Here is a 288,358-nt window from a genome sequence, read left to right on the forward strand (position 1 = left end):
GCTCGCGATGTAAAGTTGACGCGTCGCGTTTGCCGTCTGATGGGGCGAGCCGTGATCAGCCCCCGCAGTGCACGCGCCAGCCCATCAGCTGCGGCGGTTCGCTCGTAATGGCGAGCACAGGTCAGCCGAACGCGTGGCGCTTGTTTTCCAGACCGAACGGTTATCTGCGCTACCGCAGGATGGTGACTGTTGGGTGCCATGATGAGCGTCTGACCGGCGGCATTCTGCAATCGCTGCGGTGCGCTGCACTTGGCCTCTAACTGAGGGGCGATGACAGGAGACGAAGGTATATCGCGTGACGACTTCAATGAAGTGGTCGCTGCAGCTACCTCGCAGCTGGAGGAAATGCGTGAGACAACAGCGTCTTGGACTGGTACCTCAAGACATGTGTCCGAGCATATGGTGTGCTAGGTGCCAAAGTGGCGCCCATGTCCCCGGGAGACGTTTGCCCGAAAGGTGGCAAATGTGGCTGCCTGAAACGCCACCCTGATGGTTCAGTAGGGCGTGGAGGCAGCGCAGCTGCGGTGGTAGACAGACTGCTGCAGGGGCGGGGGCCAAGTCTCCTCTACATGCTACCGCATCGCTGTGGTCCGTGAGGCATGATGGGGTCATCGTTGGCATGGCATCGTTGCTGCACAGCAACGCTGTCGCTGTAAGCGGGCTGGTGCGAGGCAGCAGGGCCGGAACATCCGTGGAGCAAGGCTCAGTGGCTGGCGCGGATGCCTTTGGGAACCGACCGGTCCACGCCAGGAGAAAGGCCCTAAGCTCGTCGTAAGGGCGGGCTCCAGATTCCTGCAAGATGGAGGCCAGGCTGGAGGGAAGCAGCTCGTGGATCAGAAAGTAACGGTCCTGCTGCGTCGTGACACCGTAGAGGTCAAAAAAGCACTCCATCTGGCCAAGCCACACCTTGGGGTTATCATGGTAGAACGGGGGGCGAGATGGCAAGGCCGCCGTACTGAGCGATAGTGTCAACGTGCCGGTAGTCTAGTCGTTGGTCGCAGAGAACGTGGATGGAGTCGAGGCGGAGGTCGGATGTTCAGCGAAGCCGGGTGGTGATGTTACATGACACCCTGCTCCGGCCGCAGGCTCGTCACCAGGACACAGGCGACACTGTAAGCCGTTCGGACGCACTTCCCGTTTTAACGCTTGGCGTGTCGTGCGAGGAGGCAACGACGTGGAGCGATGCCGTATCATTACGGCAAGCAGGGCTCGTGCCGACGCGTGCCATCACAAGGACCTCGAGATCGTCGCTCACTGAATTCTATGATGTCGATGCGCAGGTCATGCGGAAGCAAGGCTGTGGCAATGTGGACCGCTTAGCCTGCGAGTCGACGCGCCGTAGCTGGAAATGCGCCGCCATTTCACGAAACCAGGCTCCGGGATGGCGGTGCTCGAAGGCCGGGTAGGGGGGCAGATTGAAGGTGAAGCGGGGCTCCATTCTGCCGACGTCCGGGCCACCAATTATGTATGCGGCCGATGAGACGATGTATTTACAGTTGCGTTGTGGCGACAACATGGGCCCGAGATTCAGGGAGCACCCGTGGAGTGCGGCCGAGCAGCGCGGAGGCCATGATGTTTTGTATGCCTCATCATCTGCATTACTGATGATGATGGGGCGCGGGCGCTGACGATGATGATGCCGCCGCTACAGTCTCATTAGAAGCTGTGTCGCGCCCATCCTCTTTTGGTTTTTTTTTTTTTTGCTCTCCGGGGACACATGAGCGGCTGTGTCGCGTTCATAGTATTCTTGGGTGTTTTCTTGTTTTTCGCGCTCTCCCAGTTGCGGCTTCCAGCTGCTTTCTTCTTTCACCGTCTTCGTCCACACGCAGACCACGAAAAATACCGGCTAACGAGATGCTAACAGGTGCGCAGTAAGCAGGGGTGAGGCAGCTGAATCAGATTTGGGAGCAGCTTTCGGAGCAGCGAAATGTCGATTTTGAAGCAGAAGAACCTTGATTTGGAGCAGAAGAACGACATTTATTATGTCACCTTCGGAGCATAAAAAATCCAATTTTTGAAACTTGGGGGGGGGGGAGGGGAGTGAACTTTTTAATCGGTTTTCAATGTGCATAACACTGAAACAGCCTTTCAATAAAGTTTTTTTTTTTTCTACCAGAGTATCACAAGGTACGAACTGCACTCTTTAAACCATTTTTAAAGGCTCTATGCATAGATAGCGTGGAGTGCCGTTGAAAATATGGAATTGAAAAACCAAGCAATCGAAGGTATTTTTATTATCATGTGAATTCCGAAATTGTTATTTTTGTCATCGCAGACAAGTCTTTACGCACAAGTGTAAAGCTACGGCAAAAGTTTTACGCAAGGTGACAGTCGTCGCACCCTACCAGCCCTCCCATTTCAATCCCCAAAGTGCACGTTTTTTAGCCACTTTCCTTTTGGCATTAAATTTCACTCCAGATACATGAACCATTATTACTAGCGTGCAATAACAACCCGTCCCGCTATCGGACAGTACTTGAACATTTTGCGGCGATGTAGCCGGCGCCGCGCCGCCACTTCTGGAGTGTCGATCGTCCCATTCCCACCGCTCACAAGCTTGCTGTCAAAAGCAGCAATAACTCAGCATTTTATAACACCGCAACGAGCCCGAAATTTCACTTCAAGCATGCACCGCGCCTCACACACACGACGATATCGCAGGCACCCCGTTGTTTTTGATGAACTCCCGTCTTTCGAGTCACGCAACTTCCCGCAACAGATCAAATGACTAAATGTAAACCCAGCCACCCCCATAACCAAAACCACGGTAGAAATCGGCGAAGAGCACTCTGCCTGAACCACGAGAAACTGCTTCGCCCGACGGCCATACTTTCCAATCTTCACCACGCCACGATGGCGGCGCCCAGTAGTGTCATTCCTGAGATACGGCGGTCCGAAAGCTATTGTTTTTTCAAATTGCACAAGTAGTTTGTCGTTTGCGCCAATCGTCCAGTGTCGTGTAAGACAACTCCGAAGCAGCAGACTGCTGTGCAGACAAAACAAGCATAGTGCGCCCAGTACCAACAGCAGTGCGCATCGGTACTTCTATGTTTACGTGTATTTTCATAACTTTCATTGTTTACCCCACCATTCTTACTGGCGCAAAATTAATAGGCATTACATTTAAGCGCATATAGCTCGTTCGGCAAGCTTATAAGCCGTGCTTAATTTGCGTTTGCTTTTGCCGACCTCAGCCAATCGCAGAGCTGCCACATAATAGGTCCTGTTGCGGGAAATGAGCTAGTGGGTCGCATGGCCATTCCCTTTTTTCCACATTATATGGCTTATTTGAGCAAAGTGTGCGTTAAAAGTGGTCTCAGTGTGATTCTAACGAGGCAATCTTTCAAATAAACCAAACTTGTGTTTTGTCTGCACAGCCCCTTTAAAGATGACAGTCTGTCTTGGACTACCTAAACGAGGAAATGTTGGTCTGTCTGTATGTCGGCCTGTCTCCCTCGATTCAGCCGTCCGGCAAAAGTTAACGTAACTGTTGAAAGAGATGCTTATTAGGCAAAGCATTTCTAAACTTCTTACTCTGGTGCCAATGTTCATACTTGTGAACATTGTTGGACTTGTGAACATTGTTGGGAAAAAGCAAGACATTACGCATATGTGAAGCAGAACATCAACACACAAGTGATGTTTGCAGTGTTCTTTAAATTAAAAATGCGTGGCTGCTTGATTAAATGGGAAAAAAATGTCCACAAAAATACAAAAAGTGCCGCCAGCGAAACTAGCCGCCCTGGTGACATTCCAAGGAGTCAAACGGCAACTAACAAAAAGCTCCAGTAGATGGCGCATGGAATGCACATGAAGTAAGGCAGGCCTTAGCGTGAAGCAGTGAAACGCAGTAAATTTGAATTGACTTGAACAAACCTCTAGCGTGTTTTTCATGGGAGGCACAAGACCGGAGAGGAACAGCATGAGAGCTGAGCGGGAAAGAGAAGGGAGACATTTACTTGGCAGGGGCGGCAGACGACGAGCTTCTTTCGAAAGTTGCAACAAAGTGAGCCAATACGCGGCCAATTTGTTTTGCCCACCGGAAGTTTCACTGCGGCCTCCAGAAGCAGATATTTATCAAAGAGGCAAAGGGGCAGCCGGAAAGTTAGAGAGCACGAACCATAAGACATAAACAACACACTTCTGTTAGCCACTCGCAACTGACGGTACACAGCATACCGAATTAAGACACTAATAAGCTATAAATATCAGCCCAATGAAACTGAAGTGTCTTCCATGGATTGCAAAGGCAAAGGAAGTCAGATTATTGCCTCGGTAATATGGAGGCACATCTAGGCCTTAGTGCTGTGGATGAACCGAGACCAGGAATCAACTTGTGCCGGAATTAAATTGACGCTGGCATCCTTCTTTTTCTTCTGTCTATCATAACTTTCACATTTCCCACATTTTTTTGAGCACATCAGTTGTAGGCAACTTTGGAAAGCTTCGCAAAAAGTTTACAGAAACGATTCATCAACGAGGCAATTGCATGTGGGCACCTCTATTTTTCCTTTCTATTGGGACTTTTAGGCTTTGCACTACTCTTTTTAATTACACCAGTTTTTAGGGAAGCAGTCAAGCAGAGTTTGTGATAACTATAAACCATTTTAGACAGCAGGTTAAGAGTTCATAACAATTGCTCACCGCCTGGGGTAGCAAGCAATAATCGTGCAATACTCAATGACTTCGAAAGCTGTGTTTGTGGGCATTGCTTCCAGCAAGTATGGCGGTTGAGAACGGCGGACCGTCAGCCCACAATTGTGCATATCGCTGCTTTGAACAAGTCCATTCGGGAAGAAATCGGGTTTAACCCGATTCTCTAGAAACATGTTCTGGGCGTAAAAATCGGGTTTTACCCTAAAACGAACAACCCTACATATATGAAGCTTATTAGCACATCTCACAAAAGCAGAGATAAAACTAGGACAAGTGCTCAAATTAGGCCATCAGTCGTCACTGCAAAGCTTTTACCTATAAGCCACTAGAAAAACACTCCAGGTGCTTCGCATGTCACAAAACAAAACAATTCCCTTTAAACTTTTTATTATACTCCGTGAAAAATACAAATCAACCAAAAACAGCGCAACGCACATTGTCACAGAACGAAACAAGGATGACCAAGCTGACACGCAAAGACTGCTCAAGATTAACGGAGTGCACATAAGAAAACAAAAATATCACCTCTCTCAACTAGCATGTCAAGCGGCATCCTTCGTACAAGTACACAAACTTGACCCGAAACAAATGTAACTTTCTCTTAACACAGCACTTGGCAATAACAGTGGCCAAACCAAAAGGCCCTCTGCAGCATCACAAGCCTTCCATAAAACTTGTACCTCACAAATGCAAAACGGTGAACGACTCCATCAGCGAGATGAGACTGAAGCAACGCAAACATAGAAAAGACTTGAACCAAACATTTTCCACTGTACCGGAGATCTTGAAAAAAGAAATGCACACAAAAGTGTTGGTTTAAAAACAGCTAAGAGATAAGTACCAGGTAGTTAAGGCCAAATCCTCACTTGCAAATCAAGCAAGATTTGCCCCTGAATAAGTGCAGGTGTTCTTTCGCTACACTAACCGACATAATAGCAGGATTGCTCTTTCCTTGAATGGCAAGCTAGAACAAGTGCCACGCACTTACTTTACTCCTCACAAAACAAAGAAAACAAAGAAAAGTTTAGCAAAAAAACAAGACGCACACACTTGCAAAGAAGCATGTTACAAGTTAAGGCTCTATGTACACTATGTACAATGATAACGATATAAACACGAAGACTTCTGGGCTAAGCGCTGGAAAGCTTGATGACGAGGCTCTTGGTAAAAAGGGCTCAGAAGGAAAGAGCCTCAGACTAGGACAGCTTACCTAAGACTGCCAAAATAAGTGAAGTTACAGAATGCGTTGGTAGTGCCCCAAAAACGAGTGCTAAATACTACTGATAAGTCAAAAAAAAATATCAGCAAAACGTGGTGTGTCCCTCGCAGAAGATTTGATTGCCACCTAATCTTCTCTAAATGCAGTCTCCTACCGCCAAAGAAATTGAAGAGAAAAGCTGATTAAAACACTGTCCCCTTGAGTTATCAGTAGTTTGATGTGTACCACACATTTGTCCCCACTAAGCAAAAAATAAAAAAAGAGCAAACCGACTTGTGATAGTGTAAGATGTGCATAGTGCATATGTATATAGGACAGAGTGCGGAATCACTATGTTTTTGCCAGAAAGAAAAACAAACAGTTGCAAGGAAAAGTAACTGGACAAAAAAACAACACAAATTTAACCCTACCCCATTTCAAAACTCTTGAACCCCTTTGAAAACTACCTTCTGGGAGACTTTATCAGCTAATCTTATCTGTAACTTACTATTCTCCAATGAATGGAGCCACAACTTAAATTTTTAGACCCAAGCAAAAAACTGTTACGCCACTGGCCAACTTCATAACTTAGCAATAAGATTGCTGTCAATATCAGCTTAGAAGCAAGTTTAAACAGCCAACAAGAACCCAGAATAAGCGAATTCACATAAACAATTAGGCACTGGTATTGAAATGCAGAGGGGCCAACGCAATGCCTTGTGGTACACCACGGTGCTTAGGAAGGCTAAGATCGTTATGGCACCAACAGAAACATTTTAGTCCCAATCACACTTCGTGCCCAAACTTACCCATGATACTGCCAAATTTGTTCATTTTTTTGAGAGGGTATTCACAAGCTTTCATTTCTATGTCAATACCAACTGAGCTTGGAGAATATTGCAGAAAATTACCAAGCTCCTCTGTGCGTGTGTTTGTGTTAAAGGAGCACTGACACGAAAATTTTATGTTGCACTTTTATTGCTTTTATCGATGCTTAATGGCCTGGCGAACCTGAAACAGCACTTCAAATACTTCAGCGCGCGATAGTTAATTACATTGAACGGCCTGAAAATCGTTTCGTTTCAAATTCCCGCACTTTCATCCCGAACGGCGCATATGACAGACTCCCTGCTTGACCTCACCGCTTTGTGCGGACGTCACCGGCACCCGCTTGAGAGGGTGTTGCGCCCGCTCGCCGCTCGTGGGGCCGCGCGCGTGAAGTGACGTCATGAGTTTTTGACGAGCGCTGTCGCATCACTTCTTTTTCCTCTCCTGTAGTGATGTCACGCTGATGTCCATTTGCTGAGTGCCGCTCCGCGCGCTGCTCCGTCAGCGCGATAAATGAGATCCAATTGAACTATGTTCTTCGCGTCGCAGGCCGCTCATATTTTAGTCAGGGTATTCCGTTGAGTGAAGGAAGCGAACTGTGCAATAATATTAACGCCGAAAATTGGTGTCAGTGCTCCTTTAAGGCATAGCTCAAAGCATAGCTGTTGCATGTAACCACATTTAACCACTTCACTAACACCAGTGTTGTACCAGGCACCAATGTAGGACAACCAGCCTACTTAAGCCAATAAATTTTAGGTATTTAGAAACAATTTTTTTATCTGGAACTGACGAAACTCATCAGCGTTAGGCTATTTTAGTGCTGAAAATCAAAGGCCGTCATTTCTTGCTTTACATTAAGAATTTCACACAAGAACCTGAATTCACGAGTAGGAAGTTTCAACCTTTCCTCTCTCTCTAACCTCAAATAGGCCACACTGCCATCAAGTCAGAAATGATTAGTTTTTTTTTTTGCTCACATCGTTGCGATTAATTTTTGGAAACAATTGAAAAAGATGAATGCCATTTCTCTGCAATTCCTCATGTTCCTTTGAAATTTACACAAAGATGCTCATTGCTACTAAGTTATTGGCATAAAAACAGTAACAGTTACTCCAGAGATCCAACTGAGTTCAGAAGTGAGACAGTTTCAATTTACAATAAAAGGCCAACTTTCAAACAAAAAGACCAGTGCTGACCTAAGCTTAAAATTTTAACCAATGCCACGGTATGCTACAAGACAAACAATACGATGTAATGAATACTGAAATGCCGAGTGAAAAGCTGCCATCCTTCTCTTTTCTCCCACAACATTGCTGCCTTTTGTTTTTTCTTGGCTTCCACAAGCCTCAAACAACAATCACCCATCACGCTATACAAATCCTAAGCTTTGGTTATCGAGGGGAGATTGTTTTTACGCGCACACGTCAACTGCAAAGCCTTCAGGCTTTACAGCTGCTTGCCAACATTTCCTTGAACTGCTCCGAATCGACAGCCTACTTCACATCCTCCCTGCATAAGCCTGACAACTCAAGCTACAAGAAGCCTTGCTAGTCAGTTCCGAAACAGCTCATTTTCTTGATCAGCAGCGCAGTAGCAAAGTGCCCTTTTTACGCTCTGCAGCTGCTTTCTGTTTGCAATACATTGTTTATAAGTTAACACCAGTTCAGCCAGTGTTAATTTGAGAATCAGCAATGGCTCGTACGGGCTATACGGAGCCATCCATACGGAGTTGCATCTCCGTACAAAGCGGTACAGAAGTGCTCCTGTACGTAGTTCCCCCATGGGAACTACGTACCATAACAAAGCACCATAACAAAGGTCCTATTCGCCAGACTGGCAGCACGCCCGCGATAAGCACTGCAAGTTTTGGCAGCCATTGGCCGAGTCCTGGTACGGGCCGTTGTCGACGTAGTCGCAGTAGAAAAGGTTTGTCGGCTGCAAGCGTGGAGTCCCCATCATCAGTTCCCGCAGCCCATCACCAGTAAGCTGGAAACAGCCGGAGACATCAAGGTACTCCAGGTGGCTAAGCAAGTCCAAGTTAGTCAGGAACCTGAAAAATGGTGTAATCATTGTAAGTTTCTGTGACACCACGGCCTGGTCTCTTGCAACATATTTTTTTGTGGCGTCATAAACATACCATATACGTGAAGCCCCCCGCTACTAAAAATTAAAGCCGTTCCACTCAATGTGAAAGCTGCCAGAACTGCAGAGCAGTGATTCGCCATAATAAGCTGTAGCGCCGTTATCCGCTCACTGCTACCACCCTATGCAATTCAAATTCCCCGCCTTTGCAGTGCTTGCACGCCCCCTGCCTGAAACTGCGCCAGCAGGAGTTCTGTTCTTTTTGTGCTCGCTTTTCCTCCCACACGTGCCGACGTTGCACCGCCACTTTTTTTCGCTTACTATCGCAAAAACCAACCCAACGAGCGTTCCTAACTAAATGAACGCAAGTGCTGGCAGTTAATTATGAATATTTTGCCTCAAATGTACTAGCAGTTTTCTTTGCGCTAAACGGGGAGATTTATGACATGCAGCAGCGGTTAACGAGTTTCAAACGCTTGTGCCTATATAAACCGCTTGGTTTCCGAAGCCTCTGCGGGACACCCCACGACAGTACGCCATGCTCTAATTCGGTCCATTATCTCGCTGCGCTGCCTGATTCAAACAGTCGCTTGACATCGAGCGTTACCGCGAGCGACAACAACGCGAGCCTTTGAAGTGTTCTGCACTTAAAAATCCAAAACTATGCAGAAAACTCACAGTAGCCCACTGTCGGTGACGTTGAAGCATCCGGAAAGGTTCAAGTGCCTCAGCCCCTGACTGTCGCTCGCGACGGTCCTCTCCCTCGACGCCAGATCGCTGACAGACGAAGATGATGACTTCCGCACTTGGGTAATGTCCGTTGAATCTAACAGCTCCAGCTCCGACAGCATGCTGACTACGCCGCCGCATCGGTCGCGGAAGGGGCACCCATCACAGAAACGGCCCATGTTGCGCACCACGACTGGAGCGGAAGTCGAGTGGTTCACGTCCATTGCAGGATCATCCCACGAGTCCAGAGAATTCCAGGACAGAGCCGTTGTAACAGCAGCGGGATCAGTGCTGCGCCCTGCGCAACACCGGCCAGCAAAGGCGTCTTCCCACGAGACTAAAGTTGCAGGGCAGCGGCCACGTGTGCTCGCCGGTCTTTTGCGCTGCTGCAGGCACCGCGCTAGCCGAGAGAGACCGACGTCGGTTAGCAGCGAACAGCCTGACATGTCGACGTGCTCAAGTAAGGAGCAAGCACCATGCTCTTCGAGCCTGCAAAGAAAAATGCATAAGGAGAGACGATTCAAGACCTTCACTGCATGAGCGGAAAAGAAAATGATAAGGATAAGAGTGAACCAACAACTGACACTTGTGACAGTCAATTATAGCTTTCTAGCCACAACTACACAAGAGCCATGTCAAGCTGGTAAGCTCCATGTACGAATACATATTTAAAAGGGCCATGCAGACAAAACCAAGTTTGGTTCATTCAAAAGAAACCTTCGTCAGAATCATACTGACACCACTTTTAACATAAACTTTCCTCAAATAAGCTATATAAATAGGAAAAAAAGGGAATGGCCCCGCGACCCAATAGCTCGTTTCCCGCAACAGAACCTATGATGTCATATGTGCACCGCTGTGCGATTTGCTGAGGCCGGCAAGAGCAATCGCAAGTTAGGCACGGCTCATAAGCTTGCCGAACGAGCTATTTTTAAACGTAGGGAACATTATTTTTACAGCAGTAGGAATGATGGGGTAAACAGTAAAAGTTATGAAAGCACACGTACACATAGAAGTACCAATGCGTACTGCTGTGCTTGTGCGCACACTATGCTTGTTTTAGCTGCACAACACTGCGTCTCTTTGAAGTTATCTCGGACGACACTGGCCGATTGGCATAAGCGACGGAGTCTTTCGTGGCCACATTTGTCAAGCGAGCACCATGTTTCACGAAACGATTACTTTCTACCTCAACAAAAACAAGCCAGGTACAAATACAGACAAAAACAAACCAAAGGCAGAAAACGACCCTTCGGGGTATGGTGGCGCCATCTATGTTGACTAATGGTAAACAAGGCTCTGCAATCGGCTGCACAGCGGTTCTTGTGATTTCACTGCAGACGTCACGAAAAGGCGCGATTTGGCGGGACTTAAATTGATCAAAGCATCGTTTGCTTCAGGACAAGCGCTAAGGGCACTATAAAATGCGAAATCTTTCGAATAAAACAAACTGGTATTTTGTCTGCATGGCCCCTTTAAGTACCGCTGCATTTTACTTCGCATTAAAGAAACAAAAGTTTATTGACATTTCCAAAAAATGATACGGTTCTTTAGCTAGTCCACCTAATCAGAATTATACACCAGGCGAACCTTTCGGCATGTTGAGTGACTTAGAAGTGTGGAAAGAACAGAAGAACAAACATTTCATTCCAAGTGAGTGGGTATATACCGTAATTACCCGATTCTAACGCGCACACGATTTTCCTGGCAAAAAAAAAAAAAAAAAAAAAAACGAAAAAACTTGCACCTCCGATTGTAACACGCACGGAACTTTGTGAGCAAGAAAAACGAATGTGAGAGAAACGGACGATCTATTTCCTGAAGTAATCTCACTCATCTCACTCCTCGTCGCTCTCCGCTGACCACATCTCATCCTTGGTGCCGTCAAGCGCGTCGACGCCACACTTCTGAACGAACGTTCAACCATGGTCAATGGGATCGTGGCCCACGCCTCGCACACCCATCCTGCGAGCTTCTCCAGAGGCGCACGCTTCAGCCGACCGCTCGTTTTGAATGCGAGAGAGCCGCTGCTGCCATTGCTGTTATCAAGCGCGCAAGCGGAACGATTTGGCGATTTGTGTGAATGCCGATAGAAAAGCCTAGGCATCTATTCTTCCTGCATCCGAAAAATTGTTGCTAAAAGCTTCGGCGCCATCTTGAAATGGCGATGGCGATGGGTGGGACGAAATTTCTACTGTTTCGGCAGTTTCGGTTTCGTATCCGATTCTAACGTGCATGCGATTTTTCGACCCATTTTTCAGGAAAAAAAGTGCGCATTAGAATTGGGTACGGTATTCGTATACCGTAAAATACCGATCAAGCGCCCCCACCCATGCAAGTGCCCCCCAAGCATTTTCCCGGAATTTAGAATTTCTGTACACGACCAAGCAAGCGCCCCCTCCGACTTCCTGCCATTCCGAAAGCGTTTTTTTTTTCAGGCTTTTGGATGCCACAGTGTTCAAAGCCGATACCGAATCCAATACAATCCAAGTCGTTGCTGCTACGAGAACGCGTTACCAGTCATCGCCGCCATTTTTTCGGGAGCGGTTGTCTTTGTTCACTATGCATTCGTACACAATAAAAAGGAAGCTCGAAGTAGTGGACTGGCATCGGAAAAATGGCAGAACCGTGCACCTCACTTCTCACGTGTTCAAATAGGATGGTTAAAGGATACGTGAGTGGGATAAGAACTGCGAAGTTTTGCTGCAACAAAACTTCATTGTCCCCTAGGACCCTGATGAGCTGCAGACCGAGGGCCTGAACCTTATTTTGTGATCGAATTCTGAAGAATCGTTTTGCGGATTTAACAGTGATTGAGGTGAATGTGAAAATTTACGTTTTTAGCATTGCCTAGAAGTGTCATGACTCATCAATAAACATTTTTCATAATGAAGGCTACAGTGCCTTTCTCGCGATCGCCGCCATTTTGTGCCACCATCTTCAATTTGGGACCCAATCCGAATAAGGGCCCCCTCCCTATCTCTAAGCCAATTATCTACAAGTTTTGGGGGAGCGCTTGCTCGGTATTTTACGGTATTTCTTTTCTATGTATGCTTCCATACAACATCTCCCAGCGAGCCTTACTATTTAGGCCTCATTTGTTTCCCTTTCATTACTGCACAATCAACATCCTCTCCACCTATGCTCCCCATCTACGGAAAAAAAAAATGCAGAACTTGACAATTTCAGTTTCCATTTTCTTTTCATCTTGTTGCTCCCAGAATGGCCAGCACGATCGCTGGCCTAACTCTGCGTAATCATATTATTCAACTGTTGCTTTTGCGATTAGATCGAACTTGACTAGCCTGTCATGTTTGTGCCAACCTTTAGGCTATTCTACTGGATAACACCAAGTAGTAAACCTACGCAATAAAAACCGAAAGTCGCACACCTCATTACCAAACAAGAGACATACAAAAAACTATCACTGAAACTATATAAATTAGGAGTGAAATATTTTTTTCCATACCTTACCGCATTTTCGTGCGTATAACCCGCATTAAAAATGTGGAAATTTCAGTAGCAAAGTGGGAGTGCGGATAATACGCAGGGTTTTTTCTTTAGTGCAGCTTCATGGCAATGCACGTTGCGCCGTGAAGCTCCTATGCAGTAACAATTACTAAGCCTTCCATGGCAGCGATTGTACAAAACATGAAAGGACAAGAAAGAAAAAACAAGGACAAAAACAAGAAATAAAACAAACACAAACAACAAAGATGGAACCGAATATGACCTCATATACAACAGTGAGGAGCTGCGGCTCCAGTGATAGCTCTAGCGAGAAAAGTTACACTGAGTGAATTGCGACGTTCACCTCGCAGCAAGTGTAACCTACTTGTTAAAGAAGCCATGAAGACAAAATACAAGTTGGGTTTATTGGAAAGACTGCTTAGTCCCGATAACAATGATACCAATATCATCACAATCTTCGAACAAATGACGGAGATATTAAAGAAATCATGTGAAGCAGTCGCGCCCCCCTAGCAAATTTCCTGCAACTTTTCTACGACGTCACGGAACCTTGTTTGTGCGATTGGCGGCCACCTAATTCAATCTGTTGCGACGACACATGACTGGACGTCTGTAATGGGGCCTCTAGTTCCATTTGACCGCATCACTTGAATGCTAACGTGCAGTTAACGCACTGAAAATTATGTTTTATTGTTGGCCCGTATGACGTCATTCTTGCTCATAACAAGTCACTGTGGTGCAAAATTTGAAAGTTTTTAAATACTTCTTGCTTTTTTTTTCGTTAAAAAAACAACTTTTGTGGCTGTAATGGAGCTGAGTGAGATACTGAATCCTAGTTCTTTCAAATTAAACGAAGTTGTCTTTTCTCTTCATGGCTCCTTTAAACATACGCTTTTTCTGTCTACATAGTATGTGATGTGTTGCTTGAGCAGTAGCTTTGGTGCAGCCTTTCCTGTATGAAATGTGCAGGCAATGTGCGAGGAGTTTTTTTTTCTTTTCTGGCGGGCTGAAAGTGGGAGTGCGGATTATATGCAGGGGCGGGTTATACGTGCGAAAATACGGTATCTGTGAGCTGACAACGCTCGTACGTGACAACAGCAGTGTCAACAGCACTCACCCTTTGAAGGAGGTATCCCCCACATGGGTGTAAGAGATGTCCAAGTGGCACACCTTGGGGCACAGCTTCAGAATGGACCTCAGCTGCAATGGCAACCACATTGTGCGATAAATGTACGCTAGAGAACACGTGTTAACGACAGCCCAAGAAACTAAGAGTGTATAAATTTTCAACTGCAGAAGCGAGCCAAAAGCATGAACTGGAAAGAAAAAAAATTCACGCATCTCCACGAAGTGAACCATGACGAGTGGCCAAAGCATTGGGGATCGCTCTTACCATAAACCACCCGTGGCATTGCCCACTCGCGCATGTAAATGAGTGAAAACGCGTGTGTACAGTATATACAATTCCAATCCAATCCAATCCAATACAATTCAATTTAATCCAATGCAATCCAATCCAATCTCCAATCCAATCCAATGCTCCTCACGCATGTGCAACACTGTACACGGACGCCAAGCCTCAGACAAAGCGAGGTTCTAAGGTGCTTCACCCCTAAACATGAGCCAACCAAAGGCCTTTCAGCGACACAACTTATACAGGGAAACCATGGTTTTGCAGTTGATATTACACTGTTTGGTATGGGCAATTATTTTCCCGAATTCAATTTCATCTCAACACAAACAGAAACCCACCTGTCTTATACCCACACATAAAGAGCATATTGCCAAAAAGAAGTGTAGCCAAAAACAGTATTTCAGTACAGCGATGCACATCTATCGAGCTGATTACTGGCAGATAGCTGCTCCGTTGTTAGGATCTCCCTTCTCGCTTGTGCCAGGGCAGCACCTATTATCTAGCACCTGACCTTGGAGAGGCAGGTGCACCCACAAGTTCAAGACTGAACAGTAAAACTTCTCTATTTTCCCCTCTGATAATAGGCTGGCTTTAATTGAGCACGAGCTTGATTGCAATGACAGCTGGTGCCGACGCAAGCATCACGGCATGACTCGCACTGCAGTGAAGCTGCTTTTCACGACAAAGTGCACCGCCTACACCCCTATTTTGTTATTAAGATTTGTCAATCATTGGTGTGGGTTATACTCGGGAAAATATGGTACCCTTGCCAAATAAGAGCACAGTGCATCAAGAGGGCGCACTATCAGGACTACCGTTTAACTGTTACACAACCTCATGAGGAGAAAAGGCATACCGTATTTACTCACGTAATCCTCATGCTTTTTTTTTTTTTTTGGAGAAATTGATGTGAAGTTAGGGGTGCGAGAATTATGCGGGTGGAAAAAAACAATTTCAGCTTCAATGTTGCCAACCTGCTACCTGCCAATTCCGCCAAATGTAGCTGTCTTTCTTTGCATTTATAATACCTATAAGCTCAGTGTTGCCAACAGCAACTACTCGTTTAGTTTTTTTTTTGTTTTTTTTTTACGACAAAATGGTTTGCAACAGCAAATCTGTGCAACGCTACAGTACTCGCTCGCCGACGCGCACCAACAGCATAAACCGTCTCACGTAGATCAGCCATCATAATCACCGGTGCACATCCCATCCAGTCTCGCGAATCAAGTACAAGCGTCATCATATGCGTGCCGTACGCCTGAAGCTCAACAAAATCAAGCGTCACGAAATTTCCGTACTCACACACGTATCTTTTTCCGTGCACTGAAACTACAAAAGTCCTTCCTAAACTAGAATCGTTCATTACAGGGGACTTTGGTATCCAGAATATTGGGTACGGCGGAAGGGGTATCGTGAGACTTGTTAAGATGCCGTTATTTTCGTTGTTTTCGAAGGGGCAATTTTATTCCCCGTTTTTGAGCTTGAAGTTTGAGAGGATACAGGGGTGGAACACTGTGCGCAGTGCGTTACCCGCGAATGCATCATGTCGCTGGCCCTGAAAAGGGCCTTTTGGAAGGGAAAAAGATGCAGCAGATTTGCTTGGCCGATGGTCGGGAGAAGGTGGAAAGAAAGCGGGAAGAATCCTGGTCCGAGACAGTGCTAACATCATTGCTGGTCGTTGCCTTGTCGGCTTCAGATGCCTCGTCGTGATTCCTTCAGTGGCATCCAGGGCATTCGATACGGCTGTCTGCTTGAAGCTCCTGATGACGACGTCTGCGCCGATCATCACCCAGGCTTCAACTATCCAGCTGCACAGCAACTCCATCGACGTTCTCCTGACCTTAACGGCCGGCGTCAGAGTGTGTTGGCCTTCGGCTATCTACTCAGCATACAGCCTTCGAATGTTATCCTTGGACGGCTTGTTCAAAGACACGTCCAAAGGCTGCAGCACTGACGTCAGACCACCTGGAATGACGGCCAGGTCTGTGCGCAGCTCCTTCAACTTTGCACGAACTGGCTCCACAAGACGGCCCCGAAAGCTGTTGACAATGAGGAGCGACAGAAAAAGAAGTGCTCCCGGCCGCCGCCGCCGCCACACAGTCTTGATCCAGCCGACCTTCGAGGTAAGCACTCATCCAACCTTTTTCTTGCACCTTTCATTTGAGAAGCGTCTTTCATTTGAAGATGACGTACGGTGGTAGCTTCCACCCGTTCGCCGTCACAGCCAGCATCACCACGCATTGCTGTTTCTCCACGCCAGTCGTGCATACGTGCACAGCGCGCGCCTTTCTGCTCCGCAGTAGTGTTGCTTGGCATGTCGAAACTGAGAGGGGTTTGGTCCGTGTTCCCAATATGCGACAGTAAGAAGTTCTGTCGCCACCGAATCCTGATGACAAGACTGTGGAAGTCCCCGACTTTGTCTTCGTAGGCTTTGGGAAGGCGTTGGCACAGCATTGCGCGCCTCCGCAAAGAAGGGCCATTGCGCCGCATGAAAGGTGTGGCCCACCCGTTACTGGCACGAAAATCTTGAGCCTTCCCGTCGGGCAATTACACGTGCCCCGTTGCGTAAAAGCTCCATGGATACAGCGCACCCATTTGCATGTAGCGCCATCACATAGTCAAAGAGGAGCATCTCAACTCATGGAAACTTGCCCGTCTTTGGACGTGCCTTGTTGTTCGCCTTCAACTCCTCGTGCTGCCGCCTCCAGTAACGCACATTGTACTCCTTGCGGCTGAAGTGTCTGCTTGTGGCGCGGTTGCCGTGCTCTACGGCGTATTCAAGCATGTATTGCCCCACGGCGAAGAGGCAAGCAGCCGCAAACAAAGCGATGAAAGACTTCTCAAAATGGCTGAATGGGAGCTTTCGACCACTGATGACACGAGGCTGACTGCTTGCTGCTGAACGACAGCGACATGACGACCGTGGGCTGCGCGAACGCCGTGTAGTTGCGCGCACATGAAACCGGCTCAACAACAGTGTAAGTAGCGTCCAAGAGGTGGCGCTAGGCTGACATGTGGGTAATGCGAGCTAAGGCGCGTGGATACACAGCGCTCTGCGCCGAATGGAGCGGTGGCAGTGAGGGCAAGCGGTGAAGAGCGCGTGAATTGTGCAGATTTTGCGAGCAGGCGACTTTCGCCGCTGCACTTTGAGGGGTGCGAGGATTACGCGAGGAAACAAATAAATGTAAGTTTTGGTGGCTCACGTTAGAGGTACGAGGATTACGCGAGTCAATACGGTATGCGAACAGTGAGATTGTCACCAAAATTTGGAGCTTTTGTTTTTGTGCTTTGCTTTAAAATTACGTGCAAAGAGTTGTTGCCAGAGAGAAGATACCAAAAGCTGTGTTTTCATTCGAACATTATGCAGAAAGGTCCTGTTGTTGTAAGGGAGGAAACATCAAAACTACACTTTGCAGTAACTGTGACATGCGGAACATTGTGACGGTGCATTTTTCATGCATTGCAGCGCAAGAGACTGCACAGCACACCCAAATTTGAACATTTGGGACTTTTATCACCCCCGAAGCTGCACCTGGCCTATGCGGTGCACTGTAGTGAAGCGCTCCGGATTAATTTTTACCCCGTGGGGATGTTTAATGTGCACCAAAATCTCAACATGGGCAGTTTTGCTTTTGGCTTCCATCAGAGAAACAGCCACCATGGCCGATATGGCCCACCCACGACTTCATCCACTGCACGTTGCATAAAGCCACAAATCTGAACAAAATTGCACCATGGCTAAAGTAGCACAAGCTCCCGTATAGCATTCGCATGCACAGAGACCACTTACGAGACGGCTCGTGAGAGCCCGCGATGTGCTGAGAACAATCTTCCGGACTCCGGCCCCGACCACTGGCAGCAGGTGCTTGACAAGGCTGTTCAGCACTGCTGCCTCAGATTCGAGGCTGTCCGCATTTGAAGCTGAGGCCGAATCTTCATCCGAGGAGCTTCCGCCGGACTCGTCAAAATCCGCATCCTCATCAGCGCTGCCCTTCCTCAGCCTGTCCTCGTGGTACGGAGTTGGCCACAGCGGTATCTCCTCGTACAAGCCTGCAGAAAGCAGGAGAAGGCTGTAGCTAGAGAGCAATCATTCTCCTCCTCCTCCTCCTCCTCCTCATCATCATCCCGTTTGCGTCCACTGCAGGACGGAAGCCTCTCCAGTGTTTCTCCACCCGTTTCCTTGTTCCGATGCCAGGGTCCACACCCCCGTCAAGTTAACCCTTGGAGGGTTTTTGCCGTATATGTACGGAGGCGGTTTTCCGTCTTGCAAGGTCTTTGCCGTACGTGTACAGTTTTGAGCCTCCGTTTCAAATTTCGCACAATAATGGCAAAGCATGCTCACTGGGAGGTGCTGCCGCCTCCTAGGATTTACAAGAAGCGTTTGAAATTTGATAGCGCTACCTTCTTGTGGAGGTAAAGAGAACTGTCTAGCTTCAGCGCTTCGTGCAATTTGTGGCAACGCCCTTTCATGGCTTCAGTTTCGCAGCACGATCGCAACGGAGGCGCGCGAAACTTTATTTTTATCTTTACCGGCACTGCCTTGCAGGGGCGGCGCAAGTTGATTTCTATCTATACTGGTGCTGCTCTTAGCTGGTTTATCACCATAATTTATCACCGTAAAGTAATTTGACCATCCGGGAAAGTTTTTTTTTTTTTTTTTTTTTTTTTAATATCAACCCTCAAAGGGTTAATGGTGTACCTCTACTTCTACTCTAGTCTCTCAGCAGTCACTCTGTCAACCCCATGCTCCACCAGTTGTCAGTTCCAAACCGCACTATATGTCTAGCACAAGAGTCCTGTTCTTATGCTCAACTCCCGGCACTGAAATAGCCACAGGAAAAGCTGCACATCCCCAGGTATTGATTGATTGTAGGGTTCAACGTGCCGACGCAATGCAGGCGATGAGGCGTGCCGTAGTGGAGGGCTCCGGATTTATTTTGACCACCTGGGGGTCTTTAGCGTGCGCCGAAATCTCATACACACGGGCGCTTTTGCTTTTTGCCTCGATCAGAACCCATCCCCAGGTAGTTAAAAGTAGCTGTGATAGTAAGTACAGTGTGGCTCGCATTGATTTACTGAATGTATAGAAGGACCTTGAATTAATCCTCAAAGCTGCTGGCTGAAAAGTAACAGAAACCAAAAGGCATGCCTTCAATGCAAACTTTTTTAGAACATAAATTTAATTTTCACGATTTCTTTTTCTGGGAAGCAAATGTATTGGTAATATACAGTGGGACCAGGATGACACGCCAGCCGTTCTTACGACGGATCACCACAGTTCCCGCAAACTCCCCATAGAAACAATGTATTAAAAACCCCAATTATACAACGCTCGGGTGCATGTAGTCCGCTTTATACCGTATTTATTCGCATAATGATCGCACTCGCGTAATTATCGCACCTCTGAAGTTTGTCTTGAAAATTTGATTTTTTTTTATTTCCCGCACAATGAACGTACCCTGAACTTGCCGCACCAGTATGTCATATGTGTGCCAAATCAAGCGAATGATGGTCGTGCTTACCTGTTTCCTTTCCTTTCAAAGCGCACATGTATACATTATTGCCGCACACTTGCCGACATTAGCGATATCGGCAAGCATACGTTCAGTATTGATGAGGAAGAGCTTTCTCTCACAAAATGCACACAATGTACTCGCAAGACAAAGAAAATAATGCGCTCAGCTTGCTGCGTCGGCCCCCATGTCTGCTTTGATGTCCCGCAATGTGACAGCGGCAACACTTATTGGTCGCCCTGTTGCAACTTCGAAGCAAACTCGTTCCGGTGCGTTCCGTAATTCATGAAAACACTGCATTTTGCGTCTCTTTGCAAAGCAGCAGGAGGTGGTGTGCGGAGCTTTTCTTGTGTTTTTTATTTATTATTTTTATTATGTTCGTGAGACCCATCGTAAAATTTTTGAACCGCAATTTGCTTTTTCTTTTTGTGGTGGAAAGTTTTTTGCGAAAAATTTACCCTGCGTTATGAACGCTCCCCTAAATTTGCATAAAACGTTTTGGAAAAAAGTGCGATCATTACGCGAGTAAATACGGTACAACGAGCCCTGGTGGGGATGAACCGGCGTTTTTCTCATCTTTTACGCCACTTCGCCGCCTTGTCCCGACCTTTATTATTCACCACCGTTTAACGCTGCTTGATGTGCAAAGGTCCACAGGTGGGCCAGACCACTTGCTGAACAGACGCAAGCAAGCAGGCAGGTACTGGTGGGCGGGAGTTAACCTTTGACAGCCAGACGCGGCAGCAGAACGCCAACACGCCAACCGTGAGAAGTCAGTCCAGATGACCAGTGGACCACCAATTCAAAGCTCCCATCGAGCCGATGAACGTGAACACACATACAATGTAACCCCATGATGATGACCGAACACCCGCTTCCCTCGCCCGCTCGATCCAAGTCTCTTCCTTTCACGACGCCCTCTCTCCCCATCTCTCTGCTTATCAGTGTCTGTCAAAGCCGCATTGTCGTTCCGTTTCTTTCTTTCCTGCCTTTTACCATCGCCACCTCGTACAATCGTTTGTTTCGCTTAGCCCTGGTAGTTTCACACTCTCGCCTTTTCCCCTCTCAATTTGCTCAGCCACGTCGGCCCTCCCAGCTTATTTCATGCATGTGAGGCACAGGGCTGGCAGGCTAGCGCCGACCGGCACGAGGGTCGCGCGGCGCAAGGCTGGTGGACTAGCGCAGATGCCATAGAGGGAAGGGGGACTGGTTCAAAATAGGTGCTTTTTTTTGCTTTGTTTTAGAAACTGGATTTTAGTTAAAGGGACAGACCACCGATTTTTGTCGCGTATATGTTCTCTAGCTCATATGACAGCCAGCGTTTTATATAGCCCGGTAACCACAAGCAATTTATAAACAAACTGGCGGAAATAATTTTAATTTGGCAGCAAACTTCCTGAAAACGGAAGGGTGGCGGTTCGTAGTGTCGAAACTTGGCACTAAAATATGTGTCCCTGTCCCATGACCTGCAAACATAGCAGCTACTGTAACTGCCTAAATGTTTATTTACGTATTGGAAACCTTTTAACACAAGTATTTAAACAAGGTTAAATTGTATATGTATTTCTTAACATCATTTTGAAAATTTTAAATACACACCGCCCGCCGCCGCTGGGTTGCTCTCAGTGTGGCTAACCGAGCCTCCATGCCTAGAATCAGCGGCAGCGTTCAGTAAACAGACCCAGTGAAGGAGCTTTGACGATTCTGACTGAGGCAGAGGCGTTTGTTCTGCCAAAATATTTGATTTCAGTTTCCAAATACGCCAACGGCAGCTTAAAAAAGAAAAAAATGTCACGCCCGGGGAGAATCGAACTTCCCGCCTCCACAACATGAAGCCAGATTCTACCTATCGTCTATCCCAACAGGTGGCGCATTCGTGCAAAATAGACTGTTGCATTGAAAAAAACACATAAAGGAACAGGAAAGCCTGCGATTCAAACTTTTTTAGCTGGGAACAAGTATTTAAATATCGTTTTTTATTTCGCATACAGACAAAAGTATGTTGCCGAGCTACTCTATATCATGGTTGCCAGAATTAGTTTTGGGAGGGACACATACGGCTCGTAGATAAAAAAAATTCGATTTAAAAAGTTCTAGGGCGTTATCAGCAAAACCGTTTCTCGTCAAGGTGCTTTAAAAGTGATGCCCTTTCATTTGGGATAGAGAACATATACTCGACAAAAATCGGTTGTCTGTCCCTTTAAAGGTCCACAAATTACACAAGAACGTGCTAAATATAGTAGTTTAAATAAGTTCTTAGCCCGCCTGTCGCGTGAGACTGTCTACTCGGCCGGCATTTCTCCATACCCCAATCATACAACACCCCAATCATACGACACCCCGGTCGTACGACACTTTCGCACTCCCTTGAAAGTAGCGTTATCGGGGTTCCACTGTAAAATATATTCACCATCCTACACTCATAATCTTACGTGCAGAGAAGCATTGTACCTTTGTGAGGTGAACGAGTCAACCAGTGAAAGTTCCATGATGGGTCCGTGCTCATCAAGTATAAAGTTCGAGAATGGGTGCCTAACTAGTTTTTTATTGGCATATTCGGGTGGGCGTTTACGAGCGCTCTGGAATGCTCTGAAAAGCGGCCGCGCCTTCGGTTGGTAGAATTCGAGCGCTCGAACTACCTTCGGTTGGTTCTTTTGGAGTGTCAGACTTCGACTCGGAGCGCTCCTGACCGGTCTGACTTCGAAGTGAGAGCGTGGCGCGATTTGGCCAGGAGGACGGGTCACATGACACAAAACGCCGCGGTGTACCCGGCGGCTTCCGGCGCTGGCTGCACGGGGCGCTACAGGCGCGCTGCTCCGAGATCGCCGGTGCATTCGGCTGGTACCCTGCCTCTCGCGCTCTGATGGAGAGCCACCTTGGCATCTGGCGACTCCGAGCCAGAGGACGGGAGCAGCCAACCGAATACGCCATATGATTACCTTTGCTTAACTCTTGCACTACCACAAGGAAACTGCGACGCAAGTGTGCGAGAAGACATTTGTTTTTCCACACTTGTGTCCCACATTTGTGTTCTACACAAATTGTGGGACAGTGGAACATTTATAATTGAATTACCTTTCTAACGATATCAGTCCTAAGACTGCAACTCATGCAGCAGGAAAGTTCTTAAGGACCTGAATGCGGACATTTAAAAGTACCGTATTTACTCGATTCTAAGCACGCCCTTTTTTCCATGACCGCGATGTCCAAAGTTAGGGCGGGGTGCTTAAATTCAAAAAACGTCAATTACCCTTCCCCCACTTGATTTTTTGCGGCGGTTTCTCGATGAGACAGGCACAGGAAATAATGTTTTAGTTGGCTGATATTCGAAAGAAAAATACATGCTGACAGTGCATCCACTGTTTACATCTGATAGTGCCACTCTCATTACCATTCAGCCATCATCAATCATCAATCAAGCAATCAATTTATTAACCCTTTGAGGGTCACGGCCGTACATGTACGGCACCGGCAAACACTTTCAAAATGGTCACTGACGTACATGTACGGCATTGCTTGTATTTTTAAAAAGGGCGCCTCTTTCGCCAACTTCTCTTGCTTGGCATGTGCTGCCACACTTTGGAAATACGTCAAATTTTTTTCTTGCGCCGATGGCTCTTCTTTTTATTTTTTTATGATTTACTTCAGCACCGCGCCGGCTATCGCTTGCGCATCTGCTAACGAGGGGGCGTGCTGAGTATCACCCACCTGGCGCCCGGGCACCTCTCGCTTCTTGCGCTTGCCACAGACAGGTCGCCTGCGAAACTGATGAGGCTCTTTTCTCCTTTTTTTGTATTGTATGCGCGGTGCGCCATCTATTGCTCCCGCATCCGGGTGCGCCTGACCACACGCGCCCGCGTGAGCGCAGCAGTTGGCTTCGGTATCGTCCTCCGGGCGCGTCCCGCTTTTTGCGCCCGCGAAACTGATGTCTGTCTGATTTCGATTCGAAGCGTTCGAGCAATGCAAGTTCCCATATCTGGGCCATGATCTCAAGCATTCACGTTGCGATAACGTCCGTGTTGAATAGCGCAGCAGATAAAATGACCAAACAGAATTTCAACCGAGCGAATCAGCGAAAATGAACTCAGAAACGTGCACTACAAAGTACAGGTGGCCGCCATTTTGCGTTGCCGCAGCAATGCCCAATCAGGAGGGCCGTTTCGGCACGGCTTGACCGGAGGGCCAATTTGTGGCGTCATTTGTGCATCTTTCTTTTTCTGCCGTTCCTGCGTTTGTGAATGAACTAAGATAAAAGAGACGACCGAACTGAAAAGAGGATCACTCAGCTGATCTAACGATGCCAAAATGGCCGCTGCCGGTGGCACTATTGTGGAGATACAACGCTCCAAAAATTGACGTTTTTTTTTTCTTTTTTTTCCCCCCCTTTTGCACTGATATTTCACCACCGTGGCTGGCGGAAGTATTTTTCATGCCCCTATGCAGCGGTTTTCGTCAGAAAAACTTTGCAAATGCATAGAATAGAAAACATAGAAGCCAAATATGTGGCTTTCAAAAAAAAAAAATGTTTTGGTCATTTTTCCAAAGTTGAAAGCGTCCCTCCCCACTTACGAATAAGAAGGGGGGAGGGGGGCAAGAGCACATGTTTTTGCACTGCGAACTTCTCACTCACTCCACATTCTCACATCCCTTCTACGAACAGCCCATATCACGAGCAAACATTGGGGATGCATACAATGTGCAGAAGCAGCAGCCTACCTAGGCTCCAGTGGATGGGCATGAAGTCCTTCCAGAGGGTGGGCTCCCGGGACACCCCGTACCAGCTCCGGCAAACAGCCCCCGAGACAGAGAGGTCTCGCGCGTTGAGGTGCGAGAAGATGTCCAGCAAGATCTCCTCAGGCAGGTCGGCCCACGACGGCGAGTCCTCCGCCTCATCACCTTCCGCACTGTCGGCCTCTGCGCACATCATCAACACCCTAGTCAGGCCCATAATCATCATCATCATTATCATCGTGACAGCCAGCAGTACCCCAATCATCATCTCCTTTGACAAAGGCCTCTCCCAGTGATTTTAAACTTTGTGTTCAGCATCAGCAGAATGTACTTTTCAGCTCCCAGACACCAAGCTCTCTGCCTTCCTGCACTTTTCGCATCACTTGCCCCGCATGCCAAGGCCAGGGGTGGGTCAGCTGAATCAGATTTGGGAGCAGTTTTTGGAGCAGCGAAATCTCAATTTTGGAGCAGAACAACCTTGACTTGGAGCAGAAGAACGACATTTATTGTGTCACCTTCGGAGCATAAACAATCAAATTTCTGAAACATGGGGGGGAGGGGGGAGTGCACTTCTTAATCGGTTTTTAACGTACATAACACTGAAACAGCCTTTCAATAAAGTTTTTTCTACCAGAGTATCACAAGGTACGAACTGCACTACCTTTTTACAAAGCATTTTTAAATTCTCAGGCTCCATGCATAGATAGCGTGGTGTGCCATTGAAAATATCGAATTGAAAAACTAAGCAATTTTAAGGCATATTTATCATCATGTGAATACCGACATTATTATTTTTTTAATCCCAGTCTCGGCTTTACGCACAAGTGTAGAGCCACGGCAAAAGTTGCGCCAAGCGAGGTGACAGTCGTCGCACCCCTCTTGGCATTAAATTTCGCTTCAGATAGATGAACCATTATTGCTAGCGTTCAATAATAGCCCGTCCCGCTATCGGACACTGCTTGAACATTTTGCAGCGATGTAGCCTGCGCCGCCACTTCTGCAGCGCCTATCGTTTAAAATTAAGATTAACATTAATTGGCAGGGGGCTGGCAAAGCAGCCTCTGACCGCCCCCTGCCAATTAATTTTAATCTGTTTATCTACTATATCAGGCGCTCTGTCCTACACTAGAACCTACTCCGAACCAGGAACACAGTTCTTGTTTTATAACTGTACATTTATATCACGTGGAGTTATAACCTTCGGCCCCAGCATGTGCACCGCGTTATCATCGTTAACTCGATTCAAAAGGTAAATCTCACGCGCAGAGTTGAAGAGGATCAGATAACAGGCCTCGCTATGGGTCCAGTAGATGGAAGTGTTAAGCGAACCCTCGGAGGCATTGGTGGCATTCTGTAAGACATGGCGTTTGCTTTCTATCCAACAGTGGTTTCAGTGCGCGTGAACCAGAACATAGCTTTGTATTCGCCCATCACAGGGTAGCGGCAGTCGACAAACAGATGCCGTAGACTACATAACTAGAGCAGGTTAGAAGGCATAGTTAATGCTGGACAATCCTCCACATACGCAAAGCTAACCTCTAAGTTCACAGCTGAAAGGGAGTAATTACTTTGCAACAAAGGCGAACTGAATTAACAAGTGAGGGCGAAGCATCCAAGGCCCTGTTTGTTCAACACAAGCAGCTATGCTCGACAAAAGTGGTCACCTAAATTCAAGTTCACTTCCCATAAACTACAACCTTTCACGGAAATATTCTCTCTGTTTTCTATCTGTTTACGGGGTGACACAAAAACATTTCACTTACCTTTGGTCATTGATTGCGGCGCAGCAACCGGCACCAGCAAACAAAACCATGCAAGTGCGAAAGGTGGAGAACGTGTGCAGTGCCTGTGGCTTTACAGCTAAGCAAAAGCCAACTTCCACGACTGCCTATAGCAGGGGTTCTCAAGCATGTTGGTCCCAGGGAACCCTGCTAAGTTCCGTTAAGTGCCAAGGAACCCCCTCCCCTCCTCCCGCCATTTTTCATTCCGTTCATGCTACATTAACGTGCAATAAATTCAAAAGCAAGCAAGGGTATCGTTTTTTCCCCGTCGACTTTACGCGAATGCGTACGCTAGCGGCACCTATCTCCAAACAGGAGAAATGCGCATGGGGGTAACATAAGGCCGAGGTTCAAGTGCAAGAGTTTAACCACGTGGCCCGTTTTCGGAGTCTCGCTGGCTACAAGCTGCTGGCGCGATTTATTGCGCAGCTCGCACGTTTCTGTTATGCGCCGAGATGTGCTTACTGACACTCGGGCGTGAGTAATGGAGGTTCCTTAGATCGATCGCACCTCAAGTTCACCATATAAGACTTTGCGACTGCGGAACCAGGGAAAATTTATCAGTGGCTCGCGGAACCCTCAGGAGGGGCCTGAGGAACCCTAAGGTTCCGCGGAACCCACTTTGAGAAACCATGGCCTATAGCCTTGATGAAACCAAAACCATAACCGCCTTGAAACCAAAAGCCCAATGTTTCAGCCATGCTTTCAGGCGGGTGGCATCATGGCAATCGTATCTCATGGGTCAATTCGGGAGACGCGGCGCAGGACGACGCTAACAAACGAGTCTGGCACAATAGAGGTGGTTCGGCGCAGAATGGCGCAGGTAAGCAAGTTTGGCACTCAATGGCGCAAATGGTGCAACTGTTTCGCTCGAATATGCCCTGTTCAAACGCATAAAATCTTCACACTTCACAAGTGACTACTCATTCACGCTAAGGTGTCAGTGAACAGGAGCGATTCGGGCTCCAGCACTCACTCTGGTCGATGTTCTCGAGTTCCACGTAGCACTTCTCGAGGGAGCACTGTTCCTGCCATTTGGTGTGCTCCCGAATCACTTTCTCCTTGAGCAGCTTGAGCTCCTCGTAGCCGAAGTACTGAATCAGCATTGGCTGGAACACCTGTGGAACAAGGTATGTACGAGGAAAAGTTTTTGCATTGCTTTGCACCCCACGTGTCCACAATTCAAAAGTTTCCCCAGCTACAAGCAATGTAAGAAAAAGATAAAATGAATGCCCACAATCATAAATTCCCCTAATAGCAAATCGTTGAGGGAAGACAGCCAGGCACAACCATTTTTTCTTTCACTTGCTGAAATCCCTGGACACGATGATTAAGAGGGTTGCTGACATCAAATTTAGAGGTCTAAAAAATGATATACTTGGCTTCAGTAGTTTGTACAGGTGCCTCACAAATTTTTGCAGCGATCCGAGGCTGGAATCACATCGAAAATTGATTTTAATTGTACCGGCCGCGAGCTACTACAAATCGGCAGCACTAGCGAAATCGCTATCGGCGTTACGAAACGCCTTCCAGTGTTTCTGGCCGGTTTAGGGCGACGTCATATAGTCCTTTTCGGAACCGGAAGCGATAGCCTGCACTGCTGTTATAGGTGGTCTCGCTTCGGCAGGAGGCATGGGTGTAATACCCATGATACCTCTGAGAGCAAGGCTTGTACACTTAGAGCACTTTGTGCATTTTTGACGTCTTTGCTCTTCAGTTTGTGGCTGGCGCATGGTGTTCCCTTGCACTGGTGCCAAAAACTGTGTGGTGTCTTGGCTTAGCGGCCTGTGCACGTCGCCGAGCTCACCAAAGTTCTGCCATGGCAAGCTCATGGAATGCGACGTACTGCTCAGTGGAAGCCTGTCCGAGCAAATCGATGGACGGCGCCAAGATGCATTTTCCACGTGACGACGCACAGCACAAAATGTGGGCTGAGTTCGTGCATGGTGGCAACTACAAGAACTGGTCGCCGAAGCCGGCAAGCAGAATTAGCTTGTTGCACTTTTCGGATGACTGCTACCTGCAGAGCCCGAAGTTGACGGAGGTGCTGCAGTACAAGTGGAGTGGAAACGATTAGGCAGTTTTAGATAGCGGAACCTGGCAGTGGGGGCCCCCCAAGAAGTTAGGGGAACCTAAATGTAATGCACTCGCATGCGGGGAGTTTTAGAAGAGGTGCGTGCGTCCCCGACAGCCCACAACCGGCTTGCGTTGCTCGGGTCAGCTCAGGTGATGGGAACTTTAGGCTTAGCATCGTGGCGGATGTTTGATTGCCGCTATCTGTGCAACTGCGAATGACTTTCCTAACACAACTTTTCACCACGCTATCATCCCCTTTCTTGCCCGTGGAACTTTATTTTAGCTATAATTGCCATTTGAGCAATCGGTGACCAAGACATCTGCCATGGCCTTTTTTGATTCTTCCATGCAGGTAGCGCCATCCTTTGGCCACTCGCCGCACCGCGGTCCGGTCAAACCATCGTACCTTTGCGGCCAGTCAGCGTAGGCTTAGCATTGCGGCAGATATTTGATCCCCGCTTTTAAAATCAGTGCTGATAACAATCCCTAGCACAATTTTTCACCGCACTAACACCTACTTTCTCACACGTAGAACTTCTTTTTTAGCGATCAGATTGAGTCGGAAGAGCGGCGACAAATTGTTGCTACCAGTGTCTGCACCGGTTCGAGCCGCAGCAATATTAAAAAAAAACTCGGGTGGCAGCGACTAATCCGAGTCCGACGGTTATGAAGACATGTCGACTGTGAGGGCGAGTGCGGAACATGTGCAATCGTAGCAGACGATACGGAAAACGTCCCTGACGTCACAGGTTTTTGATTGACGTTAGCCCCAGCAGTTTTTGCGGCCACAAAACCGTGACGTAACACTGTCCGGCCTGCATTTGAATGGCCATTTGGCGCACGACGATCGAATTTGGCACTGATTGGAATAAAAATACACTATAATTAATTCTATACTGGTGGCTGACAGCTCTTAGTTTAAGTTTTGTAATTACTGGGCCAACAGGTATCCTTTACAGCATAAAAACCGAAAGCAAGAAATTTAGTGTCAGTACTCCTTCAAGAGAAGATGACTGAGCAGCACATGAGATGGACATTACAAATGCTTTACCTTAGTAACAAAGCTGAATTCAGCCTGGGTTATACTACCTTCTATCCTGTGCTATCCTGGAATCACATACCTGATGGCAACCACACAATATGCTGCCTTAAAAAGAATTTTTTTGTTTTGGAATAATATGGTCACTTTTTTTTTTTTTTTTGACAACACATTATCTCAAGCTTTCCTATCAATCGTGGTACCGGACAAAAGTGAGAGAGACTTAAAGGTCACGAGGTGGTTTAGTCACAGTGTATCTTTCTCCCTCTGTGCAATTGACAAAGCCAGCTTTTTTTTTTTCTGTAAATGCGGGGCAGAACTGCTCCTAACGAAATTAAAAACAAAAACCTTAAACATTCAGTCATGAAATAGACAATATAGCGAAAATGTTTCTCTCCTTTATCTCTTGCCCTCAGCTTAAACTGTCTCAATATTCCAAAATTCTAGCTGCGCCCCTTTAATTCACATACATAAAGAAACGAAACGTGCACTGCAAAGCCAAATGCCTCATCCACAACACATCCAAATTCCTCATTTCTAACTTGGTTTGACACTGTTGATCCTCGACAAGAACTAGGGACAAATTTTGAGCCATCGATGAACAAATCAAAGTTTATCCGATGGCAGCGTGGCATCATAGAGCAGCGGCAACCCGCGTTGAAATTTCTTACACAGAGTCCACTGCCTTAAACTCTGATAGTACAGTTTATCCCATTAGTGTAGAATAACTTGCAGCAGAAGAAAAAATGGCTGTACATAACTGCAACACAATGGAAACAACAAACATTAAAAACAGACAAGGCTAATGAAAATGATCGCGACAATTTTTTTTCTCTTTCTCTAAAATATCTAACATCTTTCTAATATCTTTCTAATATCTTCTAATATCTTTCTCTAACCCAATCTGCATGGTCAGCTGGTTGCAAACTAGTTCTTCTGACCTAGCTAAACAGGCAAGGTGAAATACCCCTAAACGGTAGGGCATTTAAATCGTCATTCGCTCAACAAAATGTAAAAATACCCATGCACCAAGGGTACAAGATCCGTAGCTAAAGGCCGATACATACCGTATTTACTCGCATAATGATCACACTTTTTTTTCCAAAAAAATTCGATGCAAACTTAGGGGTGCGTTCATTACGCGGGGTAGATTTTTCGCGAAACATGTTTGAGCACCGAAGATGCAAGCAAGTTGTGGGTCAAAATTTTTACGATGGGTCTCATGAACATAAAAAAAAAATAATAAACAAAACATAATAAAATCTCTGCACACCACCGCCAGCAGCTTTGCAAAGTGACCCGAAATGCAGTGTTGCCGCGAATTATGGAACGTGCCGGAACGCGTTTGCCGAGAGGTGACAAGAGTTCGACAAATAAGTGGCTGCCACTGTCACAGTGCGGGACATCAAAACAGGCATGGCTGCCGATGCAGCAACCAGAGCGCGTTTTTTTCTTTGTCTTGCGAGTACATTATGTGCATTTAGTGAGAGTTTCTTCCTCATCAATATTGAACACATGCTAGCCGATATTGCTAATATCGGCGAGTATGTCGCAATGATGTAGCCATATCCTGTTTGGAAGGGAAGGAGAGAGACGTACACACGACCATCATCAGCTAAACTTGGCACTAATACGACATATTGTTGCGGCTAGTTCATGGTGTGTTCATTGCGTGGGAAATAACAAAAATCGAACTTTGACGGCAAACTGCAGGAGTGCTATGTGAGTAAATACGGTATGCTTTCCAAGAAAAGCAGAGGAGGAGACAACTATGCAACCGAGCACAATATTACCGCTGCTAATTTGATATCACCCCAGAGTTTAGAATTTGAGATGGGTCAACATTGGTGCTGCAAAAATGTCTGCAAATGAGAACTTGGTGAAACCCCCAATTTTCCTTCATTCGAGGTACTTTTGCTTCAACGCCGCTAAAACTGGGGAAATAAAAAAATTGACTGAAACTCCCTAATGCAAAATTTGAGCACAGCATGAACTGCAGTCTTCGCAGTGACGGCGCATCGCTGCTGTGTCTCAGGAAGCAATTGCATCATCAGCGAACGCACGACTGCGTGCGCTACTCTGGTGTTATCTCGCAGCGTGTCGCTGCCGCCGAGCATGTTCGGCGCAGCCTTGGCACACTCACCTTTTCCTTACGCTTTCACCACTTTCCGCCTACGCTTTGATTTGACTGATTGTTGGGTTTTAACGCGCCGACGCTTCACAGGCATGAGGCGCATCGCAGTGGGGGCGCTCGGGATTAATTTTGATCACCTGGAGATCTTTCACGTGCGCCGAAATCTCGAAAATGCGGGCATTTTTGCTTTTCACCTTCCTCCTCTGCTTCGTGCTTGCTCTATCTTGTCCATTTTCGGTGCCCTCTTCGTTCACTCTGTTACAACAAGGCCAACGGCAAAGCGAAGACACAGGAGCGAGCACTTAAGGGGACAGACAACCGATTTTTGCCATGTATATATGTTCTCTATCCCAAATGAAAGGGCATCCCCATCCCTTAAAACACCTTAATGAGAAACGGTTTTGCTGATAATGCCCTAGAACTTCTTAAATCGAAATTTTTAGATCTACAAGCTGTGTGTGCCCTCCCAAAAAATAATGCTGGCAACCATGACATATGGCAGCGCGGCAACACACTTTTTCCTGTATGCGAAATGAAAAGCGATATTTAAAAACTTGAGTCCAGCTAAAAAAATTTGAATCACAAGCTTTCCTGTTCCTTTATGTGTTTTTTTTTTTAATTCACTAGTCTATTTTGCATGAAGGCGCCATCTGTTGGGATGGACGATAGGTAGAATCTGGCTTGACGTTGTGGAGGTCAGCAGTTCAATATTAATCCGGCTGCTTACTTCATTTTTTTTTAAGGCTGCCATTCGCGTATTTGAAACTGAAATCGAACATTCCAGCAGAAGAAACACCTCTCACTCAGGCAGAATCGTCAAGGCTCCTTTACTGGGTCTGTTTACAGAACACTGCCGTTGATTCTGGGCATGGAGGCTCAGTTAGCCACACTGAGAGCAACCGGCGGCCGTGGGCGGGGGTGTCTTAAAATTTTTCAAGGGAATGTTTAAAAATACATATACAATTTCAATTTATACAAATACTTGTGTTAAAAGGTTTTCAATAAGTGCATAAAAGTTTCAGCAGTTACAGTAGCCACTAGGTTTGCTGGTCACGTGACCAGGACACATATTGAAGCTTCAGGAAGTTTGGTGCCGATTTCTGCCAATTTGTTTATAAACTGCTTGGGGTTACCGAGCAATACAAAACGCTGGCTATCATATGAGCTAGAGAACATATACGCGACAAAAATCGGTGGTCCGTCCCTTCAAGAGCTGTGCTCTAACAACAGTTGTTGTATCAAAAATCACAAATTTTTGAAGGTGTGAAACCACGCTAAGACAGGACACAGTAAAGTTTGACAGACATGGGCACTGTATCCCGCCAATTCTAACTGCGTCCCGTCTTCATGCTGTTCCACCCTGACAAGTAGCAACTCGCCCAGCTACAAAGCCTCCGCTCTCCACAAGCATCCTACCTCTTCCTCTTCCTTCATGTGTGGCAAGAACTTCTCGGTGAACTCCACAAGCGCATGCTGCAGCCTCAGGCCGTAGTTAAGCCGCTCCGTTTCAGACTTGTTGGTGCAGGAGTAGCCGTCCCGGACCAGGGCCAGCATGTCTGACAACCGGTTGTCGCTGTGGCAGTTGCAGACCGCCGAGTCATGAATCGAGAGTGCCTGTGAAAAAAAATTAATAAATTCAATACTTCATTGATTGCGGCACTTAACGCGCCGACGCTTCACGGGCGATGAGGCACGCCGTAGTGGCGGGCTCTGGATCAATTTTGACTACCTAGGGATGTTTAACGTGCGCCGAAATCTCATACACACGGGTGTTTTTGCTTTTCGCCTCCATCAGAAAAGCTGCCGCCGCGGCCGGGAATCAAACCCGCATCCTCGTGCTCAATAATTTCACAAGTTACCCCAGAACTAACTAGCGCCCGTTTTGCTGATAACTCAACAAAGGACTGCTTCTCAATAATGAACTGAGGCACTCACTAACCAACATCACACACTCGGCAAAAAGGAAATAACAGATTGTTCCTTTGAGTTTCCAGCATTGATTCGTTTTTTGTTCCCTTGTTTTTTTTTTTTTTTTTTTTGTTTCTTTTCCCAAGACGGCCCACTCCTAAGCTGCTCTTAGAAAAGTTGAAAAGAACAATACGCGGTTTTAATGCATCGAAGATACACCTGGACTGTAAGGCGTGCCACCGTGGAGAGCTAGGATTGATTTTTATCATCTTAAGATGTTTAACATCCGCCAAAATATCAACACACAGGCGTTTCCGTTCTTTGCTTCCATCATAAAAGCAGCCAATGCCCCTGGATAGAACCTGCGCCCTTAAGCTCAGCAGCACGTTTTTGCCAGTGAGCCACCGTGGCGGGTGGCTTAGGGTTGATACTGCCACAATTGTTTTTGTTTTTTTCTGCATGGAATATCACAATAGCTTAATGGCAGTGAGCACAAACTTTATCTCATTCAAGTATTCGCAACTGTGGTGCAGGTTTCCCAGTTAGAAAGTTCTGCAAGTTTTGGAAGGCAAAGCAAAGGAACTCTCACTGCACTAATTCATTACGATTACAATCTTTGGGGAAGGCAACCACTAAAATGACACTGAAAGCAACTTGTTCACATCTGATTGGTCATGAAGTTTGCCTTTTTGGTTAGGAGCTTTCCCTTTCTCATTTCCCTCATATTTTCTTTTATGTACATAAAAAAATGTGGGGAATAACTGCGAATTCAATTGGAATTTCTCTGTGCGAATCCCGTAAAAAGCAGGGCCCGTGACTGCAGCAGCAGTTGCGCTAGCTTGTTAACTAATACCCGTGCCACACATTCACGAAAAATGACATTAAGTGTTTAAGGCCTTAAGTACCGCATGACATTATTTGGGCGGGCCGTGCTACATGCGAAAACGCAAAGGCATTAAATGTGTTAGGCATGAGGGTGATAATGACCAAAATGAGAAATTCACTTCTATTTTAGAAGCTTTTCACGTAGAGACAAACGTCTTACAAGTGTTTTTTGTGATAGAAAACATTACGAGGAATAGTGTTTTCTAAAAAATAGTGTGAGCCGTTTCTAAAAGTGGCTTCGGCAGCTGCCATCGCCTGCCAGCAGTAGCCAAATTTGAAAAAATTAGTACGACGAGTAACACAATGTTTTGCCTTTTGCCGCTGTTTTATTAAACTTTCAAAACATCGCCACCAAGAGTGCGCAACAAAAAATCGTCTCATTCTGAAGTTCAGCTACGTTTCCGCCTCAACACTCTGGTGCTAAGAGTTTCGTTGGTATCATTTGGTGTCCATCGCGTTCGAGGGTAGACAGAGTTAAGGCGTTCATGAAGGTGAATGAGTTGTGCGGAACTCCTTTAACCAAAAATGGCATTAGAGCGAATGTCATTCGATTTTTGCGTGTAGCAGCGAGTTAACGGCATTAAATTTTATTCCTTGGCTATGGTGATGTCTTAAAATGTTCAGTAACAAAACATCAACAGCAGTCGCAGAACTTCAAGCATTAACTAGCGCTTGAAGACACTTAACAGAGGCACAGCACACAAAAGCTGACTGCCTCAGGAAAATACTTGTTTTTGCAAATAAACTATGCTGTCTTGCTTCCATTACAATGAAGCGCTCAACATGCATGTGACTATGAAAACAAGGTTTAGCACAGTTAGAACAACGTCCGTCATTGCCGTAACTGCATTAAACCCTGTTTTCCAAATTATGAACCAATTCGCCGAACAACACGTTCTATCGACGTGCATACAACTGTAACACAAAATAAAATATGCAGCCTAAGTGGGAGCACTGTTTACTTCACCATTTTCGTTCATAGCAGCTGCAGTTACAAGAGCGAGCATCAGATGGCAGCTGTGTACACCCATTCCACAAAAAACACCAAAATTTGGGAGCCCAATTTCAATTTAGCGCTCAAATTGAAAATAAAAACATCTGTTTAAATAGAACATCTGTATGTATAATTTGAAAATAACATGCATATTATGTGCTAGGTTCTAGAATTTCTAGAGAGCATGTTGTTTCGTGCGCGTTCCACAACAACGAATAAACTCTTTTCGCCAAAAAACTGCGTCACCTTCAGTTTTTTCTTCAGCTTGGTCATGATAAGTTGGTTCTCGATCTGCTCGTGACACCGGAACTCGCTGAACGTCTGGTACAACTCGTGCAAGAGCGACTCCAGTGCACTGTAGTCGGCAAAGTCAGTGCACCCCAGCTGCAAGCAACGTCACAACATGTCAAACCTCACTCCAAAGTTAAAGAGAAAAAAAAAACGAGTCCGTTTGAGTACGTGCCTCGAAGCATGTAGGCGCGCAGTCCCCATACAATCAGCAGCAAAGCAAGCTTCGCGAGCGCGCTTGTACCGGCGCCAAGCCAAAACGCCCACGCGTCGGCTTTTCCTAGAAACAGCTGGGTATTCCAGGCGCTTGCAAAGCAGTGCTCTGGCTAATCATCGGAGAGGCAGCGGACGCCAGTGCCAGAAATAATAAAAACACAATAAAGTAACCTCCTCGCATACGTTGGTTGTTGTTTAACACAGCAAGAAACGCCGTAATTTGTCCATGCCATCAAGAAATCTGGGGTCAGTGCCGGGGTTAGTTTCAACTTTCAGTTAGCAACCGTTACCGGTACGCGCGGAAGCGGCTATATAAAGCCCGCCCTTGCAAAGCAACCCACTTCCAATCAATCAGAATTGGTTCATGGTCAACATAAGCGCCGATTCAGCACGTAATGCAATCTTTACAAACTGGACACTGGCCTTTTCGCCTTTTATTCGGCGTCAAAGATGAAGACGTTACGAACTATGTTAGTCCCGGATACCATGCGGCGCGTTTGAGGAAGCACGTCAAAGGATCCGTGTCTCGCTACAAAATGCGACACGGCAGTGAAGGCCGCCTTTCATTCAACGTCCTCGAACATATAAACGAGCTACACACAGAACACGGAGCAAAGCCGACAACATTCAAGTGCCATGCGTGTTTATCGCTCGGCATCCACTAGCAACTAGGCGACAGCGCAAAGCGCTACCGATAGAAGAATCGGCGCCCGCTGCCACGGCCGGCTGGGCGCCGTAAACACGCAGCGTATGAAAGCATTCCGTACCTTTTCGTTGTACACCTCAACAAGCCGCTTCATTCTCGAATGTGGCACCGAAAACACATCCACTTCTTCGGGGAACGGCGCCATTTTGGACGACTACGGAAGTCGAGGATACGGGGAGAGAAGCGGGCCAAACACGACAACCTTGACGCGAAATCGGCTCTCGACAGGTTGTCTCGGGGCCGCCGAGAGGCTCGTCGGATACCTCGGAGAGGTCACAACCCTTGACTTGGACGACTAGCAAACTGCTCTCCTTATTGTAACAGCGCCGGACGTTGGACAAACCCAAACAGCTGCATGCGAGGGAGCTCTTTCATTGCAGTCGCGCTCACGCACTTTCGATTTGCCACGGATCGTCGAGGGATGGCGGCACAGGCGCAAGCTGTCGCCATGGCAACAGGAGACGAGTTTCTGTTTCGAATAGGCGCGTTTGTTGCGGCCGCCTCGTGGTTTGTTGTGCCGTTGCCAAATGGCCTGAGGTTAAAAGTGCCCGAACGAGGCTGTCATATGATTCGATGAGGCCGCTCCGTCTCTCATCGATCAGGTTGTAATATTCAACGGGCTATTCTTGGTCAAGGTCCAAGCGATTATCGCTGAAGACATCGATGACTGAAACCACGCTCTGTAAACTGACCTGAGTTGGGAGCGGACGGGAGAAGACATGAATCAGGTAAGGACCGCATAAACTGTGTTTAAATGTGCCCGCTTCCATTTAAAAGAGTTATTTGATCGAATTAGATAAATCGAATCAGATTCATGCTTAAGGGACAGTTGCATTTGCGAAAATGAGGCCTTAAATGGATTTGACGAACCCCGGTCGATCCAAAGTAATCTAGAGCATCCATGTGGTGGGGCTCTGCAGCGTACCTCATCGCCCAGAATTTAATTTGGCTACATAAGGCCACGATGAAATCCTAGGGCATTTCCTTTTTTACCTGCTTGAAACCACATATCGCTATAAGAGATGCCGTGATAATACCGATTGAACATTTGTGTACGTGGTACGCAAGCACAGTTTCAGCTTCTAAGCATTTTTTTGTTCGTCTAATGTGCACGTTAACGTCTTGGCAAAAACGTTTTTCACTGTATACGCTGAACGATTACTTTAGCTGATATGCTATCTATCTTGAACGGATGAAAGCCACGCTGCCGTAATTTGGTATAAAGCAGTACCCATGAAGAAACAGGCAAAAGCACAAAGAAAAAAGATTTATGGTAGGGGTTATGAGTGTTACACGACTTTTTGATGTTGCGCACATCGCATTTAGGTATCTGCCCATTTCAAAACCTTGCCCTTACAGCAAAAACCTAGTCACCCATGCAAACACAACCTTTTTCCAATGATTTTTCGATGGTTAACTTGCCAGTTCTGTGCGGAAAACTGCCCAGTGAGTCGTTTTTCTGTCCACCAATGGTACATTCAAACCGTCTCAGTCAGATCTAACCTCATTATGATCTTTTTTCTAATATATAAGCTAGCTCCAGGAAAAACTTCCACCCTCTTGAACTTTAATAAATCTTTTGAAAGGGCCATGAAGATAGAATAGAAGTTTGGTTTATTAAAAAGACTGATTTTCCCTGATAACAGCGATACCAATATGTTATCGCAAACTTAAAAAAAATACCGTGATATTAAGGAAAACGTATGAACTAATGGCGACTCCCTAGCCACTTTCCGGCAACTTCTCTATGACGTCACAAAACCTTGTTTGTGGGATTGGTGGACGCCGGTCTAAGCCACAGCCAAGAAACACGATAGGGCGATTGTACCTTTAGTTCCGTTTCGTCATATCTTTCTAATGTTTAAAAATCCGGGGCCATCTCCACTAACGCGAAACATGGGGAGGGGCTAAGCATGCAGCGTACAAGTGTATTCTTGGCGCCTTGGCGTTTCTGCCAACGGAGATGAAACCGTTGGGGAGTAAACAGCTTTGCTGTAAAAGTCACGTGTCTTTCAAGCACGAAGCGCTCTAGCGCGAGGGGTAAACGAATGTCCCGGTGTTTTAGTACCGTGACTTCATGGAAAGACGATTACGACGACGACAGGAGACGCCAACAGCCCGAGCCCCTTAAGGGCTTAGCCCTTAAAAAATGAATGCTAACACGCAGTTGCAGACTGATAACAATGTTTTTGGTGCTGGCCCATATCACGACACTCCTGCCCATAATAAATCGCTGCAGCGCGAAATTTGAAAGATTTTAAATATTTCTTGCATTTTTTGCTTAAAAAATGTCTTTCGTGGCTGGAATGGAGATGAGTGAGTTACCAAAGTCTATTTCTTTCAAACTTAGCAAAGTTGTATTGTATCTTAAATGCCCTTTTAATTAAGCGTATACAAGTACTTCAATCATGGATCCCCCAGCCGCATTTTATAAACATGTGTACAGTCAAATCTCGTTACTACGAACCCCACATTAACGAATTTCTCACATTTACAAACATTTTCGAAATCCCCGCCAGGCTGCGTATATTTTTAGTCTTGAAATATTTCAGAACTACGAATTTCAGTAAAACGCATATTTCAGAATAACGCACGTAATTGATTTTCTTCTTTATAGTAGAGAAGCATTAATTCGAGTAAACTAACAGCGCCGCAACTCTCGCGTTAAATAGAAATCGCAGTTTCTCATCATCACCATGTTAATTAAGTGCCAATTGCTAGCGCCACCGCAAGGCTGTAGTTTAATGCGTAGTAGTACAGCCAGCCAAGCCGCATTTGCTCCTTTTTCTTTCTCGTTGCTTTAGGTGTCAGTCAATGGCTGGTCGGTGGGTCGGTGGTTTTTCACGCTATTCACGCGTGCGGGCAGGTGTTCCTTTGTTGTGAGGGATCTTGCTGCGAAGTTTGTGCGATATCCAACGATGAATACAGCTAGCGACACAGCCAAGAAGAAGCGACAGTAGTCATCGTCCCGACGCGAATACGACTGTGGGTCACAGAATACAGAAGGAGAGGAGATAGTGTCGAAAATTGATGTTTTACTGCCCATGAACAAAGTCTACACTTTCATTACTCGTTGTGAGGATGTACCCGATGAGGTATTGCGCAGAATAGAATCCGTCGTGCGTGCAGCACTCGCGAGAAAAAAATAAGAGATTTCTTCAAATAAAGCTACTTTTGAAGTGGTTGCAACGCTTTGATTTGAGAGTTTGCTTGACTGCACACGCGTATACTGCCAAAGTACATCATTTTCACTCCTATAGGTATTAGCACTACCTTGTAACCGCAAGTTTTTAATTACAACGATATTACAAAATGAACAATTCTGGGATGTACCGTGCGAGATTCGTTACATCGAGATTTCACTCGCTTGTGTTCGCACCATGCATGACAGCCTGTAAAAATTGCCTATCCCGAGTGCGTTAGATGCCAGCACTAGCAGTAAGACGGCGGTATCAAGAAACAAGCGTTTGCTTCTCTGCATCAAGTCACGACCCCTATAGGAACTAAACATATGCAGTAAACCAAGCTCTCGGAACAGAAAAATGCCTTCGTTGCAAGCGATACTTTGTTAAGAGCGGAAATGGTACGCGCTATGTACACTGCAGTGCGGATCATGAAACACGTCGAATGAAGCGAGATTTCTAATAAAGCGACATTTCGTTGTACCCAGGGTTTCCCGTATAAAAAATTTCATACGGGTGGCTGTAATGAAAGCTTTTGGACTCAAGAAAAAGAAAGATCAGGTCTCGTTACTCGATTGATTGATTGATTGATTGATTGATTGATTGATTGATTGATTGATTGATTGATTGATTGATTGATTGATTGATTGATTGATTGATTGATTGATTGATTGATTGATTGATTGATTGATTGAACGTTTAATTAAATCAGTTATTTCAGTTCTGGTCAGCTTCCTCAGTCCAAGATGCCGTAAAGAAAGCGGATAAGAGCATGGAATGGGAGGACAAGTTGGATTGGATTGAATTGAATTGGATTTTATTCTTACGCAATATAGGTACATCAGGTAAAGATACAGTTATGGTTTAGCTCAGCTTCGGAGACAGTATACTGCCGCCTCCCGTTTCTCCTTCCTCAGCACATGCACAAAAAACTGCTGCGCTCCCGTCGCCACCTCCTCTTCGTCATCCTCTTCCTTATCATCATCTACATCATCTTAATCACCATCATTACAGCCACTATCGGAATGAGGAGCTGAAACTGGTAAGATGATGGGTGGCCAGGCGTACTTTAAATTTCAGCGTGATAAACAATTAGAGAAAACGGACTTACTATAGGCTGCTTTTTTTTCTCTCAACGATATTGCGGATACAAAGATATAACATACAGAATGATAGTTGTTTGTCTGAATTTTTGCATTATTACCATTAAAAGCACATCTAACGATTTTCACTTTTATATAATAAAGTTGCGTTCCCAATTTAGCACGCTCGACCTTTTCGAGAAGTTCCTGCATCAACGCACAGCTAAAGCGGACATGGCGGGACGGGGAGGACAATGTATAGCAGCCCGTCGTCTCCTCTGGCGCCGCGTCTTATTATGCTGGCCCAGCCGACGATAACATCCGGTGTTGCCATAGCGAAGTTTGTTGCCTTTAAGGTTCGTGGAACCCCGTGCAACGCGATACACCAGGCCGTTTCGTGGATCTTGTTACGCCTGCGCAAAGACCGGGGGTTCGCGATTGCATGCGCTCATGCCGGCGCGTTTCCAAAGACGCTCTCTGTTCGGAAATCTATTTCCAGCTTATTCATGCCGGCAGCTAGCGTTCCTATAGCATGTGAAGTCAGTAATGAAGTGCACGTATCGGTTAGCAGCAGTGAAGTTAGTCTAGAAATTGCATTTACCTTTTTTCCTTGAGGGCGAAGGGAAAAATGAACAACAGGTTGAAATAAGGGTCGATGGAAAGGGAGATGAAAGCAAACAGTAAAACTAAAGATGCCAGTTCGAGCTGCCCCAAGCAGAACAAAAGCAAAACAGAAAGAAAAGTACTCGCGCTGTCTCAACAGACGACGCGCCAGCAGTGCGAAGGCGGGAAATTTGAATTGCCTTGAGCAAACCCCACTTGCATTCATCATGGGGGAAGTTAGAGTGGAGGGAAAGAACGTGAGGGGTGGGAGGGGAAGGAAGGAGAGGGCGTTGTGTAGCAGAGGCGTCAGAAGACGACATTTTCTTGTAAAAAACAGGGGGTATTTTTTATGCGTAGTGTGGTATTTAGTAATGCCAAGCCCTTGAGGCGCGAGCCGCGCCTCACGCGATCGCTTGTATTTTAATTTCAAATAAAAAAAAATGGCTGCGTATCTGCTCCTTTCGTTGCAAATGTCGACGAAAGACGATATTCGACTGACGCCGCTGCCAAGTAAATGCCTCACTTCTCTTTCCCGCTCACCTCTCATGCTGTTCCACCCGCCGCGGTGGCTCAGTGGCTAAGGCGTTGCGCTGCTGAGCACAAGGTCGCGGGTTCGATTCCCGGCCGCGGCGGCCGCTTTTCTGATGGAGGCGAAAAGCAAAAAACGCCCGTGTGTACGAGATTTCGGCGCACGATAAAGATCCCCAGGTGGTCAAAATTAACCCAGAGCCCTCCACTACGGCGCGCCTCATCGCCTGCGTTGCGTCGGCGCGTTAAACCCCGCAATCAATCAATCTCATGCTGTTCCTCTCCCGCCTCGTTCCTGCCAAAATAACACGCTAGACGTTTGTTCAAGTCAATTCAAATTTACCGTGTTCCACTGCTCCAAGTCGGCTGCCTCGATGCCAGCGCTGCCGTGCGGCGGAGACGAACGTGGATCGAGGCAGCCTACTCCAACTGTTATAGAACCACGTTCAACAGTCGTTGAGTACGGCAAGTTGCCGTACTCAACGAGCGTTCCAAGCGGAACGCAGAACCTATCTAGTGGAACCTTTCGTTATTGTTGCCGTTTGATTTCTAAAAATGCCGCCAGGAGCTATAGCAGCGCGGGCAACAGCAGGCGACAGAGGGATTTTTTTCTGCAGTTGATGTAGTATTTGCGCAAAAACCAAGCGTTCATGAATTTTTTAATAAACGAACATTTCAAATATCACTTATGTAATAAAATTCCCGGGGTCGCAGTCGAACCCATCGGTCGAAGCAGTTTGAATTTTGGACTTTGGCTCTGACTTTGACTCAGGCTACATGGGAGAAAGCTTCGCGTTTTAACCTTCTATCTCTTAAGAAATCGTCTGTGATCTTTTTGCTGAAGATCAAAAACGAAAATGGCCGTGTGTCGAGTTAAAGATCCCCGGCTGGCAGAAATTAATCCCCAGCCCTTCACTACCCTTACAACCCAGTTACAGCACCCCCTCCCCCATTATTTAACTGCGAAGCTGTTTAGCCAATTGTAATTTTTCGTGTCCGCATTTGAAAGTACCTAGAAATTGAACCTAGAAAGTACCTAGAAAGTACCTAGAAAGTACCTAGAACGTGAGCGCGGGCCTCGCGGTGACCGCCCAGCAGTTAACAAAACCAAGAAATTGCCCAACGCTTCTCTGTGCGTGCCTCGCGACGACCTCATAGCGTCCCCTGCCAAGCATACCCACTTAGGGAGATTGGCCAAAATTGCGGTGATCACCCGGCAGTTAAAAAATAAAAACAAGGAAATGCCTAGCGCTCGTGTGTGCGTGACTCGCGACGACCGCCCAGCGTCCCCGGCGCACGCTTGTCAAGCCAAGCATACCCCCTTAGGGAGGGGTGCCAAGATTGGCCAAAAAATAACTCAAGTGGTCGCCGCAATCGTGGCAACACTTGCTCGGAACGAGAAAGACACGTCACAGCGTACGCCCCTCCAAGGTGGTGTCCAATGATTAACAATTTCAAAAAAAAAAAAAAATGAAAGGCGCTCACATTACAACAACAATTATGGAGTAAAGGTCGTTGCGGCAGCGAAGAAGAAGCAAATCGGCTGCAATCGGGGACTTAAACCTCCGTGATGTTCATGAATGTTGCGTACAGCTTCGCTATCTAATTCAAGTCTTATGCGTTAGTGTGAGCTTCCACCAGTTTTTTTTTTTTTTTTTTTTACAGCGAAGCTGTTAACCTCTCGTCGGTCGGAAAATTTTGTGTCGTAAACAAGAAACCCAGGCAGGATCCAGCAGCTCTCGTCCAAGATACCGAGCGCATGCGTCATGCTAGGCAGCGCTCAGCATTCGCCGCCAGATAAGCTTAGCGCAATCTTTGCATTCAGGCACACAGCGTATAGAGTCCAGTTACTGTAACAAAACCACAAAAGAAGCGTCGAAACCGCACGATAGTAGAGAAGGCGCCTGTGCACAATGGAACCCCAATGTGTTCTAGGTTTGCAGCTTCTCGAGAAAAGGGGGGTTCACGTCATTTTAGGGCGAGCGCATGCGTCAGGCTCTGCCGCCAGAGAAGCCGAGCGCTATGGTTGGTTGGTTGGAACCAAAAAATCAGTGGCGCGTACCCACTCTGGGGGATTGGCCAAGTCAGATTGGGGAAAATGGTCAAGAATTCAAACTAAGGGTAAAATAGAGCTGTGGAGTGTGAGTGAAGTGATGTTGGCAATTTTGAGGGGAAAAAAAACTATGACAAGCCTGCCGAGATGACGAGCATTTTATACCCTCCTACATCGGCATGTGTCGTCGTCGTCGTCGTCGTCGTCATCATCATCATCCTGTCCACGCCCACTGCAGGGCAAAGGCCTCTCCCATGGATCTCCAATTATCCCGGTCCTGTGCTAACTGCGACCAATTTATCCCCGCAAACTTCTTGATCTCATCTGCCCATCTAACTTTCTGCCGCCCCCTGCCACGCTTGCCTTTTCTAGGGATCCACTCTGCCACTCTTAATGACCAACGGCTATCTTGCCTTCGCATTACATGCCCTGCGCACGCCCATTTCTTCTTAATTATAATATGCCCTTAACACGCGTTTGGTCCCTGACCCACACCGCTCTCTTCTTCAGCATGTGTATACTGGTTTACAAAAGCTTCGCTGAACATCCACTTTCGCAGTGCCGGATGGCGGCCTTTTTTTTTTCATTATGAGTACGCGCTCACCAGCTATGTGGTCTATGCCCGCCTAGGACAGGTTCTCCATATTGAGGCCATCACATCTTGTACGACGCGCGGGCTATCGCCGTTTACACGTCGTGTTGTTCCCCTTTTTAGAACCACTCGGACGCTGCAAATCGGCGATAACTGGGGTATGTCTTTCGCTAGCCATAAACTGCGTTATCTGTAAGCGCCCTATCCCTATCTTCTCCCGGAGCTGTTCTCTCGTTTTGTTTTATTACAATGTGATGTTTGCCGGACACCTTGCGCAAATGCGTTCGCAAACTATACGTCAAGGCGCGTCATCATCGTCGCAATCATGACCGGTGGTTTCTCAGGAATGTTAGCTTTCTTGAATGAACTTTCGCTCAGGTCGTTATCTTGCTTGAAGGCGGCCGGTCGAATAATAGCTTTTGTACGATTTATAGGAGAAAGCAAAAACAAACTCTTTAATTATTGTCTTGGGTTCGTATACAAAACTGACAGATGCGCCTGGGCGGCGCCGTTCTATTCGCTCACATGCGTTTTCTCGCGATCCGCTCAGGTCTCTCACCACACACGCACACGACTCCTGGCAACACCACCTAGACTCTAGGTGGTGTTGCTCCTGGCTGCCGCCTAAAAGGGGGAAGAGGACCGAGGAGGTTCTCCAACCTCTTCCTTTTCCCACCGGGCACACAATAAAGTTGTTCTCTCTCTCTCTCTCGCTCTCTCTCTGACGCTCAAACGCTCGACTGCCTGGGCACAGTCCGTCTCGCGCCCCGGAGCCGCCAGACCACTTGAGTTGCCGGTGTAGGATGTCTTGGCGCCGCTCGCTTGGTCATAAACACGATGCACACGGGACGGCGAGCAACGAGACGACCGTGGGAGCACGTTCGCCAGCTCGACGTAAGGAGAAACAGGAGTCCGAAATATAAACAGAGCACTGACACTAAAATAAAATACGCAAGGAAACGCAAGTCATGGGAGGGGGACGAATCGTTCGCCTACAGGAAAGCATACGGGAACGCATAGTCTGATCGAAAGTCAAGGAGTGTAGAATCGCGGTCACTAACCGAGTCAAGAATGAAACAGGTTGACGTTGAGGGAACGGGTTCTTTGTTCGCAAGAATGCGTGCAAGGGGTCACCGCCAAATTGTGTGTACAATTTTGGACAATATGGAGTAGTGATCGCAATTAGATCGCAGTCAGCTTGCCAGCTGACATGTGTGACGCAGCTTCGATTATTAGTGACTCGAAAAAAAGTCGAAAAGCGTTTTTTTTTTGTTTTTTTTTAGCAGCGCGTTCCCAGTGATGCGGTGGTTATGCTGGCGGGCACGTTGCCGCAGTGCACCCCTTGCTTGATCGCTCTATGTATACATCACTGTGGCGTTCGGTCAGCCATCATGGACTTTCCAATTTTGACCCAACGCGGTGGCTCAGTGGTTAAAACATTGTGCTGCTGAGCCCAAGGACGCGGGTTCGAACCCCGGCAGCGGCGGCCGCTTTTCTGATGTAGGCGAAAAGCGAAAACGACCGTGTGTTCGAGATTTCGGCGCAAGTTAAAGATCCACTGGGTATCAAAATTAATCCGGAGCCCTCTACTACGGCGCGTCTCGTTGCCTCCGTAGCATCGGCACAGTAAACCTCACAATCAATCAATCAATCAATCAATCAATCAATCAATCAATCAATCAATCAATCAATCAATCAATCAATCAATCAGTTTCCCATTTTGCCGGAACAGACGCATTTGCAATCTGCTCAAGGGAACTCGTAAACAGACTTGTAATTCCCCAGCCTCGTGGCTCCGTAACACGTACAGCAGGTTGATGCCAATATAGCCTAAGCCCGGATAGCCCAGACGCCAGGTAGCCTAAGGCGCGTAATTTAAAACTGGGACATAGAAATGCACCGTACGATATGAGGGGCACCAGTGCCAGGGGTTTCCCCAGGCATCGAATCAAGGGGGGGTGTCTCAATGGCTCTGGGGGGGTCATAAACTAGAAAAGCTGTTTCTTTATCCCACTAGTTAAATAATAGACGTCTGTTAACCAAACGCTCATCCCCGTGAGGTACGTTTTTCATTTTCTATATATATATATATATATATATATATATATATATATATATATATATATATATATATATATTGATTGCGAGAAGGGCTGTCTTTGGTTGCCGTAGCAAATAGTAAAAAATGGGTATAGCTTCTAACAAAACTGTTTATTGGTCGACGTTTCGATCGGATGCCGATCTTTCTCAAGACCAGAAAGTCTTGAGAAAGATCGGCATCCGATCGAAACGTCGACCAATAAACAGTTTTGTTAGAAGCTATACCCATTTTTTACTATATATATATATATATACATATATATATATATATATATATATATATATATATATATATATATATATATATATATATATATATATATATATATATATATATATATATATATATATATAGGGTTTGTAAATGAGGGGCTCGTTAGAAATACAGGAAGAAACGCCGGCAGTCTACAACGCCAAAGAAGGCATAGGGGAATGGTTGGAATATTTTTTACCGTTAGTGACGTTCCATTATTATTTATTATTATTAATTACGTGAGAAAGAAAGAAAGGAAAACATGCGCCCAGAGTGGGGACCGAACCCAAAGGCGTGGGTTCGGTCCCCACTCTGGGCGCATGTTTTCCTTTCTTTCTTTCTCACGTAATTAATAATAATAAATAATAATGGAACGTCACTAACGGTAAAAAATATTCCAACCATTCCCCTATGCCTTCTTTGGCGTTGTAGACTGCCGGCGTTTCTTCCTATATATATATATATATATATATATATATATATATATATATATATATATATATATATATATATATATATATATATATATATATATATATATATATATATATATATATATATATATATATATATATATATTTCACCACTTTCTTTTCGACTCAAAAAAATTCTTCATCTCTTTCTATGACCCACCACAACCTCCCCTTTGCTTTTCCGAGGTTTTCTTGACTGCCAACCCTTATTTTCTGTCTTATTTCACGGAGCCCCTCATTTCCCATTTTCTGATTCGCTACATGCTTAGCGAGGGCCTTTGTTCTGGCAGTCTTGGTGCCAAAGGGAGCTTAAGAGGGTTCAACGCTGGTCGACCACTCTCGACATGTCGTAGACACTCGAGTCACGGCCCGGGGGTTAAAAAAGAAGGTCCCCTTCACCCCGAGAAGTCCGAGTGGCGCTGGCTACCACCCCCAAGTGCAGGAAACAAAAATTACTTAACATAAATACCCGAGAAAGTGCTGGGGAAAGAGCCCCGCCGGTAGCGTAGTGGTTATCGCACCAGACCGGTATTCTGGAGGTCGTGGGTTCGGATCCCACCCGGCGGGCATTTTTTCACCACTTTCTTTTCGACTAAAAAAAATCTTCATCTCTTTCTATGACCCACCACAACCTCCCCTTTGCTTTCCGAGGTTTTCTTGACTGCCGACCCTTATTTTCTATATATATATATATATATATATATATATATATATATATATATATATATATATATATATATATATATATATATCTATATATATATATGTACAGTCAAACCCGTTTATAGCGAACTGCAATATGCACCGCGAGTACTTCGATATATCCAATAGTTCGATATAGCCGAACCCGCCTATAACGAGCTTATTGTTACGAGTTCGCAATCCGCGAGAGCCTCCCGCCCCTCCCCAACTCCGCCATCCGCGTATGCAGAAACCAACACACTACAGTAGCCATTACCAGACCAAAATAATCAATTTATTGCAAGTATCAAAGCTACTTTCCGCCTTAACTGCCCACGTTGCAAAAAAAAAGGGGGGGGGGGGGTATTTTTGTTTTCACTTTCATTTTGAAGGCTTCAACTAGCATAGCATTCTCTACACGAAACATTGTTTGCACCAGTTCCGAGTCCGTGTCCTCAAAAATCTAAGAAGCATTGGCGGAGCACATCGACGGCCGAAAGCGCTTCATTATAAGCGTCGGACGGATTTCACTGGCGACATCATCGGGAACGTTGGCGAGCTCTTCCCACAGTTCACCGATGCTACATGCTGTCTTGGTTCGCACTCACTGACTGGGCGGGTTCCGTCGCGAGTCCCGCGCATCGGAAACAGTTCCGGAAAGTATTGGGCGTCACGTCGCTCCGTGCGAGGCGCAATGCCTCAGTCGCGGCTCTTGCTCCGTGGTCGCAGCCAATCCACATCTCAATCGCCGCTCCGAGATCATGCATTTCGGCGGCCATTCTAGGCGCCCAGAGTTCGATATATCGGATGTGAACTTCGTTATACGGAATATGTTTCCCATGTATTTCCGTAACTGAAATATTTCTGTTCGATATATAGTATATTTCGCTCTATCCAGGTTCGTTATAGCCGGGTTTGACTGTATATACCTGAGAGGCGGTGCTTTCTATTCAATCTAAGAAAAAAACAAATTTAGAGAAATTCATTTTTTACCATGAAAGGTCCGTATTCAGTTTTTTTTTTAATTTCTCGCCATTTTTCAACGTATAAGGACATTTTCGAACTTGTTACCAGATCCAGTGGCGAAATTTGAGTTCTTGAAATAATGTTTAGGTAGTACACGAATTATGCAGCACTTATAAATCAGGCACCGATTGTACGCTCCCGATTTATTAAAACGCCAGGATTAGCTTCCGTAGCGCTTTTCGCTACTCCCTGGCTGGTAGCAATGTGCTCGCAGCGTGGTCAGCCTCAAACCACATTGCCCCTTTCCTTTGAAAGCCTTTTTTGTGTGCACATACGAACTTGCCACGAGCTGTCGAAAAAAAGGAAATAAATACGTGCAACGCTAACAGCAAGCTCGGGGGGCGCACTTTTGTTTATTTTGCCCGAGGCTACTGGCAAGAATAGCCGACGGGCAGCCCGCGCATGCGCAGATCGATACTGAAAAAGGTCCATACAAGGACTGACAAGAGTGAACTTTGGGGATTCAAGGGGGGGTGTCCAGAAAAATTAGGGGGGTCTACACACCCCCTAGGGGGGGTGTAGGGAAATCACTGGGCACCACTGTTTCCGCTTTGGATAAAGTGACCAGACGTTCCGCTTTTGCCGGGACAGTCCCGTTTTTGAGGCATGTTTCTGCTGTCCCGTTTTCGCAGGACTGCACAACTATGCTGTTAGGCACTTCGAGATATTTATCAAGGGAGCAAACTTTAGATCTTTTTTTACCGGAGAACTCGTCGAAGTTCTTTGCGGAAGATGGCTTCAAAGAGGCATTATTTCACTGTTGGACGATTGTCAACAAAGTATTCAAATGAAACTAGAAGATTTGAACTCTTCAGGTATTTCGATCACAAGTCTTTACAGAGCCATGACCCCAAGGGATGTAGGCTGCGCCGATATTTCTCGCGTCGCGGAGCGGGCCCCGTGTTTTCCTGGAATCACGGCTTTAGTGGAGGGCGTTTTTTCGACGTGAGCATCAGCCTGCTGCCAACGATTTAGAAGCGAGTCTTGCTAGACAAAAAAAAAAAAAAAAAAAGAGTCGTCGGAAAACTAGAGCTTCAAAATAAACGCACGCAATTGAGCTGTGACTATAGGATTGTTCCCTCGGCCTGTGTGAGTACTGGCGTAAAATAGTATATCGTTTTAAATAAGACATTTTCTCGCATTTAAATATTTTCTTCCAGTCTCAACCTTTTGTCTTTTGTGCACTCCCCCCCCCCCCCCCCTCCTCCCCTTCCACTGGTGTGTCGCATTTTGATTGATTGTAGGGTTTAACGCGCCGACGCAACGCAGGCGATGAGGCGCGCCGTAGTGGAGGGCTCCGGATTAATTTTGACCACCTGGGGATCTTTAACGTGCGCCGAAATCTCGTACACACGGGCGTTTTTGCTTTTCGCCTTGTGTCGCATTTTCAACACCCTGGAATATGGTCACCCTAGCTATGGAGCCTTCACCATCCTGAATTGAATCGCTCTCTCGCGTGTTCCTCACGTGAAAAGAGTATGGTTTGGGACCCTTAGCACCTACTTTTTTCCCCCTCGATGACATTTCGTTGTCTAATTAAACTGCGGATCGTTCCGCCCACACGCCAACTTTGTATACGGTCCTGAAAGCGCAGCAAAAACCATATCCTGCAGAGATTAATACGAAGCGCTTTCACTTAAACTAAAAATTTGTCGCGTGCGGCACTATTGCTTCGTAAAACACTGCCACTTGTACTTTCTGCAAGTCTTACGTCGTACGAGGGGCAGAGCAACCGGATACGATCGACCGGCATCGCAGAAGCCTGTCTCTGCGAAATTGGAGGCGGAAACGAAACGATGGAATTGGCGACAGACACTCGAGACGTGAACCGCACACCAAATTGGATGGAGGATAGAGTCACCGCCGTGTTCTGCACTTTTATTGGCTTCTTTTAGGCCGAGAGGAAAGAAAGGGGTAGTGGGTTCGGGCAAGGTATGTGAAACTCAACGTATGGGGAAATTTGCGTAGAACAATGATGTACAGCGACAAAGTGAGACGATACTGTCTCCAGTGTCCGCGAGTTTGACGTGCGCGAAGCCTCATAATGGACGGTCGATATGTGTAAACTCTACGCGGCCGTATCCCTACTCGATCGGCTAGCGCAGAAACACGACTCTTTTTTTAACCGCATTGAGCAGCCGACAACGTTTCTTTTTTTTTTTTTTTTTTTCTGTGTTGAACGAGGGCGACGTACTACGTCGATCGTTTCTTTTTTTGTTTGTTTGTTTCCTTCCTTTTACACTACTTCGAATAATAGAAATTATTCTGTGTGGGATTGTGGCTGAAGGCAACATACTTTGCGACATTAGTAAGGAAGGATAAAGTAACAGAAATGAAACATCAGTTCTTAGTATCCTTCCAATATATAAATAAAACACTAAATACGTGAATAGTGTTTTTTTTTGTGTGTGTGTGGGTGTGTGAGTGTATTATTCTAATTTTCCATTTGTTAAAACGGGGAAATAAAACACTTTTGAAACATTATTTGACCGCTTCAAGTGTTTCCCGCCAAAAGTGATGATTTTGAGTCATTTCTTTATTTATTTTTTTTTTCGCATACGTGCACTGACAGTTTCGTCATCTCGGTCTACCTTGGGATCCTGGAATAACGATGCGGTTCCCGCTTTTCTGCCCTGCGAAAGACGGCCACAACGTAAGCATGCAACAGTTTTTCCATCAATCTGCGATGAAGTTTGAAGTCATTTCTGTCAAGCGTGCATGCTCTAAAGCGACAAACTGAACGCGAACAAACACCCGGCCTAATTATTAGACCACAAATACAGAGCATTTGCAGCGCTGTTCGAGTCACTAATGCCGTTAAAATATATTTGCCTCCAATCCAAGATAACGTTGCGAGTGGTCTCGTTGTAAAACTATGAGCAAATTCGTAGTTTTGCAGAGTTTTGATGAATGCGGAAGGCAGAAGAGCAAACGAGGACAAACGAAATGAAGAGAAGAGGTAAAAAGAAGTAGGGAAGTTCTACTGGGGTAGGTAAGTTTAGTTTTTTAAACTTCGCCGAAGGCAGGAGGAGCGGCCCGATTACGCCGCACAACAAAACGTCCACGCACAAAGCATATTTAATCTCAGGATCGCATACTTGCCAGTGGACATATACTTGCGTCACCGACTCATGTATGTGCGTCTGTGTGCTTGACATCGTTTTGTTAAAGCAGACATTACACTATCAGGGTAGCGCACTTTGCGAGCTTAAAATGCCTTCAGTAGTGCCCATCACCATCACCATCAGCAGCAGCAGCATTATCAGTGCCAAACTCATCACCCGACATTTGAGTGCGATTGCTTGCGTGTGCGCTGGCGTGGAGCCTTTCAGAACAAATTTGACAGTACGCACATGTCAGTACAGGATATCTAACCCAGGATACGAGTTCCGAGTCTGTAATCACAAACCCCCGGTCACGACCCCTCGCCGATAAGTCATTTTTTTTTTTTTAGTTTTAGACGCACATTTTATGCCATTATGAAGTCGTGGGGGCGGAAGAAAGGGACGCTATTCGTACAAATGCTCTCAACTGGGACCGGACACAGAAAAAAAAAGTTCCAGCCAGTGTAAAATCTGCTGAAGCAGCAGCGCTGTGGTTTTGTTATTAAGAACGGCACCGGAAGTTGCCGCTGTGCCTTATCACCGTAGCCGGATGTTTCTCCGCGCGGCGCAAGTAGGGCGTTACTGGGAATATTTTGAGCATGGCGTGAGCCGTTCCCGTGATTTTTTGGACTTAATATGCTTATAAACGACTCCAGTGACGACAAACAAACTGCGTGAGACGAGGCAGACGATATCGCGCATTCATAGCAAACCCATTTCAAAACGCGCGCGCACTGACGTCACGGGTCCGGCGCTTTGGCGGAGTGATACACTACATGAGGTGGTGCCGTTCTTGAGTTGTAACCGAGTATAGTAAACTTTATTTTGTGAAAAGGGGTGAAGGAAAAGGGGGAGATCAAGGGCGGGATCCAAGTTCCAGGACCCCAGAAGCTATTTGGCCATCCCTGGCCCTACTAAGCAGCGCAAGCTACCGTGCAGGGTCCGAGCTGGACAGGGCTTCCTCCCAGCACTCTAATGAGGTTTAGTGGCTATTTTTGTCCCAAGCAATTGGGCAATTCCAGACTGTATGGAATAAATGGGCCTTCTGGTGACATTGCTTGCAGTCGTCATTACAGTTTTCTGCGAACATAAGTGATAGTATGGACCTATGTAAGTAGGTGTTCGTCTGTATTTTTCTAAGATTTCTCGCTTCTTCAGCAGTTAGGCTGGGGTGTGGCGTAGGCATTGGTCTTCCACCCCACGAATTCTCGCGCAAGGGAATCGGCAGCTAAAACTGAGCGGCGGGAGGGGGAACCCTCCGATGATGATTGATGATGATGATTGCTATTGGTTTCCCCTTTGTAGCGGAGTGATGACGTGTCACCTTACCAAAAAGGACTAAATACCTGTGTTTTATGCTCTTGGTTTAATACTATAGTGTTGCTTAGGGCAGGCAAAAAAGCTATTAGGCACAAAATACTTTTTTTTCCTGTTACAGGTGGTAGCTGTCCTAGGCAATATTCTCTCTGCTTTTCGTCCACCAGCAATGTAACCTTTTTTTCGTCGCCTCGACAGCCTTGAAGTCAACTTCCTCTGTGCTACACTTAAATCCTAGGGTTTAAGGAAGCCGAATACTTCTCTCATGTAGATTTGGATGGATACCCTCGCATTCTAGCACTGTGCGCCGCATAGTTTCTGTTTCTTTTCCGCAGACCACGCATACCCCATCATTTTTTGTATATACTTCCCCACAAAGCTCTTAGTTCGCAAGCAACCTGCTCTAGCCTCAAAAAGGAAAGCACTGCCCTGGGAATTATCATAGAAATTTTCCTTTCTGATGTCCATTTCCTCAGCCCTGTACATCTCGACGTTTTAGCCTCCATTTTTTCTCTCCATATATCCGTCTCTATCTGCCTTGCCTCTTTTTTGGTTACCTTGGCTGTTTTGGATCCTCCACAGTTCTTTCCGTATTTCGTCGTTCGCCTTGTAGTCTTCCTTAAGCACTGCGTGTCCGCGCTTTTCAAGTATATATGTGTACCCTACGACACCACTGCGCCCTCTATCGGTGGGTGTGGCAACCGCTTTCAGCTTGGCCGCTGGCTGGTGTAAGAACCAGCTTCTGCCCTCACGTGACGCACGACCTTCACCAGGCTTACGCAAGTGCTCGACCTAGCTGGACCTACACAAACACTTCCAAGCAACGGCGGCAGTCGTAATACCGGCGTATCCGTTCGCCAATCGGTAAGATTTCCTAAGAAGTGCTCAGGGGCCCTCGAGGCCTTTCCTCTCTCTAAATGTAAGCGTCGGTGCACGCTTCGCACCGCACTTATCAAGTTCTGAGAGGTCAATGGACAACAATTGTGGCACGCCCACTACGGCGTTCTGGCAAGAGCCCAATACGTTTTTCCAAAGCAACAATAACGCACACCATTGTTTGTCAAATGTTTTCGCGTAAGCCCTAGGCGGGCGCTTATACGACAATAACCGCCATGTACATACACACCCAACACGCACCCTGCAAACGCGAGCAGATCCTTCGTAAGGACCCCTGCCTCTACACGCCCGTCGCAGGGTTTGTCTTCAAATAGACCCTGCGCCACTGCGAAAGGTTACGTATGTACCTTGCATACCGCGGGACCCTACTGCGCCTGCGCGCGCGTACACGGCGAAAAGGGCCGCACACCACCGGAACGAATGCACACGTGCCCAGTCGAGCACCGATACATACGGAACACACGGAACGTACGGAACACACGGTATGTGCCTGGATAGAGCGGCACAACGTGATTCGCTCGCCACAGCAGATGCGCTTTCCAGTGTCTGCGTTGCTTTTGTGGCATTTTAAAAAAAAGTGTCTAGCGAATGTGCTTATTGCTGCGGAAGGGAAGGCGGCCAGTAGCCGCGATATAGCTTGAGTAACGTCACTGGAGCGCGCAAACAATGACCAGATCGAGAACGAAGGGAAAATCTTCTGAGCAAGTTTCTAAGTTATGGGACGGGCCTACAGCCATAATATTTGACTGGAGTACTTTGTGACCCCCGTATTTACTCGATGCGCTTGTTGGCTACGCTCTAACAGCATCGCAGATTTTGAAAAAGAAAGTTGCAGAAAGCGCTGCAGGGTAATGTCGCGCCAACAGCGCATCTGCAAGGGTGTAAAAGTGTCTCGGAAGTGTTTCAGCTCTGGAAGTAGTTCCTGTCAAAAGATGCAGACGGGAATGTGAAGAAAAAGGCGCCAACGCAATGTAGCAGTGTAGAATTCCCTAATAAGTATCTTCAGCGGAAGCCACAATGCAAGTTCACGTGCGTTCATGGGAGCACAGACTTCCATCGCGAATCCGGTAGCCGCGGGTTTTAGCGCGTGCAAACTATATGCCACCTCTCCGCGACAAAAAAAAAAAAAACTGGCCCTTAGGGGGCGGCGCGGGGGGGGGGGGGGGGGGGGGGGGGGGCGAGGTATATAGAATGTTTAATTTGTGTTGAAAAAAAGACACCATGGTTTTGACATACAGTGCCATTTATTGTAGCGTTTTCTTTGAGAGAAATCAACATAACGTCTGTACTGAAAGTGATTGAGAGCTTGGTTATTGCTCTGTATGTCCTTCACTGCAAAGTAATCGCAATTGCTGACCGCGGCGGAAGCATTTCGTTCTTTTCTTCCTTCCTTAGGTCCCCCTCTATCTCAGGCAGCGCACTCGCCCGCGTATTTTCTCTTCTCGCGTGTTTTTGCGCGGCTTGTAGACACATGTCGTCTTGGTTGTTGAATTGACGCTTATAAAACGCCAGAACTGACATAATCATGGCACGAGAGCCAAAAAACCGGCCAATGACAGCAGCCGGTTTCAAGTATGGACCGGCAACCGGCCCGCTGTTTAAAAAAACCGGTCTAGCCGGTCCAAAACCGGGCAGGTGGCAACCCTAGCCAGTGCTAACGCGGTCCACTTTGGGAGAGATATAGTGACTAGAATATACTAGGTATATTCTAGGCACTATAGTGTCTAGTATATACTAGGTATATTCTAGGCACTGTAGTGCCTAGTATATTTTAGGCACTATAGGAGAGGTGTGAAAGGCTGCGGGCAAAACGATCCGCGCCTGCCTGTCGTGGAGGACTTTCAGCGGGAATTTTCAAAATCCATATGAGGTGCAACATCCGGGTCTCCGACGAAGAGAGAGCTAGGCGCAGCCACCTCTACTGTTTCTCCAGCCTTGCACCACTAATGCAAGCTGCGCCAATTTTTCGCGTTATTAAACGAGTGCTGCTGGGGTGAGTGGCATAACATAACGTAATCCCAGGCAAAGAAGAATGAATTCGTAATAAGTGATGCCTCGGTAAAAAAGGGTATGATTTGCTCTCTATGCACTTCCCTGGCGACGTTGGAACACTTCAAATAAAGCGAGATTGGGAACAAAGCGATTTCGTTATAATGATCGTTTAGTGTATTTCTATTCATGGCACTGAAACGTATACTTTTATAGGTTTCCAAACTTAAAGGGGCACTGACACAAAAATTTTGCATCTTGTTTTTTTTGTTGCGATAAGTAGCTAGTGACCTACTTATAACCTGTAGAAACCTCATTTGCTTCAGCGTGCGACGGTTGTTTAATTAGAGGCATTTTCAATGCGGCCAGTCGCAGTTTCGGTTTCAGCGAGTGCCGCGAAACGATGGATTTTGTGGATTTTGTGTGAACAAAGTTGACCACGTGACCGTCGAAGGGATATCACAGAGCAGAGCCGCTGTAGCACTGTCGAATCCGCATCGACGGCAGTTTCTGCGAATGCCCCCACGTACTGATCTCGTGAGGCGCTTAATTAAAAAGCGACCGTGGATGTGACGCAGGCGCTGCGAGTGCAAATGCTACCGCGGCTAAAGAACGACGCGCGACGCTCGAGACGGTGGGTGCAAGATGCGCGCTGGGAGCTGCCGGCCGGTCTGCCTACAGGTCCGCCTACAGATGTGTTCGGCTCAGCACTGCGGCGGATATTCGAGTGCCGCTCTCGCAAGCGGTGCAGATGACAATTTTTAATGCGACCCGCCATCGCATCATTAACTCCTTTCTCATGTAAGCCACCATGGTCGGGACTTGGGGACAATTTCGTGCAGCGGTAACAAGCTATCACTCGAGCTACCTGCGCCGGCCTGGGCCACTTCGCGGCCGTGGCCGCCGCCTGCACAGCGACCGTGCGGCTAGCTCAGTGAGCTTTTCGTGCCTCCGGCGCGTTTTCGCATCTAATGGTAATAAACAGTAATAGAAACAGAGTGCCTGGAATCGCTGTAGAACTTTGGTCGCGGCCAGCCAGCTGCCCGATTAGCTGACGAAATCACGGCGCCTCCGCCGCCAACGATCGGGTCGTTCGTTCTCGAGAGCAGAAGCTCCGCCCTCCGGCCCTCCGAATGGAGCGGCGAGCCGGGCGAACCGGCAAAAAACGCCGGTAGTGCGGAAGCGGCAAACACAAACTCGTGACGTGTTTGGATGTTGTTTATTTACAATTGCGCGTGGTCCTCTGCTGGCTGCTCGGTTGCGTTTCGCACACTTCAAAATTGATTTTAAATATGTTCTAGGCTGTATTCGCCGCTGATATTTTGCAGACGATGTATATGTGTTCCCACCAATCTATCTCCAAAGTTATCTCGCCTTCAAAATTTTGTGTCAGTGCCCCTTTAAAGGTACGCTCAAGGAAACCAGCAAGTTGATTTCAACACTAATCAAACTGCAACCGCTGTTTGCGTCATGATAAACCGGAAGCCAGCGAGGCGGCGGGGATGCATAGCGATGTAGGAGCATCCGAATACAACGATACCACGTACCGAGCGGTTTCGCCAGTAGCTTTCCCGAACGCACTTCCACTGTCCCTGCAGCTCCGGACCACTAAGCGAAATCTTGCATCATGGGACCCGTGGTCAGTATTGACGCTTTGTTGAAGAAAAACATATTGTTCTTTTGAGGGTCCGCGAATGTTGGCGTCGAACGAACCGCTCGTGCGTCGCTCGTCCCCTTCCTGGAAAAGCGATACCACCGCCGCAATTATGCGCCTGTAGCGCCATCCAGCGGCAGCTAGGGATGACGTTCCGCACGCCAAACGATTTAACCACTTCCGGTGCAACTTTGTGCGGCCTAGCCAGTGGCGGCGGCACCCACCTTCACGTTTTCGCTATTTGCTACCTAATTAAAAAAAAAAAAAAGGCTACGCTTAAGAGTTGCATATTCGTGTTATCGGTGAGTTAATCTACCGACCTAGAGGAACTTGCATTTCGGCTTCAGTGTATCTTTAAATACGCCATGAACGTTGCGGCCGCTGCTGGCGCTAGACTGCTGGTGAGGGGATTAATAAGCCGAGGAGTGCTGACACGAAATTTCAAAGCTCAGATAACTATCGAAAAAGTTTCCTTCGTATATGGAGATACCCCCTCGGGAGTTTAAATCATAACCGTTCAGTAGAACATATTTTTGCAGGCGCCTCGTAAGCATTGTAAAATCCCCCTCCCCCCCTACCCCGAGACGGCCGCCGCGAGAGCAGTCTGTCTTGATTTTACCTAACCGGCCAAACCGCTTCCGCTCACTGACTAGCCAGCGTCACTATGCTGCAGCTGCAATGGCTAGTCAGTGAGCGGAAGCGGTTTGGCCGGTTAGGTAAAATCAAGACAGACTGCTCTCGCGGCGGCCATTATGCGACACTAATTACGCTGTCGGGGCACGTTGGCGAGCGACAATTTCACGACGCCTGACGTTGTTGGCGAGCTTCACGAGTACAGCACGCATATCAATGCATATCGCGGCCAATGCATATAGCGCAATATTAGCTACGAAGCGCACTGCACGGAATTACCAGTCTCCGGTAGGGGGGAGATTTCACAACGCCTTCGAGGCGCCAGCCCATATTTCGAATAAATTCTAATCCTTGCGCGCACGAGAAAGCTCACCCGCGCCATCGAGCTTTGACATCATCAGCGCTTCGACCCGAATTGTCCACGTCATGGCTCCCGTGACGTATCGAGGCGGCCGCAGTGCTGTTGGCGCGCGCTTTTCCGCTTTGTGCATCCCGTCACAGTTCTGGGCACTGTCGTCACATGCCACTACGGCCGATCTGGCCGTTCTGGCGCGTGCGCGCGCCCTCAGACCAGCGTTGGCTGAGGTGCGACGAGAGCAGTGACGTCAAGTACGCCTTCCCGTCAAGGCGGCCGTCTAGGTATTCGCTTCACCTAAACCGAAACTGACACAAATAAACGGAGCTTTAAGTAATTATTTGTGTTGCGTTCGGCAACCTAATATGCCATTGTATGATTAGTGGGCTCGTAAGCACCAATAGCCGCGACAAAAACGTAACCCGAAAATTTCTTGTCAGTACTCCTTTCAGCTCACTGTTCATTGCAGTCTCGAACAGGGGAGTGTATTTGTTGCATCAGACGCGACTTTAACAGTGGTTATACCGTTCATTTATCTATCACCTCGCATTTGCTTTCTTTGCAGACGCGACCACGGCCACTGAACACACGCCCAGGACTATCCACAGACCATGGTACATCTTACGTCGTTGCCGCTACAGCCCGGGGATCGACGCCGGTATCTAAACCTCGCCGAATGTGACAGCCTTGACCAAGAGGCTCACGCACGCCAGCCTGCGATAAGCCAGACAACGAGCGGATAAGGTGTTTTCTTCTGTGTGTCAACGTTGTTAAGCTTGAAGCCGCTGTATGGGAGCAGAAAGACAAAGTTGACAAACTGGACAAAGTGCGGGCTGTTGGCGCGGCTGCTTTCCGATTTGGCGAGCTTTGCGATGCCATTGCATAGATGGAGTCTAATCCGTGTGCTGTTGTAAAAAAGATAAGAGGGGAAGGGGGGATAAGGGGTAACCACGTTCCCGTTTCGCCAGTTCAATTTGAGCGCGGGAATTCCAATTTTGTGTACTAATTAAGGCAGGGCATCCTGAACCGAGGTCAACAAAAGTACAAAAAAGAGGAAAGATAGCGTGGGCTTTATTTTGGAAGCAGGCCAGGCTTGCTGGAAGTGTTTTGACCTATTATGACAAAAAAACCCGGAAAAACATGTCAGTGAATATTAAGTGTCCCTTATTAATTAGCCTCAAGCTCACTGTGGTTACAACACCTCCAATATCCTCGATAGTGTGTCACTACTCACTACAATGACACGGGGAGCAGATTGGTTATAAGGGGGCAGGCGAATAGTTCGCGTCTCTATTCGGAAATATTCGGCTTACAGAAGCCCTAGAATTTAAGGGTAGTACAGATAAAGTTAACATCAAGGCTGTAGAGGCGACTAAAAAAGATTAGAATGCTGGTGTACTGAAGGCAGAGAGGGGAATATTGCCTAGGACAGCTACCAGGGTTGTAACAGAAAAAATAAGCATTTTGTGCCTAATAAGTTTTTGTGCCTACCCTAAGAGCAGCGCTAGTATTAAACGAAGAGTATAAAACATAGGCATATTATTTTTTAGGGGGAAGATGACTCATCATCACTCCGCTACAAAGGGGATACCATTACCAATCATCACCATCATCCTCAGGCTGTGTAGCGACTGCTGCCCTAGTACGGGAAAAAATTCAGCTCTTCCGGGCTAGTCACTTCTTCAAAATAGAAAAGGTAAAAAAAGTGAAAAACATTTTGTTTCGTTTCTACATTTGTACATATTCATATTCCTATTTGGCGGTGGTACTTCCCATGCGTGTACTTGTGCGAATTTCCTGCTCGGCGTTTCAAAAACGTATATACATGCCTTCTTCCTGTTCGCGAGTTTCTGTGTTGGCGACCTTCGCTATTTTTACACACTATGTCGCTGAGTTCTGCGCAGTGCTGAAAACGCTGAAGTCCTCCCAAACCAACCAGAAAAGAAAGGACGTATCACCTCTTCTTTCTATGGCACCACATTTAAATTCCGCACTCCTCAAGTTTCAACTTTCAAGTTTATTTTCCAACATTAGAGCGTTGGGGGTCCACCAGGCGAAAAAGTGGTCAGCGACCACTTGAAGGGTGCCTGGCAGCCCGTAAGCTTGTAGTTCGGCAAGCACGAACGAATCTGTTCGCATGCAAGAATCAACCTCCTAGGACCTCATTCCCCATAAAGGCCTGCATTGCGCAGGCTAAACCCGTACCGTCCTAAACATACTCAGGGAATTCCCACAAATTGGGGCGCACATAACCGGCCCCTTAAACACGTCCCTGTGTTAAAGGGCCTCATATAACCGGCCCCTTTTACACGCTCAGCGAAATTTCGCTGTCCCAGGCAATGTCGGCATGGACATTGTTAAAGGGCCTCATATAACCGGCCCTTTTAACACGTTCAGCGAAATTTCGCTCTCCCAGGCAATGTCGGCATGGACATTGTTAAAGGGCCTCATATAACCGGCCCCTTTAACACGTTCAGCGAAATTTCGCTGACCCAGGCATTGTCGGCTGTGGACATTGACTTCGCTCTGGAGGGTAGAAAGAAGCCGTTTGCTGTTAGCATGTTGATGTAAATATAGTTCCCTCCTTCACTTACTCTACACTTCTACGACTGCGGTAGCTATAAAGCAGCAGTGCACAAACCTATACGGTATAGCCAAGAGTTCTCCGACCGAATAGACTTTAGAACACTATTCACACAAGTTTAATAGACTGTATACACTTGAGCCGTGCAGAGTGAAGCAAACTTGACTCTCACGCGTTTAGTATGCTGTATTCGCTCTGTATACACTTCAGCAGTGCATAGTAAAGTTAACTTTACTCTCACACGTTTAGTATACTGTTCACACACTTGAGTCCTGCAGAGTTAAGTCAACTTTTCCCCTTCTATAGTCATTGCTGTCTGCTCTTCGATGGTTGTCTCACGCGCACATACACGCACGAGACAAACGTGAATTCTCAGGAATCTGCCATATCCCAAGGGGTGCGTCGGTGCCTTAATTTTCCCGCGTGCGGGATTAGGCGACGACCTCGAATAGTAGCGTTGAGCCGGTAGAAACAAACATTGCACGGTCACTTGTGCGGACTTTACTCCACTCTTATTGTACACTTCGTATGTGTGTCTGTGTGTTATAGCGCAAGTATGAACGGCTCTTAAATGTCTTGTAAAGCACTGAAAGATGTCCTGAAACAGTTTCTTTCTGTTCACGTTAAGGTCGAAAGAAGCTTGTGGCGGTTTAGTAGGGAAGTGCGTATGTGTGTCACGCTGATGCGCGTTTACTTTCTGTATTTCTTTCCGCCACAATTTGAAGCAGTTACGGATGCAGGGAGCAGGGAAACAGATATACATGCAGAATTTGCATGCTGGAACAAAATACCATAGAAACCGTCGGTTATCTCTTTAAAGCGAAACAATAGGTCAAATTACCCTATGTGCAAAGAAAAAGAGTGATTGTATGGACATGGTATGACCCATAGTTGAAGAAACTGGTTATCGCCGACCAAAGGTTTAGTTAAAAAGTCTAAAAAGACGTTTTGGCTTCCATACGGAAGCCTTGTTCACTGTTCACTGTGAGGCAGTCTTCCGTATTGAAGCCGAAACGTCTTTTTAGCCTTTTTACCTAAACTTTTGGTCGGTGACAACCAGTTTCTTCAACTATGAATCTTTCACTCGACCAGACGAGATTTCGTCAAATCTTATGTTTCATGGTATGATCGTTACCCACATTGGCTGATGCTTGTGGTATGTTCAAGCGAAGTGCATGGTGTCGCTTTTATTGTACCATCTATCTGAGCACCTGCATCACAAAGCCTTGTGGGAGAAGAGGGGAGAGAGCATCTCGTGAATTTGACCCAATCAACTCACGAGTTGAACGGCTCACAAGGGGCGCCTCATGACCTGCCATACCAAAAAGTGGTTTGAACAATTTTTTGGGCAAATTCTAGTACTTTCCTTCCCTTTGTTCCGATTTCAGAAGCTGTTTGCGACCTCGATGCCGACGTTTTCGTCGTTGGTCTATGCTGTACGCACGCTGAAGTGACACCCAGCACACGCATGTCCCATCCTCTGAGTGAAAGGTTTGTCAACAGCGGACTGTGATAAGTCTATAGCGCGTGTGTCCTTGCATATCGCCTTCTTGGTGGTTGTCTGTAGCTCGCGCAGTTTGCACCTTTGTTGTGATAAGCGCTTGGCACCGCTCAGCCTTTCGAAGGGGAAGAGGGAACGGAGAAATATCGAGCCCCTGTTCCGATATCGCTGTTCCGATATGTGCGCGCGGCTAACTGTGATAATGCACTGCCAGTCACACCGGTTTTGCACGGGACTCCTCCCCCCAAATACTCTTGATTGACTGTAGGGTTTAACGCGCCGACGCAACGCAGGCGATGAGGCGCGCCGTAGTGGAGGGCTCCGGGTTAATTTTGACCACCTGGGCATCTTTAACGTGCGCCGAAATCTCGTACACACGGGCGTTTTTGCTTTTCGTCGCCTCCATCAATCAGAAAAGCGGTCGCCGCGGCCGCCTCCAAATACTCACATATATATATATATATATATATATATATATATATATATATATATATATATATATATATATATATATAGCCGAATTGGTAAGGCATTCGAGATCTAATCGAAAGGCGTGGGTTCGGTCCCCACTCTGGGCGCGTGTTTTTCTTTCTTTCTTTCTTACGTAATTATTATATAAAAAAAATAATAATAATGTAACGTCAATAACGGTAAAAAAATCTAACCACTCCCCTATGCCTTCTTTGGCGTTGTAGACTGCCGGCATTTCTTTCTGTATTTCCTAACGAGCCCCTCATTTCCAAACCCTATTATCGTGCGAAAGCTTAGCGAGGGCCTCGGTTCTGGCAGCCTTGATGCCAAGGTAGCATAAGAGGGTTTCCCGCCAGTTAACCGCTCATGACAGGCTGTAGACGTTCGCGTCACGCCCCGGGGGTTGAAAAAGAAGGTCCCCTTCTCCCCGTGTAGTCTGAGTGGCGCTGGCTACCACCCTCAAGCGTCAGATACAGTTGCAGTAAATACAAATACCCCAGAAAGTGAAGCAGAACACAGTCGCCCAGATAGCCGAATTGGTAAGGCATTCGAGATCTAATCGAAAGGCGTGGGTTCGGTCCCCACTCTGGGCGCGTGTTTTTCTTTCTTTCTTTCTTACGTAATTATTATATAAAAAAATAATAATAATGTAACGTCAATAACGGTAAAAAAATCTAACCACTCCCCTATGCCTTCTTTGGCGTTGTAGACTGCCGGCATTTCTTTCTGTATTTCCTAACGAGCCCCTCATTTCCAAACCCTATTATCGTGCGAAAGCTTAGCGAGGGCCTCGGTTCTGGCAGCCTTGATGCCAAGGTAGCATAAGAGGGTTTCCCGCCAGTTAACCGCTCATGACAGGCTGTAGACGTTCGCGTCACGCCCCGGGGGTTGAAAAAGAAGGTCCCCTTCTCCCCGTGTAGTCTGAGTGGCGCTGGCTACCACCCTCAAGCGTCAGATACAGTTGCAGTAAATACAAATACCCCAGAAAGTGAAGCAGAACACAGTCGCCCAGATAGCCGAATTGGTAAGGCATTCGAGATCTAATCGAAAGGCGTGGGTTCGGTCCCCACTCTGGGCGCGTGTTTTTCTTTCTTTCTTTCTTACGTAATTATTATATAAAAAAAATAATAATAATGTAACGTCAATAACGGTAAAAAAATCTAACCACTCCCCTATGCCTTCTTTGGCGTTGTAGACTGCCGGCATTTCTTTCTGTATTTCCTAACGAGCCCCTCATTTCCAAACCCTATTATCGTGCGAAAGCTTAGCGAGGGCCTCGGTTCTGGCAGCCTTGATGCCAAGGTAGCATAAGAGGGTTTCCCGCCAGTTAACCGCTCATGACAGGCTGTAGACGTTCGCGTCACGCCCCGGGGGTTGAAAAAGAAGGTCCCCTTCTCCCCGTGTAGTCTGAGTGGCGCTGGCTACCACCCTCAAGCGTCAGATACAGTTGCAGTAAATACAAATACCCCAGAAAGTGAAGCAGAACACAGTCGCCCAGATAGCCGAATTGGTAAGGCATTCGAGATCTAATCGAAAGGCGTGGGTTCGGTCCCCACTCTGGGCGCGTGTTTTTCTTTCTTTCTTTCTTACGTAATTATTATATAAAAAAAATAATAATAATGTAACGTCAATAACGGTAAAAAAATCTAACCACTCCCCTATGCCTTCTTTGGCGTTGTAGACTGCCGGCATTTCTTTCTGTATTTCCTAACGAGCCCCTCATTTCCAAACCCTATTATCGTGCGAAAGCTTAGCGAGGGCCTCGGTTCTGGCAGCCTTGATGCCAAGGTAGCATAAGAGGGTTTCCCGCCAGTTAACCGCTCATGACAGGCTGTAGACGTTCGCGTCACGCCCCGGGGGTTGAAAAAGAAGGTCCCCTTCTCCCCGTGTAGTCTGAGTGGCGCTGGCTACCACCCTCAAGCGTCAGATACAGTTGCAGTAAATACAAATACCCCAGAAAGTGAAGCAGAACACAGTCGCCCAGATAGCCGAATTGGTAAGGCATTCGAGATCTAATCGAAAGGCGTGGGTTCGGTCCCCACTCTGGGCGCGTGTTTTTCTTTCTTTCTTTCTTACGTAATTATTATATAAAAAAAATAATAATAATGTAACGCCAATAACGGTAAAAAAATCTAACCACTCCCCTATGCCTTCTTTGGCGTTGTAGACTGCCGGCATTTCTTTCTGTATTTCCTAACGAGCCCCTCATTTCCAAACCCTATTATCGTGCGAAAGCTTAGCGAGGGCCTCGGTTCTGGCAGCCTTGATGCCAAGGTAGCATAAGAGGGTTTCCCGCCAGTTAACCGCTCATGACAGGCTGTAGACGTTCGCGTCACGCCCCGGGGGTTGAAAAAGAAGGTCCCCTTCTCCCCGTGTAGTCTGAGTGGCGCTGGCTACCACCCTCAAGCGTCAGATACAGTTGCAGTAAATACAAATACCCCAGAAAGTGAAGCAGAACACAGTCGCCCAGATAGCCGAATTGGTAAGGCATTCGAGATCTAATCGAAAGGCGTGGGTTCGGTCCCCACTCTGGGCGCGTGTTTTTCTTTCTTTCTTTCTTACGTAATTATTATATAAAAAAAATAATAATAATGTAACGTCAATAACGGGAAAAAAATCTAACCACTCCCCTATGCCTTCTTTGGCGTTGTAGACTGCCGGCATTTCTTTCTGTATTTCCTAACGAGCCCCTCATTTCCAAACCCTATTATCGTGCGAAAGCTTAGCGAGGGCCTCGGTTCTGGCAGCCTTGATGCCAAGGTAGCATAAGAGGGTTTCCCGCCAGTTAACCGCTCATGACAGGCTGTAGACGTTCGCGTCACGCCCCGGGGGTTGAAAAAGAAGGTCCCCTTCTCCCCGTGTAGTCTGAGTGGCGCTGGCTACCACCCTCAAGCGTCAGATACAGTTGCAGTAAATACAAATACCCCAGAAAGTGAAGCAGAACACAGTCGCCCAGATAGCCGAATTGGTAAGGCATTCGAGATCTAATCGAAAGGCGTGGGTTCGGTCCCCACTCTGGGCGCGTGTTTTTCTTTCTTTCTTTCTTACGTAATTATTATATAAAAAAAATAATAATAATGTAACGTCAATAACGGTAAAAAAATCTAACCACTCCCCTATGCCTTCTTTGGCGTTGTAGACTGCCGGCATTTCTTTCTGTATTTCCTAACGAGCCCCTCATTTCCAAACCCTATTATCGTGCGAAAGCTTAGCGAGGGCCTCGGTTCTGGCAGCCTTGATGCCAAGGTAGCATAAGAGGGTTTCCCGCCAGTTAACCGCTCATGACAGGCTGTAGACGTTCGCGTCACGCCCCGGGGGTTGAAAAAGAAGGTCCCCTTCTCCCCGTGTAGTCTGAGTGGCGCTGGCTACCACCCTCAAGCGTCAGATACAGTTGCAGTAAATACAAATACCCCAGAAAGTGAAGCAGAACACAGTCGCCCAGATAGCCGAATTGGTAAGGCATTCGAGATCTAATCGAAAGGCGTGGGTTCGGTCCCCACTCTGGGCGCGTGTTTTTCTTTCTTTCTTTCTTACGTAATTATTATATAAAAAAAATAATAATAATGTAACGTCAATAACGGTAAAAAAATCTAACCACTCCCCTATGCCTTCTTTGGCGTTGTAGACTGCCGGCATTTCTTTCTGTATTTCCTAACGAGCCCCTCATTTCCAAACCCTATTATCGTGCGAAAGCTTAGCGAGGGCCTCGGTTCTGGCAGCCTTGATGCCAAGGTAGCATAAGAGGGTTTCCCGCCAGTTAACCGCTCATGACAGGCTGTAGACGTTCGCGTCACGCCCCGGGGGTTGAAAAAGAAGGTCCCCTTCTCCCCGTGTAGTCTGAGTGGCGCTGGCTACCACCCTCAAGCGTCAGATACAGTTGCAGTAAATACAAATACCCCAGAAAGTGAAGCAGAACACAGTCGCCCAGATAGCCGAATTGGTAAGGCATTCGAGATCTAATCGAAAGGCGTGGGTTCGGTCCCCACTCTGGGCGCGTGTTTTTCTTTCTTTCTTTCTTACGTAATTATTATATAAAAAAAATAATAATAATGTAACGTCAATAACGGTAAAAAAATCTAACCACTCCCCTATGCCTTCTTTGGCGTTGTAGACTGCCGGCATTTCTTTCTGTATTTCCTAACGAGCCCCTCATTTCCAAACCCTATTATCGTGCGAAAGCTTAGCGAGGGCCTCGGTTCTGGCAGCCTTGATGCCAAGGTAGCATAAGAGGGTTTCCCGCCAGTTAACCGCTCATGACAGGCTGTAGACGTTCGCGTCACGCCCCGGGGGTTGAAAAAGAAGGTCCCCTTCTCCCCGTGTAGTCTGAGTGGCGCTGGCTACCACCCTCAAGCGTCAGATACAGTTGCAGTAAATACAAATACCCCAGAAAGTGAAGCAGAACACAGTCGCCCAGATAGCCGAATTGGTAAGGCATTCGAGATCTAATCGAAAGGCGTGGGTTCGGTCCCCACTCTGGGCGCGTGTTTTTCTTTCTTTCTTTCTTACGTAATTATTATATAAAAAAAATAATAATAATGTAACGTCAATAACGGTAAAAAAATCTAACCACTCCCCTATGCCTTCTTTGGCGTTGTAGACTGCCGGCATTTCTTTCTGTATTTCCTAACGAGCCCCTCATTTCCAAACCCTATTATCGTGCGAAAGCTTAGCGAGGGCCTCGGTTCTGGCAGCCTTGATGCCAAGGTAGCATAAGAGGGTTTCCCGCCAGTTAACCGCTCATGACAGGCTGTAGACGTTCGCGTCACGCCCCGGGGGTTGAAAAAGAAGGTCCCCTTCTCCCCGTGTAGTCTGAGTGGCGCTGGCTACCACCCTCAAGCGTCAGATACAGTTGCAGTAAATACAAATACCCCAGAAAGTGAAGCAGAACACAGTCGCCCAGATAGCCGAATTGGTAAGGCATTCGAGATCTAATCGAAAGGCGTGGGTTCGGTCCCCACTCTGGGCGCGTGTTTTTCTTTCTTTCTTTCTTACGTAATTATTATATAAAAAAAATAATAATAATGTAACGCCAATAACGGTAAAAAAATCTAACCACTCCCCTATGCCTTCTTTGGCGTTGTAGACTGCCGGCATTTCTTTCTGTATTTCCTAACGAGCCCCTCATTTCCAAACCCTATATATATATATATATATATATATATATATATATATATATATATATATATATAGACAGAATAATGGTAAGCAGTCAAGAAAACCTCGGAAAGCAAAGGGGGGAATTCGGTAGGTCATAGAAACAGATGACGAATTTTTTGAGTCAGAAAGAAAGTGGTGAAAAAATGCCCGCCGGGTGGGATCCGAACCCACGACCTCCAGAATACCGGTCTGGTGCGATGACCACTACGCTACCGGCGGGGCTGTTTTCCCACCACTTTCTCGGGTATTTATGTTAAGGTATTTTTTGTTTCCTGCACTTGGGGGTGGTAGCCAGCGATATATATAGCCGAATTGGTAAGGCATTCGAGATCTAATCGAAAGGCGTGGGTTCGGTACCCACTCTGGGCGCGTGTTTTTCTTTCTTTCTTTCTCCCGTAATGATTAAAAAAAATAATAATGTAACGTCACTAACGGTAAAAAATAGTCTAACCATTCACGCCTTCTTTGGCGTTGTAGACTGCCGGCATTTCTTTCTGTATATATATATATATATATATATATATATATATATATATATATATATATATATATATATATATATATATATATATATATATATATATAGGGGAGAAGGACCAACCGCTGATCCCTCCTGGGTCACGCGACGCCGGGTATAGCGCACTAATAATATCGGTAGAATGTATGTTGGAATAAGGAAAAGAGAAGATTAAATTCTCACGTTTGAACCCCTGCGGGAACTTACGGACAGAATGAAGGGAACCCCATTTTCACCACCCGTCTCCTAGTTGATGAATTTATTCTGTACTCAGCTTTCGAATCTGCTGACCTGTGGTTGCACAAGCGTCACCTAATGCCCTTGTCAGATACAGTATCCGTCCATGGAACACTTAAGGCACAGCGCAGTGTAGAAGCGGGTCACCGCAGGATTTTTCGCTTATCTGTACAGACATGCACAAAATGCACGAGTTCGAGATGTTGGCACGCACCCGCACGTCGTGACTTCAAGCGACGCCAAGCACAGGCGGAATATGTATAAGTGCACACAGACACAAAATGAAAGGAGAGACAGAGCGAGAGAGTGACCACCCGTGTTTGGTTCTAGGTGGTAATAATTCTAAGCCATTGTAACGCAGAACGTCTACTACTGGTATACCCACAGCAGCGTCGTCACCGCGTCCCTCTTTACTTCCCTTCTGTAACAGGTAGGTTATCTTTCGTATCAGCCAGTGAAGCCTGCAGGATATGCTTCGCATGTTTACAGGAGTGCGTGCACCACGGCTTCCGGGAAATACTGTACAGCCCAGCCGCCAACACATACTAAGATAAGAACAAATGCAAAGTAGGACAACTTACTGCAATCGGTAGGTAACCTAACTCTTCGGTCGTAAATATTAGCCCACGAGACGAGGCGCGTGTAGATATATGCCAACCGCATGTGCAATGCTTCCGGCAGTAAATAAAGAATGATATGTGTACTTTAGTTCCCCCCTGTAGATTTGGAACTCGCTGCTGATGTGGGCTGCGAAGCCACTCCTGATATGCGTCGAAGATAGCGAGAAGTCCTCAAGATCCAAGGCCGAAGTAACGCTGGAAGTCTTGATAGACGATTTTAAAGACTACGTTAACTTTTCGCCACTCGGTGGTTAGCTATAGATGTAATGTCTTTACATCTAGAGAATTACTGTGTGTACATGAAAGGCATGTAGGGGATGAACTTGCATTCACACAGCTGGCAATGTTCGCGATTGACAGTGTTCTTGAGCAGTGTTACCCACAAGACTAGAATTTGAGTGCGTTCCCCTGGATAACCCGGTAGGGAGAGGGTTGTTCTTGGGTAAGTCCGAGTCGATCATGCACTATGAATGACTTGTGGAGTAGTGTGGGTTGTGATTTCAGTTCTTTTGATGACTTGTTCCGTAGCACGCCGTCACCCAATAGGACGTGGCTTCATTCACAACCCTTTCACAGCCGTTTTATTCGTCGTCGCTTCGTTGGAGTGCGAACGGGAGCTGCGATAAAAGCAGCATATCCTGGCATCCCGCTGGTGTTAGTTGTCGTGACATACATATGTGTACCGCTTGTAATAATGTTATGCTGCAATTGTGTTGCTTCTGTTACCGCTTGACGAATCTGGCGGGAGCCTTATGATGCCAGTGTGCAGTGTTGTGTGTAACTAAAATAAAAACGAAACCATGCAACGAAACACGAAGAACTGAATTTCCACATTCCTCACGGCGTCAGCCTGTTCACCTGATTCACTGAGCCACTACAGTCGAGCCCACTTATAACGGCGTTATAACGAACGCTCGGTTACAACGAACGAACGCGGCGTGACCGTTTTGGAATTTTGTTTCAGTGGCGATGGCATTTTGTTTCAGGTATGACGAACTGGTGCGAGGGTACAACTCGGGTACAGAGTTACCGATCGACCATCGCGCGTCAGTGCCTGGCGTTCGCACTCGCCACTTTGATGGGCTAGATTGATTGATTGTGGGGTTTAACGCGCCGACGCAACGCAGGCGATGAGGCGCGCCGTAGTGGATGGCTCCGGATTAATTTTGACCACATGGGGATCTTTAACGTGCGCCGAAATCTCGAACACACGGGCGTTTTTGCTTCTCGCTTCCATCAGAAAAGTGGCCGCCGCGGCCGGGAATCGAACCCGCGACTTCGTGCTCAGCAGCGCAACGCCTTAGCCTCTGAGGTACCGCGGCGGGTTTTTGATGGGCTTTCCCCGAACGCTACGCGCCAAATGAACTGCGTGGGGATCACTCTTTGCCAACAGAACTTATTGCAGCCTGTAAAAAAAAAAAAAAAAAAACAGGGAAAGAAAATGCAAACAAGAAAGTACGTCAGCGTAGGTAGCATGCTAGTGCGCAAATAGTTCGTCGCTGAAAATACCGCAGTTAGATGGCTCTCGTGCGTACCTACAAGTGCCTCATGGACACTTTAATGGTTGGGAGAGCACTTCTCGGGTTAGAAAATAATTGCAATTAAAGAAATTGCAATTAATTAACGAAATTAACGAAATTTCAATCGTTCATTGCAATTTAGGAAAAATTACTGTCCGCTACTCCACGGCACTGGAAAAATTATGCACCTGGTCTTCTTCGAGTATTAACATTATTGCTCTTTTTAAAAATCTTGGTGCATGATAGCTGGGACACCCTGTATAGAGACGCACGCGGAAATGTTTCGACAATGCATTGCAATGTGGATTTTGTGCGGGGTTGGTACGGCACTGAGCAGCTCACCGTTTTTAGAGCAAGGCCTCCAGGCAGGGCCAAAAGTTTCCAGGCCCCAAACAGTTCGAAGTGGAGCTTTATACTTTCGAAGCCAAACGAAATTCTTTATAACGTAAAGAGTCCGAAAGCGCCATTCGGTGTAATTATAGCAAACATACTCTGATTACTCTAGAGAGATCAGGATATGCTTAAATATTTGTGGCCTATAGGGACATTTGATCGAGGCTATTGCTTTTAAACATTAGGCGGTGGCGCAACATTAGGGGGGAGGCGCAAGAGAGGCGTAATGAATTCCTATGGTCGGCCTGATGTATACCTTTTGGGACAAGCGTAGTTAATGAGATATTTTGTGATTATTTGCCCATCAGTTCTTCAGTAACGTTTGAGGCTAATTTGACTCCATGCATGAAGTTTAGAGCACGGTAAGAGCGCCAAAACAGCACCGTAAGGGAAAATGAAGGAAGCTCACACTAACGCGTAAGGCTCGAAGGTAGCGATGCTTCGCGCAACCTTCACGACCATCACTACTGTTCAACAGAACAAAATACAAGAATCGATTATCTACACAGACTCCTTAAAGGGACCCAGAAAAGCCTCTTGTAAAAGTTACAAAAGGTCTTTATTGTCGCGTATACGTACCAATATAGCGATGCAATGCCGTTGGAATTATTGATCTACATTCACTATTAGCTGCGCCAGAAGCAATTAAGTGCACCTCTCTCCCCTTACCGATAGATTCCTCCTCCCTCTCTGCTTCTTTCAAAGCAGCTGGAAGCACTGGGAATAGCCATGTGACATCGCGACGCTCGACTTCCGTTGTCCGCTAGCTACATTCCTGCGCCTAGGCACGCGTCAATCGCTGCAGATCCGCCTTTGCCTCGGGATTGCGCAGGAAGGAGGAAGAGCAACCGGAAGCCAATGGCAGTGACGTTGCCGGCGACCGACGATCGGCCGAATCAGGGGGGCGCCCCGCTGTTGCGTCAGCCGCGGTCGGCGTTGCGTCAGCCGCGGTCGGCTCGCTGCGGCGGCGCGCTCATCGGCTGAAAAAGGCGATCTTCAAAAATTGTTTACAAATTATCCGTACAACGTATGGGGCTCACACTTGGCTAAAAAATCCCCCGTTATGTGTTCTACCACCTGAATGCATTTGATTGCCACCTTCACAAAGCTTTTCTGGGTCCCTTTAAGTGTGGTTACAGCATTAGATTACTTTAAACCTACCAAAAATGTTGTCCTTAGTCACCTTTTTAAAGCTCTTTTGACTGCTTATAAGTCAAAAATAAAAATACTTGATTGCTGGATCCCTGGACACAGTGGCATTCTGGGCAATGAAATTTCCGACCGGAATGCCACTTTGGCGGCCCTCCATAGGGGTGTTGACATACAGCAGGTCCCTTACCTCGATTTCAAGCCAGTGATCCGAAGGGGAACCATTAAATGCTGGCAGCACACGTGGGAAACACACACAGACAACAAGCTCCACTTAATAAAACCACACCTGGTAAGATACACAACAGAAAAACAAAACAGATCCACTGAAGTATGGATTTGCAGACTGCGCATAGGTCACACGTACGCTACACATGCATACCTTTTGAATGGCACACTCCCAGCAGTTTGTGACTAGTGTGGGGACCGGCTCTCAGTCCTCCATGTGCTAATTGAGTGCGCATCCTACAATGAGGCTAGGCGACGACACTTTCCTAAAATCTGTAACTGTAACATTCCGCTACAACCTTCACTGTTTTTAGGAGATGAACCTGTGTTCACAAACAAATGCCTTTTAAGCTACCTTGCAGACATCGAGTTTTTAAAGCTCATTTTGTACAGTGCATGACCTCGGAGCCTACGAGCATCTAGCAAGGCCATGATGCTTCCTCTGTTAACATGGGAAGGGGAGGGGGGCGCGCTCACGTAGCATGCTCTTCGGCTTGAGCTGCAGCCACGTTCCATCCATACTTCCCTTCATCTGCCATTGTATCCTCATGTTTTAGTCTACGGGCCCTCTACACCCATATATACAGTATTTTAGAATATATCATACTCGTGCCATAGATATTTTATGATCAAACATGACTATTGAAGGTCCACGTAACGTAGTTGTGGCGCTCTTTGGTCTTAGCTACCCTTGCGCCAATAAGCACAGACATACAATACAATACAACTCCACGATTGCAGCCGATTTGCTTCTTCTTCGCTGCCGCAACGACCTTCACTCCATCATTGTTGCTGTAAGTGTGAGCTTCTCTCTCTTTTTTTTTTTGTAAGTAATAATCATTTGACATAACCTTAGAGGGGCGTACGCTATGGCTTGAGTTTCTCGTTCCGAGCAAGTGTTGCCACGAGTACGGCGAACGCTCGAGTTTTATTTATTTTTTCCCCAATCTTGGCCAATCTGTTTAATTGGGTATGTCTGGCTTGACAAACGTGCGCAGGGGACGTTGGGCGGTAGTCCCGAGGCACGCACACACGAGCGCTAGGCATTTTCTTGGTTTTGTTAACTGCCGCCGCGAGGCCCGCGCTCACGTGCGCGCCCTCGGCAATTTCTGCGCATTTTAAACTGCGGGCATGAAAAATCACGATTTGCTAAACAGCTTCGCTGTTAAACTATTTACCCTGAATGAAACATTCTTGTTGGAGCTCAGTCCAAAGTTAAGGCCGAAAGTTCTGTGCTCACGGCCTCTGAACAATCGGGAGATGGTCACATCGGTGAAATGGCTGGAGGCCACGGTGCAACTGCGTATTAAGCTGGATAAGACATTTTGTTGCTCAGCGTTGACAAGAAATGCCTGACATTCGACGTATGTACAACATTGTTGTTTGGTAACTTTTGTAACGTTGCTTTCATCGGTCCGGTAGAAATAAACAACTGGTTTGCGGATGCGTTCGAGTGATAGTTTGGACTGGACATCGTGAGCCAAGGACTAATCGAGCTCAACGCCACCGAGCCTGTTCTGAGACGCGCCGATTCGGCTGGACTGCTGACACGCACCTGTCCTCGTGTTATGGAGGCAGAGAAAGGTAGCCGTTGGTTTTGTTGTGTGATTTGTGTGATACCAGGGATGCTCACACGCCAATGTGCAAAAAAAGACAAATACACGCGGAGGAAAAAAATACACCCTGAAATAAACTGCTGTCAGTTATCGTATTATTAAATAAAATAATCGAAGTAGAATAAGGCGTTCACACACTTTCCACTGCGTCAAATCTACCGCAATTAAAAACAAAATGTCGGCAATGACGGAGTATAATTAGCTGACGACGCCTACTTGATTCAGTTGCGCCACATTTTGCACTCGCGCGCCTTAAATTTCTAAGAGTGGTCAACGAAAACAAATGAAAATTTACAGGTTCGCATCTAATGCCAAACGAGGGGCAAAAAATTTGTTAGAACATTTCTGTCTACTTTGCGATGCAATAAGGAGGGGACGAGTATGGTTCAAAAGCCGCGCGCTTCGGAGAGACTTTTCACGTTGCCACAACAGGTGGCAGCACCGACCCGGAAATGCCGAGTGCCATTGGCGGGAACAGCGGCATTGTTTGTGTGTGATCGTCTGTTTCCCTGTGTGTTCGGTTTTCTCGGAAAACTGTTCGGTTTTCGTGGTTTTACTGTGATTTTCGAAGAAGTCTACTGAAAGACGAAGCAAGTTTTTCAAGCCACCGGCGTTGCCACTGCGAGAAGTTGACCGGCAAGAGCTGCTTGGCGGTGAGTAGCGTTTGGACTGCGGTCTCGAAGCGCGCGAAAAGTAACGTTCATGTCAAAATACGGGCGGCCGTGGTCAAAGTAGCGTTGATGTGCTCAGACAGCACGTTTCTGACAGCACATTTCGTGTCAGCATTCCAAGGTACTTTCGCGAGGCGTCACTGACTGCAACGAAGTCGGGTGAATGTAGCTAGACATCGCTTAGTTTGACCCGACGAGCGAAGTCGGTTGCTAGTTTTGCTCCCGCCGAAAACGTGTGCGTTCATCTATTATGCAGCATGTCAAAAGTTGTGACAGTCCTTGTATTCGGTGGTCGTAACTTTTGTTTTTGTTGACGTCTTTGTTGTCTAGCAAAGGCAACAAGTGTGTGTCTTTGCTGTTCCAGCGTCCTGCCTGCGGCTGTTTTCGTTTTTTTTTTTTATTACGCCAGCCTTTTCGGCTGTTTTGGTCGAATATTGTTAGTATGATGCTATTTATTTGCTGTAACAGTTTTCCCTTCGGCGTTCACGCTGCATCACTCGCATGTTACTAGTTATTTGCTCTAGCTGTTTTTTTTTAAGCGTTGATGCTGCATTGGGTGCATCAACGCTCAATGCACGGCATTTGTGAGCGTGTTGTTTCTTCTCGCGGCATTTGAACCGTTCCTTTGTGACAACGAACTGGACGGCAAAAGAAATGTCTTACTCACTGCAGAGTTAGGATTGTGGTTGAATGCGAGTGAAACATTTTCTCTCTCCTTTGTTCTTTATTTCGTCTTCTGGTAAAAACGGGGCAGAAGTCGTTACACAGATTTCTATGGTCCGTCGGGCCCCAAATGCGCGCGCATTCAATATTTAAAGAATACAATGAGTCAACAAAAATAGATGATAACTAAAAAAACAAAAATCCTAACGTAAAAACACACAAAAAATTAAAAAGAAAACGTCACGTTAACGAACAGAATCGTAAAAAAATGTATCTAGTGCAGTGCCCACACTGGAATAATTACTGTCTTTAGTGCCGGCGGAGTAAGGTGCATGAAATGCTGCCGGCACTGCGTCATCACCGTCTCGTCGCGAGCATGCGACTACCTGGCCTTTGTTTTTTTTGTTTTTTTTCTGTTTTGCCAGCAGTCGGTATTTTACTGTTGGCAGCGTCTCGTACCCGTGAAGGATACGAGACACGCCCCACCCAGTTCCAGTGGACGAAATTGTGGCTTAATATTTGTTTTACACTCACGATACGTTTTGTGAGCAGAAAGTCTTGCGAGCATGCGCCACAAGCATATCTGGCACTTGAAAAAGCTGTAGTGGCAGTAAATAAATTTACTACAATAAAATGTGGCTAAAATACATCTTCGACACAAAGGATGCCGAAGGAGCCAGACTGTTATATGCCATGGCCCAGAACGTGGCTGGGCAGTTTCCATCATGCATTCAGCTCTTCGCATTGGCACGTACATGATTCTATGACAAACTAGGACCTGGGTCCTTGAAAAAGTACGCTAGCTAGGCACTTCATGTCATAACTGCTGCGCTGGCATAACTCGCTGTATATCCTGCTGTATATGCTATGCTGGCCAGACTGTACTGAGTCCCTTCATGCAAAGGGACTTCAGGACACCCAGATTATAGGGTTAGAGAAGAGGCTGTACCAGGGAGGTAACGGGAAGGGTATAGGCTCCGTGCGCTGGTATGGTGGCGACACAAGCGCCTGAACAACCAGCGCCATCTACGGCCACTGGAGGCATTTATCGGATGTTGTGGTCGTCGCTTGCTGCCTTCCCCGTACGCCCGTGCTACGCTCCGATGAGTGATTGCTCAAACCAGCGCGCTCGTTTTAACGGTTTTAGAGAGGTGGGAGATATTGGCTCGTTTTCTTTATTGTCTAAGAAAACCTCAAAACGCGGTAGCCAGCTACACGCCGCAAACGATGTTTACTGCGTCCGGGAGGAGCTAGCGAACGCAACGGACCCGTCCGATGTTTCCAGCAATGGCGTTGGGCACATAACTGGCGTGACCCTGGGCTGCGACTTTTAGTTAAAGGCGGGTACAGTGAATGGTTATGAGTTCTGTTGAAAACACGCGGCTCACGCATCTCTGCACTTTATAACGAGTTCAGTGAGTCTAAGCGAGATAGGCGGGGGGAGCTGCACGCGCAAGGGCGGGTGCCACGGCTCGCGTAAACATGCTGGTGCAGTTGCTATGTTCGTCAACTCATAACGGTGAGCACCGGGCAGCTATTGCCAAATTTTAGCGCCGGTATCAACGCCGGTGTTCCACCTCTGTCCGAATCAGCGAAATGTTAGTCGTATGGAGTGTGCCGCGATAGCTGCGTCAAAGCAGCGGCCGAGGCCGCACGGGCAGAAGCTCCGCGCGTACACCTAGGAAAGGGTAAGCAGCGATGAGCACCATAATACAGAAGAGAAATAAACGATACCGATTGCTAAAGCATAAGCAACACGTAATGCTAAAATGCCGGGGAGGCATAAGCTCAGCGACAAAAAAAAAAAAAAAAGGAAACGACCGACACCATCACTGCTTCCAAGATGATCGACGCGCATATTAATGACCCATTCGTTTCGCTGCGGTGGTTGCCTGTGGGATCACTGCAGTTTCGTGTCAACCGTTAGCTGCGTCATTAAGATTGCTGGGGTGTACGCTGGCGCGCTGAATTGTTCCCGATGAAGTTCGCGTTGCCTATGCGGATTTCGCCGGGCACCGGCTGTCGCAAGTCCCCCCCGAAGTTGATACCAGGTGTGCCCAGAAACAAGATAAACCACATAAACCACATTTACACAAAACAGCAAAACGAACGCTTATGGCCAGAAGTCGATCGGCGTTGTTTACATTGCTCGTCGCACTGCGCGGGCTCACCGCTGTCGCCTTTCCGCTTGGTTTCAAGGGAACCGAGATAAACTATTTTTCGTCAGCCTCCTCGCAACCTTTTTAAAATGTTGCGGGAGCTGTAGACCCAGCAATACATACAGAAATACGTACTACTAGCTCGACTTTTTCACAACGAGTGCGGAATCTCCGCCCGCTACAGCCGCTCCTTCGGGCTGACCAACATCCGTTTTCTGACGGCGCCGCTGCTCGGCGGCGCTGCGGTCGCGCTCGAAACACCAGCGCACGGAGCCTATACACTTGGCTGACTATCGTTTCTAGTACAGATACATGCACTCCAGCATATGAAAACCCATGGGTTCTGCGCAGGCCCAATAATCAACGTCAAAGAGAATCTTAAGATGTGCCTGGAACCTAGAAGCATCTACGGATTGTTTGTGCACACAGGTATAAGCAGCGAGCACGCTGCAAATGTAATTGATAGGCAAACATCAAGGCTGTCATGGGGCGAGTGTAATGAAGAGAAATGGTGAAAAACATCCCAATTTGGAAGTACATTGATGTAATATGGCCAGGAGTGACGTCATATAGACACGCACTATAAACACACTTATAAGTGTGTTAACTGTACATTAGCACCGAAGTGATATGATCAAACGGAGCTAGAGGCCCGACAGCAGTCGCGCAGTTGTGTTTCTTGGCGGTGGATTAGGTTGGTGGCTGTCAGTCGCACCAACAAGGTTCTGTGATGTCATAGAGAAATAGCCGGAAAAAGGCTATGGAGCTCCCACTGCTTTACACATTTTCGGTAATATCAATTATTTGTTTGAAGTTTGCAATGAAATCGATGTCATTTGTTGAAGTCTTTTTTAAGAATGAAATTTTTATTTTTTTCTTTGTGGTGGCCCCTTTAACAGCCTGCCTACTGTAGATTGGCCACTAAACACTGCTCTCAAACAAATGCTCACTTGCCAACCAGCTTCGGTGGCTTGTAACAATTCACTAGGATTTACCATGGCCAAACCAAGGAATCCACAATACACTGCAGGGCAGTGCAAGCCTCTAAAAAAGTCTCACAGCAGGACTGGACACTTTTAACGCAACCAACAGGCTCCGTAGGTAGAAACCAGTAGCCCACCCACACAATCCAATGAACTAGCCAATGCAGTGAGTCTTTGCTAAGTATTAAGCAGGTTCAAACAGTAGGTTTTCATTGATTGATTTTTTATGCGTGGCATTCAACGTGCATGGATTGACTAGTTAGGGCACACAATACTCATTTTTTGTGATTTTGGACAGTTCTCAAAAGCTTATCTATGTGTTTTTTTGGAAGCTCACTGTTGGGGATCTGAAAAACAGTGTTTAGCCTCTCCAGCAATTGTCCGGGCCTGAGGGAACTCAACTGATAGTTGGTGCCGACTGCGTTATGTTTGTTGGCTCCCTCAGCAAGCGCGTGAATGCAGTGACTAAGAAAGGTAGTGGCCAAAGCGAGAAGAGAAGGTGGATTCAGAACAAACAGCCCTTGATCATTAAAACAGCAGAAAAGATGCTGATGTCTCACAGTCCTCTGCTGGGGTGTCAAAATACCTTATGACATACAGGTACAGTGTATTTACAAACTTTGCTCTAAAAAATCTTATGATCACACACTCCCTCTATAGAACGGGTTTGTTTTCGACGAGGTGGTTGAAATTTGTTATTAGTAACAACATCAACTTGCCATTTGTCCCTTTCATTCAGCATGTTTACGAGCTCAGTTTTAAAAACCCTGCTGTTTCTAATTTACGCATAAACGAAGTGCTCATGCAATATCCTCTTATTTACCTCTGTTTGAAGTAAACTGTGTTATACCGTAAAAGCTGCTGTGCCGAGTCCATGCGGGCGTAACATTCTTCGATGGTGCTATGTGTGGAACATAAAGCTCAGTACTAATAAACTTCAAACTTGGCCAACAGTTTCCCATATTGTTTCAGGGCATCCAAATATTTTAAAATTATTTTTGTAACTATTCTGTCTAGCAAATACCTGGGTGGTAACTCAACTAAGCTCACCTTAGATTTTTTTTCCCATGCCTTTATTGTTGTGCTCTGCTAACATACGTTCCCGGATGGGGCTTGCCTGCTGAATTTAGGGCCCAAACCATTCTTTGCTATTTCACACTATTGCAGCTGTATGAAATGTTGCTGCTTAGCTTTCGCCAATGAATTCCAACAGGCCACCTGGTGTCAAAACCCTTTTAAACCTTTAATTGTTATTTATAGCAAACCGTGTTCTATCATTTTTCATAACACATTTTGTTGTACCTCGCTCAAGGTTTTTGTTACCCAGCCAGCCTGGTCCCTATATCTTGGTGCGAAACATCTACGAAACAAATGCCTTATTGCAATACATTCGCATGCCCGTCTTACACATTTTGGCATTCCAGCCAAAGCCACATGTTTTGGCTTTCCAGCAGAGCTTTGGTGTCAGCAGAAAAGGGATCTTTTGCTTGGCTTCTCTTCAACGCTTTGTAGTCAAGCGAAAATATCACTTGGTCGATTGGCTTTCCTGCAGGACTTTGGTGTAGTGCAAGGCGGTATCTCTTGCTTATTTTTTTTTCCCAATGCTGTGTATCTTTCGGAAAAACCCTGGCATTATGTTTGGAAAAGGAACTTCACATCACAGACTGTGCAGAGAAAGTAAAACTACTCACTAACTTTTTGCATAGCCACGGAAGTTTGGCAGAATCACTTGTCATTGACAAACACCACCGTGTTTGCTTTCTGGCTTAAGGTGCGAAGCTGGGATAGTTGATTACTAGTTGGGGGAAATAAACACAGCACTAATAAGCGGCACTGCACTACAAGGAAAGGCGCCATGATGAATACAGTGTCCATGCGTTGGCAGCTTTCTTGTCAGGTTACTTTCCAATGATTTTCATGAAGATTTTCCAGGGTGCCTGGACATGGCCTGTTTTTGTGTAACAAAAATGTAATCAGCAAAGCCCTTATCAATGCTCACATGCGGCTCATTGATACCAGAGCAAAAGTACGTTCAGTAGAGTCATTTTATTGTTTATTTAAGCCATCCATGATACATACACCTTGCAGCTGTGTCGCAACTTTCACAGACACCAACAGACATTCACATCTGCACAGGTGGCTTTGGCTCCAGTTCCTGCACAAGGTATAAACTACTCTCGGGAGCGGGCAATGTCAAGCTCGACAAGAACCAATCCCCTGTAGTTGTACTCCATAAACTATTTTTTAAGCCGGTTGGCTTTAAAGATTGTTTACATGCGTGTTTTGTGGAAGAGAAAAAAAAAAACAGCTAATGGGCGCACAACACACAACCCGTGAATGTGCTTTCTAGCAGCTGGCCTCTGCCCAGACTTGCACCGTTGCGAACGAAATGTGGGACATTTTATTGTGACCCTTACCACTGAGCGGATTCACTATTTGCGCCGTGCGCAGTAACTTTCGGCTGCGCTGATGAGGCACAGCAGCAACTTCTGTTGTCGTTAAGTTTCAAGTTTCACAAGTAGCTTCGACGCCTTTGAAGGCGTGGGGAGGTTCCTCCGTGAAAACGTCCCGCGACCGCGAACACCTCCGATGCCTCGATTTTGAGCAAATGGCTGACTTGACTGGCATCAGGAGGAAGGGGTGGTTGACGAGAAGAATAATGGAAGAGTGGGGAGATGAGTAGGCAGCTGACATCCGGGTACCAGAGAGAGGGAGAGAGAGAAACAGCAAACCACTCTTGCAAGTTTTTTTTTGTGTCTGACGATACCACCTTGGCATCGTTTAAGCGGTGCGGCGTCTAGACAAGCCTTGACGATTCTGAAGGCGGCAAATTCGACCTGCGCTTGGCCTCTCCGGGCACTCAACCGGCGAGCGGACCCAAAGCTTGGGCGAGCGTGGTGGATGGAGCGCTGCAGCTCGTGTTCGACTCTGACAGTGACGCATCGTTCGACGGCTTTAGCTGCGATGAGTGAACAAAATAAACGTCACTTATTTGTGCCTTCCGCAGTCGGGCCGGAAGATCGCCCATTTCGTATCTTTTACTCGATATTTCTGCAGTTTTGGTTGGAGAGAGAGAGAGAGAGAGAGAGAGAGAGAGAGAGAGAGAGAGAGAGAGAGAGAGAGAGAGAGAGAGAGAGAGAGAGAGAGAGAGAGAGAGAGAGAGAGATTTTGTTGAAACAGCAGGGACGGGGTAGGGGAAAAAAAGAGTTCGGTTGGAAGTGCGCTTATTTCCTTTTGTAGTTTTTCGCACCTGACCCGAAAGTTCGCCCATTCCACATTTTTCATTGATATCCTATAGCTTGGGTGGACGTTCTTTCGGAACTTTGCGGAAGTCGTTTGTAGTGGTCTTGTGTATATATTGTTCTTGCCCAAGCACTCCTTCACTTTCCTTTTGGTTAGACAGATGGAAAGACGGAAGTTCCGCATTTCGGTAGCCCAAGAAAGACTGCTGTCTTAAAAAAAAACGCCTTCTAAGCGCCCTTGAATGTTCTAGAATGCAGACTACCTTCCTGTGTGTACTACCGTAAAATTTAAGGTGCAGTTGGGAGGTTTCTCGAGTGTTCCACTCGCCCCATCGTTTCCATGCTGTGAATGACCTTCCTGTGTGTACTACCATAAAATTTTAGGTGCAGTTGGGAGGTTTCTCGAGTGTTCCACTGGCCCCATCCATCGTTTCCATGCTGTGAATGACGCGTGATCGGTTCAGGAGTGTTGGGTGGCAATTCTGTGGTAACACTTATTTTTCGTGTCAACATTTGTGTGCCTGATTTCTAATGTGCACGCAGCTCTTGGTGAATCCAAACGGGTAGATTGTGTTTGTTTTCATTAGTGGTTAACCGAAGCCAAGGAACCTATAATGGTTTGTACAGAAAGACGGCCGACGTGGTGGCGACGTATTCAAGAAAGCGCTTGTAAGTTACACAACTAAAAGTGGTTGAATTTCCCCTCTAGACCATTTAAAACGTTAGAGCTGCCCTTGAACTTCGGTCTCATATGTTGCCAGGAGCCCAATAATGCCGGCTATTATTGAAATAGTAGTTGAGCGGTTACTAAACAGGAACAACCAATACGTTACTTCAGAAGAACTATACTCGGGAACAAGTTAAGAACGGCAATAGGTCATGTACGGTATTACTCCGCCTAAGCGATGGTCAGGGGTGTCAGCGGGCGCCCGCGTTTTGAAAGGAGATTGCTATGAATGTGTGAGATCGCCCACTTTTCTCATGTAGTTTGTTTGTCGTCGCTGCAGTAATTTAGAACCATATTAAGGCCGAAAAACCACGGAAACGGCTCGTGCCATGTTGAAGATATTTCCAGTAACGCACTACTTGCGCCGCGCGGAGTAACATCCGGCTGCGATGATAAAGCACAGAGGCAACTTCCGTTGCCGTTCTTGAGTTGTTTCCGAGTATAGCATTTTTGTTTTGTTTGGAGTACAGGTTTATTTTTGTTTTATTTCAGCCAACATCTGAAGAATGTGTTTACTGACGTATCAGTGTGGTGTTCAGCCTGGGTAGTAATGACATCCTGCTTCTTAACGACGGCCTGCAAGCAGTCTAAATAGTTTTCTTCGTTGGCTTGTCTTATTGGTTATTAGGTAGAAGATGGATTCACCACCCTATGACTCGCAGGAATGCGCATTTTCGGCGTTATGCGGGCATAGATTCCGCAAAATAACGTTCTTCGCATTGTTTCAGTTTTTTTTATTTATGGTAAAAACACAGTTCACACAAACAAAACAAACAGCATTTATGAAAGCGACACAATATGTGCAGCATGCACTGAAGTCCAAACCCCGGACCCTTATCGCGTTGTAGACGTGAACCTGCTCAGTCCTGAGCTCAGTGAATTGCGTATGGCATTTTGTCCCGGGCGGAATGGAGGCTCCGAAAATTTTTTCTGCGGTGTGGCGGAACCCGCAACAATGATGTCACAAGTTGACACCTCCGATGCTCCGGCAAGACAAATGTTCTCCGTTCTTGCTTCTCCCATCGGTCTGTAGTGCATGACAGCATCGCCGTGGCACAAATCGCCCCGTGTGAAGGCGTCGAGTGCTGCGGGGTGAGCCGTCGTTCACGTTCAAGGACCTGGGCTGAATGCTGTGAGCTGTTAGTTGGATATAAGATGGGACTAAAGATCGAGGCTGGCTGCACTGCTGACGATCCACCCCCCCCTTTCCCTTCTTTTCTTCTCTGTCACTGCGTATAGGCGATCTTAGCTTCTTTGTTTTGTGGAATCATTGGACTGGACTAGCTGCACTATAATAGGCCCAGTCGACAGGATGGTATAACTGTGCATGTGCCGCACAGCTTGAAGCGTGTGGGGTTTTCTTAAGGCTGACGTAACAACAAAGGTGTTCTCGTACCGCCTAGTTCAGTATTCACATCACCTAGTTTGAAAACAAAAGCTGTAACATTCTGCAATGACAACGGGTTTATTTTTAGGCGCGCCTTTAGTGGAAAGCAGTGTAGTGGATTTGCCGCTTTTGTTGCGTCGACGGGCAAAGTCAGCTTGATGTAAGATGTGTTGTGTTGCAGATACCTGTAACCTGTCGCGCTGACCTCTTAATAGTTCTACCTGCTGTCAGTCAGCCTTCGGAGACGACTGAGGCTAAAAGTTACAGTAGGATTCCCAGAACACAGTAACTAAGCAAGCCCATTTCTGCCATAATGTCTTCTGCCTTTCGAGAAGCCTTAGTCCTTGAACGTGAACGGAGCGTGGAGTGCGGTCTCTTCGAAGAATGCCCCGAAGCCTGTGGACACGTGACTGCACGATCACTGCAAGAAAAGAACGACGACCACAATGCACCGAACGATCGGGCGGGCGTCGTCAGCGTCTCTGCTTAAAGAAACCTCCGCAACTTGTAGTCACCGACCTTCTTGGGGAACTTGTTCTTCACTTTCGTGATCTCGAACGCATCGGCTCGAAGCTGTTCGCGTGCGTCTTCCAGGGGCGTCTGCTTTTGGTTCTCCAGGAACCGCGTCAGGCTGTTGACGTAGTACTTCGGCGAGTCTTCGCACCGCACTTCGGCCTCGTTCTTGCAGACGAGCGCCTTCTGGTCGAACACTGTGCCGTTCGTGCACAGGAACCTCATGTCCGTCTGCGCGCAGATGTGGAACATGCGGCATCCGGCCTCGACGTCAGCGTAGTAGCCGCCCGTGGTCTTTCCCTCGCACGTGAACGACGTGACGGGAAGCTCGACGGCGGCGACTAGAAGACCTTCTTCCTCTCCCCGCTCCCTGACCTCTCCGGATTGGCCCTCTTCCTCCAACCGCGCGCTGACGTCACGGACTACTCGCCTGAACGTAGACGACTTCGGGTGTGCCCAGGGCTTCTTGTCGGCCAGGAACTTCTTGGTCTTGTCGATCCTGGTGAACTGGATGCTGCGGGCACACGAGAAGGTGTCCCTCTCATCACACGTGCCACTCTCCTGGTTGAAGGCGGTGCCCTCGTCGCAGAGGAGGCCGTAGTCGAGCAGCTTTCCCTTGCCGATGGGAACGCAGATGTGGAAGAGCTGGCAGTCGGTCTCGAGATCGGCGTACACTCCTCCGGCGACCTTGTCCTGGCAGGTGAACCCGGTCTGGGGCACGGCGTGCTTGTTGGGCGGCAGGACGAGCTTCACGGGAACGGCCCGCTTAGAACGAGGCGCCGACTTGGAGTCTTCTTCGTAGTCGTAGTACTCGTACTCGGCCGTCGACGGCGGGAGCGTCGTGGTCGTCTGTGCGGCGCCTGCGCCGACGGGTCTCCTGAGTGCCGGCCGCTGGGGAAGCCTGAAGACGGGACCCGGAGCGTTCTGCTGCGGCGGCAGCGTCGTCTGCACCGCCTGGGGAGACGCTCCACCAGCGGCGAGGGCGTTGAGTGGAATCGGAGGTGGGCCCACGGGAGGGGTGCCTCCTCCGGACACGGGGTTGGCGGGCACCGCTGCGGGAACGAAGGGGGACCTCACGGGAGGCTGCGAGAACTGGCTGGGCGGCGAGAACTGGCTCTGCTGGACGACGGCCGGGGCCGTGGTGCCGAACGTGGGGCTCGTCTGGGCCGCCGGCGACGGGGTGAATCCCTGCGGGGGTCCCCTGATCACGGGCGTCCTGAACGGGGACGGCCGGAACCCTGGAGCCGCGGGCCTCTGCGTCGTCGTCGTGGTCGTGGTCGTCGTGGTCGTCTGAGCCGTCCGGCCGGGCCCGCGGCTGAGTTGGCTTCGCTGCGTGGGCTGGAACCTCCGGGAGTTGGTCGGCTGCTGCGGTGGCTGCGCCGGCTCCGGCGAGGTCTGCTGCTGCGGCTGCTGCGGCTGGCGCCTCGACTGCTGCTGGGTGCGGCGCCTCTGCGAGGGCGGGGGCGGCGCCGGGGCGGCCGTGGTTGCGTCGTAGTCGTCGTACTCGTCGGCCACCACGGGCCTCACGGGGCGCCTGCGCTTGTCGTGGTGGTCGTCCTGCGGCGCGATGGCGTTGAAGACGGGCGCGTCGGCGTGCTGGCTGTGGTAGTAGTCCTTGTCCGTGTCGATGGCGCCCATGACGTTCTCGTAGAAGCGCTCGGCGAGCGCGCAGTAGACGCGGTCGTAGGGCGAGCACACGCGCGACGACTGGCTGAAGATGGTGCCGTTGGGGCAGGTGAAGGACATCTTGGACAGCTTGTTGAAGGCGCCCGGCACGCAGATGTGGTACACCTGGCACTGGGTCTCCGGGTCCGCGTAGTACTCGCCCGCCTGCTTGTCCAGGCAGCTGAACGTCGTCTTGGGGATCTCGTGCACGTTGTACGTGGGCGACTGCCGCCGGATCCGGTGCTGCTGCCCGGGCTGCGCGTAGAAAGGGGAAGTCGGATGAGGATGGGAATAGCCATGCAACGTGAAGAATTCGGAGACTTCGTGATGCACGTTGAACCGCAGCGCAGTAATCAATACAATTAAAGACGAAAGGTGAGACGAACAGCGCTTTGTTCGTTCCTCTATCTTTCGCAGCTCTTCTGTCTTTCATCTTTTGTCTTGATCTCTGCGCTGCGGTTCAACATAACTAGTCCAGGGGCGGTATTCTCGAATTTTGTCCCTTTTGCGTCCCTTTCAAAAATGTCCCTTTTGGCGAACCCTGATTGGCTAAAAGCAAACAACCGGAAGTGACGTAACGCGAGCGCAACAAACCTATTGCCAACGCCCATTGCTTAACCGGAAGTACGTCACGATGAAAGGGACTCAAAAGGGGCGTTTTCAAAAGGGACATTTACGATAATACCGCCCCAGATGTAAACATACGACAGTTACCGCGCGCCATTATGGTCAGTCTGGGTGCAAATTCTAAGGAAGCATACTTTTGCTGTGAACTTTGCCCCAACAAACCGAGCTTCGCTAAGTTGATGAAATCATTTGCGGAAATAAACGCACTCCTCTGACGCGGATGGACATGCATTAGTAGGAAATCTTCTCTTGTCTACAGCTGAACGAATCACTTCAAATTGTGAATCGAGGTCCCAATGTGTTATCGTGAGGTCTACGCGTTCCAGTCAATTTAAGAACAAACGGCAGCAGTAACGGCAGCGCGTTTCAAAGTCGCGCATCGAACTGCGCAGGTAGCAGCGTGCATGTTGAAAGTACCACTTCAAACTCATCCGTCTATTCTTTTGATATGCTGTGTGAAAAGCTTTAAATTCGTATTACTGTGGGAGCCTTACCGAACACTGAAATCTTACTAACCGCATCACAAGTCGGCCGCGTTTACCCACTAATGTGCAGCTGGTGTGGAATTCTCGATTTTGCCCACTTCATGTCCGTTTCGAGTGAGCTCTGATTGGCTAAAAGCAGACGACCCGGATGTGACGCCGAACAACCAAGGCGAAGCGTCGGTGTCTCCGCATGCGTTGTGTGCCAGAGATCTCGCAAGTGCAAATTCGTCATGATTAAAATGGACGCGAAAAGGACATTTTTGAAACGGACACTACTATTCCGCCCCTGGCTGTACGAGCTAGATCGTCGCCCTTATAACCCACTGGCTTATAATTTCGGGTTCGCAGAGATAGCGGTCATGACGTAGAGATAGCGCAGTCTTTACGTCAAGTGTACGCGTTCTTTCTAGTCCTTTTTTTTTTTGTGTAGTACCCAGCGCAATCCCACAAACGAGGTCTTGACGATGTCATTTGTCAGCGAGCTTGATCTGGATCGGGCTTGTGGTTTGATTGCAAAGACCCCCCGACGACTTTCGATTTTTGCTTTGCTTCGTATTCGGGTTCGCGTTTTCTCCGATGGTCACGGGTGATACGGATTGCGTCGCGGATGGAGAAGTGGCTTGTATTTTACGCCGCGCGACAGGGAACACGCGCTGGGAAGCCCGCAGCGACGGACTGATTTTCGCCGTCGGGCCATTTCGCGCCTGGTGGTCCGGCGGCCGACGCGTGTCGAGCACGCGTGCTCTAAGTGCTGTTATTAAAACGGTTTGGCGGCGCTATCAGATATGGATGTGGCTGGTGCGTGTCACGTGTGCTAGAGAAACCCGGAAGTTCGATCGTTACACAACGTATGGTTTGTTTTTTAGGACTCGAGGTATTACTTGGAGTTGCGCCGTCGGCGTTCTGATGTGCTGGAAGCACATCTTAAAAGATTGCACGCGCGGAGTATTTAAACGCCGTTTATTTTGCGCGCCCGTTTTTTTTTTTTTTTTTTTTACGCAGGGTTATTAATAGACCAGAAATTTTGCTGCATTCTTGAAACCTTTAGAGATAATGTGGGAACTGGCTCAGTTAAACTCCTCATTACGAAGTTCGCTTGTACGAATGCCCTTCTATAACAAATTTCTGTTGGCTTATTTTTTGTTTTTGTTTTAAAAACCAGTCACACATAGAGTCGTCTCCTCTCGCGGTTTTAGGCAGTTGTTTTTGTTTCCCAATAGCAATGTTCTATCGGGAACACCACTCGTCGCGGGCATGCGCCGCAGAATCTTTAAGCACGTTGCACGTGGCAGGAAGCCCGTAACAGAGAAATCAGCAAGAGCTACTTTACAAGCACCGGGGAGTACCTAAGAGCGAACATCAGTCTGCAACTGAATGTACATGCATCGCGTGTTTCGCACGCGTTTGTGATGCACTACGCTTGTCGAGACGTTGCGGAAGAATAATTAAGCCGTCAGGAGGCTCATGACCCGCGCTCCGAGTTAAAAGAAAATGGAGGAAAAAGTGACGGATGATGATAGCGCTTGATAGGGTGCGAACCTAACGGTATGTGCGCCTGGTGAATTACTGCCTCGCGTGTAGTTTGACGACAGAGCCGAGATTGAGGGGAGCGGAGGTCGACCTTTTTAAATTTTGTAAGTAGGCCGAAAGGGTGTGATGTGGCGCCCTCCTTGGTCGCGGTTGCGAAACAGCTGCAAAGGCAAATGAACCGGGCGCCTCGAAATGCGTCGGTTGAAAAGCCCCTGTATTTTAGGGGTGAAGCCCCTCAGGGGCTGGGGCTGACGGCGTCCCATGTCGTCGTCGTAAGTGTCGTGTCATGTAGTCACGGCACTAAAACACCGGGAAACTCGTTTACGCATCGCGCTGGGGCGCTTCGTAGCGCGTACTAAAATTTTTAACACTGGGACACTCGTTTACGCCTCGCGCTAGAGAGATTCGTGCTTTTACAGCAAAGCTCTACCTCTACCTCTAGCCCGCCCAACGGTTTCATCTCCGTGGGCAAAAACGCCGAGGCGCCGAGAATGCACTTATAAACTGCATGCTTCGCCACTCCCAAGGTTTCATATTAGTGGAGTCGGCCCAGGATTTTTTGTTTATTTCTGCTTTATTTTCGCATTCGAATAGGCCTGCTGTTGGAGCACGCGGAGCTCGGAGGAGCTGTGGTTTTGATGCAGACTAAACAGGTCGGGTATACTCTACTGCGAGGTGCACGTGCAACTGGCGAGATTGTGAAACCGCTACGGGACGCATTAAAAATCATCACACGGTTCTGTGCGAGGGAATGAATTATAATGTGTGTAAGTCGGATGTCTTCTGTAAAAAAAAGACTCAGCCCTTAAGACGGTGGCCGAGGTTTCAACGAAGACTAGTATTGTAGAAGCTGATGAAAATCGACGAATGATCTACAACGCGTCGTATCACTGGTAGCTGACGCATAAAAATAGCAGAAACCCAATGATTAGAGGAACAAGGTAAACGTTTTTTTCAATGAAATTTGTTAACCAGAATTTCAACTGTTACTTTCTGGCAGCGAGTTTACTGTTTCTCAAATCGGTGACAGTCGTGTTTCAAAAAAAAAAAAAAAACATTAACTGATAAGTCTAGAAACCCTGTCTTGCTGCGATGGTCCCTCCGTTCAATTGGATAAAAGGCGCTGAACTGCGTGTCGTGGATTTCAGCGCGCAGGATGAACACGTTTCCCTACGAATGCATTCTGTTTATTTTAATGATCTGCGAGCTCACACAGGGAGAGTGTTGCCTTACCCGATTAAGAACGAAGTCAGAGGCAGCCAGAGCCAGCAGGGAAGCCAAGACCAGCAGCCCTGGAAAACAAAGATAAAGATTAATTTCTCCTGAAAAGGAATTTGTAACAGCGCAGAATGCGGTGGAAGATATATATCCGTAAACGCCCAAACACGCACACGCTTATTCTCCTCAATTAGCTTCTAATGTTAGCGGGGAACGGGTAGCACACGTTGATCCCTCTTGAAGAGGATCTCAATCCCGTTTCCCACTGCATTGGCCAGCACGTCACTGCTCGTCCTAGCCGGCCCAATAACAGTTTTTCTAATCCAATCCAAGCCAATCAAGACGTATACGTGCCATTCTAACCCACTACAGCTAAACTCTTGCTATAACGAAGCCGCTTTATTTGTAGTTCTATGCCCCCCACTCCGTTGCGTGTAGAGCAAATTATACACATTTTAACGAAAGTGTGCTTATAACGAAGTCACTTCGTTGTCCCGGAGACTTCGTTGTAACGAGGGTTTATTGTGTCTTGCACTCATCCGTCACTCGCGCATCAACAGCAAGGGACGTCGGCATGCGGAGGCTTAGACAGCGGCTCCAGGCACGGAGTTTTCTTAGGTGGTGGCGTTTTCGAACACCTGTTAGCGAATAGCTGTCTGGACGTAGTAACGAATGTCATATGCAAGTGCAGGCGAATCGGGCAGTGCGTATCGCAGATTGGGACATCTTTATACGCTGCATGCAAGCGGTTTTGCTTGCACTGCGTACGTGTAGTAAGCGTGCCTCACCTGTGGCTAGCTTTGAGGTAGCCATGTTTCGGAGCCCGCTTTCACGTCAGCCGGTGTCCAGGAGGTGGACCTCTGACTCTGGGTCCTGCGAGGTCGGGCCGAGAGAAAAACGAGACAAGAAGAACGCGCGCAGTTAGGATGGCGCATTGTTGAACGCATACACAATGCACTACTGTCTGCGGGGAGGTAGCGCGCATGCGCCGTCGTTTAACAGGACGCAGCGTAGCTTCCCGAACAAGTTTATGCGCCTGCGAAGCTTGAGGTCGCGTATTCGACTGGAAGACCGCTGGCGCTGAAGTCGCCGCGGAAACTCTCTAATAAAACCGATGAAGGGTCAAGCCATCGTGCAACTGCGAAGGACATTCAGCGCGGCGGCGCGTCTGCATTAGAAACGACCTTGCTTTGCAATGCAGCCCTGTGGACGATGCAAGAGCGACAAGAGGTCCTTCTTTGTGGGTAGGGTGCAGTCAACGGTGCACCGCACGAGCGAGCGAGCGGGGTGCAACACGTCTGCTCGTCTGCATGCACTCAATGCTGGCTGTCTGACCTAGAGCCCCCGGCCTGACCCCTGGCGGGGAACACGTGCGGCGAGTCATTAACGGTGGGCGTAAGACACCTCTTTGGCGGCGGAGGGCGTTTTCACCCGCGCGGCCGACGAAAGCGAAAGGCTTCCAGAGGCGGGGGCGCGTACGGGTAGAGTTGTCTGTGCTATACGGGTCACCGCCGGCTATGGGGGTTCGGTGGGCGGTTCGGGGCGAGCTGCGGCAGGCAGACGTTGTCACGGGCGCCGCAGGGAGCCACAGCTTATGCAAGAGTGCTGATCCGTTGATAGCGTCGGATCTGAATGGTGCGCGCACAGCATTCGACCCGCCGGGAGAAAGGCAATGGCTGAGGGTCAACCATACTTTCGACACCCATCTGCCTTGTTCCTGTACCGCTCTGGTTTCCTTGCACTTGCGAGTCGTTTGCGAAAGTACGGCGAGGGAGTCGGGTGTCTGGCGGGCGTTGCTGCGGTCTGGAGTACGGAGACCTCTAATAAGATAAGCGCGCATTGCGTGAGATATATTGTTCCGCGCGGTCTTGTGTGTGCGTGCCGGGTCGTCACCTCCAGGCGGCTGTTCGGCGGGTGGTGTGCAATATGCGATTTCGTGTGCTCGCGGGACGCTCACGATATTGTCGCAGATCGACCGCCTTGTTGCGGTTTGTGTCGTTGTCAAGATAAGACACAAGCGTTGGCGGCTTAACGCTGTATGCAGTAACTGTTAAGATCGGTCTCAGTGGTCTAGTTATAAAGACGCCCCGAGCCCCGTGGATCGCGACACGAGCTGGGGTCGTCACTGGGACTCGCGCGCAATTTTACGCAAAAACGGGTCCTTGTCCGAACGAGGAATCTTGCATTCGTTCGGGTGTCCTGTCTAGAGCGGAGAAAGGCGCTCGGCGTGCCACCAGGGCACTGCTTCCAGTCAGGCGGCAGTTGTGCCATCAGTATTCATTGATTCAGCGTCACATGAGCGTGGCTGCTGGCCCGTCCCGATCGAGTTTTGCTCTTTCCTTTTAGGTTTCTCATCGGCGACTGGCGTTCAGGAGGAAATAGCGCGGAAAGCGCATCGCAGAAGCGGTGGCGCGAAAGACGTATCGCGAGGAAGTAGCTTCCGACAGCTGTTTTTCCCCTTCCCCTCCCCCCGCGCTGTTAAATTAATAACCGGAAAGGAAGAGCTGTATCAAGGCGTTCGTGGTGTGTCGGAGTGCAAGAGAGGGGGGCCGCGTGACCTCTCCTCCCCCTCTGCTTCCCGCTTCCTTGCTGGAGACGTATGCGAGCGTTGCGTCGGCGCGTGTCTAGCGGGGCGCGACCTCGCGCCGGTTCTTGACTGCCTCGCGGAATGCCGGGGGTCGTCGTGGCGGACGCCGAGCAGCCGCCACCGTACTGGAAACTCCTGCGGGCCTTGGCAGAGTTGGTGCTCGTGGCATATGCGCACGCACCCCTGCTGTTGTTGCTGCGCCCGGTACCCTACGCAGATTGAGTAACTGTCGCGGGGAACAATTTTAAATGCAGAGCATTTCAGTAACTCACGATGTCACCCGCGTTGACGTCCGTAGTCGTAGTCCGCACCCCTCCCTCTACACTATATAAAAAAAATACTATCCGGCGCCTGGTTTCGATCCCTCGACCCTGCGGGCGGAACGCAATGTACATGGTGTTCTACCCACTGCGCCACAAAGCCGACACAGAATGGGAGGCTACGAACGCGCCTTATATCCTTGACTCATTCAAACTACGTCAAGAAGCTGCTGATACAACGCATTCACTACCACCAACTCCCCAAACACTAAACGTTAACGCAATACACCCACCCCCTATGCGACGCATTTACTTTTTTTAAGTGCAGGGTACTTTAGGGGCTCGCCTTGTCGTAGCTCGCGCGCTGGACCCAAGTAGAGCCACACGGCGTTCCGCCGTAGCGGCTGTCGTCGCGGCGTAACACAGAGGCTTGGAAAGCCAAGCGGTCTATATAGTCATAAGCGTTCGAAACTCGTGAACCGCTGCCGCTTGTCATACATCTCCCCGTTGTTTAGCGCAAAGAAGACTGCAGGTACATTTGAGGCAAAATGTACGCAATTAACCGGCAGCGCCCGCGTTCATTTAGGTAGGAACGCTCGTTGGGTTGGTTTTTACGACAGTAAGCGAAGAAAAAGTGGCAGTGCAACGCCGGCGCGTGCGGAAGGAAAAGCAAGCACAAGCAGAGCAGAACTCCCGCTGTAGCAGTTTGAATGCAAAGAAATGACATTAAACGTTTAAGGCCCGAAGATACCGAATCACGCTTTGAGTGGGCCGTGCTATACACGCGAAAACGCAAATGCATTAAATGTGTTAGGCATGATGGGTATAATGACCAAAAAGAGAAATGCACTCACATTTTAAAAGTTTCTAACGTAGAGAAAAACGTCTTACAAGGTTTAAAAAGGTTTTTGTTAAAAAGTGTTATAAAAAATTGTTTTTTCAAAAATATAGTGTGAGCCGTTTCCAAAAGTGGCTTCAGCAGCTGCCATCGCCTGCCAGCGGTAGCCAAATCCGAAAAAATTCAAGAGGACTAGTTACACGACGTTCTGCCTTTTGCCGCTGTTTTAGTGAACTACCTCTTCTGCGGAACTTCGACACCAAGAGTGCACAAAAAATCGTCTAATTTCGCAGCTCAGCTACGTTTCCAAGTCAACTCTCTGGTCCCGAGAGTTTCGTTGTTTTCATTCGGGGCTCATCGCGTTCGAGAGTAGGCAGATTTAAGGCGTTCGTGAAGGCGAAAGAGTTGTGCGGAACTCCTTAAACCAAAAAAATGACAGAGCAAATGACATTAGATTTTTGCGTGTAGCGGCGAATCAATGGCATTAAAACTTAAGGCATTATGCACTTAATGCCATTTTTCGTGTACGTGTGGCGCGGGTACAAGACTCACGTAGAAGCCCTTTGCTTTCTGAGCGTGCGCCCTGGTCACCCGCGAAATTTCCACGTACGCGGAGCGTTTACATACACGATACTAAAACTGTCGATACCCGCCGCGGTGGCTCAGTGGCTAAGGCGTTGCGCTGCTGAGCACGAGGTCGCGGGTTCGATTCCCGGCCGCGGCGGCCGCTTTTCTGATGGAGGCGAAAAGCAAAAACGCCCGTGTGTACGAGATTTCGGCGCACGATAAAGATCCCCAGGTGGTCAAAATTGACCCGGAGCCCTCCACTACGGCGCGCCTCATCGCCTGCGTTGCGTCGGCGCGTTAAACCCCAGAATCAATCAAATCAATCAACTAAAACTGTCGATAGCGAGAGAATGTCTGCTCCCAGGACGGAGCAGTTGAAGAGAGGCGACGGCGGCGCAGCTGCGATGCTCGCGTCTCGAGGCCGCGAACACGCGAGGACTGGCCGATGAGAAGATGGCCGCTCTTAGATAAGTTCAAGGGAAACCGGTGTTCCCGTCTGTCGGAGTGGACCGCTATAGCGAGCGACGAGGCGCGTGGCGCTCTCGAGAGCAGCGTGGCTGGCGTGCTATCATGTAACTTGGAGAATAAGAAAGGGAGAAAAGAGCTCTTTCGCGACGGTGGGTCGACGTAATCTGCCGTGCATTAAAGGGGGGAGGGAAGGAATTCCGGCCGGGGTACGCTCGTGGCCGGGTGTGCGAAGTGATGTATCGATGCCGCTCCTGGTATGAGCGAGCGCCGCCACGAGACTTCTCGCTCCGTAGACGAGGCAGAACGCAGCGCTCGAGCGTTGAATCGAACGAGTTTAGGGCGACAGTTTGTGAATAGAATTCGTCAGGGGGTTTGAAGGTCGCCGAAATTGTGAGGCTTGGACTAGATGGAGCTGAGCTCTGGTACTGGCAGTGCTTGGCAGTTGTGCTTTTGAGTATGGTAGAGGCGTGCTGCGATTGGCAGTCGTGGTTCATCAGGGAACGGTTTCATCGTGTCTACCGAATACACGGGGGAGACCGGGCAGGGGTAGGAAAGACATCGACTGGGCTCCGGTTCTCTGGTGGTGGTTGTTGTTGTTGGTTTCATTCATTCCGGGCAGGTACACGCGTGGGGGATTGGCCAAGGAACGGAATCTTTAGGGTAAATATAGACAATAGAAGAGCAGCTAACAGGAACGATTTTGCATTCCCAGATATAGGTACAAGCCCGGCACCTCCAGTGCGGAGCAGAACGTTAATTAAGCGTGTTGATATGCTGCGCGACGCATCTAAATATAGCTTAAAGTGCTTGGCTTGTACCTAACGTGGGAGCGGAATGTCGCTTAACAGAAGAGGCGCCTGGTCTCCAAGCAAAGGGATCGGCCACCGCAGAGCAACGTTGGCTTGCGTAGAATCGTTCGGTCCCTAAATCATGTATCGCGCGCAGTCTCACCACAGCTTTGGCTTCAGAACTCAGAACTGCTGTTTTTTTTTTTTTTTTTTTTTCAAAGCAGGTATAGAGTGATTAACGAGACCCATGCGAAATGGTTTCTTAGAATCTCTTTAGCGAACGAGGCTAAAAATCATCAACCCTCTTCGTAGGCGCCGCAGAGCCCGCAACGCGCAATTATACACCAGACCGAGGATCCACGGCTAGAGAGCGCGTCGTCTGCATACTAAATTGTGCAGGGCCCCGTGATCTTGTTTCTGAAATCCGGGACTGCCGCTTTCGCGGCCTGGATAGTCCGCCAAAGTGGAATTACGATCACGTCCTTGTCGCTTCCCGCCGCCCCGACCCTTGAGGTCTTCCTAGACTTCTTACTCGTTCGCCTATCCCTCCTAATGCATGCCGCAGACTGACGCGCTTCTCCGGCCTCCGCGCCCCGCTATCTTCGAGCGAAACACCTTCGCTGGCTTTCTAAATGGAGAGGCGAGGCGCTTTACCGTTGGGCTGGGCTTTAAATGAAGCCACGCGGGTGTACGGAATGAATTATGGCGGGACCTGTGTTAGACGCACTGCCTGGTGACCAAGTGGCCTGCCTTCTTGCAGGCGTGTAGTTGCAACCGTGCATAACGGAGCTTTGTGTGGGTGGTCTCGACTCAGTGCCGGAATGTAACCTTGACCAAGAGACGTGTCCGGTGTACGTAAGAGCGTGTGTCTTTGTATGTGGCTTCGAATCCAGCCTGTTGCTTTTCGTGGTCGGGGTGGGGGGGAAAAAAGAATAACAATTAGAGGCGGTGCCTCGGTTGTGGTTCTAGTGATTGCGTGCGGGAAGTGTGACTCTCCGCGTACCGTTGTGGTGAAGTAGAAAATAAAATGAGTTGCGGTTTCCCGTGACTTCCGGAGGGAGGCCTAACTTAGCTTAGAGCAGGTTTTTTTTTTCTGGTGCGAACTCCGAAGCCCAGACCGGGAGTAATTTTGTTTCATCGCCGAGAAGGAGAATATATATGGCTTTCCTCCGTGGCCTCCAGGCTGCATATTGGGGACGGGTAATGTTTTCTTCGCGTGTAGTTTATTGCATCTTGAGATTTCTTTTCCGGCGTAATCTCTTACTGGTTCAAATACACATTTAAGCACACAAGATCCGAGCTATCTGCTATCACTGAAGCCTTTTGCAAAAATTACGGGGGATGCTGAGAACCGTATAAGAATGAAGAAGCGAGAGCTTGGTTGGGCCTCCTGTTAATCTTGCTGTTGAGCTTCCCGTTGAAGTTGCGGCCGCGCCCGTCACCACGTGACCAGCCCCCTGCAATCTTCTTTACTTCTCGCGTTGCACGAAACAGAGATCTGAGGCTTTCGCGTTAGAATTGAACATTCCGTCGTTTACGTTTGTTCGGTACGGTACCGCAGCAGTGACCACAAAGCAGAACGAAGCAATGTCTGGCCTGATGCTTGCCAGGCATTGTGGATCCGAAGACGCGCATTCGATCACGCCCCCAAAAACCTGAAGTATAATCGTCTTTGCAGTGTTCAAATACGCTGCCCTCGTTAATTTTTTCCTTCAACACCATTTCTGGCCACTCAATGGATCAAAATTATGCGCCCGGAATGTTGATGGCGCGGCACCGTCAAGTGCGTATAGGCGTTAAAATATTCCCAAGCATCAGTTTTATCTCACCGACGAACCTACGCGTCGTTAAATCGCGCATGTGCGCTCCGGGTGCATCCTTCGACGCCCTCAAGGTACGCGCAGTCGATAACTATTCATGAACTCGAGGATGCGCGCAGGGACAGGTACTGTGTGCGACTCCTACGACTTCTCGGACGGGGGCGACCGGTAACGGAAGTCGTGCGTGCGGCGACCATGCGGGCAAGGTCGCCCCTTCGCTCACTTCAACCGGAGGTGTATACGTCCTCCAGACCGAGTTACACTGTTACGTAACTACCGAACGCGGTCTGAGCGTAATCTTAATGTCCTTGGTGGCTGGTTGAGCGACGAGCAAGGCTGCTGGGTTGTGTACTAAAGCAGCTACGCGGAGTATAGAAAAAGAAAACAGCATTGGAGGCACAATGCAACCGTTGCGTGGTGGCTGGCATTGTTCTTGGAGCGTATGTGTGCTCTATCGTACAGGTCACCGCGGTGGTTATCGCGTTGGGAGGCTAAGAGATGTAGATGGCAGGTTCGGGATGCGAAACCTCTTCAGTTGTGCGTGGGGGACGCCGTTGCGGTACGTTAAGGCAAGGGCGTCCTTTAGCGTCTATGTAGGCGTCCTTTTAATTGTTCGCACAGTCGTGCAATAGCGGATCATGCTGTTCAGCTTACTCACGCATTGATGATATGGGCATTCATTACAGGAAACATTTCTTCTAGTGGAACGTCGAACGTCCGGTCGCTCACGTGACAATTTCGCTTGACTCCACTGCCGAGATAAAGGTACGGCCAAATGGGAAGCACCTTTGGATAGCTCGGCAGTTCGGAGTGAATGGTCGCCACTCGGACGACGTTTAGCTTGGCGTCGATGTATAAGTCCAGTTGGGGCATTGCGCATCTTTTGATCGCAGTCACATCGATTTCCACGCTAACGCCTCGTAAGCTGCGGATTAGAAATGTTAAGGAATGTCGCTTTTGTGCGGAGCAGGATTAAAAGCGGTCGGATGCGGGGACATAGGACAAAGATCGGTTATAAGATCGAGTCGGTAGTACTCACGAGAATTTAAGAAAAAAAAGAAAAAAGAAATCGTTGTTTTGAAACAGTGGTCGGGGTCACTTATCGCGTCCTGATCTCTTCGATTTGAACTGCAGAGGTTAACTCTTCTCAGCCGGGTATCGAACGCACAAGGTCGTCTCAAACGTTCTAGAAAGGGGGAATAATAAAAGATAATAAAAGATAAAAAGAGCTAGCAGTAATCACAAAGAGAAAGCACAGAGAGACGGGGAAATTAGAAAGGAAAGCCGGATACGCTCGATTCTCGTATAGGCGGCATCTTAACCGGCCCTGTGTGACCCCAACGCCGCATCCGGCCATCTCGGTCTTGATCCCCATGGCCTGCTCCTCTTCTTCGCTGCGGTATTCATTACCCGCACTTTCCTTCGTCTTTTCCGAACACCGCGTCCGTGCGCTAGCGCGCACGCGCCGTACGACCCCCTCGGCCTTGTTTCAATTATCCCAGACAGGATCGTGCGTGCGGCGCGGGTCTGCCACCCGCCGCCTCACTCCCCGCCTACTCTGTATGCAGCGCTTATCGTCGCATCCGTTAAGTCTGTTCCGTTAGGTCTGCCCGGCTGGCTGCCGGGACGCCGTGATCGAACACCGGGCGCCGGTGAGAGGATCTGTGCAAATAGACGCTGTCTTCATTGTTAAAACAGATCTGTACAGATCTCCCTGTCTGTCTTTGCTTTTTTTATTGCTGTGCAGTTGTTTTTTAGTTGCCTTACTAGAACAGACGGACGTTACTCGCCGGCTTGGGTGTAGCTATCAGACGAATACTTTGTAATCGCAGTGCCGGTTTACGATGCGTGTTTGGATTTCCAAATTGGCGGGTACTGCTTAACGGTACAATGCTATAACAAACATCAGAAAGTCCGTGGGGCGGTATGAGTTATCGCCGTGGCAAAGTGGCAGTCAAACACGTTATACAGCGCCAGTGTACAATTTAGTCCAGATACACACATTTACAACGCATTAGGTTCAAGTTGCAAAAGAGGTGTACCCGGATGATAGGCGCTGACGCCGTGGGAAAGCCTACGAGCGTTTTCTTTTTTTTTTTTTAACGCGCCCTAGTTTATTTTCGTTTTTTAGAAGGTATACTCTCGAACCTGCGCTTCTGACAGTGTCTTTTCTGCCCGACATACTGCGAGAAGAGCGCGTTTCTGGTCGGTCATTTTTACATAAGGTGACGAGTGACGACGCAGTTCGGAAGCTTTGATGTCTTGTAGACGTCGCCTGGGCCTGCACGTATACAGTCGGGATCAATTTGAAGGTGATCGCTCAGGTGGCAAATAAACAAGCAGCAGCGCCATGTTACTGGCTGTTTTAGGGTTGTATCATGCAAGAAACAACGAGGGAGTGAAGGCACTGCTACCTGTATCTCCTAAGTTCTGAAAACGGCCGCATTGTAGGTTGGAAGGCCCGCTAATCGATGCTCCTGTGATCACCTTCAAATTGATCCCGAATGTGCATGCGCACCCGCGTGTCTCTCGCGGAAATTTCGCGAAGGAACGTGCGTGTGGGTGCTTTGCTGAAGCGATGGCTCGGCGTTATGTAAAACACGCTTCGTGCAAATAGCTGGCGCGCCTCTCACGCGTAGCGGTGTGTCTGTCATCTCTTCGGCCTCAGCGTGGGCGGCTGGAGCGGAGCGGACCGATGTTTGTGCGAGGGGGTCGAAGGTTGTGGGTAGAAGGCCTTATACACACGTCTGCGGCTGTCAGGCTGTTGAGATGACCTCTCCGGCACGTCTTTTTGCGAGGCGTGGCCGCGGCTTCTCTATAGCTTTCGTCAAACCAGGGGCGCGAAGAGTGCGATTTCATTGCGCTGTCGGTAAACAGGCACGCGTGGCCGAATAGAAACATTGAAATATGAAACGCAAATACGGCCGGTCGTGTTGCATAACTTGCCGCCGCAGCACAGAACGTGTGTGCGCGATGAAGAAGATCTCCGCGGGGTCACGTGGCGGCCTCGCGCAATACTTCCGTCGTTTAAAAAGCCCGAGGACGCCTGAGCTCTTCTTATGGGTAGTCCGTGTGGATGCACAAATGTCCAGTTCAACGCACGAGACGCCTTGCTTCCACGTCGCCTTCTGAAGGTCTTTGTGATTTTGCCGCTTGAGACGCTTTGGTTTGCGATCCACCTTAACGCTTTCGAGTGGCTTCTATCTGTCTCCTACGCGTTGCGCCGCTGCTGTTTAATGCCGCCGTGCGCTGGGAGAGTTGGCGACGATGGTTGATTTGGCTGCTTATTCTTCAGCTCCCTTCCTTCATCTACGGGTGGACTGCCACGCCTCGCCACTGCCGAGTCGAACTAAGCTTGTGCTGTGGAACGCCGCGTGCTATGGAACGCCTTGTAGAAGTCCTCCGAAGGCGTTGTTTTTCTGTTACGGACGCCGACGTCGGACGCTGGCATTTTTGATTGGTTGATTGTAGCGTTTAACGCGCCGACGCAACGCAGGCGATGGGGCGCGTCGTAGTGTAGGGCTTCGGATTAATTTTGACCACCTGGGGATCTTTAACCTGCGCCGAAATCTCGTACACATGGGCGTTTTTGCTTTTTGCCTCCATCAGAAAAGCGGCCGCCGCGGCCGGGAATCGAGCCCGCGACCTCGTGCTCAGCAGCACAACGCCTTAGCCACTGAGCCACCGCGGCGGGTGCGTTGGCACTTCTGCTGAATGGATCATTTATTTGGCTTTCGCTTTGAAACATTTCTGTGCTTACATGTGACTGACTGTAAACCGAGTTATTTGTCGTCACTCATCTATTTTTTAAATAAATGTTCAAGAGTAATTGGCTTTACGAGGGAGCGCGTTTATTCCACTGTTTGGAAGGACACGTTTATACGCTACCAAGACGCGTCCCTTGCTGCCCTGTTCACACTGAAGCGTCTCGGCTTGCGCGGCGCACGCGCGGGCAAGCACGTTTAGTCGTTGCGCCACGGCCGCGCGTCGACCATATATTTACACGGGCATCGGACCAGGAAATCACGAACGCACGCGATCGGAGCGTGGCGGCGCATATCTCATATTTTCTTGCTCCTTCTTTCCGGACGTTCTGTTCAGTTCTGTGAGGCGGAAATACGTACAGCTTAGCGCGGCGACTTACATAACCTCGTTCCCTACACGGCGCAGCAGGTATCGGCTGTCCTATATCAACAAACTGGCCGGCTTTTCTGCGCGCAAGGAATACCGTAAAACTAGCATTCGCATAAATCTGAATATGCGTGTCGAAGGAGGCTAAGGTAGTCACGGAACCTGCGCTGTACGACAAGTGTCGTGCACTGATTGCTGGTTGTACATGCGAAGCTCGAACCAACTGATGAATAAAATGACGGGATGCCCTCCGCGCTGGTAATTCTGCGTACATAAACAGGAATACAAAAGATAATAAATGTATGAAACTTTTACGCTTGAATGGTCGATCACATTTAGAGACCGTGCTCATATTCAATATTGTGCCGAAAGAACGCGCGTTTACAAAGGAAAACGTGCACGCGACCCTGTGTTTATTTCTAGGGGCTAAGCCCCTTACGGGCTGGGGCTGACGGCGTCTCCTGTCGTCGTCGTAATCGTCGTCTCATGTACTCACGGAGCTAAAACACCGGGACATTCGTTTACGCCTCGCGCTAGAGAACTTCGTGCTTCAAGGACAAGATACTTTTACAGCAAAACTGTACATCCCTACCCCCCAACGGTTTCATCTCCGTGGGCAAAAACGCCAAAACGCCAAGAATAAACTTATAGACTGCATGCTTCGTCCCTCCACAGGTTTTACGTTACTGAAGATGGTCCGGGATTTTTTGTTCGTCGCGGAATGCGTTCTAGGCTGTGTAACACCGCTGACATCTCGCCTGCGTTGCGTCGGCGCGATAAACCCCACAATCGATCAACACCACTGACATCATCCTGCGCAGATATGGCCATGTAAAAGGAATACATCACGGTTGGAGCAGACGTGGAATTGGTCGGGTTTGGCTCATCATTATATGCGACCCGCCATTTCTGTGTAGCGTTCATAATACGCGGATATTTCGTTCCCCGAGGTTGAGGTCGTTCATTTGGGTGCGGCCGTGACCGCGGCGTACCCTGGGACGAGACACAAACGCTCTTGTGCGTGTGCGCTAGTAATTTGGCGGACTCCGAAGGCATCTGCAAGTTATCCGAAACAACTATGCACAATGTATATATCCTAGGCCAGGTTTTTCGGGTGGGACGTCAAATTTTGTTACACAGCGTAGGCGTCTTGCCTGAACGCAGCCTTCGAGTTTTCTTGAACGCGTGAAGCTCGCACGAATGGCCCCATCTATTGCGGAAGCGGTCCCGCAGACAGGTCGAGCCCTCCTTTCGGACAAAAGCCGGCTTGCACGTGGACCGTTCTGACAACTTTACCCTCGACGCTCATCGCGTAAACAACGAAGATGAGCGGCTCAAAAGAGTTGAGGAGTTTCCGGACGAGGTTTATGAATAATCACGGGAGGGGCGTCGCTGCCTTACAAAAGAGCGGATATGCACTTCCGCTAACTCGGAACACGCGGGGCGGACGTGGAAGACCGCCGCCGCAGCCCTTTCGCTCGCATGGGAACGCCGGAGTGTGTACACGTGTACATACGGCAAGCGGACGTCCGAGTTTTGTGGGACCGCCGGACGTTCGTTTCCGCGTAGCTTCTTGCTTCCTATTCCTTGCTCGCTGTGTATTCGGAACATTTGTTTTGAATATCATTACCTCCTTCCCAGTTCACTCTCTTCCTCGGTTGTTTGTTTTGTTTCTCTGGTTCCTTGTTTGGCGCGTTTCTCCCACATTTGGTTTGACCTCATTTTGGCCCGAGGGTGCACAGAGAGCTGACCTTCGCTTTGTATACGAGGTCCCGCTTTTGTTGCGTGCGTCTATACGGTGCTGTTTGTTTCACTTTGTGCCTCGGATGCACGGCACCTCGTAATTCCAAGCAGAGCGGGTTCTGTCGTGACGCCGTACTTCGGAGCACTTGGAATTCTCGAGTATACTATATGCTGCTGTGTGGGAGTTTCCTTGTCAATTCATTCAAGACTGATAAAATCTATGGCCTCTATGGCGGTACAAATGTTTGGACTGCCCGAGAAATGAAGGAAAAACAGGTCGAGGGCAGTCGGAAAATTGATCATGTCGTATGGGGATCAGAGATGGCTAGGCTAAGGAAGGCACGGATTACAGTTGATTTTAAGCAAACAAAGATTTATGTAACTCTCCCAGGGGGTTTTTACTGCTTCCTCCAACATCTGTTAATAACAGACGCTCTATATTACACATTGTAGTAAGTTCACTCCATTTTGAACTGCATTTACTCTCTCAGAGGTAAACAGAGTAAATATACTCTATGGTGTGCAAGGTAAGGTGTAGCGAGTTTAGTCCAGGCATATTTCATTTGCTCGCTGAAACTCTAAGGTTGTTGCAAGCGAGTTCTTATTGCGATAGTGTTCGTGTTAAGGTTGCTTGCGTCGTTTCGTCGTTCGAAAGCCCCCAAACAAGACAAAAAAAATTGTTACACATTCCGATTCGTAGTTAAGATAAGTTTGCGTGCTCGCAGCGATCTTACGTAAGGATTTCGAAAGGCCTTTCTGTCCTCCTCAAAATACATTTGGGGTTGCAACAAAAAAGAGCCGTTACGTGTGCGTATACAATTGAGTAATCCGACCGATTTAGCGATATTTCGTCTCGGGGGGGGGGGGGTATGTATGCTCTTTCCCCGGCCGCGCTATCTAATCCATCTTGTGTATACTGGGGCCGCCGCCGGCGTGAATACACTGGAAACATCTTCATCTGATAACACCCGTTGCCTGGCGGGACGCATCGCGCAATTCAGCGCTTATCGATATCCTCACCGCCTGCGCCGTCCCCCCAAGTCCTGCCCGCCGCGCATTCCCGAAGACGTAATCATCGACCTAGCCACATAATCCCGTGCTTTGCGTCACAGTTACGGGGACCCCAACGCGCGCGCGCACGATCTGCAGCGATATAAGCGCCGGCTACCCAAAGCCTGGTGCGCGAACCTTGGCGTACATACCCTGTCCTGCGTCCCGTCTTTCCTGCGTTCGGAAATCCTCTTTCGCCATGCATTTTTTTTCCTCGCTTTGCTGTTCAGGGGTCGCACTTGCTCCCTGTTTTTTTTTTTTTTTTTCTGGCCTCTTTCTGTGCGGTTGCGCTTCCACAAATGTCGGGTGCTCAAGTTTGACTCCCCCTTTGATACACACTGAACCCTCGTTGTAACGAATTTTCGTCTTTCGAAATGTCGCTTTAATCGAAGTGTTTCTCGCACTACCCTCTATACACTGTTATACGTTTACTCTCTTATATATATTTATATAACATTTATATAAAAAATGTGTAATGTTAGCCCTCTGTACTCTGCAGTGCATAGAGGGCAAGTCATGGCATCTTTTAACGAAAGATCGCTTATAACGAAGCTAGTTTCCTTTCCGGAAGACGTCTTTATAAACACTGTTCAGTGCACTTGGTATATAACACGAGGTTACGCACTCACGTTACGGGGGAGCTAGCTGAATGCCTGAGCCGGGAGCGCATCGCCTCGGGAGAGATGGAGCGTTGCAAAAATTATCGCTTCGGCAAGTACACCAGCCTTCGAAGAAGGAAGAACGTGTCCGCGTGTGTCCGTGATATATCTCGTAACAGCTTCGTAACAGCTCGTAACAGTGTCTCGTAACAGCTTCGCCTATGTAGAAACAATATCCTCCACCCGTTTCATTCACCCCTTATTGCCTGCCTTGGTCAGTAGCATGCAGGTCCTGTTTAGGTTCGTCTAAAGCCCGTTCTACATGGGGCGAATTTCGCTTGCGAATTCGCTGCTGCGGCGCCGCTCGTGCACCAAAACGATCTATTCTCGTTGCTGTGGCGAATTTCCAAATGTTTGGAAGAGTCGAACTTCTCTTGTGAACGCCGCTTAGCATTTGACAATATGTCGCAGCAGTGAAAATAGGAAAATAAATCGTTTTGCCGCACGGGCGGCGCCGCAACTGCGAATTCGCAGGCGAAATTCGCCCCATGTAGAACGGGCTTAACGCGAAGTTTTAATACATGAAATTGTTCGTGCGGTGCTTGATTGCGGTACACGTGTGGGGGCAACGCCGTTCGTTGTTCGCTTCGTAAGTTGCCGGAATATTGGCGAGCGCGGGCAGAATTCTGGAGGCGCGCATTTCGAAAACGGTTTTGTCGTGGGCCCGGCAGTTATGAATGAGTGACTCCTGCTCTCGACTAATCGCCGCAATTATATACTGCCGTCCTTAAACGCCCAACAATTCACTTCGGGGAAATTTCTTCGTCCTCGGCAGCGCCGCATTGTCGTGGTTCCCCGCCATTCGTCCTGCAAGTCCCAAGCTGCTCCAAACTGATCTCCGGGCTGTTCTCCGTGCGGCGTAAGCGTCCATTATTCTAATCTGCGCCTAATCGCGTCCCGCCCCAAACCGAGGCACGCTTTCACGCGCGGTCGCGCTCCGCTGTGGTGTGGTGGCACCGCCCTAGCTGTTTGTTCCCGAGTCCACCCGTAGAAAGCGAACACCCTGCTGGCCTCTATATACATTCGAATCTCCAAAGGGTCGCTTGCTTGTTTGCCTTCACGCCGTCTTGCCTTTCCGAGAATAATTAGACCGCGGGAATCGCTTTGTCGGGCGGCCTTCCCACTGTTTGGCGGTTTTTTACTTTTCTTTGTTTTCCTTTAATGTGAAGGCGTATATTATACGTCTCACAAGGCGAAAAAAGCGGCCCTTTTCTGTCCTCACCGAATGGGTGGAAAAAATATCCCCTTGCTGTGTTCCCCTCCCTTACCAAAAAAAAAAAAAAACCATAGCAGAGAAGGAAATCGAACGTTGAAACTCCACGCCGATGCCGATATTAGGCGGCTTTTTGTGTATACTTAAAGTGTGAACTAAATAGCGCCAAATGAAAAATAAAATCCCGGGTCATCTCCACTAACGTAAAACCTGGGGAGGGGCGAAGCATGCAGTGTTTTTAGTGTATCCTTGGCGCTTTGGCGTTTTTTTTTCCCCCAACGGAGGTGAAACCGTTGGGGGGGTAGAGATATACAGCTTGGCTGTCAAAGTCTCTTGTCTTTGAAGCACGAAACTCTCTAGCACCAGGTGTGTAAGCGAGTTTCCCGGTGTTTTTTTTTTTTGTACCGTGACTACATGAGACGAACGAGGATTACGACGACGACGACAGGAGGCGCCAACAGCCCCAGTCCCTAAAACAAAACGAACACTCTCGCAGCAAGGGCAGCAAGGGCGGAGTGCGAAACGTGCGGCACATCGGAGACGATTTATGCGAGTGCCCACGCTACTCGGCTGAAAGAAAAAAGCTGTCGTCAGCGCTGAGGAACCTGGACTCTCGGCGGCCATTTTCGGAGGGAAAGATTCTGTGCCACTGGCCTTCTCAGTCATCCGCTCAGAAGGCGACTAAGGAACTATTACGTTTTCTACGGGCGACGAACTTGAACACTGTCAGTGCCTCAGTGCTGGGCATACGTGTCTGGTCCAACTTTTCCTCTTTTTTTTTCCTCTCTCTTTTTTGCCCATTTCCCCTTTCCCATGTGCAGGATAGCAAACTAGGCTCTAGCCAGGTTAACTTTCCTGCCTTTCTTCTACATTCTTCCTTCCTTCCTCGTTGCGCCATAGCGTTCCAGGAGGGCATAAGCCATACGCTTTCGCATTCAAAGCACGTAAGCATACTTAAGTTCCCTAAGAATTTTTTAAAGCGAAGCTTTCTATGCCTTACTGGTGCCGTCGTTCGTCGCGCAAAACGCACTACGGGAAAGCCAACTTTACACGAGCGTGTGTTCGGAATCGATCTTTACACGAGCCCGTGGTCGGAATCGAACTTGGGTATACCTCGCGTTAAGAAGCCGACGTCTGTGCGGTTTGGACTTTGACTGATGATGAATGGGAGAAAGGTTCGCTTTTTAACCATTCTTATCGTTAGATGAAAAAAGGGCTTTGGATTTTTTTCTGACGTTCTGAGCTTTTTAGCCTTTTTATTGTGTGTTGTGTTCTTAGATAAATGAAAACATTTTCTTGATTGAGCGTAGGGTTTAACGTGCCGACGCAGCGCAGGCGATGAGTCGCGCCGTAGTGGAGGGCTCCGGATTAATTTTGACCACCCGGGTATCTTTAACGTGCGCCGAAATCTCGTACACACGGGCGGTTCTGCTTTTCGCCTCCATCAGAAAAGCGGCCGCCGCGGCCGGGAATCGAACCCGCGACCTCGTGCTCAGCAGCGGAAAAGATTTTCTTTATTTTGCAACTGCTTGTTTTTCACGAGGCTGCGGACGTATTTCTCGAATGCAAAGAGAAATACGTTAAAGGCATGCGTACATGGTATTCATATATCAAAGTGCACCAAGACCACAAGCATGTAATAAGGAGCACAGTGCAATGAGATCTGATCACCGGAGTGAGCTGGAAACATTTTCGGTCACGTGTTCTAAAAAAAATGAAAGTCCTCCCTTGCGTGTTCGCTTCCCTTATCTGAAGGATTCACTGCACAAATTTTCAATCTCCATGCCCCAGCGGATTGGGCTGCGCGGTGATGAATCAGTCGGATTCAGTCGCGCCCACTTTTCCCCATAGGTATCGAAGATAATCGACCTTTTCGTTGCTGCTGTTCCACACGCGAGGGGAGCTCTACTTTTACTTTCGGCCGACACGGCGACTCACCCGACAACCTTGGCGGCTCGGCTTTCCCTGACTGGCAGCAGCGGGCCATAGCGCGTACGGTCACCCCCTCTAGGCGCTCGATCCTGTGCGTCCAACCCGGCCCGCAATTAACCTAGAAATGTCGCTCTCGGTAACGCCACCCCGCTGGCGCCGTTTTTTTTTTTTCTTTCCCTTCTCTTATCTCTCTCTCCATCTTGTTTTGTTTTTATTGACTTCTTGCTTTTTGGTGTGTGTGTGTGTGTGTGTGTGTGTGTGCATTTCGTCTATCGCCTCGCGAGGGTTTCGCTTTCGCCTGTTTTGACTTCGCGGGGACGGGAAAACTGGAATGCGAGCGGTGCCGTACCGGCTGAGTAGCTCTGGTATTTAACGCGAGACTACGTGCTCTGGAGAAAGCGGAGAGAAAACACTTTCGCCGGGGAGAAAAAAAAAAAAAAAAAAAAAAAACAGCCACCGAAAAACAACAACAGGCGATAGCGTATTCGAAGCGGCGTTCCGCAGCATTGAAGGCTATACTCCGCGCATGCGCCGCTTGCACGCGAAGTAGCAGTGAGATGTCGTAGTTTGATCTAGTCTAAAACTTTGGGCTGCACAAGGTCGCGTATTTTGGCAGTGACGCGTATATGTCTGACGGAAGGGACGGTTTGACTGAAGTCGGGCAAGTCTGAGGGTTTCATTTGAAGAAACGGCACGGCGCCGGCTCCCCACGCCCCCCTCCCCCCCCCATTTCCGAGAAAGTTGAAGAACTAAAACTAAGACGACGCTCCAGAAGCTGTAGCGCGGAAGAAGCATTATTGTTTGCTGCGAGGATTTGTTCGCAATGACGTGATGTCAGCAAGGCAGCCGTTGCGGGATTAGCACGCCGCCGTTTTGTATCTAAGCGCTCGATGGTTGCGCAATAAGGGAGAACGAATAATAATAATACAAAAGAAACGCAAAGAAAACTGAGCCTTATGAGAAATACCAGGCAGCTTGAGAGTGGAATGTCGGTGCCGTAAGGCTGACCGGCCACTCTATTCAGTGATAAGAACGAAAGCATTAGGTCGGAAGGGGGGGGGGGGGGGGAGGGGGGGGATGCTCCAGATATGTGAGATTGAAGATGGTGCGTCGCAAAACAGGTTTTTGCGAAAGTGTGCTGGCGACTCCAGTAAAAATGAAATTCTGACCCGCCGCGGTGGCTCAGTGGCTAAGGCGCCGCGCTGCTGAGCACGAGGTCGCGGGTTCGATTCCCGGCCGTGGCGGCCGCTTTTCTGATGGAGGCGGAAAGCAAAAACGCCCGTGTGTACGAGATTTTGGTGCATGTTAAAGATCCCCCAGGTGGTCAAAATTAATCCGGAACCCTCCACTACGGCAAGCCTCATCGCCTGCGTTGCGTCGGCGCGTTAAACCCTACAATATATCAATCAAAAATGAAATTCTGGCTCGTTCCCGAAGCTGTCTCTAATCCCACCTTTCGCCGCAGTTTTCTTCTTCTTTTTTTTTTTTTTTTGCTGAAAGCGAATAAACGCAAGAAGTATATCGGTAGAACAGAAAAAAAAAAAAACGAGGCTTGACTACATTGTGTCGCCTTCTTCCACTGTGGTGTGATTCGTGACGTCTAAGACGTGAAAGTGGTGAAACTTGCAAGAAAGCTTGGCGCTGCGAACAGTAGGCTTAGACGTTCATGTGAACGTGAGAGCTAGACTCGTACGTTAATGCCTGACTGCTACTGGCCGCTTGGACTGCAATGGATTTGTGGCGTAATATTAAACCAGAGCACTCGGAAGGAGGCGCGAAAATCGATTATGGACGTAAAGGAAAAAAACAAAAAAGCGGCAGCAAAGAAAAAGAAAGGCAGTTTTGTTTGTTATCATTTTAAAAGAAGAGCACAATTTGTATCTGAACGGAGAATTCGTTTCTAAGCGACGAAGTGTGGAAACTATCTTTCGTTTCTAAACGAACAAAAGCATCTTTTGTTAAGGAACGGCGAGCTGTACAAAGCGCAGGACTCCAGTGTTTTCGTTAAAAAACTGAAGCGGAAGGTCCAGACCGTTCTTTGGTAGCCCCAAGCACGCAATTCTTTGTTACTCTATATCTTTTGCGCTTTGTACGTCGACAAGTTTCTAGAAATCACTCTTTCGACCAAACCGAGGTAGTTACTCCTTTTGTTCGCTAAAACAATGCTGATGCTGGCGGCGAAATTCCAGACGCTCTAAGTGAACCGCTAGGTGAGTGCGTTGCATTCAAATGACCGCCAAGGAACGACGGGGAACGTCTTTGCTTGACGCTAACTCCGTATACGCGCGATGGCGCCGGGCGATCCGATAGCGCACTGTTTCCCACAAATAGCCTTTTGTTTGGACCATCCCCAACCTTACGTGACCGTTTTAAAAGTAAAGTTAAAATCTGCGCCAAGTATTCGGGGACGTGGCGAGCACGTAAATGCTGCGCATTGTCCGTGTCCCTGTATACCGTTACGAACGCTGTTGAGGCTTTAAAAACGCAACGAGCCAAGTGCCTAGTGGTGCGCCTCTGTCCGTGACTGTTTTGAAACCCGAAATACCGCATTTACTTCATCTCGAAGGCCGCGGTATGTGACCTGCATTCAACTGACTCCTCTTTAAACAAAAAGACACTCCGTAACCGGTGCCTTATCTGTATGTAGAGAAGAGAGTCATTAAGATCTTCGTATACGCGCGGCGAAGACAAAGGGGTGAAAAGAATAAGTTGCAGGACGCAACCTTGGCGTGACGAACGGTTTTCCGCGCAGCTTTGTACGCGTGTTCGTGACTTGAACGCTCGGAAAGTGAAATCCCGTTGGTGATTCGAGCGTAATTACGGGGCAGCGCAATTGTCTCAACTAACGGGACTTGGTTGCTGTGGGGATGAATGTAAGCGTTGTGAACGTGTAGTCGGCCGTTTAACGGTAGGTTGTGGGGTGGTTTGCGTGCGTCGCGTGATGCACCAGCGGCTGTCGTCATATTCTCTTACCTTCCTAGTTCTCCCTGCAGAAGAAGGATTCCCATTACCGTATTTATTCGAATATAAGGCGAGGTGCTTTTATTCCGAAATCAGTAGTCTCAAAGTCGTACACCGCCTTAAATTTGAAGCTCAGAAACATACTTTTCTTCTGTTTTGACCCTCCGAACTGCACCGTCGCCTAATAATCGGGGCCGCCTTATAATCGAAGAAATACGGTATATTTTTTGTGAAGGATATTTTTTTTTGTGTATAACATTATATTTTTTAATCATCACAAACGGGAAGAATGAATCTGTCGTTTAAGCTACATTCCGCGGCTTTCTTTGTAGGCGTATTCCCGAGTATCAGAAATAAAATAAAAAGTGTGCATGATGAAGGAAGGCGTCAAAAGTGCAGGGAAAAAAAAAAGTTTCCATGACTGACATTGCGACAGGTTATGCAACGTCGGAATCGATAATGATTGTTTTCGAACGCCGTGATATAAGCGCAAAACGTGTTAACGCCGCGCGGGCCATGAAAAGGGAGGTGTCGATCAAACCAAAGGCTGGCTTTACGCTCATAGCGACCTCATTTTTTCAATAAGCTAAGGCAGTTTTCGTCAGCTTATCGGCCTCGGAGGCGCTAAAACCCGACACCTGTCAATCTGGCGGAATTGGCGGCGCGACGTCACGAAAGCGGCTAACCAAGGTTGCGCTTGACACCGCAAGCGGCAGGCTGTTTATGCACTAGCTTTGTGATTTTTTGACCGGCGAAGTCTGCAGACTAAATGAGTACGTTTGTTTTTCGAACGCTGCAAAAATTGGCCCGAGTGGATGGTGTTCCGTTTTATACAGTTCGTAATGCTGTTGTACGAAACAGAAGCAGAATTAGGTCGCGGAGCGACTTTTTACGAACTCCGATCCGTTGATGCCCGTTTGTTGCTGCGCCGATGGCCAAAAAAAGAAACGGTCAAAATGAGGGAGATAACGATCGTGTGAACAGTCGTCTGTTTAAAAAAAAAGTATCACTGCCTTGCAGCTACCCAAGTTCATTTATGGGCGTTCTCGCCAGTAGAATAATTATTCCCTGCCGCACGGAACGACATGCAGACGGGGCTGTTATCCAAGTCTGTAAGATAGAAAGAAGCCCGAACGAGGAAAATGCGGCGCAAAAAAAAAAAAAAAAAAAAAACCGGATGGAATGGAAAGGGGTAGAGCAAATGCTAAATAACAAGTTACGTACTTTTTCAGCAAAATTGTGAGGACTCTAGCTCTACAGGAAAGCACTGCAATAGACGTGCGGAATACTTATACACACGAAATAGGGGAAAATCGACCGACAAAAACTGTTCGAGAAAGTGTGACGGATTAGGTAAAGAAATGAGGCGTATAACAGCGCGTTGCAACGCCTCACGCCCTTCTCGATTTGAATCAAGGCGGACACTCGGCGAAGGGCGCGAAAAAAAAAAAAGGAAAGCAAGAAAATTTTGTGAGCGAACGAATTGCTGGCAGTAGGGTGCATTGCACGAGATTGGAAACAGCTATAATAGCCAGTCGCCTTCCTTTTGTGTACGCTTCCGTCATAAGTGTGTCGCCGGGAGCCCGCGTGTCTGTCGCGAACGGCAATACCGTAAAACGAAACAAGACGCCACAGGAAAGCAAAAAAAAAAAAAAAAAAGAAAACGGAAGCAGAGAAAGCACAGTTCGACTCTGATAGCGAGCTGGCAAATTTGCTTGGCCGCTTCGCGCGTACGCGCGCGCGATCTCCCCGTCCCCCCAGCGGCGGTCGGTCGACGACTTGACTGTGGTCTACTTTTACTTTCGCCTGCTTCGCTTTCGTCGGCGTTGTCGGCACGTGTTTTCGTTTCTCGGGGCGTGCCCTTGCAGTCTGTTCCTCGCCGACACCACCGCCCTGCCGCCGTGCTTGTCCACGCTGTGTGTGATAGTCTCGCGTGCGTGTGTGCATGCGGCGATACCGGCCAGAAGCGGTTCTTTTCGGCGGCTCGACGCGAGCGCGCCCGTATTGAAGCGCGCCGCGCCGCGCTGACTGAAGGCGGGTGTACACGCGCGTCTATTACTTAACGACTGGGCGGGTGACCGCCGTGGCGTTCGTCGGTGGTGTTGTGAATGGAGGTGCGGCTGCGGGGTGATTTGTGGTGAATTTCGGTGATTCTATTGCCGTGGTTGACCCTGTTGTCCTTGTGGTTGTAGAAGTGGTCGTTGGCCTCTGAAGCAAACTTGTCTGGGGCCGCTGTGTCCTTACGAGAAGAATTGCGAGGAGGGACAACGCGGAAAGGACATTTTCGCGAGCGAAAGGGCTATTCCGTACGCCTGTCGTACACGCCGGCGGAAGCTGTATGTCCTTGACTACTAGTGGAGTAACCCTTCCGTGACTGAAAAAAATAATAATATCCTTGGCTGAAACAATCAGTTCTACGGGAGAACGAGAATTTACAAGATAAACGCGGCAAAACAGAGCTAGGTATAAGAGAAAAGAAGGGAAAGTAGCGCGCATACATCGCAGGTTTCCTTTAAAAAAATCCCGCGCCATCTCCACTAACCTGAAACCCGGGGAGGGGTGAAGCATGCAGTGTATAAGTGTATTCTTGGCGCCTTGGCGTTTTGAACGACGGATACGAAATCGTTGGGGGGTAGAGGTACACAGCTTTGCTGTAAAAGTCTCTTGCCTTTGAAGCGCGAGAAGCTCCCTAGCGCGAGGCGTAAACGAGTTTGCCGGTGTTTTAGTACCGAGACTACATGAGACGACGATTACGATGACGACAGGAGACGCCAGCAACGGCCCCAGGCACTTAGGGGCTTCGCTCCTAATAAACGGATACACCCCTCTCATGGCTTTATCGGCTTACCTCGAAGGAACAAGGCTGTCGCCGTTTGGCGTGAAATTTGTCGAGCACTGCTTATTTTGATTGCTGCATATATAGTTTTGCGAACTAATTTGCATTAGCTGCGATAATTTTATAAAATGCTCGTGAACTTGGTTGTCGTCTCTTTATAAACTACAGCAGTTCTTTCACATCCGCGTTTCCACCAGGTCGGAATAAAGGTATTGGTTAGTGTGCTCGCATTATTTTTGATTTGCTGTTTACAGACAATATTTGTGGCATTCCGTGTTCTTTTACCGAAAATAAAAGGCTGCACGAGCGTATTCGCGCCTTTCGGGACACCGCCGCAGGCTGTATAGAAGCCTAGCTCTTTCGCCAAACGGAGAAGCGAGCGGCCGGGCAATCCGTATATACGCGGAAGTAACCCGACGAGGTTTACGCATGCCCTTGACACCTGCTCAGGTATAATTATAGACGCTTGCGCGCAGAAATAGCCACCGAAGAGCACTCTGTCAGTTCACCGCATGCCTTAGAAATATGCAGCTTCCTTCTCTCTCTTTTTTTTATTTCGTGAAATTCTTTGCTGCGGAGATTGCCAGGTGTTCGGCTGTTTGAAGCGAAGCTAGGTGAGAGCGACCACGTGTAAAGTCGAGCGGTAAAGTCTAGACGAGGCAAGGGATAAACAGCCGAAATGTTTGTCCCATTTTCACGTTCGATTCCTCGCAGCAGCAGCATCAGAACATTTCCAAGTCTGAGAGCTGCGTCAGTCTCCTTGATGTGTATACGTATAGCTTGAATGCCTGTTTTGTACTACATTGTTCGCACTTTAATTCCGTTGAGAACTTTGGATGTAAGAATGTTCCTGACGCTGATGAATATGCATAGTCGCCGGACCCTCCACGTATACGCGTAAAAACGAAACATACAATACCGCGTGCTTTCACTGCACTTGAACCTTTAAGTGTCGCTTTTTTTCATCGCACTTCGGGCTTTAAGCGTTCGCGCTGTCAATTGTCTGCGTCGGCTGTTCTTCTAATGGAGGCGAAAAACAACAGCGTCCTTGTGTTGTAATTTTGGCGCGCGTTAACGATCCCCAGGTAGTCTACTAAATTTATCTTGGAGCCCTCCACCACGGCGGGCGTCGTAGCCCATAGTTTAGCTTAGATGTACACCCGATTTTGAACTTGTTTGAACTCTTTGGGTCGTCATGCAGACCAGTTAAATAAGCTTTCATTGACCGCGCGAGAAATAAAATCGCTTAGTGAACAACCTCGTTCCCTCACGGCATTCGCTTTGACCACGAAAAAAATTCACGCGTCTCCACGATGTGAAAAATGACGCGCGGGTGAAGCTCTGGGGATCGTTCTTACCGTAAATCACCCGTGGCATTCCCCACTCGCGCATGTAAACGAGTGACAACGCGTGTGTACAGTGTATACAATTCCAATCTATAGTCCGATACGATCCAATCCATTTCAATCCAATAAATGCAATGTTCTTCGCGCATGCGCAACACTGTGTGCATGGACGCCAAGGGACAAGCCACGGACAAAGCGAGGTCTTAAGGTGCTTCGCACCTAAAATGAGCCGAGAAATGACGTTACTTTAGTGTGTCAGCCAGGTTTGTTAGTTATGTTTCCATCCCGGAACGCGAACGAACGTCCTTTCTCCATCTGCCTCCGCGCACAAATCCGGTCGTGCCGGTATCCTCTACGCCCCCCGCGACTCCTCCCGGCAGAGGGAACCGGCGAGATGCGCTTGTAACTCGCCTCATATCTCGGCATTCCTCGGCTGAAAACAAGAGGCCCCCAAGTGGGTCACCGTCTGCCGCAACGGCGGCTCCTCTTCTTTCGCACTGCTATGCGGCCTCCCCGGGCGGACTCGTCACGCATAGCAGTTGCGCGTCACGGATATCTTTCCTCTTTTTGCGCGTATATCTTTCGGCGTTCTCCTCAGGTAGGCAAAATATCGTGCGAGGAGGAGGAAAATACGGAACAAAACGAGATATAACCTCGAGAAATAGCATTTACTGCTACGCCGCCTATAGACAGGCTCGTCACGGATACTGGCGCGTCACGGATAAATTTTCTTCTCGCGGATATCCCTCTGCATTCTCCTCAGGAAGGTAAAACGTCAAACTAGTAGCAATTGATTGATTGATTGATTGATTGATTGATTGATTGATTGATTTTAGGGTTTAACGCGCCGATGCAGCGCAGGCGATGAGGCGCGCCGTAGTGGAGGGCTCCGGATTAATTTTGACCACCTGGGGATCTTTAACGTGCGCCGAAATCTCGTGCACACGGGCGCTTTTGCTTTTCGCCTCCATCAGAAAAGCGGCCGCCGCGACCGGGAATTCAACCGCGTCCTCAAACTAGTAGCGAAACATTGAACAAAATATAATCGATTTTGCGAGCCGAGATACAGGGGACCGGTAAAACACGTTTTTAATGTGAAATGAAACGGCTGGCAAAGAGGGCAGGCACGCCCCGCCGGCGGAGTCTTGAACGTAGCAACGGTAAGCAACGGGTGTTCGAAACGCTGTCAAGCGGCGAGCCATTCGAGGGTGGGGACGCGTGGTCTCCCGCTGAGCCGTACGCATAGTATGCATATGATGCGGTTCGGCTCTCCTAATGAAGTTATCTATAAACTACCGGGCCGTTCGATGGGGGCGGCATTCTTCAGGGGAGCGTTGTGTGTCCCTCGCTGTTGCCGGCGTCACGCCTCACGGCCGGGCAGTTGGCGACGAAGGGCGTTGTCGGCCATTGATTGCCGGCCTGTCGCGAGCGGGCGCTTTGCCTGTTTTGCTTACTCTTTCGCCGGCCAGGCATGCCCGGAACGCGTGGCGCCTGTTGTCTCCTAGCGGCTGCGCCGATCAGCCTCGAAAAGGAGGCATGCTGGTCCCGTTTAAACAAGCCCACTGCCCTCGAGGGCTGCTTGAAATGCGATGGCCCATATGCAATGGCGGTAGACATTTTTTTTTTTCCACCAGGCTGTGTAAGGGGCGGCGATAACTGGCGCACTCGACACGACTCGCATAACTGCGCATGCGCAACGCAGTTCAGAACATGCTCAAATCTCGTCAAGCGTATGCTTATGAGTGTAGGAAAATTGTCGTGTACACCTAGTTGCTCTTTCCCTTCCCATCCGCTACCCCTATCGGTCCAATAATCTGTGATGAGCGAAATTTCCTATTGCGTCATTTATCAAAGAGGAGCGCTTCAATTTGTAGGGGCCCTGCGAGATACTCCAACGCGCCAAAGCGTCGTGTATGACATTGCGGACGAGACAGGCGGACAGCCCTTTGTCCTGACGTAATACTGAATAATAAGCGGTTTTTAATAATAAGCAGTACTTACTAATAGAGGGTTAGCCTCGTCCGCAGCTCTCCTGTCTTTCGGCTATGACGCCCCAAGTTATCTCTCCTTGTGGCGGGTGTGCAGCGTATAACTCTTGTAGTATAGAAACTGCTTTAGCCGTGGCGGTCTCTCTCGCGTTGTCGGTTTGCGCATTTTCGGAGTGTACTACCCGTATGGCACGCCGGTTTAAACACAATCGCAGTGACGACGTTTCTCGTAATGTTGCGTCACTTAATTACGCTGCCACATATTCCACCTGTCATTCAACGGGCGTCAAATCCTGAAGGGGGTGCCTGCAGTCGTGGCAAGCACTAAACTGTTCAGACAGCCAAGTTTTATCGTTGGTGACCAAGTGTTATCTGTCGCGCAACTCGGAAGCGTACAGTGCTGCTGGGGGTAAACCTTCTGGCGGCCCCAACGGCATGTCTGTGGAGAGGCGACTGCACGTGTTAACTTCGTAATTCAATACCGATATACTGCGTCGGCAAAACGATCCTTCAGCGTCCATTATGCGTTCATTGATGTTATTGAAACCTTGGGGATCCTCGTCTTGAGGCTCCTGAAAACTCGTTAACCTTTCGGCGGCATCAAGGTTTTCTCCGACGGTGCTTACCGGTGCGTTCGAAGGCTAGAGGACAGCGATCGCCTATCATGCACGTCTAGTATAGGGATGTGCGGCCATTCCCCCAATGCGACCCGAAGGACTTTGCTGCTGGAGTCAATCGCCTCGGTAGCGAGGCGATGGCTTCCGACGGGACATTCTGCGGGTCGTTAAGCGTGTCTCCCGCGCTGCGGCAGGTCTTCTCCAGAGGTCAAGTGTCCGTCCGGCGGCGTCCCGACACAGTGTAACGGCATAATAGAGACAAGCGGTCATTCGGCCACGCACACACAGATGCTTTCTTCAAGGTCTTCCGTAATGGTGCTGTGGTGAGCCGCCACGCTCCTTAACGGGAAGTCGTTGCGCGAGGTAACGGTATGTTCTGGCGGCGAAGCGACTGATCGGCTCGTCGGATAGGAGTGGCGGAGCGTTGACTTCCGCGTAATAAGCGGGCGTAGCATCTTTTCGTTGTGTTTTTGTTCGCTAAGCCAAGGTCGGCCTAATCTTGTTTACACATCCATTGCCGTGGGAATTCCTTGACGCGCGAAGGCTGGCGAGTGCGCTGTTTGGTATGTGTGGTGACTTAAAAAGTAAGCTAGTTAAAAGGGTAGGAAAAGACACGGCAGTTGATGGACGCTGCTCAAGGCGCAATAATTATCTACAATCCTGCCGAGAAGATAGTTTCATATGGCCTCGGTGATCGCAAAAGTGGTTTTGCGTATTTGTGATACCTCTCAATAAGTAGGGCTTGATATACGTGGGTGTCTCGTATTGCTTAGAGTAATAGAATGTCAGCTGAGGCTTCTAACGAGCTGATCGAGTGTCGACGTTTTTTTTTTTAAATGTGTGTTTATGCTTTGGAAGGAAGCGTTCGAAGCAATGTATTACCCTAAAAATAAACACACTTCTTAAAAGGTAAAAATAAAGCAGGAACAAAGGTAGCATTGTTAAAATTGAAAGAAAAGTCTCGAAGGAAAAAAAAATCATCAAGACCGATAAGCCTCCGTTCGGGTAGCGCGACGAAAAAGAGAAAAGCGGGTGAATAACTGATCAGGAAGGTTCCGCCACGACGACGTCACTCGTAGTGCTCAAGGTGTTCTTGCCACGTGAAATTTCCAGCTAGCTATATTTCCTAATAAAACCGAGCTTAAGCTTGTAGAGACTAACACTTGAAACGGACAAATTTACAAAAAAAATACGGTGCATTTCGGGTGAACAATATTCGCCGTTTGACGTTAACATCTGGCGCGTCGGTGCAGGCGTCAATCACTCCCGACCTCTTGAAATCAAAAAGGTGAAAACTGGAAGTAAAATAACAAAAAGAGCGGAAGTGGGGACGCAGAACTTACCGATGATGCCGGAACAACAGGTCCTCCCGAACCGGAACTCGGCGACAGCTATAGGCTCCCCGGTAAAAAGTGCCTGGTGCGCGTTGACGGAGGAACGGTACTCTCCGGACGGCGCTCGGTGGACGACAGGGCCGACGTCTCTGGCGGTCGCGTGTCCCGGGACCAAGTGGGTCAGAGCTCGTGGCAGCGGTCCGCTAAACTGGCTTTCTCCTCCGGCGCGCCGCAAGCACAGCTCTCTCCGACGGCGTCCCTTTCAGCCGAGCCGAAAGCCGGTTTTCGCTCTCAGACGCCGGAGGAACAACCCTGGCAAGCCGGCAAGAAGTGTGGGTGGCAGCAACGAAGGCACGCGCCAGCGACCACGCGAACTTGTCACCCTTGCTCTCCTCCTCCTCTCCTGTCCCTCCTCTTCGGCAAAGTCCAGGACAGGGGCTTCTCAATGGTCCCAAGTACCGTTGGAGAACAGCGGCGATTGAGTTGCTTCGCCTACCTTCTTCGGTACGAGCGTATTCCAGCGGCCAGCAGACGAGTTACTGGTTTCGTCTGCGAGTGGATGTCGTCTGCTTCGAACCACTTCGCCTACTTTCTTGTCACCGCCCTTCTGCGCCTGGTGGAGGAATCTTCGCCCTCGAACTCTTCGTCGTAGTCCTCGAGGGAGACTCCGGTGTGCGTGGTCCTCGCGGACGTGCGCTGCTGTCCCGCTATCCCACGGACAGAGCGCCTTCTCGGTGTGCTCGGTGCCGGCGAAGTCTTCTCGTAGTCGTGGTCGGCTTCTCGCGGTGGCTGCTGCGTGGAGCACCTTCCGAAGCTGACTTGACTAGGCCCGCTATGTCTTGCGGACAGGATTATAAAGGGGGGACAACGCAGGAAGATGGGAAAGGGCCCGTCCTCTTCTGTTTGGCTGGGGTGTTGTTTTTTTACACCGCTCTGTGCGGTGGTCCGAATGCGGACGGCGAGAGCTTCGGCCCGGACACGATATGAATGGACGCGTGTAGGAGAGAGGGAGAGAGAGAGAGAGAGCCGGCGTTATGCGGACCTGCTGCTGCGACGGCGTAACGAACAAGCAAAACTCGCACCTCTAAATGGCACAAACATGTAGGGACAACAAAGCGAGAAAGTGGAAAACGCGCACGACTCGTCGCGGCCACGAAATTCTCGCCGTGTAGATGGAAGAGTTGTCTCTGTACTAGAACGCTTGAGTAGAGCCGTGTCCTAGTGGTCGCAAAATAAGTTGCCCTTCGGACACTTTACGGGTACTTTAGCAAGGACCGAAGCGAAGTGCGCGGCTGTGACAAATCTTTGGGGCGGAAAATTTGATGAGGTTTGGGCAGCGGTGTCGGTTGTTTGTCTTTCTCTTGGCGGGCAATGGTAGAGGTACGGGAACAGCGCAATTTTCTAATAGAATCGTTCCGAATGTCCAACAGAACATTGAACACTTGTTTGTTGCTAAAAATTCGAGTGAGTGGTGTTGGTGTAAACGTTTTATTTGGACCGAAACGGAGATGGTTGAGCCGTTCCTCCCTTGCGGGGGGAATCCTCAGTCCAGGAGGCCGTGGGCACGTGCGGTCAGTTGCTCCGGGATGTCCGCTAGATCTCGTCACGTAGGTCGCCTATAGCCAGCTGACCCTCTAACTGCCCAGAGGTTGTGTTGGGTTGGAAATTAGGGGTAGAGTTGGGGTGAGGTGGCGCTCCTCTACCACGTGGTGCAGGGATGCACGGGGATGGGCAGGGTTTGCCGTTGGGGTAGTGCAGTGTAGGGTAGACTGCATGAAGGCGGGTGCCCGTGGAAAAAGGTGTTGGTCTGGAGCACCGTAAGATTTCAGGATTCGGATGGAGTGGATAGAAGGGTTGGCGTTGTCCACTTTATTCATGTGGGCTTATGTTTATTGAGCGAGTTGTGAGTCGTTTTCAACTCGTGAGACTGTTTGCGGTCAACTCCGACCCGACTACAGCTCCGAAGCGGACAAAACAGTGTCGCAAACAGATAGATGGCACTTGCAAGTTGAACAAAGGTAGGAGTGGTTTCCCAGTTCGGGAATCCAAGTCGCTCGGTCATCACTTGGATTCCCGGACTATAAAACCACTCGTACCTTATGGCTCATTAGTTTCATACTATACTACTGAAGTTCTACAAAGGAACTCCAGTGATCTTCAAGTGCAGTGCAAGCTCGCCCGGAGGTTATCTAGATCGTTTAGATTTTGTGTATCGCTTTACAGGCAGTTTTCGGCTGCGTTATTACGGCAAGTGAGTGCTTGCGTTACGATAAAATATAGTGCTCAGGTATGCACGAAATAGAGTGCCAGTCCCGTCCGGGCTGAGACCGGAAGTTCCTATAATCGACAGTGTCGTTTGCTTGGAAGGAAATTGTGGGTGAGTATTTGGAGACGCTTTATTTTTCGAACGACTTCTGGGCTGAACTAAATAAATAGCTATACAAATCCCAACTTTCTGCCTTTGGTGCACGTCTTGATAATCCCGATCCTCCACATAGGGCGGACTTTGATATACAGCTGGAGTATAAGGAATAAGATAGGCAATATAGGACTACAATGTAGGGTATAGCACTGGTATAGAGGACTGTGATTGTAGTCTGTTTGGGTCATATGTAGCATGGCTTCACCATATACTTTAGGATGTGAAATAGGATGTGGAATATATAGGACTGAGATGCAAGGTACAGGGCTGGCACATAGGATCGAGACCGTAGCATAGTTTTACCATATATACGCATGAGGGACAAAACGTGGGCCATCCGTTTAACGGAGTGGCGGCCGCAAACGCCGCAGGGGTCGGCCAAGGGCTCGATGGAGGGATGTACAACGGAAATTCCGGAGCAAGGGGTGGACTCAGCGAGCACTCCGTATACACGTGGAACTTCGCGAGAGGCATTCGTCCTGCAGTGGGTGCTACCAGGCTGCTGGTGATGATGATGACAGTTTCAATCTTGTACACCAGTCATATTCGCCCCGAGCGCGAACACAGTCGGCCCCTGGCGGCGGCGGGACGAACCGCTCCTAGTGTGGATGGCGCTCTCGCGTCGTCTGCTTTTTCACGTTGCGTGAGGCGCAAGACGCGTGCTGTACACGACAAAACAACCAATATGTGTGCTCGTTTGGCAGTAAGCAATGACATAGTTACCTCTGCTTGCGCGTTTCTTCTAGAAACGCAATAATCAGAGGCCGTTGCGGGTTAATGCGCTGGTTTAATTCCACGAAACATCTTCGCTGTCGTCACCGCTGGTGTGTGAAACGTGTTATAAACATTGCTTCCACACATTGCACTTTTATTATTGTTGAGTGCAGTCGTCTGCCTTTTCGGGAACGTCGAAGGGTGCTTTTTGAAGGTGGCGTGGTGATTATTCAAAGGATAAAAGTTTAGTGCGCGAAACTGGTAAGAAGCGACAGGACCTGTGCATACGCGTGCAAATTCCACACCCTTGTAAAATTGCGCTGTGTCCTTATAGAAAGAAGAAAGAAACAAAAACATTTACACTGCACACGACCCGTGCGCTATCGCCCATACATGACCGGACACGTATTTTACCCCGCAAGCGCCTGTGTGATCGTGTCATTCCCGTATCTTTTCTAAAATAAATATCATTTTTGGGCAGTCGTTGTTTATACTGAGGAGAAGGAATAAACATTTATTCAACTGTATCGAGTTGCTAATTTTACGTATTATTTACAACACGTTTCCATGGATACGCAAGAGTATTTAGGGGGGATTTTTTTTTGTAAAATTAAGCAGTTGTGAGTTCGCGTCTGTCATGTGGCATTTCGTGTGTCATTTTCATATATATCATTTTCAAATCCGACATGAATCACCTTGTCCAGAAACGTGTTTCACTCAGCATAACCAAATGCCTAATATGGTCACGTCTTAACCTCTTAAGGCGGACCTAAGTTTAAAGAAAGAGGAGAAAACGCGTAATATAATGCACGTTGTTGCCCACATGTGTGAGGGGTGTGTGCCATGACTCGCTGGTTTCTTTTTTTAATTTTTTCCCACAATGCTTGCTTTCAATACAATTTTGAAAAAGGCGTCCCGCAATTCCTGGACAATCTCGGACCAAAGGGGGGTTAATCATTTTGGAAAATACGTGTACTGCTTTTTCACCGCTACAGAACACGACGCCTAGTGTAGTTTCGATTGTAAGTAAACCATATATAGTTTGGCTTTTCGCGTTACGTTTTCTTCTCGCTGCTCTTGCAACGTTGGCAGGACCCCCCCCCCTCCCCCTTCCCGAAAAAAAAAAAAACGAAATGTTTATTTTTTAACCAATCCTCAAGAATTACATGCCAAGACAAAGGCGATAGTCAGTTTACAAAACAAAGTAGTTGCCGGGAACCCGTTGCGCTGATTCGCAACGAGAAATAAAAAGGAAATGTTTTGCTACATCTGCAACAGCGCAACTTCATTTATTGCCATCTTTAGGGTTCGTAAGCGACCTTATACGTAACACACCTCGCTTTTGCAGGCACCTGTTAGATTTTAAAAGGAACGCAAAGGGTCAACAGAGCCGCCGTAACAGAAAATCGCTGCTCACTGTGAGGTCCCAGAAGCTTGGTTTGCACACTGTAAACCTGCTTGTCACTTTGCGAAAACCTAGCTAAACATGAGATGCTGATTGTACTGCGTGCGTTGACAATTCAATTCGCAAGTTCACTTGCGACGAAAGCCGTAAATAAGTGATCCGAAACCGATATTCATCAAACCTTCCTTCAGAGTCGTTAAAATTTCATTTAAAAGACCCGTTAGAGCGGTTACATTTATATCTCTGCGCTGATCAAAATTCAGTAATTTTATGTTGCCTTTTGAACACACAAAAAATATCGTAAGCTCTTAGAAAGAATTTCGGGGCATTTAAGTGGTGTTACCATTTCAGGGCATCCCAGAAATGCAAGAATGCGTCATGCTACCAGTGAAAGCGATTGAGATTACCGTTGTAAACTGAATTTCAGAGATCGAGGCTTCCTGATTTGTTTCTATTTATATTTTTATTGAAGGCTGAAAGCCATAGTCTGGAAAAATCGAGCTTGCTACGAGCCACAGCGTACAAGTTCATTGTCACAACCACGGCCATTCTGAGATTCCCGATGAGTCGTCGCTTTTTTTGGCGTAGTAATTAAAACTTACTGCCGCTTCCATGCTATACATTGAACGTTGAGGAACCGAACTACAGCATACCACTCTTGTTTGCACCTTTCGTGCGCACATACGGCGGGAAAAAGGCCCGACGCGCGCCCACAGTGTGCATTCTCAGCAGAGCATCCACACTAGCAGCGCGACGCTGTCGCCACCTATATGTCGAGCTCGCGGCGAATAGGACCGGTATAGAGGACTGTGGTTGTAGTCTGTTTGGGTCATATGTAAGATGGCTTCACCATACACTTTAGGATGGGAAATAGGATGTGGAATATACAGGACTGAGATGCAAAGTACAGGGCTGGCACATAGGATCTAGACTGTAGCATAGTTTTATCATATATGCGCGGAACAACAGGTAACCCATCCGTTTAACGGAGTGGCTGCCGTAAACGCCGCAGGGGTCGGTCGGCCAAGGGCTCGATGGAGGGATGTATTAGGGAAATTCTCGGGGCAAAGGGTGGACTCCGCGAGCACTCCGTATACACGTGGTTTGAGAACTTCGCGAGAGGCATTCGTCCTGCAGTGGGTGCTACCAGGCTGCTGGTGATAATGATGATGATGACAGTTTCAATCTTGTACACCAGTCATATACCCGATCATTTGCACCAGTAGTATGCACGCTTTTAACGAATTATTTAGCATCCCGGGTGACTTCCGAGATAAGGCTCGTGTTAGCCCTGCTTACAAAATCGGATTTCGGTTTTTCTGAACATTAAAGGAGCCATGAAGACAAAATACAAGTTGGGTTTATTGAAAGACTGCTTAGTCCCGATAACAATGATACCAATACCATCGCAATCTTCGAACAAATAACGGAGATATGAAAGAAAACGTGTGAAGCAGTCGCGACCCCCGAGCCAATTTCCCGCAATTTTTCTATCACGTCACGGAACCTTGTTAGTGCGATTGAAGGCCGCCTAACTGACCTGTCGCGACGACACATGACTGGACGTCTGTAATGAGGCCTCTAGTTCCAATTGACCGCATCACTTGAATGCTAACGTGCAGTTAACACACTGAAAATTGTTTTTTTTTTTGTTGGCCCGTATGACGTCATTCTTGCTCATAACACGTCACTTTGGCGCAAAATTTGAAAGTTTTTAAATACTTCTTGCTTTTTTTTCATTAAAAAACATGTTTTGTGGCTCTAATGGGGCTGAGTGAGGTAGTGAATCCTAGTTCTTTCAAATTAAACGAAGTTGTATTTTCTCTTCATGGCTCTTTAAGCAGATCTCACGCGCATCTGAGACTGTTTTATGAATAAAATTCTTGGGAGACAGGTCTATGCAAAGTGGAGCTGTGGGCCGTAATTTTCGTATTCATTAATACTGCGGTTCCTGCTTCGCTGTCGGAGTGTAGCTATTTTAAATATAGATTCAAGTCTACTCTGTCTTGAAACATTGTCATTAGGATAATATACATTTGTTGTTTAAGCTGCTCGAGCTTAACAGCTGCTCGAGTGACATTTTTGTTTTGTTTATTTGTTTTAGGGCACAGTCCCTTAGGGGTTCGAGCTGTCGGCGTCTCATGTTGTCGTAGTCTCGTGTAGTCGCGGTACCAAAGCGCCGGGGCACCCGTTTTGCAACGCCTCGCACAAGAACGTTTAATCTCCAAGGGCGAAAACGCGTGCCCAAAACACACACCGGGACACTCGTTTTCCAACGCCTCGCGCTGGGACGCTCCGTGCTTCAGAGAAGAGGCTTACAGCAAAGCTGTATACCTCTACCCCCGAATGGTTTCATATCCGTGGGCAAAAACGCCAAAGCGTCAAGAATACACCTATACACTGCATGCTTCGCCCCTCCCCAGGTTTCAAGTCAGTGGAGATGGCCCGGGTTTTTTTTTATGTGATTTTGGTCGGTTCTCTTCCTTTACTTGTACTTTTCTATTGCCGCGAGCTAGGCATTGGGTTTGTTGGTTTGTTTTGTTTTTAGTGCCCGGCCTCGCCCGGTTGCGCTATCTGTGTCCCAAGCGAAGCGCGTGTTCCATTCTTTATTGTTATGCGGCACGGGTTATCTCATTCTGGTACGGAGAGCGTTTCGTCCTAACTTCACTAGCCTCGAATAATCGCCTTTGATGTACAATGTTCTAGATGTAAATCGACGGTTCGACAAACACTCGCGCCGAAAGAGAAAAGCCTGTACAGCAGACGCCGCGGTATTGCGATCGCCGACGCTCACTTGCGTGCGTCATCGGATGACTGCCGCTTCGCCGCCTGTGTATTCTTTGAGATGTTAGGGGAGCACAAGTTCGCTCCAATAAACTTGTTTTCCTTGAAGACAACTGCGTCGTCTTTCGCATCGTGACACTTTATCTGTATAATGCCTTTTCCCGTCCCTTCTGCTTCTTAAACAATACATTACCATAACTTCCCAAATGTAATGTTTCTGTTCGCTAGTTCTCTTTCATATTGCAACCCCCACCCCCCACCTGGCTTGCAATACAAGTTTTATTCCCAGGCCACTGGATGAAAATAATGAAATCATACGCAAACAGCGTTTCTCGTGATTTATTATTGTGAGCTGTTTTGGTGTGTATTTCTTGCGGTATTAAAGCAACCTCAAAAACTGATATTAGTTGCTCCAAATTACTCCAAAACTGGCTTTTGGCTGCTCCCAATTGCTCCATAACAACTTCTTTCGTGCTCGGAATATTTGTTCCGAATTGTTGAACGTGAGTGGCATCACTGTATATTTTGATACCTTTTCCCCATATTCCAATCAAGAAACAGGATACAAAATATAAAATTAGATATAGGGTTTTAGGAGTAGTACATGGGACCGAAACTCTCTGTCCTAACAGAAAATTCTTAACGCCGAATACCGAAATCTTTAGGGGAATACGACTCGGCTAAAAATAGATGTTCCATTCGTACCTGAAATTTCTGACGTTAGCGAAACTCGGCGGTTTCTTTCTTCTTGTCGTGTATTACAGTACTAAGGTAGAGCTGTCGTGCTTCGGGTTAAATGACCGATTAACGACTTCGTCATTCTTCTGGATTAGGTGGCGTATTTGTGGTCTTGGAAAACTAAAAGGCATTCTAACGAGAAAAAAAAAATGTAAAAAACGACGAAACAAATAAAACCGGGCCGTCTCCATTAACTTGAAAACTGGGGAGGGGCGAGGCATGCAGTGTATAAGTGTATTCAAAGATTGTAAGTCTCTCTTTTGCCACGCGGCGTGCGCTGATATCGGCGACATCCCAATTACGAAGACGGAGGGGAAGTGAAATTCGAAACGGAGAACTGCAAAATTAAAGTTAAAGCGAGCACGGAGCGAAATAGAAGCAAGCAAGCAAGCAAGCAAGCAAGCAAGCAAGCAAGCAAGCGAGCGAGCGAGCGAGCAAGCAAGCAAGCAAGCAAGCAAGCAAGCAAGCGAGCGAGCGAGCAAGCAAGCAAGCAAGCAAGCAAGCGCGAACGAAAAAAACGAGTGTCCCGGTGTGCTCTTTTAGTACGCGTTTTTTTTTTGCCCATGGAGATGAAGCGTTCTAGCGCGAGGCGTTCGAAAACGAGTGTCCCGTTGTTTTAGTACCGTGACCACATGAGAATACGACGACGACGACATGAGACGCCGACAGCCCGAGCCCCTAAGGGGCTTCTACCCTAAAAAGAGCGACAAATGAGGAAGGGTACTATTTTTTGTAGATTGTCGTTGACCGAGGGAATAACAATGTTCTGTTCTGCGCCTGGCCCATCCAAAAGAAGCTGCTAGGTGAGCTAAATTTGAAGTAATAGGGGAGGAAAGTAGAAAAACAAAAGGAAGCCGAAGCGCGCGACGTGACGAACGCGTCGACTAAACTGCCACATACAAGCTTCTGCTTTTTCCGGAAAGATGCGGAGGAAGAAACGGTGCCGCGTGACCGGATAATTTTTTCCACTCATTCTTTCTGACGAGCCGCCGCGGGGTATGAGCACTTTACGCACGACCGGAGAGTCGGAACAACAACAGTACAAAGGCATTGCGCTTTCGTGTTAGAGCCGCGTCTTGCGTGCTGCCGAGTTACGAGCGGGGAATTGAGGATATGTCTACCGCCGTGCACTGCGTGGTTGCTTCTTGCGTCTTGTTCCGTTTTGCGGACTGCTCGTTTCCCGTTTTTCCTTTATGTTTCTTCGCTTTTTTCTTTTCTTCTAGTCTTAATATGGACCGACGTTGTTGTTTTTTGTTAGTCCTGGCTTTCCTCGGCGTTTCCAAGAGGGCCCAAAACTGCGCGGAAAGTTTGTTAGGCGCGAAACAACGTGCGCGTTCAAGAGAGCTGTCGTCGTGCCCTCTGTGGCGCTGAGGTGATTCAACACCGGGAAAGGCATTTTCCGCGTTAACTCGGGATTAGCCAGCGCGCAAAAGGTCTCTAATCACTTCGGTGGTCTATCAGCTCGATGGTCGTCAACGTTATCAGGTGCAATCGCGGTGGCCCTATGGCTAAGGCGTCGTGCTGGTGAGCTCAATAAGGACGCGGGTTCGATTTCCGGCCGCGTCGGCCGCTTTTCTGATGGAGGAGAACAGCGAAAACGCCCGTGCGTTCGAGATTTCATTGCACGTTGAAGATCCCCAAGTGGTCAAAATTAATCCGGAGCCCTCCACTACGGCGCGCCTCATCGCCTGAGTAGCGTCGGCGCGTGAAACCCCGCAAGCAATCAAGCAGTCGCGTGCGTGAGTCATTGCCGAGGACATTCCGCAATAGTTTTGCAAGTTCCAGCCGCTAGTATCCTTAAGTCTTTAGCCGAATGTGCTATAAAGGCGATAAGTTTGTTTTGGTGTACCTCAACGCGAAATATTGGTCTGTCTGTCTGTCTGTCTGTCTGTCTGTCTGTCTGTCTGTCTGTCTGTCTGTCTGTCTGTCTGTCTGTCTGTCCGGTCCGGTCCGGTCCGGTCCGGTCCGGTCTGGTCTGGTCTGGTCTGGTCTGGTCTGGTCTGGTCCGGTCTGGTCTGGTCTGGTCCGGTCCGGTGGCGAGGTTTGAGTATACTGCCGGAAGAAGGAGCGTTCCCGCAGTTAGCCTCAAATATGTCCGACGTTTCCTTTGCGCCGTGGGATGCGGACATGTACTACAGTGGCTAGAATTCTAGCCACTGTACATGTACGAGCCGTGGCGGCTTGAAGTGCATAAGCGAGAGTACCGGCGTTCTTTTTTAAAAAAAGTTAAGAATACTCGTTGGATTGGTTTTGTACGATAGCAAATGAAAGAGAAAGACAACGCGTGAAAGAAAATGTGCGGAAGAGAGGCGACGTAGAGGCACACTAGCACAAAGGACCGACCCGGGCTGTTCCAAGCACAGTTTCGTACTAATATACACTAGAGGGAAATCTGGCGCCACTGTCTAGGGGAGCCGCGCTTCAGCGAGCGTTCCGTCATGTACCTGGCAGGCACGTTCCATTTGTCCTGGCATGGCTCCTGAACAGGCTGGAAAGTTGCCTCTGGCTGCAAAAAAAAAGCGACAATATTACTCTAAAATATTATTGAAATTTGTTTCGTTATTACAAAATTGAACTTCCAGAAAGATTTACCTGTCAGTAATTATTTAGAAGCCTTATGCACGATGCAGAAGAAAAAAATGTTACCTTTCTGGCTTCGAGACAAAAAAGAAGCCGTATGGCTAGCTAAGCCAAGTAGGCGAGGAACGTCGCTAGCTGCAATGGCGCCACCCACGGCGGATTGAGATTGCAGCGCCAGATTTCCCTCTAGTATATATTAGTATGAAACTCTATGGTTCCGAGCAGAAAAAGAAAGCGCAGGGAAATAATTACGCCCGAAAAGACCCACCAGACAGCGTGCGATCGTTGCGAACGTGGGAGAATTGAATTGAACAAACCTCAGTTACATTTAATGGACTCTCCAATGCTGCCGATAAACGCTTTCAAACTTTTATTCGCGTCTGGATGCATTGTGAAAGCTAAGATATATCACCAGCCCGGAGTGGAACTGCGGGATTGGCTCGTCGCAGCAGATGCACCTTTCGTTTCTGCTTTGCTTTCGTGGTGGTGGTGAAAAACGTTCTTTACTGAGCTCAAGGGGTAGGGAAAGGGGTGTGGTCAGCCTCCTTCGTCCAGGAGGCCGCGGGTCTGCGCTGCATCCGTGGCTCGTTGCACCAGCGCGAGTTGACGCTCCGGCGCCGAGCTGGTCAGCGCAGACTCCCACTGCTCAGGGGATGGGGATGAGATGGGGTGAGGGTGGTCGGGACAGGAGTATACTAGGTGGTAAGTTGAGAGTGGGATGTCACACTGTGGGCAATCGTAGGGGAACAGAGATGGGGAGATGTGGGACAGGATGGTGTGGTTGTAGTATGTCTCGGTTTGCAGTCGCCGGTAGATATACGCTTGATGGTTGGAAAGAGTGTGATGAGGAGGTGGGTATATCCTTCTTGTGTTTGTGTAATGAGAGAGAATGGAGCTGTATGTGAGGTCGAGTGGGGTCAGTGCCTGTGGGACAGGTGGGGCTTGTCCGGTTCTTCCTGGCCTTGCTGTTGGGAGTGCCCGGTTGAGGAGGTCGCGGGCTACGGCGTGGGCCGCCTCATTCCCTGCAAGGCCGGTGTGGTCTGGTGTCCAGATGATAGAGATGTCGATGTCTTCGGGGAGGTGTTGTAGGATCTGGATGGCTTGAGGTGGTGCGAGGCCGGCTTGGTATAGGCGGCAGGCTTGTTGGGAATCCGATATGATGTTCAAGTAGGGTTTTTGTTGGTGGGTAGTGGTGGCGTGAGCGATGGCTAGCGCTTCGGCCGTTGCTACAGGTAGGTTCCGATAGGAGGCTGCAGTTGCTAATTTACCAGTTGAGTCGAGGACTACCAGGGTTGTGTGCTTGTGGTCTGTAGATCGAGCAATGTCTGTGTACCGTGTGTGAGGGTCTGAGCTGTGTCGTTTTTCAAGGAGCCTCACCGTGGCCTCTCGGCGTCCCCGGTTGTAGGTAGGATGCATGTGTTTTGGAACAGGATGGACCTTGAGGCGTTGACGGATGGTGAGAGGAATACGTTGCGGTGCTTGCTGTGAAGAAGGGGTAGTGCGTCCGATGTCCTGGAGAACTTTTCTTTCTGCTGGTGTCGATATGAGTCTCTGGAGGTGTGATGCGCGCTGTGGTTCCAACAGTTCACTTAAGGTATTATGCAGGCCGAGTTTGAGGAGACGATCGTTAGATGTGTTGGTTGGGAGGCCGAGGGCTGCTTTGTAGGCTTTTCTGATGAGGGTGTCCAGTTTGTTGATTTCCTGCGGTTTCAGGTTGACAAATGGGGTGCCATAGGTGATGCGGCTGACTATCAGCGCTTGGATTAGCTTGCAGGTATCGTGTTCTTTAAGTCCGTATGTAGAGCCTCGTATTCTTCGGATGAGGTGTGTTAGCTGTGTGACTGTTTTTTGGAGTTGTGGTAGAAGGGCCGCTCCGGAGCCATCGTAGTGGAAAGGTACGCCGAGCACGCGGAGCGTGGTAACTTGGGGGATGGGGGATCCTTGAATGACGACTTGGGGATCTGGGGTAGTGGGAGGGGGTCGGCCTCTTGTGCGGGAACGTAGAATCAACAGGGCAGATTTGTTAGGTTCTGCTGTGAGGCCCCTGGGTTGGAGATAAGCAATGGTGGTGTCGATGACTTGCTGGAGTGCGTCTTCTTGTTCTCCGCTCGAGCCATGTGTCGTCCAAATGGTTAAATCGTCCGCGTATAGGGCATGGCGAATGCCGGGGATATTGTCTAGTTTGCTTGGTAATTGGAGGAGTGCGATGTTAAATAGCAGGGGTGAAATTACGGACCCTTGCGGGGTGCCTTTGGCCGGTGTTTCGAAAGTTGGGGATTGTATGGGTCCGAGTCGCAACGTGGCTGTGCGGTTTCCCAGGAACGCCTTGACGAAGTAAAAGATTCGGTGGCCGCATTCGGTATGGTTGAGGTTTTCGATAATGGCTTGGTGTGTTACGTTATCAAAGGCGCCCTTAACATCTAATGTGAGTAGGGCCTTTGGAGCGTCACGGCCGAGGTGGTCTAGTATTTGCTCTTTGATTTGTATAAGGATGTCCTGCGTAGAGAGGTGCTGGCGAAAGCCGAACATTGTTAGGGGGTACAGGTGTTTTTCTTCTAGGTGGGTAGTTAGGCGTTAATGTGCTAAATGTTCGTAGATTTTTCCGAGACATGATGTCAGGGAGATAGGTCGGAGGGTGGTGGGTGATAGAGGCTTGTTAGGTTTCGGGATTAGCGTGATGTCGGAATGCCGCCACTGTTCTGGATAGGTGCCCTGTTGCCAGTGATGATTGTAGTAGTCAAGGAGAACTTGGAGGGTATCTTCGCTTAGGTTTCGGATGGTGCGATAAGTGATGCGGTCCTTACCCGGCGTGGTGTTGCTGGTTAGCCGGGCCAGGATGGCTCGGAGTTCGGCCAGGGTGAAGGGAGTGTCAAGGGCTTCGTTAGTTGGTCCGGTGTATTGAATGTCCGGTGTGGAGGGGTAAGTTGCAGGATCTCCGAAGAGGTGTAGCTTTATGGATTGCAGGAGGTCTCTTGGGGGGAGGGCACTATTTCGTATGAGTTGTTGTATCCGGTGATTCGTTTGTTTGTGAGTCGAGCTACTGTCCAGGAGAGATCGCAGTAAGTGCCACGTTTTCTTAGTGTGTAGGGTTCCTTGCAGTTGGTTACAAAAATCGTGCCAGTTCTGGGTTTGGAGTTGGGCTGCATATGTCTGGGCTTTCTGGGTCAAAATGGCAATGCGCTTTTTTAGGGTTCGATTGTGTTTTTGGCGTTTCCACCGCTTTGTGAGGCTCCGCCGAGCATCCCAAATATGCATAAGGTGGGGGTCTACCGCAGGTATGTCTTCCGTGAGGGCAATGAGTTGGGTGTGTTTCCCGACCCGTTGCTCAAGGGCTTGGGTCCAATCTTCCAGGTTTTCGCCGATGGGTGGGAGGTCTGATTCGTCCTTGCGGAAGGCTGGCCAGTTGCTTTCGTGGCATTTTTTTTAAAGTGGCTATCGAATGCGTGCATTGCAGCAATTGAAAGGAAGCTGGCCAATAGCCGCTACAGTGCTCTAACGACGTCATTCGAGCTCTGGGAGAATGCCAAGACAGGGAAAGAGAGAAAATGCTTTTAACAGTGACTCTAATGAGAAAATTGTGATTTTTTGCGTCCGCATGTTAAAAATGCAAATAAAATTCCGAGCGTACCCACTTAGGGAAGGGAGATTGGGCAAGATTGGCAAAAAAAAAAATCCAGCGTTCGCCGTTATCGTGGCAACACTTGCTCGGAACGAGGAAGACACGTCGTAGAGTACGCCCCTCCAAAGTGATGTCCAGTGATAATCGTTTCCAAATAAATGAAGGAGGCTCACACTTATAGCAACCATGATGGGGTAAAAGGTCGCTGCGGCAGCGAAGAAGAAGCAAATCGGCTGCAATTGTGGGTTTAAAGCTTCTTGATTGTCGCGAAGGTTGCGTACAGCTTCGCTACCTTCAAGTCTTACGCGTTAGTGTAAGCTTTCTTTATTTCTTAAAGCGAGTTTCTAAGTTATCTGATGTGTGTGCAGAGCAGTAATTTTTGGCATAGGTACCCTGTGACCCTTATTTCGAGTTCTGTGCGTGTTTGTTGACTACGTTCTGAAATCATTTAAGATATAAAAACAAGACGAAAAAAACGTTGCAGGGCCCCTTTCGTTGCGGGAGGAACGATGAGGGCCGGCAAGAAAGAGCTGAGCTGTGGGAGATGGAGGGAGGAGAAGTTGTTAGCCGGCAGGGGTGTGGCAGAAGACTGCGGTCTTTCGACGACATTAGCGGCGCAGCAAACAGATACGCGGCCAAGTCTTTACAGCGAAGCTGTCTTGCTCTAGGTTTCGACCGATGTTGCGTGCGTCTATGAGGCCGCGTCGACAAAGAATCGCACGTGTTCCAGAGCTAGTGTGAAGTGATCTGTAGATCTCTGTAGGGCTTCTGACGCCTGTTGTCATGCCGGTGGACAGGAGATCGGGACATTGCCGCCCCCGCTCCTCTTAATGGCCGCCGCCGTAATTGGTTTTTCTTGGGGGGAAAGCGGCTTCCCTTTTTTAGACGCCTCGGAATGACGCGCCCTTGAGTGCTGCGGAGGTCACCGTGTCACTCTCACAGTGCCCATGCCGGGACGACGTCCTTTATAAACGCCACCCCTGCTTCTCTTTGGGGCCGCCGGACTAGTTCTGAAGAGCCTGGCTCCCGTCTTGGTAGCTTCAGATGCGCCGAAAGGGCGCGGCCAATTAGGGCAGTAAAACGCCGTTTTGGGGTTCCGTGCCTCGGGGCTTGGAGTGCGTAAGCCCGGACGGCGGCTTTTGAAAGTGCCGCGCCGCCTAATGGCCACCCTGACCGTGGCAAGGCTGCCCCGTGCACGTGTACGCGTCTTCCTGCGTCCGCTCCGTCTGGGGAGAGGAGAAAAGTGCGCGAAGTTTGGGAAGGCGGCGTTTGGCCCCATGATTGGTGGGGTTCGAGATGTCGCTCTGACTAATCAGATGTGCTGTCCGGCTTACAATGGACACGAGGGATTATACTCCCGGGGATAGCGGCCAGCGGGGAGACTTAGCTGAGACTCATCTCGGGCTGGAGACCAGCGAGCCTCCGTGCTTAGTGCACGTAAACCTTTCCGTCTAGGGCGTAACCCAGATTCGATCGCTAAGGTAATGGTACCTAGGGCGTAACTCGGAGGGTCGATCGCTAAGACGGCCATGCACAACCAACCCTGTAATCAACTTTCTGTAACCAATTCTTGTAATCAACCGTAAATACAGTTTTCGTTTGTCATCATCTCTTCGTCCCATCATCGTCTTCTCATCTCTTCTGCTTCACCGCCGAATTCTTCAAGTGAAGCTTGGTTCCTTCGCCACCGAAAACGAACCTACAAGCCTACCAACAAAGGTTTTAACTATCTCTATCTAATGTAGCTATCTTGGGAAAGATCTAGCGGAATTTAGCCGATAAGACGCGTCTATTATTACGCAAAGTTTTATTTACTTGTAGCAATTAGTTCGCAGGTAAGTTGTAAACGTTACAGAATTGTGTTCTTCTTCTATCAACACATAACTGTCGGCAGTATGGCTACATAAAACGGGTGTAACTCTCGTTTTACTGGAACTCTCCGGAAGCATATTATACGGAAATTAAGCTTGAAATAATTCCGATGAAGTTATTTAACGTGTCATTATTTGATCAGCACAGGAAGTCACCGCACATAAGTCAATATAGTTATCCGCCAATGTAATTACTTCGCTGGTCTTTATCTCCACAGTAATGTAAGGGCTGTATTTTTTTTAGTTATTCTCTCTCTTTTCAGTGCCTATTCGTGGGGCGGGAGACATTGAGTGGCTAACATTTGTCAGAAAAACCCCTTGAAACTCTTAGAAAGCGCCCCATTTTATTACAAATTACGAACGAGGAGCAGTGGGAGGCCGCGCTGCTCAGCGCAGACCCTATGACCCAGGTGAGCCCAGGTGGCCGAAGACGCCGCAGAGATCTACATGAATCCCGCCGTCGCCGGAAGGACACTAAAGTCGACCTGAAAACGGTCCCACCCGTGGCAGCAATAAAGTTTAATCTGATCTGATCTGATCTGATCGCTCGCATGCATCACGGCCAAAATGGACGAGCCGAGTTACAAACCTGACCAGCCCTTCATACAGAAAAGTGAGAGAAGCGCGCGAAAGCTTCCTCGCATCAAAACTGCGTCCAAAGTGCGTCAAAAACCTTCGCTGGAAGTGCGTCCGATCCAACCTTCAAAGACCCAAATCGCGAACGAAGAACAAATCCATGCGACGATTCTTCGCGCGCTAAGTAAGCGCATCTGCGAACGCTCTAAACGCGTACGGATACGTCGTTTATGAGATAAAGGTATACCGTTGTATACTCCTTCTCCACGATCGATGCGTGTACTGTCTTATCTAGAACCGTTCCCTGTTCGCGATTTTCGAACAACTGTTTTTGACACAATGAAAGCCAACTTTTACGCACGCGCCGTGTGTCCAGATATCTGATCAGAACTTTTCGGTCGACCAACCGGTCTATGGGGAAATGTATTATTTTTTTTTGACAGAACGCCATCGGTCCCACCACGAAAGCTTTAGCTTTTGTAAAAAGAAAAATTAGTACTGGCTTAGCTCTGCTATGCCAGGATATACGTAGCCTGAGCTAAGGTTCAGGAATCCAGTCCAATCCAATCCAATCTAGTCCAGTCCAATTCAGTCTAATCCAGTCTAGTCCTGTCCTGTCCAGTCACTGCTCCTCGCGCACGCTCAGCACGGCTCTTCACGAGCCACGCGAAACTTCTTTCAAGCGGCTCCGGTGCAGCGTCAGACTTGGCTACTGCGCAATCCGCCTCTTTCACAACCCCACTGCGCATGCGCAATCCCCTAGCGGCCAAGTCCCTAAGCAGTCCAGTAGGGGCAGCAGACGACATTCCACACAGCTCCCGCACAAGCGGGAAGGGGTCGTGGTTGTATTTACATCGTTTGATTTTTTGTGTGTGCTCGTTGTGCGCGGAACAATGCCCACAACTTGTGCTGCGTTCCGCTGTAACTCGGAGTGCCGAAAAGGGAACAGTGTCGGCTTCCATCGCTTCCCGTCGGCCGCACGCGATCGGCTACGGCGGTTTGCGTCGCTCGCGTCGGCTCGGGTGATGGGAACTGTAGGCTTAGCATCCTGGCGGATATTTGATCGCTGCTATCTGTGCAACTGCGAATGACAATCCGAAACACAACTTTTCACTACACTATCATCCCCTTTCTCGCATGTGGAACTCTATTTAAGTTATAACTGCCGTTTGAGCGATCGGTGACCAAGACATCTGCGTAGCCTGTTTCGATGCTTCCGCGCAGGTATCGCCATCTCTCGGCCGCTCGGCGCACCGCGCGCCGCGGCGACCGGTCAGCGTAGGCTTGCATCGCGGCAGATATATCTGATCGCCGCTTTTAAAGGGACACTGAAGTGAATTTGTCAAGCTCCCGTTTTTGCTTGCACTGTGTAGACTGGCTCAAATTAGCACACTTTTCATCGTTTTTACGATTGACAAATCGGTAATTATTTTACAAAGCGCGAAAGAAGAAAAACTACCGTGCGCGGTTTGCGGCGGCCGCACCAACTAAAGCTGTGACGTTAGGAGGAGCGGGCACCGTGATTGGACGATGCCCAAGGTGAGCAACCAAACAAGTTTCGGTTTCGGTTTCGGTTCTGTAAAACACAACCGGTGGCGTTGTTGGATGGGCATTCTCAATGACTCAGTAATCATCGTACCGCGCTTCTGCCATGTTGTCAGCTGTAAAAATGCATAAAGATAAGCCTCCTAGGACGGCTTGGAATCGTAGCATTCACTAGCCCGTAGACGCCCAAATGTCATGCGCTTTTCCCCCATAATTGGAGCTTGCCTCCCTCATGCCTGTATCGTAAAAAGCGTGTTCGCACCAGGCCAAGAGTCTGTTCATTCTGGCCTGTGCCCACCGCCTGCAAGCAGTCGGTGCTTATGGCAACAGCACGCCCACGAGAACTCGCTAGCGCGCCATGCATGTGCCAGCCTGCGCGCGTTTTGTGAACTAGTTCGTGTAGCCATGAACGTTGCGGCCCAAAAAAAGGTGAACTCAATATAGAAAACATCTGCGGAAAACAAAAAAGTGAACTTACAAAAAAAAAAAGCACGTACCCGCGGGGATTCGAACTCGTGACTTGCAAAACATTTGGAGTGACGTACCCAGCGCCCCAGACTATTGAGCCACGGAGCTTTTTTTTTTTCTTTATTACATGGGAAAATACGCTCGGACGTTGCAGTACGACGAATACAAGCAAACAAAATTATACCCTGAAGTTATGAGAAGCAAATATACATCAAAATTTAGGCAAACACACACAAGCGTTCAAAAGAGGGAACCAGTCAGGTGGTTGATCAAGCGAACTATACACACTATGTACAAATGCCACAGTTTCTCGGAAATAAGACTTAGTTGATCTTGGTGGCTCAGCATGCCTATCACATAAGCGGCATCGCCACAGACTGTACAAACCAATCAACACGAACATGTCATAAGGTGGCTCACCAGGATAGTCGAATGGCAAAAATCGGATAGAGAAAGGCGTAATATCCATGTCTTTTTTGAGCGTTCGCTGTAGAATGTCCCAGAAAAAGACAGCATCTCTGCAGTCTACAAAGCAGTGATCAATTGTCTCTGGTCAAGTACAGAGCCGACAGTCTGTCGACCAAGCTATAAACAGACCCCGATCTTTCATCCAAGTTTTAACAGGGAGCGTGCCAGTGTGTAATTTGAAGAAAAATGTTTTAAAATGTGTGTACTGAGCCACGGAGCGGGACGCGAAGGCCTTGCTAATATAGGGTATATATTGGACAACCGGTTTACACTTTTATTTAGTTTTGGCATTTCAAGCAGCTTAGGTGGCTATTTGTTGTACTGCGATCGTGCAGTAAGCGTCGCCCGAGTTTCCACAGTAGCTCACGTCTAGCAATTGCATTTCGTAGACGGAAAAGCGTTCGCAGATGCGTAGTCGTGCTGCTGACCGCTGTGCTTGTTCGCCCAGCGCAAAAAAGTGCTTCCCGCGCCCTAGTTTTACGCTGTACGGTAAAAATATCAGTTGATTTTATGTCCTTAGTACCTATATTGACTTCGCTGACTCTTCTCCCGCCTTCAAGAGGCCTTATATTTTCCTACTGGCGTACCAGTCAGCGAAGCGTCGCATGTGCGCTTGTGCAGCACTTGTGTGAAGCGAACTTGACTTGGAGCTAGATACAGTGTACAAACAAACCAAGTAAAGAAAGGCACATTCTTCCATTCACAAACGTGTCCTGGCTTCGTTTCAACTAAGCGAACGGATTGCGACCAAGCAATTTTTTTTTAACCTCCTTGATTGCGACGACCTGCCGGCGGCCGGCGGACGAAACGCTGGGCCGACTGACTCTGTCGGCCGGGGAGCCGTGCAGTAGCGCAGCCGTGGCGCAGCCAATTGCCAGCTCATCCCCTCCTGACGTCACACGAAAACGCCACAGAAAATAGGCGAGCGTAAAGAGAGGAAGACAGCATTTTCGAATTAGTTTTTCTACTAAATAAAATCGCGTAAACGCGCCTAGAGTGGTCGAAACATGGCCTGGGGACTCCGGACTACAATTTGCGCTGGTAATCCCGCAATGTTTACATATCACTTCAGTGTCCCTTTAAAATAAGCCCTGACAACAATCCCTAGCACAATTTTTCACTACACTAACATCTACTTTCTCGCATGTGGAACTTTTTAGCGATCAGATTGATTCAGAAGAGCAGCGACAAGCGCGGTTGCTACCGTGGTCTGCGCCGGTTCAAGCCGCTGAGTGTGCCGAGCTGGCAGGCGCGGCCGGCGTGTGCGCGGACTGTTTCCGAAGGCAGAAAACGCTTCACGATTGCTTGCTTTATCCATTTCTTGCGAACAAACGCGCAGAATCTACAAATTCAGCTCAGCGATCATCGTAGTTGACCATGGAGCAAAAACAGTGGGCGGAGCGACGCCGACGACGCATCTCATGCGCGCATCGGGCCGTCTCAAATTCACGCGTACGACTAGTCGTGGCGACAGTCGTAACGATCAGTCGCATGCGAATCGCGTGTACCAATCGTACATGTGTCCAGCGCTTAAAGGCATTTTGCGAACTGCCGGCCTTTGTTGAGCTGGCGATCGCACTTCATGCCAGACGACTCCAAGTACTGCTCGCTCTGCTACTCGGACGGCACACGGATCTGTCCGAGATTTCTCTGCCAGCCCTCATTCAGTGATAAGAAGCCGCCTGGTATTATGTGATGACCAGGGGCTGTCATCTTAAGGCGTTATAACACCAACACAGAAGAAAAAAAAATTCCCCGCATTCCCCCAGGGGAAGAATGTGAAAGTGCGAATGCACGAGTTGAATTTGCGCGGTTCGGTAATGTTCGCGAAATAGAGATCACACACACACACACACAACTACAAAGAAAGAAAGATGCATTTATTCACAGACACCTATTTGTGTTGTCGTTGTACTTGATTGCTAGAGCGGATCTCAGCTTTGAAATTTCGTGTCAGTACTCCTTTAAGCGGGTGCATTAGCCCTTCTCACGCCCGATTCTTGGCCAATCCCCCACGTGGGTATGTGCCATGTCAGCAGGAACAACAACAAGAATGAGCCATGGGGACGCGGTCAGGCAGCGCGCGCCCATCTCCCCCCGTTGCTAGGGAAGACGAGGAGCGCGCGCACCCGCAGCTGTTGCTATGCGGACTACGGCGGCGGACGATTCAGGCTCGCTTAAAGGGACACTGAAGTGATATGTAAACATTGCGGGATTACTAGCGCAAATTGTAGTCCGGAGTCCCCAGGCCATGTTTCGACCACTCTAGGCGCGTTTACGCGATTTTATTTAGTAGAAAAACTAATTCGAAAATGCTGTCCTCCTCTCTTTACGCTCGCCCATTTTCTGCGGCATTTTCGTGTGACGTCAGGAGGGGATGAGCTGGCAATTGGCTGCGCCACGGCTGTGCTACTGCACGGCTCCCCGGCCGACAGAGTCAGTCGGCCCAGCGTTTCGTCCGCCGGCCGCCGGCGGGTCGTCGCAATCAAGGAGGTTAAAAAAAATTGCTTGGTCGCAATTCGTTCGCTAAGTTGAAACGAAGCCAGGACACGTTTGTGAATGGAAGAATGTGCCTTTCTTTACTTGGTTTGTTTGTAAACTGTATCTAGCTCCAAGTCAAGGTCGTTTCACACAAGCGCTGCACAAGCGCACATGCGACGCTTCGCTGACTGGTACGCCAGTAGGAAAATATAAGGCCTCTTGAAGGCGGGAGAAGAGTCAGCGAAGTCAATATAGGTACTAAGGAAATAAAATCAACTGATATTTTTACCGTACAGCGTAAAACTAGGGCGCAGGAAGCACTTTTTTGCGCTGGGCGAACAAGCACAGCGGTCAGCAGCACGACTACGCATCTGCGAACGCTTTTCCGTCTACGAAATGCAATTGCTAGACGTGAGCTACTGTGGAAACTCGGGCGACGCTTACTGCACGATCGCAGTACAACAAATAGTCACCTAAGCTGCTTGAAATGCCAAAACTAAATAAAAGTGTAAACCGGTTGTACAATATATACCCTATATTAGCAAGGCCGTCGCGTCCCGCTCTGTGGCTCCGTGGTCTCGGGCGTTGGGTATGTCTCCCCAAATGTTTTGCAAGTCACGAGTTCGAATCCCCGCGGGTACGTGCTTTTTTTTTTGTAAGTTAACTTTTCTGTTTTCCGCCGATGTTTTCTGTATTGAGTTCACCTTTTTTTGGGCCGCAACGTTCATGGCTACACGAACTAGTTCACAAAACGCGCGCAGGCTGGCACTGGCGCGCTAGCGAGTTCTCGTTGGCGTGCTGTTGCCATAAGCACCGACTGCTTGCAGGCAGTGGGCACAGGCCAGAATGAACAGACCCTTGGCCTGGTGCGAACACGCTTTTTACGATACAGGCATGAGGGAGGGAAGCTCCAAATATGGGGGAAAAGCGCATGACATTTGGGCGTCTGCGGGTACGCGGAGGGCGTTCATGCACTGCGTAGGTCTCGGCTAGTGAATGCTACGACTACAAGCCGTCCTGGGAGGCTATCTTGTGCATTTTACCGCCGACAACATGGCAGAAGCGCGGTACGATGATTACTGAGATATTGAGAATGCCCATCCAACAACGCCATTGGTTATGTTTTACAGAACCGAAACCGAAACCGCAACTTGTGTGATTGCTAACCTTGGGCATCGTCCAATCACGGCGCCCCTCCTCCCAACGTCACAGCCTTAGTTGGTGCGGCCGCCGCAAACCGCGCATGGTAGTTTTTCTTCTTTCGCGCTTTGTAAAATAATTACCGATTTGTCGACCGGATAAACGATGAAAAGTGTGCTAATTTGAGCCAGTCTACGCAGTGCAAGCAAAAACGGCAGCTTGACAAATTCACTTCAGTGTCCCTTTAAGAAGTGCATTCGCACTTAAAACGTCGGCTGCTCCTCGCCGTAATGTGGGATTGCAGGCGGAGGAAACGCCGGCAAACCCTACAGCTTCAACTTCCGCTAAGCACGCTAGGTGGCAGCACACCACAATGAAAGAGGCGGATTGAGGCGCACACCTGGGAGCGCGCTGGCGCCAGTGCGTCTGCCGCGGCTATGACGCAACACAATCCACTTTAATCCAATTCGAATCCTATCCAAGCCAATCCAATCCAATCCAATGCCCCTCGCGCTTGCGCAGAACGGCCCTTCACGGCCCACGCGAAGCTGCTCAACCTCGGCCGGTGTAGCTTACGCTACAAAAGGAAGGTCACGTGCTCCCGGAGCTTCGCTGACACGTTTCGCGGCACGTATATGTCGAAGCGTGACCGAAAGGGCGTTTACTTGAGCTCCGCTTTCGATTCGTGTAACGCGCTGCGTTTCTTGCTATTTATATTTTATTTTTTCATCCCAGTTTCATTTGTTTGATCCCTGGGGCGGGTCTGACGTTTTAAAAGCGCTACCTGATGGACGCGATTTTGCGGGCAGCGTTCAGATCGAGTCGGCTGCGTGCAGCACGGCTACTACATTTGCTGCGGAGGTGGTTGCCGCGTTCGCCTAATGCTCGCTGCGTGATGGAAGAGGGCGAGCAGGATGGAGAAGGATTTGTTTTGTGACCGAGCGCGCTGCGTATTGTCCGAATCTTCGTGAACCAAGGCGGTGCGAACTGTTCGTCTACACGTTGCGCCTGTGATACATTGCGGTGCGTTTCAAACATGGGCGTTACGAGTTCCCGAGAAGAGAAAGAAAAAGATGGCTGCATGGGGAGTGGCTGTACGTCGTGTATGCACAGGTTTACTATATCTTGCATTAGTGCATTCCGTTGGTTTGCGTGTACACAGCTTGAGACATCACTGTTTCCCAATCTGTGTACGTAATTGTTGATTGATTGATTGATTGATTGACTGATTGATGGATTGATTGATTGATTGATTGATTGTAGGGTTTAACGCGCCGACGCAACGCAGGCGATGAGGTGCGCCGTAGTGGAGGGCTGCGGATTAATTTCGAGCACCTGGGGATCTTTAACGTGCGCCGAAATCTCGTACACACGGGGGGCGTTTTTGCTTTTCCATCAGAAAAGCGGCCGCCGCGGCCGGGAATCGAACCCGCGTCCTCGTGCTCAGCAGCGCAACGCCTTAGCCACTGAGCCACCGCGGCGGGTTTGTACGTAATTGTGGACACCGCTTCGTCCCCTGTTCTTGCGATGCAGTCATCATATTCAAGTTTACCATTTCGTTCAATCGGTCCTTTTAAACAAAGAGAGATGAGGAACAAATATTTATCTGAGCAGAAGGGTCGTCCACCTCCTGTGTTGAGGAAGCCGCGAGCCTGCGCCGAATCCAGGGCTTGTTGCGCCAGGGGTTGGGGAAACTCCGGCGACGGGCTGGTCAGCGCATACTCCCACTGCTTATGGGATGGGTTGCTATGAGGTTGACGTCTGTGGCAGTGGGAGACGAAATTATTAGTATAGTTGGGGGAAATTTTTAGTGTGGCCAGTCGGGTGAGATATGCGAGAGGGTTGCGTGATTGTAAAATATGCCTGCTTGCAGTCTTCGGAGCATTTCGACGTTGGGTAATTTGGCATTGAGGGGTGGGGAGGAGGAATGTTGTTCCGCGTGTGTAGTGTGATATGCAGAGTTCTAACAACCATTCTTCTTTTGCTACCTGTAAGCGCACAGTTGCTGTTTACGCTTCGGGTCGGGTGCTTCCTATAGCCATGGTCGTGGTTTTAGGGGCAAAGGCCTTTAGGGGCTTGGGCTGTCGGCTTCTCCCGTCGTCGTCGTTGGGGTCACGGTACTAAAACACCGGGACACTCGTTTTCCAATGCCTCGCGCTAGAACGTAACACGTACTATAATAACACCGGGACACTCGTTTACGCTTCCCGTTAGAGAGCTTCGTGCTTCAAAGACACGAGACTTTTGCAGCAAAGCTATGTACCTCTACCCCCCAACGTTTTCATCGCCGTTGGCAAAAACGCCAAGGCGCCAAGAATAGACTTATACACCGCATGCTTCGCCCCTCCCCAGGGAGTGGACATGGCCCTGGATTTTTTAGTTTGCAGCGACGCTTCGAGTTGCACAAGGCAGGATGCGGCGGCTATCGAAGCCGCAAGCTGTTGTTTTAGGACACCAATTTTGAAGGTCTCTGTTATGTCCTGTATGATATACGTGGCGCCGGCTAGAATGTGTTATCTGCACGCGAGAGAGAGAGAGAGAGAGAGAGAGAGAGAGAGAGAGAGAGAGAGAGAGAGAGAGAGAGAGAGAGAGAGAGAGAGAGAGAGAGAGAGAGAGAGAGAGAGAGAGAGAGAGAGAGAGAGAGAGAGAGAGCATTTTATTTAGCTTTATGTGGCCGCTGGGTGGCGAGGGCGCCTCATGCAAGACATTCTGGGGAAGGGGTATAATGAAGGGTGGATTCGGTGGAGTATAGCGGGAACTGTCTCAATATTGTCGCTCGAATCTGGCATTCGAACTTTGCGGTGTAAAACTGCAACAATGAAACAGCCGAAGCAGATGTCTAATACCGCTGTCACACGGCAGATCTAATCACATTTAGAGCAAATGTCATTCGCTCTAAATGTCATCAATTTGGCGCTACACGAGAATACCGAATGACATTTGAGGCGAATGACATTTAGCGGTTAACTGACGTCCCGGATTTCAGTTAGTGGCCAAATGAGTAGCCTCGACAGCGGGGGCGCCTCACCAGAGAAGAAAGTTCAGTAATAAGCCAAATAATACTGTTTCTATAAACTGTGAGTAAACTTATATTTTACCGTTCATTTTGTATTTCAAATAAGGAAAGACAAACAAGTACCGACAAAAACAAAATCTCGTGCTCAGTGCGCGCGCTACGCTTACACGGATGTTTTGCGGACTTGTCTCGGCTTGTGATGTCTACTGATGTCATCTAAACCGGTGATTGCCTTATTTTTACTTAAAAAAAACTAATCATTTGTTATGTTTTAAAGAAGGTATTGTCTGTGAAATCATTGTAGATGCACTTGAAATGTAATTTTGCTGTCTGAGAGCTCGCTAATCGTCACCGCTGTAACTCTCAAATCACTTATTTTCGCCGTGTGTAGACCCGGTCGGCCAAACCGAATGTCATTAAGAGCTAATGTTGTTCACTTTGAATGACATTTGATGACATTATTCACTTTGAAACAGCATTGGTTTTCGTAATTCGAATCATCATCATCATCACCACCAGCCTATCTACGCCCACTGCAGGGCAAAGGCCTGTCCCATTATTCTCCAATTACCCCGGTCCTGTGCCAACTGTGACCAATTTATCCCCGCAAACTTCTTGATCTCATCTGCCCATCTAACTTTCCGCCGCCCCCTGCAACGCTTGCCTTCTTGGAATGTTAACCCTAATTCGAATTATTCAGCATTATATAACGCTTTCCATGCAGTGCTCATCCCCGGCAGCAGTGCAGTCTGAGGCAACGCAAAGGCGGAGGAACTAAAAACCCTGAATTGAGCATGCGACGTATCTCTTTCTGCAGCTGCTATCGCGCAATGGAGCAGCTCAGAGGGAACCGCGCCGCTTTCCGCTACATTGCCAGCGCGACGGCGTTCAGGATCGGAAGAAGCTCTGTGTGCGCCGCATTCTAATAACCGTTACCGGGTCTACCTGGAAATAACGAATGCCACGGGGAGAGTGCAATAGAGGCGAGCGTGTCGGGGATAAGCAGTCCGTGCAACGGCAAGCCGCGCGGCACGCGATCGCCGCTTCCCTTCCCGATCGCCCCTTGAAAGCGGCGGTCGGAGGAGGCAAGACCTGTTGCGCCGGCCGATCTGCATAGCGGGACGTCGAATTAGCGTTCGCAGCGCCGCGGCGATGTCATCTATATAAATCGGCCGCTGCCGAGGAGACCGGTCGCCGCTTCTGCCGGTTATCACGCGTTTGCGTTCGGACACGTGTTTGCTGCAGACCTGCATGCAGAGGCCAAGCCGGTACAGCCTTGTTGAAGGGAGAAGAACGAGATGGCGCGGGGAGGCTAGGGTTAACATTCCTTCGCGGAGCGTTCAGCAAGTCCGATTGCGCAACGCGATCAGCGGCTGTTAGGCGAGCGCTATCGCGGACCCCGATCCTTGCTCGTCTTCATCTGTCGGCGGCGATCGGCGTTTCGATTGTCGATGCTATCTCGATGTTCGTGCGGGCTCACCTCCGGCATGCAGATGTCGGCTTTTCGCCGCCTGTGTTTAAGCTCGCCGGCTTTATCATATAGCGCGATGCTTCTCCGAGCGAAAATTTGTCCCTGCATACGCACGTCCAGGACTGTCGCGATGCATTGGAATGCGAACGACGGAGCGAGTGGCTTTCGGTACAGTCGAAAGCTTTATGTCAGTAAACACGGCAGCGCGTGGCGCTCAATGCACGCAGTGCGCTCTGGTGAGAGGCTGGCGTGCTCTCGCAGGTTTCCCCGAAAGCACTTTATCACGCGTCTGCCGACTGAATTAGTTACGTCACGGTGGATGACACATTTTTGATCACCCAGTCGGGCAGCGAAAAACAAACGTTTTATTGTGTTCGCTATGTTTCGCGCTTGATAAAAAGCCCCTCATCGGCACATGTATTATCCGGAATCGTTTCCTGGTATCTCACGTAGCCACTGCAGCAGATAACAGCGCAGTCAACCGTTGTCAGGGGGTGGATCCGCCAAATGTACGAACTGCGACAGTTCGCCATCTCATAGCTAGACCTCTCTGCATGTACTGAGTGACACGTGCACCCGTGTTTACTGTCATAAAGCCTTCGACTGTACATGCTGCGTATCCCGGTGACGGGCTGCGCGTGCGCGGAAGGAACAAGTTCGCGGAAAGAGTTCGTTCGGCGTGTAAGCAGTTTGACTCGGCCCACCGCCGCGTTTGGCGCCGGTTCAAGCTACCGTCATCTAACCTCGCCGGCGCAGCGACGGAGTTGCGTAACGGAATACCGTTGTCATATATAGCTGTCATTGGCAATAGTCATCGCCATTCGTTGCCTTCCGATTGTTGAAAACGATGATCGCTTATCACCGTCTTCGCTGGAGAAGCTGTCAAACCGCATACCAAAAAAAAAAAAAAAGCTACAAGCGCAGAGGCCCATTAGTTCGTTTTTATCGTTTGCGGTCATTCATGTCGTCAAGCTTCATCTCGTGATGGTGCTCTGGAGGGCAGGCGAAACAGTGCGCTCTTAATTATCGTGCAGAATCGTAACCGCATTTTTTCGAGCCCGTCAGCGCGTCGCAAAAACAATGCCGGTTGGTCGGGTTGAGGCGTTGATGTTGACGAGCGTCGACAGGGTAGACAGACGGATGTTTAATAGCGGTTTCACCCTTTACCCCCCATCCGCAGTCTGTTATAAGGGACAAGCGAAAGAGAATAAAAGAGAAAGAAAGAAAGGAAAAGGTGGTCCGTGTAGTAGAAACGCCAAAGCGAGCAGACGACACTAATGGCCGCCGGCGGCGGATCGTCTGCTGGCAGCCATTTTCCCCCGCGTAACAATGGCAGCGCCGAGAATCTCACTGTCTGAGTAATGTAGCGGGACTGCGGCGCGCTTTCCCTGTCAACGGCTTTCCCTCGGCGACTTGCTCGTCGCTTACACCGCTTCACCTTCCCGCGTCCGGGGAATTGCGTATCACTTCTTTTTTATTCTCTGACTTCTGTATGGTTAGCCGGCTGCAAGACGCCTTTCGAGGTCGACCTCACGGCGGAGGCGATCGACGAAAAGTGGTTTGGAGAGGAGGCTTTCCGGTGGAGCGCAGAGGGAGTCCACAAACTTCCTGATCGGAATCCCGTTCTCGGCGGTTCGAAGCGGTTTGGAGACAGGTGAACTTAACGGCTGCAAAATAACAAAAAAGGCTTAACGGCTTCGTCAACATGCACATTAGACGAATGAAGACTGGCAGGCCGAGGAAATGTCCAGGAGTCAAGGTGATGCAAAACGCCTGTCATCTTGGTGCGAGTAACCACTCGTACAAACCAGAGGAGGAATTGTCAGTTTTGTACATTTCATGTCCGTTTCAAAGTGTCCGTTTCGAGCGAGCCCTGATTGGCGGGAAGCGGATGACCGGATGTGACGCAGCACAAGCGAGGGGGCGAGGCGTCGGCTTCTGCGCACGTGATTGGTCAGAGGCCTCGAAAGTGCAACTGCGTCACAACTTGAAACGGAAGCGAAATGGACATTTTTGAAGCGGACAAACTGGTTGTAGGGTTTAACGGATTAATTTTGACCACCTGGGGATCTAACGTGCGCCGAAATCTCGAACACGCGCGCGTTTTTGCTTTTCGCCTCCATCAGAAAAGCGGCCGCCGCGGCCGGGAATCGAACCCGCGGCCGGGAATCGAACCCGCGTCCTTGTGCTCAGCAGCACAACGCCATAGCCACGAAACGGATAAACTCAGGATTCCGCCCCTAGACGGATGTGTGCTGGTTTTCTTTCTTTCTTTATTTTTGCGGTTACGGCTACCACACATGATGTTATTATTGCTTGTATTTATTCTCTTGCCACGCTTGCTGTTATCATGTTCTTTTTCTCTTTTTGCACTGACTTGTTGCGGTATTATGTGTCTAGTTTTTGTATAATTTTTGTTGGTATTTTGTGATTACCTGCTATTCTTGCCACCCTTACCCAATGCCCGGCTGGGCCTGTAAGGCACTTTGATTAAATAAATACCTGCTTGACAAGGGTATGCTGTCGCGACGTTGTGTAAAGTGTATGATGGAGGACCCGCTTTGGTAAAGGAATGGAGTCAACCATCGTTATGACGAATTCCTTGGCACACGAAACCGGCTTCGTTATAAGCGAAACCTCGTTATAGGCGACATAAAGGTACACCGACCTTTATGCGGGAACGCTGTGTGCACTGGGACACGGTCAGCGCCCCTGGGGAAGCCACTGTGCGCAAGTATACTGACACCACCTCCCTTATGTTACGTCTGCGATGGAGTGGCGTTCGACTTTTAAAAGCTCCCAAAGACGTTAACGTTGTCGAAAATTCTCTTGTCTTTGTGGCTTATGTCTACAGTAGTGAGGGACGTTCTGACGTGACGGCAGATACTAAGACGTAAATGACTCGAGTTCAATTTTTTTTTTCTGGCTGTGGTTTTAGTTTAGTGTGTGTCTTTATTCATTGTAGCTTTGTTCTACTGGTCGCGACATTCGTTAGAATTTATCTTTTGCTCGGGTGGTGAATGAACTGAGAAAAAGATATGAACCCGTGGGGCAAACATTAACACTACCGCCTTTATTTATTTCATATTTTTCGTGTTCTCTTAACCTGGTATAAAGCTTCCGTTTGTGTTCGAATGTGTAGGCGTATGACGTCATTCACTGCTGCTTCAAAAAAAAAAAAATTGGCACTGTGAATACTGTTAGTGATTGCAGAAATCGAAAATCGATCTCTAGTTTGCGGCAGAAAGCTACCCACAAACAGTCTTACACCCCTCCGTCTAACGACGACGATGGTTGCACGCGAAGTTTTCCCGTGAGGGATATTCCTTGGTTGTCGGCTGAGTTTGGACTCTTACTCGCAGACGATTTGGACTTTGATTCGTTGAGCTTTGACTTTGGCTCGCCCGCAGTTCGTCTTTTGATGGCAGCGGCGCTGACTTTGACCGTTCGCCATTTGATTTCGCACGGAGCAAGCTTCGCGTTCAATTGTCGTCGTCGTCGTTAGACGGGGGCGTACGTGATTGTTCTGCCTAATTTTGCACGTCCATGCACCTCCCTCCAAATCCAAACTGCTTTGGCCGTACCGGATTGATTGATTGATTGATTGATTGATTGATTGATTGATTGATTGATTGATTGTAGGCCTTAAAGGAGCCATGAAAACAAAATACAAGTTGGGTTTATTAGAAAGGCTGCTTAGTCCCGATAACAACGATACCAATATCATCGCAATCTTCGAACAAATAACGGAGATATTAAAGAAAACGTGTAAAGCAGTCGCGACCCCCTAGCCAATTTCCCGCAACTTTTCTATGACGTCACGGAACCTTGTTTGTGCGATTGGCGGCCGCCTAACTGACCTGTCGCGACGACACATGACTGGACGTTTGTAATGGGGCCTCTAGTTCCATTTGACCGCATCACTTGAATGCTAACGTGCAGTTAACGCACGGAAAATCATGTTTTATTGTTGGCCCGTATGACGTCATTCTTGCTCTAACACGTCACTGTGGCGCGAAATTTGAAAGCTTTTAAATACTTCTCGCTTATTTTTTCGTTAAAAAAAACATCTTTCGTGGCTGTAATTAAGCTGAGTGAGATACTGAATCCTAGTTCTTTCAAATTAAACGAAGTTGTATTTTCTCTTCATGGCTCCTTTAACGCACCGACGCAACGCAGGCGAAGCGACGCAGCGTGGTAGAGGGTGCCGGGTTGATTTTTGACCACCTGGGGATCTTTAACGTGCGCCGAAATCTCGAACACGCGCGCGTTTTTGCTCTTCGCCTCCACCAGAAAAGCGGCCGCCGCGGCGGTATCGGAAGGGCGCAGTTAGAGTTCCTGTATATAGCTCCCGCAGGGAGCTAAGAGTTGCGCGACCCTTTTCCACGCGCCGCCGTGATTGCGACACTCCGGTTATCCATGCCGCGCAGAGAAGCCCCCACTACGGCTACGCCAGCTGCGCCGCAGCCGCCGACGCGGGCGGCACCACGCCCGCCCAGGAACAGCAGCAGCAGAAGCGTGAGGCGCTGCCGACCGAAGCGCCCCCACCGCGCATCGGCCGCCGTCGGAAGCGTGGCGGCGAGGCTCCTTCACTCGCGACGGGCGGCTTTCCCGCAGCAATCCGGATAACAAAGATGGCGGTTGGTCGCGCAACTCTTAGCTCCCTGCGGGAGCTATATACAGGAACTCTAGGCGCAGTCGGACCGACGTCGGCTTCATAACGTGGGGGACCCAGGCTGGATGCCGACTGGAAGCGTTTTTTTTTTTTATTGCAGAGAATTTCAGTAACTCACGAATGTCACCCGCGTTGACGTCCGTAGTCGTAGTCCGCACCCCTCCCCCTACACTATATAAAAAAAAACACTATCCGGCGCCTGGTTTCGATCCCTCGACCCTGCGGGCGGAACGCAGTGTACATGGTGCTCTACTCACTGCGCCACCAAGCCGACACAGAATGGGAGGCTACGGACGCGCCTTATATCCTTGACTCATTCAAACTACGTCAAGAAGCTGCTGATACAACGCATTCACTACCACCAACTCCCCAAACACTAAACGTTAACGCAATACACCCACCCCCTATGCGACGCATTTACTCGAGTCCCCCTCGCGGGGAGATGGGCCCATTTTTTTTTCTTTTTCTCGAGGCGGTTCCGCGATCATCGTCATCGTCAGAGAAAGGTGGCTTTCTTGCCAGGCGTTCTCGGTGGGACATTTTTGCCGTCAGTGAGACAATGCAAGCTTCGTGGTTAACACATCGGAAGGGAAAAAGTTGTAGCGATTATGCACCAAAAGAAAACGAATACGCAATGGAGGAGGAGGAGGACAAACATTTTATTGAGCCTTTAAAGGCCCCTTAGGGGGGCGTGGTGACCGGCGTACCGGTGACCGCAGCAGCCCTCGCCGTGACCACCCGTTGAAAAGACAGGTCGGAGCTGCTCAGCGCCTCGGGTAAGGGGGCTGCGAACCAAGAACTGAAGAAGAAACCCACGACCATAGAGTTTCTTAGTAAGTATACTAGAGAGGCCACTGCACCTGGGAATCCATGTCTTCGGGTTATGGGAAGACCCCACCTCCTGGCTTGGGAGTGGCGTGACAATTGGATTCTTCAGCGGTTTATGAGATTTGCTGTCTTCACTGTGCGTTAACACGTCTACGAGCTACGAGGTAGTCGAAATGCTCCCGGTTCTGTGGTAGCCGTGAGCCGTGGCAACTGCGTGATCGGTGAAAGAGCAGGGAGTGCGCGAACGTTGGTCATTCCGGAGTCGAAGGAGCGTATGACTGAGCGGGTAATATGCAGCCGCGAAAGCTGTAGCTGACGAAAAACAAAAAACAAAAAAAGAAACCGAACGTACTCCGACGAAGACAAGATACGACAGATACGGGCGCCTGCATCCGCCCTGTCTTGTCTTCGTCCACGACTGTTTAACGCTACGTTTTATTTTTTCTTCTTCATGTATTAAGTTTTGTTGAACTGTAACTGACGGTCAGCGCACCGGTTCTCAACGAAGGCGACGTTTTCATAGGCACGCTCAAAGACATTTCCAAGCTCTTCAAACAACTTATTATTTGAAATAATCGTAAAATTAATAAAATACGAGTCTCTAATAAGTTCCCCCAAAATATGAACATTGTTGTCAACTACCAGCTTGGCCTGCAGAATAGTAGGCCCAACCATCCCGGCAAGATTACGCTTTACTTCCTTTTTCCTTAGCTTTAAAAACAGCCTGTTTTATTTTCCACTTATATAATAACACACCATTCTTCGCGTTTTTGTGGCACTGTGTTCAAATACACGGCCACTAAGGCGTTTCAATCCAAGCCAATGACGAAATTAAGGCGAGCGCAGGGTATAATGGCGGCCCATGACGACACAGACGGCCTTGATATGAGCCGCATAGACTCTAGCGCCAGATTCCACTTAATGTATACAGGGTGTTGCGACGATAATTGGAACACTTTAAAAAATTTTCCTGAGCGAACCGCCACTCTGTTCGCGCTCAAACTTGCCATGAAGGTCGCATTTTGTGGTCTATTTTGTTTGATACCGGGAACAACGATGGTACTTACCTGTGTATTCTGAAAATAAATAAATAACGACTTTCGTCTATGGGAAATCGGTGGCTGATTAGGACGTGCGAGCCAGCGCAAGTTGATGTTAGAACGATGGAACCACCTGCAGAGTGAAACGCACGTTTGGGATTCACGTACGGAGCCAAATGGTGCAGCAGACGACCAGAAAATGCACCTATAGAAACGAGCTAGCAGACGATCAGAAAACCCGGTTTTCGGGCTCGCACGTCCAAATCAGCCGCCATTTTTCCCATAGGCGAAAATCGTTTTTATTTATTTTCAGGATAAACAGGTAAGTACCGTCGTTGTTCCCGGTGTCAAACAAAATAGACCACAAAGTGCGACCTTCGTGGCAAGTTTGAGCGCGAACAGAGCGGCGGTTCGCTCAGGAAAAAAATTTTAAAGTGTTCCAATTACCGTCACTACACACTGTACAGTAAGACACTCTGTGCCCACGACATCATTTGGCTTTTACCAGCAAGAAACACTGAGTGCAGCATGTGTGCGCCTTAGCCGTTTGCCTTTCCGATGTCAGCGTGTCAGTGTGTCACCGTCCCGGTGCAGTTTATTCCTTATCTCTTGGTAAACTCTTTGCTTGCTTTGCTTCGGCGCATCCAGCAGTTTTCTCTCGTTTTTCAATGCAAATGGTGGCGCTGGGAACACGGTTGAAAAATAAATAAAAGGCTGATACTGGCTGAGGTGAAACGACCCCGACGGCGTCTGCGTGGTGAAAGAGTTTACGAAGAACGAGAACAAGCGACGCGAAGACGACTACACGACGTTGCAAAGTGGTCTTGAAAGGGCGATGCACCGCGCTCCGTCGGCGTTATGCGTGTCAGTGTGGCCTCGCGGTATGCAGGACCCGTTGCGCCTTCTGCAAAGCAGCGGCAAAAAACAGCCGTTGAATCGTAGTTTTTTTCTTTTTTTCGAGCTCCAATGACTCCCCTTAATCGCTGTTTGGCTCTGCGAGCACTTTGTTTTTTCTTTTTATTTTGCCTATCCAAGCGCTCGAATTCGATCGACCAAAATTTTGCTGCTTCTCTATTTTTTTTTACGCATGCAATACTCGTGCGCAGTTTGTGCGCTCTTTCATCATTGTGTTTTGACTCATTCCTCCTGCTTTTCTTTTCGCTGTGGGACCTCCTTCTGTATACACAATGTTTGTAATATCCGTTTATCGGAAGAATAAAACTACTGACTCTGACTGTGCACCTCGGTTGCGCAGCCAACGTATGTCCAAAAAAAAAAAAAATGCTTTGCGCAACCTTGTGACGTAAGTGCGCTTGTGCGCACCTCTTTGCCCTCGTGAGAGCTGATAGCGGTGTATAGCGATTAGTTGCAAGTTTTAAATCGCGGTCGAATCTGTTTTATTTTTATTGCAGTCGAACCTCGTTATAACGACGTTGAATCGGGACAGCAAATTAGTTCGTTATATCCGATGTTCGTTGTAACAGTGCGGGTAAAAATCGACTCTAACAAATCGAAAATCTGGCTCACGCCAGAATAATTGTTACAAAAATGTGTTTTTTCAGGCCTCGAATCCACTACAAACAAGGTAACCCTTACCTTTCTTCTTGTTGCATTTCAGCCACAATTAACCGGAAGACGAGCACGTGATATTACTACAGAACGAAGTTCACTTGAAAAAAAAATAGGCCTGCGTCCTTATTTATTTGATGAGGGATGTGATCTTCGTCTGGTGGCTACTCACAGCACTGAGCAGGATGAAGTTTTCCACAGTGTCTACGAACAAAGGGGCCTTTATAAAAGTTCTGCAGTTTCGGACGACGGGTTTCTTTTTTTCAAGTAGCTTCTCATCCTGGTCAAGTATTTCTGCGTTATATCCGATATCGCGCGCGGCTCTCACGGTTTCAGTTTCGTTATAAAAGAATGAGTGTCACCAGCCAAACTTTGTATTTATTTCGCTATAGTCGATAACTCGCTATATCGTTATAACGAGGTTCAAATTTTTGTACTATCGTTTTTTGAATGTTTCTTGCTACAATGCAATGCCCGATAAATTTGTTTTAACAAGTGCAGCCATGGTCCACAAACTTGTGTCTCCTCTGTACTACGGCACTACGCATACGCGGACGCGTCTGGAAAAGGCGCGGGCTCAGAATGCAGCCCTGGGGCACGCCAGCGTTAAGTGACGGCGGCGAAACAACGACGATTCAGCCTCCCACCCCTGGGAGACGACGTGGAGTGAAGACAGACCTGTGTCGTCTTTGCAAGGAAGCAGCGGCGCTGTGCACGCGTTCAGGTTGTTCACCTCCACCGCGGTTTGTTTTGTTCCCCGTCGTACGCGAGGCGAGGAAAAAAAAAAACAAAACAAAACAAAAAACGAGATGCAAGAGGACGACGCAGGAACTGTCGTGTGTCACTGCGCACGCGAAGGGGCGGTTTTCTCAGGGAAGCGGACTGCGGGCATTTGCGTGCGGGCAGGCAAGCCAGGCCAAGGTGGTTTTTGTCGTCGTTTCGTACTCGCGTTGCCTCGCAAGGGTCAGATGTCACTGCTGGCACCGCGAGCGGGTGCCTGCCGTAGGCGATTCGAGCCGCCCGATAGCGAGAGCGTATATTTAGGGGATTTAAAAGCGCCGTATACAGCAGTTACCACCGCTCGTCCCTAGTCCTTTTATTCCACGTTTTCGTTTACCTTTTTTTTTTGTCGTCAGAAACGCGTCACGCAATTTCTACGCCGAAAAGACATTTGGAAATGCAGACGCAAGGAAGTAGAATGGACATTGAAATCACTTTTATTCTGTTTTTGTTTCTGGCATTTCTAAGCGCTTGGAAGTAACGTTAGCTCTGCAACGGCTTTATATTTATAGATTAGGTAGAACATTTTTTAGCAAAAGTTGCTTGCTGTGAGTGCGTCATGTTTGCAGTGACCTTGATGTTTGTGTAATACGCCTGTCACACGGCATATCTAATGACATTTAGAGCAAATGTCATTCGCTCTAAATGTCATCGATTCGGCGCTATACGAGAAAACCGAATGACATTGGCGTCGAAATACATTTAGCGACTAACTGAGATTTGGGAGCTCATTCAGCAGCCAAATGGGAAGCCTCGACAAGAGGCGCGCGTCAATAGAAAGGAAAGTTCAGTAATAAACCAAAGAATTGTGTTTCTAAAACTTGTTAGTAAACTTATATTACCCTTCATGTTGTTTTTCAATTAAGGAAAGACGAACAAGTACTAAAAAAGAAAATCTTGTCCCCAATACGCGCGCTACCCTAATACGGATATTTTCGCGGACTTGTCTCGATTTGGGATATCTAGTGATGTTACCTTAACCGGTGATTGTCTCACTTTTATTTATTTTTTAATCATTTGTTATGTTTTAAAAAGATATTCTGTATAAAAACATTCTCGACGCAGTTGAAATATAATTTTGCGAGCTCGGCAATCGTCACCGCTATCACTGTCAAATGACATTTGTTTCGCCGTGTAGACCCGCACGGCCAAACCGAATGTCATTAACTGCTAACGTCATTCACTTTGAATGGCATTAGATTTGCCGTGTGACGGGTATTATTCTGTTTGTGGGGTTTGACGCGTTGACGCTACGCAGGCGATGAGGCGCGCCGTAGTGGAGGGCTCCGGGTTAATTTTGGCCACCTGCAGGGGATCTCTAACGTGCGCCGAAATCTCGAACACACGGGCGTTTTTGCTTTTCGCCTCCACTGAGCCACCGAGGCGGGTTTGATGTTTGTGTCCTGCCGCCCCTGCCACATGAATGCCTTTCTTCAGCCGTCGCGGTGGCTCAGTGGCTAAGGCGTCGTGCTGCTGAGCACGAGGTCGCGGGTTCGATTCCCGGCCGCGGCGGCCGCATCGATGGTGATCCTTCACAGAGTGGAAGGGCATTGATTTCTTTATTTCCGGGATTTTTGATTGGAAAAATGCTTCCCTCGATCAAGTCTACTCATTCTTTTCGTAGATAAGGGTGGCTTGGTATACCCGTTAGTCGGTATAGCGGCGAAGATAAACCTATCACCGCGTTGTATCAACTTCACACCGGAAGCCTGCACTGACTTGGAAACGGAATGTCGCTGCGCTGTTACGTCGACGGGTGGGGGTTTAAAGATACTTTGTAAGGACGAGGATGTGGGTTGCAGATTAGTGGCGCCACTAAGCCTATTTCCTCGCTGCTTCCTCCGTGGCGTAGTCCGTGTAGACGATCTGCAAAGGAAGAGACCACTGGTGGGCGTCGTCGTCGTCGTGTTAGCGCGAAAAAGGCACGTGGCTGGGCGGGCTGTGTGCACGTCTCTCGGACAGCCGGGCGCTGTCCGAGCTAACGTCGTAACGTGCGCGGACAAAGGGGGCGACGCCGCGAAGAAGCCTCGCTGACGGCCGCTGTGCTGTTGTAAGACTGCCGGACGTCCGTGATGACAAAGGGCTGCCGATCCAAAGGCCGGCCGGAGGGACGGACGGGCCGTTTCATGTAGTACGGTGCATGTAGGGAACAATGGGACGACTTCAGTGCACGTGCGATGGGAGAAGTCGCTGCCTTTCACCGCTAATGTCCGTTGCATTGGGTTGATTGCGTTTCGTCTCGGAACGTTGGCGGGTGCCTGAGGTTGGCTATAGGACGCTTGTTTTGTTATCGCCGCTCTGATTACCGGGTGGAGGGTTCTGTGCAGAACGTTAATTCTGGGACAGCGATGCGGGAAGTTTATTCAACTTGGAGCAAATATAGTTGATCTCGTGACGTCCAGTAAATTCGATTCTGCTGCTGTGTCGCTATGAACTATGTATAGGTAGGTGTCGCTAATCGTAATCACTATCAGCCCCATTTTTGCGTGCACTCCAGGGTGAAGGCCTCTCCCATCTTCTTCGAACTGCTCCTGTCCTGCGCTGTGTGAATCCGTTATTTTGTTTGCAATCAAAATTTTCCCATCCCATCAATCCTCCATCGAGTTGTGGGTCTATGTCTAGTCATGTTACTGGACAGCCACTTCGCTGTTACCCTGGTAGTCCGCCGGTTGCCACGTCTCCCCAGCTCACGTTCTGCCCGAGTCCACGTCTCTCCTTTGATGCGAGCTGTGACGTCATCCACTGTGTGGCCAATCCGAGCCCGTAAATGTAACCTCAAAACGAGCACATCCCTGCATACTGTACGCATGCGTATCCGTGCACCTGGATATTTACATTTCGAGTCTGTGGCCGACGTTCGCTTCTTCACGGCCGACGCGTTAGGATGAGCGCCAGTTCAGATATTCCCTGGTATTCTGAACCCTTCCTCCACTCCAGCCTCCAGTAGAGCAGATCCTTGAAATCGATTTCCCCATGCGTAAGCATCGCGGAATCCTCCCCTCAGCCGATTGGAGGGAGCAAATGAAGTGGACGAGTGACTGAGAATACGGCCACTGTGTTCCTTCACTCCATGGAGCTGCCGGCCAACTTCCTGATGGTGTACCGACCTTTCCTCTTCTCTGCTGGCTCCAATTTACATCAAGGTGCGAACCATCTTTGTTTCGCACACGGCGCATTGACAGCTCCTGCAGGCGCAGCGGGAAGTCCGGCCAGCGCGCCGTCTCGTCGCGGGTCTCGACGAACTTAGTCCGAGATCTGGACGCCTTCCACTCCAACGTTACTAGAATAAACTTCCACTCCGCATGCACTCGGGGCGTGTTGCAACACCCGGGGTCTTTGACGGGGACCGCGTGCCACAGTCCGAGCGTCATTGTCTTCGCTTATCCGATTCCGTTGCACTATGCTCTCCGCCTCCGGGCTGCCTCTTTGACGCGACGTCCCATGACATTGTGTGGACAGCCGGGGCACAAGTATCGCTTAGCCTATGCCAGGATGCGTTGCGTCAACTGCAGAGCCACTGCTTTGTGGGAAGCCCTTGACATAGTCTGAAGGATAGAGGACACACGAAAATGGCGCTTAATTTGGCGGGTTTCTTACTACCGCCCGTCAAACCGTTTCCAAGTGATGATGACAAATGTGTAATGCAAGAACGATATCAAAACACAAAATGCCGAATGCCTTCTTCAGAGAGAGAGAAAAAGTAAAGGAAAGGCAGGAATGTTAACCAGGCTACAGCCTAGTATGCTATCCTGCACGGGGGAAAGGGGAACAATGAGGAAAAAGAGGAAAATAGAAGCTCACGCAAACAGAAGTGCTGTAAACACCGCGCACGCACGCACACGCACGCACGCGCGCGCGCACACACACACACACACACACACACACACACACGTATTAGCGTGTGCGTGCGTGTGTTTGTATGAGAGAGAGAGGCTGCCCGCTTGTACAAGGTTTTTGGTTCTCACTCACCCTCATTTACTTCCACATTTACATTTTAGAGAACCTAGAGGAACCAGCCCCTCTTTCTTCCCGAGACTGGCCTATACGGCATTCTGTAGTGCATAAAGCCGCTTGTTTCCCGTCGCTTCGTTTTTTTATCTTACAATTCCTTCGATGCCCTTGGGCAGAATGGCGCAATAATAAAAAAAATCCGGCCCCTCACACGGAAGCTTTAGCATTTAATACAATTGCGAGGGAAATTTGACAAGGCGCTGGTCAAGAATGTTTGCGCAATTAACCGACAAGGGTGAGGGTTCGCTATTCAGGGCGTGCTGCGCCCTCTGAAAGTGCAAGCTTCCTTCAACCGCAATCTACATACCCCACAGAACATCGTCTCGCTAATGCACGTCTGATAGTGACGCCGGGGGGGACATTTTGGAGGAAGACGGGGCAGTCCTGGCAACGTCGTACGCTTCTTCGCCTTGGCTTCGTTTGTGACCGCCTGGAAATGCGCGGTCGATAAGACGACGAGGACGAAGGCCGTGTGCAACCAAATGCCAAACGGAGAAGGCTCATCCTCCTATAGCATCGGATGACGCACCTGGCGGTGGGGATATGCCACCTTGATTGACTGCCGTTGATGCGAGCGTTATGCTTGACAAACACGCCGCATCTCTTGGCGTGGCTCTCACTCTGGTGGGCGTCAGCAAGCCCAGGGGCTCGTTTTAATAGGACCTGATTGGTTGATGGTTTGGGTTTAATGGCGCAAGGCCAACAAGAGCGAAGAGCGCCGATTACAAAGTTATTTGTTGATGACACGGATGTACAATTAAATACTAAATTGTCTCAGTAAAAACAAAAGTGAAGCGACTTAAAATACGTGAAGATGGCTGGTATATAGGGCCAGGATGATTATGCGTGATATGATAATGAAAGAAGCTGTAAAAACTTGACATCTGATAAAAACACGCTTAATAAAGAGTATCCGGTTGTCGGCCAAGAAGTGTGATGGGTGTAGCTGGATGTGTTGTCTGTACAGTTCAGGCGAATGTTTGCGTCGTGTGGTGTCGAGTGCGTTGCATCGAATGAGTACGTGAACTACGGATGGGGCCTCTCCGCATCTGCTGCACTGGGGTCTTGAAGATCGCGTGAGCACATACGAGCGCGTTGCATGTGTGTGTGCGCCCTAGCCGTATGGCCTACCTAAGGCAACCTCTGTGTATCTGTTGCGTGTTTCAGTGGTGTATATGGTCCCAAGTGTGGTTTAATTACGTGTAATTTGTTGCCTGTCTATTCGCTCCACTTTTTTTGTTTTTTTTTTTTGTTATGTCTTACGAAGGCGTTGTCTTGTGTGTGATCGGAGCTGTGGCCGCGCGGTGGAATCCTGCGCGGTGAACTACAATACTCTGTAACAGTGGCCATCGGGGGAACCCTGTGTACAGAACCGCTAAATAAATGTCAAGGCTGTGTGGAAAGCGAGGAAACCTTGTAACCTGTTTCATTTTTTTGTTGTTGTTCACGCTTCGGCTCTTGGCCTTTGATGGTATCGATAGCGCTGCGCATTGTCTTTCTGGACGCTGTCGTCTCTGCACGAGGAAAAAAAAAAGATCCGAACACACCCCGCGGCATTGACCGATCTCGCGCTGCTACAACGGGGAAAAAATTGGCGGTCTGCCGTAGCTGCAACGTATACGCGTGTGCAAAAAGTGTCCTGTTGAAGGTGTCTTGTTTATGCGCTCGATCTCGTCTACAGTCTTCGGTCTAAGTAGGTAAAGGCAGTTTTTCCTGGTGGAGGGATGTTTAAGAGGGTCAAGGGGGGGTACGAGCACATCTGCGGCCATCCTTACGGTGGCGTCATTGTTTATCCGAGTTTGTTGTGATTCGTTGGGGGAGGGGTGAACACAAGGCGGAAAAAAAAAATCAGACGTTGCTTTCCTAAATGAAAACTTTAAAAACACGCGAAGCTTGACGGCAAACACGCAAGGCACAACGACAACTTACAGCTAAGCTTCATCCAATGCACATAAGTAAATCTATGTTTAATGTTGTTCTTTTTAATGACACGTTCTTATTTTGTAAAATTTATTTTTAAATTATGATTCTAAATTCAAATTTTAATTAAATGTAAATACATAATGTTGCTTCCATTCGTATAACCGTTCTATTTTTTTTTAAATTTCGTTCTTAATTTTCTCAATGGTTTAAATTTAAATAAAAATTACGCTCACGAGTGCATGCCCGCATAGCCGCCTGCTCTTCGGCCGAACTAACCACCCGTGGCCTACCCATAGACTGCGAAAGTGAATTCTGGTCATCATCATCACAGGCCAGTCGTGGCGAGTGCGCCGCTGGCGTCATCCGTTGAAGGGCCTCCGCGATCGGCTGCTGGCAGCAAGTTCAACGGCGCGCCGCTGGCAGCCGATCGCAGAGGCCACGTGTAAACGGCCTACAGGGATGTGGGTGAACCTGCGCCGTTTGCCGAAATCGCGCATTGATTGATTGATTGATTGATTGATTGATTATTGTTATTGGTTTCCCCGTTGTAGCGGGGTGATGACGTGTCATTTTACCAAAAAGGACTAATATACCTAAGTTTTATACTCTTGGTTTAATACTAGCGCTGCTTGGGCAGGCACAGAATACTTTTTTTTTTTTCCTGTTACAGGTGGTAGCTGTCCTAGGCAGTATTCCCCTCTCTGCTTTTCGTCCACCAGAATTCTAATCTTTCTTCCGTCGCCTCGACAGCCTTGAAGTCAACTTTCTCTGCGCTAACCTTAAATCCTAAAGCTTCTGCAAGCCGAATATTTCCCTCGTAGATTTGAATGGATACCCTCACATTCTAACACTATGTGCCGCATAGTTTTTTCTTTTCCGCAGGCCACGCATACCCCATCGTTTTGTGAACACTTCGCCACAAAGCTCTTAGTTCGCAAGCAACCTGCTCTAGCCTCTGAAAGCAAAGCACTGCCCTGGTTATTATCGTAGAAATTTCCCTTTCTGATGCCCGATTTCTCAGCCCTGTACATCCCTAACGACATTTTAGCTTCCATTTTTTCTGTCCATTTATTCGTTTCAATCTGCCTTGCCTTCTTTTTTTTTTTTTTTTTTGCTTTGGATTCTCCACTGTTCTGTCCGTATTTCATCGTTAGCCCTGTAGTCTTCCTTAACCCATGCGTGTCCACGCTTTTCAAGTGTAGGTATCTAAAAAACCTTAGCTTCCCACCTACGTTGATCCATTGCTCTCAACCTCATCTCAAAGCATATTTTACTCTGAGCTTCTCTAACTTCAAACGACGCCCAGCCCATATCTCCCTGCACTGCTTCGTTAGTTGTTTTTCCATGCGCGCCTAAGGCCAAAAGGCCTACCGTTCTCTGGTTCACTTGAAGGCCTGATAGAAAATCTGATCGATTTTAAGCAGAATACAGCATTCGCAAATGTGAGACCCGGAACCATTACTCCTTTTCACAATCGCCTCACTACTTTATATCTGTTAGACCCCCACCGAGCTCTATGCGTTTCGCTTTCCCTTACCCTTAAGTTGCTCCTCGTGAGTTCTGAAGTAATTATCTCCTTGTTTATCCACACTCCCAAATATTTATATTCCTTCACTCTGGGTGATTCGCCATGCTGGATTGACACTGCGTCAGTGGTAGTGTCATTGAAAACAATTTTCCCGATTTTTCTGCGCTAAAATTTAACCCGAGGTCGGTGGCTTCCTGGCCGCTAATATTTATGAGCCGTTGCATATCGGTCTGGTTATCAGCTAAAAGAACAGTGCCGTCTGCGTATAACATTCCCTAAGTACGCTGTTGTACCACTTGATGATTGATTGTAGGGTTTAACGCGCCGACGCAACGCAGGCGATGAGGCGCGCCGTAGTGGAGGGCTCCGGATTAATTTTGACCACCTGGGGATCTTTAACGTGCGCCGAAATCTCGTACACACGGGCGTTTTTGCTTTTCGCCTCCATCAGAAAAGCGGCCGCCGCGGCCGGGAATCGAACCCGCGACCTCGTGCTCAGCAGCACAACGCCTTAGCCACTGAGCCACCGCGGCGGGTTGTTGTACCACTTCGCCTTGCAGCATATGCGGTAGGTTGAACCTTATACTTGACTTTTTCCAGTTTCTTTTCTAACCCTGCAATGTTAAGCAAACTCGACAAATTGACGTCGAGACGATGGCGCCATCTGTCGGCCCAGCGGGGTACCTTCGCGTGGCGCGACGGGAACCATCGCCGGACATTGTGAGTCCCTAAACAACTCCGCTGTTAAAACTCAATCTTTCCGGCCCTGCGGGAAAGTTTTCGCGCTTGCGGCGCACTCGTTCGCGGTGCTGCCACGAAAAACCGCCCCTGCAAACGCACGTAAAGTCGATTAGAGTTCGCAATGCATTTTTATTTGGGCTCAGTCCGTAACTTAATGTCTGGTCACACGTACACCGCATAATACCCCCGCTACACTAGGGTCCGAATGTCATTTGAACCAAATGTGATTTGACTCAAATGGGGTGCTTCGAATGCCATTCAGAATCTGCTGTGCTGCACTACAATTTCGATGGCATTTGAAAGCTTTCACAATTGCTCGCCATGCTGTAGTGGCGCTGTTTTCGCCCCGTTCCATTTTCGTACAATAATATAACAATCAAATTTAGGAGCAGTTTAAGGCAGTAAAATGATATCAGATTAGAAGAGACACCAGTTTTGACTCTGATGTGGTGGCTGTTTGCGCAGTTTTATTTGTTTTTTGCAACGGACCCACTGGTTTTGAGAGTATGAAAATTAAATATGCTGATTTCATGAACAGTGAACAAAGTTGCACAAACAAAAATATTTTGTTTGTTTTACGTACGGAAATATTATATTTTTTATTGCCGCTGGAAGACGCTGCGTGCGAGACTGCTAGAAATGGCATTTGAAATCCCAAATGTCCCTCTCGGTGCTCATTTGGCTCGAATGTTATTTGAGCTCAATGGCATTTCGAAACCTAGTGTAGCAGCACAACTTTGCATTTGAGTCAAATGACTCAAACACTAAGCGACCGCTTATGTTGGTCCTGAGAAAACGTCTTCCCACAGATACATTTTTGCATTGTGGCGAAGCCAACTTTAAAGGGTCTTGTTGTATAGCGCTTTATAGCAATACGGGGTTCTAAGAAGTGTTTAATAAAATGACCAGGGGCCTTCCTACTTTCGTAGGTGACTGTTATATTGCCCCTAAAAATGTCTTGCCAGCAATGCAGTTTTGTATAGTAGTCACGCGGACTTTAAAGGGACTTCGTGTATAGCAGAGCAGCTTGCGCATTTATCGGGCGATTCTCAGTTAGGAATTTTCACGAATTTTCATTCCCCCGTTCTCCAACAGCTTTCCCCCTCTGTAATGTGTTCCTGCCTTGAAGTTATTTGTTATAATAACAAATGAAATAAGATGCGATTGCACCTCAGAGGCAGTGATGTTCTGTACTGGGTAGAAAAATGCCCATTTCTAGGTTCAGATATTCACTATTTTTAGCATTTTCCCTGCCTGTTTCTCGTGAATTCTCTGCAAATTTCCCCGCGTTCTCTTTTTGCAGTTGATAGATTTTTACGTGGATTCCTGTTTGGTTTTGGGTGTGAGCCAGCACCACGTATGTCTACTTTACATAGACTTCCAGACGCAAACGTCGTTCACAGAGTCAGAGTTTCAGCGTGAACTAAATTCCACTACATCTGCCGGCATTTGACCATGTTTTGTACCAGACAGCATGCTTACTTTTCATGCTATAGCTGAAAGTTAAAACTGCCCGTAAGAAGAAAAAAACTATAATGGCAAACTGTTCGCATGGCGACGCAGTGAAACATCCCCCTCGCGAGGGGCACGATCAAATGCAGAGCATTTCCGGGGGCGCACGACGTTAAGTAGTTTGCGTTACGTTAATGTTGTTGCACTTGTGGCAACTGCTGACGAGACAGCGCTCGTCAGCAGTAATTTGAATGAGTCAAGGATATAAGGCGCGTTCGTAGCCTCCCATTCTGTGTCGGCTTTGTGGCGCAGTGGGTAGAGCACCATGTACATTGCGTTCCGCCCGCCGGGTCGAGGGATCGAAAGCAGGCGCTGGATAGTATTTTTTTTATATAGTGTAGGGGGAGGGGTGCGGACTACGACTACGGACGTCAACGCGGGTGAGATCGTGAGTTACTGAAATGCTCTGCATTAAAAAAAAAAAAAAACTACTCGGACATTATTTCGCAGTCTGTTCGATTTTGTTGCAACCTACAGCCGAGAATCCAGAGAAAGAGACAGTGCTGAAAAGTGAACTGTAGTCATCTGATTCAGCGCCCCGTTGTATGTGAGACTTTTATTGGTTTTACTGCTCGTACATAGTTCATTTGTCGGTTTCATTGTCATTTCGCATAACTCCCATATTCATTCCTTTCCCTTTCTGTCCCCAGTACCCTCCCCCCAGAGGGAAGTAGCAGGCCCGAGATCAATTTCTCAGGCCGACCTCTTCTCCTTTTCAAAAAACGTTTACTGTCTTTCTCTCTCTCTGCCCGTATGAAAAACAACAAAACGTTATTGGGTAATTGAGAGAATTTTAGTTCAGCGCCGGGACTGCTAGCGCTATCGGTTGTTCACATCACACGGATTAAGGTGCACCTGAAATACTTTTTTGTATATTGCTCTTCTGCCCCCAACGCTTTCCTGCCTTACTAACCCTTTTCTCGTGGAGTATTCTTTCTTCTATGCTCACTCCTATTTTATGAACTGGATTAGAAGCGATCTTGGATGCTTGTGGCTTGCGGGATCGCAATTGCAGATTTTTGAACATAAGTCCGACGAAGTGTTAAAGGGGTCCTGAAATACCTTCCGCCGATGCATGGATGTACATGTACCCAAATAAAGCAATGTATTTGCAATCTCCTCCCGCAAGAATTTTGTTAAAGCGATGAGTATTGGCTGAGAAATCGTAAATCAAAAACCGCGCATTATCGTCGCTCCGCGTTTCCTCCTCCTTTCGACTTACTCTCCGCTGTTGACGGCGCGCACCTTGACTCCCATGATGCTGCGCTCCGCAGCGGTGACGTACTTCCGCTATTGCGTTGCTCAGACTCGTCTGCTACGGGCAAGCTTTGTTGACACCATGAATCCCGCAGTCCGCTCAAGGCTGGAAAAGCGAACGAAAAATCTGACCGCATGTATGCGGCGGCCTGGCCTTGCCCTTTCGCGGTGTACGTTGCTGGCGGCACATGACTTTTTATCGGCGGCGAACTCGCAGCCGCACGGGGAGGGTCATGCGCTCGTTCCCTTGATGCACCGCGCACTGTTTATCCAAAAAGCGCCGTATCAGATGTTGCCCCGCTGGTGCCGGGTCTTATTTTGCGGCGGGGGTAATTCCTGCGGGCGGCATGTGAAAAAGTCATATTAAACTGATACAGAACCCGTGCACAAAACGCTTCAATCATGTGACCAGTTCAGCTTGGGGCGACGCGTGGTGGAGAGCGGCAACGTTGGCAAAACATGCTCCGCCCCGGCTCTGAGCTTTCTAGCGCTGTAGCGAGCGCCATTTCTTTGACAATCTCAAACATCGGTTGCCTTGGCAATAAGGCACAAACCGCTCCAGAAGTCAGTTACGGTTGCGTGATCCCGGTTCAGGTTGGGGTCCCACCTCGCGACATGTGGGCACTGCAGACGTACCACTCACTCTCATTGGGAAGTGCGAGATGCGTTTGGCATTGCAGGAGGCGATGGTGTGTGTGTTGTGGACGCCTTTGTTTCGCGATGAAATGCGACGCTGTGCTTCTGCGGGTGGATAGTGCTTCCCATGGTCTGGATTATCTTTCTCGAGCGACGTACGACTCAACCTTGCATGGGGTATGTGCAGTGTGCGTGGCTAAAAGTTATCTCGGCTGGTGCGCCAGAGTTGACTTGCTGTTTGTCCCCGCAAACCGCGCGCGAGGTGAGTGCTGAATTTACGACGCGCAGGAGGAGGCAACCCATCGTCTGTCAATCGCTGTTCAGACTTGTAACGCATGTTGTGACGTTGTGTTCGTTATAAACGCATCTCTAGATTGTTTTGAAGTTGAATAAAATGTATGCGTCAAAGTTCAGTGGCTAAGGCGTTGCGCTGCTGAGCACGAGGTCGCGGGTTCGATTCCCGGCCGCGGTGGCCGCTTTTCTGATGGAGGCGAAAAGCAAAAACGCCCGTGTGTACGAGATTTCGGTGCACGTTAAAGATCCCCAGGTGGTCAAAATTAATCCGGAGCCCTCCACTACGGCGCGCCTCATCGCCGGCGTTGCGTCGGCGCGTTAATCCCCATAATCAATCAATGTATGCGTCAAACCCGGGCATTCGGCTCAGGGCGTTCTCTGCGATTGCACGAAAGAAGTGCCACGGGGCATCAACGCTTTCTTTATGGAACGTACTCAGGTAAGAGAATATCCATGTCGTGTTATGGCCGTGTTGCATTCAATACAAACGGTTAAGCGTTTGTTTCACACTTGTTTCGTTTGTCGTAAAATGCCCAAGCACTCCGACACTCCGCTAGCAGATCAGCCGGCGAGCCGACGCTGAGCAGACGACTCATCTCTTTGCCGGAAGTGCGTGAAAAAGCCGCCCAATAGCAGGATGTCTAGCTCATGACGAACATCTGGGAATCGATGATGTAGACATGTGAAGATGGCGGCGTCCAAAAACACGAAGGGAAGGGTGAAAAAAAAACGACAAACTTTGCAACAAAAGTGTGAGCTTTCCGCTGCGCGTAAAAAAGTAATACTTGGCACAGAGGACGTTGACGACGCAATCTAACGGTTGCGCTAGTTCATTTAGTGTGCTCAAAATGCCTTTCAGGGCCCCTTTAAGGGGACTTTTTAAGAGAAAACAAAGTAATAAATGATGTGAGGTCCGGTCTACTGCCATTATTTGACCTTTTACTCCAAGACTCCTAAAATCCCCTGCAGCTATAAAAGATACCGTGTTTCCCTTTTGGCCAAAATTACAGCCGAAAATTCCCCAAAACAGGGAAAATTCCCTGCGTGGAACATCACTTGCACAGAGGGCCCAGGTCAGGATGAAGCCAATGTACAACGTTCCGAAAAATTTATTTGAGAAACTCGCCGCTAAAAGTTGCATACCATTATGTAATTGGGCCTGAAAAATTTTTTTCCTCTTGGTTTGTTTTTTTGACAGATTTGGACGACGCCAACGCCAGTCGGCGTCGAAACGGTGACATGCCCTGAAAGGGCGGCGGCCGAGGACCGGGTCGTCAAGTCAACTTTCGGGTGCACACGGCGATTAGAACACTGAGCAGGTGCCGGGTGGCATCACCTCGTTGCCAATGGGCAGAACGTTAGCGACCAGGTCTCCGCGACCAAAGAAGGCGAAGTCAACGCCGGGGCCAAAGGCAAGACCCCAGCTGAATGACCGGGCTCAACAGAACCTCGACGGTTTCCTCGTGCAGAATGGATGTACGTACCTTCGGGAGGACGTTTATTTCATTGCGAATTTTTCGCGGTGAGTTTTTATTCATGAATTCAGACTGACCAATCTTAATGTGTCTGGGTAAGTAACGGTGATTGCTTGACTTTCAATTGAAACCCCTATTTCGTGCTACAGTGACAGTGTGGACCATGCGGCCCCTGACAGTGGCCGCTTGTTCTACACCTGCACGCTGTAGTTGAACAATGTAGTTTAAGGCTCACAATCAAAGAGGTTTGTAATTTTACTGCCGTCTCCGCATTACTAAGCTCATTGAGTGATTTTGAGCGGTCCGCAGAAACGACAACAGCGGCAGCAAGCGAACGTCCGTATGCAGGTGAAAATAGGCACAGCGACAATTACAGTGTGGAAAGGAGGAGGCGTGCCCAAGGGTCTTCACCTGCATAGTGTGGTTTGTTCTACCTTCATCGATGCTTGCGGAGTTATTGTTTTCGGGGGACATTGCAAATGAAATCGTTTCTGCTAGTTATGGTTTTCCAACTGACGTTTAGTGCCTGGAGAGGCTGGGTGGTGTATGCAGCTGCTCCATTCCAAAAGCTGCCTCGTCGACAGAGGAACGCCCTCACATCTCACTTCGTAAAACCTACACGCGGATGTTTTTCTGCAATATTTTTCTATTTTTTTATAATTACTGTTTCAGCCGCTAACTTAAAAAGCTATTTGGTGCTGACAGTGTTGAGATCAGCGAGGATGGTTCTAGTGGTATTAAAAAAATCGGAAAACAATGGGCCCTCGTAGAAATGTAAAGTTTTGGTTCTTCCTCAGTGTCCTCTCTCCGTTCTGTAGGTTTCTTTTGTTCTTTTTATATTGCCAAACCTTTACTGATATCATTTTTATTTCCTGGTGGGAAACATAAGTGTACGACTGAGCACCCCCGTACTAGCTGGTGGCCCCAGGCACATTTTCAGGTAATGGAGTAATGGAGACACGGGCAAAATAACACTTTCCTTCAGTTCTCCAAGGCTGTAAGATTAATCTGTGTCGAAATCTTCACCGAATGAGTAGTTTGTAGTCTCACAAGTGGTACTGCACTCGTCCGTACCTGTACCGGAATTTTCACTCCCTGCTGGTTCATTGTTCAGATCTTGATACTACGTCCGCAACGTCCCGTTTTTCAGACATCCGCGTCAAGGCGGGTTTAACACGTAGACTATGTCATTTTTATATCTACAGCTTGTGGGGACCAGGGTTCTAACGGCGGCCTAGCTCGATCCTCGAGATCCGGCCGCAAGGCTAGCTCCACTGAACACCGCCGCGGATCACCAACTTGGCGTATCGGCAGCGAACAGCAAGGAACACAGGACACAGAATTCGCCCACTCCGACGTTTATTGCAATGCAATAAAGGAGACGTCGGGCGCGTCGTTCTACACCGCCGACCACCTTAGCCGGGCGGGAGAGACAGGCGCGAGGGCGGACAAAAAAAGGCCAAAAAGGAGCGAGTCGTACTTACGGCCGCTCCCGACGATGGTTCGTGTCCAAAGAGGCCCTACCTCCGTCGCCCGCCTCGGACCAGGCCGCCGGAGCTTCCGGGCAAACCTGTCACGTGAGGGGGTCGGCCGCGCCCCCTCGCTCTCGCGGGTATCCTCCCGGAGGGGGAAGCGCGCGACCGCGAAGAGAGAGGTACCACCCCTCTCGCCTCCGCGGCGGGCCGAGAGGGATAGGCAAGATGGCGGAGCTCCGCAATTCCCACATCCCTCCCCCCTTTGCCCAAAGCCGCTCGACCTCGAGGGCTCCGGCGAACGGTGACCTCACCGTTCAGCGCCTGGAGAATTCGTCGAGCAGCTTCATCAGGTCCCTGGTCGGCCCCTGGTCCTCCATGCCTTGCTCCATGGGGGTCGTTGCCGCCGGATCCGCCGCCCGCGGCCCGAAAACGGAGGCGAGGCTTCCCTCCGAAGGCCCCATGAACGCAGCCGCCTCGGCTGCAGGAGCCGCGTGGGCAGGGCTGTCGGCCCCCGGAAGCGCCTCCGTCCGCAGCGCCGACCCGGCGGAAAAGCTGCTCCCTCCTGGGCCCTGGAGCTCGACCAGGGGTGCCGCCGATGCCACGTTGGCGGGCCGGCTGACCTCCGCCGCCGCCGAGGCCAAAATGGCGGCCGCGAAGGCCGGATCGGCCCGCATTTGGGCCCGGACGGCCCCGATGTCGACGCGGGCCGCCGCCTTGGAGCTCGACGATGCCGGCCCCTTGGCTTTTGCGGCGGCACGGTGCCGCGCGGATGCCTCGTGGTACTCCTTGGCCACGACCAGCAGCCCGCAGGTCCCGCAGTAGTTGGCGCCAGGCTCCGCGGCCGCAACGCCGTCCGGGAACCGGGCGTGCTGCTCACTGATCGTGCGCCCGCGGAAGAACCAGGGCACCCGCTCGGGCGCCAGCTCCTTTTCGATCAGCAACTGGTGGTGGCTCCACGCCGCCGCGGAAAAATAGCAGCGCGGCGGCGCGTTCCCCTCCTGGGACGTCCAGGTGGCCACGTTTCGGCCCTTCTTCGGCCGGGACGGTGTCTCCGCCCGGGGGGGCTCCATGGCCGCCGGTCGCCACGAGCGGTGCCGCCGCTCCTTGCGGCGTCGACTTGGCCCCTGCTCGCTGGGCGATGTGGACGTAGTCGCCGGCCGTTGGGTGAGGTGCGGGCCGTCCGCAGGATGTTGCGGACGCGGCCGGCGGTGCTGGAGCTGGCCCAAGGCGCGGGACTCGCGGGGGCTGTTTGCAGGGGGAGCCATCTCTCAATCCTCACTCGTCGGCGCGGGGCTGCGGAGTGACCGGATCGGGAGAGTCGTGCCCGGTCGCGGAACCGGTTGGCTCGTTCCGGGAAGCCGTCACCCCTGCCGGGACCACGGGAACTTTCTCCTGCCGGCTGGCGCCCTCTGGAGTCACCCTGCGCAACCCATTGCCGGACCTCACGGCGTAGGCTGCGCGTTACGTTGGCGCGCCTCGAGGAGCTTCCTCTGGCAACCCCTCCTGTGCGCAACTTTGCGCGCTGGGGGGCGGTGACCCGGTCAGCGATTTCGCCGGTTGCGGGTGTTGTAGCGGTGCGTCGGGAACCTTCCTTCCGCACCCCCCTCTAGCTCGCGACCTCGCGAGTCCGAAGTGGGAGCGTCGGCAGTTTCTCCTCTTGGAAAGTACTGCTTCAGCTCGCCCACGTGAATGGGGGCGCTTATTCGACCTGACCTCGGGTCTTTCAGCTTGTAATTCAGCCGCGAGATCTTCTCGGCGACTACGAACGGTCCTACCCACTTGGGTGCAAGACCGGCCGCGAACCCTGCGCTGGCATCGCTCAGCGCGTGGTTACGTTTCAAGACAGTGTCGCCCACTTGGTACGCCACGTCTCGATGAGCTCGGTCATAGGCCGTCTTTTGGTCGACCCTGGCTTTACCGCGGCTGCGGTTCGCCTCCTTGATGGCTTCTGCCAAACGCTCGCGCAAGCGCCGTGCGTAAGCCGCATCTGCTGCTTTCGCGGGGACTGCGGTCGACCTCCTGGCCAGAACCGTGTCCGTCGGTGTGTTCAGCTCCCTGCCGAACATCAGAAATGCGGGCGTGAAGCCCGTGCACCGATTCACGCTTGTGCGCAGAGCGAAGGAGATCGAGCTCAAGTGCTCATCCCAGTCTTGTTGCCGCCGGGCATATGCCCCAAGCAGTGGCTTTATGTCTCGATTTCGGCGCTCCGTCACGTTAGACTGGGGGTGATAGCACGATGTTGTTTGCTGCCTGACACCCATTGCCGCGCACGCTTCACGAAACAACCTTGATGTGAAATACGTGGCGTTGTCGGTAATCAGCCGCTCAGGAAATCCGTAGCGACAAAACACCTCAGACAGCTTTTGCAGGACCTCCTGTGCTGTCGCTTTGCGCAGCGGATAGAGTTCAGCGATCCCACTGAAGTGGCATGTCACCACGAGTACAAACTTGTACCCTCTCTTGCTGCGCGGCAGCGGGCCCATCAGATCGCACGCCAGGACCTCCCATGGCTTTGTGCTCACGATAGGCTGAAGCAAGCCTGGCGCCTTACCGCCTCGCGGTTTGCGCTCTTGGCAGACGTGGCATGTGCGTACGTACCTACATACTTGTGCCTTCATGCCGGGCCAGGTAGCATACCGACAAAGCTTTTGCCATGTCTTTGGCGCGCTACCGTGGCCGTCTGCGTCGTGGTAGTGCTGCAATGCAGCACACCTCAGCTTGCTCGGGATAACGGCTTTAAAACACTCACTTGAGTCATTTTTGCCGGGCACGTATTTCAGCAGAGCTCCATCGGCATCAAGCAGGTAACTTTCCAGCTCACTCGCAGCAATACCAGCTGCATTAGAGCCCGCGCCAGCCGCAATACCAGCAGCTTCCCGGCGCCCGTCATTCACCGGTGTTCGATTTGCCTGAGGGTCCGTCTCTTCATTAAGACTGGCGATCACCTCCCGACAAAACAAGTCCTCCTGCTGAGCCTCGACTAGCTCTTCCCGACTGAACGCAACCTCGAGCGGAACTCCTCCCCCGACGAGATGCACGTGCTCTGAGCTTCCGAAACTTGGGTCCTCCCGCGTTCCGCGCTCTCCCCGCGCCGAGAAGGGTCGCTGACCTACAGCGTCCTCCTCGGCCTCTCCGGCCGGTTGGGTGTCGTCCACCGGCGCCCGTGACAGCGCGTCCGCGACCACATTCGTGGCACCTTTGCGGTAGCGAACTTCGAATTCGAAGCGTTGCAATGCCAGGGCCCATCGCGCGAGCCTCCCGCTGGGCTCACGGAGGCGGGAAAGCCATGTAAGGGCCATGTGATCAGTCTCGATCGTGAATTTGACCCCCTCTACGTACATCTCGAACTTTCGAAGTGCGTAGATTATGGCCAGACACTCCTTCTCGGTGACCGAGTAGTTTCGCTCTGCCGGTGTCAGCGCACGGCTCGCAAAAGCCACGGGTCGCAGTTGTTCTCCATCCACCTGGAGGAGCACTGCCCCTACGCCGAGGTCACTCGCGTCTGTTTGGATCACGAATGGCCTGTTCAGATCCGGCAGTTTCAGCGATGCAGTGTCTGCGACAGCTTTCGCCAGCTGGCGTAGGCTGCTCTCCTGCTCCTCTCCCCACTCCCAAGGGGCGGATTTCCTCAGCAACTTTGTCAAGGGTGCTTGCAGGCGCACGCAAGCGGGGATAAACTGGCGGTAGTAGCCGATCATCCCTAGGAAGCGCCGAACTCCGGCGACATCCTTCGGCGTGGGAAACTCCAAGATCGCCCGGAGTTTCTCGGGATCGGGGGACACCTGTCCGCGTTCGATCCGATAGCCGAGCAGGCTCACTTGAGCGCTGCATATTTGCGCCTTGGCAGGATTGATGGTTATGCCCGCCGCCCTGAGTCGTCCCAGGACGTCTCTCAGGTGGCAGAGGTGCTCCTCGAAGGTGCGGGAGTAGACGACAATGTCGTCCAAATAGGCGAGGGCATGCTGCCACTTTGCCTCACCGAGCACCCGGTCGATCAGGCGTTGGAATGTGCTCGGACTTCCGCACAAACCGAAGGGCATACGTACGAACTCGTACAGCCCCCGATGGCAAGTGAACGCTGTCTTGCATTCATCGCCGGGACGCATCTCGACCTGAAGGTACCCCTTGCTGGCGTCCAAAATGGAGAAGTATTTTGCGCCACCGAGATTTGCGACGATTTCGTCAACGCTCGGGAAGGGGTACGCATCCTTTTTCGTGACCGCATTCAGCCGCCGATAGTCGACGCACAAACGCCAGCTACCGTCCTTCTTTCGCACGAGCACCACTGGAAACCCCCAAGGGCTCGTCGAGCGGCGGATAATGCCTGCTTTCAGCAGTTCCTCCAGCGCCTCGTCAGTTGCCTGCCTCTTGGCCGGGCTGACGGGCCGGGGATTGCATTTCCATGGTTGAGCATCGCCGGTGTCTATGCAGTGCTGCACCAACCTTGTGCAACCTGCTTGCTCAGTGAATATCTCGCCGAAGTCACCTAACAACGACAAGACGCGGTCACGCTGCGCTGCTGTCAGCTCGCTAGCACTTGCTAGGAGCGCGCCCAATTCCTCGCCCTGACCTCGGGGTGGAAGGCGCGCAGCGCAGAAGAAATCAGCCGCGGCGGCAGCAACGACCGAGCCCGGAGGTTGCTGCGCGCGCCGGCTACCGGCAGCGCCTGAAGCTCCTGCTTCCCGCGGCGCGAGAGACGTTTCGGCGGCGCGCCCATGCAGTGACTTCTCTGCGGGCGGCGGCTCGAAAAACGGTTTTAGCGGCCTAAACGGGCCCTCCCGATAGCCTACGTTGCCGACGTCCACGACGCGATTACGCTGCGCCGCTGTCAGCTCACTAGCACCTGCTAGGAGCGCGCCTAACTCCTCGCTCTGATTTCGGGCTGGAGGGCTGGCGGCGCAGGAGAAATCAACCGCGCCGGGAGCGGCAACACCCGAGCTCGGAGGGTGCCGCGCGCGCCGGCTATCGGCTGCACCTGAAGCTTTTGCTTCCCTCGGCGCGCGGGACGTTTCGGCGACAGCCTTACACAGCGACCTCGCTGCAGGCGGCGGTTCGGCGAACGGCTTTAGCGGCGTAAACGGGCCCTCCCGATAGCCTCCGTTGCCGATGTCCACGACCAGTCCAACCTTGGACATAAAGTCTCTCCCCAGAATGACTGGGACCGTCAGTCCGGGCAAGTGGACGAAACGCATTCGCCGTACACGCTGACTCCAACGCGCGACGAGGCGTACGTCACCGCGTGACGTAACATCACCACACGCAAGCTGGAGCGGCAACTTCCGCGCGCGCAGCCGAATAGCTTTGCGCTCGAGATGGGAAACGACCTCGTCCCCTACGAGTGAAGTGCTTGCCCCGGTGTCCAGCAATGCCTTAAAACTCCGCCCCGCAATTGCGAGGTCGAGAAAGGGCGCAGGCGCGCTGGTCGGAACTCCGACTCTGAATGCGGCGGGCGCGGTGATGTTTTCCTCTCGGGCGCGTTGATCAGCCGCCGGCGACTTCACCGGCGGCCCGCTGCGTTTCCCTGCCCACCTGGGCAGATTCGCATCATGTGACCAACTTGGCCACACCTGAAACAGCGAACAGAATTCCGTGCTGCTTGCTGCGCCGATCGAGGCTGCTCGTACGCTCCGCGGCCAGCTGGCCGCATCCGGTTCTCCGGGGGAGAGTTGTGAGCGGGTGCCAGCAACTGCGGCTGCGCCGATCCCGTGTAGGGATGCCCACTTGGGCGTGCGTTCGCCGGCCGATCACCTGACCGGTTTGTTGTGTGCACAGCACGCGGGGCTGCCAGGACCTCCGGCCGTATCGCCTCCGCGTTGCGCAACCCATACGAGTAGGGGTCCAGCGCTCGGTCCCAGAGACCGAGCGTTTCTCGCTGACTGGGTATCAACGTAGAGCCGACCTCGACTCGTCCGCTGCCCGTAACGCCGCGCCAAGCACAGCTTGGTTCCAGTGTTTCCACCGGAGGCGGCGGTGGCCGATACGCGCGTGCAGCCGCAATTGCTGCTTGCACACGACGAGATTCGGCCGCCAGCTCGTTGAGATCTCTGCACCTGCAGTTCCTCAAGTACAAGGCAAAGGTGGGGTGGCATTGCCTGATGACCCGATCGACCCGCTCCGAGTTCGGGGCATGTGGGTCGGCGTACTCGTAAAGCTCCTGCATCGCACGGACATACTCGATCATCGATTCGTCCGGAGCTTGGGTGCGCATTTCCAACTCTCTACGCATCCGCGGGAGGTAGTCGACGGGCAGGAATTCCTCCCTGAACATCGTTCGGAAGTCATCCATCGTGCGCGCCGTGTGGCCTATCACTCGATACCACCGGGCGGCATGGTCGACTAGGGCTGCGGGCAGAACTCTGTGCAGCACCTCGCTCTCGCTGATGCCGGACGCCTGCTCGTAACGGCTCAGAGCCAGCAGGAAAGCGTTCGCGCTCACTTGATCGCTATAACCGCTATACGTCGGCATCGGTAGCTGCACCCTGGGAGCGGGTGAGCGCGCCGCCTGCAGCACTTGCTGCATGGCGCCTGCGAGAGCGTTCGCGATGGACGCTGCATCCACAGTCATTCCTTCGCTTACGGGCGCCTGCGTGCTCACTTGCACGAGAGGCGCGCCGCATGGGGCTTCAGCATTTGCGTAGGCCCGGCGCACGGTGGTTGAAAGCGCGGCGTCACCTGACGTAGAGCGCTCGTGGAATTCGGAACTTCCCGAAATTCTCGTTGCCGCGCGAGCCGCAGCATCTGCGTAGGCCCGGCGCATGGGGGTTGAAAGCGCGGCGTCACCTGACGTAGAGCGCTCTTGGAATTCGGAACTTTCCGAAATTTTCGTTGGTGCGCAAGCCGCAGCATCTGCGTAGGCCGGGCGCATGGTGGTTGAAAGCGCGGCGTCACCTGACGTATAGCGCTCGCGGAATTCGGAACCTTCCGAAATTCTCGTTGCCGCGCGAGCCGCAGCATCTGCGTAGGCCCGGCGCATGGTGGTTGAAAGCGCGGCGTCACCTGACGTATAGCGCTCGCGGAATTCAGAACTTTCCGAAATTCCCGTTGGTGCGCAAGCCGCACTCGCGGTTGCGTAGGGGCCGTGGAGAAGGGGGACCCGAGCCGCTCCTGCGGCTGCGGTGGGCGCTGTTGATGCAGAGCATCGCGGGACCTCCCGGGCATGATCACAAAGGTCAGCCAACAGCATCAAATCCGCCAACTCATAATGCTGTGCCATGTTCCTCGGAGCTAGCGAACCTCGAATTCACTTGAAAACGAGCCCCACGTTGGGCGCCAAAAATGTGGGGACCAGGGTTCTAACGGCGGCCTAGCTCGATCCTCGAGATCCGGCCGCAAGGCTAGCTCCACTGAACACCGCCGCGGATCACCAACTTGGCGTATCGGCAGCGAACAGCAAGGAACACAGGACACAGAATTCGCCCACTCCGACGTTTATTGCAATGCAATAAAGGAGACGTCGGGCGCGTCGTTCTACACCGCCGACCACCTTAGCCGGGCGGGAGAGACAGGCGCGAGGGCGGACAAAAAAAGGCCAAAAAGGAGCGAGTCGTACTTACGGCCGCTCCCGACGATGGTTCGTGTCCAAAGAGGCCCTACCTCCGTCGCCCGCCTCGGACCAGGCCGCCGGAGCTTCCGGGCAAACCTGTCACGTGAGGGGGTCGGCCGCGCCCCCTCGCTCTCGCGGGTATCCTCCCGGAGGGGGAAGCGCGCGACCGCGAAGAGAGAGGTACCACCCCTCTCGCCTCCGCGGCGGGCCGAGAGGGATAGGCAAGATGGCGGAGCTCCGCAATTCCCACAAGCTAAACCTGGATGAACAAAGCTCTATGTAACGCATTTCTGGATTTAACGAAGTTTTTAAATTCCCATTTCCAGTCCCATTGAAGCCCACGTGTTTTCGACCTTTATGTAACGAACGCGTTATGACAATCAACGTTGATGTAACGAATTCGCTACACTGATTAGTCATTATTTTTTGCTCTTTTTCTGAAAAATCGGCCCGAGAAATGCACTAATTTAGCTAATTTTGCCCGCACCACAAACTACCGTGCTTTTTCCACGTGTGAGTGCAGTGTCACTTAGGTGCACGGCCTGCCCGTCGGCGTGTAGTGGCGCGTCTTCATTGCTATCTGTAGTGCCAGTTCGTTGGTGATGAGCTCTGCTGTTAGAAACGGAAAAGTTTTGTCTTATCAAGGCAAGGTCGCAATTTTAAATGCCTTCTCCGGTGGCGAGAAAGAAGAACGTCTTCCCCCGGTACAGTATCCCAGCTAGCACACTCTCACCAATTTGGAGCATCAAGTTCATCAAATTCACAAAAATGCACCCTTTCAGCATAATTTTCGTTCCTTAAATGCGTTAAGGCACCGAAGAGTATCAAAAGGCAAAAGTGATACTTAAAGGAGCCATGAAGAGAAAATGCAAGTTGGTTTTATTCGAAAGATTTCGTGTTTTATAGTGCCCCCAGCGCTTGTCCGGATACAAACGATGCTTTATTCACTGAGAAATTAAACAATTCAGGTTAAAATTTTGATTTTCCCGCTCAATCGTGCGTTTTCGTGGTCCCAAGTGACATCACTGAAACCGACCGCTCTGCAGCCTAGAGTACCTTCATTCACGCATCCGCCGTACAGGGTAGAGACACGTATACGCTGGCGCCGCCATTTTCGGTTGCTCGCTCGCCGCCGAAGCGAGTCATTGTGTCAAAACCACGCTAAAATTATCGCCGCAACGCGGTTTACTGAAGAAGTTTGAATCATATTGTCTGTTTCGCGTTGCTAGGTCTCGTGGGAAACGAAAAGAATAACGCGTTGAGCCCGTTGGCCCAATTGCGGCGGCACGGGACCGTTCAAAGGTTGTCTCCACCCTGTACAGCGCTGTTGGTTTGTTCCCGCGTTTCTTTACGTTCCGTAACCTAGATGGCGCCACCATACCGTGGCAAGCGTTTGGTTTGTTTTTGCCCGCATTTAAACCTGGCTTGTTTTTGTTCTGGGAGAAAATATTCGTTCCCTGAAACAGTGCTCGCTCGACAAATGGTGTCACGTAAGACACCGTTGCTTGCGTCAATCGGCCAGTGTAGTCTGAGACAACCCCAAGCCCCGTAGTGCTGTGCAGCGAAACCAAGCATGCTGTGCGCAGTACGAACAGCAGAACGCATCAGTACTTCTATGTTTACATGTGCTTTCGTAACTTCCACTGTTTGTCCCATCATTCTTATTGCTTTGTAAAGAATGTGCCCTAAATTTAAGCGCAAATCGCTCGTTCGTCTAGTTTGTAAGTTCTACCTAATTTGCGTCTGCTTCTGCCAGCCTCCGCCAATCGCAGAGCTTAGCTCATGTGACGACATAGGTTCTGTTGCGGGAAATGAGCTGGTGGGTCGCATGACCATTCCCGTTTTTCCTAATTATGTAGCTTATTTGAGCGAAGTTTACGTTAAAAGTGGTGTCAGTATGATTCTAACGAGACAATCTTTTGAATGAACCAAACTTGTGTTTTCTCTTCATGACTCCTTTAAAGTTACATTTGTTGATAGGGGGGTAAGTGTCATTGCTTCTTTGGAGTGCCCTGTAGTTACAGCTCACAGGAACGCAGCTGGCGCAAATTACGCAGTTTCACTATGAAATAAATTGTTGAAGGGTGAGCTCACCGTCATGGAAGTCAAGCATTTTGATTTCATTTCTGCTTCACTCACGTGAGGATTAACTGAAAATCTGCGTGTAATGAAAACCTGCGCACAACGAAAAATTAGGAAACTTTGCCTACAACGTTATATCCACGTTTCACCTTAGTAACTTTTTTTTGTGCGTGCGCATGTCTCCTTTGAGTCGTGCATCATGCTGACGTACCGCCCAACAACACTGGCTGGGTCTACCAGGAAAGGAAGGATGTGGACGAATGATAGCTGGACTATGTTGAGGGTTTCTCCTTCACATGCCAGTCCAGAAACTAATGGGTTTTTTATAATGAAGGAGGTCGACACCATTCACATGCATACAAGAGTTCCTGTGCCATAGCGGGGAAAACTATTTGGATATTTGTAATCTTGTCTGTGGATGCTTGCTCATGTCTACATGCTGCGCATCACAGAAGCTCCATCATCATTGTAACTTAATATATTACTAGAGAGGCTGAGTTGAAAAGGAAGAGATAAGATAGATGAGTAAGATATCTGCTTGTGTTCTAATGCATTCATGGGTATTTAACCCTTTGATGCCCAGTGTTGCTTAGGAGCAACAACTCAAACAGTATATTATTTTCTCGCACTTTTTGGTTTTTTTTTTTTTCGACATTTCACACCATCTATCCACAGACAAAGAATCCCAGACCTTCAAAAGTTAAAGAAGAGAGCGCAGCACACATTTCTACGTGCTGAAAAAATATTTATGCGTGTCAACTCGCATCAAAACTTGCATCGAGCCCGGGTGGCTCAATGGGCTACGACAGTTAACGAAAATTGTGCGATTTCGTTGTTACAAATAATAGCAATATAAATTTTGCGTTATTGTCTTACCTTGAACCAGAAAGCATTGTGATCAAGGCACTGGCTCATTGTGAGCCAGTGCCCAGTGTGTCCTAGTGTCCGTCCTAATGAACCAAATTTTTTTTGCGACTTTACATTTGTGATGTCACAAGTCCTTTTAGATCATAAAAAACTTCCCACACGTTTAAACAAAATAATAAAGTTTTGGGCCTCAAAGGGTCAAGTACTTAAGTGTTTCGGTGCATAATGTCTTATCAACTATATGTCCTAATTAGTATCTTTGCGAGAGGAACTGACTGTGTTTTTGTTCAACGGTGAATTGATGCAGCGGCCGGACCTTCATCGGCACCCGCGAGCGGCGACTGCGTGGACATGCCAGTGCAATTGGCCGTGGACACGTTGGCTGCCGGCACAACTAGCAAGAAAGCAGCAGCAGTGCGCAAGCCTGCCCGAGACTGTGACGATGTTCCCCCGGCTAAGAAGGAAAAAAAACGAAGGAGCAGTTCTTCTGCGGTGCAGCCTAAAGTTAATGGCAACAATGCTGTACACAAGAAGGTTGCCTGGTGCAAGGACTGCCGAAAAAGACTCAACTCTCCCGAAATTGTTTTCTTCAAGGTAAGCACCATTAATTCACCGATTCCTGATGAGCCAAAAGCAATTGTGTAGTAATGCCAGTCATGTCAAAGTTCTCATGGATAGTAAAACATCTGCACTTTTAATTATACCTCTGTACCATGAAAACCGAAATACTGCTACTATTGCATCTTTTAACTTGAACGTGAGGTTATGTGGGCGAGATTTCCGTCTAACGACGACGATATTTGAACGCAAAGCTTTCTCGCGATGGATTCTTTGGTTGACCAATCCCACACTGCAAGTATATGCTACTCTGGAGGTTTCCACCACTTTTCCAGAATGCCCACAGCAACTCGGGTGTGCACTTCTTAGGCCTAACATTTGGGTTTGGGGTGTACAGCGTACCTGCTGCTTGGCGTTCGCTTCGACCATGTCGAAATGGAGCAATAGGATAGACGTCGGCTTCACAACATGAGAGACCCAGGTTCGATTCCCACCACGGAAGCATTTTTTCTTTCACTTCATCCACGATCATTCATCATCATCGGCTGATAAAGTTGGCTTTCCTGCAGGGCGTACTAATGTACAACGGCATCAGTGCGGACACAAAAGCTTCGCTTTAAAACCAGGTTTTCGTAGGTTAATGTTTATCAATTCCACTGATATTCTAATGTATATGAAAAGTGCTTTAATCACAGTTTTGCAGATAGTATACAGCATTTTCCATAAGCTGCCGGGAAAGGAGGAAAATACTCACAAACCAGCTCTCTCGGTGGCCCGCGCGCCTTCCGCTCCCGGCGAACCAGCGTTGCCTGTACGCGCTGGGCTGCTAACATCGCTCGGCGCGTTGTGCCTCGCTGCGTAGTTCAGGAGTGTTTCGCACCGTGTGCTTAGTTTTTGCGGAACTTTCAACTGTTTCAGCCAATGCAGACGGAGCAAAATCCATTTATCACATGCAAAGCTGCGACAGGGAACGGAACCTCCTGAAATGTTAGAAGTAACTTTATCCTTTACAATACAGCATTGATTGATTGGTTGATTGATTAATTGATTGATTATGGGGTTTAACGCGCCGACGTTTCATAGGTGTTGAGGCGCGCCATAGTGGAGGGCTCCGGATTAATTTTGACCACTGGGGATCTTTCACGAGCACCGATACAATACGATTACAATAACTTCTCATTCCTTCTAGTCAATTTAAAATACGATACATTGTTTGGTCATTATATCCGATTGGCATTAAACAATCCCTTTTCATCTACTCTAACTTTTAAAATCACAGCGTTCTGTATACTTTTTTTCAGGCGAATGCATTACTGCCAAACGATATGAAAGGATAACTTTCTCCATCGCACACTGCTGGTCGATAGCAGGATAAGCAGGCACCCAATGTGAAAACGCAGCTCGAGATACGTGAACGCTTCATTTGGGAAATAGCTCAACTTGTTCACAACGCGGTCAAAGGAAACGCTTCTAATCCTTTTGCGTTGTCACGGAATCTAAAGTACTACAATTACAAAACAGTTACTGCTGATCGTGTAAAGCATTTGTGGTGCAAGCAGCGGTTCCACAAAGGTGGGCTCCGAGCGACAGGCCACATGCGCTGCGCAGAGTTGATTTTTTGATTGTAGGGTTTTAACGCGCCAACGCAACGCAGGCGATGAGGCGCGCCGTAGTGGAGGGCTCCGGATTAATTTTGACCACCTGGGGATCTTTAACGTGCGCCGAAATCTCGTACACACGGGCATTTTTGCTTTTCGCGTCCATCAGAAAAGCGGCCGCCGCGGCCGGGAATCAAACCCGCGACCTCGTGCTCAGCAGCGCAACGCCTTAGCCACTGAGCCACCGCGGCGGGTGCTGCGCAGAGTTAGGCCAATCATGATCACGATGATGATCAATCACTATTGACTCGCCCAAATGTCGATCCTTCTGCTCAACCTTCGAATAGTAATTTGAATGGTTGTGCGGTCGTGTTATTTTTCCGCCCAGGTAATTTCGTTTCGTCAGTAACCGTCGAAAGTCTAATTAAGAAAGATTATATTGCATTGCAATGTCAACAGCGTAGCAATCGCCTTGTCGAAAGTCCATCGCGAGCGCGGATCAGCGTGACCCACATATGCTGTGCGCGCTCCGCATTCGACGTCCGCGCTTCCGTAAACATGACTAATCGGTGAAAATAACAAGCATTGTGGCATCGAAAATACGTATTTACCCGCTGATATGGATTTTTATGTCAATCGGTGCCGTACCGGTAGCGTTCGCATCACAGAACTGTGGAGCACCACTGGCACCACTGCCTCCAGTGCTACTGCTGCTTACAACAGCCGGGGCCGGCATCTTCTGCTCTGGCAGCAATTTAGCAGCTAAAATCCGTCCGCAGATGGTGAAAACAAAACAGAACACACACACACAAGCACTACAACCGCTAACTTAACACCAAACCACTACGGTTCACTCGGTAATGCACGGGTACCAAGCAGACGCATGGAAAGAACGGAGCACTTAGCAGCCCAGCGCGGCGGTTTCAGCGGTCGCTTCATAGACGGCGCTAGCGTCTGGTCAGAAAAAGCAAATGGCGGCGCCCACTTCAAACAAGGAAAATGGTGTATATGCAGACTAGACACAAACAGTTTTCATCCTCGCAGTTTAACAGAAATAAAGTGTAAAGAAAACAGGCTCTTTAGTGTTGAAATAAAGACAGCGGTAGTTGTGGCTGTTAGATTCTATACCAGGGGTGCTACAGCTGCGCCAATTGCGCCAGAGGGCGACATTTTCGAGCTGCTGCTACAAGATGCACCAAAACCACAAAATGGACCCAAATTGTTTCCGCGCTGCGAAAGCACAAAATTGAGGGCAGGTCCACCCTTTCCTAGCGGAATTACTCTCCAAGGTTGCCACTGGTGGATACTTTTTCCCAAATTGGTGAATTTGAAAGGTCCGTGGTGACCTGAAATTATGAATGGTGACTTTTGGCAATTTTCAACTAAGGACTTTCTCGGTCAAGTTATGGGTTCCAGTCGCTGTTGTGATCCTCATTCGCTTCTCTCATCGGCATCTCTTTTTCCGTCTGCCTCGACGGCAGTGCAAAGCTCTGCGCATGATGCGGCATTGAGGGGTTGTTTTTCTCATTTCACCCAAGATGTGGGCATGTCTAGCCGGGGTGCAAGGGTAGGCATCGGGGAGAGAAAGGTGGGATGCAAGTGGCACGGCTCACATGTAATCGTCCACCGCTACGGCTCGTGAACCGCGCTCCTAACTGAAGTGCGTTTTTGGGTGCTTATCTATCTAAGTGCAGACACTGCTTTTTTTTTGTGTTTGCAAGATAATGAACAGACATGCTGTGTTGCTAGCAACGAGAGCAGTAGCGTGGAAATTTGGACTTGTTGGTTCATAACTTACAAATATATAGCGCAGAAGACGAGAGACACAGACAAGTGCCGTGACATACGAGAGAGACTACAAGACGAGAGACATAGCGCCGTGTGTGTCTACTTGTCTGTGTCTCTCGTCTTCTGCGCTATATATTTGTAAGAAACGAGAGCAGCTTTGCTGGTTTGTAGCCTAGCAGGTGCCCCAATTGCTTGGAAATGCGATTAGAGAGAGAGAGAGAGAATGCATTTAATGGTAAAGGCGAGGTTAGCCGAGCCATATCGCTTAGCATGCTACACCATATGGATGAACGAAAGCATGAGGGTCTGTGAACTAAAATAAATAAATAAATAAATAATAAAAAACGAGGTGTTGCGCACGAGTGTTCAACCGCATTTACAGAGTTTGGAAAGCACATACACAGAGCTTGGAAGTTAAGTCGGTCACAGCGCTTTTTCCAAGCCAGTACTACGCAATAACACCAACAGAGCTTTGGTAGCCCGTACGGCCTGGCGTAAGTCCGACCAAGGGCCCAAAACTGCCCTTAGTTCAAGGCCTGCATGGTGTGGTATACACAAAGATGTTAGGAGAGTCTGCCTTGGCACTGTGAAATTTGGACAGGTACAGGTGACATGTTTGATGTCTTCTGTTACATGGCAAGATGGACAGAGTGGTGAAGAGTCCTGCCGAATTTTGCAGAGGAAATGCCGGAAAATTCAGCAGGATTCTTCACCACTCTGTCCAACTCGCCATGTAACAGGAGGAAGGCAGAAGGCACACAACTGAAAACTTCCTGCCCAAGGGCAAAGGGCGTGTTGTGTCCCTGCAGTCAATGACGAGCTGATGCGGGGGAACACTTAAAAAGGCGGTTTATTCCGAAAAAAAAAAAAAACAGCACCGCTTTTGTTGAGGTGGCGTTGGCGAGGGAGAGCGTATGTATGGCCTCGTAGGAGACGCCAATTGGCACGGGTCACAGAGGCGTGAACCCTGGCTTGCAAGTTGCAATCTTGCACAGCACAGACAACATACCCCAGTCTTAGAAGATCGCCTTGTAGGGGTCAGGAGGTGGTCGCTGACGTGTGGACCTGCATTGGACTAGTGCCTTGGTGGCCAAAGGGAGCAGGCTATCTGCTAGTGCAGCTGAAGGCATCGCTTTCCCCGTCTGTTCTGGCACAGCGTCTGCCCTTGTGAGGTATCACGTTCTGTTGAAAGGTGGTGACCCACACTTTCTCCGGAGTGGCTTGTCTTGCTCGAAGATGGCTGGAGAAGGTTGAGATGCAGGCGTTGTGTCATGCCGTCACTTCGGCGGGAAGGCATCATTTGTGCTTTCACCCAAGACATATTTTACCCTCTAAAACAAGTTTTCTTTGTGTTACTCTGCTCCTGTGCTGCTCCTCCAAAATAATACTTGTTACCAGTGCGAGCTGTGCTCCAGAAGCGGGTTTTTGTGCTCCAGAACGCAGTTTTTTTCTTCTTCGAAAATTGCTCCAAAAGCTGTTCTAGCTGTCCCACCCCTGCTGTACACCCAAGTTCCCTAGACCAGATAGTGTCGCTCTGCAGAGCTCGAATTCCTTGTGCATAATTTACGAGTCATCCGTGCAGTTACCTTATGACTTCGCCTCCTGAGTTCGATGGAGATGTAAGGCCCAAGTCTGTCATTGCCTCATTGTTTCTGTCTGTTCCTAAATCCAATGCCTACCCTTCTCCAAACACTTCTCTCGATTTTCTGATGCGTAACATGTACCAACTTGCTCGTGGTCCTTTCAGCATCCTTTCAGATGCACGGTTCCTTTAACTTTGCATTCACTGCTGCTTTATTGCTCTAATGGCAGTATTGTAATGCATTCTGACGTAATGGGAATGGACTTCTAATCCTGTTTGGCATTGGTTGTATTTAAGTGTCAACATCGACACCTTAAAAAGTCACGACTTTGATGTGGTGTGGCTGAGTCCTTTACTTGCCCTTAACAAAAGTTTCACGCAGCATAGCTTGCAGGCCCATTAAGATCCTCATTCGTACACTAGGCGGTGCCCACACGTTTTTTTTTTGTTAACAGAGCCTTCAAATAGAAAAACAAAAAATGAAGGTAATAAAGGTGGTCACGAATTTTGCAGAACAGGCCTGAAGTGCAGCTTAGTTTTATTCATGGTCCTGGGTACTTCGGGGACGTGCCACTTCTGTTGTATTTGGGCTACCATTTTGTCATTTGGTTGTTCACCATATTGACAAGAAACTTCCCGTCGATCAGCTTCTAATACAAGACAGAATTCCTAGGCTTATTGTGATTTCCGGAATCTGCCATGGCTTCCCAAACTCGCCATTCATTTGCAGTCATTCACTGTTCTAACTTCCACCTTGCAAACTGCCCTTGTATTGCTAGTGCCATTGCAACTCGTTTCTTATGCTTTGAACAGCTGATGCACCCTACAAGGTTGATCACCTAAGGTTTATGCACCCTACGTTTATGCACCCAAGGTTGATGCGCCCAACAGGGTTTATACACCGATGGTTTGAACAAGGGGCTCCCTACCTGCATCATGCTACAAGCTGTTGAAATCATTTCCCTGGTGGCATTTTTTTCTCATGCTGGGTGTGGGGTAAAGCAGGCCAGGATCTAAAAATATGAATGCAATGCAAAAATTACCTTTGCATTCAACAGAATGCTACACTCGTTTAAAACAAAACAAAGTAATCTTTCCCTGGCACACTGAGGACTCAGTGTGGATGCATACTTCAAGAGCATAGGGAATATGTTCACATACACACAACATAATCGTTTATCCCGGTATTCCTTTTTCAGTAAAAGAAAAGAACTTGTGGCGAGATGCCTAACCAGTATCGGTGTGTCGCTTTTTTTTTCTTGTCTAGGGTGACTGTGAAGGTGCCGTACCGGAGTGCGTGGCCATCATCGATCCGCAACTCACGTCATCCCTCAGCAGCCGGGACGATCTCACGGCGCAGCCGCTGTTCAAGCTCACTGAGTTCACCATATACGATGAGCACGACCACCTCTGCGCCTTCGATGGTGGCCTTATTGAAGCCGATGTTCCACTCTACTTCAGTGGCCATGTCAAAAGTGTCTGTGCTGAAGACCCAGGCATTGAAGACAGTGTCAGCGTTGCCAGGGGAGGGGCTGTTGTGGCGTGGTGGACATCGGGCTACGATGGCGGGTCCATGGTTGTGCTGGGCATCACGACTGAGCTTGCCGAGTACGTGCTTATGGCTCCCAGCACGCAGTACGAGCCGTATGTGAGGCGAATCCACGAAAAAAGCTACCTAATCAAGGGTGTCTTGGAAAAACTGGTTGAGAATGGCGGCAGTGCAAGCTTTGATGACGTGGTAGGGCATCTTGAGTCCTTGAGCGATCATCCTAAAGGCGTTGCGCCCTTTTCGCTAGAGACCTTGCACAAGCATGCACAGTTTGTTGTGGACCATGTCCAGGCGTACGATGCTGCTGGTAATGCTGACGACGAGAGGCCGCTACTGGAGAGTTCATTTATCAGCGAACTGATGCGTGTAACGGGGGCCATTGTCAGAGACACTTGCAAAGGCCAAATGTTGCCCTCAAAACTTCCAAAGAAGCCCTTTAACAAACTGGAGTCCCGGACGGTGTTTGTGATGCCGGCTATAGACAAAACAGTGGCAGAGCTGTTTGAAGGCAGTACGATTCCTGCGAGAAGTTCTGGCGCCCCACGAAGTGATAGGTGTGGCTTGTGTGAGGCTTGTCTGGCTTCAGAGTGCAAAGTTTGCATCTTCTGCCGGAATATGAAAAAGTACGGTGGAACAGGCACCAAGAAGCAGTGCTGCATTCGGAGGCGTTGCCAGCAGAGACGACCACGCGGTAATGACGAGCACCTTGGTGGTGACGCAATGGACCATGAAGTTGCGAAGCTCCCTTTAAAACCCTTTGAGGAAAGGGTGTTTCCGGTGACTACAGATAATGGGTGTGCTTGGATCGGCGAGCCGTTTGTGAGAACACAAGCGAAGTCCTTCTTGTCTGCTGATCTAAAAAATTGTAGTGTAACTGTCGGGCAAGATGTTCTTGTCATGTCATTGTTACACAAGACGGAGCCTTATGTTGGCCGTGTGACGGAGCTTGTCGAAAACCCTGGCGGCGAAAAGCTGGCTCATGTCATCTGGTTCCGGAGGTATGAAGAGACAGTGTTGGGTAGTGCTTTCTTAGGGGATGGTGACGAGGTTTTCTTGACCACGGAATGTGACTTGGTGCCTTTGGCGATTGTTGTTGACACATGTCGCGTTGCTTTCCGTGGCCCCGGTGCTGGAACAATTCCAAACGACACTGACAAGAAGTCGTTCTACTACAGCTTTTCTTGTGACGCCACAACGTGCACGTTCACAGCGTTGGAATCTGAAAGTGTGACATGCTTGTGCTCAAAGGTCAAGAATGGGGCTGCACGTAACGGAGCAAAGATATCATTAAAGGCTGACGACTGTGTGTTTGTGCGGCCTGATATTTTTCCTGAGCCGCCAAAACATGTTATGGGAAGTGTGATTAGTGACTTCTCAGATAAGGATGATGACGTGTTTTCTGAGAGGTACAGAAGAGACATCTGTCCCCCAAAGATAGACTGCCCGGGCCTGCCCCTTCCGTATGTCATCTGCCGTATACTCTCCTCTACGACTCAAAAAAACCAAAGCGGACCAGACTCTCTGGTTAAGGTTCAACGTTTCTTCAGAGACCGCGAAGTGTCTGGCAATTCTACTGAAGTCCTTCGTCTGTACCTGTCGACAGAAACATCTAGCATCAAGGCCACTGACATTGTCGGTCACTGCGAAGTTCATTACAGCGCTGCTGGCGTTGTGGGAAATTCGTTTGACACAGTGCGGCCTCCGTTCTACTTTTCACACTGCTATGATGTCGACAAAGGCAGCTTTCTTCCACCACCCAGTGATTCGAAGCAAGTTGGTCGTAACTTGGTTTCCAGGGTCGACACACTTCCCAACACCCTCATGAGCGCTGATGTCTACTGTGGCTGTGGAGGCCTGTCGTTTGGTCTCTTAGTTTCTGGTGTGGCGGCGCCTGCACTTGCAGTGAGTGACAATGAGCACCACTTAGCCACCTTCAAACAGAACTTCCCCAGTGCAGCAACTCCCCATGCCAGTCCTGCAAATGTGTTGAAGAAACTTAAGGCAGGTGGGATGGTTGACGATACCTTCAAAGGGCTCCGCCCGCAAGACATCGAAATTGTGTGCGGAAGCCCATCCTTGGTGTCTTCTTACAACACCCTGCCTCTTCAGCGTCGCGACAAGCAAGCATTCAGAAATTCCCAGCTAGTCACCTTCTTCGGATTTTGTGCTTTTTTCGATCCTTCCTATGTCGTGCTTGCTGTCGAAAGACGGGCTGTCAGCTACAACAAGGGTGCTGGCTTCATTTTTGCATTGAAGTGTCTGATTGAGCTTGGCTACCACACGTCTTGCAGTGTGCTCCAAGACGGCTGCTATGGGATGCCCCAGAGGCATCGCCGCATGATCATCTTGGGCGCCAAGCGTGGGCGTGCAAAACTGCCCTCTTTCCCAGTGCCAACGCATTCTTTCGAGCTTCCGGACAGGCACCTCTCCTTTGTCATTGATGGCCGTGCATATAGCAGCCCATTGAATGTGACTTCAGCAGCACCTTACTGCCGGACAACACTGAGGGACGCAATCGGTGACCTCCAGCTTGGCGCTGCGTACACCGCACGCCTGCCAGACTTCGCCGCCTACCTGAAGAGGTACTGCGAAGTGGACACTGACTGCTACAAGAAGATGACGCCTCTCTCCCAAGCCAGGATAGTGGCTGTGCCCAAAGAACCAGGTGCTGACTGGCGAGACCTTCCCAACCGTGAGGTTGAGCTGAGCGACGGCACCACCGCGTTCCGCCTCATCTACACGCACGAGTGTTTGGCGGCCGTGGGCACTGGCAACCGTCAGCGAGGGGTGTGCTGCTGTGCTGAAAATGAGAAGGGCCAGTGCGACCCCCTGTACCGCCAGGAGAACACGCTGATACCCTGGAGCCTTGTACACACAGGCCACCGCAGCAACCAGTGGAGCGGGGTCTACGGCCGTCTTCAGTGGGATGGTTACCTGCATGGCGTCGTGGTTAATCCAGAGCCGTTGAGCAAGGAAGGGCCCGTGATCCACCCGGAAGAGGACAGAGTGATTAGCGTCCGCGAGTGCGCCAGGATCCAGGGATACCCCGATGACTTTGTCTTTGTGGGTCCTCTGATGGAGCAATACAAGATGATTGCTGTCAGTGTGCCCCCGACGCTTGCCATGGCACTTGGGAGGGAAATAATCAAGGCTCAGCTGTAACAGCACTGCTCCAGTTATCCACAGTGCAAGCTTATAGTGCTTCCACAGTGCAGAGAGACGTCTGCGTTTGACAGAACTGGAAGGAGGGTCTTCTTGGACAGTTCTGGCAGTTTTCAGAGGCCTCAGAGGTTCAAGCAGTGCTTTTGCTTCCTTTCCTTGTGCCCTGGTAGTGCGAAAAAAGAAACTTATGGTGGGAGCAGGAGGGCCGTACGTATTGGCAATTGATTGTACTAGTATGATGCATTGACAGTGCTAAGGCAAACCACAAGGAAGGAAGGAGGCACAAGCACAGAACTGTTTGCAGGAAGCTAGAGATTACGTTTGAGTGAGTTGGTACGACACAATGAGCTAAAACAAACCACACAGTGCTAAAACAAACCACAAAAACGAACGAGGCGAAGACACAGTGCTGCCTCCGTGCTTTCGTGTTGTGCTCATGCCAAGTTCTTTAGACATCAAATCCCTCATCGTTGTACTTTTTTGTTTTACTCCTGTGTCAAAGTGTCACGCAGGCAGGGCTCATTTGGTTCATCGACTGAGCACTTGCTTTTGTTTTGTGCTATTGCTTACTGTTTTCTTATTGCCTAAGACATGTTTACCGGTTCTTTGTTATTTATGAGATTTTATATTGTTTCGTTTTCTTGTTTTGGTAATCAAAAAATCAGCAATGTGCTTCTATTTCATTCGTCATTGGTAACATTGGCAACAATATTTTTATGCGCACTTAAAATTCAGAATAGGAATGGTTTGCTTGCTTTAGCTGAGCATGACCTTGCTGTTCATAAAATTTGATTCTTGATGGCGCTGTTTGTTAATAAGGCCATGAACAGTTGTGTAGATTCATCAGTGCCGCTCAGCGGTCCCCTGCGGGTGTTTGGTTTGATTCCTCATTTAGCTTGGTCACATCTTAAAGACACTCCAAATGTACAGTAGACAAAACGTTGTTGCATAACAAAATGTGTGTAACCTGAAATGGCACTCAGATCCTCAGCTTGGAATGTACAGTGCATTTAACCAAATGGAAATCTGTGATATTTCGTGAAGATGTGTGTGCGGAAACTGACGAGCTAGAATAGTCACCATGTAGTCAACGCTGTCTGTGGTACAATGCAGTTTATCCGAGTAGTCATCTTAAGAATGGCCCAACTCAGGGCAAAAGCTAACACATCTAATGCAAGATGATGCTGCCCTGGGCCAAGTAACGATTCTTTCTAGCATTCTGAGTTTCTAAATACATGACTTGTTCACCTGGTGTGGTTTTTATTTTTGTTTATTTCTTTTCGTACGAATGACCGCGCAGCCTAAGCACAGTGTTGTGGTGAAGTCATCCGTTGTAAGATGCTTGATCTGTTACAGGCACAAGAAGGGACTTAGGTTCGGGATAGATTGGTGGGAGGGACCTTCAGTGTTCTTGTGCTGTCGTTGCGAAGTTGTTCGTCCCAAATGGGATCTATGTATTTTGTTCTTAATTCACAGCGGTTACTGCAAAATTATTGACTTGCTAACTGAGCTAAATATTGCATTGTTTCCCTAGTTATGACAGTCTCGTGCCAAATTTTGGTTTCATTTTTGTTCCTCTATGATTGGCACTGGAGTTGCACACTGCTTGTAGTGTTCATGAAAACATGAACTAGGTTTGAGTATCTGTTTGTTGTAGCTGGCGGCTATACCAACCAGAGATTTGGAATTTCTTGCCTTGTATTGGAAAGCGTTGTTCGTTTTATTTCATGAGACAGCTACCTCGGCACCGGTTTTCTCAGTTTTCTCATATTTGTAATTTGAGGCCATACTCTTTTGTGTCCAGTTGAAACACTTCTCGGCGAATGAATTGCGTTGTTAATAAAGGTTTTTTCAGTGAGTTTAGATGCACTGTTTTATTTTTTTTTTCTTGCATGCGCTTGCTGGGATGGCCCAGTCTCTCAATTTCGTTGTGGTTTGCCAGCAATCTTTACACCTCCGACCCCTGTCATAATGTAGTAGTAAGATGTAGGACCACTAGCATGAACTGACAGGGATTCCGCTGGGAAAAGTGGCAAAACAATGAGAACACAAATTGAAGGGAATCACATCTGGACCGAATTGGAGGCTTAATTCATTGCGTACACCATTGCACCATTGTTCACCGAATGCACTAGGAAGTTCAACCATGACGGGTGCGCTGGTAATTGCTTTTGGAATGCAAAAAGCATTGGCAGGTGTGCATCAAATAAAGGTATGTGGCACGTAAGAGTTCAGGTGGTAATGCGCGGTTCACGTGCGGTTTGTGCGGGTTTCTTCATAATTCTAGATGGCAGCATATAAATGCATATAAATATGTAGTTGGGTACAAGTCGGGAACGTCAACAGAGTGTCGTGTTCCACTCTACGGAAATGACAGAACTGTAGCGACATCATCGCCACTATCATCATCCGCATCCTTTCACCACGATCATCACCAGTGTACTGGACTGGCACGCAGAAAATGGCACGTGACACAGGGGTTGGAACACGACTCGGAAGCTGGGCGGCCGCTTGTTCTGGCCGGGCCTGCTCGACCTAAATAAATGTGGGAATCCACATCCGCTTCGCGCCTGCTTCCTACAGAACCGTAACATCAAAGCGCGCAACTGTTGAAAGAAAGGGATTCTGCTGGGAAAAGTGGAAAAACAATAGGAACACAAATTGAAGGGAATCACGTGAGCACTAAGTAGGAGGCTTAATTCGTTGCATACACCATTCAGTTCACTTAATGCACTAGGAAGTTCAGGCATGAGGGGGGCGCTGATAATTGCTTTTGGAATGCGAAAAACATTGGGAGGTGCGCATCAATTAAAGGTATGTGGCATGCAAGAGTTCAGGTGGTGATGCTCCGTTCATGTGCAGTTTGTGAGGGTTTCTTCATAATTATAGATGGCAGCATATAAATACACATAACATAAATGTATAGTTGGGTACAACCCAAGAATGCCAATAGAGTGTTCCACTGCCGAAATGACCGAACCACGACGTCACAGCGTGCGACCTTTGGAAGACAGGTTGCCCCTAAGGCGTGAAACCGTAGGCGTTTTTTTTTTTTTTTTTTGAAATGAACCAAATTCACAAACCGAAATTAAGTCAGATGAAACTTGGCAGCTTTCCCCTGAAAATCAGGTGCCAAGAAAAGAGGTGATATAACACCCTGGAAAAGTGTACGCATATCGTAGTTCATATCCAAAATGAGGCAGGTCCTGCTGCGGCAAGGGTCTAAATGAGCCAAATCCATTTGCCCAACCATTGAGTTTTCTTTTGTCGTGACTGTTCGGACTGTTTCGTGAATGTATTAAGAAGTGGTTTTTTTTTTTTTTGCTTTGCGGAGATCGCGAATCATATTTCAAACGGCAATTTAGAGATTGGCGAAACATCTGTCCCCAGACGTCGACGACAGAGTGAACAGAAGAAGTGAACGAAATGAAACAGCTGTGTAGCAATCATTTCATCTCGTCTCTCCGTCACTAAGCAGTAAATGTGATATTTTTAATGCGATAGCGTTGTTAGGCTCATTTTTCGATTCCCCCGTGGCTCCTAGCCGTCCGCTATCAGCCGTGCTATAGTGCCTATATTCTAGGCACTATAGCCGTGCACGTCCTCATCAGGCGTCCACGGAAATACGTCACCACTGCCACCAGGAAGCTCCGACTGAAGAAGCTAGATCAGAGGTAATGTAATTGCAGGTAATCAACCGTAATGTGGCGCTACGGCAACAGAAGTTTGGAAAGGAGGACAATGATACAACGTCGGATACAAAAGAAAGGACACGCGTTGTCACCAGGTGCCGCGCCTGCGCGGTGAAGCTTCTTCGGTGGTAGCATGCGCGGCAGACGCGATCTCGAGCTGTGCCCGCAACTTACGTCATCACACCAAAGCGGGTTTCCACCAGAAGATCAAAAAAAAAATCACGCCATATCCACGGAATGAATGATGATAAGTGGGGCGAAGCTCGAGAGGGGGAGATCATCGGTAACCGTAACTCTCCCGTGAAAGTTCGCCCATTACATCATTAAGAAAGACGTAAGACTGTGTGCGTACATTGTACAAATCAACTTTTATTTTCGGAGTCAATGCTCCCAGGCCCAGACCTGGTGAAAGACCCCGCGCCATCGAGGACTACCCCGCACCTCCACCACAATTTGTCACGTAGGATGGGACACAACGGTAAAGAAAGAACTTTTATTTAGGGCGAACTTGTGCCCGAACAAGACGAGAGGAAACGAGCAAAGGTCCTTGCGTCTCGTTCGAGCAGAGCGGACGCACTCCACGTCGGCTCCGTCGTCGCCACGATTTTTGGGAGGACCATCCCGCCCCTGATGTCCAAATCGTACGTACGAGTTTCCTAACGTCGAGAGGATCACGTAGGTACCAAATTTGGGCCGATTAGCCCATTTTTGGCGATTTTACGAGCATTTTCTTCGGCGAGGCGAGGCGCCCCAGCTAAGCCTAACGAGGGAACCGACGAGTACGGGCATGGCGTCGGCCACGTCGACGGCCGCCGCCGCCGCCGCGGGCGTGCCCGGACCTGCCCAGCGGGCGGATCTTCGGCGCTCCGGTGGGGAATTCTTCCACGAATCCTGCGAGATGGATGTGTCTACTGCGGACTCTTCTCAGCGAGTGCAGACTGTGTTAGACTGTGCGACGGTGAGAACTGTTTCCACGTGCTCCGGCATCGACGGCCACGTAGTCGACGGCAACGAGCGTCCGCGCGCCGACGACGAGCCGGAGGAAGACGATGACCACGCCGGGTGGACCCGCGTATCCCATCAGCGTCGTCGCAAGAAGACAGTGAGTGTTCTCAAAGCTTCCACGCAGCGAGCCTCGCCACACGCCGGTAAGCCTAACGCTTCACAACGCCACGTCACCCTCACGAGAGCCCAGATCGCGAGTAAAGTCAACGCCGGCATGGCGAAGACGGCGCGCATGCCCAACTTTGCGCCGAGAGACGAATTCCGTGTGGTCGTGCGGCCACGTGGCGGCCTAGAGATAGGCAAAACGCCGATAACCGACCTGCGCCGAGCCGTATTCGAGGCGGCCAAGGCGGGCGAGGAAGCCGGGCGCGAAGACACCATGCTCCCGAACCTCGCTCAGAATATTCTGGTCATCAGTACCCCGAGCTGGGAAAGAATGCTACAGTACGTAGTCGTGAAGAGGATCGCCATTGGCGGCAGAAAATACGAGACCTACGCGTACCGCGCGGCGCCGGAGGACACCTCTCGCGGCGTGATACTTGGAGTAGGCTTAGAAGACACCGCGGACGACATCTATCGCCACGTGGTAAACAAGCATAACCCCACCGCCGGTGACGCACACCGCCTCGGCCAGTCGACGGCGGTCGTCATCCTGTTTCACGGGAGCAAGGTGCCGTCCTACGTGTGGTACGGCGGCGTAGTCACGCGGTGCTACCTATACCGGCAGCACAAGGAAGTCTAAGATCTGCGGACAAATCGGCCACAGGAAAGACGTGTGCCCCACGCCGAACGCTCGCGTGTGCTTCGCGTGCGGACTGAAGAACCCCGGCGACGGGCACGAGAGCCAGTGCAAGCCGCGGTGTCGCCTGTGCGGCGGCCCGCACCCCACGGGCGAGGGCTCGTGCAAACATAAGTTCAAGACCCCGTATCAAGTTCGCAAGCGGCAGTGGGAACGGAAGCTAGAAGAGGAACGAGCGCGAACGGCCACGCCGGCGCCCAAGATCCGACTTTCTCGAAGAGACGAATTCCCCAAACTCGCCTCGCCACGCGGCAGCAGCCGCGGCAGGAGCGCGTCGCGCCGGAGCGCGGCGCGGAGGAGTGCGTCGCGAGGGGACGCGCAGAGCAGGAGCGCATCGCGCGGTCGTCGCGCCACGTCGAGAGGCCCTGCCTCCTGGGCGGCGATCACGACCGGCGCAGCTGGCGGAGCAGCTGCCGCGCCGAGTCGCCGGCGCTCAAAGTCCGCTCGCCGCGAGCGCTCGGAATCCAGACGGAGAAGCGCGAGCCGCCCGCCGCCGCGACGCAGCAACAACGACACGAAGCAAGCGAGTGCCTCCCCGGAGACCGTGGAACTGAGGAAAATGGTGAAAGAGCTGCAGGCCACCGTGCACGCTCAGCGAGTAACCATCGAACAGCTAACCCTAAAGCTCGAAGAACTGTGGGGACCGAGAGCGACCACGTGGTCCAAGCCTGCGCCCGCAGAGACGGCCACCGTCAATCCGACGGAACGCCCAGCACCGCCGCCGAAGCAGGTGGCGGAGCGCCGGGAATCCCCGGCACACGAACACGACGCCGAAGACGAGTGCGACGAGGACATCGACGGCGACCGCAGCAAGTCGGTGGGCTACGCCGGCCTGACAACCGCTACCGCAAACTCGAAAGCCAGATGAACCGTTGGGGGAGAGACCTCGAGGTCCTGGAGAAACGACTCACTAACAGGCTGATGCAAGTCATGCAGCGGCAGGTGCAAGCCTTCCAGCAGCAGCAGCAGCAAGTCTTCCAACAAGCCATACAACAACAACTCAGTCAACTGACGGCGCCCGCGAGAGGAGTCGTACAAGAGCACGGCAGCCAAGTCACCGTCACTGTATTGCCACCATGATGACGACGACCCGCCACCGCACTTCGCTACGCATCTGGCACTGGAACGCCAACGGCTTTCGGTGCCGGAGGGCGGTCCTGCAGCAACACCTTCGCACCCTGACGCCGGCGGAACAACCCGACGTCATCATGGTGCAGGAGACCCACGCCGAAGACGCCGGCGCGGTGTCCCTGCCGGGCTACAGGTCGCACGCCAGCCCGCCGAGCGCTCGCACCTGCGGGCGCGGAGCGGCGCAGGGCGTGTGCACCTTCGTCCGGAAGGGCATCGCGTTCATCAAACACGACTCGCTCATGGGCAGCCGCGGCAGCGCGATCGAACTGTGCGCGACCGAGCTGACCGTGGCCACGGGCAAGCACAAGGACAAGAGCACCAGCACGACCGTGATGGTGGTCGACGTGTACAGTAATCCGCAGCACAACCAACAAAGGTTCAAGACGTTACTGCACAGAGCACGCGGGGCGGTCTCCGCATGCGACGGCGCCATCGTCGTCGCGTGCGGGGACTTCAACGCACGACACAAGGAACTCGGCCACGCCGCCACGACGGTCAAGGGCCGAGAACTGCTGGAGGACGCCGCCGAGGCGGACTACGTTCTCCTAACGGACCCGGCACATCCCACGCGCATCGGCACGTCCGTCGTCAAAGACACCACTCCGGACCTGGCGTTTCTTCACCTGCCCGACAGTGAACCTGGGTAGCGACCACTACATCGTCGAAGTCGTCGTCCCGCTCCGACCCAACGGCAGGGACGGCGGCGACGCCGGAGACGGGCGCATCAAGCACCGACTCACGAATTGGCACGAGTTTCGCACCGAAGACCTGGGCGAGATTAAGGACATCGAGGAGTGGTCGCGCAATATCGTCGCGGCCGCGGAGAAGGCGACGTCCGTTACGGAGACGTCCGAGGAGACCACGCGCATGGACCCCCGGCTCGCGCACATGCTGGAGGCTCGAAGCTCGCTACAGCGACGGTGGAAGCGGCAGCGGCACAACCGCGCCCTCCGCAAGCGAATCGCTACGCTCGGCCGAGAGATCGAGAAGTACAGCCGCCAGCTGTGCGCGCAGCAGTGGTTCGAGCTGTGCAACGAGGCCGACGGCCAGCTCCACCGAGGGGGCACGTGGAAACTCCTCCGCCACCTGATGGACGAAAGCCAAAGCAAGGAATACCAACGACACCGGCTCGCGCAGATCATGTACGCGGCGACGAAAGAGCTCGGGGAGCGGGAAGTGCACAAACGCCTCAACGAGCGCTACCTTCCCGAGACCGCGAGAGAACAGCACGGAGAGTACGCCGGCCCGCCCAACCCCTCGCTCGACCGCGACATCGAGGAGTGGGAGGTCCGGCGCGCCACCCAGGCCCTCAACTGTCGGTCGGCGGCGGGCCCGGACCGCGTCACGAACAAGGCGCTGCGCAACCTGAGCGACGCGGCCATAACATCGCTCACGAAGTACTTCAACGAGCACTGGCGAGCCGGCAGCCTCCCGCGGCAGTGGAAGACGGCCAAGACAATACTCATACCCAAGCCCAACAAGCCGCCGGGCATAGAGAGCCTGCGCCCCATCTCCCTCACGTCGTGCGTGGGGAAGGTGCTGGAGCACGTCCTCAACGACCGGTGGCAGCGGTATCTCGAGACCAACGGGAGCTAAAGGCAGCAGGACACCACGGCTCCGCAAGTTTCTTCGCTTTTTCGAAGAAGTTCCACTCTTCGACCTCACCGGACCAGCGGAACGCATACCGGAACCGACCAGGACCATTCTCAACAAATTTTGGATCCCTACCTTCAACGAAACGGACAATACCAGTGATTTTGTCCCGACCGGCATGTGAGTGCGTGCTAGGCCTACTAGGCTTAGGGCGTGTTCCACAAACCACCGACACCGACAAGCCGGCGCCGCCGCGCCAAAACCACTCAAGCATGGCTCCCAAGTTCTACCAGGACGAAGACGGCTGGAGGCATCCTATATCGCAACGCCCGGTGAGTCCGAAAGAACTGATCAAGCTCATTTTACGACCCGCCGACGGCCTCAACCTTGCCTTCGCCAATCCAAGTGAACTACACCACCAGCTCTGCCAAACCGCGAGACTCTCACCTAACGAGGCAACTACCTTCACTGTACGTGTCGACCCGAGCAAAAACCTAGCCTTCCTGAACTGCCGAGACAAACCGACAGCCGAGAAGATCGGAAGTATTTCGTCGATAAGCACCAACTCAGCAACGGGCCGAGTATCCATCTACATATCGGCCGCGCACGACACCTGCAAGGGAGTAGTTCACAACATCCAACCAGGAACGGACTCAGATTACCTCGTGAAGCACCTATCCGCCCCAGGTTACACTATCACCTCGGCACGCATGATGGGCAAAACAGGCACAGCAATTATCACCTTTATGTGCACCTATATCCCCCGTGACGTGATCTACGCCGGAGGCGAATACCGCTGCCGTCCACACCGACCCCGAGCACAATTCTGCCGAAAATGTCTCGCAATCGGGCACAGGGCTGATGTATGTACCAAAACCAGCGAAGCACTCTGCCCGAAATGCGGCAAAGGCGGACAAGAAGAAGACCACCAAGACTGCCTGACGCAATGCATTAACTGCGGAGGCAACCACAGCGCGGATGACAAAACCTGCGAGAAGAGACAAGCTGTGGACAGCGCAGTACGGTACCAAGCCTACCACAAACGAATAATCCGCCGTAGGAACCTCAACACCGAGCAAAACTCACAGCAACCCAAGCAAGAAGAAGCCCAACAACGTGGAAGAAGCCACACACGCTTCGCCGAACACGAGACCCACAACGGCATCCGATCGCGATCGAAGAGCTCCTCACGGCAACGAAGCTCATCGAGGCCTGGAGCACCATCCCGATCCCAGGACCTGATCAAGCAACAATCGCCAGAAAACGCCGGTCAACCACAGGTGAGCCAGCCACTCCTTAAATCAACACACATACGCACAGCCAAACAAGCTAATAAGTCCTACAGAGATGCAGTTAGGACGCAAACACATGCCCGACGAGAACAGATGCTACCCCGGCCACAAACACTCGCACAACAAAGCTCCCTTCCTCCAAACCACTCACCACCAGTTACGGTCACTACACCAGACATCCAAAGCGACATGGACACTGAATCTAACGTCGCAATAAATCGCTCTACACCGGGCCCGAAACGCAGCAGAACAGATGATGAAGGAACCCCTGATGGTGGAGGAATGCCACCGTCGGCTCACAGTGACTTTGACCTCCAGATACACTCTCAAAGGCTCCAAGAAGTATAGGCAAAGGTGGACACCCTCCTCACAACACTGGAAGAAAGAATAGCAGCTATGATGGACAAAGTGTTCGATGCCCTCCTTGAGAGAAGGCTGGCACACCTCACCGACATACTCCTTCACCGTTTCGAGCAGCGCTTCGACCACCTACTCAAAAAAGCAGGCCACCTAACCACCCTCGCAGATCAACCACAACATGGTTAGAGAGCTAAGTCTCATCCAGTGGAACTGCAGGGGTTTCAAAAACAAAAGAAACGCCCTTCATCAGTGGATCCAAAACTTACCTAGGAAACCAGATATAATTCTTCTACAGGAAACTGGAAAGCATCCAACCCTACCAGGTTACTCTACCTTCCAAACCAGAGACCAATTTGCACTCCTCATTCTCAAGGAACTTCCCGCCAACCTGGAACATGACACAGATAACAGCATCACTATATCAATCCAAACGACCGAAGGACCGCTGCACATCACAAATGTGTACAGCCCGCCTAAAGACAACCTACCGGAACTTAAAGAAATATTAAGACCCAAGACCACGCGAAGTGCATACGAACACCTTCTAGCTGGGGACTTCAACGCCCCTCACCGAGCCTGGGGGTACAGCAAAGACAGCAAGAAGGGACGCAAACTGCTATATGCACTACAGGAAGCAGGATACACAATCCACAATGACACACTGGAATTTACTAGATTGGGAAACTCTGTAGAACGGAACACGAACCCAGACCTTACTATGGCCACATCAAGGACAAACATCAGTTGGACCCATACCCAAGAATACATGGGAAGCGATCACGCAATTATCGCCCTTTCTATCCACACCAAACCAAGAAGATTGAAATGGAAAAAACAACAAATCACTGAATGGGACATGTATAGAAAAGAAAGAGAAGGGCAAAGCCCTCCTGATCTTGACGCTTGGACAAATGATATTATCAACACAAAAATGAAGCATACCAAGACCTACACAAACCAAGAAGGAGGACCTTGCGTGGACAAGCACCTAGCTCATTGCTGGGAGGCAAGAAACGCGCTTATCAAGCGCTGGAAAAAATGCAAAACAAATCGCAAGCTCAAAGCAAGGATAGCCAAGCTAAACCAACATATCCAGACGTACTCAGATAAACTCAGAAGAGAACAATGGCAGATGGCGTGCGAACAACTTCAGGGAACCCTAAGCACAAGTAAGACATGGCGTATCTTGAAATCCCTCATCGATCCAGAGGCCACCAAGACCATGACTAGGAACAAAATGCAAGCGCTAATTGATGAGCACGAAAATCCGCAAAAAATGCTGAAAGACTTACAAAACCTGTATATCCCCTCCGCGACCCAACCTGACTACCGGAACTACTCGGGAGCCAACAACGAAGATCTTGATAAGGACTTTACCATGGACGAACTTAAAATAGCAATCAAGAAGTGCACAGGACACAAAGCGCCAGGCCCTGACCAGATAACTACAGCCCACCTAAGAAACCTGGCGGAAAGTGATATGGAATTCCTGCTCACAGAAATCAACTACATATGGAGTGGAAGCCCACTTTACACAAAATGGAAGTTGGGACACATGATATTCATCCCCAAACCAGGCAAACCCCTTAAACTCAGCAACCTAAGACCAATCACCCTGACGTCCAATGTGGGGAAGCTAATGGAAAGGATGGCATTAAAAAGACTCCAACAGTATCTTGAAGATCAAGAGATGCTACCTCCTAACATGGTCGGCTTCAGGAGCAACCTCTCCACCCAAGATGCTTTACTTCGCATCTACGAAGATATACACAAAGAACCGAGTCTAGCACAACTAAAAGCAATCTTAGCCATTGACCTGAAGAAGGCGTTTGACCACATTGACCACGACGCTATGCTCGAAGAACTGGGAAACACTAATTGTGGAAGCAGAATGTACAACTATGTAAGAAACTTCCTACAAAACAGGCAACTCACCATCGGCATTGGCGACCATCCCACTGCTCCCTTCTCTCACCCACAAAAAGGCATACCCCAAGGGTCGGTCCTTTCACCAACACTATTTAATCTTGCCATGCTGAAGGTCCACAGAGAATTATGCAAGATTCCGGACATAAAATTCTCCCTTTACGCAGATGATATCACACTTTGGATCAATAAGGGAAGTCCAGGTCATATCCAAGACACCCTGCAATTGGCCCTGAATGCAGTAGGAAGAGCAGCCCACTACATAGGACTAGAATGCTCTGCAGAGAAAACGGAACTCTTAGTAGTGCACAATCCTCGATGGAAGCCCCCACCATACATCTAAGCCACGAAAACCACGACATATACCCCAAGCCCTCCATAAAAATTCTGGGCCTCCACATACAAAGTGACGGTGGAGGACACAGAGCGGTGAGCCAAATCATACAGCAGTGTGAGCAGACCTTACACATGATGAGAAGAGTGTCAAACAGAAATAAAGGGCTCAAGGAAGGAGACTTAATCCGCCTCAGGGACGCCCTCATTACCACCCGCATCAGATATCAAGCCCCTTACATAAACCTCACCAAAACATTAGAAAATCGGCTGGATATACTAATCAGGAAAGCAACAAAACTTGCCCTAGGAATTCCCTTCAGCGCCAGCACAACGAAGCTTCTCAGCACAGGAACTCTCCATACCACCGAAGAAATTATAACCACACAGCGTCACAACCAACTAATACGGCTAAACAGCACTCACTCGGGACGAGCTATACTCACAGAACTCGGATACCAACCAAGCCCCACCCAGGTCGCTACAACCCCCATCAAGCAAGACATCCTCAAGCACATACAGGTGGCACCCATCCCACGGCACATGGACAAAGAAAGGAATCCATCTCGACGACAAATTAGAGCGGCATTTTATTCAAAGAAGGTTGTCAGAGATCCCCACCAAAAACACATATTCACGGATGCAGCCAAGAGAGGACCTATGTGTGGAATAGCCTATACGAACCTCAAAGACGAATGCTCGATGCACACCAGCTGTACCACTCCGGAAGAAGCTGAAATGCTAGCCATAGCACTCGCAATTGGCCAAACGACGACCCCCACCACACTTACAAATATTTACACGGACTCCAAGAAGGCATGTCACCTACTTGCAAGCGGAATCACCTTTCCATCTGCACTGCAACTTTTAGCCACAGGAAGAGGACAGGCCAGAATTCACTGGGTACCTGGGCACATGGGATTAGCTGGGAACGAACGAGCCAATCAACTCGCCCGTGAAGCACTCATCCGGGCTCCCGCTGACCATGTCTGTACCCTGAAATCTCACCCCCAACGTCGTATCAAAATGAGACAGTACCTCCACGAGAGGATGGAGTATCCACCCCCCCATCCTTTGTTGGACAGAGAAGAACAAACACTACTCAGACAAGCACAAACAAACACACTACAAACTCCGGCATGGTTACATCGCCTAAGGCATGGCACCACCAGCCCACCGCCCCAGTGCAGCCACTGCAACGCCACACTTAACCAAGAACATATATTGTGGGAATGCATTAACACCTCAGCACTCAGAACACATCACACTAAGGAGTGGCTGGCTACCGCCTGCAATCACCAAGATCAACGGGACCTGGTGGCCTTCATCCGAAGTGCTACCAGCAGCTGCCTGGACGGAGGCGGCTGACGGATGCCACCCCAACCATTGCGATAATAGACAAAAATAAAGTTTTCTCTCTCTCTCTCTCTCGAGACCAACGGCCTGTACCCCGACCCGATGCTGGGCTTCCGCTCGCGGCTGGGAACGCAGGACGCGATGTTGCTGCTGCAGCGCGAGGTGCTGGCTCCGCCGACGAGACCGACCTCGGACAACCGCGCCATCCTGGGCCTGGACCTGCAGAGCGCCTTCGACAAGGTGAAGCACTCGGCGATTCTGGCCCAAGTGTCCCGGCTCGGCATGGGACAGCGTTCCTACAATTACATCCGGACCTTCCTGACCGGTCGCACGGCCCGGCTGGAGGTGGGCCAAACTCAACTCGAGGAGCGAGAGCTGGGCAGCGTCGGCACGCCGCAGGGCTCGGTGATCTCGCCGCTGCTATTCAACTTGGTAATGATCGGCGTGGCCCGTCGCCTGGACGAGCTGCCCGATGTGCGCTACACCGTCTACGCCGACGACATCACGCTGTGGGTGCCGGGCGGCAGCGACGGCCACATCGAGTCGGCGCTGCAGGAGGCGGTGGACGGCATTGAGGAGAGCCTGCGCGGCACGGGTCTCCGGTGCGCCCCGCAAAAGTCGCAGCTCCTGATCCTGCCCCCAACGGGACGTTACCGCAAGAAGACGTCGGCCGAAGCGGAGCGCAGCATCGTGGTGCGCGGGAGCGACGGCACGGCGATTCCCGAAGCGACGAGCATCCGCGTCCTCGGCATGCACGTCGACGCGAGCCGCCGCTTCAACAACACCACGGTAGAACGACTGGTAACGAAGATGGGCATCGCCACGCGCCTCGTCAAGCGACTCGCAACGCGCGCGCGCGGCATGAGAGAGGCGAGCCTGCTGCGCCTGCTGCAGGCGTTCGTGGTAAGCCAGGTGGCCTACGTGGGAGCATTCCACGACTGGCGGACCCAGGAGCGAGCCAAGATCGACGCGGCGATCCGCAAGTCGTACCGGGCGGCCCTGGGCCTACTCAACAGCACGAGCAACGCGGCCCTCGCGTCTCTGGGAGTGCACAACACGCTCTCGGAGATCAGCGAGGCGCAGAGAACGTCGCAACTGGAACGCCTGGGGTCGACCCGGACGGGCAGAAGGCTGCTGCAGCGCGTGGGACTGAGCTGCCCCTTCGACGAGGAGGACGAGCTGGTCCCGCTGCGCGACGATATCGCCAACAGCTTGGTGGTGCCGCCGCTCCCGAAGAACGTCGCGCCGGGACGGAACCCGGAACGGAGAATGGCGCGGGCGTGCGCGCTCGCCAAAGAGTACAACGAGAGGAGCGACGCCGTGTACGTGGACGCTTCCAAACGTCGCGACAAGGAAGACTCCTACGCGGTGGTGGCGGTGCGTGCCGCCACGGGAGAACTGCTGAGCTCGGGCAGCGTGCGCGCCAAGTCCGCCAGACAGGCGGAGGAGGCGGCGATCGCGCTGGCCCTGCTCCACCCCGGGACGAGGACGGTGTTCAGCGACTCCAAGTCGGCCATCGCCAACTTCGCCAGGGGCACGGTGTGCAGGACGACGATGCGCATCCTTTCCGGCATCGGGGAGGCAGCTCGCACGAACATCGCAACGACCGTACGGTGGTTCCCGGCCCACATGGGACGGGAGCTCCGCAACGGCCACCGAAACGTCAACGAGGCAGCCGACGCTGCGGCCCGTGATCTCGCCGCGTGCCGGGCCGCGCCAGCGACGGACGCCGACGACGACGAAGACTCGAGCAACGACGAAGAGGACAACGACGCAGAACCCCTGACTACGTACGGTGCGACGCTGTGCTGGTACAGGACAGAGAGGCAGGCCTACCCTCCGCCCCACCCGGGGCTCGTGAGGAGGGAGGCAGTGCTTCTACGACAGTTGCAAACCGGGACGGTGCTAACGCCGGCGCTCGCGCGCCACGTGTGCCCGGACATGTACGAAGACGCGGTGTGCAGTGTTTGTGCGCGTGTGAATGCGGACTTGGCCCACTTGATGTGGGGATGCGACGAGCACGACCCGAGTGACGGGAGGCCGATCCTCCCTCCAGACGTTACGAACTCGATCCGCTCCTCGGAGCGCGAAAGCCAGCTGAGGGCCATCCAGCGGCTCGAGGCTGCCCTGGGCAAGCAACGGCGAAAGGGGAACCCGCACTCCTCTCGGCCTCCTCCCGCGGGAGCGAGGGCTAGGGGCGATCGCGGTGGCACTCCGAGTAGCCCGCGCCGACCGGACGCAGTCCTCGGGGTCGGCCCGACGCCGCGGTGAGCGGAGAAGACTACGGGACGGTGAAGCCCTGCGCGGCCTGATCCGTCCCCGACTGCAGGAATCTCAATAAAGTCCTTTCTGCCTCTCTCTCTCGTTCGATCTCCGAGAACGACTGCCTGCGTTCGTGGCGTGATCTCTTGCGTGATCTCCCCCTCGCAGTGCACGTGCGCTCGCGCCTCCGTTGGCGAACACAGACAAGCTCGCGCTCCCGGTGCCGAGTTTGCGCTTCCGGTTGCAGCCGGTTCTTGCGCGTGCAACGCGGCCCACTTTGCGACATCTCCGAAAGCATGCGGCGGTCACGTACCACGAGACACAAGGGATGGACAGACCCATGGCTTTAGGAGCTTCGCCCCTAAAACAAATTCCCGGTAATTCATGCCCCGGGGCTATACTCGTGGGTTGCCGTAGTTCCATGGAAGCCTCCGGAAGACCACTTCAGGACCTTCAACGGGCGCCGAAATCCCGACACACCGGCGTGTTTGTTTGCTGCTTAATCAGAAAAACGACCGCCGCGGCCGGGAATTGAACCAGTGGCCTTGGGTTCAGCAGCGCAATGCCTTACGCACTGAGCCACAGCGTTTTTTCTTTCTTTATTGCAATATTTCAGTACAAAACAAGCACCATCAAACAAAAAACTGCAACGATAAAACTGCTAGTCATCACCTTGCCAGCAGAAGAACGATTAAAATTGTCTGAGGTTGGTCAGTGTTTCAGGCTCAGGCTGAGCCCTCCACACTTCAATAATCATACGCATTGAATCACCGAAATATTCTCTTGACCATTTAGCGTCAACGTCCCTATGGCGTATGGCCATGCGGGATCTCCAAATTGCACGTAGGGCCAGGACCATCACGAGGTCGTAAGGTACTTCGTCACTCTCAATCGGTAAAAACCTAATGCCGTGAGCGTCCAGGGGGAAATCTTTTTTGAGGGTCCGTTGAAGCACGTCCCAAAAGAAGACCCCGTCCCAGCAGTCCACCCCACCCGGCAAAAACATTTCCTTTTCCTTCTGCCACGTTTTCACATCAAGGACGCCCGAATGAAGTTTAAAGAAAAACGTTTAACCCATGGGCCAATCGCCATACGTTTCACACGCTTAAGCACATGCTGTCCTGGCCCTACACGGTAGAGTGATCTATACAATGGAACAGGAAGCACGGAATCAACGAGGTCATTATACAATCTTTTACGCGTCACACTAGATAAGTACTCTAGCGTGAAGCGTGCACGCAAAAACATGGTGGCTTGTACCACCTCACGGAAGTAGCCTTTCGTTGCGCCAAAAGAAAAAGAGGCTGACGTTACAACAAAATCAGGAAGTGCTCCTGGCCAACTTTACCTGACATACAGTGCGCAAAAAGGGGTCCTTCACATCCCGAAGAAACAAAAAACGATTTACCACTTGACGCAAAAACAGATGCGATAATGACAGGCCACCAAGACGCACGCGCCGAAACAGGTTCGTACGGCAGGTTCTCTCCATGACGACTCCCAAATCAACACAGCAAAAACTCGGTGCAAGGCCTGTACATGTGCCCGCGATGCAACACCTTTAGAACGTACTACAGACCCGCCGCGGTGGCTCAGTGGCTAAGGCGTTGCGCTGCTGAGCACGAGGTCGCGGGTTCGATTCCCGGCCGCGGCGGCCGCTTTTCTGATGGAGGCGAAAAGCAAAAACGCCCGTGTGTACGAGATTTCGGCGCACGATAAAGATCCCCAGGTGGTCAAAATTAATCCGGAGCCCTCCACTACGGCGCGCCTCATCGCCTGCGTTGCGTTGGCGCGTTAAACCACACAATCAATCAATCAAGAACGTACTACAGTTTGCTAATTGAAAACACATCACACACTGAGGCCCTCGCAACTATTGAAGTCCGCTACCCTTCCATTTCTCGACCTTTTCACGCAATACGACTGTTTGTCTGCGCCAATAAGGGTCGCTGTCTACATAGTTCTCGAGGGGCACTCCCAAGTACTTCACCGGCGTCGTCTGCCAGCTGATACACTGGAAAACACTAGGCGTACTGTCCCACTGGCCATGCCAGAAGCCTAGACATTTCTGCCAATTAACACCACTGGCACTGTACTTACAAAAAGTTTTCAGGGTGTTTACAGCAATGCTTATGCTTCTCCTATAAACAAAAAAAAGAGGAATGTCGTCAGCGTAAGCTAACACCCGCACTTCACACGACTGAAGTTTAAACCCTTTGACGTCTTCGCTCCTGATTACACTTAAACAAAAGGCTTCAATGTACTACAAACAAAAAAGAAACGGAGACAATGGGCAACCCTGACGAACGGCACGTTGAACAGGAACGGGTGTGCCGATCGTTTCGTTAATAACAACCCTAGTAGAACACCCAGTGTACGCCATGCGCATAACAGAACCAGCATTCACGTGTTCCAACATATTTAACAAAAGTTCGTGCGACACCTGATCGAAGGCTTTAGCCATGTCTACCTGGAGCATTGCCAAAGTCCCTTGCATGGCGCCACAACACTCGAGAACACTTCGGGCAGTATGAATATTTGTAACTATCGACTGCCCTTTGACCCCGCACGTTTGATGCGGCCCTACCACGTCCTTTATGACAGTCTGTAAGCGGCTAGCTGATATTTTCATTAAAACCGTATAATCGACATTTGTCAGACTACTAGACGATACCCAGGGATCTGCCTGAGTTTCGCAACCTCCTCCGATTTCGGTATAAACACAGTGTGCGACACGAGAAAAGAAGGTGGCGCACACCTTTGTGGTACGCCTCAGAGTAAACTCTACATAGGACCGGGCTGATGTCACCCTTAAACGCCTTGTAGAAAGCGGCGCTCAGGCCATCAGGGCCCGGCGTCTTCCCTGGGCTCCACTCGTCGATAGCGCCGCGTATCTCTTTTACAGTAATATCTCTTTCGAGATGCGCCATAACTTCGTCTGAGCACGGTAACAAAGACGTAAACTCTTCTCTAAACTTGACGGCATCTACAGGATGACAAGAAAACAAATTTTTATAAAAGTCAGAAAAACAACGCTCTATATTAGCCTGGTCACTATAAACCACACCTTCGACTTCAATTTCCACTATCGCATTTCTGCGAGCACACTTTTTTTTCCGCGCTAAGGTCACTATAAACCACACCTTCGACTTCAATTTCCACTGTCGCATTTCTGCGAGCACACTTTTTTTTTCCGCGCTAAACGCTCTTTTAGTCGGCGCTTCCCCGTGCGAAAATCGTTCAGCTCTTGCTTCTCTTTATCTATTACTTCGAGCTGCGCTTTTAAAGGGACACTGAAGTGAATTTTTCAAGCTCCCGGATTTGCTTGCACTGTGTAGACTGGCTCAAATTACCACACTTTTTATCGTTTACCCGGTTGATAGGTCGGTAATTATTGTATAAAGCGGGAAAGAAGAAAAACTACCATGCGCGGTCTGTGGCGGCCGCACCAACTAAAGGCTTTGACGTCGGGAGGAGGGGTCACCGTGATTGGACGATGTCCAAGGTTAGCATTCAAACAAGTTTCGGTTTCGGTTCTGTAAAACAACATGCTTGACATCCGACGGCATTGTTAGATGGGCATTCGCGATATCTTGGCTTGCCTGAAGCGGCAGTACAGAGCAGCGGCAACTACATTGTGGAAACGAAAATGATAATACGGCCGAGAAGAAAGAAAAGATGCGCGATTCAAGCAGGCGCCACGCCTGCGCAGTGATGTTCGTTCTACGCACCCTGGGTAGTCGCATGCTCGGCAAGGTAAATATAAATGGTAGCGAAGATTCGGGCTAAAAGCGGTTCAGAACCTATTGCCAGCGACATCAACATGGAGGGGGGTTATGGTAGTGGCGACTGAAGCGCGAATACGTGAGCAGGAAACACACTAACAACATGATCCAAGTTTTATTCAACAATAAAACAACATAATTTACGAATGATATTTATTTCTGAATCCCACTTATTTAGGCACAGTGTGCAAAAAATTTATGGAAATGTTATTCTGGAGTGTCCGTCGGGCGTCATTCTGCGCAGCTACTCCGGACAGCTCGCCCAGGTCGAGGGTCAAGCCCAGGTCAGCGTTCGCCTTGGCGACAGGGAGGCCACCCTGCCCCTGTACTTAACCAAGGGGTCGTCACCGACGCTGCTGGGCCGGAACTGGATCCAGGCGTTGGGCGTGCGGTCGCCGGAGTACCAGAAAGCAGTGTAGGTGGTGGAAGACGTCCCAGGCCTCCCGACCGAGTTCAAGGCCCTGTTCCAGCCCGGGGTGGGCAATTCACCGGCACGGCGGCGAGCATTCATGTCCCACAGGGAGCTCAACCCCGGTTTTTCAAGACGTGCCCGCTGCTGTTCGCCTTGAAGGAGAGGGTCACCCAGGAGCTGCAACGGTTGCAGCGAGAACACATCCTGGTGCCCGTCAAGACGTCGGAGTGGGCCGCTCCCATCGTGCCAGTCGACTCCTCAAGCAAGACGGCAGTGTCAGGATCTGCAGGGACTTCAAGGTCACCGTCAACCCCATCGCTACCGTCGAGAAGTACCCGCTGCCCCGTATTGAAGGTCTCTGGTCGGTGTTGTCCGGGGGACAGAAGTTCACAATACTCGACCTCAGATATGCTTACCAGCAGCTGGTGCTCCAGGAGTCGTCCCGGAAGTATGTCACCATATCTACAATGCTGGGACTCTTCCAGTACACGCGCTTACCGTTAGGTGTGGCCTCAGCACCTGCCATTTTCCAGAGGGAGATGGACAACCTCTTCAGGGGCATGATGCATGTGGCGGTGTACTTGGACGACATCCTGGTAACCGGTACAGACGACGAGGACCACCTACCGAACCTGCAAAGCGTCCTGGCACGATTGCAGGATGCCGGGCTGAAGCTCAAGCTGGAGAAATGCATTTTCTTGGCCCCCAGCGTTGAGTGCCTAGGCCACGTCATTTCCCAGGCAGGCCTAGCCCCGGCACCCCGCAAGGTTGAGGCTGTGCTCAAGGCGCCCAAGCCCCAGAACAAGAAGGAGCTGCAGAGCTACCTTGGCCTCATCAACTTCTACAGGAGCTTCCTGCCGAACCTGTCGTCACATCTACAGCCGCTCCATCTTCTGCTTCGAGATGGACAGCAGTGGGCCTGGAAGAAGGAACAGGACTTGGCCTTCCAGCGCAGCAAGGAGCTCATCACCAAGGCTCCGGTGCTGGTGCACTTCGATCCGGCCAAGCCTGTCGTCCTGACCGTAGATGCGTCGCCGTATGGTGAGGGAGCCGTCCTGGCACACCGGGAGAAGAATGGCCAGGAACGGCCCGTATCGTTTGCGTCCCGTCGGTTTCATGCGGCTGATCAGCGGTACAGCCAGTTGGACAAGGTAGGCCTGGCCCTCATGTTCGGGGCCGAGCGCTTCCATCAGTACCTGTGGGGCCGGAAGTTTGAAGTTGTCACGGACGACAAGCCGCTGCTGGGACTGCTGGGGCCTGACAAGGCGGTTCCAGTGCAGGCATCACCTCGAGTGGGGCGCTGGGCCTTCAGGCCCGCGGCCTAGGTTACCGGCTGCTCTACCGTCCAGGAAAGGACCTGGCACCTGCTGATGCTCTGAGCCGACTGCCCCTGCCGGATGTGCTTGCTGCTGTTCCTGAACCTGCCGAAGTGTTCATGCTGGAACACTCTTACCCGGAGGTGCTGTCCAGATCGGCAGTGTCGCAGGCGACCAGCCGGGACCCAGTCAGGTCACAGGTGGTCAAGGCGGTGTCCAGAGGGGAGGAGTTGGCAGAGTGGACGTACAGCCAGAAGGCCGCCGAGCTGAGCCTGCAGCAGGGCTGCCTGCTGTGGGGTTCTAGGGTGGTGGTTCCACAGAGTTTGCGGTCCAGAGTCCTGCAGTTGCTGCACGCGGGTCATTCAGGCGTGGAGAAGACCAAAATGGTGGCCCGGTCTCACGTTTGGTGACCTGGCCTGGACCAGGACATTGCTCGCATGGTGCAGAGCTGCCAAGTCTGCCAGGAGAACCACCGAGCCTCGCGTCATGTGGAAATCACCCCCTGGCCGTTCTCGGAAAGGCCCTGGTCCCGCCTACACGTGGATTTCGGGGGCCCCTTCAAGGGCCACTACTTCCTGGTGGGGGTGGACGCCTTCTCCAAGTTGGTGGAGGTCCTACCAGTCACCACTCCATCGGCAGGAGCAACCATTGCGGCGCTGCGGCAAGTCTTCGCAGCCCAGGGGTTGCCGGACGTCATCGGGTCCGACAATGGACCCGCTTTCGCCAGCGAGGAGTACCTGGCCTGGGTGACGAAGAACGGAATCCGCCGGATGATGGTTCCGCCGTACCACCCTGCGTCAAATGGTTCTGCCGAGCGGGTGGTGCAAACGGTGAAGGACAAGCTCAAGAAGAGCAAGGCTGGGGATTTCCGGACGCAGGTCGCCCGGGTCCTGTTTCAGTAGCGGACCACATCCCACGACGTCACGGGCCATGCCTCCTGTGAGCTCCTGTTGGGCCGGATGGTGAAGACAACGTTGGACGTCTTACATCCGGACCTCCGGTCCACAGCGCTCCCGAAACAGCTGAAGCAAAAGCTGGCTGCTTACCGTGGTGGCCGTCCTGGGCCTTTGCCGGAGCCTGGGGCTCCGGTCTTCGCCAGGAACTTCCAGCCTGGCCCACCCAGGTCTGCCGGGCATGTGGTCTCTCCTGCCAGTGCGTCGCCACTGCTTGTCCGCATGTCGTACTGGACCATGTGGCACCGGCATGCTGACCATGTGAGGCAACTTCAGCCGCCCCTTCAGGAAGACAGCAGGCAGGGGAGCCAACTACACCGGCCGCTGTCAGCGAAGCACCGTGGGCTGGTGCTACTCGCTCCACTGTGGCGCCACTTGCAAGTCCGGACCTGCAAGTCCGACGGACGGTGCGAGAGTGACACAGGCGGCACCCGACGCTGCCACACCTGCATCGACACCTTTGCTCAGGCGGAGTGCGAGACTGCGGAGACCGCCGGACCGTTACTCGGCGGGGTAACAGGCGTAGTTTTGTGTTTTAGTTGGACAAACAAGCTTGGGGGTGAAGGGTGTGACGAGTATGTGCCCCCACCCCCGACCCTGATATTCGTTGGCCGCTAAGTTTGGTGGCCCCGCAAGGCTCGGTAAGCAACAGTGTGTGGCTGGCGAATAAACACCGACGAGCACAGCTGCTCGCGGTCAGTTACTGTCACCACCAGCACGCTGCGGGTCGTCACTCGGCTGTAGGGTACCCCGTCCCTCCCACGTTCACGAATGCGGGCCAAATCTTGACAATGGGCTTCTATGGAAGCTTCGCTACCAGTTACATTTACCTTGTGCTCGGCAGATATGGTCACTATTCGCCCCGAGCGCGAACAGAGTCGGCCCCTGGCGGCGGCGGGACGAACCGCTCCTAGTGTGGATGGCGCTCTCGCGTCGTCTGCTTTTTCACGTTGCGTGCGGCGCAAGACGCGTGCTGCACACGACGAAACAACCAATATGTGTGCTCGTTTGGCAGTAAGCAATGACATAGTTACCTCTGCTTGTGCATTTCCTCTAGAAACGCAATAATCAGCGGCCGTTGCGGGTTAATGCGCTGGTTTAATTCCGCGAAACATCTTCGCCGTGGTCACCGCGGCTTGAGTGTGAACATCAATTGCTTCCACACATTGCACTTTTCCTATTGCTGAGTGCAGTCGTCTGCCGTTTCGGGAACGTCGAAGGGTGCTTTTTGAAGGTGGCGTGGTGATTATTTAAAGGATAAAAGTTTAGTACGCGAAACGGGTAAGAAGCGACAAGACCTGTGCATACGCGTGCAAATTCCACACCCTTGTAAAATTGCGCTGTGTCCTTATAGAAAGAAGAAACAATATAAACAAAAACATTCACACTGCACACGAACCGTGCGCTATCGCCCATACATTACCGACACGTATTTTACACCCGCAAGCGCCTGTGTGATCGAATTCTTCGTACCTTTTCTAAAATAGATACCATTTTTGGACAGTCGTTTATAATGAGGAGGAGGAATAAACATTTATTCAACTGTATCGAGTTGCTAATTTTACGTATTATTTAAAATACGTTTCTATGGATGCGCTAGAGTATTTAGGGGGGATTTTTGGTAAAATTAAGCAGTTGTGAGTTTGCGTCTGTCATGTGGCATTTCGTGTGTCATTTTCATATATATCATTTTCAAATCCGACATGAATCACCTTGTCCAGAAACGTGTCTCACTCAGCATAACAAAATGCCTAATATGGTCACGTCTTAACCTCTTAAGGTGGACCTAAGTTTAAAGAAAGAGGAGAAAACGTGTAATATAATGCACGTTGTTGCCCACATGTGTGAGGGGTGTGTGCCTTGACTCGCTGATTTTTTCTTAATTTTTTCCCACAATGCTTGCTTTCAATACATTTTTGAAAAAGGCGAACCCCAATTTCTGGACAATCTCGGACCAAAGGGGGGTTAATTAATTTTGAAAATACGTGTTAAAGTACTGCTTTTTCACCGCTACAGAACACAACTCCTAGTGTAGTTTCGATTGTAAGTAATACTGATAACCATAGTTTGGCTTTTCGCGTTACATGCGTTCTCTTCTCTCTGTTCTTGCAACGTTGGCAGGACCCCCCCCCTCTTCCCGAAAAAAAAAACAAAAAAAAGAAATGCACAGAATTTCATTTTTTAACCAATCCTCAAGAATTAAATGCCAAGCCAAAGGCGATATTCAGTTTACAAAACAAAGTAGTTACCGGGAACCCGTTGCGCTGATTCGCAACGAGAAATAAAAAGGAAATGTTTTACTACATCTGCAAAAGCGCAACTTCGATCATTTATTGCCATCTTTAGGGTTCGTAAGTGACCTTATACGCAAGAATGCAAACACATGTCGCTGTTGCAGGCACCTGTTAGATTTTAAAAGGAACGATGGTCAACAGAGCAGCCGTAACAGAAAATTTGTGCTCACTGTGAGGTCCCAGAAGCTTGGTTTGCACACTGTAAACCTGCTTGTCACTTTGCTAAAACCTAGCTAAACATGAGATGTTGATTGTACTGCGTGCGTTGACAATTCAATTCGCAAGTTCACTTGCGACGAAAGCCGTAAATAAGTGATCTGAAACCGTTATTCATCAATTTGATTGATTGATTGTAGGTTTTAACGCGCCGACGCAACGCAGGCGATGAGGCGCGCCGTAGTGGAGGGCTCCGGATTAATTTTGACCACCTTGGGATCTTTAACGTGCGCCGAAATCTCGTACACACGGGCGTTTTTGCTTTTCGCCTCCATCAGAAAAGCGGCCGCCGCGGCCGGGAATCGAACCCGTTATTCATCAAACCTTCAGAGTCGCTAAAATGTAATTTAAAAGACCCGTTAGAGCGGTTACATTTATATCTCTGCGTTGATCAAAATTCAGTAATTTTATGTTGCCTTTTGAACCCACAAAAAATATCGTAAGCTCTTAGAAAGAATTTCGGGGCAGTTAAGTAGTGTTACCATTTCAGGGCATCCCACAAATGCAAGAATGCGTCACGCTACCAGTGAAAGCGATTGAGATTGCCGTTGTAAACTGAATTTCAGAGATCGAGGATTCCTGATTTGTTTCTAATTATGCTTTTATTGAAGGCTCAAAGCCATAGTCTGGAAAGATCGAGGTTGCTACGAGCCACAGCGTACAAGTTCATTGTCACAATTACGGCAATTCTGAGATTCCCGATGGGCCGTCGCTTTTTTTGGCGTAGTAATGAAAACTGACTGCCGCTTCCATGCTTTACATTGAACGTTGAGGAACCGAACTACAGCATACCACTCTTGTTTGCACCTTTCGTGCGCACATACTGCGAGAAAAAAGCACGAAACGATGAGCCGTCGCTTTTTTTGGCGTAGTAATGAAAACTGACTGCCGCTTCCATGCTTTACATTGAACGTTGAGGAACCGAACTACAGCATACCACTCTTGTTTGCACCTTTCGTGCGCACATACTGCGAGAAAAAAGCACGAAGCGCGCCCACAGTGTGCATTCTTACGGGCCGCTCAGCGGAGCATCCACACTAGCAGCGCGACGGTGTCGCCACCTACATGTCGAGCTCGCGGCGAATAGCCTGTGCCCGCAACTTACGCCCCTACCAAAGCGTCTCTCCAACCTATACTAATACTGGCGCCGACATCATGTCACGTAAATAACAGACGAGCAAAGGATTAACGCCAGACATTCTAAAATCTCTGGAAAACCTAGATTAGCACCAGAAACCAAATAAATTGTGTCGCATTAAAAATGAATGCGAGTGTATGGGACAACATACACATTGCTACAACACATTGGTCAACAAAATGTAAAAAAAAAATGCGACAATTTTGAAATGATTTTTCTAAATTTTCGGGCCCGACAGCGCCGCAAGCTCTCTGCGGTAAACGATGAATGGCGCCGCGCGGACAATTTACAAAACCTAAAAATACCTCAGCATGTGATATCAGGAAATAGTCACGTGAGGATCATTGGCATGGCCATACAGAAATGAGGCAGAGCCGATCACGCAGTCGCAAAAATACATGGAATATTTGAACACTATAAACGCCGATACACGGGGCAGCTGGAATAAAAGAAGAAACGAAAAAAACGCAGTAGTCAAGAGTCGGATACCAATCAGCCTGCCGTGCAAGATACTTAGCAGCACTAAAGAAAACCAAATAAGGACCATTGTCGCAACAGCATATAGGGCAGTCCGGCGCGCCTGCATCTCAATTTTCAAGATCACCGCACAGGCACTAAATTTGCCGCTATGCAAGCACAAAGGGAGCCCCGGGGAAAAAAATAGGGCAAATTGGGACGGGCCATCCTATGGAATGTATGCTGAACCTCCAGAGAGGAAAGGTGGGGTCGCCATGATGGGTGTGTCACTAATCCACCGGCTCTACATTAAAGTCCTCCCACTGCCGAAAAACATGGAGCCAGACCTACACAAAAACAGGCGAAAGGCTAGGATAAATTTGTTTCGAGGAAAGCTCGAAAGCTATGAAAAAAATTACACCATCTTCCCGTAGGGGAACCCTGAGCAGTATATGCAAAGCAGACATGGGGTCGATTCAAGTGCCCATTAGTTTTCAGTTCGTCGTTTCCGTGAGGTTGAGGTACGGAGCTACCGTTATCATTACACACTTTTCACTTACCGGAACTACGAAATGGGAAATTGCGTTGCCCCATGGCTGTTTCGCATACTACTCAGGGTTCCCCTACGGGAAGATGGTGTAATTTTGTTGGAAGGACCCGCCGCGGTGGCTCAGTGGCTAAGGCGTTGCGCTGCTGAGCACGAGGTCGCGGGTTCGATTCCCGGCCGCGGCGGCCGCTTTTCTGATGGAGGCGAAAAGCAAAAACGCCCGTGTGTTCGAGATTTCGTCGCACGATAAAGATCCCCAGGTGGTCAAAATAATCCGGAGCCCTCCACTACGGCGCGCCTCATCGCCTGCGTTGCGTTGGCGCGTTAAACCCAACAATCAAATCAAATCAATTTTGTTGGAAGGGGGGCGGGGTGTTAGAGTGGAGAGGCGTTAAAGAGAGAGAGAGACGTTGTACGTGGTATGAGTTTGTCTTTATTTAAGCATTATCATAATCATGTTCAACGTAGGTGACGTCGAGCTGTGGTTGGTGTTCCGCTTTGATTATGACCGCCTTATGGTGTGTGAAATGTAAAGTCAAGGGCTATTGTAGTGGATGAACCTTAAAGTTGCTGAAGATGAGGTCGATGCACGTTCCCCGGATGGTTGTGGGCTGCTTGTAATCACGGCCCGCTGAGACTCACTGACGCACGCCGCTGCCGACGACGATGAAACGTCGAAGGCGCATGAAGCGTGCTCGTCTCGTGTCGGCCCAGGAATTCAAGACTGTCGCTCCAGGAGCCATAGAAGGGACCGGGCGTTCAGCAAGCCGAGCATGCGCAGTGGGGGTGGGGACGGCGCAACAACAACGACAACGACGACAAGGGAGGGACATAGCCCCGATTATGAGATGCTTCGCATCTAACACAGCATACGCCAACGCCTGGACGTTTGAAAGGACGGGACGAAGGCAACAATTGTCACAATGCACTACAGTGTCACTCACTGTGACTTCATTACCCTCCACACACCGGAAAGGAAAAGCGGAAAACGTCTTTGCAATCCGCCTAGCTGAAGTACGCTTAAACATCGTTACACACGCTCACAAGGCCATTAGTCTCTTCGCTGCAGGCGTAGTACCTAAACAATTGAGGATTCTTAAATCCACAAAGATGAAAGCGTCACATTAAATCCAGGACGGCGGACTGGAAGGGAAAGATGCAGCCGTCGAAGATCCACGCCAACTCGCATAACGTGTTCCAGTTGACCGCGACTACCACGCTTCTCTCCCCGAAAAATATCGACAGCTTGTCCTCATCGTACGCCTAGGAACGCCGTCCTTCCCCGTTCCACACAAGGATCTCAGCGCCGAATAACTGCAAACTAGGCACGCGATACAATCAAATACATATATCCACAAGTATAGATGGGAGAAGATGTTAGTAGTAAACGTGCGACAATAACCTTAAACTGTGCTAATACGGGCAAACACCCACCCTCTTTACGCGACGGGGTCATATTCAAGGATATGCTCAGGGTCGGACCACTTTCATTAAATTTTACTCCATAAAGCTCTTACTCTCCCTCTTTCTCACTCTCTTTCTCTCTCTCACTCTGCGTGTGTGTTATAAATAAACCAAATCATTCAGTTAGCCCAGAACGCTAGTGAATAAATACGATGTGACACCGAAACTGTCACCTCCTTGCTCAAACTGACCATCACAGCGCAGCCGCAACCTTTCGGGCCGACATGTTAAGCCACACAAGCGGAAATCTCGTCTGCATATTCTGTGCCGCCGTGATCATTGCAGCTAGTCTAGGTATACCGATCGCTGGACCGTAATTATCAGAGAGCATAAATGGTAAACGCACGTCCAATCCAAAACGCTCCCTTCATGCCGAAGTAACGCTATCGCGCCTTACATCTGGAGGCCTAAACGTAGATGTCACCTGCAACTTTCTTTTTCCTTTTTTTAGATGCGACGCTCAGAGCATCTCTTGTCGGCGGCCCTGTCCTTGCTGCGTGCGTCCGTTGTTGTCCGCGTGCGTCCGTTGTCCGCAGCCACTCTCCCGCTCTCCTCTCCGATAGCGAACACTTTCTCGCGAAGGGCATTGGGTTGGATTCAATTGGATTGGCTTGACTTGGCTTGGCTTGGCTTGGCTTGGATTGGATTGGATTGGATTAAAGTGGATTGTGTTGCGTCATAGCCGCGGCAGACTCACTGGCGCCGGCGCGTGCCCGGGTGAGAGCGTGTGCGGCCCAGCGCGCTCTCACACCGCCGGTGGGCGGCGCTGCGCGCGGTGCTGCGGATGTGCAGTACTCTCTCTCTCTGCGCGGTCTCCTCACCTTCGGGCGCGCTGCGCATATAACCGGTGTGCCGCTCTCCGGCGGCCTTTCGGTCGACGGTTGCTCTCCGCTTGCGCTTGAACCCCTCAGCGTCGCATCACACCAGGGTTCCCGCGAGGGGAGGTGAGCGTAATTTTTTTATCTTCCTAGTTTTGCCCCTCTCTCCTCCATAGCAGAGCGGCCACAAAGCTCATTCTCGCTCTTTTTTTTTTGCTTTGCTTTGCCACTGGCCCCGCGGGTTAAAGGGTGGGAGAAGTGATAGCTTTATCCGCGTCTTTTTCTCGTTCCCTCCCATCCTGCGTGGCGCAAATTCGCTTCGTGCTGTGGTTTCCTTTTACTTTTCTTTCCCTCCGGTCGCGTGATTGCCCCACCACACACCGCAAAGACAGCCATGTTCGCTACCCAAAATCTCCAGCAGTAACGGTCGCACCCACGGGGGGGAAGGGGGGGTCTGGGAGATGTAACCCCCCCCCCCAGAAGTCCGTCGACCCAAACACCCACCGTACGCCTCTTCCACCGAACCGAAACTGAAGTTCACCGAGTGAAGTGTGTAGTCTCGGAAGCTTTGGACATTCGCAGTTAAATCTCGAAGAAGAATATTGTATGGCCGGCATTAAAAAATAAAAGAAAACTAGAGGACGAGCCTTCAGGATTGTGCTTTTAAAAAAGACTGTACGGCCCAACTTGCGTATAACTTGAAGTAGTATAAGAAAAATAATGAAAAAGAAAATTTAGTGACACAAAATTGTCCGTGGGCAGGAAATTTTTGAATGCTTAAGAATCCCTGGGGTCTTTAAATGATTCCGTAACCCCCCTCCCCCAAACGGCACGCCTCATAGCCCACGCGAATCCACAAATAGCACAATTTTTGTAGGGCCAGATTATACCACTTTCTGAACTTGGTTGGTTGGTTAAAAAAATGGCTCGTACCCATTCAGGGGAATTGGCCAGGAAATGGGCGCTAACTGAGAGAAGAGGAAAAACTGGAATTTGGATTAAAAGAAGAAAAGTGAATAAATACGAGAAAAAGGTGAGTATAAACGGGAATAAAAAGATAATAAGTAAACTGCCAGAAAATGAGGTGCGGTAGCAGATAGAGCTGACCAACTACAAAATCAACACAAATGAATAAGGAAAGGATAGGCAGAAGGACAAACGTGGAAATTACGTAAGAAAATTAAAGAAAGAAGATTCAGCAGCGAAGGAGAGGCAGTGAGCGGGAAGGCAGAGGATAGAGGCGCAGACATGTTTTTAAGAGCAGCCCGCCATCTGGAATTAGCGGCTAGCACGGTAGACGGCGTGATTCAAAGATGAATGAATGTACAGCGCGCCAAAGATCCCCGCGGCAAAAACCCAGTACTGACGCCCCGAATGATAATATTAGAGGAACAGTGATTGGGTGGGCCAATTGATTAAAAGGGTTTTCCAGATATCTTTTTCGTATGGAGGCGAACCGTCGGCAGAAGAGGAGAAAATGTTCTATAGCCTCTAATTCATTGCAAAATACGCAAAGGGGTGAAGGGGCCAGATCAGAGCGGTACAAATAATAATTTAAATTTGGTACGCCACAGCGAAAGTTAGTTAGGCTAACTTCGCATTCGCGTGATTGGCTAATCCGGCACTTCCAGGAGAACCGGAGGTGCTCGAACTCTGAACCTACGCACGCAGTTTCAGCCATGCTTTTTAGGAGGCCTAATCTGCGATAACGTGCCGAGGTGAGGAACTGTATGTGCGGCAAGATTTCCACCTCCGGGCCGTCCAGTGCAAGTTCCGCCAACGTATCTGCCGATTCGTTAATCCAGATGCCAGCGTGTCCAGGCACCCATACCAAACGCAGCTCTCGTAATGATGTAGGCAATAAATAATCAAGGGCTGTACGTAGAGGAGAGCTATTTGGGGACGAAAGAGCAGTGCAAACTGAGAGAGAGTCAGTGATTACTATTACATGTTGTTTAGTAGAATCTAACTTTCGAAGGGCTAAGATAATTGCCAAGTATTCTGCATGAAAAGAGCTAGTGTAATCAGGTAGTCGGGGGGAAAAGGACCAATCTAAACAGGGAGAAACAATACCTACGCCTGCCTTCTCATTACGGACGGAGGCATCAGTGCCGATATTGACGTGACCAGGAAAACCTGCAAGGTGATCCTGCAAAATGCCGGATAAGAGATTCGACGGGAGTAACTTAGCATTCCTGGGGAAAATTTCATTGGAAGCTACATCTAAGGATGAGACATGACGATTAGGTACGGTAACAGATAATAGGGCCACGCGTAACGGGTCTAGTAAGGATTGTGCCAATATCACTTGTTGGCGTTTGAACCTGGGCCATGTTCTGCTGAAAAACAACGACGGCCATGTTACAAAGGCAGTCTGCGGTCTGGATATGGGCGACGCCATTATTCTTGATATGGGCGACGCCATTATGATATGTAGCATTTACTATACTGGCGTGTAATATGGAAGCGTATAGGAAAATACAGACATGACATTACAGGTGCGCTTTTGGATTGGGATAATTAGTAATTTAAGCGAAATATCTTGGCTAAAATTTTGTTAAGTTGATTTGACTGCCGGCAGGATTGTAAGTTTGTCTATGCTTACTACCAAATCAAAAACATAAAAAATGCATTTGAACTACGGGACCCAAAGGTATTGTTATTGCTAAAACATTTTGTTTCAACACAACAATTTATACCATTCAATCATTAGTAATAAACGCATCACCGCTCTAAAGGTCCACTCATGAGGTCAGTGGCCAGGCGCCCAGGCTTCGCGTGTGAACGGAAGGACCCCCGCCAATTGGTCTGGCGGCGCAACACTAGCCCCGTTAGAGTGCCTCGATGCGCGCGCCCCCGCGCGAGCATCAAGGCACCCTAAACCCCGTGTACATGGACGCGACGGGGGCGGGGTGAGTTGAGTGGCGGGTTCAGCTTACCTCGACGCGTCCGAGTTTATATGAACTCCGTCCGAAGAATCGAGGTGAGGGGAGCGGCGGGGTTCACGGAAAAGGGGCTACCGTATTTTCACGATTCTAACGCGCACCCTCTTTTGCTAAGAGGTAGCTGAATATTTGTGTGCGCGTTACAATCGGGCTCAAAACCGAAATAGGCCTTAAAGCGGCCAGCAGCATTGCCATGCGCAACGGACACGAAGTACCCGCAAAATCCAACTCAATCCAATCAAAACAATCCGTCAACACCACGTGAGTGAATTTCGGCGCACTGATTCCCCAAAGGCATGCCGCATAACCTGGGCAGCTGTTGCACATGTTTTTGTGCTTCTGCTTAGCCCCTAACGCTTAGAATTATGAAGATCAAGGCACTTGAAATCGCAAGCAACTTCAGTGTTCCCCGCTATAACTTTATTTCCAGCAGCAGCTGGATAAGCAACCTTGTGAAGCACAATTTATTTTTGACTTCCAGGGCTGCATGCCAAATAAAATCTCCCTCTTCCAGGTACGTGGTGTCATGTCTTTTCCATCTGCGCAGTACCGTCAGTGTCATTTTTTTAAAATTTTCCTGCGCGAAGTTAACGGCGCGTTACGATTGGGGGCGCGTTAGAACCTCGCAAATACGGTATTCTGCTCCCCGCGGCCCGCCGACTCAGCCCGACGAGCGAGCTAACCCACCCCCTGCCTCCGAGTTGACTGGACTCGCCGCGACGGCTCTATGACCCACCCCGTCCACTTATACATGGGGGTGTCGAGTCCAAAAAACCTGTTTATTTAGACTCAACGCGCCCCCACTGCGCAGCGGTCGACGCCAATTTGACACGGCACGTACGGGAGCCGGCTTGTCTGGCCGAAGAAATGCCGCGGGGATAGTCCCTCATTGAGAACGCAGACGGCACCGCCAGGTTCCGAGAATCGTCGACGTAGCGCACGGGGGAGGTGCAATTATCGGCGTCTGACTAAGCGCCGCGGCGAGACGCCATTAGCCCCGTTTACATTAGCTCCGTTTACATTGACCCGACGAGGGCGCGTTGAGTCGAAATAAACAGGTTTTTTTGTACTCGACACCCCCATGTGTAAACGGACGGGGTGGGTTAGCTCGCTCGTCGGGCTGAGTCGGCGGGCCGCGGGGAGCAGAACACCGTATTTGCGCGGTTCTAACGCGCCCCCAATCGTAACGCGCGGGTAACTTCGCGCAGGAAAATTCTAAAAAAAAGTGACATTGACGGTACTGCGCAGATGGAAAAGACATGACACCACGTACCTGAAAGAGGGAGATTTTATTTGGCGTATGCAGCTCTGGAAGCCAAAAATTAATTGTGCTTCACAAGGTTGCTTATCCAGCTCCTGCTGGAAATGAAGTTATAGCGGGGAACACTGAAGCTGCTTGCGATTTCAAGTGCCTTGATCTTCATAATTCTAAGCGTTAGGGGCTAAGCAGAAGCACAAAAACATGTGCAACAGCTGACCAGGGTATGCGGCATGCCATTGAGGAATCAGTGCGCCGAAATTCACTCACGTGGTGTTGACGGATTGTTTTGATTGAATTGAGTTGGATTTTGCGGGTACTTCGTGTCCGTTGCGCATGGCAATGCTGCTGGCCGCTTTAAGGCCTATTTCGGTTTTGAGCCCGATTGTAACGCGCACACAAATATTCAGCTACGTCTTAGCAAAAGAGGGTGCGGGTTAGAATCGTGAAAATATGGTAGCCCCTTTTCCGTGAACCCCGCCGCTCCCCTCACCTCGATTCTTCGGACGGGGTTCATATAAACTCGGACGCGTCGAGGTAAGCTGAACCCGCCACTCAACTCACCCCGCCCCCGTCGCGTCCATGTACACGGGGCTATATTTGTGCGCCGCAGTTGGAGCGGCTAGCTTTCGGTAGTCGCCGCCTTTCGCCCTCGCCCCTCGGGGTCGCGCGTGCCTGCTCGCCTGCGTGCGGGCTGTTGATCCTAAGGTGGTGGCGCCTCATTGAATATTCCGTAGTGCGCTGAGTGACAGCTGCCGACGTGAATTCGGGCCCTCCCTTACGCGTGTACGAATGCTACAGGGGTGTCCCCGAGAGAGAGAGCGTGATATCGAGGTGTTATAAGGCCGAACTTGGCCGTTAGAAATCGTTCTTGTCTGAGCGCTGAGCGGGGCAGTTCCCGTCGGGGCAAGGAGTCTCGACCGTTAAAGCTGGGTTGTGATTTGTGAGCCCCCTAGGCTAGAGGTTAGGATCGCGTCGGAAGTTTAGGGTACAGCTCCGTACCGGGCAACTAGACGGATCCTGCGGCGGGAACAGAGTCCCGGCCGTCTTTTCTCGAGCGGTTTGTGTACGCTCTGAGGATAGCAGAGTTAGACAGAGTAGGAAAGCTCGAGTGACTTGTTCGCACTTAGAGCTAGTGTCTAACTGAAGTTTGAAGTTTTTCTTTTTTAATACTCATGTACCCAGTTTTCCTACTGTAAATAGCTGTATACGAACTCTTCGTTTCACTTAATCCACCCCAACGCCTCGAGTTTGTCAATTCGACCGTCATCTCCAAGAACTTGAACGCCATCGCCCTGCCAGCCTCCTGCCAAATCAACCGGAGCCCGGGCGCTTGGGTTCCTGATCGCTACGGGACTTCGGGGAAACGAACAACAACAATCTTTACTACCGCATAACCCTGTCACACGGGCAAATCTAATGTCATTCAAAGTGAATGACATTAGCTGTTAATGACATTTGGTTTGGCCGTGCGGGTGTACACGACGAAACAAATGTCATTTGATAGTAATAGCGGTGACGATTAACGATCTCGCGAAACAGTAAAATTATATTCTAAGTGCATCTAGAATGTTTTCATATGTATTCTTTAAAAACATAACAAAGGATTATTTAAAAAATATATATAAATAAAATCACCGGTTTAGGGGACATCAGTAGACAACACAAGCCGAGACAAGCCCGCAAAAATCCGTATTAGGGTAGGCGCGCATTGGGGACGAGATTTTTTTTTGCTAGTACTTGTTTGTCTATTTTTATTTGAAAAAAAAAAAACACGAAGGGGAAATATAAGTTTCTTTCTTTGGTTTATTACTGAACTTTCCTCTCTAGTAACGCGCCACTGCTATTGAGGTTACTAATTTGTCTGCTGAATGAGCTCCCGAATCTCAGCCATTAGATCTGCCGTGCGACAGGGGTATGATTAGTCTTTGCGGGCACAGTCATCAGCACCATCAGCAGCACGCGCGTCGCGCGGCCATGCGCGGCGCGGGTCACGGGCAAGGCCTGCGACGCCATTTTGTCACCAGCTGTCGAGGTGAGTGCCACGCCATCGTTCTCTCCTGACCCTGCCGAACGCGTCTCAGGTCGGCCGCCTTGGTGGTCTTTATGGTCGGTCGGATAGCAGCGAGGTTTGCCTGGCACCGAGGCGCACTAGCAGAGCCGCGTCCCTCCGTATATCGCTAGGTTTCGCCGCCGTCGTCTGGTGACTGGATTTTGAGCTCGTCACGCCCGTTAAGCCTACATTTGTTCCGCGCTCCCTAAGGCAGCTGACGTGTCGTAAGACGGTCGTTGGGGCAGTCTTGCAAATGCCGCTTGCGGTGAATATCTAGTGTCGCACTGTATGTTTTCGGCTTCCGAAAATCCTGTGTTTTCTGAACTGTATGTTTTGGTTGTTGGATTTTCTCGGTGCACATGCATAGCGGCAGGGAGTCGTGACGTGCGGTTGCCACTATCGCCCAGTTACATCCCTTCAAAATTTGTCGCGCTCATACATATGCACCCACGGCCCTCGCTTTTCAAGGGTTTGCGAAAATTTCGCTAAAATATCCGTTTCGGTGAGGTGTGCCGTCGGGTTTCGCATGAACTTGTTACTGCGTGGTCCCACACCACTTCTATCCGCGAACATGCCTCTCTCACCGCTCGTTTCGGCCGTGCCCTGCACCACCGTTCAGTTTTTGAGACAGGACACTTGCTCGCGGCTAGGGGCTTGAGAGGTACAGATGTAAGTGCCTTATGCGCAGTATTCGTAGAGGAACGTGCGTTGACTGATTGCAATTTCTTCGTGTTGATTGATTTAATTTGTTGACTATTGTAATTTACAATATTTGATTAGCCATTTTGTCAAGCCTCTGGTGGTTCCCATTTGTTCGCCTTTGCTATACCCGGGTACAGGTTAAGAACGGCAATAGCTCGAGTAGTGTATAGCTCCGCCGATACGACGGCCTCAGATGTCAGCGCATTTTGAAAGGCAATTGCGCTTGATGCATGACATCGTCTGCTCTTTCTAGCGTAGTGTCATCGCTGCAGTAATTTATAAGCCGACGAAGACATAGAAATCACGGAGATGACTCGCGTCACGTTCAAAATACTCGCATTAACGCGCTCTTAGCGCCACGCGGGGGAACAGCCGGCGGCGGTGATGAACTGCTGTTGTCGTTCTGAAGTATATTTGCGGGTACACTTTAGAAATGTCTTGAGGAGCGCTGCAAATTTTTTCATGAAGTGGTGTGGTTAATATTAAAATTATTAGTTTATTCGAATAGTTGGAGGGTTCAATAACTGATTGGCTGTTCATTCTTACGTGAACTATGGCATCTCTGATGGGGACACATATGGGATAACGAAATGTTTTTGGCTGGATAAATTTTTATTTAGGTCTTCTTTGCTAATGCAATGTACTTTATTTTCTTGCCATTTTTCAGGCTGTGTTTTTCAAGGTAAGTCGTGAACTGCTCAACCAGCTGCTGAGCGTGCAAATTTCTTATACTTACGTTTATTGCACTTAGCCTTATAACACACTTCGTGATTTCAATCACAATACGCACGAAAATTACTGTCACCTACAGTTTAATGTAATACTTTTAGAATACTAATCGAACATTTACTTTGTTTGCGGGCTATGCATTATACTCTATTTTCCCTAGTGAATGGTCCTAGTCTTCCGTGGTTGTTCGTTGCAATTTCGGTATATCTGCGGATGAATGTTTATCCGTAGTTGTTGGTGTCGGTTTTTGTGCAAGGTCTACTGTAGTACACGAAAAGCATGCGAAAACAAAGTTAGATGTTAAGTGCTACTTTTTAGAGACTGTCACCATTTGGGCAGCACAAAGTGGCTAACAGCAGGTATTAATGGAGTTTTTCCGCAGCTGCCCCGTGTAGCGTACTTGATCTGGGGTCATACTTTTCTCATCATGAATTGTAATGCTGTGCATGTATAGTCTTTCCGCGATCTGCATATGGTGGGGTCCCAAATACATACTGCAGTGAATTAAGCAATACTTCTGCGCGCTTGGTGCGTATACAATGTTCAGCTATGTTTTGATTGATGATTGATTGATTGATTGTAGGGTTTAACGCGCCGACGCAGCGCAGACGATGAGGCGCGCCGTAGTGGAGGGCTCCGGATTAATTTTGACCACCTGGGGATCGTTAACGTGCGCCGAAATCTCGTACACACGGGCGTTTTTGCTTTTCGCCTCCATCAGAAAAGCGGCCGCGACGTCATTCGGGCTGCCGAGCAGACCTTTTTACGGCGACTACACGTGTGTTCGACCTCGTTAGATCAGCCTCGATAGTGAGTGGTCTCTTTACGATAATACCTCGAAAAATGATAGACATTGAACTAAATCTCTGCACACCGTTTCTTTTTTATAACATAGCGAGTCCGCCACAGCAGTTGCGCTGAAGAAGAGCGATTGTTATATTCATTTTAAAAATGCTGGCTTACTACAGTCAACCTTGAGACGCTCAAGGGACCCGGGAAACTTGTCTCTTGTAAACAAGGTCTCTTATATGCGAAGTTTATAACATGGCGAACATAGGAAAAGCAACCAAACCATTTCCATTCCAATTTCTCCCATGACCAAGTGTCTCTTGTAAGAGTGTCACTGCTAATGACGCTTTACTGTACTTACATTTGGCCTGTTAATTCTTGTGGAAAGCTTGTTTTCGGTTGCTTTGTTCGGAAAGCTTGTTTTCAGAAAACAAGCTTTCCCCAAAGGGGAAAGCTTGTTTTCGGTTGCTAGTATTCTAGAACGTGAGCTAAGCTCTGCCTTCACCCACAATCTTGCAATTGATTTACCCGAGGAGTTAAAGAGATCGCGATTGAAACGGGCCGTGTAGCAGCGGCAGTGTCTCGAGCGCGCTGGAAACTCGATCGTGATTCATTTCAATCGCGATTGAAGTGAATCGCGATCGAGTTTTCGAGCGCGCTCGACGTACTGCCGCTGCTACACGGCACGTTTCAATCGCGATTGAGACATTGCACGGGTTGCGCTCGTGTTCGCCAGATGGCGCTAACCATGTACTTGCGGCCGCCGTGTGGTAACTTCGCGCGGTCGTAGGTATACGTAACTATGTAAATATTACCTCACGCTTATTTGGGTCAAGTTATTTGACACAATTTGTGGCGTTAGTTGAAGTTGTCACATTCTGTGCCATTACTGAGCGGGGACGAGAGTATCGCCGCTTTCGTTCGATTACAGTGGCTAGTTCGATCGCGCTTGGACGCCTCGATCGCGCTTGAGAAACCAGGATTGAGTTCGAGCGGGATCGAGCTCGATCGCGATTGAAACTGCCGTGTAGCAGGTGCCCGATCCGGATTGAGCTCGATCCGGATCGACTCAATCGCGATTGAAAGTGCCCGTGTGACAGGGGTATAAGACACTTCGGTTGTTTGCCGGTTCTTGGCCACCCGTACAAACCTGAAAGAGGTAAAGCTACAGGGTAGCAATAATTAGCAGATGGTAGAGGTTGCTACAAGGGTCTAGTGAGAGTCGCCCAAATCTCTCTTCCCTACCGGCAGCCCAAGTCACGAACGCATCCAAATTCACAATGGAAGCAGTCTTCAAGGAGATTAGATTAGATTAGATAAGACGGCGGACAGACCGATGAAAAGATGGATGGACGGATGGATGGATGGATAGCAGACGGACGGATGGACAGACGGATGAATGGACGGATGGGTGTGGGCGGATGGGTCAATTTATTTTTTTGCACCTTTGTTTTTCAGTTTTGAACTCGGTTTTTGTATTTAAGAAAAGTCAACTGTACTTTCAGAGAAATCAATACTGGTGTGTTTATTTTGTAAAATTGGTGTCTTTTAACAGAGTAAACATAGTTTCGGGTTCCCCACTTAAACAAGACACGATGGATGAAGGCTTGGAGGAAGAATGTAGCGCCGCCGCCGGCAACAAAACCCGCCAGGTATCGCGATCAGCAGCACTGAGCAGTGAGCACACGACAAAGTAAGAAGTGAACGAAGAGCCTTTATTGATAGGCAACGATCTCTAGGCCCTCAAGGTAAACAGCGACAGTGGATGAGAGGTGGGACAAAAGGTGAAGATGGCCCTGCGAGATGCGTCAGCATCCATGTGGCGTGACATCTGAAGATAGACAATCGTGCGTGTGTGGGAATGTTACACGTTGCAGACGTGAGAATTCCGCTCGTGAACCGGTAAAATAGCCCGGGGTATCGCAGTGACGCCAGGAGAAGAAGACGACGGGAACGTGGCTCGTGACGAAGCACTGAACAAGGCTTCGGAAGGCGGCCACCGAAATTCCCGCTTGGCGGTAGCTGTGGTGTCCCCAGGGTGCCGTGAGGACGTCCGGAAACCAGGCCGTGCTGCAGTGTTAGGGCGTTTCAACGATTCAGCATCGACTGGCACCGGAGCACGTGAGACGTTAACCTATCGCACGCATGTTTCTAAACGGAAACTGAGAACTGGTATTTTTGTCCGCCCTCCCCCAATTTGCGTCTTTAGGATACGCTTTATTAAACTATTATTGTTGTCGTGACTTGTGCCATCCAGACAAATTTTGCCTGCGTATTCTTTCTCATTTTTGCTACGCGAGTCCCGATGACTAGCCAGTAATACAGCCACAGAGGACTGACGTATATATGCAGCAATATTCAGGGCCGAACAAAACGGGCAGGCGCGGCCCCGAAACTCGCACTACTCTCCCGAGACCGATCGTGATATCGTTTACGGTGTAGTTGCCAAATTGACAAGCGCCGGGTAGCGTAGAAGTTTCGGGAAAAGTGCTCGGGGATCGATTGCACGACGCAGGTTAAAAAAAGTCCCCGCGACGCGTGAAGTGTAGCCATCTCGGTTAGCTTTTGTTATGCTTATAAATTTTTAGAATCAATGGGTATAATGGAACGGAATACAACTGCGGCCTATGTATCCGCGCGTGCATGTCGTTACAACAACGAGACCAAACTCGACAGTGGCGTGAACGAGCGGCCAATTAAGCCATATATAAAACGGACGTCAGCTCGTAACGCATATACGTGCTCACTGTAACAAATTTAGAGGCTATACTCTAGTCATTCGCTGCCATATTTTACGCTCCCATACCTACCAAGACATGTCGTCGCCGCGTCGCCGTGGTGACTCCACCAGAGTCGTTCTCTTTCCGCGCTGTCTTTCGGCGTGGTGTGAAATCGTAAAAATCCCGACCCATTCCTTCCGTCAGGTTTTTCAGCCGTGAGCGTAGTGCGGGAATCATAACAAGACTTGTAAATAAAAAAAATGGCCGCGTATCTGCTTCTTTCATTGCAAATGTCGTCAAAAGACGATAGTCTTTATCGACTTTTGCCAAGTAAATGCCTCCCTTCGCTTTCCCGCTCACCTCTCATGTTGTTACTGTTGCGTCGCGCTCCTCCCAAGGTAAATACGCCGAAGGTTTGCTTTAATCATTTTAAATTTCCCGCATTCCACTGCTCCAAACCGGGTGTCTCGATGCCAACGCTGCCGTACGGCGAAGACGCGCGTGAATCGAGGCGCCCTACTTCAACGTTTATAGAACCGCGTTTCCCTAGTCCACGTGCGTTCCAAGCAGAACGTGGAACCTATCTAGTCCAAGCTTTCGTAACTCTTGCCACTTGACTTCTTCAAATGCCGCCAGAAGCTATATGGCGCGGGCGACAGCAGGCGACGGCGGAGTGATATTTTTTTCTTCAGTTGATGAAGTATTTAATCTCGCCAAAATCAAACATGTACGATTTTTTTTATAAAGGAACGCTGCAAATATCACTTTAATTTGTTGTCTTATATATGCGTAATGTCTTGTTCTTCAACAATATTGACAAGTATGAACATTACACCGGACTTAGACTGGCACATTTAGCTGTGACTATATAAGACTTATTGCGCAGGCATTGTTTTACTTTGGCCGGGTGGCTGAATCGAGCCACAGACAGACAGACAGACAGACAGACAGACAGACAGACAGACAGACAGACAGACAGACAGACCAAAATTTCTGGGTTTAAGTAGCCCAAGAAAGACTATTGTCTTTAAAAATGGGGCTAACGGAATAGAGAGGGCCACAGGGACCATTCTCAAATCGACGCCTGGGACGCGCGTCATCGGATGCGCGTCACCAGAAGAGGTTGGAGACGTCACCGAGAAGCGAGGCATCACGGGCAATGACTTTCTGACCGGAACGCTAGCGCATGGCGAGGAGAAAGGTAAAATAATAGTTTCTTAGTATACTAGAGAGGAAACTCCACCTCGGAATAGGTGACCGGAGAAAAGCGCAAAGGCTCATGGGTGCATTGTCTGCTCCCGCGGAGCCCAGCCACTTCCGGTTCGAGAGCTCTCCTCGCCTCCCGTAGGCCGGCGGCTTTGATGCGCGCGTGTGCGTGTTATTTGTTTCCATCGAAAAAACAAACGCTCGTGCATCGCACATTGAACGAATAACAACGATGAATCCTACTAGGGGCTCCTTTGAAAGGAAAGCATCGCGTGAAAGCCACCGGTGTACGGGAGGCCAGGCGAGATCTCGAACCGGAAGTGGCTGGAGCAGACGACGTACCCATGAACCTTCGCGCTTTTTACTGCTCCCCTATACATGTCGTCAAGGGGGGGGGGGGGGGTTATGGGAAGACCACCGCCTCTTGCGTGGGCTTGGCATTACAATTTGATTATTAGGCAGTTTTTCGGGTTTGCTTTTTTCACTATGCATTAACACGTCTACGAGCTACGAGGTACCTAGCTGGGTCGTTATCGTGAGCCGTGGCAACTGCGTGTTTGGTGAAAGAGCGGACAGTGCCTTGTACCGAATGGTGGTAATGCCGCGGTCGAAGGAACGTATCACTGAGCGGGTAATATGCCGCCGCAAAAGTTCAAGCTCACGAATAAAAAGAGACGTACTTCGACGAAGACCAGATACGACAGATACGGGCGCCTGCATCTGTCCTACCTTGTCTTCGTCCACGACTGTTTGACGCTTTCCAGTTATGAACCAACTCGCCCAGAAACAAGTTTTGCTAAACTGTAGCTGACGGTCGGTGCACCAATTCGCCACGAAGGCGACATTTTCATAAACATGTTTAAAACATTTCCAAGCTCTTTAAACAACCTATTTGAAATAACGGTAACATTAATAAAACAAGCGTCTCTAATAATTTTACTCCAAATTGTTAACAGTGCTGTTAACTACCAGCTTGGTGTGCAGAATAGTAGGCACAACGGTTCCGGCAAAAATACCCTTTACTTCCTTTTTCCTTACACAGCCTGTTTTACTTTAACATACTATTCTTTGCGCTTTTGTGGCACTGTGCTCGAATATATGGCCACTAGAACGTTTCAATCCAAGCCAATGATGAAACTAAGCCGAGCACATGGTATAATGGCGGCCCATGACGGCACAGCCGGCCTTGATGTGAGCCGCATAGACGCTGTAGCGCCAGATTCCTCTCTAGTGCACATAGTAAGAAACTGTATGGACGAAACGATGAGGAAATGCGCCGCGGGAGAAAAGGCGCTGTTTTGATTTCCAGTAGCTCAGCGGATACTCATCGCTGTAACGAAATTCCGGAAGGAGATGATCACTACAACAGTGGCGCATTTAATATGAACACCCATGTATCGGCGGAGGGTGTTTCTCCGTGTGAGCGTTGATGCGTTGAGACATGTATACTCGGTTACAACTCAAGAACGGCACCACCTCATGTAGTGTATCCCTCCGCCAAAGCGCCGGACCCGTGACGTCAGTGCGCGCGTTTTGAAAGGGGTTTGCTATGAATGCGTGATATCGTCTGCCTTGTCTCACGCAGTTTGTTTGTCGTCACTGGAGTCGTTTATAAGCATATTAAGTCCAAAAAATCACGGGAACAACTCACGTCATGTTCAAAATATTCCCAGTAACGCCCTACTTGCACCGCGCGGAGAAACATCCGGCTACGGCGATAAGGCACAGCGGCAACTTCCGGTGCCGTTCTTAAGTTGTCACCGAGTATAGTAACGCACATACCACTTGCTTTGACAAAGATGAAACGCGAACAACGAGGATTCCTTGGACGTCTCTTTTGCCGAAGCTACGTCATTTTGTTGTCGTTTCGCGCTCAGCAACCGAGCAGTGTCACCATTGAATTTCTTAGAAAGCAAATTGCCACTTGCACAATTACTCTTATTTTACAAATATAAAGCACACTTTGTGCGGAAATGTCGCTGTTTGACGACAGTGAGTTCCAGCCGTGTGAATTCCTTAATAGCAACAGCCACGTGTTAAAGATAATAATTGCCAATTTATCGCCGCACATTTCTTCTATTTCTCGCACGAAGAAGGAACGTGGCCTTTGTAATCGCCAACCAAGATCAAGAACCTCGCTGCAATGCGTGAGGAGGGCTGAACACTGAAGCGTTTGCAAATAATTTGGAAGCTATTTGCGTAAACCTTGGCTATTATTCCTAGCTTGACTGCAGTGGTACACAAAGCAATTGATAACCGGAAATAATGTAATTCTTTACGTGATTAAAATGCCTGACGATCACCATAATCCATTATGCGAAATTTTTGCGGATCGGGGACTGCAGCCTTCTTGCTCCCGGCGTGTAGCTGTTGGGTCTCGGGAAGTAATCGCACGGCTAGGTCAGCTGGTATACCTTCCAGGTAACCGAGAATTGCGACACTAGCGCCATATTGTCCCCTGGTGCTTCGTAGGCCAAACTGCCAGAAGAAAAAAAAAACGAAAAAAAAAAATCACTGATGCTGCTATGGCAACGCTTTCGTTGATGCGCGAGGAGGAAACGCCGTCCGCTGATCGTCTGCTATGGGCTGAACGAGCGCGACTATCTTTGTGTGCCGCGAGCGTGAACCCGCACCGTTTGCATTTTAAAGACGATAGTCTTTCTTGGGCTACTTAAACACAGAAATTTTAGATGCCACGCATCTCATTCACCCGCCTTGTCCCTGCATCCGGCGTCGGCGTCGTTGTTGTCGGCGTTCACCCCTCCCCCATTTTCCTCGCCGCGCCGGCACTGGTCGGCGAGTTTGGCTAGTTTCGGTTTCCGAAATTGTGGCGATCCTAGCGGCACGGTGCTGCGGCGTGGCTCTTCCCTTTCCCTCAGTGTTTCTTTCTTTCCACACCGTCAACGCTTCCGCGCCTCCTCACGCATGCGCAACAGCTCACCGGCGCCAATATTTTTTTTTCTTTCTCTCGGCGCGCACGGCGGGCCAGTTCGGTACGTGCGTGAGCAAGCCGGCGTGCGAAGGGTTGCGCGGGTTGCCTAAGTCACTACAAGAACCTGATCGTCGGCATTGTCTAAAGCCAAACTAGTTCGTTAAAGAAGCATTTAAGAACATTCGGCGAACATAATTTCCAAGCTTTTCTCTGGTGGAAAGAAAATAAAGAGCAACCGCTCACCAAAACGATACCGAAGCGAAATTTTCGTCTGCGTGCCCACTGGCATCAATCGGTTCATGAGAAACTGTCGACAAGTAGCATCCCATGATTACAACATTACTGACAAATGCGTTGTACCAAACAAAAAGAAATTCACAGTAAAGCAACATTAGAAGGTTTTTCGGTTTTCCCTGCAGCTTTTTTGATAAGGATAGCGCTTGTTTCTTCATAACTTTGACTGAATAAAAGGTGTGCTGACTTGCCGTCCGCTGGGAAGCGGAAAAAGTTCGCTGTGCTATTCTTTCCCGAGTTGTCACAGCGCACAGCAGCGAAGCACGCGTTGTGTCCGTTCCTTAGTTTCTCTGACATTTTGAGCCCGTTCACATCGCAGACACCAAAATTTTCACCTTCTAGGCATACTACAAAACTTCTACACGTGCACACAGTGAAAGCGGCAGGAGCAGACGGACAGGATGGCAGCAGAAAAGATAAGAGCGAAAGCGCCGCCCGTCGAAGCAACGAATGAAGCGACTAAACAAATAAATAGGGTACCAAAAAAACGAAATAGCCAAGAACACATTTTATTTCTACACATAATAGCATCACGTCACTTTATTGCTGCGTATGTTGAAAAGATAAAGCCATGTTGCAAACGTTGCTGAATTTTCGCTCGGCTACCAGTGTCGTGGCGGCACTTTATTTCCAATACCTAAACTATACCCGAAGTGTCCGGCCCCTGGTAATCGCGTCATTAGCGAACGCACCGCGGCGCGCGCTGCCCTGCCGTTATCTCGCAGCGCATCGGCGCAGCCGAGCATATTTTGTAAATCGTGTTTGAACATCCCGCGCAAATGTCCCCTGGTTCGGATGACCAGGCAACGAGGACGACGACGAAGGACCCGAGGGACGGACTAACGTGCAGCGCGCAGAACTTGAAAGAAGGCGCTTGCTTCAGTGGGTGCCTGGTATTGCGTTTCCTTTTGCACTGGCCGAGGTTGAGCAGTTTCGCGTGGACCCTGAAGGGCCGTGCTGCGCAAGCGCGAGGAGCATTGGATTGGATTGGGTTAAATTGGATTGGATTGGATTGGAAATACAATCCAATTGGAGTACGGGTGCGTAGAGAATTGGGTCAGCACATTCGCCGGTCTGCGCATTCCAGAGGAGTGACGTCATAGCCGCGGCAGACGCACTGGCGCCGGCGCGTGCCCAGCTGTGCGCCTCCGTTGCGCAGTAGCCAAGACTGACACTGCGATAGCCGTTTCGCGTGGCTCCTGGAGAGCCGTGCTGCGCATGCGCGAGGACCAGTGACTAGACTGGACTGGATTGGACTGGATTAGATTTGATTGCTGAACCTGAGCTCACGCTACTTATATCCTGGCATAGCCGAGCCAAGCCACTGCTAATTTTTTTCGGGCGCCACTAGACGCCGAGGTAGCCGTTGGTGGTTTTCCCGGCTCGGCAACTGCCCTCCCACCACACTTTCGGAGGAGGGTCTCGCGCCGCCTGGACAACACCCTCCTCCCCCATTTTCTTTCACTCTTTGGTCTTCCCATTGTTGGCTCGGTTACAACGCCACCGGAAAACCGCAGCAGCGACGGCCAAAGTTCTCCACACTGTTCCTTTCCTCTTCACAGTCAAAATACATTTTAGTGCTACCGTAAAGTTCCGAAAGAACTTACGACTGAACAACAGAGATATTGAAAAATACGTGACGGGTGATATTTCGGGTCAGCTGCGGAAAACTACAAAAAAGTGGCCTGTAAAATATTTGAGGTGGTGAACTGTCGGGTCATGTGCGGAAAAGGCAAATAAGTGTCGGCATCGACACAGTAATAGATTATTCGCATTTATTTTTGTTCACTCATCATCGCTAAAGGCATCGAACCATGCGTCGCTGTCAGTGCCCGACACCGGGCCGCAGCGTTTCGTCCACCATGTTCTCCGAAGCTTCGGGTCCCCTCGCCGGTTCCGCGCTCGCGAAAGCCAGGCGCTGGTTGACTCATGTTCAGAACCTTCAAGGATTGTCGAGATGCCGCACCGCTTTAACCAGGGGTCTCAAACTCGCATCAGGGAGCGGGCCGCAGTCGCGAAATTCAGTCCCGCAGGGGCCGGTACAGCGAAGGAGGTTGAAACAAAGGGGGAGGGGGTAACGAAATGTACTTTCCCACATCTTGTAAGTATGCCTGCTCATTTGTGAACGAAATTTGGCGAAATGACGCAAGAAACATCGATACTGATCTCCAGGATGCTGTAAGCCGATTCTCATGACGCAGGAGCGGGCCAGGCCGCAATCGCAAGGTCCGCAAGCCGCGTGTTCGACACCCTTAGCTTCAACGATGCAGACTATCGCCCCGCTCTTGCATTTTTTCGGTGCACTACCCGTTTCTCCGGAGGGAGCTCCCCGAGAATGCGTCGAAGCTAGCGACATTTTAGGGGATGGGCTATCTTTGGGGTCTTTGAGTTAATTGAATATTTCACCACTAAAAGGGTTGGACGATGTTTCGCGGGAGGGCGTTCTCTCGGAACTTTACGTACATTCCGATATCACCGAAAACGAGTCTTTCTTCTAATCACGAGTAACCGAAGGCAGTAAAAACGATTTGATTTGACTGATATCTTTTTCGCCCCCCCCCCCTAAATAAACGTTCAGTCATCGCATTAACTACCTGCATAGTAGGCATAATTCCTAACCAATCAGCAGGATTCAAAATTATGCTTTAAATTGCAGTTTAAACTTTGCCTGACCATTTCGGTTCACTTTTACAATTTTCTCCACACAGCTGCGGCGCCACGACCACAAGCAGCTCACGGTCCCCTGCCTTCTCGTCTCCTCCCAGCTTGAGCGCAATGGCTAGGATGGTGATCGTCGCGACTGCGCTTCTGTGCTTTCTGAGCGCCGCGTCATCGGTCCGAATCGACCGCACAGACGGCGGCTACAAGGATATCAGAGTATCTGTCAGCAGGGACATACCATTCAACGAGGCAATCGTTGAAAACATCAAGGTGAGAGCAGGACCCGCCTTCTGCGCGGAACTCGTATGTTTAAGAGACCACGGTTTGAGCTTCGCCCTCCTTACATGGCGCTTCGTGGCATGCACGTGTGGCGTTGCGAGCGTTAGACGCCATGTCGGCGCGTTGGGCAATAGGGGACATCCGTGCTCCCGCCTCAGCAAAGCCCCGGATGCATGGACTCGACGAGAAAGGGTCGAGTCGACTGGCGGGTTAAGCTACCTCGACCCCTCCAGCTTTTATATGAACCCCGTCCAAAGAATCGAGGTGAGGGGAGCGGAGGAATTCCCGGAAAAAGAGCTACCGTATTTTCACGATTCTAACGCGCACCATCTTTTGCTAAAAGGTAGCCTTAATGTTTGTGGGCGCGTTACAGTCGGGCGCAAAGCCGAAACACGATTTAAAGCGGCCGGCAGCATTGCCATGCGGAACGGACACGAAGTAACCCCAAAATCCAACCCTATGTTCAACCCTATGTGGTCAACCCCTACGTTCAAAAAGCCGCGAGAGGACGGATCCGTCACCGCCCGGTACACCAGCATAGCTTGATATTGACGGTCATAGCTGCTGTGAGACACAAAATAAGGTCTGCAAAGCGGAATAAGGCAGAGGCAATGAGAGTTGCACTACCCAAACGGCAGAAGAAAGGTGGGAGTGTGAAATCGAGGCTGCAGGACTCTAGTCATTGAACCAATATGCAAGGAGGGAGAATACCCAGTAGAGCAGCACATGCATCACGTGGGCTTGGTGTACGCCTCCCCCCACCGCCTGCATGTAATCCGTCTCTCTGTGTTGGAGCACATGAAATGTTCTTTAAGGAATAGCGCCGTAAATCGGCCAATGCGTCCGTATAACTTGGAAATGTTCGGCAGCCCTGTGGTAGCTCACACACCAGCTTTGCGCCAGTGTTACTTTTGCTGCGCACCGCAATGCAAGAAACCACCAAACGTTACCCGAGGAATTGGAAAGCCATTTCAACGGTCAATCGGCAGGTGTAACTTTAAAGAAAGGCCGACATCTTGAGAGGCCACGGTAATGTTCATCCTTGCAATACAGTGCGGATGATAACTGACACGTTTAGCCATTCATTCTTCCAGATCATTTCGTTGTCACCCCCGCCAGCTTTTTAATGTTCTGGGAGGGTTCACAACGGCCACTTTATTGGCCTGTAAGCGAGTGGCATTGTCACAGTACTGGCTTTGTTCGGGCTGGTAAGCCCCTTTAGGGCACATATCAAGGTGGAAGAGCGCTCTGACCAGACACAGAAGGAGAAGACAGACCCTGCGTCCCCCATCTTAGCGCTGTTCCACCCTGACATGCACCAACTCCTGGTACTTCAAACTCTTCTGGAGCGGTATTGTCGTAACTGTCCCTTTTGAAAACGTCCCTTTTGAGTCCCTTTCATCGTGACGTACTTCCGGTTAAGCAGTAAGCGTTGGCAGTAGGTTTGTTGCGCTTGCGTTACGTCACTTCCGGTTGTTTGCTTTTAGCCAATCAGGGCTCGCCAAGAGGGACAGTTTTGAAAGGGACGCAAAAGGGACAAAACTCGAGAATACCGCCCCTGCTTTGATTATGGCGCGATTATCGTGCTCCACCTTTCGAATGTTTCCGAAACGCGCAGGCTCTTTTTCGGTCATCATCTGAGTTCCTTCATAAAGCCACTCATGGACGAGTGTACTTCAAGGAAGTGATTATCGAGCTACCCGACACGTGGCCAAGGAGGGCCAGCGCACGGGGGCTCTCGGAGAGCATGTTCGAGAGAAGCGACGTGCGCGTGGACGGGCCCACCAAGCTCCTCGGTGACAGGCCGTTCACTCAGCAACAGGATGTTTGCGGTCGGCCTGGTGATTTCATCCACCTTACCCCAGGATTCCTGGCCCAAACACAAAAATTGGCCGCGCGGAGGAAGCTGAACCCAGGCAAGTTGGAATCTCTCGCACTTGTTGGATTTTAGTTATTTTTTTTAAATTCTGCAACACGGCACTCTATCGTTATTTAGCTTGGGGTTGGAAGTTTTTGGAGTGCTTGTGCTTTGTTTGGGAGTTCTGCTTTAAATTTTAGCGGCACTCTTCGTTCACAAGAAGGTTGCACGGGGCATCTGCGCTTATGTGCATCTTACAACGTTTGCGTGCAAGCGCAATCGTCCTCTTGTTTTGTGCCCTACTCGCTGTCCGTTGCAGTGACTGGTAGCCCAACCGGCCGCCCTTTTCTATTGCCTAACATTTGGTATAAAGACTGTTTTGGCTTAACGAAGGTACAAAGAAAGGTCAATCTCATTGTTAAGCTGCCGGTACCAGTTGAGGACGCAAGATCCCAAATCAAAATGGCAGCATCTCGACTCCGCGGATGATGGCGAAGGTGCGGAGTACGGGGACTCGAAATGACATCCAAGTTGCGCCCCAACCGTCATTCGATTTGAGCCGCGAGTTGCACCTTGATTATTCCCTGAATGAAACTGCAACGCACGACTCAAATCGAATTTCGCTTGATTTTCGCTTGGTGGTGGTGTGCGCACGGATGGACGCCGACGGACATTGGGAGGTCCTAAGGTACTCTGCACCGTTACAGGCGAGGGAGTAAGCCGTTTGACTCTCAGGCACCAACTCACGGTCATAGCCCAATGGGTAAGACGACTGACACTAACTCTGTCTGGTCTACCAGATACAGGCTTGAATCCTTCCGGTGCCTGCGTGATTTTTTACGATTGTAAATGCTATGCGCACGGACGCGGAGGGAGATTATAGCCCCGTTTACATTGACGCGACGAGGGCGCGTTGAGCTACCTCGACCCCTCCCGCGTATATGAGCTCTATTCAGAGCGTCGAGGCGAGGGGACCGGAGGAATTCCCTGAAAAGGACCTACCGTATTTCTACGATTCTAGCGCGCACCTTATTTTGCTAAAAAGTAGCCTTAAAATTGTGTGCGCGTTACTATCGGGCTCAAAACCGAAACAGGCTTTAAATCGGCCAGCAGCATTGCCTTAGACACGAGGTCCTACGAAAATCCAACTCAATCTAATAAAAAAATCGGTCAAGACCACGTGAATGAATTCCAGCGCACTAATTCCTGAATGACACACTTTGGTCAGCTGTTAAACATTTTTTTCCTACTGCAATTATCGCGTCACACGCAGAATCATGAAGTTCAAGACACTTGAAATCGCAAGCAGCATCAATGTTCCCCGCTATAGTTTTATTTACTGCAGGAGCTGGATAAGCAAGCTTACGAAGCACAATTTATTTTTTGGCTGCCACAGTTGCATGCGTAAAATAAAATCTCCTCCTTCCAGATACGTGGTGTCAAGTCATTTACATCTACGCGGTAGAGCCGGCGTCAAATTATTTTTTTTTTCGAATATTACTGCGCGAACCTACCCGCGCGTTAAAATTGGTGGCGCGTTATAATCATGCAAATTCGGTATTCAGCTCCCCGCGGCCCGCCGACTCAGCCCGACGAGCGCGTCAACTCACCCCCTGCCTCCGAGTCGAACCGACTCGCCCCGACGGCTTTTGAACTCACCAAGTGCGCTTATACATAGGTGCGTAGAGTCGAAAAAACCCGTTTTTCTCAACTCAACTCTAGCCCCGTGTACATGGACGCGACGGGGGCGGGGTGAGTTGAGTGGCGGGTTCAGCTTACCTCGACGCGTCCGAGTTTATATGAACCCCTTCCAAAGAATCGAGGTGAGGGGAGCGGCGGGGTTCACGGAAAAGGGGCTACCGTATTTTCACGATTCTAACGCGCACCCTCTTTTGCTAAAAGGTAGCCTTAATATTTGTGTGCGCGTTACAATCGGGCTCAAAACCGAAATAGGCTTTAAAGCGACCAGCAGCATTGCCATGCGCAACGGACACGAAGTACCCGCAAAATCCAACTCAATCCAATCAAAACAATCCGTCAACACCACGTGAGTGAATTTCGGCGCACTGATTCCCCAAAGGCATGCCGCATACCCTGGTCAGCTGTTGCACATGTTTTTGTGCTTCTGCTTAGCCCCTAACGCTTAGAATTATGAAGATCAAGGCACTTGAAATCGCAAGCAACTTCAGTGTTCCCCGCTATAACTTTATTTCCAGCATCAGATGGATAAGCAACCTTGTGAAGCACAATTCATTTTTGGCTTCCAGTCGGGTCAAAGTAAACGGGGCTTATAAGTGGACGCGGTGAGTCGAAAAGCCGTCGGGGCGAGTCCGTTCGACTCGCAGGCGGGGGGTGCGTCGCGCGCTCGTCGGGGTGAGTCGGCGGGCCGCGGGGAGCTGAATACCGTATTTGCACGATTATAACGCGCCACCGAGTGTACCGCGCGGGTAGGTTCGCGCATGAAAATCCCGAAGAATAAGTGACCGTCGGCGTTACCGCGCAGGTGTAAAATACATGACACTACTTACTTAGAAGAAGGAGATTTTATTTTGCGCAGTCAAACTGTGGCAGCCAAAAATAAATTGTGCTTCGTAAACATGCTTATCCAGCTCCTGCAGGGAATAAAACTATAGCGGGAAACATTGAAGCTGTTTGCGATTTCAAGTGTCTGGACCTTCATAATTCTACGTGTGACGGGCTAATTGCAATAGTAGAAAAATGTGTAACCGTTGACCAAGGTATGTCATTCAAGAATGAGTGCGCCGAAATTCACTGATATTGACGGATTTTTTTATTGGATTGAGTTGGAGTTTGGGAGGACCTCATGCCTACGGCAATGTTGCTGGCCGATTTAAAACCTGTTTCGGTTTTGAGCCCGATTGTAACCCGCACACAGATTTTAAGGTTAGCTTTTAGCAAAGAAGGTGCGCGCTAGAATCGTAGAAATACGGTAGCTCCTTCTCTGGCAGTCCCCCGGTTCCCTCGCCTCGAGTCTTTGAATGGAGCTCATATATACGCGTGAGGGGTCGAGGTAGCTGAACCCGCCAGTCGACTTGACCCTCTCTCGTCGGGTCCATGTATCCGGGGCTATTGACCCGACGAGGGAGAGTTGAGTTGAGAAAAACAGGTTTTCTAGACTCAACGCACTGGCTGCCGCAGTTCTAGTTTCTGGTTATCGGTGATGGCGTCTTTCCGCGGACTTTCGGTGATCACGGTTGATTACCACGGCATCTGGGGACGGCCAACATCGCGGACGGGGTAAGTTGAAAAGCCGTCAGGGCGAGTCTTTAAGCGTCTTAGGCGGTGTGACCTCCCAGCAAGTAGGGCGCTTTGTGGCAGGAATTGGTTGCAGGGAAGATCTCAGGGTGCTTTGTATGTTTAGGCATGCCCAGAGGGTGTGTTCATTGTTGGGGTATTGGTCGCAGTGTGAGCATTTTGGTGTGCCTGGAAGCCCGTCTATGTAGAGTTGGTATGTGTTGTGTTGGTAGCGTGCCAGTTTGTGCTCGTCGAATGAGGACAGCGTCAGAGCGGGCGAATTTTCTGGGGTAGGGGAGGGTGGTTGTCTGATCTCTGACGTCTCGTAAGTTCTTTCTACGAGTCTGACGCATTTCTCGGCGGCGCTCTTTTGAGTCATAGAAGCGAGGCCAGGGTATTGTGGTGCCCGGTAAAGAGCAGCTCGGGCTAAGGCGTGGGCCTTCTCATTCCCCTTCACACCTGCGTGTCCAGGGACACATATCACAGTAGTATGAAGCTCGGGGTGGTTACGTGTGATGCTGGCGAGTGTGTAGCGCATGTGGGGGTACATGTGATTCTCTCGTAGATTGCGAATCGCAGATTTGCTGTCCCTGATGACCAGTTTTGTTTGACCTTGATGTGCTTCTTTGGCGTTGACACAGGCTAGCCCGAAGCTAAAGGTTGCTCTGACTCCGTAATGTGTGTTACAGCTTACGTTTTCGTGCACGAATGGGCGCACTTCCGGTACGGAATATTCGACGAATACGGAAGCCTGGGTTTCAAGAAGTATCCCCTCACCTACTGCCTCAACGGGAAGGTGAGTAAACGCTGTGAGCTGCGTACTTTTTTAAATGCAGAGCATTTCTTAGCCTCGCCTCTTCCTGCGTCGGACGGCGTCCACAGCTCCGCGTCCGCAGCAGGTGCGCGCATGCGTCGTAGTCAGCCCGTTCGCTCGTCACCCCCGCAACGCTCCGTCGCGGTCTCGGCCACGGCCGGGCTGGAGGAGCGGCGGGCGCGCACTTTCATATGAAAGTGCGTGCTCGCCGCTCCTCCAGTCCGGCCGTGTCTCGGCGTAACAGGTGCGTGATAGCAGCGCGGTGGGGCGTAGAAGAGCGCGCGCTGCTTGCGCATGCGCGCTCTCCCCCCCGTACCGCTCTCACTCTACTGCGCGCGCTGCAAATATAAAGCCGCTAGCGGTCGCTCGTGCTTCAGTCACTGCGTTGCTCCTTCCTTTCTTGGTTGACGCTCGTGCCCACGTTTACTCGTGTCTGCTACTCCAGCATCACGGAAGAAGCGATGGAAGCAACACTGCCTTCAACCAGTACTGAGGCCCCAATGCTCTGCATTTACTCGTCTTCCCCTCGCGGGAAGGCGCGGGAATTTTTTTCAGAATGCGAGACGAATGGGGCGTATGAGTAAATTCTTGAAAAAAAGCTTAACAGTAACCTTCAAGGGGAAAAAAAAACTCGCCATTAATTTGCAAGATGGGATTTCAGAGAAAATAAAATTAAGCTTAGCAAATGTGGGTAAAAGGATAATGCTGGTGAGTGTTGCCAACCCAAATCACCTTGACAGAAAAACACTAAGAAACAACAACACGCTAATTCACTGGTTAACAGAATGACCAAATAGCTAAAACAAAACCCTTGGGACTGAAACCATTTGGGAGCTGCTATTCTGGACTCTGCACACCGGCTACAGTCCCAAATAATCATTGGTAGGTTTTCTTATCACAAGCGTCGGAAATTCCAACACAAGCGCCGAGGTTTTCTAGCGCCACCGCTCGAGCATTGACAAACAAGTTCATCCTCCTGACGGAAGAGCGTGGTAAAGGAGATTTAGTTGGGGTGAATACTTGGCATGACTTTCTACCGATAGGGGCACGACCAGTATTCTTAGATCAGAGTGTTCGAAATACCCTTAAATCCTTCCTTTGAACCTAAATTGGCCATACGGGCGTGATTTTAGTACACAAAGGAGCTTTCAGCGTTCGTTTCAGCATCACCCCACTGTGTACTTCTTTTAAAGGAGCCATGAAGACAAAATACAAGTTGAGTTTATTAGAAAGACTGCTCAGCCCCGATAACAATGATACCAATATCATCGCAATCTTCGAACAAATAACGGATATATTAAAGAAAACGTGTGAAGCCATGGCGACCCCCTAGCCAATTTCCCGCAACTTTTCTATGACGTCACGGAACCTTGTTTGTGCGATTGGCGGCTGCCTAACTGACCTGTCGCGACGACACATGACTAGACGTCTGTAATGGGGCCTCTAGTTCCATTTGACCGCATCACTTGAACGCTAACGTGCAGTTAACGCACTAAAAATTGTTTTATTGTTGGCCCGTATGACGTCATTCTTGCTCATAACACGTCACTGTGGCGCGAAATTTGAAAGTTCTTAAAAAATTCTTGCGTTTTTTTCGTTAAAAAACATCTTTTGTGGCTCTAATGGAGCTGAGTGAGATACTGAATCCTAGTTCTTTCAAATTAAACGAAGTTGCATTTTCTCTTCATGGCTCCTTTAAAGACGTTATTGTTGGGCTAGTTAAACGCAGAAATTTTGGTCTGCCTGTCTGTCTGTCTGTGACATGAATCAGCCACCCGGCCAAAGTGAAAAAACTGCGCAATGGTCTTTATACCCACAGCCAAATCTAAACTTTTAAGTCCGGTGTTAATGTTCATACTTGTAAACGTTGTTGAAGGAGAACAAGACATTACGCCAATATGAGGCAGAAAATCAATACATGAGTGGTATTTTCAGTGTTACTTTATTAAACAATTCACGAATGCTTGGTTTTTGCGATATCAAATAAGATACCATATCAACTGCAGAAAACCGTCGCCTGCTGTGGCCCGCGCTACCTGGCGGCATTTAAAAAAATCGAACAGCAACAGCAACGAAAGGTTCCGCTAGATAGGTTCCGCGTTCCGCTTGGAACGCTCGTGGAGTAGGGCAACGCGGTTCTTTAAACGTTGTAGTACGGTGCCTCGATTAACGCGCGTCTCCGCCGTACAGCAGCGCTGGCATCGAGACACCCGGTTTGGAGCAGTGGAACGCGGGAAATTTAGATTTATTTGGGCAAACACCTGGCGTGTTACTTTGGGAGGAACGGGACGGGAGAACACCATGAGAGATGATCGGGAAAGAGAAGGGATGCATTACTTGCCAAGGGCGCCAGTCGACTGTCGTCTTCCGTCGACATTTGCAACGGAAGGAGCAGATACGCGGCCATTTTTTAATTTCGGGCTTGTAAAGACGATACTGTCTATCTGTCTGTCTGTCTGTCTGTCTCTGTCTGTCTGTCTGTCTGTCTGTCTGTCTGTCTGTCTGTCATTCGGTCGGTCGGTCGGTCGGTCGGTCGTGCGTTCCTCGATACAGCCGCCCGGCCAAAAGCTAAAATGAATTCTCGAGTGAGACGTTTATATTGTCCCGGACGACAGGTGGGGCCTGCAAACCGTAAGGTGGAATGCTTGAATTGCTGTGAATTGATAGCGGCGGCCTAGAGTTTTTGACGCCAAGCACGCAACCAAGGGCTCTCGTCCTATTCTTCTTCCCGGGGATGACGATCGCTGCAGCGTCAGTATATGCAGAACATTTTCAATCGACTAAACATAGAAATAGGCTCCATATTTGCCAGCATTGCTCAGCAAAAAAGTTAATCTTAGGCTTGCTTCAGGAAAAAACGTTGAAACATAGCTGTCGTTTGCAGCGTTCTTTCATTAAAAGTAGATGCGTGCTCGGTGTTTCCGAGAGCGAACAAAAAAGCTTTGTGAGAACGATGTTTTAACCACAAAATGCAGACAAGACTGTCGTCCCATCCTCTCTGTCGTGGCGGAAGCGCCAAGTCTCAAGTCCCTATACGTGGCGCATAAGTGCGAACGCGGCAACGTTGAACTCCGCTAACCTGCTGTGGGTGGACTGAACTGAAGGCGGGCTAAGTGGGAGCGGGGGGAGGAAACAAAGGAGCCATTAACGTGGCACGAGCGCCAGAGGACTACCGTCTTTCGACAACATTTGCAGCTACAAGAGGAGATACTTGGCCGTTTTTTTTTTTTCACCCGAATGACCGTTTCTCTCTACAGATTGCCCTCAACGCCTGCTCGGAGAGGCTAACTTTCACCCATAGAAATCCTAAAGGCTCGAGTTGCAAGATTGACAAGGAATGTCAGTTGGTGGAGCCCTGCGTAGTCACTATCTTCCAACCTAAACTGCGACACGTCAATTCTTCCGTTATGTTCATGCCCTACATTGAAAATGTGAGAGCATTTCTGTGCTCCTTTGTTTGATTGATCCCCGCACACCTTGGTGCAGACAGTAGGATAAATAAATGAATAAATAAATAAATAAATAAATAAATAAATAAATAAATAAATAAATAAATAAATAAATAAATGCAATTCGAGGGTTCGAGAAACAATCAAGCCGTAAGATCAGTTCTCGCGGAGCTGATAAATAAATAAATAAATAAATAAATAAATAAATAAATAAATAAATAAATAAATAAATAAATAAAATAAAAATAAAAGCAGAACCCTGATGTACTTAACCTGCATAACAGTTTTGAAGCCAGCCAAAGAAGCGAAAAGCATTTTTTACTCGTCGTCAGAACAGTGTAGAAAAAACATATTCTGGCCTTCGAGTTTTGTTCTTGAGTGTTTATTTAAAGCGGCCATGAAAACAAACTTAAATTCGTTCATTAAAAGTAGTTCTTTGCCTCGATAGCAATGATATGAATTTTGTCGCAAGCATAAAATAATAGAGACACTAGGAAAACGAATGTAGCAATGACGACCTCCCAGCGATTTTTATAGAACGCCAGAGAAACTCGTTCGTGGGATTGGCCGCGTCCAACCCAAGCCACCGCAGAGAAAGACGATTGGGCTATTGTACTCGGGCCTGTAGTGTTCCACTTGTCTACTAACGTGTAGGGAAAACACGAAACTGTTTTAGTTCTGGCCCATATCACGTCACGGCAGTGCAAATTAAATTTGAAAGTGTTTCAGTAATTCTGGCTCTTTTTTGGTTACACCAACCTCTTTCAGGGTTGGGTTGGAACTAAGGGACGTGCCACAAACAAGTTCTTTAAAATAACAGATATGCATTGTCTTCATGTCCCATTCAGGAGTGTCTCACGCTTACAAGAGCGTAAAGACGTGAAAGGTGTGGCAGCTACGATTTATGAGAAGCAGATGCAGCTCGAACTGGTCAACATAAAACTAGCAGCAAGAAATATCCATAAATTATGATGTTGCACAGCAGTAATAAAACATTACCGTCGTGTGGGTTTTTGATGGTAGTTTCTTCGGGAGCCGTTTAAAAGGGACACTGAAGTGAATTTGTCAAGCTCCCATTTTTGCTTGCAGTGCGTAGACTTGCTCAAATTGACTCTTTTCATCGTTTATCCGGGCGATAAGGCGGTAATAACTTTATAAAGCTTGAAAGAAAAACTACCATGTGCGTTTGGTGGCGGCCGCACAAACTAAACGCTGTGACGACGGGAGGAGGTGCACTGTGATTGGACGATGTCCACGACTAGCATACAAGTTTCAGTTTCGGTTCTGTAAAACAACATGCTTGACAACCGACGTTATCTGATGGGCATTCTCGATATCTCAGTAATCGTCATATCGCGCTTCTGCCATATGTCGGCTGTAAAATGCCTAAGATAAGCCTCCCAGGATGGCTTGGAATGATAGCAATCACTAGCCGAGGCCTACGCAGTGGATGAACGCCCTGCGCGTCACCGCAGACGCTCAAATTCCATGCGCTTTTCCCCCATATTTGGAGCTTGCCTCACGCATGCCTGAATCGTAAAAAGCGTGTTCGCACCAGTCCAAGGTTCTGTTAATTCTGGCCTGTGCCCACTGCCCACGAGCAGTCGGTACTTATGGCAACAGCGCGCCAACGAGAACTCGCTAGCGCGTCAGTCTCAGTCTGCGCGCGTTCTGCGACCTCGTTCGAGGAGCAGTGAACGTTACGGCCCAAAAATGAACTCGGTATAGAAAACATCGGCCGAAAACGAAACAAAATCACCTTACAAAAAACAGTATCCGTGGGGACTGAAACTTGCAACTTGCAGAATAACATGCCTAGTGCCCCAGACCACTCGGCCACGGGCGAGCGCTGCCGGAGAATGAAATATGAGGTATGTAATGTATAACCAGTTTACACTTTTACACTTTTAGTTTTAGCGTTTGAAGCAGCTTAGGTGACTATCTGTTGTATAGCGATCTTGCAGTAAGCGTCCCCCACATTTCCACAGCATCTCAAGGTCTAGCATTTGCATTTCTTAGACGGAAAAGAGTTCGCATGTGCGTAGTCGTGCTGCTGACCGCTGTGCTTGTTCACCCAGCGCAAAAAAGTGCTTCCTCCTCCCTAGTTCTACGCTGTGCGGTAAAAGTTTCAGTTCATTTTATTTCCTTAGTGCCTGTATTGGCTTCGCTGACTCTTCTCCCGCCTTCAAGTGGCCTTATGTTTTCCTACTAGCGTACCATTCAGCGAAGCGTCGCATGTGCAATTGTGCAGCGCTTGTGTGAAGCGACCTGGACTTGCAGCTTGAACCAGTGTACAAACTAACAAACTAAAGAAACGCACATTCTTCCATTCACAAACGCGTCCCGGCTCAGTTTCAATTAACCGAGCGAGCGAATTGCGACGACGCGTCGGCGGCCGGCGGACTAAACGCTGTACCAAAACGCTGGGACGACTGACTGTGGCTGCGTTCCAATTCGCGGACAGCTTCGTAGACAGCCTACGAAGCAGTCTAACTAGACGTCTAAAGGAATAAAATTGGAACGGCGCCGTGGTCGCAAGCGCAACACCAGCGCAGACGACAGCGTCATAGCAGACATGTTGAGTTGCGCAAGCCGCAGGTTTCGTAACTATTATTACCGTTGTCATTACAAATGTTACGTAATTAAAAAAACTAAACAAAGTCATCTTCGTCACTAGTAACTTATACTAAATATTTAATTAGAGGAACAAGTGCTTTTGTTTTACATTAATACGCAAAAAGGTGGCGCTGGCGTCACCTATTAGTTTAGACAGGAAGGTAGCCTGCATCGTTGCTGACTTCGATGCTGTCTCCTTGAAGCAGTCTTCGTTGACTGCTTCGTTCGAATTGGAACGGGGCTTAACATGGCGTACTGTCCGCGAAGACGGCAACGAAGCTGTCTAAACGGTAAATTGGAACGCACCCTGTGTCAAGGTCAGCGATCCGTGCAGTAGCGCAGCCAAGCCAAGTCATCTCCTCCTGACGTCTCACGAAAATGCCACAGAAAATGGTCGAGATGCACAGAGGAGGACAGCATTTTCAAATTGATTTTTGTACTAAATAAATTCGCTTGAACGCACTCAGAGTGGTCGAAACGTGGCCTGTGGACTCCGGAGGACAATTGGCGCTAGTAATTCCGCAATGTTTACAAATCACTTCAGTGTCCCTTTTAAGTTTCGACTTGTATGTACTGTATTTAGGACATACACCAACTCCTTTGCTTTTATTTTTACTAGGTGATGGTACTGACCGTTAACTTTTTTTTTGTAATTTGAAAACTTCAACTCACGACGAATGCGTGATTTCTTTTGGGGCTTTACTATTTTTACAGGTGAAGCAGTTTTGTGAAGGGAACAACGGACCTCAACGCCATAATGCACTGGCCCCTAACAAGCACAATAAACTCTGCCAAGAGAGGTCGGCGTGGGAAGTGATCAGCGAGAACGATGACTTCAAAGGGTGCGTGATTGTCAGTGCGACACTTAATCCCGCAGGCCGAATTTATCGTTAAAGTGAGAGAGAGAGAGAGAATCAACTTTTACTGAGCCCTTTAAAAAGGTGTGTGCGCGCAGGCACCAGATGGGGTGGTTCCCTAGTCACGGGACCCATATGTGTCCAGCAGCTCCTGGCCCCTGGCCACCAGTCCGTACTGAGTAGCGAGGTCGGGGCTGGACAGCAAGGTCTCCCATCGCTCGAGGGGGTTGGGGATAGGGGTGGGGGGAAGGGAAAGTGGGGGGGTCTTGAGTTTCGTGCACTCCCCTATGATGTGCGCGAGAGTGCCTCTCTTCTCCTTGCAGAACGGGCAGGAGCTGTCGTGCTCGGCCGGGTACATTCTGTTCAGGAGCACAGGATGCGCCAGCGACCCCGCTTGCATGCGACGAACAATCGCCTGCTGTCGTCTGTCCAGCTGCGGATGCGGACCGGGAAGCCTACATCGCTCGTTTCGGTACATTTGGACAATCTCTTTGTAGCTCGTGGCGGGGTGCGGTAGCTCGTCCTCGGCCCGGATTGACATCTCTCGGGCGTGGTGGTCGGCCAGGAGGTTGCCTTCCACCTGCGAGTGAGCCGGGACCCACACGAGCTTGATCGCTCGTCCCGGTGGTCTTCGTTTGTTCAGAATGGCTAGTGCCGCGGGAGAGACTCTCCCCCTCCGGTAGCGCGCGTATGCCATCTTGGAGTCGGTCACCACGGTCTTCGCCTCCGGCGTAGCCAGGGCGAGGGCCACGGCCACCTCTTCTGCTTCGCCCGGGTCCTTTGTGCGCACCGACGCACTGGTGACCAGTTTGTCGATGGTGGTGACGACCGCCGTTGCCTTCGTGCCGTGTTTCGGGAGCGAAGCGTCGACATAGAGTACCCGAGGGTCCTCTTCCAGCTGCCGGGCCAGAGCTTTGGCCCGCGCCGATCGCCTCTCGTCGTGCCTTCCCGCTTGCATGTTACGGGGAAGGGGTTTAGTCTCGATTGATTTTTGCCACTCCTTGGGTAGCGCCACCATCTCTGGCTGTGGTTCGATCTGCCATCCGATCTTTCTCAGGACGGCCCGGCCGTGCTCGGTCTTGCTCAGCCGTATTCGTTGGTTCGACAGGTGAGCCTCAATCAGCTCTTCCGTGGTGTTGAGCGTGCCCATGTCCATCAGACGTTGCGTCGACGAGTACATCGGCATGACCATGGCGGTCTTTGTTGCTTTTCTTACGGTCGCGTTGAGCGCTTCCCTGTCCGCCTTCGTCAGCCGGAGATACGGGGCGGAGTAGGTGACGCGCGACACGACGAAAGCCTGCACCAGGCGCAAGGCGTCTTCTTCCTTGAGTCCTCTGTTGCGGTTGGCAACTCTTCTGATCATGCTCGTAATCTGTTCTGACGTGTTCTTGATTTTTGTCAAAGCCGCCGTCGCCCTGCCATCGCTTCGCAGCAACAGTCCCAGAATGCGGATCTGCTCGGTCGGCTTGATGTGCGTGCCGTCGATGGAGATGGTCATGTTCGGCGGCGCCTCTTTCTTCGGTCTGCCCGGTTGCACCATGAGCAGCTCCGATTTCTGTGGAGCGCAGCTCAGGCCGCAGGACTTAGCGTACTCGTGGACGGTCGTTGCCGCTCTCTGCGGCACCTCCTCCGCCCAGGCGTCTGAACCCGCGCGACTCGTCCACACCGTGATGTCGTCGGCGTAGAACGCGTGGTCCACGCCTTCGATCTGCTTGAGTAGTTCGGGTAGGAGGAGGAGGGCCAGGTTGAAGAGCAGAGGCGACAGTACCGACCCCTGAGGGGTGCCCCTGTCTCCGAGCTCCACGGGCTCCGACCGTTCCTGGCCTATCCGTATCGTTGCCGTCCTCTTTGTGAGGAAGTCCTTGATGTAGCCGAAGGTCTTGCGGCCACATCCCGTCTTACTTAGGTTCTCCAGGACACTCGCGTGAGACACGTTATCAAAGGCCCCCTTGAGGTCCAGTGCCAGTATCCCCCGCGGTGAGTTCTTCGTGGCTCGCTTGACTACCAGTTCGTTCAACTGGACGAGGACGTCCTGGGTGCTAAGGTGTTGCCGGAACCCGTACATGGTAGCCGGCATCTGGTCCGTGTCGTCCAAGAGCGCTTGAAGTCTCCTGAGAACCATGCGCTCCACGACCTTGCCCACGCAGGACGTGAGCGAGATCGGGCGCATGTTCTCTATCGTCAGTGGCTTTCCGGGCTTCGGTATGAAACGTACCTCGGCCTCTTTCCATTCGGCAGGCAATCGCGAGCTCTCCCACGCCTTGTTGATGTGACCCAGGAGCCCGTGCGCCGCCGTGTTGCTCATGTTCCCGAGCAGCCTGTACGTAATGCCGTCTGTTCCCGGCGCGCTCTTCTTATTGCTATCGTCTATTGCTGAGAGGAGCTCCGAGACCGTGAATGGCTCGTCCAGAATTGGGTTCTCGGGACCGTCGTACTCTTCGGGTATCGGGCATTGGCCCTTTTCCGTCTTGAGGTAAGTCTTCTCCAGGTCTTTCATCAGTCGCTGTCCGTCCCCGTCGTAGGCGTTGAGGACCTTGGTCAGGTTACGGTTGCTCGCAGTCTTGCTGCTCAGCGGGTCGATCAAGTGCCGCAGCAGGCACCAGGTCTTGCGCGCCGACAGCTTGCCCTGCAGTCCGTCGCACATACTCAGCCAGTTTTCGCGGCAGAGCTTGCTTGCGTACTCCGCGATCTCCTTGTTCAGGACCGCGATTCGTTTCAGAAGCTTCTTGTTGTGGCGTTGGCGCGTCCACCTCCGCGTTAGGGAGTGGCGCGCTGCCCACATGTGCGCGAGTCGGGCGTCCACGAAAGGGGTTTGCGCTGTCGTCACGATCTCTTGCGTGAACTTGTCAAGCGCGCTCTTCTGCACCCGTGCCCATTCTGCGTACGTTTGGTTCCTGTAGTCTTCCAATTCCTCGGACGACTCGTCGTTCTTTAGGTCCGTCTGCTTGCGCATTCGGTCCCAGTCGGTCACTCTGGCTTTGCCCAGGGTTGCCCGATACCTTGGTCCGTTGATCGTTAGGCTTATGATGTTGTGGTCGGAGCCCAAGTCCACGTCTTCGCACTGCCAGGTCACCGCCGCCGTCCCTGCGAGCCACGATAGGTCCGGCGTGGTGTCTCGGCTAGCGCTGTTCCCCTTGCGGGTGACGACACCCGGTTCGTTCAGGAGGCTTAAGTCGTGGTCCTCCATGGCCATGGCTAGGCTTTTTCCTCTCTTCGATTGATGTCTGTAGCCCCACGTTGGGTGAGGGGCGTTGAAGTCGCCGAGGATCAGGAGCGGCCTGCTCCCCGCCAACCTCTTCGCCTCCCTCACGGTCTTGTCGAAATCGTAATGCCTCTGTGACGGCCTGCAGTAGGCGCTCATTACAAACAAGTTCTCTGCATTACCGATCGTTCTTGAATGAAACTCGACCAGCGTGTGCTCGCAGCCGTGTTGCGCGGTGACGTGCTGCGTTGCGGCGACGTTGTTGCGCACAAGAATCGCCGTGCCGCGCTCCGTCGGGTCCGTGTACGTCACGCATCCCGGCAGGCGCGGTTTGCCGTGAGTCTCTTGCAGCGCCACCACGTCCGGCTTCTGGTCCAGGCTCTCTATATGAAGTAACAATTCGCAGTCCTAGTTGCGTATGCCTCTACAGTTCCATTGATAAATGACCGTGGTTTCCCCCCCGCGATTAGTTTTCTTGTTACTTGTCTTTTTCATCATTTTCAGATGTTTCGATGCGACCGCGCCTGTACGCGATCGATTCCTTGATTTTATCCATTCGCTTTTTACTCATGGCCGCGAGACGGTTTCGTACTGTTAGGTTGGCGACCTTCGCCGCCAGTCTCTCATGCTTGACTGATAGCGTCTCGACCTTTGCCTCTACGTTCCCTAGTCTTGCTTCGATGCCCTCGAGCCTGACATTTATATGATTGATGGCCTCGAGTATCGCTCCCAGCTTGTCGCCCTCTTGCGGCGGTGTTGATTGGTTTGGTATCTGCTGTGCCGGTGCTGCCGTCTCGCGGTCGACGGTGTTTTCGGCGTCCATCGCTTCTTGCGTTCCCGGTGCCTCTTGCGTGGGCTTCGCCACCCCACCCCGCGCTAGGCGGGTCGAGGGGGGGTCCCTCCGCGGCACCTTTCGTTGCTTTTCTGTGGCGTCCTCCGACGCTACACTCGCCTTGGTTACTCCGTTTGCCGAGCTACCGCTAGCTAGCGCATCTATTTTGTTCATAAGCGCTCTGATCTGCGCGTTTTGCTCCTGAATTTGGGTGTTCTGCCTCTCAATTATTTTCTTTATTTCTGCACTTTCGTCGCTTTGCTTCGCGACGTTCATGTTAGAGTGGGAAGGGGAGGGGTTGGGATTGAGGGGCGGGAAGTCCTTGTCGTTCGTTACTCGAGCGACGGGAGACCCGTTCGTCCAGCCCACCTTTTTCTCGGCGAGAATCCCTCGTCGTCCAGTGGATGCGGCCCTCGAACTGGCCCGGGACCTCGAACCGGCCCGTGACCTGGAGCTTGCCCTGGACCTCGAACGTGAAGCTTTCTGTCTTCCACTCGAGCCTGGATCTCCTCCGGCCGTCTCCCAGCGGCGGTTACCGCCACCCCTGCGGCCGGCCGATGATGGCGTTCGGCCGCGGGAGCGGGACCGCGAGCGGCGGCGGCCTTGGCGTCCGCCTCCGCGGGTCGGCGTTCTCGACCGGCTCCGCGACGAGGAGCTGCGTTGGGGTCGCCCTGAATGACCTCTCTTCGCTTGTTTACTGTAGCCGTAGTCTTCTTCCTCAGCCCGGCGCCGTTCCCATCGTCGGCGTCGAACCACGTACGGCGTCTTGAATCTTGCCTTGCATTTACGATCGGCGGTCAGGTGATTGCCGCCGCACAGCGCGCACTTGGGGTCGCACACGTGGTCTTCGTCCGGGTTGGCCAGTCCGCAACCACGGCATATCCGGTCTTGAGGATTTGGGCACACGTCCATTCGGTGGCCGATGTGCCCGCACTGGTAACACACATCGATTTGCTTCCGATGCAGGGTGCACTCCATCAGAGCGTTTCCGTAGCGGACGTAGTTCGGGACCTTGTGGCCCGCGAAGGCGATCACTACGGACATCGTCTTCCCGATCCGGTTCGCTTGCAGCGCCGTCGGGTTGTGCTCGTGCACTACGAATTCTTGAATTTCATTGGCCGTGTCTTCCAACGGGACGCCGCGTATCACCCCTTTTACGGTCCCTCGAGGGGCGGACTCATAGGTGCTCACCGCGTGGGACGTGCCGCGTATGTCGATGCGCTGCACGGCGGCGTACTTGTCCGCTCGTTCCCTCACCGGCGTGCTCATGATTATAATGTTCTGCTGGTTGTTCAGGCAGATGACATCGTCTCTTGCTTCAGTGGCGCTGACCTGCGCTGCCGTCGTGATGGCTCGGCTAACTTCGGGCCGGGATACTTCGCTCACTCGGAGTCCGCCGCGAGGCCGCATTATAATCTTCGTGTCGTCGCGCGGCAGGTCTGGCAGCCGCGCGCCCTTCAACAGCTTGCCCTTGTTGATTCGTTTCTGCGTCCTCTGACGTAGATCGTTGCGGGTGGCACCACCGAGGTCAGTGGCCTGACTGCTGACGTCAGTCGTGGCCTTGGCGCCACCTTGGCACGCTTGGGTTCTACGCGTTAGGCTTGGGTTCACCGCGCCGCCTTGCTTGATTTTCTCGCCCGCGGTTTTCCAACCGTGAGATCGAGTGAATTGATCCGGCGAAATTTCCACGCCATCCACTTCTACGCGCATAGCGGTAGACATCTTGATTCAGTAACCGCTGTGTAATCTTCCGAAAATCAAAGCACCGAAAAGCCCGGCGGCCTCGGAGAACGCCTTGGTTCAAGGACGCTATTGCGTAGCCGCCGCTGGCCAGCTAACCCTTCATTTAGGGTTAGCGTGGCGGCCGCTGCTTCGAAAGTTCCCGGGCTTGCAAAATGAGACACAATGGCTTGCCTGAAGAAAATTTGGTCTCCCGGTGATCGCGTTGATAATGTCTGTCGACCAGTACTGGTTTTGTGGCCTTGCATCAACTTGGTGCGTCAGAGGACGGGTACTTCGTGGAGCCGATGTGAAGTTCGCCCGCATCAGTTGGCCCCCTCGTTAAAGTGAGGTTTCACTATAGGTACGGGAAATGTTTATCACGCGGCTAACATTTCTACAAAAATAAGCGGCTGCACATTCATCAAGCTCAGTTAGTATTTACCCGGGCTCGTTGTGGTACGGTACAGTTCAAAAAGAGGTTACGGATTGTCTTGACATTGCCGCGAACGATGCATTGTGTTTGTTTACTTACGTGTTTTGTTTTTACTGCCGGATCGCTCCCGGCTGTGTTATGTGTGCGCCAAGCGGAGCGCGTGTTTCATTCTTTCTTTTTTATGTCGCACGGGCAACCTTACTGGATGATAGGGGGAGTGTTTTGCACTGTCGCCACTAGACTAGAATAATCTTCTTTGACGTTCAGTGTTCTCCGTGCAATTCGAGGGTTCGAGAAACAATCAAGCCGTAAGATCAGTTCTCGCAGAGCAGATGCCGGGGCATTCGATTCACCGAGGCCAGTATGTGCATGTCACTTCGTTGACTGCTCCTACGCCGCCTGTATTTTCTCTGAGTTCTTGCGGAGCACAAGTTCACTCCAAAAAATACCTGCGTCGTCCTTGGGTACGTGACAATATTATCAGGCGCAAGCAGTCGGCAGACAGCGAATCACAACGTAGGCTTGCTGTAGCCACAAAAAATGTCAGCAAGAGAGCGCTTACACAAGTACGCCTTGACAGTTCATTTTCAGTTCATTCAGCAATCATGCAGTCACTCTCTGGTGCTGAAATTCAAAGTTCGGAAAATGACTGCAGGGGTTAATGTTGAAACCCCGTTGCAAAAAACCTTGTGACCTCTGTGATGCGCTTAGGTCGAGTGTCCGACTGTAACAGCTACTGTACAACACACTTAACCGTTCCTCACTGGTCGTCCAGCTTTATGCTGCACAAACCGGAATATAGGTCGAACCGGTCTATAGGTCTACCCGCTACATTGAGGTGGGAAAAGTTTGCAAAAAATAGTTCAGGAGCACACACAATGTCTATTTATTTTCGACGTCCGTCCGTCACTGGCACTCACTATGCCTGCCGAAGTCCCTCGTCCGACCTGCCAGGGTTGTCCGAGGAAGACTGCTTCTCACTGTCATCTTCAGTGCCGTCGAGCGCGTTGCTGATGGAGGACTTCCTAAACGCTCGTGCAATTATGTCGTCGGGCAGCGACTGCCAAGAGAAGGGCACCCAGCTTGACACGGCCGCGAGGAATGATCTTCGCAGCCTACCCGCCGCGGTGGCTCAGTGGCTAAGGCGTTGCGCTGCTGAGCACGAGGTCGCGGGTTCGATTCCCGGCCGCGGCGGTCGCTTTTCTGATGGAGGCGAAAAGCAAAAACGCCCGTGTGTACGAGATTTCGGCGCACGTTAAAGATCCCCAGGTGGTCAAAATTAATCCGGAGCCCTCCACTACGGCGCGCCTCATCGCCTGCGTTGCGTCGGCGCGTTAGACCCTACAATCAATCAATCATCTTCGCAGCCGGGCCCGTAGGTGTCTTTTCGTTGTCGCCGGCTATCCACTCATTGCACAGTTCGCGGAGCCGGTCCGCGGATGGCCTCCGCTGTAACCGGCAGCGATCGTGAGCGAAGTTCCCGAACGAAGTCCGCCACTTTGTTCTCCAACTCGGGCTGCACCGCTTGACGTCCACGGAACGATCTGTTTCGGGGTTGCACGCGCGCAGCTTAGCTTTCTGGCTCCGCCAGTGCCGCACACTTTTCTCCGAAACGCCAAACTGGCGTTGCGCCGCCATATTCCCATTCTGCCCGGTGACTCAATCGCCTTCAGCTTAAGCGCAGCGGTGAACTGGCGTCGACGTCCGCCACTCTTGTCAGAGCAGACACGTACAGAAATGCACGCACGCACACACACGAGACCAGCAAAACACGAAAAACCAGAGAAAAGCAAAAAGCAAATAACGGCCTGATAGAGCGAGAGAGCCGACCGACACAACGGGCGGTGGCGACAAACTAGGCTCGCTACACAAATGCGCAAAGGGTTGCACTGATTGCACGGCAGCTTGCACTTTGCCAGACTACGCTTGCACATTGTTGCCAGACAACAACTTACATTATGCCAATGACCGCCGTATAAGACCTGGGGCGACTTTTGTGCGGATTTTTAAAGCAAAGCTTTACTCTCGTCCAGCCATTTCCTGGAGGATGCGCAAATGACCTTTTGACCGAAAAAAAGTGGAAAAAGTTAATGTTGCCTAAAAAAAAACACCTAAATAAAAACGGGAACAACCCTGCACCAGCTAGGCTATAGCAGGTTAATGCCGATCAGAAAAATAAAAGAACAGGAAGCCGAGCCTCCAGAACCTTTTGGAAGAAAAACCAATGGGTTACAAAAAAGGGACCCCGACATGCCCCCGCGGGAGGGGCACGAGTAAATGCAGAGCATTAGCGGCGTTACGCGCGTGGCGGTGGCGATGGGTGTTGCAATGGTGGTGGTAGGGTCTTGCTTCTTTCGCTTAGCAACTGCGACAACCGCGACGAGAAGAGAGCGAAGCAGAACTGGAGTGCGGCTGACGCGCCGACACCCTGGTTGATATTCCCAACGAACGCAGTAGAGGGAGAGGAGGCGGAGAGAGAGTGCGCTATCACGCCACCGTCACGCCACGGAAGCGCCCGCACCTGCTGTTGCTACGGTGCTTGCAACGCCGGCGCGCGCGCTGCACCTGTTGTGGCAAGCGTGTTGAGGGCGAGGAGGAGTGGGGGAGAGGGCGCAGCTGCCGTGGTGCGGACACCGAGTTACGGACGCATACCATCGTGAGTTAAAGAAATGCTCTGCATTTAAAAGAAAATTTGAGGCTTTTGCTTTGCTCGGCGTGAAAACAACGCAACGGAGAACCCGCACGCAGTTGACTCATGAATGCAAGGAGAGGAAGCGCCTCAGGTAACATACACCACACCCAAACCCCCCCCCCCCCCCCCGCTTCACTGTTGCCCCATACCACACCGAAGCCCTCCATACATCACTGAAAAGAAAGACGCACAGTGCGCAGTGCACAGCCCTATTAGTGCTAGGGGTTGAAGTTCGCGACACGGTTCGTGTGCAATTTATCGCCTTGTTGTGCACTTCCTTCTCGCTTTCTATGTAAGCGGGACTGAGAACGGCAATACCGAACAAATTACCAATGGCTGAAATATGGGCTGTTTTTCTCACGAAGGCGTCCTCAAGATCTACAGCTACAACGCAGCAACTGCGAAGACGATTGTAACAAAGGAAAACGAAGCGCAGTTATCCAGCAGGTTTTAGGTTTTGGTGGCAGAAGTAACGCCAAAAGGTTTCGTTGGTGTTCGTTTGATTTAACTAAGACCTTCAAGTTGACACACTGCTTCTCCATTAAAATCCGTGTCACAAGACACAATTTACCACAACGTTTCAAACCACTGCTTGCAATTCACTGAATTACGGCACTTCCTAATATTTTTCATGTAACTTCATACGTTTTCAAGGTTAGCACTGAACCGCTCACCAATGTTAGCACTCAACCACCCACAAAAGGCAATAATTGCGTCAAACCGCTACTTGCAATTCACTGAATTGCCAAAAGTCGTAATATCTTTCAAGCAACTTCATACGTTTTCAAGGTTAGCACTCAAGTACTCGCAAGAACTTTTGTATTCGCTTTCTTTAAAGGGGAGGAACGCATGATTTAACAGCAGTTACGGGCCTTTTTCTACATTTGTTTCCCTAGTTTACCCAGGCCAGATAAGTACAAGCAGATTCAAGTGGCATTCAAGGAGCAACAAAAGAAGGTGGACCTTGGCCAGCGGGTTGTTCTTGTCTTGGATAGATCGGGAAGCATGAGGGTAAGCATTACTTTTCTAACACTTCACAAGATTAAGCCCGTAGGCATAGAACTACGTTAGGATAAAACAAAAAAAAAGGGGGGGGGGGGGGGGAGGGTGGCGCTACTTCGCGGACTGCCGAAAGCGAACCGAAAAACATGATTGATCACTTAGATAATCCAGTGTTTTCGCATATTCATTCTTTGAATAGGCAGAGTTATTCGTTGCAGAACAGAAATGGAATGATGATTATTGTAGACAAACCTGTGCACTAAGAAGGAAAGGAGCTGGGGCACCGAAAACTACTTGGAATTATTTAAGTGGATATTTGGGCCTTCAGGGTCCCGGCTTTTCCTATGCATTGATACTTCCTATGTGAAAATCCGCATTGATGCTTGCCACAAATGCCACGAGCCCAGTGCAATAAAACAAAACTGGAAAGCGCCAAAGTATTGGAACGGTGGTCTGGTGAACCGGGCTCTTCGTGCTGCGGCAGGCCATGGCATCCCGGACTAGGGACGCCAACCAAAGGGGGCGATCACCTCAAGACAAACGCAGGAGATCATCCTCCGCTCCTTTACCATCTATGGCAAATAAACGTTTATACTACTACTGCCCACCACTTACCTAAACACATGAGCGGGAAGGCGACATCAATAATTATACTCTGCAATTCAGCGCTCAGTGGTGTCGGACATATGGGGGAGGAGTACTTTCCGAATACACAAGATGAAACACGTAGGACAGGGGCGGGTGCGAAAAGAAGGCGTTTCTTTTTGTTTTTCGGTGCTCATCTAATCGTCATTTCAACTTGATAGCCTCGCAAGAAGCTTTCTAGGCAGCGTCCAAAATGGCGCGCCTATGGGTCACTTCTCGTACGCGCTTCAGCTTGAATATACAACTCGTTCCACAATCAACCGTCTCAGAAACTGTGGTAGACCCACTTGATGAAATAGATATCGCGAGCGTAGCAAACATTTTATTAGAGGCGACGCCCCTTAGAGGCTCGGGCTGTCGGCGTCTCCTGTCGTCGTCGTCGTCGTCGTCGTCGCCTGACGTAGTCACGGCACTAAAACATCGGGACACTCGTTTTCCAACCCTTGCGCTACAACGCTTCGTGCTTCAAAGACACGAGACTTTTAAAGCAAAACTGTATATCTTTACCCCCAGTGGTTTCATCTCCGTGGGCAAAAACGCCAAGGCGCCAAGAATACAGTTATACACTGGATGCTTGACCCGCCCCCGGTTTCACGCTGGTGGAGATGGCCCGGAGTTTTTCAGAGAATACTTCGCCGACAGCTGAAAGCAGTGAAGAGGCGTCTAGGCATGGGGAAAAATCAGATGTATGCACTTATAAACAAGCAAGACAATGCCATCACAAATAGGGATAAAATAATTACAGTAGCCGAGAAATTCTATAGAGATCTGTACAGTAGCCGCGACATCCAGGATAATGCCGAACGAGACAGTAGTTCAGAGGAGATAGACATCCCACCAGTAACGACATAAGAAGCAAAGAAGGCTTTGAAAGAAAAGAAAGGGGGCAAAGCACCGGGTGAGAATCAGATAACAGCAGACCTCTTGAAGGATGGCGGGTAAACTGTACTAGTAAAATTGGCAAACCTGTACACGCAACGCCTAATAACCGAGAGTGTACCAGAATCTTGGAAGAACGCGAACATCATCCTAATCCACAAGAAAGGTGACATGAAGGTGACCGATCAGCTTACTGTCCGTCGTCTACAAGGTACTTACCAAGGTAATTGCTAACAGAATTTCTGCCACTTTAGATTTCAACCTAAAGAACAGTCAGGGTTTCGTAAAGGGAATTCAACAATGAACCATATTCACACGATCAATCAGGTGATAGAGAAGTGCGCTGAGTATTCTGAACCCCTATATATTGCCTTCATAGATTATGAGAAAGCACTTCACTCTGTCGAAACCCTAGCAGTAATTCAGGCATTATGGAACCAGGGTGTAGACAAGCATTGTGTAAGAATACTAGAGGATATTTACAATGAGTCCACAGCTACCATCATCCTCCATAAGGAGAGCAGAAAAATACCTATAAGGAAGGGCGTCAGACAAGGAGACACAATCTCTCCAATGTTATTCACAGCATGTTACAGGTGGGAGTAATGGTTAATGGAGAATACCTCAGTAACGTCAGATTTGCTGATGACGTTGCCTTGCTAAGTAACTCGGGGGACGAATTGCAAAGCATGCTTACCGCGCTGGGCGAACAGAGTATCCGTGGGCCTGAAAATTAATATGCAGAAAACTAAAGTAATGATCAATAACCTCGGGACAGCACAGTGGTTTGAGATAGGTGGCGAGGCAGTGGAAGTGGTAAGCGAATATATCTACTTAGGCCAAATAGTGACCCCGTATCCAAAGTATCAGGCATAAATAATTAGAAGGATGAGAAGGGGGGACAGTGAATTCTACGGACATTATCAGATAATGAATGGCAACCTACCATTGTCCCTGAAGAGGAAAGTGCATGACAGCTGCATCTTACTGGTACTCACCTACGAAACTTGGATGCTCACTAAGAGGGTTAAACTTAAATTGAGTATGACGCAGCGAGCAATGTTACGCAAGATGATAGGTGTAACATTAAGGGACAAGAAGAAAGCGGAGCGGGTCAGGGAACAAACGCCTGTTAAGGACATATCAGAAGAAGGAATGGGCGTAAGCAGGGCATGCAATGCGAAGGCAAGATAACCGTTGGTCATTAAGGGTAACAGAGTGGATCCCTTGAGAAGGCAAGCGTGAGAGGGGAAAAAGAAAGTTAGCTGGGCAGATGAGATCAATAAGTTGGCGGGGACACAGGACCGCGATAAGTGGAGATCTATGGGAGAGTCCTTCGCCCTGCATTAGGCGTAGCAGGCTTATGATGATGACTTCGCAGACACTTCTAGGCAGCTTGGAATGGTAGAAGTCGAATAGCACAGCACAGGTAGAGTTAGACCCGGTTCAACTACGCGAGATTTTGTTCCCTTGGCGATACGACCGAGGCATATCCTGTGCGCACCGTGCTCCATCTGCTTTTCTGCTTAGCACTATTTTTGTATTCTTTTATGTATCTGCTGAAAGATATCTGCTGCTCTGCCTCAGCAGCTCATTGGGTACTATTGTGGGTACTGAAACTTATTCTTCGGGTTCGAGATCCAGCAAAGCTAACGTTTTTTTCCTCAGAAGACCCCTGATTTCTTCTTGCAACACGTTCTATTAGTTAGTTCGATTCCGCGCATTCCTTTCGCAGAATAAGTGGTTGGTATCTTTTAGGTACGTTTAGAGGTGGGGCGCAGTATACCAACATGTTTAGTTAACATTTTGCATCCCATCGGAAGTGTCGGGCTGGTCCCCATATTTGCACGGTATATCGCGTTGAACTGCCTGTTGTCCCCGATACTTTACCGAAACGATCTTTTCCTCCAAATGCTAAACTTGCAAGAAAAGTTTGCGCCACACACAAGCACTTTGCCCAGTTAGTCGTGAAATTAGCGATGGTAGTGCGATGCCGCGGTATATTGGCCATCTTTTTACCTTACGCTCACGATAAACCGTGTCTGTGCTATGGAAGCGATCGTCATTTTAATCATATCGAAGAAGCAATCCCAGGGATTATTTGCTACAAATGCATTTTCAAAGCTACACACGTATGCGATATGCTGGTCGGTCGGTTGACTTTCCCCTTACCTACTCACTCTAGCGCTCTTGCCCACCATTCGGGCTTGTGCCCATAATCGCGCCCTTCCGTTCGTACCTGTGACACGTTGGCAAGGTCAGAATAGTGGCTGGCCGACTAGCGCTCTCAAGGCCAGCGACAGCAGGCCGAACGGGCAGTGTTGGCCCTCATCTCCACTAGATAACTGGAACCCGGATAGGGTAGGGGTACTTCTGTTAATAAAGCTATCTCTCTCTCTCTCTCTCTCTCTCTCTCTCTCTCTCTCTCTCTCTCTCTCTCTCTCTCATGCAGCCACATGATTGGATTGAATACATGAAAGAGGCCCTCAACCGCTACCTCAAATACATACAAGCCTTCTCTCTAAGACTGGCCATAGTTACCTTCAGTGATGACGCAAACGTGCTTCACCGACTTGAGCAAGTGAATGCGGCCACGCTGCAAGGATTCCTCAACAAGATAGCAGGCCTTACTGCTGAAGGAAGCGGCTGCATCGGATGCGGCGTGCGAAAGGCCCTCGAGGTAGGCTAAAATTCAAACTGGGAACAATTTTGAATGCAGAGCATTTCAGTAACTCACGATGTCACCCGCGTTGGCGTCCGTAGTCCGCACCGCACCCCTCCCTACTATATAAAAAAAAGAAATACTATCCGGCGCCAGGTTTCGATCCCTCGACCCTGCGGGCGGAACGCAATGTACAAGGTACTCTAACCACTGCGCCACAAAGCCGACACAGAATGCGAGGCTATGAACGTGCCTTATATCGTTGACTCATTCAAATTACTGCTGACGAGCGCTCTCTCGTCAGCAGTTGCCACAAGTGCAACAACATTAACGTAACGCAAACTACTTAACGTCGTGCGCCCCCGGAAATGCTCTGCATTTGATCGTGCCCCTCGCGCGGGGGATGTTTCAATGCGTCTTCCTACTGGCCAGTACACTCGTCGCCATCTGTCGGATGTTGTGCGAACGCTTTGCGGCTGATGGCGCGCGATTTGAAACGACATTTGCATATGATCAAACATCTTTCCTTCTTTCTTTTTCACATGACTGTTTTGACGTGGCATTTATTCTATCGGGCAGCATATCTATGACGCAAACGTTTCTTGCTGGTGCCGATTCGGATTGCCTGTATTTCCAACAGTCAGCAAGCAGGCTACTGCGCTTCACATTTGTGGCGAGGCGTTTGGTGAATAGCAAAGTTAAGGGTCTGGAAAAAGCAGACGGAACCAAAGTCGAACACGTTTCCAGAATTATACAATAAGGTGCATCCACGATAGCCATTACCTTCATAGAGTCCGGAGTAACTTTGGCATGTGAAGTTCTTAAAGGAGCCAGGAAGACAAAATACAAGTTTGTGTTATTCTAAAGATTTCTTGTTTTATAGTGCCCCCAGCGCTTGTCTGAATGCAAACGAAGTTAAAATTTTGATTTTCCCGCTAAATCGTGCGTTTTCGTGGTCTGCAATGACATCACAGGAACCGACTGCTCTGCTATGTTCCCTAGAAAGATATTTCTAAGGACCATTGCTCTGCAGCTGATTGGGAAGCCTTGTATGCCATTTACCATATCGTAGCAAGCCGTTTTCTGCTCTTGGCACGGAGCCAGAATTTCTTTCTCCTTGGCCTTTGATTTGTTTTTGACCGTATTTAAACCTGGCTTGTTTTTTGTTCACGGAGAAAATAATCGTTTCGTGAAACACAGTGCTCGCTTGACAAATATGGTCGCGTAAGACACCGTTCCTTGCGTCAATCGGCAAGTGTGGTTTGAGACAACCCCAAAGCCCCGCAGTCCTGTGCAGCTAATCCAGGCATAGTGCGGGCAGTACCAACAGCAGTACGCAACGGCACTTCTGTTTACGTGTGCTTTCGTAACTTGCACTGTTTGTCCCACCATTCGTACGGCTTTGAAAAGAATGTGCACTAAATTTAGGCGCAAATGGCTTGTTCGGCAAGCTTATAAGCTCTGCCTAATTTGCGTTTGCTTTTGCCGCCCTCCGCCAATCCCAGAGCTGTCAAATGTGACCTCATAGCTTCTGTTGGGGGAAATGAGCTAGTGGGTCACATGGCCGTTCCCTTTTTTATTAATTACATAGCTTATTTGGGCGAAGTTAACGCGAAAAGTGGTGTCAGTATGATTCTAACGAGGCAATCTTTTGAATGAACCAAACTTGTGTTTCCTCTTCATGGCTCCTTTGAGAGCTCGCGTTGGGCAAGATAAAAACAGGAGCGTCGTCCCACTTGACTCCAAGGTTTCTTGCCGCACTCACATATGTAACAGAGGGTGATACTTCCGAATCGCTATTTGAAACCGACAGCCTCTTGCTTTCGTGCAGTTACATTTTAAAGCCGCGGTAGAAATGTGGCGCCTGTCCGTTTTTTTTTTCACTCAGCGACTGCGAGAGATGGGGTACACCTGTCTGTCATGTTAAAAAAGCTCGGAGGCTTCTGGCACGACTGCTACTGCTTAGTATGTGCTTTGGCTTCAAATGGAGCCTGCACGAGCTAATGTGAGAAAACTGAAGTTTCTGTAAATGTATTTTTACTGTATGCGATCGCTAAAGACTGCATGTTTCTTTAACTTGCCGCAGCTGTTAAACACCCCAAGCGAGAACACAGACGGGGCTCTCATCATCCTCGTGACCGCTACCGAAGAAAGTACACAGCCCGACATCCCCACCGTGACGCCGGAGGCAGAGAAAGCGAAAGTCGTGGTCTCCACGATGTTGGTGGGGGACTTGGCAGACGATAACCTTGAAAACTTGGCAGCTGCTACGAATGGATTAGCATACTTGACTACCCAATACTCTGGTAATCCTGCTCTGCGCATGGAAATGGCCTTCGCTTGGATGACGGCGGATTTTGCGCCCCACACTCCGGAGTACCGACAGGTATGTATACCAGAGACGTGTTCGGTTTGGTGTAGCAGTTACTGGGGTGGATCTGTTTCTCACAGAGTCAGGATGATGTAGTCGGTGATATTATATAACTTATATAAATAAAAACGAAAGCTAAAATGTGTAGCGTGGGGTGCTGTATGTAGCAGTTACTGGGGTGGATCTGTTTCTCACAGAGTCAGGATGATGTAGTCAGGGATATTATATAACTTATATAAATTGTGGTACCGGGGTTCTTGCACCCGGCCGCGGTTCCCCAGAAAGACACTGCGCCCCCTAGAACCACACCTTTACTGGGAGTACTGTTCCGCCAAGGTCCGCTCCTCAGCCGACCCGGCTGCGCACACCTAACCCAGCCGAGTCCGCCATGTTCTAACCTTGCTCATCTCGAGCTACATCTTCATCCCCACCCGGCACATGTCCATCCCGTGGGATTGTCCCCCGCCACTATTGACGGGTTCCCACACTCTCCCCCCTCCGAAGAAAAGGCCGACGCACAGTCCTCGAGCCAACCGAGAATGGACCAAGAGTAACTCGAAGGCATCGGCATCGGAGCCCCAAGATGACGCCACAGTCCACGAAAGAGCTGCCAACAGCACGCTTGAAAGTCGAGACATGCTCCGGGACAGCAGCCACAGAATCACGCCAGCCCAGGTTCAGCCATAGATGCCGGTGGATCAGTGGCGCCATTGGAGGAATCCCACCAACCGATGAGGGTCTGTCCAACAGCCCGGGAGTGAGGAGATAGGGCCTCCCGGCCAGAGGTACGCAGCGCCGGAGTGGAACCGAGAGCACCACCGAAACGTCAGGTTCAAGGCCCACAGCACACACGCCAAGGCAACACAGTGTAGAGGAGAGAGCAGGGACGGCCCGGAGCAAGTGTCGTGGAACCGCGGAGGCCCCAAGGACAGGGAGACAGGAGCTCAGGATGCCACCGGGGCATGCCAATGCGCATGGTGATGTGGCAGTGGTAAAAGTCCTCCAAACGGTGCGGCGGTGAATGCGGGCGCAGCCGTAGCGAATGCCAAAGTGGATTCTGGACGTGAAAGAAAAAAAAATTACCGCCCTTAAACGAACACAATTCCATCTGGGAAAAAATGAAAAAATAAAGAAGCGCATCACGTGGGACTGATCAAGCATCAAATTCAGGGCCAAGAAAAGGTAATCCGAAACAAAAAGAAATGCCTAAAAATGATACTCTAGATACATCCCATAGAAAGTTAACATGACGGGTGCGCAGACGCCATTGAGAAACAAGAGGCGTTGCGGCCAAAAGCAGATCAGTCCACGTGGTACTGTTTAAGGTCTGGTATATTAACCGGGCCTGCATGTTCACCTGTACTGCGGTGGCGCAAAAGATACGGTATGGAAGACACCTTCTCGCTTACGGTAAAAGAGCCGTCCCATTTAGCGGCTAGCGACGCGGCAAACTTGCGTGAGTCATCGCTCAGTGGATGAGTGCGTCGGAGAACCATGTCGCCAACCGCAAACTGAACATCCCGACGGCCCCGGTTGTACTGCTCCGCCTGCTGGAGACGAGCAACGTCAGGCTGCTCCCGGGCAGTCTGTATCGCGTCACGCAGGCGGTGGCGGACGGCCACAGCATGGGGCGACAGATTAGAACCCGCCTCCGTTTCTGGAAGTGTCCTGTCAAGAGGAAATGGCATTTCCCGACCGTAGTTCAAATAAGCCGGCGTGAACCCGGTTGAATGATTCACCGTGGTGCGAGTGGCAAATGCAATCTCAGGCAGCTTAGCATCCCAATCCCTGTGTTGCTCCGTATGAGCAATTCGCATCGCCTTGAGGTTGCGATTTACACGCTCAGTTATGTTTGCCTGAGGGTGATAGGTGGTCGTACGTTTGTGTTTCACGCCTACAGCTCGGCAGTTGTCCTCAAACAACTTGCTCGTGAAATACGTAGCATTATCCGTTATGAGCTGTGCGGGGAACCCAAAGCGCGAAAACACTTCCATTAGGCACCTCCATAGATTCGGTGTATTGACGGTACTTAGCGGGAACAGCTCTACCCACTTTGTGAAATGGTCTGTCACCACAAACAAATAACAATTACCACGTGGGTTGCGGGGTTAAGGGCCCATGATATCGCAAGCAACGATTTGCCAGGGGCTCTTACTCTCAACAGACTGCATCAATCCGGGCGGGCAACCAACTCGGGGTTTCGCTGACTGACACACGTGACAGCTCCTGGCATACCTCAGCACATCCTGCCTCATTACCGGCCACGTGACAGTCCGACATAACTTCTCATAAGTTTTGCTGCCAGAGCTGTGTCCAGCTAGTGCTGAATCGTGAGAGTAACGGATGAAAGCCCTCCGAAGCTTACGAGGTACAACAGCGCGGAATGGTGAATTAGCTTCGTCGTCTTCCTGGGGAATATACCGCAGCAGGAGACCGTCCTCCGCCAGCACATATGAATTAAACTCACCGCTGTTGCTGGTGGGAGCAGCGCCCTGTGCCCCGAGGTGCTCAATGATCTTACGGCAGAGTCCGTCGGCACGTTGCGCCGCGAGAAGATCTGCCCTGCTCACCAGCGTACCCCAACGTGCGTCAGCATCCACTGCAGCCACCAGCGCCGGCATTTCCATGTCCGAAGATGACGGCAGGGGCGCGCGTGATAGCGCGTCAGCGACTTGGTTTTGCGAACCCTTCCTGCGCTGGATGGTAAAATCGTAGCGCTGAAGCGCAAGCACCCAGCGCGCCAGACGACCAGCAGGTTTCTGCAAACGCTGCAGCCACGTTAATGCCATGTGGTCTGTCTGAATCGTGAAAGAGGCACCGTCTAGGTACATGTCAAATTTCTTCAGTGCAAACACGATTGCTAGCCACTCAGGTTCTGTGACCATGTAATTGCGCTCAGCCGGAGTGAGCGTATGGCTAGCAAAAGCGACCGGACGGAGAACGCCTTCAAACTCCTGCATCAACACTGAGCCCAACTCCATAGTCGCTAGCATCGGTCTGCAAGACAAATTGTTTGTTAAGGTCCGGTATCCTTAACGCCGCTGTTTCCGCGATTGCGCGAGACAGTGCTTCAAAAGCTTGCTGTTCAGCCTCCTCTCATTGCCATTTCACGCCTTTCCGTAGAAGCTGGTTCAGCGGACGTGACAGCTCTGCACAATGAGGGATAAGGCTACAGTAAAAGGCTAACTTGCTAAAGAAGCGCTGCAAGCTCTTAACGTCACGCGGGCACGGATACTCTGTAATTGCCTTCAGTTCGGCATCATTAGGACGAAGCTCTCCGTTGTCAACAACAAAGCCGACCCAGGCAGCACAGGACTGTTCGGCCTAAAACAGGCCGGTGTTCTTTGGCCGGTGATTTTATGTCCGGCCGTTTTCCGGCAGCCATGTTCGGCCCATGTCCAAATGTGGGCCTTTTGGCCGTATACGGCCGTACTCCCATGGCTGTCCAACGGCCAGTGTCCGTCGGCCAGTCGACCGGCTTACGGTCATACGGCCGGATTCCAGCCGTAGGGCTCCGGCCATTCCAAAGCCACCCGTGTACGGCCGAAGTACGGCCGCCGGAGGACAGCCGAGATGCGGTCATTGGACTCCAGCCGGACTAAAGCTACCGGAAATACGGCCGTGCTACGGGCTTTGGAGTTCAGCCACAGTACGTTAACTGTACTGAGGCCGGTCACTGCATGTCGCGCAAGCAGATGACTCATTCGCGCAGTGCAGAAGCAGCACAAACCCAGCATTTTGGGCCCAATGCAGCCACATCAAAGTGAGCTCGCGCGCAACCACCAGCCGTCAAGCTTTCAGCGCTGCCTTGCTTAATTACCAGCCTCAGTTGACAGCAAAATGCATTTATTAACAGTGCTTACAAATTGTCGTTCCTTTAATTGCTGTGCCTCATTTACTGCGGAACACAGAAATATTCAGTTCTTTGTAGAGCTTGAATAGATGTATTGTCCAGGTCCTGATATCCTCTGTGGGGCGGCTTACCTGTAATAAACGGGGAAAAAGGAGGGGGGGGGGGGGGGGCGGGCGGCGGAGGGCGCATACTTTAGTGGATTGAATTTCAGAGAGATAAATTGCGTCGCTTTTAGCCAATTTCTTTTAAGGCAATATTCCGGAACACTTTCATGCTATGACTACATGAACTATTTTTATAAGAGGTGGTTGACCAATTTTGATGTATATAAAACCGGCGTGAATGCCTTTACGGAGCGTTTTGGTTCTCGACAAGACACTCAGGAGCATTTAATATAACTCCTTCACTAAAAAGTATGTCCAGTTTTTGCCCATTTTTCTTGCAAAGACATTTTCTACTCGATCAACTTTTCTGATGATCTTGCGCAGGGCTGATCCTAAGAAGGAGCGAACAGGTACTTTTATTTTCAATCTGTTTTAATGTTGTTTTCATGAGTATACGTCCACACCACTTAATAGTCCAAAAGAGCTTAATTTTCTTCTAATGTCATACTACGTTCAAAAAATTCTAGACGCGTCGCGAATGACGCACTGCTTCAGGTGGCTGCCGTTGTATCCCTTTGTGTTCACGCAAGGAAAGGCGTAAAATTAGAGTTACATAATTTGTTTCAATCCAATAACATAGCAATGGTAGCATGCATACAGGAAACCTTGCATACTGCAACGAATAGGGCAATAAATATTTTATTGGTCAAGGTTGAATGCGTAGGATTCTCAACCCGTCGGAGGAAAACTTGCGCCTCTGGAAGTTTATTCATTTATTTATTTGTTTATTTATTTATTTTTATTCATTTATTTATAACTGTTTTATTTATTTATTTATTTATTTATTTATTTAATTGAATCCTGCTTGCCTTTGCATGCATTACAGAAGGGAGATACATAACACTAAGCATTAAAGGGACACTGAAGTGAATTTGTCAAGCTCCCGTTTTTGCTTGCACTGCGTAGACTGGCTCAAATTAGCACACTTTTCATCGTTTATCCGGTTGACAAATCGGTAATTATTTTACAAAGCGCGAAAGAAGAAAAACTACCATGCGCGGTTTGCGGCGGCCGCACCAACTAGGGCTGTGACGTTGAGAGGAGGGGCGCCGTGATTGAACGATGCCCAAGGTTAGCAATCACACAAGTTTCGGTTTCGGTTTCGGTTCTGTAAAGCATAACCAATGGCTTTGTTGGATGGGCATTCTCAATATCTCAGTAATCATCGTACCGCGCTTCTGCCATGTTGTCGGCTGTAAAATGCACAAGATAAGCCTCCCAGGACGGCTTGTAGTCGTAGCATTCACTAGCCGAGACCTACGCAGTGCATGAACGCCCTCCGCGTACCCGCAGACGCCCAAATGTCATGCGCTTTTCCCCCATATTTGGAGCTTGCCTCCCTCATGCCTGTATCGTAAAAAGCGTGTTCGCACCAGGCCAAGGGTCTGTTCATTCTGGCCTGTGCCCACTGCCTGCAAGCAGTCGGTGCTTATGGCAACAGCACGCCAACGAGAACTCGCTAGCGCGCCAGTGCCAGCCTGCGCGCGTTTTGTGAACTAGTTCGTGTAGCCATGAACGTTGCGGCCCCCAAAAAGGTGAACTCAATATAGAAAACATTGGCGGAAAACAAAAAAGTTAAACTTACAAAAAAAAAAAAAAAAGCACGTACCCGCGGGGATTCGAACTCGTGACTTGCAAAGACATTTGGGGTGAAGTCCAAACGCCCCAGACTGCTAGGCCACGGAGCGGGACGGGAATGCCGTGCTAATATAAGGTATATATTGTATAACCAGTTTACACTTTTATTTAGTTTTGGCATTTCAAGCCGCTTAGGTGACTATTTGTTGTACTGCGATCGTGCAGTAAGCGTCGCCCGAGTTTCCACAGTATCTCACGTCTAGCAATTGCATTTCGTAGACGGAAAAGCGTTCGCAGATGCGTAGTCGTGCTGCTGACCGCTGTGCTTGTTCGCCCAGCGCAAAAAAGTGCTTCCCGGGCCCTAGTTTTACGCTGTACGGGAAAAATATCAGTTAATTTTATTTGCTTAGTACCTATATTGACTTCGCTGACTCTTCTCCCGCCTTCAAGAGGCCTTATATTTTCCTACTGGCGTACCAGTCAGCGAAGCGTCGCATGTGCAGCGCTTGTGTGAAGCGACCTTGACTTGGAGCTAGATACAGTGTACAAACAAACCAAGTAAAGAAAGGCACATTCTTCCATTCACAAACGTGTCCTGGCTTCGTTTCAACTAAGCGAACGAATTGCGACCAAGCAATTTTTTTTAACCTCCTTGATTGCGACGACCCGCCGGCGGCCGGCGGACGAAACGCTGGGCCGACTGACTCTGTCGGCCGGAGAGCCGTGCAGTAGCGCAGCCGTGGCGCAGCCAATTGCCAGCTCATCCCCTCCTGACGTCACACGAAAACGCCACAGAAAATGGGCGAGTGTAAAGAGAGGAGGACAGCGTTTTCGAATTAGTTTTTCTACTAAATAAAATCGCGTAAACGCGCCTAGAGTGGTCGAAACATGGCCTGGGGACTCCGGACAACAATTTGCGCTAGTAATCCCGCAATGTTTACATATCACTTCAGTGTCCCTTTAAATATGAGACAAAATAACAAAATAATTTTACAAAGCGCGCTGAAAATCGTCAATATAAACAGTTAATGCAATCATACGTGGAAGATAATTACACCGAAGTATTGATGTAAAATAAAATGAATCGCGCAAGGCGTCACCTTTAAGGGAAAGTTAATAATTTGCTTTAAGCTAGCGGTCCCACTTGCGATATGTAGAATGGCACTTGGACATACTTCTCCCCTGCTACAACAGTTTTCGAATCATAGATATTACGAAAAAAGTTCAACCTGTGGTTTCGTCTGTGATCTTTCACGTCCTGCCATTTCAGTTTACTTTTACTTTCTCTCATGCTAAGTTGAGCGTGCCAATTACCTAATACGAATCGCACTGACATATTCTGTATTTTTTCGAGGGTATCAACCAGCTCTTTGGTGAAGGGATCCACGAAAACACATGCGTACTACAAGATTGAGCGCACATGAGTGAAATACGGTTGTTCTTTTCAGTTAGATGGAGGTTCACTGAAATCTCGTCTCAGAAAGCCAAAAACATATGCAGCCGTAACTTTTATGGTGTGAACCTGCCTATTTAACCTCTAACCACTCCCTAAATAAACTCCTAGGTATTTATATTCCTCGGCCGTTGTCACAGCAGCATAATTTACGGTATACGTATCCAATCGGAATTAAGGTTTTCTTGTAAAGGTGCCGTTAACACACTGTTTAACATCCAAAAACGTTTCTGAATCAGCACACCAGGATGTTATTAAATTCGAATACAGCTGCAGGTATATGGAATCACGTTCATTCGCTATAGTCCGGTTAACTACACAGTACTTTTGAACAAAGCTATCGGGCCAATAGTAATAACAATGCAAAAACCGATTCATTCAGTTCATAGGATGAAATGTACTACGCAGAAGGTGATATGCAACACCATCATTTGCTTTTTTGCAGTCCAAGAATATGGAGTCAACCACTTTAAGCTTATCTATTGCAAGAGCCAAATCGTGCGTGAACTCAACAATCTCCGTTGAGCAAGAAAATCCTGACAAAATCCGTGTTTGCTAGGATGCTGGCGATTATGTTTACCCAAATGAGTCATATCCCAAGAGTAGCTAAGCTCACCTTCAAACATCTGAACTAAATTAACAGCTAGGCTTCGTCAGTGACAAGGCTCTGTTTTATAGCAATTTTAAAATATTTTTGTTTTTAAATAGGCAGTCGTAAAATCCCCTGAAGTAACATAGTGCAGGGCATGAAGTTGATCCTACCAATGCACGAGCGAGTCTCTTCTACGTTTATCACCAACAACATAGTGCAACATTGCTTGTCGCAGTTTAATTGTAAGCAGAATAACTTGCGCTTTTGCTCGCACTTGCCTTTCTTTGGTGGGGAGTCCTTGACATGGTGGCGGTTTAGCTCCTGCGTGGTGGCCGCTTGCTCGACGCCCTTGAAGGCCAGTTATTTTGGTGAACCATCTCCATCTCGGATCGGACATCTCTGGCGGGTCGATGTCTCCAATGCTCTCCATTTCTTGAGCGAGCGAATAGCCTCGAGCTGATGCGTCGATGAAGCCGGCGGCAGAGGCGTGGTAGCGGCGATGACTGGCGAGGCTTAGCTCACCCGTCGGTGTAACACAGTCTTCTTGTGGCAATAAATGACATTTCGATGGCCTAAACGGTTCCCTTCTAATGTCCAGTGAGTCCTTGCACCTTGCCCGTTCACCGAGAACACTCATTACTATTTGACAAACGATGTTCGTTCATTTAAAACGTAGAAACACGGAGCGGATGAAAAACGCGTCCCCGTCGTTCGGCTCCCTAACGGCTTTTTCTCCCCCCAGGATAAAACCGGTCGGTCTCCTTCCAAACACGTCTGTGCATGAATTCTCGGCGCCCAGGCGCGAGCCGTTGTTCGGCTGTATGCCGTTTGCCGAAAAAATGCCGTATAACCAGATACCTTACATAGGCCGGTCTCCTCTTGAACACCGGTTGCCAAATATTCTGTGGCCATTCGCTTGCCGTAATTCGGCCGAGGACAGGTAACCGAATGAAAAACGTATATTCTGGGGCCGTACGTCCGCCGGACGCGCTGTTCACCGTTGAAACAACGAATGCACGGCAGCCGCGCTCCGGCCGGTCTCCTTTCGAACACCAACTGCCGCAAGAATACGCATATTCTGTGGCCGGTCGCTTGCCGTGCTTCGGCCGATTACCGCTTCCCGAAGAAAAAAGATTCCCTAAGGCCGTACTTCGGCCGTTCTCTTTCTCAACATCGGCAGCCGTAAGAGAACTAAATATCTGGCAGCCGGTTAGCTGCCGTTGTGCGTCCGGACACGGGCGGACGGAAAAATGCCGAAGCGCTGGTTGCCGAATGTTGGCCGTTCAACGCATGATCAGTGGCTGCCAGAACCTGGATGCTGGCTGGACATGCCAGAAAGCGGCCGTAGACGGGCCGGTCTTGGGGCGCACTTTCTGTGCCGCCTGGGGAGCAAGTCAACCTTGCTTGTCGCGAGTTGAACCTTTTTGGGATTGATGGTGAGACCGGCGCGTTTCGTCCGGTCAAGCTCATCTCTAAGATGCACGACATGCTCCTCAAAGGTACGGGAAAAGACGACGACGTCATTCATATAGGCCATCGCGTACTTATAACGTACATCGTGAAGAACGATGTCCATTAATCTTTGAAACTAGCTCGGGGAGTTCTTCAGCCCAAACGGCATGCGTACGAACTCGAAAAGACCCCTGTAGCACGTGATTGCTGTTTTAGGAATATCATCCGGGTGCATTTCAATTTGCAAAAACCCGCGTGAGCAATCTAGAGTGGTAAACACGCGTGCTTCACCAAGCGAGGAAATGATGGATTCTACGGCAGGAAGAGGATAAGCGTCTCTCTAAGTTACGTCGTTGAGACGACGGTAGTCCACGCAGAGACGCACACTGCCGTCTTTTTTTGGCGCTAACACGACCGGAGATGCATGGGCACTCTGCGACGGCCGCACAACCCCCGTGTTCAGCATCTCCTCGAGGGCGACGTCCAGTTTCGCCTTCTTCTGGATGCTGAGCGGCCGTGGATTGCAGCTCCAAGGAGGGGCGTCTCCCGTGTCAATGCGATGTTGGAGGACGGTTGTCCGCCCAGGGGCCTCCGTGAACATTTCAGCAAACGGCTCCAGCACATAGGCGAGCTGCTCCCTCTCATAGTCACTGCAAGGACACTCCTGAAGCAACTGCCTGATTCGCTCAGGCAACACCGATATCGTTGCAACTGCGGCTGACCTTGGCAGAGTAGAGATATGCGTCGACGCCACAAAAGGTATCAACTTTGCGTCATTGCCCAATCTGTAACCACCTCCTGCCAAGTCAAGCAGTAGGCCCTCGCGAACAATGAAATCCCGGCCCAAAATCATGGGCACCGCCAAGCCAGGGCAGTACGTAAAGCGCTGCCGACACCTTCTGCTTGCGTAAGAAATGTGCAAGCGCACAGCCCCACGCGCTTCAACCACAGCACCATTGGCCACTTGCAACCGGGTGCTGCATTTGCGCAACTTGACACCACGTATTCCTCAGAGTTCAAAGACTGCATCTCCAATTAGTGACAAACTGCCGCCAGTGTCAACCAATGCGTCAACATCCGTTCCAAGCACGTGAACAGAAACATGCGGTGCTATGGGCTGTGCGCGCGCTTCAACATGGCAAGCAGTGGGTAAAAAACACCAGTCCTCGCCTCCAGCCAAACGGGTTAGTCACCATCATTGCCCCGGGCTGCATTCCCTCATCTTGATGGCTATTTGTATTTCGGCGACCAGACATCACACGGGGACACTCACGACGGACGTGTCCCGGCTGTCCACATTGGTAACAGCCGCCAGCTTTATATCCGTCAGGCACGTAGCCTCGCGACCATCCCGTCTCGATAACTGGACGAGAAGGACCACTGGAGTCCAGGGGATTTTGTTGCCGACCCCAAAGGGAGAGACTCGGGTCGGGGAGCGGTGAGCCTGCCAGTAAAGAGGGCCTGTTATCCCAACGCAGGAACCCTGGCTCAAACCACTGCGGGGAGTTCCGTCCATGGGCTGCACCATCTAGTGGTCTTCCGTGCTCCAACTGCCTGTCGCCAAGGGCAGAAGGATCTAGTGCACGGGGGGAATTCAAGCCCGCCGCTGCAGTACGCGGCTGTGGACTTCGCTCTGGCGAAGTCTCAAGGGTGTCTGTCCATTCACCTAGCTCGATTGCTTCCCCTACTGGCGGAGGGGGTACATAATTCAGCTCCTATACCCAGCTTTCTCGCTCAAAATTCTGACCTCTCAGGAACCTAGGGAAACCACTTCAGGAAAGTGATATTTGGCACAAAGCCAGAAGTCAACGTGGAGATGAAAACACTAGAAGAAGATTCCAGGATTCTGAATATTGTATGTGCAGTTCGCTGTCAAATCTTACTCCCCATGCATTTCTATGGGATAGTTTCCATGGCTCGGGAACCTAGCCGCAAAGCGTGCAAGACTTGAAACTGTGCGCACAGCACGTTTTCACCCCCAATATTAGCAGCGCAAAATAACTTTCAATTACGCTAAATAACTGCAAAGTAATCGCTGTTGAAAGGACTGCCATGAGCGAGAAAGCTGCACATGGATATGAGAGCTTCCTCTATTGACCGGCCTGATCGTGGCATCTCCTCCAGGCTCGAGTACTCCCGACCACGTAAGTAAAGTCGGAAGCGCTGGTGGCATCGTCATAAGACGTGCCTCACCATTTCTGCATGAGACGCACCCGGGATAGCTCTTTTGAAGAGCTCCTGGATAGCTCGAATGTATTCGAGGAAGCCCTCTCGCGGGTGCTGCGTACGTGCCTCCAACTCACGGCGGATGCGGTAGTCGTAGTCGGGAGGCAGAAACTCCTCGCGGAAGCGCGCCACGAAGTCGGCCCAGGACGCGAACGGAGCCTGCAGGCGCCACCAGCGACCCCATACAAAAATATTGTATGGTCGGCTATAGAAAATCCTTTTTATGGTCGTCTTTAGCTATTTGGCCCAATAATCTTTAGACTTTTCTATGGCTGTCTTTAGCGATTCGTATCGCCATTCCTATGGGTGTCTTTAGCTTCTTCTATAACCGGTTCTACGGCTGTCTTTAGCTATTCTTATCGACATTCCTATGGGTGTCTTTAGGTTCTTCTATAGCCGGTTGTATGGTTGTCTTTAGCTATTCGTATTGAAATCCCTATGGGTGTCCTTAGCTGCTTCTATAGCCGGTTCTATGGCTGTCTTAGGTCTTCTTTGGATATCGCTACGGCTATAGAAGAATCTAAAGACACCCATAGGAATGTCGATAGGAATGGCTAAAGACAGCCATAGAAATGTCTAAAGATAATTGGGCCAAATAGCTAAAGACAACCATAAGAAGGTTTGTCAATAGCCGACCATACAATATTTTTGCATGAGCTGCAGCCAGAAGAGAATCACCACTACTTGAAACACAGCGACAGCAGCAGCCGCTGATAAATTATTAGCACGGTGCCATGCCGGCATAGAGCCTTGCAGATCTCTAGAACTTGTCCTGTGGCACTTAGGTGCATTCTGTAATATATGCTCCGTGAACACTTCAGCGATATAGGGGGAGTGCGAGGTTGCGATTGCAATCACTTCGCCAGTTTTCATTCACAAAAGGCTTAAACACAGGCATTCAAGGAAAGCAAAATCAAGGGGTTTATTCATTCCATTCATCACATAAATGACTACTATCTACGCTACTTCACCACCAGTAAACAGTTGTTCACATACGCCGATCGAAAAACACAGCACACGCATTCCAACACCCTGGCTCACGCTTAAGTGACTCGCTCGACAGCCACACTACGCGGCACATTCCCCGCGAACGTCCGCCGAGACACAAATACCTACAGGTGCTGGGTAGTCCATAGAAAAGAAAGCACTCAGAAGTCGTTCATTACAATCAGTACTCAACGCACACAGCTGCAAGTTCGGTGGATAAAATGGAAATGCACTCTCAATAAAACAATGAAGATGGGCGCACACAATGCAATGATAAAAAAAAACGTTTTTCCAAGTTCACTCAATTAGTTCCTTGTAAGTTTTCTCAGTTCGCGAAAAAATTATTTTTGTCACATCACCACGGCCAAATCTTCACTTCTGTCTACGTTGCAGTGCCCATGTGGTGCAGGGTAGTTTAGAAAAGTATTCGTGAACACAAAAAAAAGTCCTGCATTTCTCGCACTATAGAGTCTCTTCAGTTCGTAAGATCACTCACCATAGAGTTTTGCGTACGATGAAATTCCTGTCACAGTATCGCAGGTATCCATTTTCGCATGACTTGAAGTTGTTGAATTAATCGTAACACTGTCACCGTAAACACAGAAATTCACGACACCAAAAAGCGACACATTTGCTTGGCGTCACACCATCTACACGAGCACATTGCCGTCGAGTCGAAATACCCAGCACCAGGCAACACGTGCCATGCCCGCGCACATGAACAAGGAGACGAAATGTGGCTGACTGAGTACATCCAGGTATAAGCAGGTCCATCGCGATAGCAAATAGTGCGGAGATACATGCCCATCTTTCGATCTTTTTCTAACTTGTTTGCTGGTAATTTTTTTTTGGTAAGTACAAGATCGCTTAACGTTTTGTTTTCTTCATCCGAAAAAAGTTGTATCTGTTCTCAGTACTCAGGGAACATTGTCTGTCACTAGCATTGCTGCGCGCAGGAATACTAACACAGCGCGGGCCGCACGGCCGTGTCCTTCGGTACCCATCGCCAAAACCAGTATGTCAAACAAACAAAAGAAAATAAAACAGGAAGCAGGGGTGTCCCCTCTACCTTTTCATCGCTTCCCAGAATTTCTTCACCGCGCCTCCTTCGCCCGGCGTGGGTCGCTCTCCCCCTTTCTCAATGACTAATCTGAAAGTGGGGTCCGCGGGAGAAAGAATGCGATTGTTCGCAGCTTCCACCATATTTCTGAGAGAGCGTACCCTGGGCCGCGAAAGTTATTTCCAATCTGCTTCGACGCTGTGAGGGCCGTTTTCAGAGAAGCCCGCATTTTCACTTGACCGCGGCAGCGAAGGGCCACAGAGGAATAATTCTACGAAATTGTACGCCTTTCGGTCAACGCTCATTTGCAAGCTTTGCGGACGCGCAGTATCCAAAGTTGCAACCTTAATTTGAGCGTTAATCAGTAGCTTCTTTTAATTGTACTTTTCCCGTATTGTTGGTATAATAAGTACCTAACCTTATTGAACAAATACGTTCATATAACCGGCCGATCAACCTCATCATCGTTATCCAATCTGTGTTGTCACTTTTCGATTAGCGGCTGGAAACTTGGAGCCATATGTTACTATGAAGTTAGTTAAAGAAGCCTTTATGGATGCAGGCTTGTAAGTTCTGCGCCAAACGCTTTCTTAATGCCGGCAAAATGTTGCTTAATTATCACACATTTAAAGGTTTACAGTTATATATTGTACTGTACCCAGCAGCAGAAGCTTTTATGGCTGCCTCACTTTAGCTTTAAAGCAAATTCTCTCCAATAGCTGGCAGAAGACATCCGTATGGTTCCAAGTTTGTAGACTTAGAGCTAAACAACGGCCCATAGCCAGTCAAATGAGCTTTTATCGCTTTCTCTCTATAGCTTTAGGACGAACTCTTTTCAATAGCTGGCAAAAGACAGCTGAATGGTTTGAAGTCTGTAGACTTAGAGCGAAACAACGGCCTATAGCCAGCCGAATGAGCTTTTATGGCTTTCTCTCTATAGCTTTAGGACGAACTCTTTTCAATAGCTAGCAAAAGACAGCTGAATGGTTTTGAGTCTGTAGACTTCAAGCTAAAAAATGGTCTATAGCCAGCCAAAAGAGCTTTGCCACGGCTGGTCTATAGAACTAAAGCCATACATATTTCTTTAGCTGGCTATAGTTACCTGAATAGCTGTGACTCTATAGACTAAACACATTAGGATGTTCTATAATCGTCTAAAGAGAATTGTATGGTTTACAGTCTTTAGTGTAGGATCTATCGAAACTTCAATAGCTGGCTATAGCCTAATTTATGCCTTTTTATGGGTGACCATAAAGACCCATAGGCGGCCATAGCTCACCATACATTTTTCAATAGACGCCCATAAGGCATTTTTGTATGGGACCGGCGGATCCCTCCAGAGCCACCGGCAGGACGCGGGCCAGGACGAACTCGTCCGATGCACCCGACGCCGCCTTGTATACGGTGAGGTCGCCCAGGAAGTCCGCCACTGTCTTGCGGTCATCGTATCCCGTGAACCGTGGCACCTCAATGCTCGGCTGGAACGATGGCTTGTGCTCAGACCCACCGCGTTCTAGACCGAGACCTGCCAGCCGGTTCGTGAGGTTCCTGCAGAGGTCCATGATTGGGCGGAGCATGCTGATGAGCCCAGCGGCGTCCGCATCCCTTGCGGGCTCGCGCGAAGCAACCAAGTGGTGCCGACGGGGAGAAGCTCCACGGCCAGGCATGTCCCTGGGACGAAAGGCTTTCGCGCGCCGCGAAATGAAAACACGAAGAAAAAATGGTTATAAACAACAAAAGCCACTGAAAATACGCCTCAAAATACAAGGACTACCAAAAATCCCGGTGGTCACGAAAAAAAAATCCCCCCACCTCCCCGAAGGGGATCGTGCGGAAATGCGAATGCATTGGGTGCACCGATGAGTGCGGTGCGAGTAATTATTGTTAATGGCGTACTTGCGCTCCACTGCATCATATAGATTCAGAGCGCAGCGAGCGGAGAGAAAGTACGCGGAGAGGAGAGAGAGCCCGCCGAGCTCCGCGATGCGAGCCCCCTCACACGCCCACTCTCCGCTACTCCGCCCGAGCTCCGCGATGCGAGCGCCCTCACACGCCCGAGCGCGCTGCTCCTCTCCCCTTGCCCTCCGCTACTCCCGCCCGAGCTACCACCTGCTCCGGTTGCTAGGCGCGCCACAGCTGTTGCTAGGGGCGAGGAGGAGCGCGGAGACATAACACCTGCGGGCGCACGCCGACGGAGCACGACAACCCCCGACTAAGAACTGTATTCGCATTTAAAAGCAGAGAAGGAGAAAGAGGAACTTGCACGCGCTTTGAACGAGGAGGAAGTAGAGAAGAAGGCGAGCTTGCACGCGGCATCTCGTGTTCTCTCGCGCAAGGTACACCACAGCTGTTGCTAGGCGCACGCCGACGGAGCACGACAACCCCCGACTAAGAAATGCATTCGCATTTAAAACGCTAATGTAATTCGCCCCGCAAAACGCCCACCGCGGAACACCAGAACAAGGAAGACCACAATGCCCTTCACAGGAACCGCGGCCGGCCCCACGTTCAGGGCGCCAAATGTTGTACCGGGGTTCTTGCACCCGGCCGCGGTTCCCCAGAAAGACACTGCGCCCCCTAGAATCCTACCTTTACTGGGATCCTGCTCCGCCAAGGTCCGCTCCTCAGCCGATCCGGCTGCGCACACCTAACCCAGCCGAGTCCACCATGTTCTAACCTCGCTCATCTCGAGCCACATCTTCATCCTCATCCGGCACATGTCCATCCCGTGGGATTGTCCCCCGCCACTATTGCCGGGTTCCCACAAAATAAAAATGAAAGCAAAAATGTGTAGCGTGGGGTGCTATATAAGCGGCTTCGTTTACGGCAGCTTGATTTGATTTTAGGGTTTAATGCGCCGACGCAACGCAGGCGATGAGGCGCACTGTAGTGGAGGGCTCGGGATTAATTTCAAACACCTGGAAATCTCCAACGTTTGCCGTAACCTCGACACACGGTCGTTTTCGCGTTTCGCCTCACCAGAAAAGCGGCTGGAATCATGCCCGCGACCTCAGCAGCGCAACGCCTTAGCTAGTGAACCACCGCGGCGAGCTCGTTTCAAGCACCCCCGGGTTGTCTTCAACACGAAGACCACCATGCTATCGAGCTCCTCATATTTGGTTGCCTTTTAACGGCTACTTTTACTATAGTTATGTGCACTAAGGTCTTTCCTCTCTGTGTGTCGCTCCTACAGGGCTGAGCTGCCATCTCAGTGAGGAAGATACGTCTTGTTGGAGGCGCAGCTTCGTGGGCATCATTTTTATGAGGGCAAACTTATCTCATTTATTTTAAAAGCTCCTTTAGAAAAATAGCTATAAAAATAAAATAAAAATACACTATAAAATACACTACAAATAAAAATAAAATAAAAATGCACTATACCTAAGGGGCCGTGCATGTTCAACTCTGCCAATGAAACTATGTGACTGACAACGTGATCAAGATCGTTGAATAAAAGGGCCGTGGCGCTTCGTTAAAATGTGCCCAATGCACAAATTAACCAAGGGTAAATAAAAATAAAATAAAAATGCACTATACCTAAGGGGCCGTGCATGTTCAACTCTGCCAATGAAACTGTGACTGACAACGTGATCAAGATCGTTGAATAAAAGGGCCGTGGCGCTTCGTAAAAATGTGCCCAATGCACAAATTAACCAAGGGTAGATAGATTCAACTGCCTGCCAAGGCAACTGCGATTGTGACTGCTAATAATCAGTAACCTTCACGACCATCCGCAAAAACAATTGACTGATTTCGTAACGACGTCCCGCATCACACGCGTGAACAGTAAAGGAAACATCATCATCATCATCAGCAGCCTAATCAGGTCACTGCAGGACGAAGTCCTCTCCTACCTGCGCTGCTCAAGTCCAAAAGGGAATTGGATTGGATTGGAAAAGCCTTTAATGGCAAAGATCCTGCAGTAGGCGGGGGCCGATTTACGGCCCTGCCTCAACGCGGCCTAACGTTGCATCTCCTTTCGCAGCCCTACTGAGCACTAGCTCCTTTTCGGAGCCCGTGCCTTTCAAGCGCGGTGAAGATCTGCTGGATGGCCCATTCTTCATAAATCTTGCTGGCTGACTCTATGGCTCCTTGAAGTTTTGCTGGATACATCTCGAAACTGGCACTGTCCGGTTCTGCGGCACAGTCCCACATAACGTGCCACCGGTTGGCCGGTCCCTTTTTACACACACTGCATCGGTCGTCAGGGCACTCCTCCGGGAATATCCGATGTAACGCTGCTGGTGATGTGACCGACGCTGTCTGGAGTCTTCTTAGCCACAACGCTTCCTCGCGGCCCAGCGACCGATGTGGCGGCGGGTACACCCGTCTCGAAAGCCGCATGTTCTTGAGTGTTTAGGTTTCGCCATAGCCTCTCGCTCGGTCCTTGGTCTCCGACCACCATTCGCACTCGGGACGACTGTCCACAATGGGAGCGCGGTGAGTAATAGCACGCGCCTCCCTATGGGCCGTCTCGTTGTGGTTGGGTGTATTCGAAGAGTGAGTGAGTGCATAACTTTATTGAGCCCGAGACGTGGGTAAGGTAAGAAGTGAGATGGGAGTACCCCCTGAGACGGCGGCCGTCGTATTCGGCAATCTGGACGGCCCGGAGTTGAACGTCCGGGTCTGAACTGAGCAGCACAGTCTACCACTGCTCTGAGGAAGTGATGTCTAGGGCTTGAGGTGTGGTGTTCACTTTAAGGGGGCAGGCGCATAAAATGTGTTCAAGGTCCGCCCTTGCTGAACATATTTTGCACTTATTTTACCGGGTTCAGAAAAGTGTATGACTGAAGTAGGCGCCATGTTACTGACTGCCACTTTCCCAAGGTGCGATGAGCTGCGAGATATCTGGCCCTCCCTAATCTGTAATGGTCGATTATCTCCCTATAGGTCACCATGCGGTCCCTACCCCCTTGCGAAACCATGCCGCAGGTGTTTCTGGGCATTCTAGAAGCTCAGACCTCGAGCTGCCTCGTGAGCGTTTTCGTTCCCCGGAAGTGCAGAGTGCGCCGGTGCCCATATAATTCGGACCCCTCGGAGTCTTAATTCTTTGAATCCTCTAAGGATTCCTTGGGCCTAGGGTGAGATCCTTCCTTTTGCGAAGTTTATGATTGCAGATTTGGAATCGCTTATTAAGAATTTCGCTTTTGTAAAAGAAAGCGCCAGTGCAATGGCTGCCTCTTCTCCTACCTCCGGAGTTTCCGTGCGGATCGTTGCGGAGGCTACGCAATGGCCCTGCCAATCGACTACTGCCACGGCCATGGCGTTGTGTCCATAGTACTCGGCCGCATTCACGTAGACCACGTCATCAGAGCGTTCTAATCGCTTTTGGAGGGCTTTGGCTCTTTCATTCCTGCGCTGTTGGTTATGCACAATATGCATATTTCTGGGCAGAGGGTTGTGTATGTACGTGCCATCTGCTCGCTAAGGATACCCACCTTTTTTCCTTGTTTAGCCACATAGGTGATTTGAAGCTCTTGTAGGATGTGTCTGCCTCTTGTGCTTTTGGAGAGTCTTTCTAGCTGTGCTATTTTTTGGGCTTCTACAAGCTCGTCTATGGTATTGTGCAGCCCCATCACCCCAAAGCGTTCATGTGGTGCCGTAATGGGTATACGTAGTGCCTGCTTGTAGGCTCGCTTAATGATGTTATTGATTTTTTTCTTTCATCGGCCTTTAGTGCCAAGAAGGGCGCGTAGACTATGCGGCTAAGAACAAAAGCCTGCACTAACCTGACGAGGTTACCTTCTCTCAAACCATGATGCCGGTTGGCAATTCTGGAGATGAGGCGGACTGTCTGGTGTACACTCGTTTCGAGCGCCTTTATGGTCTCTGTCTTGCAACCATTGGCCTGTGTGCGAAGACCAAGGACTCTGGTGCTCTGTACCATGGGAATGGGTCTGCCGCCCGCATATAGCTGGATATTGACGACATCGCGGTCTCGTTTGCAGCCTCTCCTGGTTGGTCTGCAAATAAGCAATTCGGATTTTTGTGGCCAGCAGCTAAGGCCCTTGGGGGCACATATGCCACTACCACGTCTATCGC

At 49.7% G+C, this 288,358-nt stretch overlaps 3 protein-coding genes, 1 long non-coding RNA gene and 2 other non-coding genes across 7 annotated transcripts; 3 read left to right on the forward strand and 3 right to left on the reverse strand.

Annotated features, from left to right (window-relative positions):
* Nucleotides 1-5,026: 5,026 nt before the first annotated feature.
* On the reverse strand, nucleotides 5,027-37,062 carry LOC144159145 (F-box/LRR-repeat protein 5-like). Its single transcript, XM_077690450.1, has 9 exons — nucleotides 36,714-37,062; nucleotides 35,689-35,826; nucleotides 33,072-33,269; nucleotides 27,383-27,524; nucleotides 24,611-24,808; nucleotides 18,172-18,431; nucleotides 14,085-14,167; nucleotides 9,446-9,985; nucleotides 5,027-8,735 (listed from the first exon to the last, which is right to left on the reverse strand). Exons 1-9 carry the CDS (start codon nucleotides 36,795-36,797, stop codon nucleotides 8,507-8,509), a joined length of 1,872 nt encoding a protein of 623 aa, XP_077546576.1. The 5' UTR covers nucleotides 36,798-37,062; the 3' UTR covers nucleotides 5,027-8,506.
* A 71-nt stretch (nucleotides 37,063-37,133) lies between these two features.
* Nucleotides 37,134-71,060, forward strand: LOC144159146 (uncharacterized). The gene is made up of 3 exons (XR_013320245.1): nucleotides 37,134-37,380; nucleotides 51,798-51,878; nucleotides 59,740-71,060. It is a non-coding gene; the product is annotated as an uncharacterized LOC144159146 (long non-coding RNA).
* Trnat-ggu (transfer RNA threonine (anticodon GGU)) lies at nucleotides 48,013-48,085 on the forward strand. The gene has a single exon. It is a non-coding gene; the product is annotated as a tRNA-Thr (tRNA).
* Trnat-ggu (transfer RNA threonine (anticodon GGU)) lies at nucleotides 69,034-69,106 on the reverse strand. The gene has a single exon. It is a non-coding gene; the product is annotated as a tRNA-Thr (tRNA).
* A 4,574-nt stretch (nucleotides 71,061-75,634) lies between the features above and the next one.
* Nucleotides 75,635-193,797, forward strand: LOC144159148 (DNA (cytosine-5)-methyltransferase 1-like). The gene is made up of 4 exons (XM_077690454.1): nucleotides 75,635-75,820; nucleotides 169,466-169,743; nucleotides 182,017-182,303; nucleotides 188,503-193,797. Exons 2-4 carry the CDS (start codon nucleotides 169,614-169,616, stop codon nucleotides 191,944-191,946), a joined length of 3,861 nt encoding a protein of 1,286 aa, XP_077546580.1. The 5' UTR covers nucleotides 75,635-75,820; nucleotides 169,466-169,613; the 3' UTR covers nucleotides 191,947-193,797.
* Nucleotides 84,347-120,770, reverse strand: LOC144159147 (uncharacterized). 2 transcript variants are annotated; one of them, XM_077690453.1, is made up of 5 exons: nucleotides 120,185-120,770; nucleotides 91,826-91,910; nucleotides 91,053-91,111; nucleotides 85,519-87,432; nucleotides 84,347-85,420 (listed from the first exon to the last, which is right to left on the reverse strand). In XM_077690453.1, exons 2-5 carry the CDS (start codon nucleotides 91,848-91,850, stop codon nucleotides 85,418-85,420), a joined length of 2,001 nt encoding a protein of 666 aa, XP_077546579.1. In that variant the 5' UTR covers nucleotides 91,851-91,910; nucleotides 120,185-120,770; the 3' UTR covers nucleotides 84,347-85,417. The 2 variants fall into 2 exon arrangements, with proteins under 2 accessions (XP_077546579.1, XP_077546578.1); XM_077690452.1 differs by having other exon boundaries at nucleotides 84,347-87,432; nucleotides 120,185-120,763.
* Nucleotides 193,798-288,358: the final 94,561 nt, after the last annotated feature.

Source organism: Haemaphysalis longicornis, unplaced genomic scaffold (assembly GCF_048455015.1).
Source record: "Haemaphysalis longicornis isolate Haplotype H1 unplaced genomic scaffold, Haemaphysalis longicornis Haplotype H1 scaffold_10, whole genome shotgun sequence".
Classification (NCBI taxonomy): Eukaryota; Metazoa; Arthropoda; class Arachnida; order Ixodida; family Ixodidae; genus Haemaphysalis; species Haemaphysalis longicornis.

Excerpts from the sequence above, each read along its gene's own strand:
- LOC144159145 (XM_077690450.1), bottom strand. The coding sequence starts at position 36,797 with ATGGCGCCGTTCCCCGAAGAAGTGGATGTGTTTTCGGTGCCACATTCG. Across the intron at positions 9,986-14,084 it reads GGGGATACCTCCTTCAAAGG|GCTCGAAGAGCATGGTGCTT; the intron begins GTGAGTGCTGTT and ends TTTTCTTTGCAG. Across the intron at positions 8,736-9,445 it reads GTCACCGACAGTGGGCTACT|GTTCCTGACTAACTTGGACT; the intron begins GTGAGTTTTCTG and ends ACCATTTTTCAG.
- LOC144159147 (XM_077690452.1), bottom strand. The coding sequence starts at position 91,850 with ATGGCTACCTCAAAGCTAGCCACAG. Across the intron at positions 91,112-91,825 it reads TACCTCAAAGCTAGCCACAG|GGCTGCTGGTCTTGGCTTCC; the intron begins GTGAGGCACGCT and ends TTTGTTTTCCAG. Across the intron at positions 87,433-91,052 it reads CTGACTTCGTTCTTAATCGG|CCCGGGCAGCAGCACCGGAT; the intron begins GTAAGGCAACAC and ends TTCTACGCGCAG.
- LOC144159148 (XM_077690454.1), top strand. The coding sequence starts at position 169,614 with ATGGGCAGAACGTTAGCGACCAGGTCTCCGCGACCAAAGAAGGCGAAG. Across the intron at positions 169,744-182,016 it reads TTTCCTCGTGCAGAATGGAT|CGGCCGGACCTTCATCGGCA; the intron begins GTACGTACCTTC and ends GAATTGATGCAG. Across the intron at positions 182,304-188,502 it reads CCGAAATTGTTTTCTTCAAG|GGTGACTGTGAAGGTGCCGT; the intron begins GTAAGCACCATT and ends TTTCTTGTCTAG.